A 288,358-nucleotide genomic window follows, 5' to 3' on the forward strand; every position below is an offset into this window, starting at 1 on the left:
TGCACACCACAGACTAGTCCATTCTTATTCCAGGATACACATTCACCGCGTCCTTTGCCTTTCTTCTTTCATCTTTGCGTTGACATGAGTTTAGTTTTCTTTGTACGTGGCTGCGATGAACTACAAGACAATCTCTATTGCCTTTCCCATCTCGAGATTGCAGTTTCCGTGAATCTTCGCTTACGGTGCTTTATATATAGAACTCTGCATGAACTTGACGATAGTGCTTAGTTTTTGGTATACAAGCTTATAACGATTGTTGTTGTAAACTTAATTTGGAAACGCGGTAAGGAAGTGGTAAGGAAACGACCACTTTACCAATGTTGTCCTGGAACTTAAGAGGCAACTATTCGCGCAGAGGGAAAATTTAGAGATGACTCCCCTGATCAAGAATATTACAACATATTGCTACTGAACTGCCCTCACCTCGACTCCGGTTAAACTAGAGCGTTCAGCTTGCGTGTTTGTGTGTGTGATGCTTTGCACCAATGATATCAATGCCGGTGGCCATGAAGCCCCCCCCCTCCCCCCTTCTACTGCTATACCGTCCTTCTCATAATTTTTCACTCACGTCACTAATTAGGACTAAAGTCTTGGTAGCCTTGTAAATAACAAAGTCATGACAGAAACAGCGAGAGTACTGAAAAAAAAGGCAGATCCCACGTACAGTGGGAGTGAATGATATGTTAAGCACAATGAGGAAGGTAGTTATGACACTTTAAAATGAGCACAACGTAGCGAGGCGGAGGTAAATTATGTCCTATATCACTTGTATGACATCATTATCATCTTTCGACATGTAATTCAGCTTTATCCTCCATTCATACAGAGTTTGACATATGTGGAACTAGTGAAACGGCCACGAGCACGCTATGAACGTGGCATGCAGTCATGCTTGACATGGCACGCATACCATGATTATAACGTTTGGACGAGTCATTTACCTTCGTCGTCTATTCGCGTCACGTGGTATCAATTTTGGTATACGTAAAGCTAGCGAAACGGCCGCGAGCGCATCATGAGCGGGGTATGTTTTCACGTTATTACAAAGCACACGCGTCAGGATTAGCATGCAACTATTTACCTTAGTTATTCATTTAGGACACGTAACACCAAATTTTGAATATGTTAAGCTAGCAAAACGGCGGCGAGCGCATGAAGAAGGGCCCAATGTACTCCGACGTAACGTTGACGCGCGTGCACACTGGGAGCAGCGACGCTACGCGAGCACTCCAGGCGCGACCAACGCGACCACCATTCCGTCATTGCGGCCCGGGGGCAACCGGTGCCAAATGCAACCTGCTGCACTTCGCACCGTTGACGTTACGTAGCTTTACCCAAAGAGCACTGCGTTTGCCTCTCTGCGTGATGGAGAGACGCCGCGAGCACTCGAACGCGCATGCGTAAAGGCAACGCAGCGCGGTGCGCACCTGCGAGTATATGGCAGGCAGATCGGCAGCTGGCGTGGAATCGCCGGTGTGACGCGACAAAACGAACGCCGGCACGCATGCGCACTGGGTCACGTCGAAGCGTATTGGCGTCTTGAATGTGGCGTGTTGTCTTCGTTCTTACTAGACTCGTATCTCATGAATATCATGTTTACACCAGACACATACCTTCGTGATCCATTCACGTGACGTAATACTGAATTTGGCATATGTGAAGCTAGCAAAACGGCTGAGAGCGCATCATGAGAGTGGCATGTAGTGATGTTGTTGCATGGCACGCACCTCATCATTATCATGTTTGTCCCAGTCTCATACCTTCGTCATCCATCGCCATCCCGTAATACCAAATACGGTATAAGTGAAGTAGCGAAATGACTGCGAGTGCGTCATGTGCGTGGGATGTAGTCATGTTGTTACATGACACGCATCTCATGATTATTATTAAGTTTACACCAGTAGCATACCTTAGTCATCTCATAACGTCCCGTAATACTAAATTCGGTATATGTGAAGCTAGCGAAACGGCCACGAGCGCGCCATGAGCGTGGCATGAAGTCATGTTACATTACAGGCATGACATGATTTTTATGTTAGGGTCCGGCGCTTCTGTACGTTGTGCAGTCATATCTATCATACCAGTATTGCACCATGAAATGCGAACGAAACCACTGCTATAGCAGCACGACCATCATATGTAAATTATGACATTCCTTACAGACATGTCATGATTTTCATGTTATGACTAGTCAGATATGCTCCTCATACAGTCGTGTTGCAGCATACGATGTTTGGCATTAATACCATTATCGAAACGGCCAGAAAAGCTAATTGTTGTAAGCGGTTAGATAGATAGATAGATAGATAGATAGATAGATAGATAGATAGATAGATAGATAGATAGATAGATAGATAGATAGATAGATAGATAGATAGATAGATAGATAGATAGATAGATAGATAGATAGATAGATAGATAGATAGATAGATAGATAGATACGCTCAAAGTCGCCGAAGTTCGTTAAGAAATGCTTCGCATTTAAAATACCTCAATCCTACGAGAAAGTCACTGGGATTGACGATCAGGTGTGTGCGACTGAAGAGCGACCCGGTTCCTTATGTGTTTCCGCACGTGAAGGTACGGTTGCCACCACCACGAGTTGCCTTCGTGAAAAGAAAAACTGACGTGAAACTGTGCAAAATTATAGTCCAAGCTGTCCGCGTGGCAGTGCTTGATATAAATATTGATATTGTTGCTTTCTATTATTGCATACGTGACAGATTTGATAATTAGGAATACTTCCGGATGCGCATATTCTAAGCGAACGCAACACTGGGACCCGAAGTGTTCATGCCCCTAGCTTTCGCGTTCAGAGATAGGTCTATACATTCTTGTTGTCCTATTTACCTGGCACACTGTGCTGAATGAAGCTGGCAATAGCAGTAATGCTTAGCTCGATTTATGCAGACATACTATTTAACAGTAAATTGCATGAAGGGGATAGTATTTCTATCACATTGTACAGAAAAAAAGAAGTTTGGGGCTGCAAAATATTATCCCTGCATGACTGTTCAAAAACGTCTTGTTTTGTATGTATCCTCCCTTTTCCCTATTCGAACAAAGTGCGTGCATCAGCACCTGTAGTGAAAACACGTGTACAGAGATATCAATATGCGGCTATAAATCAGGCATACTATACCACAGTCGCATAGTTTTAACGCAACTAATATACCGCTTGCACTTTAGCACACCATAACTGTAGTACAGGCCAGAACTAAAACAAACGAAGTTATTATAAACAGAACTGTAATATATGACCTAAACTGTTGAGTCGCTGCAGCCTACTGGCCATGGCTCGAAAGGGACGCACGTTGACACGGTTTGTGAAGGCAGGCAAAGAATGACGTTTATTACCTGCAGTAGGGCGTAAATATAAGATTGTGGTAAGGGGAAGGGAGGAGAGAACAGAGCAAAGGAACTTCACGCATGTGCAGTGGACAATCAGTCTGTGACACCGCAGCCGATACAACATAAACTATCCATGCGCAAGCTTGGAACGCAGTTCTCAGCTCATGTTTTCGCAGCAGTAAGGTGCAGCACACGTCTGCCTTCTTTTGTTTTTTTGTTTTTTTTGCTCGTGATAGCACAGTGATCCATCGCATGCTCCTTGCACGCTGTGAAGAGCGATACTCACTGCGTCAACAACACTGCACTCTGAGCAGTGAAATCCACAAACATCTGGTGTCCCCCTCGAAGACCGCGTGTAGTCCGGACCATGCCAATACTCGGTTAAAAGAGAGTGTCAATGCTGCTGTTCCTTATCTAATGTATTGTTTACAGTTGAACGTATCATTCGTATCAGTTTACTACACTGTACGACAGTGAAACTAAGCATTGACATGCATCTCATACGTACCATTTTATGTTTCTGACACGAGTGAAAGTGGCTGGCTGGTACTCGCTTTCTTGTGCCGCATCATCGGCTATAACACCGACTTTGATCGTCGCTCTTACAATGGCGACCAGCTTGAACATGCACAGAATACAGCGAACTCGTAACGGCTTCGACAATTTGCCTTACTAACAGCAACTCATCATCATCATCATCAGCAGCAGCAGCAGCCTGACTACGTCCACTGCAGGACAAATGCCTCTCCAATGTTCTGCTAGTTAACCAGGTCCTGTGCTTGCTGCTGCCAATTTATACCCACAAACTTCTCAATTTCATCTGCCCACCTAGCCTTCTGTTTCCCCTAACCCGCTCTCCTTCTCTGGGAATCCAGTTAGTTACCCCTAATTACCAGTGGTTATCCTGTCTACGCGCTACTTGCCCGGCCCATGTTCCTTTTCTTGATATCAACTGTGATATTTTTAACCTTCGTTTGTTCCCTAATCCACTCTTCTCTCCTCTTGTCTCTTAAGGTTACACCTACCACTTTTCTTTCCATTGCTCGCTGCATTGTCCTCAATTTAAGCTGAACCCTCTTTGTAAGTCTCCAGGTTTCTGCTCCATAGCATTGTACCGGCAAGATTCCTCTTGAGGGAAAGTGGCAATCTGCCTGTCATGATTTGAGAGTTCTTGCCGAATGTGCTCTACCCCATTCTTATTCTTCTTGTTACTTCAATGTCGTGGTTCGGCTCCGCAGTTATTACCTGCCCAAAGTAGACATAGTCTTTTACAACTTGAAGTGCACTATTACCTCTCTCGAAGCGCTGCTCTCTTCCGAGGTTGTTGTACATTACTTTCGTTTTCTGAAGATTATTCAAAGACCCACCTTTCTGCTCTCCTTGTCTAACTCCGTAACCATGAGTTGCAATTCGTTCCCTCAGTTACTAACAGCAACTACCCGATTTCAACAGATAAACCCAACATTGCCTGCCGGCGAGCGCGGTCAGCTAGCTCTCTTCGCCGTCCCGTGCGTGATGTCATGGCGTCGGCGACAGTCGTGTTTGCACCTACGTGTCCTGTTGCTTATTTCCGGCGAAATAGAGTTAACGAATGCCGCCAGACTGGTGAAGTCACCGAAAGAATTTGCAATAACAGGAAACCTATTTACGACTGAGTGTTAAGTGGAGGCCTTCTTGCATGCTATGAAGTCCCTCTGTTGTGGTATAGGGGCTAAGGTATTTGGCTGTGGGCCCACATGCCGTGGAATAGAATTGTGACTACGGCAGCTGCATTTTTGATGGAAGCGAAAATGCTGTTCGCCCATGTGCCAGATTTTGGTGCACGTAAAAGTACCCCATGTGGTCAAAGTTTCCGCATTCCTCCACTGCAGCCTCTCTCATATTCATATGGTAATTTTGGGATTTTAAACACCACATACCATGCAATCATATGCTCTGGAAGTATTGTGACATATCGCTGACGTTACTTTAAGACTTTACTATTTTTTGCTTTATATGTCTGATAACAAAGAGTTTCCAGTATATTGTCACGGAGTAGTGACGTCGACGAAGGGAGCAGACAGTAGGTTGAAGATTAAACTGTTTATTCTGCCGAACTAGTGACCACGTAAAAAAAGATTACAGCAAAAAACTTGCACTGATAGCGGCGAGCAGAGCATCGGCTGTCGATCAACTGAGAAGCGGTGAAGCGTGTCGGCATTTATACACTTGCAATCGAATATTCTACCGTTATCGCTAGCGGCGAATAAGATTCCAAAATAATCTGTTACGTTCATGAAATGGGTGTAATCTTAGCAAAATGATGTACTATACCGTCCCAAAGCTTCTCGAACAGTGTAGGCGGGGTTCGCGCTCAGAATTACTGACAGTAAAATGGGGTGATAACAAAATATGACGAGAGGATGTGGCATCATTCGCCACTTTCACGACCTATTGGTGGCGTGACTATACATCGAACTTGGCGGTCGTTGAGATGATCACCCCGAAAGACACGATACCGGAAAATACACTTTTGGCGAAGATTGCAACGCTTCGGTGGCCCTTGGATTTATGTTGTTAAGAAAATAGGGAAGCGCTTATATGCTACATTAGGGCAATAAATGCTGGGTAGCATATTGGAAACATAAACTTTGGGCAAAATTGTAACGCATCGAGCAGGCGAATTAAGCGCGAGAACTGCAAACCTGCTGTACCCGTGCAGAAAATGGATGCTGCATAAATTCACGGTCTTTGGTTATTTGTCTGCCAAATTTAACACTCTTAACACCTAATGGATTTTTCGGGGCGTTAACTCAAACGAGACGCTTAACTTTCATCCCCGTGCAGACAGGCTCTGAGCATCAACGCTCGCAGTGAAATCAGTCGGCTTTTCCTTTCTACTTTCCCCTTGACTTGAGAAACTCAAAGGGTTATAGAAATATTGAGACCGTTCCCAACGTTGAAAATTGACCACGAACGCGTGAAAACAAGCAGAAGCGTCTGCTGTTTAAGCAGGTTCAAAATTTAAATTATCTCAACAGAGCTACCAGCCACCACCGCTCAGCGGCGCCATGGTACCTGCAAGTTTCGAATAGCGTTGGCACTTCCTCTTCGACTTGTGAGTCCAAGTGCACGTTTAGGCACCACTTCAACGTAGTTTTTGCTATTTCAATACAGTTGCTCTGCTGTCTTTTTAATTAAACATTATTTCAGCAACTTATTTTTCCATCATAGTTTTTTACAAGTTTTCTTTTTTTGTTGTTGAAAGGCAACATTGAGTAGCTAAACACGAACATTTCCCTTCTTCCTACCAGCGTCACTTATTATTGCTTTTGTTGTTGAAAGCACCCTATACAATTATGCTACTTTAGCGCACCGCAAGCGTACGATAAAAAAATTGCAGCAAGAACCCCTAAACAAAAAGACAACTTTGTGCGTACTTATGCTCATCGAGCAAAGAGAAGCACGTTGGATGTTGTGCGAGCTTTCACTCGTTAAATGTGCTGGCAGAATGTGACCCCTTCTTGCAGGGTACACTAAGCATCATCCGCAGCAGCGCTGGGGTAAAAGTTGAGGCCAATTCAGTACGGTCGTGCTTGATCAGACGCCGTTCTTACATTGCGCACTCAAGTTTGAAAGAGCAAAAGTCAACGTGCACATCCAATTCTCCCAGGAACGATGCTAATTATCTGCACAGTGAATGCCGTGGCCAGTCTTGCAATATTTTGGCCTCTACCATGGCACTCAGGATGCTTTTCGTGCAGATCACAGATGCCACCTAATTGTTGGGACATAGCGTGCTTCTAACTTCAGTGGTGCTGATGAGCATGCGAAAACGCTTGTATCTCGAATGCGATTTATCTGGTCGATTGAAACGCATCAAAGTACGTTAAAATAAAAGTGTTGTCGCACACTCCACTTGCAGCTTACGCAACGTAATTTTAACAGCGTACGCAAATTCTTTATACGCCCAAATAAAAGTGTCTATCAGGAAGAGAACATGTGTGTTCAGTGCTCTTTTTCTAGAAGGGTGGGTGAGCAACGAGATCAGAAGTCAACAACGGCAAAAGTGAAAATAACTCTGTAAGGTCAGGCATCGCACGTCTGAGGGTGAGTCTTCTATGTCGCAAAATGGTGCGCTTTCGAAACAGCCAATTCTCAAGAGACGATTATCCCAGCGTAAGGACGCCCATTCTGGTAAGAAGACCGTGGTCGGTCGCTGCTTTTAACAAGCAGCTAGGTGGTCCCTGGCCGACGGAGTGCCGGCGGGCGACGTGAGAACATCCGGTGCATCGACACTCATTTATCTGGATTAAATTCGACGGAACGGCTGCCATGCTGGACAACGTAGTAATCTCACAGTAACGGTATGGACCCGCAGCCGAAACGTGTGCGCTCGAACAGTTCGTGGAACATTGTGTGGAGGCCGCTTCTTTCGTCTCTCTCTCTTTCCGACGGAGAGATCGAGTGCTTGAATAAGAAAGTGAGAGGAGAGGACTGCAACAAGTGTGTGTTTTGTCTGTCCAATAAACGGACTGAATTGTTTTGGTTGGCCGTGATCAGAATCGGGAGGAGAAACCTATGGGTTGAAACCTGGCTCAAGAGTTCTCACGCGTTGTTCTGTTCGCAGCAAACAGTGCTCTGCACTATCGGCTCTGCCGAGGCGACATGCGACGGTTCCAACGGTGAAAGAGTCTTGTGAATATCTACATAAGTTCCTGTACATAAAGTCGAGTTGTTTCAACGTGTTGAAGGGGCTAGTCTCCATCTTTACAAGCAGCAGCAGCCACGACAAGAAAAGACGGACCATGCAACCAACCTTCCACTCCCTTCTGCAGCAACAGCCGCTACGCAGCTGAGAGATCTCTGCTCAAGAGAACAGAAGGAGTGAGTAAAAGCTTGAGTGTTGCTAATTTGTTATTTCGTCTATATTTTTTTAGTACCCCTATTGCAAAACCTGGCACCTCGGTGTACCAGCGTCCAGTACCATGCCGGATTATGAGCCTAGTATCGCTATAGATACTGGGACACTTTAGCGGCATGTGACTGGGAGGTGCTGACTACACAGGGCAGAATGACTTTACAGCGTTAAAATAGATGTGCCCATTTGCCACAAAAATATATTAGTAAAATGAGTGATATCAAGCGCATTTGCGCAATAAAACAAAAAAAGAAGTTGTATGAAATAAACATCCACAAAGAAGACTTGAACTTCCCGCCTTCTTCTCCCCAACCTATTTCTCTACCCACTACACCACGCCAGAACATGATCAAATGCTAGTAAAAAGGCTATTTGTCCAATGAACACGCCGTCTGGCTTTATGTTTAGAAAAAGCACAGTCAAGATAGACCCGATATTCCTTTCCGAAGAACAATTGAAACGTCAAAGGTGGTTGCAGGGCTGGCTATGCAATTCTATCAACATTACATGTTTACTCCTATATTATAGCCACCATAACGGGTTAAGTTAAATTGCCATTTAACTTGATTGATTGATTGATATGTGGGGTTTAACGTCCCAAAACCATCATAAGATTATGAGAGACGCCATAGCGGAGCACTCCGGAAATTCCAACTACGTGAGTTTTTAATGTGCACCCAAATCTGAGCACAGGGGCCTACAACGTTTCCGCCTCCATCAGAAACGCAGCCGCCGCGGCCGGAATTCGATCCCATGACCTGTGGGTCAGCAGCCAAGTACCTTAGCCTCTAGACCACCGCAGCGGGGCAAATTGGAATTCGGAGCGTTTCGCTGAAGCTTGATTACATAGCATTGTCGAGGGCTACCATCCTCGCGGGTGCCAGTGCCTGTTGTCAGATAACTTTTTTTGCTGTTGGTAATATACATTTTGCTGCTGGCAGCGTTGCGCTACTGTAAACAACTTGTTACATAAAACGTATGCGCCTCCCCGCCGCGGTGGTCTAGTGGCTAAGGTACTCGGCTGCTGACCCGCAAGTCGTGGAATCTGATCCCGGTTGCAGTGACTGTATTTTCGATAAAGGCGAAAATGCTTTAGGCACGGGTGTTCAGAATTGGGTGCACGTTAAAGAACCCCAAGTGGTCTGAATTTCCGGAGCCCTCCACTACAGTCTTTCTCATAAATATATGGTGGTTTCGGAACGTTAAACTGCCCATATCAATCAAAACATATAGGGTTGTTTATTAAATGTCTGGGCGTGCACTTGTACGTATCTTTAGCGCCATATCGTGACGTTTCGCTTAATAAAAACTGACAAGACAGTCACCCTTCCTGCGCCTGCTTCGCATAACACCTATTCCCAAGGTACGTGGGATCTGCAGAATTTATTTCTTTCTACATTAGTAGTTGAATGTTGAAGACTCTTCTGAAAAGTACTTCTATATTGTCATGTCAAGACTCTTCTAAAATACTTCTATATTGTCTCGTGGTCATGACGGTGACAAAGGCTGCCGTACGCTTCTTCAAGTTTAAACTTTGGTTGAACGAACTTGTAGTCGCCAATTCAAACTTTGAATAAGAGCAAGCAATGAACACTTTGTACTCATTTTGGCGCTGGTACCGGTAATCTGATCTCATTGTACCGGTAATCTGATCTTCGGGATGGTGCGTCAAAATTTCTGCTTGCGGCAACGAACGTACCAGCATTATCGCTGGTAGGTGCATTTCCAACGGGGCAGAAATTCTCTATACCTTACACTATACACACTCCCGTCCACTGATACGCAGTTCAGCGTGGCTTTTACTACTTACGTACCCGGACCCCCCCCCCCCCCCCTAGAAATAAATCACGAACAAAACCTTTTCTTGATGACACTGCTGTTGAGGTCAGCAAATAAGGGAAAATGACGCAACACTGAGAGAAACAGGGTGGCCACGAAAGATCTCCTTTTATACTTAGCATGCAAGAGGAATGAGCTCGTGCTTTTTCAGATCCGCTCACCGCTTGGGGATCGCGGCCCTTCGTAAATTTTTGTTAAGCATTTTTAATTTCATTTGTGTGCTCAGCAGCGGTAAAACTTAAGTAGACCGATTTCTTACTAAGACGAGACTTGATCGACACAAATGAAATCAAATTTTTGTGTACGTTTGGTGATAAAGAAACAGACGTACATGTAATGCGACAGTGTCAATCTAGAAAAGCAGCTTTCAACTACTTCTGACTTTGAGACATAGCGAATAAACATTTGACCCTGTATAAGTGAACCCATGCGAAAACTATCAACAGTCATACGTAGGTCACGTCGTATTCGACTCAAACTTTTTTGTTATGACGGCGCACTTAGTTCTATTACAGAACTTGACTACAAAGTGTGACTGAAGTTCAGAATAAGGAGACGCACGTGCACCCAAATCTGAGCACACGGCCCTACAGCATATTCACCGCCATCAAAATTCCAGCCGCCGCAGCCGGGATTCGCTCCCGCGACCTGCTGGTCAGCAGCCGAGTACCTTAGGCACTAGACGACCGTGGCGGGGATTCCAGCACAGACGTAGCTCTGTGGTATAACACTGGCCTGGCATGCAGGACACCCGGTTTCGAATCGCATTGTCTTCTTTGTGTTTTACTTATTTAGTGTCTTTTTCGCACGATAGAGATTACGGACATCCACGGTGGCAGACAACTATGGCTCACGTGACCTTTGTTTTGATATACCAGCTAAGGCTGTAAATACTTCAGCCCTTCAGCACCAAACAGGGCTGTACAGTATAGGAAAGCACTTCTGTCAGCATGCATCTCTCTATATACGCTTGTAGCCCTAATACTCAATTAGGTACTTACAAAGCTTTGCATGACCGAAACGAAGTTTAGGCCAAACAGAGTTCAAAGAAAGGGCTTGACAAGCAAGGCTCTTTTGCAACCATATGCATGACAAGAGTTACGTAAAAACCAGCACCACGGCTTTATATTTCGCGCACTTTGAGAATAAAGACGCGCTCTTCGGGTGGCGTTTCAATCCACGCGTCACGTACCGTTTTGTTAGAGCGTGTACTTCATGAGGGTTTGAGAAACAGTGTGTTTGCGTTCAGCATACGAAATCATTCTTTTGTGCCAATGGGTGTGTATATACGAATAGGCACGGCACGCGCATTGTCGTATCAGTGTTTGCGTACCCTTATTGTCCAACCGAATACGGCACCCATCTATTTGCTTTAGCTGTAAATGCACATATATACTGTGCTCAATTCATGTCACAACACAATCCCTGGCCTGCACGAGCTGATCTTTTTGGATTCCTCTATATAATAAAGGTACGCCCGATAAAGGTACGGTAAAGGTACGCCCGAAAAAAAAAACAACTTGAGCAAAGATAGCTACACTATTTATTTATATACTTTTTATTGAAAATGAGCAAGCGCGAGCTTTCGTGGAAATACGTGTCGACCAACCCGCCCACCAAGTGTGGGGTCAGATAAGACTGGCATTGCAATGGTTCGATACATTTACCAAGACACCGTTGTTGCTATCAGCTTTAGTCTCGGAACAAAATTGACAAGACGACCGTCCTTTTTTCTCTTTCTTTCTTTTTTCTTTTTCTCTTTCTTCATCTGTTTGTTTCATTTCTTTGTTCTTGTCTTTTCCTTTCTCTTTGAAAATTTTATATTGTGCCGCTACGGAAACGAGTCCGCATCGATGCCCAGTTCACATCATATACTTGTTTTTTTTTCAAGAATTGAGCCACCTGATTAGTTCTTCAATGCTCCTATATTCTAATACTGGAATGAAACTAGCCTGCACACCCTCCAGCCACGCCACATCCACCGGCGGGTCTTTCTAGGAAATAGAGCAGCGAACCCAGCGACGCTGACAGTGAGTTCATCGAACCGCATTCGGTGGATTGCGAGGATGACTTCATGCCTGTTTACAGTTGTAAAAAAACTAATACTACACCTGCAGTAAAGCTGCAGGTAGCTTAAACAAACTAGACTTTCCTAATTGTGACGATAACGCCATAAGACCACTTGAGAATCCTGAATTGACAGGCCATCTCTAAGAAATTCGAATCTCTTGCTCCCAACAAAATCAGGGATGTTCGAAAATATGCCCGCAAGAATGTCTTGCCAATCTACGTCATAAACCAGACCAGACATCAGTGCTTGATCTGATCAAGATCACAGACATCAACGGTACCAAAGTTCAAACTCCCATTCCACTTAACAATGGCATGACGCTAAGCATGATATACGAAGTGGACATCTCCGTTTCTTCTGGCAAACTCCCACTGCTGATCAAGGAAGTAAGTGACCATGGCAACATCGTCCAAGCCTGACAGCTGGGTAACTCGCGTTACGTAAAGATTGTCTTCAAAGACGACATATATGCCATCTCACGAGAATAGGGGTCACTTTCGTTACGCGGTCCATTCACTTATTCTAAGACCGCTTCAGTGCCATAAGTGTCAAAAAATGAGTCATGTTAGCGTAGTTCGCAGGAGCATGGTAATTTGTCCTCGCTGTGCAGAGCCTCACAACGAAGAATCCTGCCATGAAAGCGCCTTGAGACGTCACAACCGCCATGAATCGGATTAAGCGTCATCAAAACACTGTCCGTTAGTGAAAAAAAGAATGGAGTGTCCTGATACAGACGGTACGTAACGAATCAACGCACAAAGTGGCGGCTGTTATCGTGAGCAGTAGATAACAAGGCTCACGTCGGCAATGAAATTCGGGGCTACTGCTGTCCAACCTGGACTGATAACGCAATCTCCTCCTCCGACAGCCCATTAGCCTCCTCTTAAGCTACCGTTACCACCAATGCCATGGCGCCGCCACCACCTCGTCACAGTCAGAGCGCCGAAAAGGTACAGAGACTTGGAAAGTGACCGCGCATGTCGCGTGGCCCTCACTACCGTCACTGCGCACTCATAAAGGGCTGTTGTAGAATGGCCTGTAGTGTAGAGCACCGGCCGCAGATAATTTCCATGACAAAAGTCAAGTTTTCGCTGTGTAGAAGTCCCTCATGACCACGATGCGCGCTCTCCTCACTGGAATCTCAACTCCCACAGCTAAATGCACACGATAAGTTTTGGATTTCTTGGAGCGAGTTCCTGCAAGCGTTGTGTCAACATCTTGTATAGACGTCAGTTGCCCTGGCAGCGCTGCGCAAAACGCCGCCATCCGCGCCCCTATTGCCGCGCCGGCCATATATGGGTAGTGCACGGAGAGCCGTCCGCAAGTGAACGTGCATAGTGAACGCGCCCAACTCTTTTGTTGGTCTTAAGGCTTGCCAGGTCCTGAAAATCAAGGACCTGGCAAGCTTCTTCTTTCAATCCAACATCACTTCATTAAAGTCGGAAGCTCACCAAAAACAAAAAGCGGGCACAATGCAAAAGATGTTTCATTTATTTCGGCGGGCTGCAACTGACTATTTAGTGCAAGGGAGCATCGCATGACATCGAATTCGAGGCAAGCACTCGTACGTACGCTCTGCAACCCTACATGCGTTAAACTTGGGCGTACAAATGATGTCAAAGCGATGAAGTGTATACACGAGCAATCTATGCGGTCAGTTGTACGAAGCTCGCTTTATGCGGCTCGTGTGGCCCCGGTGATTTTCACTTTGCAGTTACGTTCTCTATCAATTTCTCGTTTCCTGTTCATTGAACTGTTTTATTATGCATGCTCGAATGCTCTGCAGACGGTTGTCTTCCGTTTGTATGTACTACAAATGGGGGTACATGCGTGTCCGCTTTCTCTGTGTACAACCGAAGGCAAAACCGATGCCTCCGAGGTAGCTACGGTAATCGTGGAGACCAACGACAATAAAAAGCTTATTGTTGTCGCGATCATTTTGCGATTTACTTGTGTGACTCACGTGCTCGCCTTTGCTATTTAAAGCCGCGGGACTTACTTCAAAGTCCTACGTGCGTAACGCTGTGTGGTGGCGACAACTTCACATATTCGGTGGTCGTGGCATGTGGGATATTTATCGCAAGTGTCACCACTTTACTGTTACATGCCACACACCACGGTCAGAGGATATGCTACACTTCATAATGAAAGTTACCATGGTTCTCTGTCAAGTCTGCACAAATGAATAACGGGAGACCAACATTATCACACTTTATCATGTGACTGTTCGTGGAGAACACGAGTAATATCGCTTACCCAGCACGTTCGCGAAGGATTGTATTTAGCACTCTCGCCATTCTGCTTTGTGAAGGCTTCGGAAAATAGTAACACTCAAGTAATTGACGTCTGTGCAATTCACAACGCAACATTAGCGCCGATTGGGGTCTTTTTTTTGTAGAGCGTGAAGGGGTTGCGTCTGCTCTGATTTTAGCTGTCGTTCAGGTGAGTGAAACAGCAAGCACTTCACGGTGCTTCGGTAACGCTTCTGACAAAGAAAGAGAAATTCGTAGGTCTTCTTCTGAGTGTTCAATGCGCAAATACACCTGATATTTGGCTCAATCGTTGTTTTGTATGCTGTAGTTGCCCCTGGTTGCGCAGCAAACTGTGCTAGGTGTTTGGGCTTTGCACTACTCAAAACTGCATCCACAGGTGGCGCTGCGTGTCCACAAAACTCCAGAGTCTGACGTCCGCATTCTAGTCATGAGTGTCGTATTGTGCGCAGTGAACGTTGACATATGTGTGCGCGTAGCACTAGATCTCTTTCCTTGTGATTTTTGTTCCTCCCCTTTCCTTCCTTCTCCTCCACTTTTCTCATCTCCCAATGTAGGGTGGCAAACTAAGTACAACATAGTTTACCGCTTTGCGTTTCTTTTGCCTCTTTCGCACATTTGTTGTCTTCTTTCTCAAGAAGTATGCGGACATTTCAGCAGCTTTTTAACTTTTTTGTACTTTCAATGCGCTCCTGACTTTATTGTAGGGATCAAAAATCAGAGGCTATCATGCGTGACCTATTCTGCACGACCTGAACGATGTATGCACTTGTAGGCTCTTGAGGGATCTGGTGGGCGTTATAGTTACTAAGCCCATCTTCTAGGTAGCTGGGGTTACTTGGTATAAAACGCGCTACGCAACACTTCAGCGTCTCAGTAGCTTCTATGTGCCACTGCATCGGGATGAGGCCCACTGCTGAACCACATAGCTAAAGTCAAAATGAAAATGTGCACAGTACGCACGTGGTAGACGTCACTCTTAAAACGTGTAAAGTGAAGACCTAGCTTTTCTACTACGTTTCAAGTGATCGGCCTTTTCTCTTATTTTCGTCCTCACAAGACATTGCGGGCTCGTAGGTTATGATACCGGGAAATTTTGCGAGGAAATTGTTTTTTAAACTACAGTAGAATCGAAGTGATTATTCACAAGGCTGCTGAACGGTTGACTATTCAGCCATTTCCAAGATTCCCACGTTTCCACATTACGTAGACGCCTTCGAAGTCTGTGGCAACGAGCCAGTGTTGACGTGTGAGATAACATTTCATTTCAATTTTCGCATTTGAACGCATTAGCTCCGCTCTATTCTAAACAGGAGGTTTGAAAAAATTATGAAAGCAACTGAGTAAGCGAGGCCACTACACGCAGTCGACGATGCCACCCACGTCTATTCAGAAAAATAATCACAAGCTGTACGACAATGTTGCCGTAAGAAACCCCTCGCCAAGGCGTGCTCGGAAGACATGTACTATGAACAGCAAACGTTCGCGGGACACGAATTGCTCGATAAAGTTCAATTCCCACTTTGTTACATACTGCACACAATTCCGACCAGTACAGTCACCAGCTTTACTACAAGCATTTGGCACTAATATAGCGAAAATTCGCAATTGTTATGGATCCAACCTCCCGCAAGTTTTTTTTTCTTCATAGTACCTGCAGGCAGGGAATGAACGCGTTCCACGGCGTCGAAAGCTAGCATGTGTCGTTCCCTCCATTCGACGCGCAGCTCGCTTACTGCGGATAGTTTTAGATGCCAGGGCAGCTCTTTGACTTGCGTGTGTAATGCCGTATGTACGTGCGTCCGTAAGAATGCACCACAACGCGCTTCCCTCACCGCAGCTGTTGGAGCGGTTCCAAGTAGGTCACGCCGCAGCTGCTCGTTATCGCTTTTCTCACAGATGCACGTTGGTGTCACTCTCTGCCTCACCTGTAGCACGCTCACCCCAGCGCCCACAGCTGCCACTTTGACATCGGGTGTCTGCCGGAACCTCTCAGCGTACACTTCACTGATCACAAGGCCGTGGAAGTCAAGGTGAAACGCTCGCCAGCTCCAGTCAAGCACCCGTGTCCCGAAACAGAAAAAACGATGACTACGAAGTCTTGCCTAACGCTCCATTGACACTAACATGAAACCCGAATCACCTCCCGTGTCCTTGCGTTTCAAACAAACGTTTGCTCGAGCAAACGTTACACCGAGTTTCGCTTCAAATTGTTCTTTCAGCATCCACATCGACGTCCGCTTCAATCGTGTCAACGCCGTGCGCACCGCAGCTACTTCGCATCCTGGTTACCTTTGGGAGATGGTTCATAATATTTTCTTCTCTGAGGCCGGCTTACATATCACGGCAAAAAGGCACCATAGGGAAACCATCAGAAGTCCAGAAGGCGCGGTTGCTCTGGCCATCAAATTACTAAAACGCATAGGAAACCGACTCAGCGGGATGAAAGAGGGCAACACGATAAAGCTAGTGCAGGCCTTCGTAATGAACGGAATAACGTACGTAGTATCCTACCCCAAGGGGCTGGTAGCGGAAAAGACAAAGATGGGATGCTTTATCAGGAAGGCATAAAAAGCAGGCTGTAGGGCTACCGATAAACACAAGGAGGAGTAAATTACTCGATCTGCGTCTCTACAGCGTGCTGGAGGAATCAATAAAGGCACAGACCATGTAGTACGAGCACCTCTCGAAAAGCACTACGGGCAGACACATACTAGTGAGTTTAGTAATCAGATGTCACGCTCAGCACGGTGTGAAACTCGACGTACCAAGCAACGCAAAGGATAGGCTGGTCATCCTTTTCTTGCCGAAGACATGCACCCCGAATACCATAGAGGTAGACGGGAAAAGAGAGCACAGGACATACAGAAGAAGTACGGCATGTTTACAGAGGCAGTGTTCGTGGAGGCTACCAGGTATGCGCGCATGCGTGGCTTCGCGGCCGCTGTAATGGATCACCATAACACGTGCAACTAGCGTCACGGCACGCACGCTGCACGTGGAAACACCAGAGGAAGTGGCTATCGCACCCGCAGTGAACACCACCAAGGCAGAAGTGGTTATCAGCGACTCCCAAACGGCAGTCCGCACCTTTGACAACGGCCGCGTCTTTACCGAGGCGTTACGGATATTTTTCTTTATTCAAGAATTACCCCGCATCGCCCTTGGGCGTTAGAGCAGGGTGGTTTACAACAGAGATACAAATATATCTTCATTTACACAACAGACTTGTGCTTCAGAGAGCTTGTTCTATGCGGCTAGACACTTCGGAAAAAAATAATTCGCAAACAGGCACGTCCTGGGCCGGTATTCAAGGATATTGTGTTTGTGATCATTACGCATAGCAACATAAACAGGTGTATTCAAATAATTGTCTTTGTTTTTGCCTAACTGGATGTTATATATTTGAAAAAAAAACAGTTTTATCCTTAACTTCCCTCTTCCTGAATAGAACAATTCCTGATTCAATTCTTTTGTCATCATTGTGACACTGTTCATTCTATGGTACCTGCCCAGTAATTACCTGGCTGCTCTATTTTAGATACCTTCTATTTGAGAAATGAGACTGGTTTCCGATGGATCCCATAGTTGGCAGGCCTGCTCTAATATAGGTCTAACGCATGTAATAAGTGCACTCCATTTTAGTTCAACTTCGCGACATCTTAGGTTTCGTTGCACAAAGTTCAGCGCCCGTCCATCCTTACCAACTGTCTCGCTGATGTGCTCATTCTATGAGCAGTCAGCAGAAAAAATGACGCCTAGGTACTTAGAGACATTAACTGTAGTAAAGACATCCATTTTTATAGAATAGTTGTTTATCATTGGCTTTTTACTTCTAGTAAAACACGTATGGATGCACTTTTTTCGCTTTTAAACACATGTTCCACTACATACACCAATCATATATTCTGTTCAAGTCTCCCTGTAACGCTGTCGCATCTTCGTCGTAAGATATACTTCGGTACACCAGTCACAAGGAGGATGTAATACCTAAATTTATATCATTTATGTATATCAAAAATAATATAGGTCCAATACAGCGCCCTGTGGCACTCATGAGGTGACGTTTGCGTAACTCGCTTTTTTGCCATTAATAACAACACACTGCCTGCGCTCTCATAAGAAATTTTCAATTCATTAAACGACATCTCTATGCATACCTATTTTTTGTAATTTGTAAATAAGAAGCGAAGGCGTAACCGTGTCGAAAGCTTTACGAAAATCTAAAAACAAACAATCTATCTGGCCCTTAGCATCAATTTCACTCCCTAAATGGTGAATGAATTCTACAAGTTGTGTAATGCAGGACAAGCCCTTGCGGAAAGCATGCTTTACTTTATTAGGATATTGTTCTCGGTAAGGTAACTCATGATGGCTGAGTAAATGATATGCTTCATTAATTTGCATACATGTCAGGGAGACGGGTCTATAATTTTGCACATCTTTTTCCGTGCCCCCTTTATGAATTGGCACAACGTGGGCTATCTTCCAGTCGTAAGACAATTCATTAGCACAAAGCGACTGCGTAGAGATAACGAAGATAAAGGGAGATGGTCGCAGCGCAGTGCTTTAACACGCTAGGTGAAATACCGCCAGGAACAACTGCCTTGCTTTCGTCTAATTGCTCCAATAACTTTATGATACCAGACACGCCGAGTTCCACCTGCGTCATAGGTGACACATTGCTAGCAGCTGTCGTTATAGTGTCGGGTTTCGCTAAAAGAAATACTGAATGAAGGATGTCATTTAGATATGTTGCCTTTGCCTCGTCGTTTGTAACAATTTGGTTATTGCAAATGATTTCTGGAAGGCCCAGATCACTTGATACGCACCCCTTTAAATACTTCCAAATAGCCTTAGGATCGGTTTTCAACCTTTCGTTAAGTCCCTTGAAATAATTTTCTTTTGTGATCTTTGTAGTGAGCTTGTAATCAAGCGCTATTTGTGCCAATCTCTCATAATGAGCCTTGCTCTTCGTTTTCTTATACTTCATGAAAAGCCGTTTTCTATTCGTATAATTCGTATAATGTACGACGTTACCCAACGTTTTTTTTTCGTTTTTTAAGCTTACAAAAATGTACGTGTGGTACAGGTTCCTTCACAAGCTCGCCCAATTTCACTTTAAACGTATTCCACAGTTCATAAATGTTACAGTCGTCCTCTACGCACTCAAACGTTGGTAGGTATTGAAAAAGATTTTGGTTGACACCTTCCTGATTCCCTTTATCATAAAAGAATATGTTTCTGATTTCACAAAACCTGAATTGTTGAATTTTGTTTTTGACAATCGCAACAACTGCCGAATGGTCGCTAATTCCTGGCACGACTGCTATAGAGCTTATTACATTAGGTGTGCTTGAAAACAACAAATCTAGGATGTTACCATCCCCCCACCCCCTGTGTTGGTTCACTTACGTATTTTACTGGACGATATGTGTCTACAAACTTTTTTCATTTCAGAGTTCACAGCAAAACGAGCAACAATGTCACAATAATCATCCTGCGAACATAAGTCCGGCAGATTAAAATCACTACCAAACAATATCATTTCACCAGACACTTCTGAGATAATCTCAGACAAGGCACAAACTGGACTCTGATGAGAGTTCGGTGCACGGTAAACCGAGCTCACAATCAAACCAGAGTTATTAGGCAACACGATTTTGCACTAGACTGTTTCGATAGCTTCGTGGCAGACATCTACAGCGCTAAACTGCGGTGTCGTATGAACAAGCAGAAAAACGTCCCCTTCGATGCTCGGACGATCTTTACGATAAACCACGTAGTCTTGTGGAAACACCTCACTGTCTCTAAAAGTTGGTTTGAGCCAAGATTCAGTGCCCATTACAATATGTGCTTACACTGATTCTATCATTCCAACAAGCTGGTCTACTTTATTTGTTACACTTCTGCAATTGACTACTAAGGCAACAATATCTTTGTGTTCTTGAGCTTAACTTTTATTTATTGGTAATGTTCTCAAAAAACAGGACAACCGCATCTTTTTCTTTATCCCAGTCGCCCTACCATTCACGTTGAGCTTATCAAAACTTAGTATAACTTTATTTTTATCGGCCTTCTTAACCTTAGCATATTGCCATAGCTTTTTTTCTAATAGGACGCGTTTCAGGTGAGTAATCTTTGTCGATACCGTACGCGGTTCCTTTAAGTTTCCTGGTGTTTGACAAAATTATTAGTTTTTTCTTAAAAGATGAAAGACGTACATTGACTGGCCGTTTCGCTTTGCTGTCATAACGTCCCAAGCGATGTGCCCCTTCAACGAATTTAAGCTCAATGACAAGATTAACAAATATAATTAATCAGTTGCTCCGATCAGTCCAAAGTTTCGAATTGATCATTACCCTCTACGCCGTAGAATACTATGTTTCTTCTACGGCTTCGCCTTTCTAAATCCACAACCTTCAGTTCTAATTTCTTTACTTTATCTAAGAGATATTTAAGAACACCGGCTTGATCGAAGACGAATTTATTTACCTCTTGCAATTGTCGTTGAGTGTCATCTAAGTTTTTGCTCATAACTGTCATTAAAGTTTCTAGTTTCGCAAGTCTTGCATCGATTGAGTCTATATTGTTTACTCAAAATGGCAGTTTGGCCATCCTAGAAGTTTTTCAGCAAGTTATCTGTGTCATGAGGGCCAGTATTTGGCTTAACGTCACCTGGTAGCAACAGCAAAAACGCAAGATACAGCATTTTCCTTAAGAAAAAAAACAATTTTTCCCACCCCTCTCATAGACCCGCTTGTAACAAGGCAACGTCAGTTTTGCCAGAGTGGGTGGGGCCGGCACAACTAGTAGAAGTTTGCGAGTCGTGAACGGACAGTTTCGACTAACCAGCACAAGCAGCGAAAGCGTCAGTCGCATGTCGGCGAAGTTACCGGCTCCAAATCCACCGGTGGCAAAATGTTGTTCGCTCAAGTAGCCTTCTTGGTCATCACATGGTTCATCACGCGATTCCCAGCCAGCAAAACGTAGCGGTAAGATACTCCCGATGTCCTTTCGTCTGTCTTGCGTAGACAGTGGCTGTTCGTTGACATCACCGACTACCGGCGGGAGCCAGGTGATATCCGATGCGGCGCACAGGCTGGTCCCGTAACACAGCGTCACCCCTCCAACTTCATCGAAGGTAGATTCACTGAACGAACACCAAAACAGCACAGATACCTGACCAAGCAGCAAAAGCGCAAGCCGCATGTCGGCGAAGGTGCCGGCTCCAAATCTTCTGAGCAAACTGAAAATAGAAATGTTTACGTAGTATGGCCACCCGCCCACACTTTCTCGCTCACCGGCACCAAGCCGGCGCGCGGGGAAGCTTGAGGCTTTACGCACCGAACTGCCACCATCACCGCTGCCACCTCGGCCGTGACGTCGGGTGAGCAATATGAGTGAGATGATCACCTCCGCAGTTTCAAGGGTAACACGCAGCATTCCAGACTGGCGAAGTGAAAAGTTCCAACACCACACCAAACGCTGAACAAAATGCAGGCGATCCCGTGGCGACAGCTGAAGACTAGAACGTTTCGAAACTCGGTGATCTTGGATCTCTGTTACCGGCAGCTTTATGCGTCATGCTGCAAGATTTGCGAGTGCGGGGAAAACCTAAAGCACGTGTTACCGGACTCCAGAAGGGGACACAGCCTCGAACCGAACGCGCTGGGATAGTGCACTACTCTGACGTTCCCTCGAAGAGCAACTGTGGGTCGTCCAGCGGGTCGAGGCCGCCGCCAGAGCTCAAGGGCTCCTGGCTGGCACCTATGTGACGATATATACACATATCCGTGAATAAATTGCTGGGCGGGTTTTTTTTCTTTTGCATTTCTCTCTCTCTCTCCCTCTCTCTGATACCGACTCTTTTTTCGAGTATAGTACGTCGACATGGGAGGGAAACGGAAAATACATGTCAAGGCATACGAAATATGTCATTGCATTTTCACGCCCACATCCTCAAGCGATGCTTTTGCATAGCCGCATAACGTGGGCCACAGTGTAGCTGCGACAATGCTGCTTCTGCCACCCCGCTGTGGTGGTCTGGTGGCCAAGGTACTCGGCTGCTGACCCGCAGGCCGCGGAATCGAACCCCGGCTGCGGCGGCTGCATTTCCGATAAAGGCGGAAATGTTGTAAGCCCGTGTGCTCAGATTTGGGTGCACGTTATAAAACCCACGTGGTCGAAATTTCCGGAGTCTTCCATAACCACGTCTCTAATAATCATAAATGATGGTTTTGGGACGTTAAACCCTACATATCAATCAACAATGTTGCTTCTGCCAAGGAAAGTTAAAACGGAGATGAGGTCTTTTATATATAGCCTACTGAGTAAATAAACAGAACAATGTAGACAATTTTGACTTTTTTTTTTGCTCTCGTGTTGCCTACCGTTGTGACGAGAACATGCGAGAAGCCTGTAATTTAGTGTTTTTTTTTTCGGTTTAAACAAGACATGATGAGAGATCGTGGCAAGGCGACGCAAACGCGATCTTGAATAAATGTACTGGTACAAACAGAGAAGCGTGTGAACTTCAGCTTGTTGATGCACATAGATATGAAAGCACAGCGTAAAAAAGTCAAGCAAAAAGCAGAAGAAACGCTGTGTGCTCTTTGTTCTGTTTCTTTCTTGTATTCTTCACGCTGTTTTTTAATATAATACAAGCAGGTTAACGGTCACGGATACTCAGATGTGTGTTTGTGTGTCGACGGGAATCGAACGTCCCAAGACATCGACATACCATGATGCCGTCATGATGTCACATCACAAAAATCTGTGACGTCATCGTAAGGGCGACACAAGAATAATGACGCACCGCAAGAATAATATTGGTCTGGTCATTGGCATACTGACCATATCAACAAACGATCTGCAGTATACGGAAGGTTCGGCGTTGTAATTTATCGTCATTGTTCATGACTGCTTGTTAAAAATACGCCTTTATACGGCGTCGTGGCCTATGCACGCTAATTAATATTCGCTAATAAAGCTAATTAATATTATATTATACAAGTCTCGTACACGCCTAACACAATTTTCCTACAATTACTGCATGTTAACAGTCAGTAAAGTGTGCAGCTGGGCGAGTTTGTTCATATTTCTAAGCAAACTGACATACACGAAAAAAAAGACAAGGGCATAAAGTGGAGGAGACGCGGAATGGGAGGCTGCGTTCGTACCGCTCCTGTGGATGTGCTACTAAACCTGTGTTTCTAGAGCTTTTCTTCAAGTGTTCATGAACTGTTGCTCGCATCACTTCCGAGAAGTCGTCAGGATCCAACCGATACTATATTTGACCACAGTGAGTGATTTTTTGTCAAGTTAGGAATAGTTTGTTTTCCTGCGGAGCGGTGCCCTCTTTAACCCTAACGAGTGGCTTGGGAGACCGCGCGTTCGCCGGGCTTGTTCTTGCCTGCGGTCGGCCCTTCGGAGGCCCGGTGCGCGGAATTATTTGCTCACGATGGAGTGTGAAGTGCACGGAGAGGATATTTCAGAAGAAGAGTTTACTCAAGATAAAGGTTGGCAGTCTGCTGGTGCCAGAAGAGCTGGCGCAAAACACGCACCGCTGACTCTAACGCGCCGTCGTCGCAGTCGGGCACACGCAGTGGCAAGTCGAGTGGCGCTGCGCTGAAGTCCGAAGTAATACGGGCGGGACATATGCCCTCTCTTCCACAAGATGACATCAAGATTGTGATCCGGCCGAGAAGTAGACTCAATATCTCGAAAATTGGCGCAGCTATGGTGGCAGACGCAATACTACTTGCCACTGGCATAAGTCAGAAAGATTCGGGCCAGGATACTCTGATGCCTGAATCTGCACTAAAATATTATGGTTGCCATTACTCCCAAGCGCGAAAACGCAGACCGATACGTTCGGACGAAGCAAATACTCATTTCGGGCAAGGTGCACAAGCCAAGCGCCTATGAGACTGCCCCACACTCCAATTGCGAAGGGGTCATTCGCAACGTCCCACTTCAAGACGGCCCTGACGTCATTGATGCCAAGATTGTCAACACAAATAATCCGCTCGCCTTAGCAGCCGAGAGAATAGCACGAACTCGCAAGGTCATCATTGCTTTCGACGTGTATCGTGTACCGAACTTTGTCAGGTGTGGACCGGTGCTGATGCAGTGCTCACTATACCGCATCACGCTGACGTGTGCCCCACTCCCGGTGACACGATTTGCCGAGGGTTTGGTGCCGCAAGCCCCGACAAGCAACACGTGTGAACTCCCAAGTGCAAACTCTGTGGTGGCCAGCATCTCACGGCTATCAAAGACTGTGCTTAAAGGTTCAAGATCCCGTACATTGTGCGCCGTCGTCGCAGTCAGCATGCCAGAATGGCTGGTGCTGCGTCACGGTCCCCGCAACGTCACCTCGACACTGCGGACGAGTTCCAGTCTTCGTCACCCATCACGGATGCTCAGCGCAGACGACGCCCCCGCTCCAGGGGAAGCTCGGGAGGCCGCTCCGGATCCACGGACCGTGGTGCCTCCGGGGGATGTTCCGGCTTGCGCTCCAGGTCGACAGAACGTGCCCGGGGAAGTTCCACTTCTCAGCGTCGCTCCACCTCAAGGCCGGGGCACGTTTCATTAGAACCGACCAGGTCTCTCTCCCACACTCCCACTGCCTCTAACACCAAGAAGCCGACGCTCGTCTGGGCCGACAAGCCCCGAAGAAGACGGGAGTCTTCTAGAGGTGACGAATTGAATCGCGGTTCTTCCCACGCAAGTGAGCTCGACGAGATGCGACGAGCTAACGAGCAGCTGAGAAAGAAATGAGCAGGCTAGCTTCGGAGATGGCGAAGATTAGAAAGCTAGCGTCCTCGCCTCCTTCGGCGCAGCCCATCCAGCCCCAAAACCATGCATACGTCTGAGCCACTTCACAGGTGTAGCAGAACCAGTCGCCGAGCGGTTGAAAACACACAAAAAGAAGATGCGGTAAACTTACTGTCAGAACTCAAGGATTCCTTTGTCAACAAGCAGGCTACCTTTGCGAAAATTCAAGAAGCCGTGGCCCACCCCAAGATGAAATTAGGAGCACTGAGTGAACACATAAGCAAGTTAGAAGAGGTCGATGCGAGGAGATGCCCCGGTCCGACTCCTATGCAGGTCCCAGAACAACGCAATATACTAGCGCCACCGACTGAAGGCGCGATCCTCCGGGCTGCTATAGCTGCTCAACCATCCTCTCAGCCTAAACATGGATAGTGTGGACGGAAACTTCAGAATCTGGCAACAGCGCTGTGGCGGGTTTACTCACAAAAAGCCCATTCTACAGCAATATTTAAGAACTCTCGATGTTAAGCCCTAAATCATCGCTGTTCAGGATGTTGCGTCTGGCACCCCCATCAAACTCCAGGGCTACCTAGTACCGTCATCACACTCAGGAGGCAGGGGAGTTGCCACACTTTTCAGAAGAAGGTGCAATTACCTACCGCGTGACCTCGATGCAGTACCTGATGGCATTGAGTACGTAATGACTGAAATTATAATGAACTCACCCAACAAGGGTCTTCGAAGAAATAGTCTTTTTATTCTCAACGTATACTGCAGTCCCAGTTATCGCATGGCAATAGCAAACTCTCTCGTCAAAAGGGCTGTGAGTATGGCCAGTAGTTACCCCCTTGTCGTTGTCAAGGATTTCGACGCCTTACACAGCGTTTGGGATACATGTATGATACCCTCAATGGACGCGAGCTATGTCAGACTGTGCCAGAAGCCGACTTGATGCTTATCGCTGACAAGGGTTTCCCCACTAGGAGAGGTAACTCCACATGCCGGGATACCACCCCGGACCTCACTTTTGTGAAGCATATAGGTGGGGTCAAGTGGGTCAACACGGCTCTGTACCTCGGAAGTGACCACTACGTCATCGAGGTATCCTTCGCGATTGCCCACTTTAGGACAAAAATTTAAGGTGGTTGACTGGGACGTTTTCCGCAAAGTCAGAGCTGAGAGAGCACGGACAGCTGCGACAGACATTAAAGAATGTTACAAAGCAATCAGAGATGACGCCACAGCAGTGACCAAAGAGGTCATCACTGACCTCGATGTTGAAAACAAATGCAGCAGGTTGGCCCACCTACTAGAAGCCAAGCAAGCCCTACTCACGAGGTGGAAGGAACAGAAGCATAAAAAAGGCTCCGCAAGAAGGTTTCCGAGGTTAGCAGGGCGATTTAGGAGCACTGCAAAACCCTGTGTAAACAACAATGGCTTGAGCGCTGCGAGAGCATCGAGGGTCAGCTCAGATTTGGGAAGAGCTGGGGTCAACTCAAACACCTTCTCGATCAGGGCAGCACAAGGTCCAGCCAGAGGCGATCCCTCGCGCGAGCCATCCATCTTGCTACGGACTCTACACCAGACGAAGTGGTTGTCAACAACCTTATAGACAAGTATCTGTGAGTAGCGGATAGCTCGGCACCCACACAGTTTCTGTACTGCGTGGGGGGGACGTGCCAGAGTTGGACCAGGACTAAACTGTGGCCGTGATCCGACAGGCCTTCTTTTTCCTAAATGCCAAATTTGCCCCTGGCCCTGATGGCATAACAAATAAGATGCTCAAGAACCTTGATGATGACTCAATCGAATTCCTTGCGGAAAATATTAATGAGGTTTGGCGCAGTGTGGAGGTCCTCGCACAGTGGAAGACTTCCTACACAGTTCTAACCCCAAAACCTGGTAAAGCCCCAGGAATAGATGACTTAAGACCGATTTCCTTAACTTCCTGTGTCGGTAAGGCCGCAGAGCACGCCCTTCTGAACCAACTCAAAGTGCACCTCGAGCCCAAGGACATGTACACCCACAATATGATTGGTTTCAGAGCTCGCCTCTCGACACAGGATGCCATGAAGCTGATAAAGCATCAGATCATCGACCAGAGCACAGGAGATACCACAACCATCCTTGAATTAGAGCTGGAGAAGGCTTTCGACAATGTCTCTCATGATTTCACTCTCCAGTCTATTGCCAGCCTAGGGCTAGGGTAGAGAGTCTACGACTTCGTGAGATCCTTTCTTTGCCAGAGAACTACCAAGCTCAAGATGACTGGAAACCTGCGTCTAAAGTGAAATACGGCTTTTCACTGCTGACGGGTCCCCAGTGCCCATAGTGGATTCGCTCCGAATATTGGGAATGGATATCGAGTCCAACGGCGCTAACGGAGCTGCACTCAGAGAGATCACTACCAAGACGGAACTGCTCTCGGCCTCATTCGGAGGATCACCAACAGACACCGGGGAATCGAGGAAGACAATCTTATCCGCATCATAAATGCGTTTGTGCTCTGCCACCTTCCGTACTCGGCGGCCATGCATAACTGGTATCTTGCAGAGAGGAGCAAGCTCGATTCCCTGATAAGAAAGATCTTCAAGCTCACGCTTGGCTTGTCTGTAAGCACTCGCACTGAAAACCTTTTCAAGCTCGGTGTTCACAATACACTCGAAGAGATAATTGAGGCGCAAAAGCGCTCACATCTGCTCAAGCTTTCCTGAACCAAATCGGGCTGCCAGATACTCAAAGATTTGGGCCTCAACTCTATTGACCAGTGTCCCGATCCCAAGTAGATTCCCAGAAACGTCAGGTATCAACTGCGCATTGCACACATTCCCCGCAATATGCACCCTGTGCACAACGTCGGTCGACGTAGAACCAGGGGTACAGCTCTGCTCGAGCACGTCCCACTGATGCAAGCTTTGTGGATGCTGCACCATATGTCTAATTAGAGGCATTCGCTGTTTCTATCGTCGACTCTAATTCTAGGCTCACTTGTTCCGCCACGGTACGCACATCGAAGCCTGTGATATCCGAACAGGTTGCAATCACGCCAGATAGTCGCAGAGAGTCAACATACAGCGACTCCAAGGCGGCTATGAAAGCCTACGAAACCGCAATGGTAGCTCATCAGGCCCTTCGTATCCTCCAAAGCGTCAAGAGTATCACGCCCCATTCTCTCACTCGGTTTCCCGCTTTCCTGAGGTCAATTGAGGGCTCTACCTCAAACCCGAACGAGGGCGCACACGAGGCCACGCAAGGACTCACTGACCGCACCGCCTCCGCAGTCCCTCTGCCTCGCTGGGAAGCCTTACTTGCATTTAACAAAATAACAAACCACTTCTATCTGTCAGGAAGGGTATTGCTTCTCCCACACCCTGCCTCGTGCAAGGCGCAGGCAGTCAACCTTAGACTATTACATGCCAGTGCGTACCCTAATCCTGCGGTTCTTCACGCCATCTACCCTGAAAGGTATCCAAGTGCGGATTGCTCTGCTTGTGGACTGTTAGCAACTTTTAACCATGTGTTGTGGAAATGTGAAGCCATCGACCCCGCCCTCAGCGAGGACAGGTGGGCTGCTCTCTTACGCAGCCCCGAACTTAAGGATCAAACTCTGGCCGTCCAGAGTGTCCGTGAACGGGCCGCCAAGCTCGGCTCGACAGTCCCTACGTGGGATTAGCCGGGTGACACGGGGTCTCCCCTGCGTCTTCTCAGGACCAAAATAAAGTTTTAATCTATCAATCAGGGTACACATTGAAGAAGAGAAGAGAATTTAACATTCACCTTGTATTTCCCCCGTACTTGAATAATAAAAAATTGATGGCAGATTCACGAGGTGATTGATGACGAGATTGGGCGAAGCTCCTGGAAGTAATACGGCGAAGTTTTCTTCTGTTAATTTGCCTGGCGATATGCGCGCTTCCTCACCGCTTCCCATTGTCGAACGTTTTCAAGATCTGCTTCGCGACGTTGACGTGCTGCCTCGGCCTCTCGTTCCCGTACGGAAGGATCTTGCCGACGCTGACGTACCGCTGCAGCTTCTTGTTCTCGTACGGCGGAATCTTGCTGACGCTGACTTGTTGATGTGGCTTCTTGTTCCCGTACAGCAGGATCTTGCCGACGCTGACATTCTGCTGCAGCTTCTTGTTCACGTATGGCGGGATGTTGCCGACGCTGCCTTGCTGATGTGGCTTCTTGTTCCCGTACAGCATAATCTTGTCGACGCTGCCTTGCTGATGTGGCCTCTCGTTCCCGTACGGAAGGATATTGCCAACGCTGACGTGCCGCTGGAGCTTCTTGTTCACGTTTGGCGGGATCTTGCCGACACTGCCTTGGTGATGTCGCGTCTTGTTCCCGTACAGCAGAATATTGGCGATGACGTCGCGCAGCTTCCCGGCGCGCTTTTTCCTCGCGTCCTCTAACTTCAGGGTCCTGTCTGCGAGCGCGCGCTGCTGCTGCCCTGCGCACCAACCTTTCGGCATCCTTATCCATACGAGCACACACCGACGGCAACGAGCGTCGGCAACTACAAACCTGTATCGATATGGTTTTGCTTGTAAAACCATTGATTTAGAAAACACCTGGCGTCTACGTTAAGCAGCTGGCGTCTTCTGTTCTTTTTTTTGCTTTAGAAACATCTGGCGTCTTTTCGTTTTGCTTTTAGAAACCATCTGGCATCTTTCATTCGTTTGTTTCATCAATCAACGGCGTTTTGAACCAAAATTCTTTATTGTTCAATTACGCACAGGAGAAATCTCACGAGGCACTACCTTGGAGGTAAACAATGGCTGCTACTGGAAATGAGAGACAGCAGAAGTCGGCTTTTAACACTTGTACTTCTGCTAACGTTTCCTACTGGAACATGACAATGGCTACTAATGGAGAATGAGAGACAGAAGAATTTGGCTTTTAGTTAACGCGCACGCTGCGAATTTTTCTTATTGTTCAACAACGCACAGGAGAAATCTCCCACCGGCACCACCTTGAAGGTGAAAGCCTAAGACTGGTTACACACTACGACTACGAATACGAGGAACGAACTGGTGCCGCTATAAGGAGCCTCGCCCCTAATATGAATTGTTAAGGCTAAACGTCCTGAAACCACCATAAAATATGAGGGAGACTGCAGTAGAAGGCTCCGTGAATTTCGACCACCCGCGGTTCTTTAACGTGCACTTCATCTATGCACACGGGCCTCAAACTCCTTACGTTTTCACCTCCATCGAAAATGCAGCCACCGCGGTTGGGATTTGAACCCGTGGCTTGCGGGTCAAAAGCCGAGACCACCGTGGTGGGTGCCTGCGTGTATTCCAGGCAACGAGGCCCCCGGCCTGCGCAAGCAAAGAGGAATGGGATGTCTTCTGTTTCTCCACGAGTTCTTCGCCTTCCAACCAAGTTTGGAACCTGTCGCCAAGAACCATCACAGCACGAAAACAAAAAAAGAAAAAAAACAGAAGAACGGGGCTGTATTTTTGTTCGTGTCTTGAATGCACGCTGACTGCAGTCAGCTGTATAAAGCAGCACACGTGTCTTCTACACGTGTATTCGATTGCCTGTGCGGGGGGTCAGCACCACTTGAGGACTTGCACAAGGTCCTACGAACTCACCTAGCTTTATAAACTACGGAGGCCATATTACCCGACCTTCCTCTCTCGCAACCATATTCTCAAGAAGGGTCATATGCCTTTCGCGATATCGAGGCGAACCACATACCGTAAACTCTCACTACCATAAACACCCTTACATAACCCCCATTGTTTCAACGCGCCACTCGGGGGACCTTCATTAACGTGAGGTAGGGGGATACTCGATCATGCCAGCTTGTTTTGCTTGACATTGACTTTCTTGCCCATTTTATTTTGTGTGCGTGTGAGTGTCATGTGTGTGTGAGGGGTGGGGAGGGGAAGAATTTGGGCTTTTATTAGCCTTCCGCTATTTAACAAAGAGTATAAAAAAGGACGGGGTAGGCGGAAAGGAGGAGAGGTGTTTCGTATTCTGCGATGTTCTTGACGTGCACACGCTTTACCGCGTTTTGAAGCGTGACGCTGTTTGTCTTTGTGACAGGCTCCCTCCAACCATGCAACCCGCAAGGTACGACGCAATTTCTTTCGCTCTCTATTTATTTTTTTTGTTGCTAGCCTCTGAAACACGTGCAGAGACACGAAACAACTAACGAGCCCTCTCTATTCATGGCGTGAGTGTTTCCCGGCTCTCTCGCTTTTCTTGGGAGGAGGGGTGTTTTTTATTGGAAGCCTTGGTAACCATGAAGAAGCTAAATGGTTAGTGCCACACTAACTCATTAGTCACTCGGTGGTACAGCTATAAAGATGAAATCTGCAAACCACCAATGTTTCTTGCTTAACACACGTTCTCAAGAACGTCAGTGGCGGAAAAGGAAAATAAATAAAAGCTCTCAAGTGCATCGCTTCTAAAAGTACATCAGATAATGACTTAGCTGAATTTAACAAGGCGATGAGTACCAGTCTAAATATAGCCTCTAGAAACATGACGGCCACGTTCATTGAGCCTATATTAAGGATAATGACCGCAATTACTAGTCTTGAGAAGTGAAGTGAATTGCATTTTTTTCTGAAATGCCGGACAAAGTACTATCACATACCCGCACGGGCCATTTATGTCACCCAGTAGTAACTTGTGGCTAAATTTGTGACACAACATGCATGTCCTCTTTACCCCCTCCTTTCTTATTTCTGGAAGATCCCGTGCAAACAATTGTATCATGTTTACCATAGCCTTCAAAGAGAACCCACCTGTCAAGCTGCAAGCAATGCTTACATCAGTGATAAACTGCAAAGCTTGCTTGAAATCAATCGCAACGAGTAGATATAGTGAATGATAAAACAGCAAACGCCTAATGCGAGCTTTACCTGGGCTAGTTTTTTACTTAAGTGAGAATGCAGAACGCAACGTGTGCTTGCGGGGTTACCAGTTGACAAGAAGTTTACTTGATCTTGCTGATGGGCTAGCCAATAATGTGTTCCTCTCAAAAATGGGAGCCATTCAGAGCTTTCTAATTAACACATATATTTACACTCGCAAGTAATCCATAGCTTCATAGAAGATGGTTGTAACCATGTGCGTGTTTGAACACGTATGTTAATAAGGGGATATCAAGTTGTTCCTCATTTGCAATATTACATTTACGTATGTGAGCGAAAAGATTTACGCCACAACTACATCCTGCCTCTCTAATGCGCATGAAGTAGCTGTACTAAAAAAACAAAAACTTAGGTCAAGAATAACACGAAGATTCTATTTCATGTATCTAAAATTCTGGAGACTTCTCATGCTGTAGTGCATGCAACTTACTTGCCTTAAACAGGTTATCAGAACAGGCGTCCTGGGCAAAGAGACTCCGTGTAAAATTTCGCCCCCGAGTTGAAATAAAGAGATGGCATGCTAGTTTCAGACACTTTCATTTGCCTGGGCATTGCCTTCAATCGATGCTACGTACACCTAATCAGGCGTGCCACCAGTGCGAATGGTAAACACTGCCAAGTGAGCGAAACCTTACTCCATATATTTTGTGACTCCCAACTACATGCGACACAAAGGAAGACGCCAACATCAATGCTTGCCGGCGTCAATGCAACAACACCTAATCAAGCTGCATTATATCTGCAATGTGGGACCAAACTCTGTCGAGAACTTCTACAAAGGCCGTTCTAGACTTCCTGAAAAGTACTCGACTTGATACAAAGCTGTAGGTTAACCCCCGTGTTAACGACATATATAGTGTAAATGCGCACCGCTTCTTATCTGCCTGCATCAACAGCCCTAAACCCCTTTTCCCAATCATATTCCTTATGCCATGTATAAAGTAGCACGCTAGAGCGCCTTTGCTCTGACTGATCTCTGTGCCATCGTCACCTGGGCCGAAAGCATCACGTATGCTGCGTTATGCCAGATTAGAGGACGGGGCTGAGACCTGCTACTGGAATGCTACAACCACTCTTGGGCTGACGGCTTCCTTTCTGATAAGTGGAAATACAGCCGCTTGGTACCAACCCTCATGTCTGGAAAGTCGCCGCGTGACCTTGAATTATACCATCCTACTGCGCTGTCTAGCTGCATAAGGAATGTATTAAAAATAATGGTCTTCACACCCTCTGAGTGGTACTTGGTATTCTATATTACATATCCAGAGGTTATGACTGGTTTTAGACAAGGCCGTTCTTTTATACACAATGTTATTGACTTTGTGACTTTTGTGCAACAACAGTAATCCCTCAAGCACATATCCGCTGCTATGTTCTTCAAGGTGAAAGAAACTGACGACAACGTAACGCATGACGCCATTCTCGATGGTTAAGAAAACATTGAAATTGGTGGAAAAATGTTTCAATGCTACCTATCGAACAGATCCTTCTTCACACTTACTGTCGAAAGCCCCGCCGTAAACCAATACAGCTCTCGTGGCATCCCACAGAGTGGGCTTCTCAACTCTACTTCGTTTTATCTCAGTATCACGAGACTTGCCCGAGTTCTGCTTCAATCAGTCCACCTGTCTGTATACGCTGATGACGTATACATTTGGGCTTTGGCAATGACGCCACCGCAGGCATGTGCAAGGCTTCAAGAAGCAGTGAAAATAACGTCGAAGTCTCCCCGTGCTTTGGGCTGATAGTTTTCACCGAGAAATGCGCCTTAGTTTCTTTCGCCCGCAAGCCGGTGTTCTGCTATACCGTTTCCAGCAAGAATGTCGGTCTTTTGTACAGAAGATGTCATCGATTCCAGGGCATAATTATTGACAGAGATCTTTCATGGAGTGCTCACAATTCGCACATGAACAAGTGGCTCACCTGTATCGCCCACGTAATGAAATTTTTCTCCGGTAAAACGTGGAGCACATTCGTGTCAGCCATGCTTGAGCTGTACAGGGCGCTCCTCTTGGGCTATTTCAGTATAGCCATTCGCTTGCTTTGAAATACCTAGAAAACTAACATCTGTTTCTACAAAGCATTCAAGGATAAGTCCCTCACACCTGCTTGGGATTGCCTAGGTGTACTAACACGGTCGCCACAATTGTCATTGCCAAAGACCAACCGTTTACGACATACATAACGGTCGACACACTTCGGGTGCACATTCATCATATAATCATCTTTTTGTATTACATTTACACCGTAATGAATCAGTACCAACTCACTCGCCTCTCAATTTTTCTGAGTTCTCCAGAGTGGTTACGGCTAACCAGAATTCTCCTTCCTAGAAGCTCCCACCCACAACCATACCACCATGCCAGGAGAGGTGTCTGCAAAGACCTCCTGTGCACCTTGAAGTGCCTGGGATGTACAAAAAGGCTAGCCTGTCATCGGCAGCCCTCAATAAGATCTCATTAAACCTTTTGTATCATATGCAAGCCGAACTTATAATTATACGGATCGTTGAGTCTCGAGAAGGTCGTACAACGCCTTTGTGATTCCATCTCGATCAATAACCGTCAAGTGCAAGACTTCACACGTCACAACATGTACTTGCTCGAGCTCATAACCCTTCTACCCGAAATTGAAGTTGTTATGCGAGAATCCCCTGGTAAGGCTAGATTCCGTGGCTCTGAGGCAGTTCTTCAAAATCAGCGAAGTCTACGACGGTGGCACTACTATCAGATGGTGTCCTAAATCAATAAAGCCAGTCATCGCCTAACGAAGAACATGACATAATATTTCAATGGCTACCTGGTCACTGTGAGATCAGTGGTAACCACCTCGCTGACAACGCTGACCGATGTGTCCACAACGGAGTGCCCACACTGCTCTTACTCCTGTGAAGGCACGACGCTGCAAGAGACCTTCGCCACATCGCGCATAATGCCAGACTTATGCACTGGAATATTCTATTGAACTCCAATCGACGTCCACAGAACCTGGGTTCATTTATCCAGTTACACCTGCCACCAAAGTATTCGCAAAGTGACGCTACAATGCAGCATAGGTTGTGAGTCAGCGTTGCCTTTCCCAATTTATTCAGTTGTCGCATTGGTATGGCAACCCCCCCTCCCCAACTGTGATATCTTTCATGGCACAAAAACTGTCAATCATGTCATGTGCGGTTCTGCGAAATTTGACGAAGATCGCCAGACTCTCCATTGTCCTTAAGAAGACTGGATGATCGACCTTTAGCTCTGGAGAAAGTCTTGGGTGCATGGCCTTCAAATAACATCAGCACTGAAAGCCACAAGTGCCCTTCTTCAATTCTTGAGGGCAACATCACTGTGCAACCACCTGTGAAATCAGCACTGTGTGTGCGACGTATGTGTTATTTGCAATGTGTTTCTCCTCTTCCCTTCTGTCTCTTTCACTCCCTCATTCCCCCTCTCCACGTGGATACAATAGCAAACTCGTCTTAGTCTTGCTAACTTACCTGCATTTGTGATATTCTCTCTCTCTTTCTGAACCATCAAATAAAGTATCTATTTCTTTCAACGCATCCTCAGTTTACCGATAACGCTGTGTTCTTTTCGCCGTCTCAAAATGATGACCTTCTCATGAACAGCATAATAGTTCAGTTTCACTGAACAGGATGCACCAGTACCATGCAACATTGCTGCTACACTGGCATATAAGGTGTTTGTTTGCAATGTAATCCATGCCGCAATATAACCTGCCTCCTTAACATAACTCTAAAAAAAGAGAAAAAGATATACATGTAACCGCCGCATTACATCCGCATCACCAATTTTAGGCACAATTTCATGGTTTGTAGTGTGGGCTATACGCGAAAAAATATGGTATTTCATATTAAGAGTTCAGCTTTGCAATAAAAAAAAACGTATGTGGGTTGCCTTTTGTTTCCTTTCGTGATAATTTGAATGATCCCCTCGGATGGCGATGAAAGTGAACTTCAAAGGTTGAGCGCACGCAGTTTCAGCTTGGCTGCAAAAATAGCTCATAGTACATTGCAGGTCATAAAATACAGTTAAAAATGGCACGTGTCATTTCGATGGGCGCCACACTTCTGGCCTTTGCTTTGAGCAGGGAGTCAATGAAGCGGTGACCAATTTAGCCTCCTCTTTTAGCTGTCCTCACACCGAAAAGCGGAGACTGGCTTCGACCGTTTTATTGTCTCGCTTGTAACGTACCGCGGGCCACCAGGCATACCGACACGCTTGATCAAAAAATCCAGCTAACAATGAGCGCGTTCAGGGCCTCTCTCAACACTCTGCAATAATGTGCTGCTGGGTGACCTTGTGATATGCATATGTAGCGTGTGCCACGTTGGAGATTTTGGGGCCAGAGTCAGAGGTGGCTGTTTGCTTTTCACTATTTTAACAAGAAGGCGTTTCTAGACAGAGTCCACCACGGCTTCGCTGACATATTGCTGTAACAGATATGACATTGTAAAGTGTACACTAACCTGTTGCAAGGAAAACAAAAATGGAAAGAAAAGATCTGTCGGGGTGCGTTGAACCAGCGCCTTTCCGTTTTATGGCGCTAACCACTATAGGCCACGGAGCATACGTTCCATGACATGTAATCGGTAAGCCATTTATATACTCTATACTGTTTTGCGATCTTCGCAGCTCTAGCACATAAACGCGTTTATGTCATCATAGGCGAGATCTGCTCAAGTTTGGTGTGCTGTAAAGAATGGCGCTTATCGCAATTCAACGAACGCCGCCTTTACGCAGCGTAGTCTCTCCTGCACGCGCACTTATCAGACTCTTCATTCCGGAGAGCACAAAGATACCTTCGCTTGCCACCATGGCCGCATTTACCAAAGAAGCACGATGATCACACACAAAAATGCAAGAATTGGGACAGTTGATCGTGCTTGTCCTGTGTACACTTGTGCATCCGTTTCTTGCGTCTTTCACTTCAAGTGTGGAACTGTGAGAATTGTTTGTCCGTACTCGTCCTGTGTATGCTCACTTTTCACGTGCTTTCTGCTTTTGGCTCGTGCGGCAAATTTAGAACTGTTTGCCGTCCTTTGTCTGACACCGCGACTTGTTGCTATAGCATTCATCCCTTCGCCATTGTGGCGAAACAATTCACAGTAAACGCTCCACTTCCTTTGACAAGACACGTTTCACTTTCGTGTTATGCCGATTCCTAGAAAGGGTGATCAACCACGCTTTCAAATGAGAAGCATTTCTTAGCGAACTTAGGCGACATTAAGCGTATCTATCTATCTATCTATCTATCTATCTATCTATCTATCTATCTATCTATCTATCTATCTATCTATGTATCTATCTATCTATCTATCTATCTATTTATCTATCTATCTATCTATCTATCTATCCATCCGTCCATCTATCCATCCATCCATCCAAGTGGAGTATGGTCATTACTTCTTACAAAAACAAGTGTAACTATTTGTGACTATGGGGGTACTTATAGCTCACAATAAGTGGAAAAATTACAAATTTAGCTGCTTTTGATTTAGTTTGGTGCATGTAAAGCCTATAATATGCTAAAAGTTTTTTTTCAGTCTTGTTTTCTCACCACTAGAAGAATAAGAAGAAGCTAACAGGACAAGCACTGACTCTACTGGCCTTTTTTTGGAATGTCATCGCCTTGCCTTCCACTTGAGTATCACTTTGAAGTCGTACAAGCACACGCAGTTCTCTTTATTTCAAGTTATGGCTGATAGTAAGATGCAACTTAAGAAGTAGGAGAGGCCAAACCCAGAGCACTGAAGCCTGTGTGCCGAAGTTACTCGTGCAATTTCATATGTTCTTCAACAATCCGGCTTATGAAGCTGGTTTGTTGGTCGCTCACTCATCGGTGCAGGTTTATGTGCGTTCAACTTTGACGTGAACTGACTCCACTTTAGAAAGTTGTACCTGGCTATATGTGGTTTGAAGTATATAATAAACCAAACAGCTACAATTCGAATATGCGAGCGTACGGGAACCAGACGAATACGTAGCTCCTACCGTAGAGTACGAATGTAAGAGGAGAAAAATTTCAACAAATTCATGGCCGCACAATTTCGGGATGATGGTATAAAGGCTGTCTCTAAGAAAAGAGGCCACATATTACGGCACTTTTGCTCTCTTTCATTATTTCCGTTCTGTGTTTACTGAGTGGGAGAGATGGGGAGTACGTTGTTTGTAGAGTGCAAATTGTATGTTTATAGGGTACAAGCACCTGCGCTGTGGTGCAGAAGTCCAAGAGAATACCGCTTGCACTTGAGAGCGCCGGGATCGCTGTACAAAATAAAATGGTGGACCACCTGTGGCTAATGGCAGTTTAAGCCCCGTCACATTATTACAAATTTAAAAGCTACAACTCTGCATTAACGCTTTAGTGTTTCCGAAAAACGCGCCGTGTCGTCAACAATTGAATCGTTATCTTTTTCGCGTGCACAATGCTTGTGCATTATGCCCTCTTTTTACAGCCAAACGTTTATTTTTATTGCCTTGTACAAGCCACCCGACGCGACTCGAGAATTCCTATAAAGACTACACGTTCACATATTCGCAAACATAAAACTTGGAATATAATCTTGGCTGGCGGCTTTAATCTCCCTAAAGTTAAATGGGATTGGCCAGACACCTAAAACGACGCGAATATTATTTTTGACATAATACTAGAGCATGATATTGTGCAAGCCGTTAACCAGCCGACTTGAGTTCATAGTACTTGCAGTTCTGTCTCATAGTTAGTGTTTTTTCCCCAATGAATTGTCGATTTCAGTGTTGATATTGAACATGAGCTCTCTGATCACAAACGTGTCAATATTTTTATGCCAATTTCTAGCCGTAAAGTGCCAAAAGAAACACACATGCTTGTCTACAAAGATTACTCGCATGCGGACGATGTATCAAATAATATTCACTTAGATGCTTATCTTAGTGATTTTTATGACGGTGATATCGGTGTTTTGCGGAATCGAGCAAGTACCAGTATTGCTTTGACAAACTTATCCTTAGCAAATGAAAGAAAGTACACAAAGACACGCTTTGAATGACGCGGGATATCATACAATCGAAACGAAAAGTTAAGATATTAAAAAAGAATCGCGCATTACCCCATGTCATAGCAGAAGTTAACGGAAGCCTTGCAAATGCATTGCATCGTTGAAAAAATTGGTATTTCAGTAAAATGCTATATATTTTATTAAAATCGGTCTTACTAAATTTTGGAAGTATTTGAGGGAAAAAAAGAAACTGGTGTCACAGAATAATGCTAATGGCGTTATAAAAGTGAACAGTTATCACTGGACAATTTAACGCATACTTCAACAATGTTTTTTTCTGTTGCAACTGGTAGCGTTCCCGCTTCCCCACTTGACGCCACGGCTGTTACAAGTTCTTCAAGTGCTTTAAGTTTTATTGGATACCCCGGGATGCTTTCAATGCTACTAAACTTGCAAACAAAAGCTTGCCAGGAGCGCGACAATATTGCGAATGTTTTTCTTCGCCGATATGCCGAACTTCTTCAAAGTTCCTTTTTCATTATATTTCATGCTTTCTTGTCGTGCTCGAGTTTGCTGAAAGACTGGAGGACGGCCTGTGTGGTGCCCAATTAAAAAAAAGGTTATAATCTTTGTTTAGATTGCTATCGTCCCATTTCACTAACATTTTGCTGTAAATTAATTGAACCTGTTATTATAAAAGCGGTCAATGAGTGTCTTGACGACAAAAAATTACTGCCCAGCTCGTAACACGGTTTCAGAAAAGGGTATTCTACAGTCACACAATTCGTCACTGTCGTTCATACTATTGTTTCAGCTATTGACAATAATAATCAAATCCACTAAATGTTTTTATTTATTTATTTACCATAGTACCCACAGCGCCCAGGGGCATTACAGTGGGGGGAAGCAGAATACAAAATTTTGACTCTGAATATAGATACCTCACACTTCAACAACACAATAATAACGCCATTCATTGTCAACTACAGGTAGCGTCACGTAGGAGTAGACAATACAAAGCAGCTTCACAATACCGTTTCGTCCCTAAACATCTTCGCGAGTACACTACTATAGACCCTAAATTAATCTTGAAAATACTTCATGTGAAGTAACCTCTGCTACTTCAGAAGGCAACCTATTTCACCGCGCTATCGTTCTGGAAAAAAAAATGACATTTTAAATGCGACAGTGCGGTAGCTTATTTCCCTTTTCTTATTGGCATAATGTAGTCGCTGTGAAAAGTAGTCCAGTTTGGAAAAGTATCGTGAGGGGTCCGGACGTTTTAGCAAAGGTTTAGATTTTAGCAAAGCTTTCAATAAGACAACTCATTCCAAACTAATATTTAAGCTACGAAATTATGATATTCTTTAATTACTGGTTTCTTGGATAGCTGTATACCTAAAAAACACGAACAGTTCGTGCATATATGCGGGCACCACTCTGCCTGTCTGCCAGTCACTTCTGGAGTACCGCCGCAAAGAGTACTGGGTCCTTTGTTGTTCCTTGTGTACGTCAATCACATTGTTTCTCTTGTAAAAAACAAATGTACAAATAAGGCTATTCGCCGATGATTGTATGTTCTTTAAAAAAATAACCCACGTAAGTGACCAAGATGACTTAAACGAAAGGCTCAGTCACATATTTCAGTGGTGCTTCCATCGGGAAACGACCTTAAATGCAAAAAAAAGTGTTTTTTTTACCAATTTCCCGTAAGAAAACATCGATATATTATTAATATATGCTGGGTTCTTCTCCGCCTAAAGAAGTTACTAACTATAAATATTTATGCGTCACTATTCGCAATAATCTTTCCTAGAACCTTCATGTTCAAAACATTTCTTTCTCTGCGCAGCAGGTTGAAGCACGAACTTCAACCTGCTGCAGTCTCTGTTAAACATCTTGCGTATTATTACTTAATTCGTCCGAAGCTCGAATACGCCTGCAATTCATGAGACCCATACACACAATGCAACATAAGAAACCTTGAACGAATCCAAAGACAGGCTACCCGATTTGTTTATAACACGTTTGCTACTTTTGACTACCCAACTGAACTGATGCAGTCGAATGATATCACCGGCCTTGAATCGCGTCAAAAAAAAAAAACCGCAGCTTGACTTTTTGTCGCAGATATTTAATAATAAACTCGCACCCAATCCAGCGGAATATTTGAGTCCGCTATCGGTGAGGTTTACTCACCATATCATCGAAATGCTCTAACCTCCTTGTTTCGCCCTAACTGACCGATTAAAATACTCTTTTTTATGCACAAAATAAATCATTGGAACAACTAACACACTGTATCATTTGTTTCGTACACTTGTGTTGTATAATGTGGGCTACTTAGTAATGTCGCGAGCAAAAACAAGACCTGCAGCCAGGAGTTCACCCAAACCAGAGCAACAAAAACGTTCTCCTCTTCTTCGTAGTCCAAAACGGGTATGAGCCACAGCAGCTCGTTCATCAATGGTGGCATTATCCCCTCTCCCAAGAAGCATCGTCTCGATGCTGTACATGAAGGCAAAAAAAAAAGAAAATGAGATGAGAATTTCCATGCAAGCAAAATGAATGGCGTAAGGTGGAATAACATAGTTGGTTGTGGAGCCAAGAGGTAAATGAGAAATAACAAAAATAGGAAAGATTGTAAGGGAGAGACGAATAAAGTCAGTCACTCACTGGTGATTCACAGCGCGAAAAGTATGGTTTCAGCCGTGAAACGTAAACGACTTCAGTTCGTGGGGTAAAACGGGAACGTCTCGAACTGCCTTCTGGGAGAACCTCGTATGTGACGTCGCTGAGACGTCGTACGACCTTGTAAGGGCCGAAGTAGCGGCGAAGAAGCTTTTCTGAACGGCCACGTTGTCGGATAGGGGTCCACACCCAGACTTCATCACCGGGCTTGAAAATTACTTCACGGTGACGAAGACTGTAGCGGAGTGCGTCTGCGGTTCGGTGATGTTGAATACGGTGACGAGCAGTTTGATATTGTATGCTAAAGAATGTTTAGTTCAACTAACAAGATTGTTTTACTTTTTGATTGTATTTTGCCTACCCTGCATGAACCTTGTGTCCGCAGTAATTATGGAATAAATAACCTAATAAATATTTGTGACGAACCACACGAGAACGGTGGGGTGGAATAGTAGAGAAGGAGGAATGCGATGAAAAATAATTTGTTCATTATATAGCCATTGCGTCTCCTGCGTCACACTAGTCGACAGTATCCACCGTGCCCTTCATGAAAGTGCCCTTCCAAGAAAGTCATCAACATCCCGAAGTACTCGGAAGCATCTAAGGACGTCCCCTTTGACAAGTGGCTCCGCCTCTTCGAGGTGAGAACTGCAGCCGCAGCATGGAGGAAGCGAGAAGAGCTGTGCTACTTCTCCGATTACCTTGAAGGTGAGGCTTTCCGATGGTTTCCCACCGAGGTGTTCGACACTGACGCGTCTTGAGAGAGCTTATCTGAATGCATGAAGGAACGCTTTACGAGTGGCGTCACGGATCCTTTCCGCCAATTCATTCATTTCCGCTTGAGACCAGGCCAGAGCTTGATGGAATACTATAATGAAAAAAAAAACTCTCTCGGACACCTCGCCGACCTAAAGGACGCGCACCTTATATCTGGGCTCATCGACGGCCTTCCTGCGCATATAGAGATGACACTTGCTGGGCTTACCTCGTCTACACCCTGCAGCGGCATGGCTTACAGCTGCGCTTCGTGTGGAGTCAATCATGCAGAGAGTGAAGTTACAGTGCCTTCCACCGGCTCGGAATACACAGATTAACGTAACAAGCGACAACACTAGTCAGCGTGAGACGTAATACCCTGGTACGAACACCCGTGCGCGAGTGCAAACACTGCTTAATGGATGGCTTACCTCGACAGATGCATTGACATAATGAATGGCCACGACGCGCAAGCATTTCCGCCCTCTCCACCTACCTGGCAAACGAGGAGGGCGACCCAGAGTTCATGTAATTCAGTTTGATGCCCTCATTAACGCGTACCCTGTCAGCGCTACTCTTGATACTGGAGGTACTATTACCTGTATCAGCGAAGCAGTGCTGAAGGCACTTCACCTGCAAATAATGAGAAATTCATGCATCTCAGTTCAACGATTCACATCATCTACGAAAACTTTGGGTCGCGTTATTCTAAAAGTACAGATAGAAAAAGTGACAAGAAAAATTAAGGCTCATGTTCTACAAGGCATGGAGAGCAAGTTACTTCTTGGCTTGTATAGTGCCTGCATCTTCAACTTGGCTCTGAACCTTCACACCATTACTCTATGCCATTCTCGTACACAAAACCACACCACGGCTAACATGGGCACGTCTTTGCAAGGCGTTGAAGTTTGCGATTTACTACATATAAATAAAACTCAACAGTTGGCTTTGAAGTGGCTTATTCACAAGTACGATGGCATTTTTCCAAGTCACTGACAGACAATGAGTGCATCAATGGCGAAATGCATCGCATTCATCTCACCGACAATGTTCTCATTCGTAGAGCTCCTTATCGATGCTCAGAAACCAACAGCATTGAAATAGTCAGAGAGATCAACGACCTTCTCAAGCAAGGTGTCATACCACTATATACCTCCCCATACGCTGCGCCGACACTCCTGGCAGAGAGAAAAGGGGAAGGACACACGCGCTTCTGCATAGACTACTGCAAGCGAATATACGGTGCCTGATAATCAGCCCATTTCTCGCATCAACGACGTTCTCAATTCTCGGGGGGAAATCTACGAACTTCTCGACGTTAGACATAACGTCAGGTTACTGGCACGTGAAGATTCACTCCGATGACATTCTGCAAACGACATTTGTCACACGTACCAGTCACTACGAGTGGCGCGTCATGCCTTCTATATGAAACATCCTGGCACCCGAACCGCGGCTAACTCAGCGCAATCATGAATGGACCCTATACGATCATAGGCGAGTTTTCGGCAGTTAACAACGAGATCGACCACAGTGTGGCTACACTCTGTCGCCAGACTTACGTTATTCAAGTCTACACTCTGTCGCCAGACCTACGTTATTCATGTCGGGAAATTACACCGATATCATCCGCTCTGCATCTACGTCTCTGTCGGGGGAGGGGGAAAGCGTGTGACGAACCACACGAGAATGGTGTGGTAGAATAGTATATAAGAAGGAAGACGAAGGAAAATAGATAGTTCATTCTATAGCCATCACGTCTCCTGCGTCACATATTCATTATTGTCTTCATTGTTTAAAGTTATCAACAACGTAAGGTTGAACAACATTATCACATCGTTTATTCTATTTCTGCATTGAATGCCGTTGCTTTTTATGCGGCCTGCATAACAATGGGCAGGCATGAAAATGGCACAGGATTGACGTTGAACATCGCGGCTTCTAAAATATTGTCTCCAGTTCCGAGTGCATGCATTTACTATGATATTGGGCGTATGGAAACAAGCAGACATACCTCGATGAAGGAATTACATAAATAAATGGCCTGCATGCTGCAGCTGGCGTGTTCTTTGACAAGCAGAGACTGGGACCATCTCCCAGAGAAGCAGCCCTGCCGTGGTGGTCCAGTGGCTATGGCACTCGGCTGCTGACCCGTAAGTCGCGGGATTGAATCCCGGATGCGGCGGCTGCATTTTCGATGGAGGCGGAAATACTGTAGGCCCGTGTGCTAAGATTTGGGTGCACTTAGAGGACCCCACGTGGTCTGAATTTCCGGAGCCCTCTACTACGGCGTCTCTCATAATCATATGGTGGTTTCGGGACGTTAAATCCCACATATCAATCAATCAATCATTCCTAGAGAAGCAGGCATCTACTTCAACCTTTTGTCTTGATTTCCCAGATCAAGCTTTGCCAATTTGTCCTGTTTCAGTAGTTTTACTGTCGCGACACTTATCGTAATAGTCGCGCTGTCATCTACAATTTGTATCCGCATATTTTTGTTTCTCACTATCACGTAACTGTGGTTAACCCCCCCTGCCTTCTTCCTTACTGTTTCTTCTCTTCCTTTCGTGACATAAATATTCGCACATTTTTTTTCTTCCACACGTGCATCCAAGTGGTCTGCGACTTTTAATAGCTAAGCTACTTCAGCTTGCCGTTACTTGCACAGCCCGCTTCCATGTGCCGTGCGCCTATGCGCGAACAGTAATAATTGTAAACAGGCATGCCTGAATAATTAGGCAAAACTGACTTCACAGATGTGTTTCCCAAAGAAAGCAGAAAATAAGGGAAAACCTTTGTCATCGAATAGGTGTACTGTTGCGTGGCCTATCAGAAAACCATTATTATCATAAACGAGAATGTGCCACAGAAATTGGAAGGTAATACTGCCGCAATAACCACATAAATGTGCGCCCGGCTTAATCTAGGTATTACAAAACTCAACATAGCCACATCAACTTTAGCATGCATATAGCTAAGGTTGACCGAATTGAACCTAGCTACGACTAACATATAGCTGCAGCATAACAAGCTGCAGCTATAGTAAGCATCATGCACGTCTGTGGGAAATTTCAAAGTTTAGTTTCAGTGTGACGTACTCTCTCAAGAGTACGGGCAGCCATGTCATCTGTGACTCTCTCCGGTTTGACGCAAACATGTATGCGTTTATAATAAACTTAGAAAAAATCAAGCATAACTGAGCTAAAACCTTTCCATGGCCTATCCGCAGCCTCGAGACAATATATATACGCTACCTAAGGCCGAGGAACGACTTGAAAAAAAGCAAACTTATGTCATATTTTGGCCAAGTTTTGCTCTAGCAAGCCTTGCTTGGTAAGGGCTTACTTTATTTCCTTGTTATGAACCGGCTTTTTAACCATGGCACACTATATGTGGTCATCAGGTAGCACTTTGCGAGTTCTGAAATAAAATATCAGTTTCCGCAGACCGGCTCCAGTGGGGATTGTTGTAGTTTGATTTTTCAAGATTTTTGTTGTGTTTCATTTTCTTTTTTGTCTCTTTAAGTGATCGGTGATTCGCGAGAGTATTTCAGTGCTGTAGATTACATCGTGCATGCTTATGCTCTCTTGTTTGTACGCGTGGCCTAAGTAATGGTTTCACACTGCGGACAGTTGCACTCGCCTTAAAGTGACACTCAAGTCAAATAACAATTTATGTCAGAGTGAAAGCTCAATGAATGAAAGCGTCTAAAACAACAATATTATCAACAACAGTGCTCTACTTACCGAGAAATTAAGGTTAATGCAGATGAACAGAGGAGCCGCAGTAGGAAAGTTTCAAAATTATCCCAATGACACCGGACCGGACGTCTAAAATTAATCACTAGTAATCGATCTGGCTGTAATAAACCTTACGCGCATCAAGAGACGCATTAAAATGCTGCTTGTTCTTTTTGTGTTTGATTCATGAAAAAAGAATCGCTGGAGGTAACTGTCGGGAATGGCGCGAGTTGTTCAAACGTTCAATTTTAACGTGGTTACACGGGACATGTGGTGCCATGTAGCGGGGCGCAGTTGAACCAAAAAACGTCTGCAATCTCGAAGCCAATGGCGAGAAACTGATTAATGGCCGTGGTTGCTGCTGTGGCTCCCGCTGCTTTCGGTCTGCTGCTACTAGAGCAGTGAAGCCGGGCAACGTTGTGCACGGCAACAGTGACGTGAGTCGGCCCGGTTCGTCCGCTTCTTGGGATGGGTGATTTAGGTTCAGTAACCCGACGTGGACCAGTAAAGTGTGATTTTATTTCAAAACATGCCCTTTCTTGGCACAGAAGTAACACTACGAGGCTCCTGGGCCACTATTTCAACAGTCAACGTCGACCTAAGGGTTACCTTTAGTGTCCCTTTAAGTGCTGTTACTTGTATGCAATAAACATTCTTGTCTGAAGCGTACATTTCGCTCAGAACTGGATGTCGAAGACATTGTTCTTCAAACGTACTGACTTTATTATATATTATTCTAGTTTTTTCACTTCATCTCTACCATCAATTACTTGACTAGCAGTTAATAGAAAACAAGCATTGGCGCAACGCGTATCTCTATTTGGGCCCAACGTACACCACAACTGAAGATGACTTCAGTGAGAAACGACAATTTGGCTACCGAAAAAAAACGGCATGCCATTTTCATACCATAACATATAAATTCATAAATGGAGTTAATATAAACCGTGCGATCTGTGCTGCATACAGGTTTGATACCTGAGCCGTAGTTTCATCTGTGTCTAACACAGCTGTTCTTTATTTTTGTGTTTCTCTATGAGACAGGAACTAGGGAACAAAATACCTACAAGCAAGGCGCTAGAGTCTGGTTATGGCCAAAGAAAAAAAGAAAAAGCCTGCCATCTAAAAAAAAGGTGTCTGCTACTCTTTGCCCTAACCCTAACGTATATACCACCTAAATGATTCTCTTTAAGGAGACGCGATAAGTCCCTTTTAGGCATCTATTTTCTCCGAAATGACACTGATGTAGAAGGAATAGAAGAAAGAAAAAAAATAAATACAAAAACAAAGAAAGGAAGTTAAAAAGAAAGCGAGAAATAAAACAGGAAAGAGCTATAAGCCAGTTGGTAATTCACCGCGACGAAATCTCCCCGCAAAAAAAAAACGCGACAAAACTGACAAGGCAAACTTTATGGCGAGAAACACAAACGACATAGTACATGGAAACAAGTCACTATTAAGAGTGGGTGGTCTGTTAGACTCTGTCAAGTTCATCTGAAAGTAATTAACAAGTAAGGTCACATGGCGTTGTTTTGCCATTTAGCTAGGCTCCAAAAACCTAAAATACGCTATCTAACCCCCGAATCGTATTTTTAACGTATTACCGTGAATCATGTCATTTAGGTTTGTTTTCAATAAGAACGTTTTCCGTATGGGCGAATTGGTGCGTAAGTATGCTAGACATGCTATTTGTGGCGCAATGCTTGGAGCATGAAGATGGGAAAGAAAGACAGATGAGCACCAAGAGAAAAGCGCTCTTTTATCTTTCTTCGTGTCCCGTCTTTATGTTCCAAGATTTGCGCCAAACTCTTAGCAAACGACCGCTTAAAACAACAAACAAAGAGTGGAAAGGAAATCAACATTTTCACGCCTATAAATGGCTCTCTAAGCCACCTACTTTAATTACTTCCTTATGCGGCACCTGACTACGCAGCTGTTTTTGAGCAATTATTTATGTGACCTAAGTTTATGCGACTCTTTCATATGCAATGCCAGCTCGTTGCTAGAAGGCCACTCAAGCGTGACCGGTTAATGTAACGCCTATCATCGATTTGGTTAAGCGCATTTCAGGTCAACGTTTGAATCCTTACATGCGGCCCAGTATGCGATCAAACAATATGCTTTTTATACGCCTCATTCTTCGTGAACTGAAAACTTTCATAACTAAAGATTGTTCCCTTTTTGTCTGCGTATGCCACCATTTGTAATATCAGCTTCATAACTCACGTCCACGGACAAATAAACTTTCTTCTCCTTTCCTGCTACATGGGCTAGTCTTTTACATTGTAACGACCTATGCTAGTAGCAGCGATGCATTCCTGCAGTCGAGCACTTGCTTGTGTTAGCCTTTCTTATGCTCAAATATTTGTGAAAGAAAAAAAGGTTTATCTTCATTTATTTTTACTAAGTATGGTTTTCGCACAGTAAGCCTCAGTTTGTTCTTCAAACACTCTCAAACATTATTTCAGTGTTTTCTAGACGTTTCCGAAGAAAAGAAAATTAGCGGAGCCACTTGAACATCGCAGAACCAAAGTTTCTGCTTCTGGGTCAATAAACTGCAACGGTCGAGAAATGTTTCTCCTATACACGTTACTTTTGCTGGCTACATTATTTTTGTTTTTGCTGCACTTCCCCGCAACTTCATATGTTCCGTTATATAGGCCACACAATATACAGCAAAGCTTCGCTTCTTGGGCGTTGAAAAATTTTATCTGGCCACGCGTCCTGCCTATAGCTGAAGGCATATAGCGACCTCTACAGAAAGACGATGGCACCAGATACGAACTGCTGACTACAGCGAATTTTTTAGTATTACAGCTATTTAACTCAGAGGCACATGCACAATATTTTTTTCTTATTTGGGTATTTGCTGGAAGTTGAAGTGAAACTAGAACTTTGACTTTTTATACGCCCCAAGCTTCATGAATTGAGAACTCCCTCCCATCCTTCTCCCTTCTTCCTACTACTATTTCTACTACTACTACAAATGCTACTTCTGGTACTTCTACTACTACTATTATTGCTACTATTACTACTAAAGCTACTAATACTACTACTATCATTACTATTGCTACTATTACTTCTACTAATGCTACAAATATGAAAAATGTTACATTTACAGCTAGTAGAATTACTACCACTTATGCTACTATTATTACTAATACCACTTCTACTACTACTACTACAAATGATAATAATACTACCAATTGTACTTCTACTACTACTAGTATTGCTATTATTTCTAATAACGCTACTCTACTACTACTACTACTGCTACATCTAATGCAATTTCTACACTCTAAAAAGAAAGCGAGAAAAAAGGGTGTCTTTTGTCCCACAACAATAATGGTCATCTATATTGCATTCCATCATTGCGCTATCGCCCCGCGCCCGGTAAGTGCCGGTCACGATCGACATGCCCATTATCCCGGTTATATTGCTTTCTCGATAGGAAAGTGGCCAGCGCCGAGTTTTCAAAAAAGGAAGCGCACGCAAGCCTGATGACGATTATTGTTGTGGGACAAAAAGACAGTTGTTGTGGGAGCGGCCCGCCGTGTGTGGGAGCGGCCCGCCGTGTGCTAGGGCGCACGCCTTCGGACTTGTCAATAAAGTTTTTCCAAACCAAACCAAACCAAAAAGACACCCTTTTTAGTCGATATTTTTTAGAGTGTACTACTGATGTTACTATTTCTACTAACGCTACTTCTACTACAACTACTAATACTGCTACTACTATTACTACTACTTGTACTACTACTACTAATACCCTTACTCTCCTACTACTACAACTAGTACTACTACTACTATTACTTTTAATACTACTTCTACTACAACTGCTACTACTACTATTACTATACACAAAGAGAACGAATAGTTGATAGGCGGTATAGTTGGTACAGATTCATTAAAAACATTTCGCCTTCTTACTTTTCCCTTCATTTGCGCTGCCAAGTTGCCATAACAAAAACTAACACGATTACACCCACTGGACGTTGCCAAGTTCAGTCAGAATGTGCAACACTATTCTCTAGAAAGGCAGCCTCGTGCTTCTATATTAATGTGCAGATATTCGAACTAAGTACCGTTAGCAAGAACCTCCTTTTCGATTGCGGCATGCTTCTTGTGGGCTCCTCACAAGCCTTCCTTACTACACCAAGAACCATACTGAAGCGAACTAATCACACTTTAACCCTCGACATGCCTCTGAAGGATCTCTCTGGCAGTGAAAGCAGAACATTCATTTTCATTGCTGCTTAGCGCCCCAGGCACAATAGATGCCACCTAACAACCTACGGCTGTCGGCAACCAGGCGTTGATGTTTAGAAGATTAATGAAGCCTTGCTAAGTATTTTTTTCTATTTCTTTTCTCCCAAACACAAATATCTGAGGGTACAAGTGCTCTTGGCACCTCAATGCAGCGTTCATGCATAAGAGCTTGTAGTCAGACAAGCGAGCAGCCACTGATGGCATGGCTCAGCACGTGCCTTAAGGCTTAGGCTACTATGTGGAACGTACTGGCATTTTACGTTTGGGCAATAACCCTGTTTTCTTCCGGTGTTAAGCGTAGATTTGCAGTATTTACAGCATGTGTACAACTTTCAAGAGGTATAGTCTTGATGCACTTAAAGTCCCTGGAGTAACTGAAGTAGCTACATAGGTGTCGCCATGCAAGCTTCTCCTATCATCGGTGCGTGGTAGCCCTGGTATACTGCAATCGCTGTTTTCTTTTCTATCCACGACAACACCGGCGAAAAGGAGTCGTTGCATTGGCGTACGCTTCCCTGTGAGCCGGAAGAGGGTATGCCTGTGCTCGAAGTTTCTTGGTGGACGCTGTAGCCCCGCCGTGGTGATCTAGTGGCTAAGGTACTCGGGTGCTGACCCGCAAGCCATGGGATCGAATCCCGGCAGCGGCAGCTGCATTTTTGATGGAGGTGAAAATCCTGTAGGCCTGTGTTCTCATATTTGGGTGGGCGCTAAAGAACCCCAGGTGGTCAAAATTCGTGGAGCCCTCCACTACCGCGTTTCTCAAAGTCATATAGTGGTTTTGGGACGTTTAACTCCACATAACGATCACTCAACGAATCAATCAATCAATTGTGAATTCCTCTCCTGGATCATATGTACCCTTAAACTTTGTGGGTTTAGCCTAAAATGTGTTGAAGAATCAGTAACATATGACCCAATGTCAAAAATGAACTATATCAATCTGTGGGTGCTCATTAGAGTTACATTCAGTCAAGTAGAAGCTTCATTATTCCTTTTATCGCCTTATTAGATTGTCGTCATTGAGAGCTTTCACAACTTTCATTTTCTTTGTTCACATAGTGGAACAAAAATTAGGCTAGAAAAAACGCTACATGTTATCAATTCCTGTTAGATTCAACACTCCTGTACCTGTGCATCTAACATTAGCAGCATTGGTATCTTAGCCATGAAAAGAAATCACACGCTTTACCCGTAAAGCCTATACCGTGAGCTTCCATTTCGTGCAGTATTACTGTTCTAAAAACCTTAGGCGTTGCCATATCATGCAGCCCCTGAAGTAACTTTTTCGGAGCGAAGATCTATAAGGCGTGAGTCGTGCGTCTCCTGCATGTAATAATAGTAATTATAATACATTTTATTTCTTCAAATAAAACAGTACATGTGACTAGGCCTGCCAAAGCCAATTGGTGGCTTGAGTGACAGAGCCTGGCAGACAGCAAAAAAACCGGACGCGTTACAAGATTGTAACTTATGGCCTAAGAGGGATGACAGGACAAAAAACAACGTGCATATAAGATTAGAAACAACAAACCATATAGGCGATAGTTACAAGCATTATACAATATTTACAGCAATTGAAAGTGAAAAGGTGTAATAGAAAAAAGAAAGAATTAGAGCAAATGCTTCTTAAGCAAAGTAACACACTGTATAATTGTGCAGCATAATGCTTGCGAATGAGTGTATATGAATTAACACACGATATGCCTTACAATTGTAGACAGATACGCCGTAGCAGTTTCTTTAATTTGTATTTTGTTTTTGTGCAAAAAATTCTGGGGGAAAGTGCATTGAAATAGGTTGGTACATAATGGGCTCGTATTCTAGTTCCATACTTTGTCGAACACTGCGGCCCCCAGTAACGTACTTTGGACCTTAAAGAACGAGTAGTAACATATAGAACCAGGAATTCTTTGGACCAGAAATGTTTTAACACAACCGTTTTAATTAACAGATCATTGAAGTTTGGCATAAACAGCGTTTTGAAAATGTCTTTTTCAGAAATTATGTTCAGGTAGTAAGATATATTTTTTTAAATCGAACGCAATATTCTGTTTATTCTATTGTGCCAACGAACAGCACAGTGTCCGTAATTGGTTATTCCGTAACGCAGTATACTGTAACCTAAAGCGTGTGCTATCATCTTACGTACTAAAAACGGCATGTAGTATCTTATGTTACATAATAGACATGACACAGCATGAAGTCTTTTGCAAACATAGGCAAGATGACTATTCCAGGAAAGGTCGCTGTCAATGTATACGCCAAAGTATTTCACAACAGATGAAGACTGTAATGGACTACAAGAGCAGGATGAACAGTCAGAACAATGTAAAATGAAAGGATAGTCACGGGTTACTTTCTTCAATCGGTTGTGGAGGCAGATTAGATTAGTTTTAGACACATTTATAATAATAAGGTTATCTCGAAACCAATCCATGGCTTTAGTGGCAGCTGACTGAAGAAGAATAATCGCCTCATAAAAGTTGTTTGCAGTCGTCACGATCACAGTGTCACATCACATTGATATAGAGAAACCACTATCGCGCTGTGAAGGTCATTTACAAAAATATTAAATAGCAGCGGACTAAGAATTGATCCCTAAGGAACGCCGGCTTTGATGATTTGCAACGCGCTGTGAGATTGTTCAATGGATACAAGTTGACGCCTGCCTTGGAGGAAATTTGCCAACAAAGACCGGAAAGCACCCCTAAACCCTAACTGAAAATGGTAGTGGCCATCTCTCGTTGTAGTCCTTGAAATGTCCGCTGGATGGCGGTATTGTTGATTGATCTGTAGCGTTTAACGTCTCAAAACCACCATATCATTGTGAGAGACGCCGTAGTGGAGGGCTCCGGAAATTTCGACCACCTGGGGATCTTATGGCGGTACTTGTTTAAGATGAATATATGATGACAAAATGCGATATGGTAGTACTTGCAGTGTTCACTAGATGAATGAACGCACGGATGAACAGAATGACATACAGAGAAACGGCATGCGGACAGACGGGTGGACGGACAGACAGACAGACAGACAAACAGACAGACAGATGGACAGACAGATGAGCGGAAAGACGGATGGGCATACCTACTGAGAAATGCACGGACAGACAGACAGACAGACAGACAGAGACACAGACAGACGGATGGATGGACCAATGGACGGACGTGGCCGGCGGATTATTCACGGTTTGCCGATAAAACCCTTCGAATCTTCGCCCCACTCATCATCATTCACTCCGTGGATATGCTGCGAGTTTTTCTCGTAGCGCCACAACCTCAAACGTCGCGTCGCTTGAAGCTAGTCTGGCACAGATGCTGTACTCACTCAGGCACGCATTATGAAAAACACGCGCATACATGCGAGCATATACAAGAACCAAGGAACTCTGCTTCTAAATACTTGAAAAGTTTCGTAACCAACGCTTTTTTGGGGCCTAAATTAACGTACACGCTTGTGGAAAGTTTTGTTAACGCCTGACTGCAGGCCGAACAAAAGAAAAGCTTTTGGTTTCTTAGGTATGTTCGTTCTGTGCGTGGCAACCTGCTTCTTTTTGGTGGCATATAAGAGAGCGGGCACAACTTAGATTACTTAGCCTGCCGCTAACCCTTCGTGAAATTGCAGTTGCCGAGAACCACCCCTACATTTACGCAAACAAAAGCACGTGTGAAGTCAGAGAAAATAAAAGAACTGTATAATGAGCAGCAACCATATGAGTTAAACAATGGCGCGCCTGTCCCTGTTATTACGTTTTTGAATATTTCCTATTTGTTGAGTGTCGTTACACTATTTCTTCCCAGTCATATCAGCTTTCAAAGCCTGTATCATTCTCGAAAGGCGCGCAGTTTTTTAGCCTTTGCGCACCATGATTATTTGTTAAGCCACGCTTACATCATATAAACAACGTCGCATGCGCAGTAGTAATTGGTTGGTTGGTTTTCGGAGTTTATTGTGCACAAGCCTTGCAGGATACGAGAGTCACACGTAGTGAAGGGCTCCAAATAATTTCGACCAACTGAGATTACTTAACGTGACCTTACCATGCAGAGCACACGCAACCGTAGCATTTCGCTTCAATAAAAAAGTATACACGTTTCGCACGATTGGTGCCATACTTGGAAGAAGGGCGCAATAGGTCCACATATCCCTTTCTCTCTGTTTCATTTCGTCGATATTTGTACCTCCTTGTTCTTATTTCTGCACACACACACACAAACACACACACACACACACACACGCGCGCGCACATAGTATTTTTTGTTTCTCTATCTTTTTATCACTCTATTCACTTTATTTTTGTTGATTCTCTTTTTATCTTTATTTCTTCTCTCTCCTACCCTCGCTGTCTTTCTGTTCTCTACAGATCTTTACATGCCTAATCACTTCCCTTTTGCATATTCACCCTGTTTGTTTCTCTCAATCACCTTCTCTCTCTGTTTTTGCGTCTTTGTCTGTTTGCCAATTGATGACTTCGCAGGCATTTCTTGGACAAACTGTTGCCATGTTTACTGTTTTTGAGCGACTGCTAAATCTTCAGATTTCTCCATATTCTTCATCGCCTACTCATTAGTTGCAGTTCTCTAGTGACCGAAGGCATTGTACGGCTGTCTGTAAGATCTTCACTGTTAAAATGTCGCCACCATGGCCGACATCGAGCGTGCTCCATTGAGCTACCAAGCATGGTAACCACTGTACCACCTCGGTGGATATAACATTTTCTACGTGAATATAAATGTTTAATTGAGCCTGCAGCGTCTGTTGAAGCGATGCTTTGACCATCGCCTGAGCTGCCAAGGAATACTTATGTCAACGTCATTCACACAAATGTATTAACTGATCGCGTAAGAAAATTCTCTGAAGCCTACTCATCTAAACTTCAAATTTCTTTTTGTGAACGTTTCACTTATGGTTGAGCAATCAAATATGGTACCCAGTAGCACAGTTGTGCTTCCTTACAACTGTACAAAATAAAGCGAATGGGCGTTTATAAATTCAGTACATGAGAAAAGCGTGCAAAGTGGAACAGAATCAGCAAAATATCTTATTTCTATCAACAGCCCTTCTGATTTGATAAAAAGAGAGAAACATTTTCGCGTTTTTAAGTCATGAGAGTACCGACCAGCCTTGGGTCCTTCAGCAACTCGAATTCCTCGACCGAATCAAAGGACAATGACTCGTCATCTGAGGCAACCCCACCATCATCGGTGAAGAGTGGGACTGGATAAGGGTTATTCCTCTCTTCCAGTGTCTTATACGAATAACACTGCGGAAATGAGTGTAAAGAAGTTTATTCGTTTATTCACTCCTTCATACATTCATTCAGCGATTCCAGAAAAGATAAATATACATACAACAGGACGACGTTTTCTCCTCCACGAGTTGGGTGGCAAGATAAGCAAAAGTTTGAAGACTATGCGAACTTCTTCTCCTACTTTTCCTTTTCCTGCCGAACACCAAGTGCAAACAGACGGTCCGCTACCGCTTTAGGCTCCTGGCAGTAGGCATCAGCGAGAAAAGGAAGAGGAATGTGGACAAAGGTGAACGTAAAGAAAAGGTTGGATAAACTCAACTGGTGCTTCCCAATATTTACCCCGGCTGCTACGAGAACTTGAAGATGTGCACTTCCTGAACGCCACGTATTTTTAACACAGCCGAAAAAAATACTCTGTGGCTGTAGATGAAGAAGAGTAAGAAGGCGCTTCCGAAAAAGTTCCGTTGTAAACTGTCGACACGGAGTGCGTTCCTGTTAGACAATTTCGTAAGGGAAAAATGGCCTAAAATAAAAGTATTGGTGATCCGTTCCCTTGGCATACACTGTTTGTTTTTTTTAGTTCCGTTGCGAAATATGACAATAAATAGAAGAATCAACGAATTTCTCTCGTGTTCTGTTCCATCGCATTCTCTTCACCTATGCTATTCTAACGAAAATTTCCGCAATCTTACCTATATGTTTAGATCGGTCTCTCAAAGACAGAACACTTGCTGAAAAGTACAAGGCAGTGCGAACCATAACTATGATTTAATTCTGTGAAAAGTGATTCAAAGATACATGTAAGGTATTTTGTAACCCATTTTAGAATAGAAGGATCGTGTAGATCTGCGAACGTCAGTTTGTCTTATTGACACCACCTATCAGATTTGCCAAACTCTATTTCCTTAGTACTTAATGAAAAATATGATAATTTATTCAAACGTTTATGTCTTTTAGTCTGACACCTTCCATCCCGCCTAATTTTACAATAATATAAATTAATTTTATTATTAGTTGATACGCTGAGAATTGTCATGCAAACAGTTATGAGTTGATAATAAATGAATTCATCAACGTCTTTACTATTTCTTCAAACAAAAAGCCTCAAACATATGCCTCAAACATATGCCTCAAACAAAAAGACAACTTGTCCCTTATTTTGGAAACAAAGTACACGCATACGCAATAGTACGTGTAGCAATTACATACTTTTGCGAGTGTTGCTGCCTTACTAAAAATCAAAGTTGTTATGATTTAAAGACGCCACTGAAAAAGAAACGGCAGCCAGTTCCACAACAGGAAAACTAGTGACGCGCTTCATCGACGATCTGATTACTGGATGGCCAAAGACTGCTCCCCTCAAACGTGCAGTAGCTCCTTGACTATTTACTTGCTGCTACTGCAGTGCGCGATTAAAAGTAATCAAGCATTGAGTTTTACTTTTATCGAAATGCCTGAAACTTTTGCTTCTATCATTTTACAGTTAGACTCATTTTCTCTTCCACAACACAGTTCTGCAAATGTCAAAGCGGACAGTAGACGAAGACAGTACCTCTGTAGGAAAAGAGACAAAAATTGTGGCTGCATTTTGAATTATCAAAGAATTTTTCAATAGAAGTTCAAATTCAGAACCCTGTAGCGGCAAGGCCGAATCTTGGTAGTTGGAGCAAAACTCTTACTGTGTGGCAGTATAACAAGAGTGGCGATGTGGGATTGTTGGTGAAACATTTGAAAGAAATTTATGTAGCGCGAGGCGAAAAAACGAACACAGGAATAAACTGCCGCCAGAAGGTTTTCTCGCTCTTCACATTCACGCGTGTGGCTGCCGGCGTTTGTTCCAGAGTACAATCATTGTTGATCGGTATAAGGATGAGATTACTCGGTTGATCATAGAAGCCGAGCTTATTGATGCTCTTGGAGATGTATGTATTAGCAAGCCTTCAATTGCCTTGTCGCCCAAGGAACTGGCGTTCCTGCGTACGCAGTGATACGTGCTTTTATTTATGAGGTTTTTTGTTGTCCTATTTATTGTTTTTCTTGTAGGTAGATGGCATTGTAGTGCATGTATCTGAAATACACGTGCTTATCTATTTGGTCGCCTGACGATTATGGCTTAAAAGCAGCTTGGAGCAGCTTGGATGTTGTTGATAGTAGCGCTCTGTCTTCTCAGTCTATACTTTCCTGTGTTCGTTTTTTCGCCTCGCGCTACATAAGTTTCTTTCAAAGGCAGTATAACGTACTTTTGCATATTCAACCCTATTCGCTGCGGCTTGTCCTGCAACAGAGCTACCTCATACGGTTGATCTTCAGGGGTATCAGACATACTCTGTGAATTGTTCGGGGATGAGAACTTTGTCCACAGCAGAAGCAGCCTCGGTCGCTACTCTTGCGTATGTTATACCCGTGCTTTTGTGGGAAAAGAATTACCACACCCTTCGAATGCGGCCCTTTGGGAACGCAGAACCACAATGACAGCTCTCCCTGCGGTTACGTACCTGGAGCGAGAGCAAACGTTATTATCCACAGGAGAACTCTCACGTTCCGCCATAATGAAGGTATAATTTCTAGACGGCCAGCGACGTCACAGTGGCATACACGCCAGCGTCAAAATGCTTACACTTATTGGGGCCCCAATTAGATTACGCTACATGGGTAGCATTCTTTTTGCACTAGCTCGCCTTTTTTTACGCATTTACTTGCCCTAGGCGTAAGAGTTAGACAAACCCGATTACTCTTGTTTGTCTGTCTATTTTTTGTTTAGCCATGCCAAAACACTTGTGTAATTGGAACAAAAAGAGAAGTCCTCCTACGTGTGCCTAAACACGCCAAATGAAACTTCTCGCTTGATTGAGGCTACCTGTGTTGCCGACTCTAAGCATTTCTACTTCCCTTTCCTGCAAAACCATTCAACTATATTTGTTACATATATAATTATACTGATAAACGTAGAATTGTAATATCTCTAAAAGAGCAGTCGAGTAAACCAGAGGTGACAATTTCACACTACAACAACTTCGAAAACAACGAACATAGCCGTTTCTTAGTAGCTTCCGTTTACACTTGTAGACACGTCATCCATATGATGCCATTATACGAATATCACCTACGCCAGTACTCAGCACTGTACGTTCAGTTAGAAGGTACAGTAAATGTACTCATTGCAAGAACGGCAGTAGATGATATAAAGAGAGGTTGATTGATTGATTGATTGATTGATTGATTGATTGATATGTGGGGTTGAACGTCCCAAAACCACCATATGATTATGTGAGACGCCGTAGTAGAGGGCTCCGAAACTTTCGACCACCTGGGATCCTTTAACGTGCACCAAAATCTGAGCACACGTGCATACAACAATTCCGCCGCCATCAGAAATGCAGCCGCTGCAGCCGAGATTCGAACCCGTGACCTGCAGGACAGCAGCCGAGTACCTTAGCCACTAGACCATCGCGGCGGGGCGATATAAAGAGAGGTCACATTGAGAAGGCTATAGAGAAGAACGCCACATCTCTATACATTAGCCGTATAATATAGGTACAAATTAAATGACGAACACGAAGACGACTTGGAGAATTATTAATCAACAGATTGATGTTGCTTATCATATCTAGTCTGCTTCGGTGTGTCAGTCGCTAGCGTGCTCGACTGCTGACCTGTGCCTCGCGCGTTCAGCCGAAGCTGCAGCGGTCACATTTGGATGAAGGTGTATTGGTAAATGGCCGTGTACTGTTCAACGTCTGTGCACGTTAACGAACACCAGATACTCACAATTTCTGGAGCCCATTCATGGGCGTCTTCATAAACATATCTTTGTTTTGGGGCGTGAAACCCTACTTCTGAATAAGTTTATTTTTTATTTGTTATCTATGGTTGGCTACATTGTTCTATGAATATTTAAATAACTTAATCAGTTCACAGTTTCCAAAATGAAGCTAGCCAATCATTCCACATTATAATGCATCTTTTATATAGTGCCAGGTGCTTGCGGCAAGAAAGGCGGTGGTAGTTGTGCATGCGCTACGAAGGCCTATGAAAGGACTAAGGGGAAGAAATCGCTTGCGCGTTCTAATGAAAAAAGAGACCGACCTGCTTGTTGTATCTCTACCTCTGCGGCAAGACCTCTGTCTTGACATCGTGGCACTGGTGGAGGTGCGGGAGCCTACAACCTGATGCAGGACAGTCTTGCTCGGACCCACTCACCTAGTCGAGAGACTCAACTCCTCGTAACCACTCCGGTGCACTGATTCTGTCGGCACCTACTGGCCTAAGTCCGGAGCCCACACACCTGTTCCGTTTCTTACCGGCATGATAGCTCCTACCATATTCACGGGTGTCCTTCCATCACAGACAGCTCTTCCCTCTTAGTTCTTGAACATCCTCGCGTTCCTGAAAATGTCCGTGAAGAAGAGTATGAGGATGTCGAGGACTGGCTTGAACAGTTCAAACTTGTCGCCGTATCTACATACCCACGTGGCCTAGAGGCGTTCAACTTTCAAAACTGGCGCAATAACGTATGCCGCGCGGCAGTCAAGGTGGCTAAACATAAAAAAAGCAGTTTGATATTGACTGTCGCAACCAGGAGCGAGCCGTGATCGCTAATAAATGCAAGTCATATGGTCAGTTGCTTGCTTGATTGTGAATCAAGTGTTTTTTAATGAATTACTCAAGGGCCTACAGCATTTCCGCCTTTACCGGAAATACAGCCGCTGCAGCTGGGATTCGATCCCACGACCTGCGGGTCAGCAGCCGAGTACCTTAACCAATAGGCCACCGCAGCGATGGTCCTGCAAATGAATCAGCCGTGTTGGACCTGTAGATTGGCCCGCTAGGTCTCCAGATGTGACTGTGTTAGGCTTTTTTTATGGAGATACATTGAAGACCGTGTCTACACCAAATCGACGCCAACGCCAGACACACTGAAGTCAAAAATAGCAGATGTGTGACACTTAATTACTCCAGTAATGCTGTGACACGTGACAGAAAATGTGCTGACTCAGTGTAGGTTGTGAAAAGGAGCTGATGGAGGACTGTTCACGCACGCTATATGACTGCCTATGACTTCTCAATAGAGGCACTTTCGAATCCAATTAGGCTGACTTATTTTTAATACCTTGTTTTACTGTTAATCAATTATTAGGGATTAGAGCACTGCACACTTTTTCATTCGTTGTGCTTATTTGTAGCCCCGCCGCAGTGGTCTAGTGGCTAAGGTACTCGGCCGCTGACCCGCAGGTTGCGAAATCGAATCACGGCTGCGGCGGCTGCGTTTTAGATGGAGGCAAAAATGCTGTAGGCCCGTGTGCTCAGATTAGAGCGCACGTTAAAAGAACCTCAGGCGGTCAAAATTTCAGAAGCCTTCAACGACGGCGTCTCTCATAATCATATGGTGGTTTTGGGACGTTAAACGTCACATATCAATCAATCTGCTTATTTGTATGCATTTTGCTCTTCCAGCCAACTACTAAACATGATATTTTAAACGAAGACGAAGTACGAGCGATTAACTTTCGAACGCACAGCAAATCGTGCCTTATTGCTTGCAAGTATCGAGAACAGCCAACGAAAGCAATACGATAAAAATATGACAAAATAATTCCTTGAAGTTTTACCGTTGTGCTTTCTACAGTAGCATTTCTTCGTCATAATGTCACCCTTTATCCCTCCGTCATGTTTATTGTTAGCCTGAAAAGAAAAGAAAAAAAAACGGTGCTGCGTTCAATACTGCCTACAGTCTCGTATCGTATTCGCACAAGGCGTCAGCATTTTCGTCGAAGCCTTCTTTTTGTATCTCAGTTTTTTCTCTGTTATTTTTCAACGGTACCGTCATACCGTCGCTTAACGTCCATCGTATCCACCGATAGCCTGTTCAAGCGACTTTCGTGCATGACCACTCTTTGACAGTTCTACGAACTTACATTTGAGGGCACTAACAATGCCCCGCTTAGACGGTAATCACGTGGTATTTTCTAAATATTTGTGCACTCTAAATAAAGGTGGGAAAAAATTAACCAGCGCAGCTATCTCACTGCAGATGAAAAATTTTGTTGTTTCTGGATGAGCGCTACAAGTTTTGTATTGAATATTTTTCTAAAGAGTCATTATTAAAAAGCTCATTAAGTAATTTTTATCAATTGCCGAACTTGGCGAATTGCAAAAAAAAGTGTTCTGACCTACTCTATATGGTTTAGTACAATACTGAGTTAATTGGATACTTGTAGCGCTTATGTTTATTTGGTTATCACTCTGTGCTTTTTAGCTGAAACACGCCGTATAATGAGCTCACTAAGCACTCCTACCTGTCCAGAACAATTTTCCCTCCACCTCCCAAAAATCTCACTCGGCACCAAGCATTAGGGCTATTGCAAATCCAGACGTACCTTACTTTGAAAATGTGAAAGATCATTTAGCCTGTCGTACAATAAAGTAATGTGTGCCCACATTGTGCGGAAATAGCTTCACTAGAAGATATGCTTCCAGATGGGAGGCGGCAATCTACAGCTCGTCCTTGGCAGGTGAGCTCTGGGCTGTCCACTAAGCTCGCGAGGCAGCTGAGGAGCTCTACATCTGAGTCTCCACGTGGAAGTGGCCCACGACGCAGTGATCTGCGATGTATGGGACCTATTAAAATTTTATCAAATCCAATACAATGCGTCTGAATCACCTTGAGCAGCCAGGGCGTCGGTCACCAGAACGCAAGTGTAGCAGCTGAAACTTCACGACACGTGTTGTGCCGTAGAGTGGCATAAAAAGGTGCGCTCAGTCAGGACCTCGCCTTTGCGGTGTGATGGGGCCAGACGCAGGTTTAAAGTGCCCCTGAAATATCTAGTTGTTAGACTTATGATGTGGCACGGTATAGTTGTTCGAGAGTCCCACAGTGAACGCTTGTGGTGCAATACCCCTGTCAGACGGGCACACGTGAACGTCATTTAACTCCCTCGTACTCACGGAAAAGGAGATGGGGTCCGTCTTACGCGGCCATCATTACGCAAACGAAGGTAAGCAGAGCATTTCGCAAAAAGTGTTAGACGATCTCACTTTGCAGCGGAACGAGGTACTGGCGTCCCCAGTATCTGCAGGTAAGAAAAAATTTCGAGCCGTAAATTGCCACAGTGAGTACAATGTTACATTTTGGCAATAATAAACGTTCTTTTGTTGGAAGACTCATTCCTAACGTGTTTGTGCACATATATACGCGCTCACCGGAGTGCAGCTACTCTGCCTACGGTGCCTAGCGAGTCGGGCCGGGCGCCACCATTTAAAAATATTTCGTCCGTGCGTGCGGTTGTTGCCGTCTCTGTGTTTGCGTTTACCTCAATAGAGGAATGACTGACAGCGCTGCGTCATCGTCACCTGCTTCGACGGCTGCAAGAATGAGTAATGGCACCGGACGTAAATAAAGAACAACTTAGAGTGCAATCACGGGGACATAAAACGCAAGAACTTTCGTGCACGGGCTACAAAAGCAGCTAGCCGTCGAGCATGGCCCAATTGTAAACAAACATAGCGTTGGGTAATCAAAGTGGACGATTGGGCCATTTGGCGATACATGATGTAAGTGCACTACGCGGTAGAAAACATGGACGGGAAAAAGACAAGGACAAGTGCAGAAAAGGACAAGCACTTGTCCTTGTCTTTTTCCCGTCCGTGTTTTCAACCGCGTAGTACACTTAGATAGCGTTGGGCACAAAAGGGACAGCGTCGCTGCCGGCATTGCTACATTAGGTAATTTGTTTTCATTTGAAATAGCTTCAATGCTTTGTTCGCTTCAGACCAACTCAATACTGTGTTTTTTTTTGTAAAAACCGCGTGACGAAGATTCAGAAAAAATAAGTACTCGAGATATTAGCATACTTCTGCGAAAATTTAACCACGCCAACTGAGCCCCCTCGTGGCAACTATCACAATCTTGTCATTGGCGTGTGACACTCCCACCACTCCATCTCGGTTGAACTCCCTATGGGAGATTAACGTTGACAGGGTTTAACAGAGTTCGGTGGTGGCTGTGTGACAGGAATAGTACCCGCATTGGATCAACGAAACGTGGCTCTTGATAATTCTGCTTCTTCCTTCGCAATGCTGTGCTCGTCTGCTTTTCTGTCTACGCGTGGCCCTTCTCGCTATGCAAGTAGAAAGAGCAAGGAGCGACAGTACCTATTGCTCGTGATAACTAGGTTTGCAAGAGGTAAATGTCTGCCAGTGTGCTTGCTTATAGTGTACCCTAATTACATTAGAATGATCTGAGGCACAGGGTTTGGCAAGCACAAAAATCTTCGGTCGGCCATATCAACAATACCTCCGTAGAATAAGAGAGAGAGCATAAGAAGAAAGACAGGAGGGTTAACCAGGGCTCAGCCCTCCATTTATATAGCGATGGGCACATGGCGCAAACATGCACAGAACCTCGTTTTCACCCTAAAGGTTGGCGCCTTTCGATAGGCTCTGCTAGCACATATAATCTAAGTGAAAAATATTGTGTTAGACTCAGTAAATACAGAAATATTGGTGGGATTTGCAGCAGCATGCCCCTTTTCGGCTGGTAACAAACCCCAGCGCGAGGACAAGGTTTCGAGAACTATCGATGTATAGGGCTGTCGTTCTTAGGAGCGTGCTGACAAATGGTCTCATCAGATCCGGGCTTGTGTCTTGAAGGGCGGAACGAAGGAGAGCGGCAACAAATCTACCAGAATAAAGCTCGCAGCGCCCTTGCGTACTCAGTTATTAGCGAGAAGGGCGTTCCAGAAAGCCAGCCCACGGATGTTGTAATGATCGTGGGCGAGCAAGAAGTGCCGGATGTTGTACATGCTTGTGCGTTGAGGAAGCATTTGTCATTCCTCTCAACATCAAAGCTAGGGGTTATACTTGACGCTATCATTATGAAAGTTAGTTTGTTTAAGGTTTCTGATCAGGCAGACAAAAGAGTATAGAAGCCAGGCACCACGTTTCTAAGGAATTATCCGATGTCCTTAGTATCAAAACTTATTTGCTCACAAATAGGCTGCTGTGGAAATTGCTCTGATCAGTGAAGGAACTGTAGTGTAAGAAGTGCACTTTAGGCGCTTTCTCACACCTTTTGTCTCGACAAGCGTGACAGAAGCTGGCTAGGAGGGATGGCACGGAGCAATGAAGGTACGAAAGCACGTGTCAAGACTTTGTCATGACCGTGATGAAACAACATTTCTCATTCCCACTAAAACTCCGAAATTTGTGGGTTAACCTAATTGTGTGATTTAGTGGGATGCAAAGCGCAGCGCCGGCAAATGACTGTTCCCCGTGGCGAGAAGCGTTAAAAGGGTGTAATGACTCTCGCTGTTCGTAGAGGCTAACAGTGAATAGCAGGCCGCCTGCTTTTCGCAGTCCAACAGGTAGCACCGGCAGCTACGATGCGAATGTGGACGGGCTTTTTATCAACATAATAAAATACTAACTTTTCCCTCCGCTGATAAGGTCTCGTGGCCGCGGATGACTGCGAGATTTAAGTGAGATGTTGATACCAGTATCTGCTATGAGCAGGTTGTGTTCTCTTGCCAATCACGAGCGGTGGTTTCCGACGCATTTAAGCTAACATGTTTGTAGAGGTGACATAACGCGGCAATCACTTGATACGTAATATTGAATATGATTAAACAACTTAAAAATGGCTTCTGTACTCGGTACAAAAGCACTGGGATACTGAGCGAGAATTATTACTGAAATATAGTTGCTTTTTCGGGAGCTGAAGGTCGGAATAAACCAAATACAGCACTCTAACTTCGCTGGAAACTCATTAATGGTTGTCTCTCAGCAGGAACCTCTCGAGAAAGCCAATGTAGAGTACCAAAAAAGCTGTCTGTTGAATGGCGTGGATTGCCTCTCGAGTACACTGAAAAATATGAACAATGCGTATGACAGAAAAGAACCAACTTCTATTGTCGGCTGCTATTTCAGACGCCATAACCACCGATTGCTGCAGCAAGACAAGAGAGAAAGTCTGCTGTTACACTCTCTGAGATGTTCCGCGAGAAGGGAACTGAAAATGCTTAGAAGAACTTCGAACTAGTGTCAGTGAACTCGTCAAGGGCGAAGCCGAAGCCTGTAGCCATCAGCAGGCGGGTCGAGCTACAATAACTGGGTGTACCCTTGTGAACAGAAGCAAGGTGGACTGCTTGAACATTTTCTTCGCGTTCAAGAGAAACAAGCAGAATATTCCTTTTCGTTCGATCATGAGTGAATGGCGAACAATAAAAATGAAATGAGTAGGTTTTTCCAGAAATGTTAAGTTCCCCTTGATGTCAACGACTTGTTTGAAAGGAAGGATTCTCCAGATATCAATAGGGTGTTGCAGTCAAGTTGGCAATGTCTTTTCACTATTTATAGATGATTTGTGCTATTCTATTTCTTTTATTCATTGTACGAGTCTGTTTCTAGTTACATAAAAACAAATGGCAAAGTAGCATTTCAGAACACAGCTGTTTGTAGTTACATCAAAGCCATTGACAACGCGGCATTCCAGAACGCAGCCGGTGTGGTGGTAGATATTTCTTTAGTAATGTTAGGCTGATATCTTAACTCCACATTATAACAGTACGGAGTCTGTTAATACGAAGAGAAGCAGGGTATATCTATTGCGTCCTGCGTTGCCTGTTTGTTACAGGTTTCGACAAAGCGTTCAACAAAGGGCTCGGCCACGGCCAAGTTTTATTTGTGTACCGTAAATATTTATTTATTTATTTATTTGGCAATACTGTCAACACCCATATAGGGTCATAACAGAGAGGACATACATAAAGAATATACAATGTTCATAAAGTTTCTTAATACCTTGAAAACTCATAATGAAAACTGGTATTCTAATAACTAACAACTCAACACTTAACTAACAATTCAAGAACAATTCAAAATTCACAGTCATTTTTTAAATATGTGCTACGAACATGAAGTCACTTACATCACATGGCACTGAAAATAATTATTTGGCAATCACGTAAATGAGCTTCTAGAGCATTTTCGAAGTCAGTGACATCTTTTACAGATACAAGGTACTTGAACTGGGCCATATTTACCTACAAGTTCTCAACAATGCTGTACAAAAAGGAATGGATTGTTTTCTTTTTTCTGATGTGTGTAAATGTAAGTTTAGAATAATTTATTGCTATTTTCAATTTTCTTCACGAGTTTTTTTTTCAATTTTGCAAAGAGTCCTGAATTTCGATTTGGTCGTCTAGCTTGGTATTTGTGGCATAGATTAAGCAGCCATCTGTGAAAAGTTCAACATGAACATCCTCTTCTGCCACACTACTGGTATCATTGATGTAAGGGAGAAACAATAGTGGTCCCAAAACAGTGCCTTGGGGCACTACCGAAAGTACCTCCAAGGGTGGTGATAAGTGACCCTCCAGTTTCACTACCTGCGTACGATGTGTTAAATAAGCTTCAATTCATTTTATTATGAGCTCATTTATTCCCGCATGACGTAATTTGCCGAATCATTGGACATGGGATACTTTATCAAATCCTTTCGCGAAATCCACAGATATCACATCAACCTGTTGTCTTCTACCTATAGCACTCGTGAAAATCATGACTTGTTTCTATTAACTGGGTCTGAGTTGATAATCTAGTCCTGAAGCTATGTTGGTAAGGGTAGAGCAAAGCGTTCTGGTCCCGAAATGCGAGTATGTTTTTTGCAATTTAGTGTTCAAACACTTTGCAAGCAATGGAAGTGAGTGATATGGGGCGGTAATTTGTCCCCAGTTTGCAATTGCCGTTTTCGAAATACAGGAATGAAGCATGCAGTGCGCCAAACTCGTGGCATTGAGCGCATTGTATAAAATTTCTTAAAGATAATGGTTAGATATTGTGACATCAATTCTGCGTATGGCTTGAGGAATAAAGTGCGTATATAATCGGGACCACTCAATTTTTTCGTATTTAATGCGTGTGAGTAGCTGCTAAAATACCTCCTCCCTAGCTATAATAAGTGTTTTCATTGAAACAGTAGAACTAATTATTAAGGCTTCTTACGTATTTGCTTTATTTTCTGGCAGGTTAAATACAGACTGAAAAACTTGATGAAAATGGTTTGCTATCGCATCCTTTTTCGTTATATTATAACTACCGACAACATATACGTCAACTACTTCTTTCATATTGCTAAAAGTCATCAAGAACTCTTCGGGCGAAGATCTATGAAAGTCACTGAAATTTTTTCAAAGACTGTTTTTTTTTAGCCAAAGCATGCTTAAGATCAATTTTTAGATTTTTCAGAGCCACTGGCGACTTGCTCTTTTGACGGAGTGCCTTAATCTTTCTTTTTCTTTTCATATGAATTATATCTCGGGTGATCCAATGACTTCTTTGTTTTGTTTTCTTTAGGACGTGATGGAACATAATTACCTATGCAGTAACTTATAACACATTTAAATTCTTGCCATAGCTCGCAGCGCTTCAAGGTGCAGTAAAATACATTCTTCGGCAGCAACCTAACCAAAAGGGCCATCTTTTGCGACTAGAGGTCAGCCTTAAAGACACTACGGTTTGTAATGCAGCACGGGTTACACAAAAAAATCACTCTATCGGATAAGGCACGACTACCACAAAGCGCTCAAGGAAGGTCACAATATTGTATTTCAGTGGTTGCCGAGCCATTGCGAAATTGACGGCAATGAGCGTGCAGATGAAGCTGCTCAATCAGCTCATGACCAGGACCTGCGTACGCCCATACCACCCTTGAGAACGGACGCTGCATCGCGACTACAATCACTTGCTCGCCGTATAACTCTCCCACAATCGAATACGCCGGGTTTCTCCAACACGCACCTGTATTCAATCGACCACAACTTGCAACTTCGTTTGCCATCCGGGCTCCCACGATGTGCTGAAACTTTACTGTGTCGCATGAGGTTGCGCGCGGCATTTACGAATGCATACTCACGTCTCTTTGGAATGGCGAGCAGTTCGGCATGCAACGTCTGCGCCTGCAAGGAAACACTTGAGCACATTCTATGGCATTACCCAGCATACCAGTCTGAACGACGTATTATAGAAGCCAAGCTCTACCAGCTGGAATCATGGCCGCTTACAGCGGAGAAGATCCTGGGACCTTGGCCGACAGTTTTCCATAGACGCAAAGCCACGAAAGCACTCTTGTACTTCTTAAGGACCATCAGACTTCACTACCGAATGTGAAAGAACTGTGTGAGACCATGCTGTGAAGTGTCGAGCTGACTATTCATCCTCCTTTTTCTTACTCCTCTTCTTTTCTATCTCTTTCCCTTCTATTATCCTCCCTTTCCCCCTCCCCAAGTCTAGGGTAGTCAATCGAGCCAAGCTTGGTTAACCTTCTTGCCTTTCTTCTCTATTATTATATATATATCTCTCTCTCTCTTTCTATCAAACAAGAGGTGGTCTCAAAGCTTTCTAATTGGACCTTCAAATAGTGAAGAATTGAAGTATCGTCGGCCCTAGCATAGTTTTTAACCTTTACTTCTGTACAGCTCTTCACAGATTGCGTTGATCGAACAGGCAGCTCAAGGCAGGTGTAATGGTTAAGGACGTTCGTCACTATGCTTGTCGATAGCGGACGAGAAAGGATTAACATCAACAATTGATGCGAACAAAAGAAGCTTTATATTGCACACTAGAGAAGGAAGTGACACTTTCTTGTTGATGAGCTGCGCGAATCAATGGCTCTGCGCCTCCTGCGCGGGGAACACGCCCCCAAGCATGCAGCTGTAGCAGCCCGATGAATGCCAGCGTCGGGTGCGGCAGGTGCGGCGGAAACACCTACTTGTACAGGCACACCTTGTTCTTCTCGGTTTTGTGCACTTCCTGGTCCAGGAATGGGAATGTCGCAGTTTGGGTCCCCGTCGTCCCGACATGATGCGGTCGTCGACGTGCGCGAGGGCAAAGCTGTCACCGCTAGAATGGCTGACCGCACAAGGATGCGCTACCGTGTGCAGCGCCGTTGAATCAGACGTCGCGACCAACCCAGCAGCCTGGGTCGCAACTCCCGAGGTCCAGGATCAGGCCACGGCTCACGAGGACCACACCCGGTAGGCCTCGCTCACGAACCTGCTCGCGGCTACTGCACCAAGGCAGGAGCCATTCAGCAGGCCCACCTTGGACCTTGTACAGGCCGACGGACTCGACCTCGAACCGACACACCGGAGCTCGACCTGACCGACACGTACGGGTCCCACGTCCGGCTCAGGAACGCTGCCAGGAACTCGTCCTCTCGAGCGGCGCACCGCTTCCTCTGCCTTCGTGGCCTCCACCCTCGAGCTCTTTTTCGCACGTTTCTCGGTACGGCTCGGCACCGCTGGCGATCCTCGATTCAGCCAGCAACTCCCCTGGCCCCTGGATCCTCGGCCACACTGGACCTCGCCCGGCTCCGTGGTCTTCCGTGCACACGTCGGCGTCTCGCCCGGCAGAACGTCTGGCTCGTCCCTTGCCGATGTGCGACACTCTGGTGACACCGGCGCTTGATGGCATGGGTGCGACTACTGAGCAGTCAACCCGCATCGGAGACGCGATGCTCCATGCGGGGAATGGCCAGCCCGTCCAGCGAAGAGCGTGCGCCGAGACGCGATGCTCGACGCAACCGTGACCATTAGCCAGGCCACGTTCATCGCTGTGTCGAACGGCTGACCACGGAGACGCCTCTCCGAGATCCGCGATGCCCTCGGCAAGGAAGAGAACAGCAGGCCAGGCCGCGCCCCGAGATGCAGTACTCGTGCCGGCAACGCCGCCCCAGCTGGTGGTTGGACGGCAGCAGCGTGGACGGCCGCGTTCCCTGGCCGGAACCTGCATCGCCTGCGTCCGACGCTTCGGCCCGCTGTCTTCCGTCTGCCGCTGCTCCGGCTCGTCCCCAGCCACCCAGCTTACCGCCACGTAATGATCACACGTGGCCCAATCGTGGCCCAATCGTAGTCTTGTTTACTACTTAGAAGTGTTGCAGCTTGGGCTAGTTGGTATGGCATGACGATAGTTATAGCGCGAGAACAAAAGCGCGTCGCAGAGACAAGAAGGACACGAAAGACACGAGCACTAACTTCCAACTGAGTTTATTGCGCAGAGCACGAAAATATATAAAAAAGACAGTAACCATGTAATAAAAACCATATGGAACAACGAGCAGAACATGCGTAAGGGAAACAAAGGCAAAAAACAAAAGCACAGAAAAGCGGCAAAGAAAAATTTACAAGAAAACGAAACAGCAAAAGTAAAGATAAACTCAGTTGCAATAAACTCACTTGGAAGTTAGCGCTCGTGTCTTTCGTTTTCTTTTTGTCTCTGTGTCGTCGTTTTGTTCTCTCGCTATAACTATCGTCGTGTTCATTACACTGCGAGCATTGAATTGAAGCAATCTTAGCTATTTTCTTGGTGTCTCAAAAAAGCTGCCTGGGCTATCAGATTTGTTTGACTTAGTTGATACGACGCGCTCACTTCGTTCCGTTTTTTCAGTGTCACGTTTGCCCGAGAGCAAACAGAGCTTGCCTCTGACATCATCCCATGCGTATAAGTCACCGCTTATCTTGAGTTTATTATGCACGAGAACTACTTTCACACCAACTTCCCTATCCATGGCAGCGCTTTGCCGTAAATTCTTTCGTATTTGAACTGTTTCCTTCGCAGGGCCGTTGCTTATTCTTAAGGAAGATACATTTAGTTTTTTGCAGCTTTTAAAGATGGTATCTTTTTCTTTGCCGTCTTAAATTTCAAGATCAGTGGTCTTGGTTTATCTGGGTTTATTTTACCAAGCCCATGAATTCTTTTCACCATAGTGAGTTCTACGCCAAGAATTAAAAAAAATGTCAATCACAACGCGTCTCTTTCATGATTGCGCCGACTCGTTCACGCTCTCAGTGAGGCCAAACACAAAGAGATCATTTCGTCTGCTTCTATTTTCACAATAGATTAATTTGGCATTTTCCTCTCACACAGTTGACTCCAATTTATCCATTCTACCTTTCATTTCATCAAAAATTGATAGCACACTCTTCATTTTTTTCTGTTTTAGCATTGACTTCAGCCATTTCTTTCTTGATATCGTCAATTTTGCTAACCAAAGCATTTTGTTTTTTAAGAATTTTCTGCAAAAGTTCCCCAGTCTTTGGACCGGGGTTCTCCTCAATGTCACCAGCCATCGCCAGCAACAGCAGAGAGCAACAACCATTCAAAATAGCACGACATCTGCGAGGGCACGGCAGAACTAACAAGCATCTATTATCAATACGATACGTAGAGCTGTAACCGACGTGCAATAGCAGCAACGGCGTTTTAGACATCTTGCTCGTCAGCCAAGTGCCGCGCCCTCTGAATCCGATGTTCTCGCCCTGTCTCTTTTGTAGACTGGATGCTGCTGACGTCTTGCCTAAGAAAGCAAGTACAAAAATGCGCACTCCAAGCTTGCATTCCAGCAGCGTTTCACATCGATGACGAAAGAGCAGCCTTCATCGTCTTCCACAGGCATTCCGACGGAAAACTAAGGCAGCATCTGCAATAGCAGCAACAGCGTTTTATCCATCTTGCTCGTCAGCCAACTGCAGTGCCCAATGTCGATTATTTCATAAGTTGATCATTTCACTGTTCTTTCAAGAAAGCGTGACACTTCCAATTATGACGACGTCATTGCGTATAAACCTCATCTATTTCAGCAAATCTTATCATTCTGTCACGAACAAACAAAAGATGACAAAATTCAATTTTTATACGTAGCTCCAACCTTCTTTTGCGATCATGCTTCCTGAAAATATAAACCGTGGTCCCAAAAGAGTTTCTTGCTCCATGATTCCAGCCAATAAAAAACCATGAAGCAGGCAATAGCTTCCCAGTGTGTTATATCGGCATTGAAGAAGTCTTGCATACACTCCGTGCAGCCAAGCGCTGCTGCACAGATGGTTAAATTGAAACAGGTCGTTTTCCCACATTATGAGCTAACTGCAATAACGGAGGCAATACCGAAGAAAATAAAGGCTTAAAACTGAAACGTTCCTTCGCAAAGGAAGGTGGAGAAGAGATGTGTATTGTATGCTGTGTTCACAAATTGTCACACTACCTAATAAAAATTGGAAAGGGGCATGGAATTGAAGTCTTGTTTTTGGCTCCTAAGAAGCTTGCAGGGCTGCGTGCATGCATAAGAAACCGCCCAAACAGGGTACAAGGATACGGAAAAAAGGCATACGAATTAACCTACACAGTGCAATGTTGGCATGGTCTATGCAATTCTCTTGTCTTGTGAAAATACTTATCTAGGCCAGACCGAAATATATATTAGCGTGTGCACGCGTGAGTGTGAATTGTCAGTAAATAAACAACACAAGTGGACCAAACAACACCTATACCTTGCTCAGAGTGCAAGTGTGAAAAGAAGCTGTAGGATGTTAAGGTAATGAGCCGCCCCCACGACAATGTAGCCAGAAAGATTTGAGAAGCATGCTAAATTAGAAAGAAGGAAAGTGAATGTGTGGGTAAGTCACCGGGGTTTTTGCATAACTCAGAGATGAGACTTATCGATGAGCAGTGTTAAGGTGACATCCTATGATTGCTTAGCTTTTTGTGAAGATGCCTTAGGAATCTTTGACATCGTTTTTTGGCATCGGTTTTTTTAATTGTTTTCATATCTTACATTAAAGTAATATATTATTACATTATACGATTCATCATATAGGGCATGCGGAAGTAGTACAAGATTTGCGTGCTATGTGGACCTCATAATCGCTACGACTCTAAAAGTACCTTTTAACTTTCTTGCTACTTGTTTTTTTTTAATTTTACATTGTGTGTAGAGCAGGCGCAAGCCCCTCCAAATCAGGCGAAAATCAGCCGTATAGTAGACCACTTTGGTATAACAAGAAACAGACAAGGCTAGTGCTTAGCGTTAGCGTTAGCATTGTGTGCTTCAAATGGGCATGCCCAAAACGTAAGCGTAGCCCAAGCTCTTATGTACGCACGCCATTTCTGGAATAGAGCATGCAACGCTAACGCACACCAGAAAATTCCGTACCTTGGGCAAAATGGCGATGCCTTCTCAAGCGAGAGCCATCTACCACAAATCTTTCCAGTAGTCTACATGCATTGTTAAGCTCATTCATTTGCATATCAAGCTCATCTTTCATTTAGAGTTAAGCAAACAGGCTTCACCAGCCCCATACTACCGATAAACAACGTCTGTTTTTTTTTATACCCTGGCACCCCGCCGCGGTGCTGTAGTGCTTACGGCACTCGACTGCTAACCCAAAGGTCGCGGGATGGAATCCATACGACGGCCGCTGAATCTATGAGGAAGGCAAAGTTGTTCGAGGCCCGTGCACTTGCGTGCATTTGGTTAAAGTTTTCGGAGCCCTTCACTATGAGGTCTCTGATAATGATATAGTAGTTTTGGAACGTTCAACGCCGGGTATTAGGAGTCTTGTTATTAGATACACTGGTCTAGTATCGCGTAGAAAGCTTAAGAAGCTTAGTTTACCATTTTCGCGCAAGTTTTTTTTCTTCCCGCACAGAGATTGCGACGTTGTAGCCATTCGCCTTGCTCGATGATAAGGCAAAGATGACCCCAAGTCAAGCAGAGATAGTTGAAAGGCTTTAAATATAATAAATTTAGGCACACGTAAAAAAAGCAATGTGTTTTAGGCTTTACGATGCAACACTCAACCCAACTAGGAACGGAGACGCAGCAGCATTAACCTGATCTTGCAGTTGAAGTTCGTGGGAATTTTGGGGATATTTTAACGGATATATACGTTTCATGTCGAGTTAAGCGTTAGTGGTCATGCCTTTTGCTGTACTAAAGGACCATTATTTGTCATGCAGCACGTTCACTTTTTGCGCTAGTGTTGAAGCACACGTTAAGGCCTGTGGACGTAAGGACTGTGGACGCAGCCTGTCAGCCATTTGCGAAAGCACGCTGCGTTCGCCCAGCTGTTGCAGACATTCAAATAAGCTTATCCAACGCGCGAACATCAGTGGTTAAGATAGCAGTATATTAACCGGACGCATGTCATGCTTTTTCATCAACACTTAACTTTAAACCTTCCAGCAATGATTCAGTACCAGTGATTCAACAGCGAAACAATTATCATATGTGATATCTATTAGTATGACTAGTATCGAACCTAATTAGAAAAAAGGTGAAAAATTCACCAATTATCAGCGCTGGCAGCACTGCCAAACGGTCACCTCCCGTGAGCACGCCTCATCTGATCACGTGGCCGCATGACATGGTGACCTTCACTTGACATTTTGTCTGCTCGGCGCGCACTTGAACACATGTGTTGCTACTCTCATAGCCATCTCCGCCGTCTTCAGCGTAAATAAGGGACGACGAAAACACTGTGGAATATGTAATTGCCGTGATCAGTGCCGCGGCGAATTCTTTTCGCTTCGATGTTTTTCAGAGCAGTTATTTTGAAGTCGACGCCGGACTGAGCAGCGGTGAAGCAGCTGTAGACGCAAGCTTGGGGCAGGCTGGCTGGTGATAAATTTGAACGCAGCGTGCGTGTTTCTTGTTCGTGATGATCGTAGAGTATTCTTGCTAATCTCAGGTATAAAATGCTTGAAAGCTTCAAAAACTATATCAATGAGTGTTGGCGAAGTGGTATCTCGCCGAAGGCCTGGGAAACGGCGTAGATTACGTTCATCCCTAAATCAGGCAAAGAAGTTGATATTATTAGGCTTCGCCTAATATTCCTGACGTCCTGCGTAAGAAACCTGATGGAGAAGGCAGCACACCAAGGGCTATCTATGTACCTCGAGGACCATAAGCACATCCCCGACACCGTATTCGGGTTCAGAGTACATCTGTCAATGCAAGATTTTCTACTGCAACTCGAGAAAAAAGGCATCGATACTAACAGCAAGTACAATCATAGAGCCATTCTTGCATTAGATTTTAAAGGGGCATCTGACCATGTCAAGCATTCACAGTTATTACATAATATACAAACCATGGGCTGGGGAAAACGAACATTCACCTACATCAAGAGCTTCTTAGCTGGCCCAAAAGAAACCATCTAAATCGGAGACATGAAGTTTGCAACAATCAGCATGGGAAGAAGGGGCACAGCCCAGGGGGCCGTACTCTCCCCGCTCCTTTTCGACATAGCACTCCTGCAGCTTCCCGGGAAGCTAAATACCATGCCGTATATTCGACATGCACTATACGCAGAGAAAGTTACTATCGGGACTACACATGGAATTCTAGGACAAGAGGAAGCTCATCAAATGGCAGCCAATGAGGTACAGCACTAAGCAGAAGCATGCAGTGCGCTCCGAAAAAGTCTGAGCTGTTATTGTTTCGAAGAAGGTAAGACAAGGCCATCGTTCACGTTCGGGTGCATTATATATCAATTCTAGAGCAAAACAGTATTCGGATTCTTAGAGTCACATTTAGTAACACCGTGTCGAACGGGGTCGTACAGGATAAGTTGCAATGCACATCTGGGCTAATCACGCGCATACTCTCTAGAATCGCAAGTAGGAACCGAGGCTTAAAATAACATGGCATCCTAAGGCTAATACACGCTTTCATAATAGGCAGAATAATTTACGGCATTCCGTACTTTCTCTCACGAAAAACTGACGCGCATAAACTGGATGTCCCAATTCATAACGTCTGCAAGAAGGCACTAAATTTCCAACATATTATATCCGCCTTGCGGCTTCTCAAATTAGGCGTTCACAACAGAGCTGAAGAGCTAATCAAAGCTCAGCTTACGAACCAATTTGTGCACCTGGAAACTGCCAAAACAGCCAAGAAGGTGCTGGATGGTCTCCACATTTTTGTTCCCCCTACAACGTCCGACAGGCAACACCTATCCCGTAAATGACAGGGCTGTTTCCTAACATTGCTCTGAAATATGAAGCCTATATGAAATATGAAGCCCTTGCCCTGAAATATGAGCCCAGATTACCACCCCAGAAAAAGAGCAGCTCCAGCTAAAGTATTGAATGAATGCTATGCCAACACAAAGGGAGACTACTCCGTAAATACTGCGGGACCCGTGGGAGGGATTTCTGCAATAGCAGATTTATCGGTATGTGGGGTTTAACGCCTCAAAACCACCATGTCATTATGAGAGACGCCGTAGCGAAGGGCTCAAAAAATATTGACCACCTCGGTTTCTTTACCGTGCACACAAATCTGAGCACACGGGCCAGCAGCATTTTCGCCTCCATCAATAATGCAGCCGCCGCAGCCTAGATACAATCCCGGGACTTGCAGGTCCACAGCCTAATACCTTACAATAACAGTCACTCACCAAAATAAGGTAGTTGACGTCCTATCACTAAGATCATCTGATGCAACTATCGTAGAGGAGACTGTAATAGCCCTAGCAGCAGCACACTCTACTGCGGAATACATACAGATTCAAAGGCAGCCTACCGGAACTGCATGAGAGCCTGTATTTCAGCTCAAGCTCACACTTCTTATGACAGGCACGAGCGCGAGCCTCGATCAAACAGCTCATCTTGGTGCCCGGTCACTAGGTGGTATACCCGGAAACAAGCTATCACACAACTCGACCAGAGCATTCCTTTCCCAGGCTCTGTCTACCGATCCCTCCAACCACGGCACTCAATCACCGATACCTGCTACAACATGTGCAGATATACTGCAGATATATTGCCAACGAACACAAACGTTGCCTAATCCCACTAAGAGACTATAAAACCGAGGAGACCTTCGTGCGCAGGCTCTAAACCACGTCGTGCAGCAGCCCGGTTATAATGATGAAAATGGACCCAGGACCATTCAGTACATTGTGTGAATTCTGGAGCAACCGCGCAGACCTGTTTCACATAGTTCGGGTTTGCCAGTCTAATAGAAGCATCACGCAAATTTCGCAGGCATTGTGGCAGGGTTGAGAGGAGGCTTTGCCGGGCCCTGCTCTCGAGGACCATGGGAGACTCCTGGAGCGGGCGGCACGAATTGCAGCGCAATCCAACGGAGTCCCGAAATTGGGACGCACCCATTCTCTTTTGATATACAATCTCTGCGATAAATGTTCTAATCATTCTTTCATGCATCTTCAAATAATCACAGTCACAATGACAACTACACGACTAATTACCCGATGCGGCACAATGAAAACGCAGAAATAATATGAACAAACTGTACGAAGCAAGCAACAGAAAGCAGATGAAGCCGTTTCTACGTAGCCACGCGTCACACCCGGACGATACCACATGTAGGCACTTTGATGGCAACACTAATATTGTCGACGGCATCGCTGCTCTCATCGTCAATCAGCGCTTAGGCGTGGCCTAGCAACTCGCTGAACACGTCAAATTACTGCCGATCTCTCATGGCCGTGAACGAGCCGTTGAGACTTTGGATGCCATTTGCGCTTGAAATAGAATAACTTAAATGTAACGGGCACCATTCATACTTCACAAAAAAATCACAGCATATCCACGCAGTGAATGATGATCAGTGGGGCGGAGCGTCCGTCCGTTCACCCGCCCATCCATCAGTCCGTGCTTTCGTTTGTGCATCCATGCATGCTTCCGTCCGTCAGTCCGTGCGTCCGTGTTTCTGTCAGTTCATCCATGAGTCCGCCCGTGCATCCTTCTGTCTGTCTATCCATGCATGCTTCCGTCTGTCCATCTCTCCGTTCATTCAAACCTGCTTGCGTCCATACGCCCGTCCGTACTTCTGTCTGTCCATGCGTCTGCACTTCTGTCCGTCCTTGAGTGTGCCCGCCCGGCTGTCCATCCGTTCCTCTGTCCGTCCATGCTCCCGTTCGTTCATCTGTGCTTCTGTTCGTTCGTCTGTCGTTCCGCCCTTGTTTCCGTCTGTCCGACCGGGTGTCCGTTCGTTCTTCTGTCCGGTTGTGCGTGCGTCTGTCCGTCTGTCTGTCAGCCACCCCTTCTTAACTCATCCGCCAATATGGTTGATTGGGAGAGTTGGTGATACATGACCGTTTTGAAGTGAGAGTGTACTGCTTAGACGTGGACGGAAAGGCAGGGACAAGCGCTTAACAGGAAGAGAGGGATAAGCGCTTGTCCCTGTCTTTCTGTACGCGCCTGAGCAGTGCGCTCTTATTTCAAATCTGTTCTACTCAACCACGCGTCCGTCCATGCTTACGTCTGTGCATTCGTCAGTCTATGCTAGCATCCATCCGTCCATCTGTCGGTCGGTCGGTCGGTCTGTCTGTTTGTCTGTCTGTCAGTTTATCTGTCTGTACTTCAATCTGTCTGTCAATCAAACTAGCGCCACCTGCGGAGTGAGCCATACAACAAGGTGGTTGCGGACCGGCTACAAAGAGACATGCATAGACAGACTAACGGCTTTAGTAGCTTCACCCCTGAAACTCATGCATACCGAGCAATCGAACGAACACCACATGTCGAGTTTGAAGTTTGATATCACTGCTCATATAACAATGGGCAATACTTTTTAGGGGCGAAGCTGCTTACGGCATCGGTCTTTTGTCTAATATATGTAGTATACACTTCTCGTTTTAGTCATTGGAATGTATGCAGGATGACGGTAGTTGTATATGATGAATATACGATGAAAAGATGCGAGATGGCGGTACTTGGAGTGTTCACTAGACAGATGCACAGACGGACTAACAGACAGACAGACAAATAGACGACTAAAAGGACGGACGGAGAAACAGGCGGGTGGACGTATGGACATACATAGATACATACATACATACATACATACATACATACATACATACATACATACATACATACATACATACATACATACATACATACATACATACATACATACATACATACATACATACATACATACATACATACATACATACATACATACATACATACATACATACATACTGTGAGCGTAGTCACCAACTCTTCTTTATCAATTTGACGTGTCATCATCATTTGTATAATTCCTCAACTGTAGATATCATCATCACTGTGGGCCAGCTCGAGCTCGTCTCGAATAAAGCTCTCCTTCATAAGTGGTGGACGGTACTTCTCGATCCCCAAGTCCTCTCGCACGTTACCACTGGAGCTCCGCTCGGGTCGTCATCTACTACCACCTGCTATGGCAGTGCAAGACAATCCTTGTTCATCCATCACCGGCCCAGTGCAGCCTCCGCCGTGAACCCTGGCCTACCACAGCCACCAGCGTGATACGCCAGTGTTCTCGGGTCTTGAAGGGGATGGCGTTGAAGAATGGCTACACACCTATGACCTCGTAAGCGAGTTGCACACACGGGATAATCTACACAAATTACGCACAGTCCCTTTCTACCTGAGTGATGTTGCCAAAACCTGGTTTTGGAACCACCTCCAAGATCTTACCGACTGGGACACGTTCGCGCGGAAGATTCGTTAGATGTTTGGTTCCCCCAGTGTTCGCGCTGAAGCATCAACGAAGAAGCTTGCTGAACGCATTCAACTGGCGGGTGAATCATACACCTCGTACATTGAGGGTGTTCTTGCTTTGTACAAGCGAGTAAACTCATCTATGCTTCAAAGCGACCAAATACGCCACATTATCAAAGGCATAAGTACCGTCGGATTCAACGACTTTGCGTCGCAAAATACTACCACGACTCAATATGTCATCAACATTCGCCAGAGAATAGAAGAACTTCAGTCTCTTCGTGTCCGCCATGAGGCCTCGGACACTCGTCTTCCTGCGGCGCTCGACACCCGTGCCTTGGTCCGTGACGTCGTTGGTGAGCAGCTTCATGGGCGCTGCTCTTCCTGCGCTCCAACATCTACTTTAACCTCAACTCTAACCAACTTGCGGGACTTCATTAGGCAAGAGGTTGCATCTACGCCACATTCAACGTGTTCTGCCGAATCCAGACCTCGTCAGGTACCAACATATGCAGAAGTTGCGGCGCTCTCATCACCCACCGCTTTCCCAGCGGCTACACCAGGTGGCCATGTACCTGTGGCGTCAGTGTCCCCACCGATGCCCCCACTGCCCTATTACACCGTGCCGCCCCCTCCTCGCCCAATCTGGTATTATTGCGGCTATAGGGGTCACATATCTCACTTATGCTGAAGGCGCCAACGGGATGAACAACGTGACTACGCTACAGAGGAACGTTGTCGCTTCAGTCCATTCGTGAACTACTTGCGCACGCCTTACCGGTCTTCTTTTCTGCGTTCGCCCTATTCACCTTACAGTATTGGTCTGCCTGTGAACGTTGTGTGTCTTGCCGGCACTCATCATCTCCCAATCGCCGTTCCGCGTCGCCACTGCGACCTGCCTCCAATATTCTGAATGCCTACTCGGAGAACTCCCCCATGCAGTTTTAGGAGGGGACACTGCATCCACCGGACAGCCAGCAATTACTACAGACAGACCATCAAAATTGTTAACAGTGTTAGTGGAAGGTGAACGCGTCGAAGTTCTAGTGAATACTGGCACTGCTATTTCGATTACTCGCTCGGACCTTTGCTCCGGTCTCCGCAAAGTCACAACACCTTACGTGAGCCCGTCTCTCCGTGCTGCGACGAACGCCATTACTCGCCCACTCGCCTAGTGTACAGTTCGTGATTTCATAGACGGTATTCGTCATCATATTGATGTTGCGATTTTCTGTGAGTGCACCCACGAACTCATTTTGGGATAGGATTTCCTGTCGTCTGCATGCGCTTCTGTATCTTGTCGGCAGCCCCTCATCCACAATAGAATAAACAGAATATTGCGTTCGATTTTAAAAAATATATCTTTCCACCTGAACATTAATTCTGAGAAACACATTTTCAAAACGCTGTTTATGTCAAACTTCAATGATCTGTTAATTCAAACGGTTGTTATAAAACATTTCTGGTCCGAAGAATTCCTGGTTTCGTATGTTACGTCTCGTTCTTTAAGGCCCAAAGTACGTTACTGGAGGCCACGGTGTTCGACAAAGTATAGAACTAGAATACGAGTCCATTATGTACCAACCTATTTTAATGTACTTTCCCCAAGCATTTTTCGCACAAAAACAAAATAAAAATTGAAGAAACTGCTACGGCGTATCTGTCTACAATTGTAATGCATGTCGTTCGTTATTTCATATACACTCATTCGCAAGCATGCTACACAATTATCCAATGTGTTACTTTGCTTAAGAAGCATTTGCTCTAATTATTCCTTTTTTCCTGTACACCTTTGCACTTTCAATTGCTGTAAATATTGTATAATTCTTGTAACTATTGCGTATACGCCCTGTTGTTTCTAATCTTATAGGCACGTTGTTTTTGTCCTATGATCCCTCTTAGGCCATAAGACACAATCTTGTAACGCTTCCGGTTTTTTCGCTGTCTGCCAGGCTCTGCCACTCAAGCCAACAATTGGCTTTGGCAGGCCTAGCCACATGTACTGTTTTATTTGTAGAAATAAAAGGTATTATTATTATTATTATTATTATTATTATTATTATTATTATTATTATTATTATTATTATTATTATTATTATTATTATTATTATTATTATTATTATTATTATTATTATTATTATTATTATTATTATTATTATTATTATTATCCACCTGAATCCAACCGACTCTTGTGTATCGGAACGCGAAAAGCGCATTTGTCTTGTCACCACTTCAGATTGTGTTCTTTGGTCATCCCAAGAAGTAGTTAGCGTTAATTGCATCAACATTGTGGATGGTGACGTGCTTCTACTACGTTATGGCCACACGGTACATCGAGGCATTCTGATCATTTCAGGCCTTGTTCGTTTTTCAGAAGGGTCTGCTTTTATTACTGCGTTAAATCATACCCACGAACCCTTATTATTACCCTGTGGATCAATAGTGACATGCGCTATTGACCCACATCCCGTTGCGATTGTTACCCTTCCAAGTCAAGAAGACCTACCAGAGTAAAGCGCGCTGTAACTCAACTCTCCCACTCCTCTATCGGTGACAAGAAGCCCTGATCTGACAGCAGCCCAGAGTCAAGAATTCCTTAATTTATTGAACAGACATCGCTCTTTGACGTTCATTCCGCTGTCCTTGGTATGACAACTTCGGCGACTCACCGAATTCAGACTGCCGGCTCCCGAATTATTCACCGGCGACCATACCGCGTGTCTCTTACAGAAAAGAAGATAATTGCGGAAAACGTCTCAGACATGCTTCGACGGATTATCATACTTCCTTCCTCAAGTCCATGGTCTTCGCCAGCTGGTTTGCTGCAAAAGAAAGACGGAACAGTACGTTTCTACGTTGATTACTGGGCACTGAACAAAATAACGCGTAAAGATGTTTACCCTCTCCTACAAATCGACGATACACTAGATTCGTTGCGCGGCGGAGAGTATTTTTCCAGCCTAGACCTGCGATCGGGCTGATGGCAAAAATCAGTGTACGAATCTGACAAAGAGAAGACAGCTTTTGCCACCCCAGATGGGCTATATGAATTTAACGTTATGCCTTTCTGACTTTGTAATCCGCCTGCTACCACCAATTGTATGATCATAGTCCCTCAATATTTTTTAATGGTCACGAAACTTTTCCGTCACTCTATGGGAGAGCTTTGTGTGTCGCTAACTTTGTCCGAAAGGCGGCGCCACCAGTGTTAAGAGGGCACCCACGGGACTGGTCGACGGCGACGGCGTCACGGCGTGATGTGGTTGTTTTTGTGAATCGTGTTGTATCGGCGTGTGTGCGGTGCCTTCTGTGCGTCTTATCGTATTTAAACGTGACGAATAGTTGGTCGCAGCGTGACGAACGATACAGAAGACGTCCTGTGCGCCGCACGGTCGCTCCGGCGAACAAGGCGCTCGTCGAGGCTAGAGTGGTGACGGCGTGCTGTGTCCGCTTTGGTTGTGTCGTTTCATCGCGTGTGTGTGGTGCTGTGCGTGCCTGTGACCATTTTCGTATGCGACAAACAGCTAGTGGCAGCTACACGAACGATGCCAAAGACATTCTGTGTGCCACACTGTCCCTCTGGCTATAGAGGAACTGCTGAAAAAGTATCGCTGTTTGTGTTCCCCAACGACCCCGAAAGCCGTGAGCAGTAGAAGCGGGCGATACCGCGTAAAGAAACGGGCACATTCTCGTTCAGTTCACCGGACGTTTGAGTATGTGAAAAACATTTCTATTACAAGGACGTTGTTCTCGAGGACGAAAGCGTTATAGAAGGCACGCTTGTTATGTTGCTGCGCGAACGCGCGAAACTGAGGGCCGGCACTATACCTCGATTTTTTTAAGGTCTCCGGCTTACTTGTCCAAAAAGAAGCCGGCACCTCAGCACTTGCCACACAGGCAGCCGGTCAAGCGTCGTCGGGAGTCTTCGGAGGATTGTAGTGGCGAAAATGCTGCGCAGAGGATTCCCGTGGTCGTCTCCGACGAATCGTATACAGTAAATGACGGTAAATATTGCACTTTTGCGCACCTTGCTCTTCTGTGTTCTTCGGCACGCTGATTATTATGCAAGTTGAACAAACTTGATGGATTTCCTAAACCTTTTTGTTTTCCCTCTTGGTGTGCAGAAAGTGGGCCGACAGCAAACAAGGCTGAAGACAAAGCTTGTCAAACAGAAGAGGCTTTGTGCAGCGCTTCGGAACTGCAGAAAGTTAAGGCACAGCTCCGCCGTGTACAGCAACGACTTGAAGACTGCCAGATGAAGCTGGCAAAAGCAACGCTGCGCGAAAAAAAGAGTGGTCACTTTGAGGAAATGTTTAAAAAACTCTTTGACTGCGAGAAGTTGATCTTTGCCTAATGTGTCATGAAGGCTAATGCAAGGACTTCGAAAGCTGTGCGGTGAAGTGTAAACAGGACAGTAGAGTGCGCGTTCTTGACAAAACAGCATGACTTGAGAATGTGAATTTGAGCAGTGCCTGATGTTATCTGTGCTTCAAGGCTAATTGCATGTTATGTATGCAGTTGTCCATACCAGTAATTGAAATATTTGCATTCCACTATCAGGTACAAAAAGGAATGGTTGTACGACTGCTTGCTGCTGAAAATCAAGTCAACGTGTGTTTACACATTTCTTCACGAGAATTGTTATCTACCCTTACCCACCCTCGCACACTGCACACTTACATGAGAAACTTGAAAGCGGAATTCGTTTTCGATGAGACTTTGTCTCGTATATTGAAACAAAAACTTCAAGGCATGCATGAGAGGGAACGTAAAGGTAAGGTTTGAAGCTATGACAGCACGATAAACTTTGATGCATATAATTTGTTGACCAGTTTCCCCCGTGAGGATACTCTAAAACAAGTTTTCAATTTTTTTTCATTTTCTTATTCGCAGGAGGTTTGATGTGTGAGGAAATAAGTGTGAGAAAGAGTGTCCACATACGTGAATCAGACATGGCCCTACTTGGCAAAGTCGACTTCGGCGAGCGTACAAGACCGTTAGATCAATTTAAAGACGGAGACCATGTATTGGTTTTCTTGTTTCAGCCTTTCCTTGTTGGATGATCGCAAACTGTTGGCACTTTTTGTGCTTCGGGTGCTGCTCCAGGGCAATTCGTTGCGAAGCTGTTACTGCAATGCATAGCGCACCTTTTCAATGCTTGTGCATTTGTAGAAGCTCTATCCAATAGATCAGCTTTGCACTCCTTGGGTAAATAATTTTAAGCACCACAGTCACATTAGCGTATGTTATGTATGACTTATGGTTTTCGACAATACTCATTGCAACATCGCAATTTTGTTCAGGTATCAGCGGAGACATCAGAAGCCTCAGCACTTCATTTCCACACCCCTGTGATTCGTCAGTTTTCGGGGACAGGGTGTGCGAACTTTCGTGTCGAACGGCCGATTTCCGCGTAGCCGCTTCTCCGCTCTGTTAATAGTTGCGGGGCTGTTCAGCCTTTGGAGAAACCGGTGTGAGGCCGTAGCTGCCAATTGCCACCGGCGTTCTTTGTGACCGATACTGGGGAGAATGAGACGAGAGATGCTCGTGTTCCTCTGATTTATCTCTCGCTTCTTGAGCATAGAACTGTTCAATTAAGCATCCTAGAAAGTTCCATTGATGGCCCGTGTTTCTTTTTGTATATACTGAAAACGAGAGTACATGCGTGGCATCCTTCTCGGTGTAAAATGGTAGGCGAAGCAGACGCCCCCGAGATAGCTCCGGTAACCGCAGAATGATTTGATTATAAGGGGGGTTTCACGTTCCGAGACCACCATATGAGAGACGCCGTAGTGCAGGGCTCTGGAAATTTCAACCACTGGGGGTTATTTAACGTGCACCTATATCTGAGCACATAGGCCTACAGCATTTCCACCTCCATCGAAAATGCAGCCGCCAGAGCCGGGCTTTGATCCCTCGACCTGCGGGTCAGCAGCTGAGTACCTTAGTCACTATACCACCACGGCGGGGCAGCAACTGCGCATACAAACAGCAAAAAAACTGGTTCTGGTCCCGACCAAAAATTCCTCCATATCCACGAAGTGAATGATGATGAGTGGGCGAAGCTCCGGAGGTAAACCTGGTAAACCATGAATCCTCTGTACATTTTGCCCACTCGATTTTATTACATCGCTCCCCCTAGCGTACGTCGCCGCACTAAATCGAACGATTGCCTTCAACCAATGACCCGCGCCATATGTGACATTTATTCCTATTTTATAAGATCTCGCGTCTTTTATCAACTACAAGTACCGCTTTCTAGTTTATAACATTTTGCATCTTTTCATCATCAGCTACAAGTACCATCATCTAGTAAACACTACAATAACTAAACGAGAGGTGGCTACATACAGGGGACCGTACCACCATCTAGTGAACACTGCAAGAACTAAACTAGAGGTGGCAACATACAGGCTACAGGGGACGCACAGCCCACGCCCTAAGGAGCTTCGCCCCTAAAATTTCGCCATTTACCTGCACGATAAACAAGCTAGAATTTGCTGGTTAAAGCCGGAACTTTGAGCCTCCGAATTGGATGTTTGCGACGTTGTGTGGTGACGAATGCTACAGATTACTGGTGGTGGCGGCGTGCTCGACGTCTGTCGTGGGCATAGTCATATCAGCTGGAGGGGGGGTAAGGGGGACTCAAGCCTTCACCACGGAAAAAACTTGGGGGGGCTGAGAGTGATCACTTTTTTTCAAAGTGGTTACTTTCAGCTGCACGGTGGGGAAAACCAATAACTAAGGCGAAGTTTTTCCTTCATCATAGTAATCACTCAATTATATTGTTACGAAAAAATGAAAGTGTTACCAGAGAATGTTTTGTTATAGTGGTTTTCGTAAATTTCTGCTGTGACGATTGTCTTTTAAGGTTTCTTGCGGTGCGCGCTGCCTATGCAGTTCTCTCGCGCCTTTTGCTTAAGCGTTGCAAAGCAGGCTACAGTAGAAGGTGTAAATGTTAAATAAAGAAAAAAAATAGAAGGTGTAAAAGCGTGTTCTTCTTTCTTTGTTATAGATTGAAACGAGTGATCCTTTTATGGGCCAGTCAGAGCATTCGCTGCTTCAGGAAAATTGTTTGCTTTAATTAAAAATGAATAACGTCATGGATCCTTTATCGAAGCTGCTGTGAGTCAATGATTGTGACGAATCTTTTTAAACGCTTCAGTTCTGCCGTACTAGAAGCGCCACAAAAGGGTTTCCCCTTAGCCTCTGATAAATCTGATCAGCCTTGCTTACGGTAACTAGCAGCGATGGCAGAAGTTTGGGAAGTGGCAAAGAATAAAGCAGGGGACTCGTGTACAGTGGGAAGGCCAGCTTCTAAGCTTACCCCGCCGCTTGAACGCAATCGGACCAGGGAGAAGGAGTACGGGTGTGGCTCTTTGCGCGATGAAGGCCTAAATGTGAGTCTGGTTAGTTATTTTTATTCCGCTTGAATTGTCTTCTACAGCTCTAAATACAACTCTAACAGAAAAGAAGCACACACGCACAGCACTGCTTAGTTTTCTCTTAACAAGGATGAGCTCTTGAGATGTACACGCGCACGTGCACTCTAAAAATATTTCCAGAGTAACTGCGCAGTTACCGCGAAAAGGACTCTTTGCTCCTCCGAAAGACGAATTCTGTGCAAAGGATTGCACACGGCCCCTCAAGAAGGTGCGCTTTCGTCCTTGCGGAGTAAAGTACCCGTTCTTTGGGGTACCCGCAGGAATGTTTGCGCCGTGTGCAAACTCATCGGTGACTACACAAGCCTGCTTCATTTCAGACGGTCCTGCAGCGTGGAGTGGTAGTGGCTAGTGTACGTGTATGCTGACTTAATGGTCATGAGTTATTTGATTGATAAGTGTAGTTTACTGTCCCAAAACCAACATAATTCGACCATCTTGGGTTCTGTGGCGTGCACTCAAATTTGAGCACACGGATCTACAGCATGCATTCATCAAAAAGCTCCACTCATAAGATAGTAATATGTATATAAATATATATATATTGTAGTGGGGAATTCGCAAGGCACTGACTAGTGGGACTATCTCTCTCTGAGTGCGAAGCGCGAGTGTGTGCACGAGCTGTTGACGCTAGACTGCTCGAGCATTTCTGTCCATATATATATATATATATATATATATATATATATATATATATATATATATATATATATATATATATATATATATATAAATATATATATATGTATATATATATATATATATATTGAAACGGGGTGTTGAACCAGCAGGAGTTGACTCGGCGAACGAAAGCTTTATTGAGCGCAAGGGCTAACTGAAAGCAAGCCTGCGATCACAGCAAGTATTCTTCCTTTTCTATATTCGACCCCCATGCCCACTGCCCTCATTACGATCACCCCCGGGCGATGAGGGAGCCATCCTGGCGACCTAAGGACAGATGTACACAGAAGGGTCATGGTATGGCTTGAGCCGAGAGTTGTGTACAATTTCTTGTTCCCGACGGCGCTTGTCCGGAGATGCATCCAGTGGCTCGACCAGGTAGTTGACAGGGATTGTTTGGCGTACAACTCGATAAGGGCCATGGTACTTGAATGAAAGCTTGTGGGAGAGTCCTGGAGGAGTAGAAGGAATCTATAACCACACCAGTGAGTTCGGAGCAAAGCTCATAGGCGTAATTGACACGTCGTGGTGATGTTTTTGGCGCGTCTGGTCATGTGACGTGAACGCACGAGCAAGCTTCCGACATTCTTCAGCGTGTGCTGCTGCTCGAGAAACGGTAGTCATCTCTGAAGGGTCCGGTCGATAAGGAAGAACAGTATTCATTGTTGGTGATGGCTCGCGTCCAAAAAACAAAGGCGAAAATCCAGTGGTGCTTTGCGTTGCAGTGTTGTAAGCATATGTCACAAAAGGCAGTATGCTATCCCAATTTGACTGGTCGGATGAAGCGTACTTGGACAGCATATCCCCAAGTGTACGATTCAAACGCTCGGTCATCCCATTATTTGCGGATGATAAGCTGTGATAGTGCGGTGTATGATGCGACACTCGCTCAACAACGCTTTGATGGCATCGGAGAGAAAAACGCGGCCGCGGTCGCTTAGTAGCTCTCGAGGTGCTCCATGCCTTACAACCAGGTTTTGCAGTATAAAACATGCAAGGTCTTTTGCGGTAGCAGACGGTAACGCAGCTGTTTCAGCGTACCGCGTTAGGGGGCCGATAGCGACAATGACCCAGCGGTTGCTACTCGAAGTATAGGGAAGCGGACCGTAAAGGTCGATTCCAACATGATCGAAAGCTCATGCTGGACATGGCAACGGCTGCAAGGGACCTGTGGCATGCTGAGTGGGCATTTTGCGTCACTGGTACGTAAGGCAAGAGCTTACGTAACGGCGAACGAAACGGTACATACGACGCCAGTAGTACCGCAGCTGCAAGCGAGTGTATATTTTTAACACACCAGCGTGGCCACATTGCGAACCATCGTGGAACGTGGCACAGATGTCAGAGCGCAGATGTCGGGGAATGACGAGCAACCACTTACGACCTATCGAGCTGTAGTTTCAGCGGTAAAGCAGGTTATCCCGAATAGCGAAGTGTCCTGCTTGACGGCGAAGCGTCCTGGAAACTGGCGTCCGGTTTGAGAGCAAGTCCGAAAGAGAAGAAATCCAAGCATATTTGCGTTGCTCGGAAGGCATGTCCGAAATGCTGATGACCAAGGCAGCACTGGCGGAGATAGGCGAGCCGACAGGCTCTGAAGCCAATGGTGAACGTGACAGGGCATCGGCGTCGGAATGCTTACAGCCAGAACGGTAGATAACACGGATATCGAACTCTTGTAACCGCAATGCCCAATGAGCGAGCCGATTATTAGGATCTTTTAGTGAAGATAACCAGCAAAGCGCATGGTGGTCTGTTACAATATCAAACGGACGTCCATATAAATAAGGCCGAAATTTTTCGATTGCCCAAATAATGGCAAGGAACTCCTTTTCACTTACACTGTAATTCTTCTCGGCTTTACTGGGGGTGCGGCTGGCATATGCAACGAAGTACTCGTCAAAGCCATCCTTGCGTTGGGCCAGTATGGCCCTTAGCTCGACACCACTAGCGTCTGTATGAAGCTCCGTTGGAGCAGACGGATCGAAATGTCGGAGTATGGGAGGCGTGGTGAGGAGCCGTCTGAGTTCCTGAAATGCATCATCACACGCCTGCGACCACGCTAACAAATCAGAACTTCCGGCAAGAAGATTGGTCAAGGGGGCGATAATGGAGGCGAAATTGCGGACGTAGCGCCGGAAGTAAGAACATAGGCCGATGAAGCTTCGAAGCTCTTTGATGGTGGTTGGCTTTGGGAACGCCGCGACTGGATTAAGTTTCGTAGGGTCCGGGAGAATGCCGTCTTTAGAAACTACATGGCCGAGAATTACAAGCTTGCGAGCACCGAAGTGGCATTTCTTCAAGTTAAGTTGAAGTCCTGCCGTGGAAAGGCACGTAAGAACTTGCTTGAGGCGGCTGAGGTGGGTCGCAAAGTCGCTTGAAAATACCACAATGTCGTCCAAATAACAGAGGCACGTTTTCCATTTCAGACCTCGCAAGATGGTATCCATCATCCTTTCGAAAGTGTCAGGTGCATTGCAGAGGCCAAAGGGCATAACGGTGAATTCATACAGTCCATTCGGTGTTACAAAGGCTGTCTTCGGGCAGTCACCATCTGCCATGGGCACCTGCTAGTAGCCGGAGCGTAAATCCAAGGAAGAAAAGAACTCTGCACCTTGTAGGCAGTCCAGAGCATCATCGATGCGCGGCAGAGGGTATACGTCTTTGCGCGTTATCTTGTTGAGTCGGCGGTAGTCAACGCAGAACCGGATGGATCCGTCTTTTTTCTTGACGAGAACAGCCGGTGAAGCACAGGGACTGTTGGAGGGCTCGATGATGCCACGTTTCTAAATGTCGTCCACTTGTTCGTTGATGAGACGGCGTTCAGCAAATGACACACGGTACGGACGCTGTCTTAGCGGGGCTTGTTGACCGGTGTCAATACGGTGAACGACCACAGAGGTTTGGCCTAAGCCTGACTGGTCACAATCGAATGAAGAGTGAAAGCGGAGTAGAAGATTTATAATCTCTTCGCACTGAGTTGGTGCGAGCTCAGAGTCGATGGCATCCGAGAATACGTCGAGAACATCATTAGGCGTGTTGGTAGGAGTGACAGCACAAATTGGGAGCGAAACCGTAGAATCGGGTATAGTAGCCGGAAGAATGCACTCGTAAGGTTCGTAGCTTCCCAGTCATTCTCCACGTAGTAGGAATGACGGGCTGTCCGAGGGATTGCACACATAAATGGCAGCGTGACCTCTGCGAAAAAGGACGACGGCAAATGGAAGCATATTATTTCGACGGCACGCAGATGGGACTGGTGGCATAAACAACGCAGGCAATTTCGGCGGGGGGGGGGGGAGGCACACGACACCGAGATAACAACAGCTGAGAAAGGCGCAATGTCAACGTCAGAAGCAGCAAACACTCTACACGAAGCGCCATCGTCTGGGTCGTAGCACGGCACAGATAATGCGAGTTCGGAACGAGCACAATCGACCAAAGCAGAATTTGACGAAAGAAAGTCCCATCCAAGGATAACATCATGCGAAGAACGGAATAAAACTACAAATGAGACGACGTACATCGCACCTTGAATGACGACTCGTGCAGTGCACAAAGCTGAAGGCTGAATATGATGGGACGTAGCTATCTGCAAAGATAGGTCGGTAAGTTGCGTGGTCACTTTCTTCAAGTTTCGGCACAGTTTCTCGCTAATTACAGATACGGCGGCTCCAGTGTCAACAAGTCCGTGCACCTTAATGCCATCAATATAGAGTTCGATTTCGTTTGGGCGACAGAAGTTAGGTCTTGAAATTTTCGCTGCCGACGCAGTTCTTGCCTCCGGAACTGCGCCTGTCAGTTTTCCCGTCGCGGCGGGCTGTTGCGACGTAACATTGGAGAAATAGATCTGCGACGAGGAGAAGGCGAATAGCTTGAGCCGGATGGGTGGCGACCGGTACGTACGTCTAGAAGTAGATTGGCAGGAACGGGATATCGCGCCTGAGTGGGCATGTAGTATGAGGCCCCTGCAATGTCATGAGAAAGGAAGCTGTGACGGCGGCAGTGACGAGCTATGTGGCTTGGGATGCCACATGAAAAACATATTGGCCGATTATCCGCAATGCGCCATTGGCTGACAGTAGGGGCACTTGTCGCTGAATAAGGTACCGGAAACGGTCGTGCAAGCGGCGGCTTCATAAAAACGTTCCGAGTTGTTTCATATACAGCCAGAGAAGGGACAGTCAACGGGCGGGCAAGTGGCGTCGACGAATAAACGTGGCGAGTTGCTTCGTAGATAGCCGGAGACGATGGAGTGCGTGGCCGAGCAACAGCGGCTGCATATGTTAGTGGTGCGGTAACAGATGGTGGAGCCTGAGCTGGCGGCAATGCTTCGGCAACTTGCGATTCAATGACCTGGCGAAGCGAAGGCGATAAGGGTGCCATCGGCTCGGTAGGTCTGGTGATTGTAGATAGCTACCGGGTGACCTCCTCGCGTATGAATTGCTTTATGAGTGGCATCAAAGCAGAGTGGTCGGCAGTGTCATGGCGATAGTCGAGGGATGTCCGCAGTGTCTTGAGCAGCGCAACGTGTGGAAGCACGTTGCCTACGCAGCTCATCATAACTTTGGCAGAGCTTAATCACCTCAGCGACCGTCTGGGGACACTTCGCAGCAAGCATTTGGAATGCACCTTCGTCAAATCCTTTCATTATGTTTTTTATTTCGCCTGCCTCATCCAGAGTCGGGTTGACGAGCTGGCAGAGGAAGAGCACATCTTCGATGTAGCTCGTGAAAGTCTCATCTGTTCTCTGTACTCTGCCAGGCAAGCGCTATTCAGCACGATAGCGGCGGATAGCAGGACGTACAAAGACTTCCGAGAGGGTTTATGCCAATTCCGACCAGGTACTGAAATCTGATGATTCCTGTACCATAGTTTCGCCACGTCGGTCAGGTAAAAATTCACGTTTGTGAGCTTTTCGGCTGCGTTCCACTTATTGTACGCGCTCACCAGTTCATACTCGGCAATCCAGTTGTCCACATCTTGGTCCTCTGTGCCACCAAATATGGGGGGGGGGTTCACGCTGCCGGAGAGCACCAGCGCAGAAGACACATATGGGTGCGAGACCTGGAGTGGTGGCCTGAGACGGTCCTGGATTACTCATCGCAGAAGGTGGTTGGAGTGTGCGGCTACAAAGTTCCAGGGTGACGACCAGATGTATCTTAGCACTTCCACCATTTGAAACGGGGTGTTGAACCAGCAGGAGTTGACTCGGCGAACGAAAGCTTCATTGAGCGCGAGGGCTAACTGAAGGCAAGCCTGCGATCACAGCAAGTCTTCTTCCTTTTCTATATTCGAGCTCCATGCCCACCGCCCTCGTTGCAATATGTATATAATGTAATGAAGTAGTGGGTCATGCAAAGCTCGGCAAACACATCGTCAGTACTAAGGACGAGACACTCGGCCCTGACGTTGTCGCTGCTTTCGCTGGCTAGTCCTACGCTCCTATCTGGTCTTAAATAACAGTTTTGGCTCTCCCAGTTCTTTATTATATTTGGTGGAGTTTGCTGGGTCTCCTCGCCATCACGGAGGTGCGAAGCCGGACTCGACCTGCCGCCATGACCACTGCAATTGCCACAAGCCCTCCACTTTTAGCGTCCCAGGCCATCATGCGCTCCGGCGCGATCCATCAGTGGCACTCTCCCATGTTCAGCGGCACTAAAGATCACGACGTCGACGACTGGCTGGCTACTTACGGACTCGTGAGTGTCTTGAACCAATGGGACGAAACCACGAAACTGGCCACCGTGGGTATTTACCTCAGAGGCATCACCCACTTGTGGCTTCGGAACCATAAAACCGACGTCCCAACCTGGACAGCATTCAAGGCAAAGTTCAGCGAAGCCTTCAGTCGTCCTGCTGTCGTAAAACTTCGTGCGGAGCAGCGCCTTCAGTCAAGATCTCAACTGCCTGGTGAGAATTTCGCCATTTACATAGAAGACGCTAATGTCTTCTACAAATGCGTCGATGAGAACATGGCAGAGGCGGATTGCATCAAGCATATTCTTAAGGGTATCGACGACGACGCATTCCAGATGCTCATTTCAAAAAGCCCGGCTACTGTCGCCCAAGTTACCGAGCTTTGCCAAAGCTACGATGAGCTCCGCCGGCAACGTCCCGCCACCCACCGTGCTGTCCCACATCAGGAATCGATGTCCGGCTTAACTTCCTCGAAAGATCGCACACTCCTCTCGATGATGAAAGATTTTGTGCACGAAGAAGTTTCCCGTCAACCCTCGCTCATCTTCGGCGTACCGGAGCAGCAGTGTGCCGCTTAGCCCTACTCTACAAACTATTATACAAGACCAAGTGTCTGAAGTCCTTCCTGTGCAGCTGCTGCCAACAGTCAATGCACCATCGACGTACGCCGAAGCAGCAGCACGACCACGACCAGAGACATTCCGAGCACCGCTTCCACTGCCCGCTCCTGTTTATGCCGCCTAGCCGCCATGACCTCTAGTCTATTGAGTCCCTAATCCATGGCGCACTGCCGACAACCATCCTATCTGCTTTCCATGTGGTCTACCCGGACACGTCGCACGTCTGTGCCGCCGCCGCCGCCCACTCCACTCACGTGAAAACCCAAGTTCATATGAGTACGACCACACGAACACTTCCTATACTGCAGACCCCGAATTGCTTTGTCCTCGACCAAGCCATTGACCAGCTTCTGATCGCCAATCTTCTTATCTACGTCGTCGTTCACCCTCCCCGATGCACTGACATCTCCCGACAATCGACGCGGAAAAATAAATGACGCAATTCCCGAGGCAAGAACTTCGTTCTCGTCACAAATCACAAGCCCTCTTCGTTCGCCGCCGAACGTAATTAATGCCGTTCTTGAAGGTGTACCCGTACTCGCCCTTCTTGATACTAGTGTGGCCATCTCTGTCATCACCAAAAAAGTTTGCCGTTAAATTCGAAAACAGACAACGAACTACTTGGCTTCGTGTCTTCATACTGCCACTGCACACAGCCTGTGCAGCCTGTGGCCGCGTGTACCACCAGACTTGTAATTCAAGGAGTGCCCTACACAAAGCAGTTTTTAGTAATCCCGTGCTCTTGTCTTCGCACCTGTGTCATGTTCTGCCATCGTCGACGCTACCGCATTCTTCACGCCTTAAGCTGCTTTCGTTCATCGCCACCCATCACCACTTCCAACCGTTCTTCTTACTTTTCAAGGTGGTGCGACCAACGTGCGTGGGGGGAATCTATTCCCATTCACAATTACGCTGCTTCGGGGCAAATGTATCAGCTCGATGGAATCATTCTAAACCATCGCTACACTCGACGCTCCTGATGAATCATCGGAAGTCAGCGTCCTCTCCTGTAGTTCCGAGAATGGCTCTTCCACTACCGACATTTTATTCCGTGTGATCGACGAAGGCCTAAACCCACAACAGAAGTGTGAGACTTTGAGCCTCCTTGACAAGTTCAGGTCATATTTTGACATCACAGCGCTACTTTAGGTTGGATATCTACTGTATTTCATGAGATCTGCACAGGTAATCACCCACCACTACGGCAGCGACCGCACCGTGGTTCGCCGACCTAACGTCGTGTCATCGATGAACAAGTAGGTGACATGCTAAAGCGCGGCGCCGTTCAACTAACAAAGAGTCCTTGGGCGTCCCTGGTTGTTTTAGTTAAAAAAAAGTGGCAAGATACGCTTTTGCGTATATTATCGTCGTTTAAACAAAATAAAACGAAAGGATGTTTATCCTTTGCCTCGAATCGATGACACCCTCGACACTTTAAAAGGCGCCGAGTTCTTTTACTCCCTTTATTTACGCTCTGGGTATTGGCAAGTGCTCATGAATCCGGATGATAGGCCAAAAACTGTCTTCGTTACACCAGACGGTCTATACGAATTTAACGCGATGCCATTCGGCCTGTGCAATGCGACGCCATGACATTTGAGAGCATGATGGACACTCTCCTACAAGGCCTTTAATAGAACACGTGTTTGTGCTACTTAGATTATGTGGTGGTATTTTCGCCCAATTTTCCCACGCACGTTCGTTACTTGGAACAGGTTCTACGCTGCCTCTGTATCGGGCCTACAACTGAATTTGAAGAAGTGCCGCTTTAGAGAACGCAAGCTCACCATGCTCGGACTCGTCCTGTCGAAGGATGGCGTTCGCTCTGACCCCTCTAAGCTACGTGCTGTTCGCGAGTTCCCGAGGCCCGCGTCTCTCAAGGAGCTGCGTAGTTTCATTGCGCTTTGCTCATACTTCCGCCGCTTCGTCCGGGATTTCACCTGAATCATGGCACCTCTGACAGACCCACTTCAGGGAGACCACAATCTATCTGCGTGGTCTCCAGCCTGCAACAGTGCCTTTGCCAAGCTCTGGGACCGCTTGCCACACCGCCAATACTGTGTCATTTCGATTCAAGCACTCCCACAGAAATCCCCACGTACGCTAGTGGTGCCGGTCTTGGCGCTGTATTCGCCCAACAAAAGCCTGGTTACCAAGAACATGTTGTTGCTTACGCGAGCCGCACTCTTACAAGAACAGAAGCAAATTATTCGGTAACTGAGAAAGAATCCCTAGCGATCATCTGGCCATTACAAAATTTCGGCCTTATATATCTGTACGGCTGCCCTTTCGATGTAGTGACCGACCACCACGCGCTCTGCTGGTGATCCTCTCTCAAAGGTCCCTCCGGACGCTTGGCACGATGGGCTTTACGGCTCCAAGAGTACGACATCCGTGTCATTTATCGCCAAGGCCAGAAGCATGCCGGTGCCGATGCTCTTTCACGTTCGCCTGTTTCTACTGATTAAGTGGCTTTGGGACGTTAAACCCCGCCTATCAATCAATGTTTCTACTGGTATTGCGATTATCCCCATCTAGGACAACTTATTTTCACTATCAGGGCCCATTGACATGGCTGCGGAGCAGCACAAAGATTCGTGGATTGCGTTTTTGACGGATTACCTGTCTGAAACACTCGCCCACCCGGCATATCGAGTGCTACACCGACAAGCCTCCCATTTCGTCATCCGTGATGGAATACTTTATCGCCGCAACTACCACCCTGACGGCCGCAAATGGCAACTCGTCATACCCAGGCATCTCCGTGCCAGCATATGTGCTGCGTTCCATGCCGATCCGCAGTGTTCACTCGCCGGTTTATGCACACTACGCCAGGCTATGTATTCCTACGTATAAACCTATGCCAGGCTACGTATTCGGTTTTATTGGCGTGGCGTGTACACATTCGTTCAAATGTCCATTCGATCTTGCACGGAGTTCCAACGCCACAAGCACGATCCTAGCCGTCCAAGTGCACCGTGCCCAGTGCGTCCATTCGACCGGGTTGGAATTGACCTTTATGATCCTCTGCCATATAAATTAGCTGGAAATTGCTGGATTATTGTAATCAAGGACCATCTCACGAGATATGCAGAAACGGCCACTCTACCAGCCACGATGGCACGTGACGTTGCGTCTTTCCTGCTGCAACGTTTTGTTCTGCGTCATGGCGCTCCACGTGAACTTTTGAGCCACCGAAGCCGCGTGCTTCTCGTGGATGTTATTTAAGAACTTTTTCCTGAATGTCATGGGATTCACCGCTGTACTACCCCGTATGCGCATTTTTAATCTGCAGTAGGCTCAACGCATGGCAACCACAGCGCCAACCTATTGGTCACACTCTCGCAGGGACGCCGCCGCAACGTACGCCTAGCAACGGCCTCCGCGCCGTACTCTCGTTGCCAGGTTGCGCCGCCGCCCTGTTGCGCCCGCGAAACACGCCGGCCTCAGCTGGCCTCAGTGCGCGCCGACTGCGCATTTTTACGTGCGGCATGTTCGGCGCCTGCGCGTTGTAGCCACTTCAAGGAAGCCCATATGGGAAACACGACGCTCCGTGCACCTTTGTTTCTGGTAGGAGCAGTTCGGAAAGAGTTGCAAGTTTAGTTTGACTGTGATGCTACTAAAGTACTGTACCACCGAACATTAGGGCTTATGATCCGCCTGCCCGTCGAGATGTCTAAGCGCGTTTGGACTCCATCGAGGAACGACGAAGTACCGCACATCACAAAGGGGAAGTATTGTAGGAAAACTGAAAAGCAATACTGTGTTGTGGGCGCCTTCCGCAGGCAAACTTCTGTCTGTCGTGAGCACTTGTGTTTCGCGTACGTGCTCATCAACAACAAGCTACCGCATGCGAGTGCCCACGCGATCTGCAGAAACTCGCATTTATCTGGTGAGATCAAGCTACGTCTGGGTAAAGCGCTTGCGCTCTCTTGCCGTGCCCTTTTTTTTAATAAACGCCCTGCGTCATAATCCAGGCCAGCGTTCTTTTCTTCTCTAGGAATTAACTTTTCTTTTGTGTGCGCTGGTGTGAAGCCAATAAAACAAGCGCGAGAGAGGCGGCAAGCCGCTTGAAGAGCTCCTTTCAAAGGATCCATCTCAGGATGGCCGACATTCTCCTCGCCATGAGTCTATCTGACAGAACAACTGTCCAGTGAATTATGGATGGTAGGTGCGCAAGTATTCTTTTTCAAAAAGAATTTGTGCCCCAGAAAGTTTTGTACTCAAAGTGTATTACTGCATGTATGCATAAAGTGCATGCATGAACTGAAACTCCTTCCACCGAAAGCTTTAAATTTTAAGCGATTTGTAGCTATGAAGGCAATTCTTCAACATCTGTATTAGAAGATTAAGCAAAAATCTTTATCCTATAATATTCAAAATAACATCACTTTTAATAAAACTTCCGAAACTATGTAAGCACAGCTTAGCCAATTGCTTCAAGATATGCAGGGCATTCTTCTATGTTTCTTCTTTCTCAGACTTTTAAAGATCGTGCGGTTTTGCGAAATACACCCATTGGTTTTAGCAAGTGGTTTTCAGCAATAAACATTCTAATAGAAAACAGTTTTGGCAGCTTAAAAGAAACAATATGCCAGCGTGTTTGCCTTAGGCTCCACACCGTATTGTGGCTGTTTTCTATTGCCTCTGATGCTTCATAACTTATGCATTAATTTTGGTGACTAGGAGTACACACAGGTTGAATGTTAATAGCGCACTAAAAATGAAGACACAAAGAAGGCACAAACACACACACTTTTGGAGTAGGAATACCTAGATAATGGTGGTTCAGCATGGGGTGCCCAGTGGAATTAATAATCTTGTACAAGTGATATGCCTAACAATGTTGAAGATTTTATGAGTCAGGAGAAATAGAGCAGAAAGAAAGCTAACACTGATGAAAATAGCAGATGTAGTTAAAATAAATGCTTTCAATTGTAACTGGCTATTTCTTTACTTATGGTGCATATTTATTCACTTCAAACAGTAAATATCATTGACAATAAGCAAAACAGTGTGCCACAAACAGATATTTCTTCATATACAAAACCTGTGCTTTTAGTAATTCACTCAATGCATCTTCCAGTCTCTCAGATGTTTGATTGCTTTTTGCCCACCTTGGGTAAGTCAGTGGCATGCTTGAGCAGCTTCTCTTTTATGTTAGAAAACCTTTTGAAAGCAAAGCATTTTTTAAAGAACAAATGCACTTTGAGCACGTATATCTATCTACAGGCCTGCATCTGGGTGCTATCGAGCTCACCTCCTTTACTTGGTATGAACTGAAAAAGGCACAGCAAAGAATGACAATATGACGAACATGACTGTGTGGTTATGACATGCATACAATGAGTGTCCTGTTATGTACGTCATGAAACCCTTTTTTCCAGTCACAGGCAGCATATGTCGTGCACTGTGGTATGCGTCGCACGTGATGGCAGTTTATAAATATTGGCAATTTATATGTGAGCAATTTAAATAAAATCTGGGGCTGGCAGCATTGACCAAAATAATACAAAGAATGACATTTGGTAATTCTGCACAGCAGTCAAGTATTTTACCACAGAGCCACGGCATCTCTTGAAACAGCTTATTGAAAAAAGATTCTATGCAGGCATCATATCAGTGTAATGTTAACTATGGCTGTAGGGCCGGCACTGTAGTCTGATTAAAAGGTAGTAAACTTGACATATGTGCACTAAAATTACAGCTGTCATGTTGGGTTAATGCCGATTGTGGTTCCAGGGTGGCCTCCACTTTTGTAAGCCATAATAAACATTTCATATGACTCGGCAAGCTACATTCAAGTGTTGCTCGACCACTTAGGAATACGCTAATGAACAATCTTCACATTGTCGTACCATATCATGCACTTTGTTGTGATGAAGCTGGCAGCTGTGCTGTAAGATTAGTGCCGCAGTTTCAGACCATAAGTTACCCTCTGAACTCCTGTGTAGTTAACGTTTTTGGTAAGTCCTTGATGAGAACGAAACTGCTAGAATTATCAAAACACATTCATTCATGCAATGACACTTGGCTCAATGCCAAATATTGCATCATAGGCATCATCAATATGGACTACTTTGCATGAAATAGATTCCCACAGTGTGTGAAAACTCCTTAATTTTCCTTCCTGAGTTCTTTTCTGTATTTTTTTTTCTTCGTGTTTAACCACCTCTGTTTCTCATATGCAGTTATTGATTATTTTTTTAACTTTCGAAAGAGCTCCAGTCAACAAAAAACAATCTCATTTTACTGTACACTTACAATTGATACAGTGTTGGCTTTAACAGTTAGTCGCAGGAAACAACAGCCTTGTGATATACATTGCTATATCTTTCACTACACTAGCTTGTTCATTGTTAGTGTTTTCTCATCATTGCAGACAAAAGACATCAGTAAAAAAGGCATATTTAAGACAACGCATAGCACTGTGATGTCTTGAATGTGGCTTCTTTTGTTGATGTCCTTTGTTTGCGCTACCATCAATTGTCATGCTACCAGACCAACTAGCCCAAATCACCATCCTCACAAATCATAGTATATGCATAGTGAACTACAATTCCCATTTCAGAACACTTGAAATAATGTAGCACAAGATTTATCAAAGCACTCGCTGCATGTGTATGCGCTGTAGAGTGCATCATATTGTAGAGTGCATCAGATGTAGAGTGCATCAGATCTTGTACTGGCATCAATGTTTTTTCTTGTCACCTGCAGTATCATCCCTCTCGATTGGGTCGGCCTAATATGCTCCACGAAAGAGGGCACTTTATGCTAATGAGCTCCAACTTCTTAGCACTACCTTGCTTTGTGCATTGTTTCAAGTCATGGATTTATATAATAGGTTAGCAACAATCACAACTGTGCATATTTTTGATAGTTGACAGTACTCATAACAAACAATCAAAACTATCAAAAGCTTCTACCTTACGAGTTACAAATTTGTGAGGAGGAAATGCAAGTAGCACTTCCAATATCGCGTAAATAAAGTTACTGTAGCGGCGAGAGAAGAGAGACGTGAGATGACGTCGAAGGCGGCCGATGGGGCCGTGCTGATCTCGCCACTTTATTCTAGGCCTGAAGCGGAGCCACGTTGGCTACCAGCGTCCGCCACGCCAGGCGTGTCAGCTCGCTCTAAATCTCGCGCAGCTCGAGCTAGCATCAGCTGCGCGAGAGGCGCGGCGCCGTGATCAAGAAATGATGGCGATGATGATGGCACTACAGGGCTCTCCCGCTAGCGCTTTGCGTGATTCGAAGGCATATGAAAAAAAGAAAGATAGTGACAAAAGCTATATACATGAACGACAATCCATAAAGTGTTCATTTGGAAAGTCCAGGTTGTCGACGTTTATGGGCCATCGGTAAGCGTGTGTCTCCGGTGGGCGACTCTGGGAGAAGCGCAAGGGACGAAGGAGGAAGTGCCGGGTCACTGTGGTAGCCGACAAGTGGGTCTCACGGTGACCTGGTCGGACAGGCCGAGAGTGGACCGTGTGTCGTGAGGTCATGACAGGATGGTGGGTGACAATGTTGGCGCTGGGTGCAGAGGACACTATACTGCCGCCTGTCGAGATTAGAGGTCCCGACAGGGCCCCGTGATGGTGGTGGTGGTGGTGGTGATGGTGGTCTTGCGCCAGTATCTGCGGCTGGGTGAACGTTGGTATCTGCACCAGGGATTGGTGCTGGTCTGTCTGGAACGCACCCAGTGTAGGCTGGGCCAGCATGGTCTGCAGCTGTTGCAGCGTCAGTGGCGGTCCCGGGACTATGGCAAACGAGGGGGGCGGCATCATGCGTCGCGGTGCCAGAAAGATGTTGGGCCTTGGCTCCAGGTTCTGTGGAATGACAAGCGTCGGGGTGCCAGGCGGTCCTGGATGTCCCCCATGGGGCCTGGGCCCCGTCTGAGGTCCCAGGGTCAGGCCCGTGGCATGGGGTGGCCGCAGGGCCAGCTGGATCCCCTGTATCTGTCCCAGAGAGCTCTGGGTCTGCCCCAGTGCGCCTTGTATCAGAATCAGGCTGTGGCCTAGGCCCGGAATGTACTGGTTCAGCAGGAAAGTGCCCTGCGCAGGTCCAGCCGGAAACATGCCCGGCTGCGCTGCCGCGGGGTTCCCGATGAGCAGCGGACTCCCCGTGTTGAGCCCCATCGCGGCTCCGCGCTGCACCGTGGTCGCAGGCTGCGGCGCCGGTGCAGGCGCGGGCCGCGGTGTGGCCTTGTGCTGGGCCGCTCGGAGAGACTGGGACCGGGTGGTCGCCGCTGCCGAAGGCGTCGTCGAGTTCGTGCTGCCGTTCGACAGCTTGGGCAGGATCTGTGGCTGTTTCGGCTGGATGAGCCGGGGGGCACCAGAGGTGAGAGGACTGGGGCTGGCCGAAACCACCTGTGCGACGCCGGGTCTCGACGCAGGTGCCTGCTGCGGCGCCACGGGCAGAGGGGCGACGGTGGCAGTTGTTTTGGTGGTTGCCGGTGTCGTAGCCGACGATGAGGGTAGGCTCTGGCTCCGCGAAGGCACGGCGCTGGGGCCCGTCGTGGACCACGAAACAGAGACAGGGACAGGGGCGGGGGGCGGGGACGCCGAGAGTGGTCGGCTGTAGGCCGGGGAGGTGCGAGTGGAATGTGGCGAGGCACCCGGCAGGCCATTGCTGGCACCAGTGGCAGGTGGCGGAGCGGCAGGGGGCACCGTCGAGGAGCTGACCAGCAGCTGCCGCGAGGAGGAGGCCGAGACGTCTGAGCTGGTGGTCGCGGAAACGGCGAGGGCCACGGTGTCGCGAGCCGTCGCTTTCGTGGAAAACGTGCAGGTAGCAGGTACGTGTGATGAAGCTCTGCACTGGGGCTCTGAGAGAATGTACCTCTCGGAGGGAAGGTCAGTCGCAGTGGGGAAGTCTTCTACCTGGCGGTCGTGATCAGGTGCAAGAGTGGATGTTTCTGCGACCGGATCAGGTGTAGAAGTAGTCGAAGCCGGGGTACTGAGGTAGCGGTCAATGGAGGGCTGCGGACCGGTTCGTACCTTGCTCTGCGACGCCGGGGAAACCTGCCTGGTGCGGGTAAACGGAAGCGGACGGTATGTGTTGCCGCTGCGGGCGAGCACCGCAGTGCAGAGGGCATCGTAAGGCTGCGGGCTGGTGCTTGAAGTGGCAGCGAGATGGCGCAACTCTACCGGAAGGGCGTCGAGAAGAATGGCGTGCATCAGCAGCTGGTCCGTGATGTCATTCACTGCAAGAACGGCGTCGAGTTCCATAAACCATACCTTGGGGTAGGCCGATTGGAACGGCGGCACTGGCGGGCAGAGTTGCGGGAACATGGCAGCGGGCCGTTCGGCGAAGGGCGTGTTCTCCGGGCCACCAATGTAGCGGCGAGAGAAGAGAGACGTGAGATGACGTCGAAGGCGGCCGATGGGGCCGTGCCGATCTCGCCACTTTATTCTAGGCCTGAAGCGGAGCCACGTCGGCTACCAGCGTCCACCACGCCAGGCGTGTCAGCTCGTTCTAAATCTCGCGCAGCTCGAGCTAGCATCAGCTGCGCGAGAGGCGCGGCGCCGTGATCAAGAAATGATGGCGATGATGATGGCACTACAATAATAATGACAACAAATGAAGAAAACAAAGCACGAAGCCATCAAAAGTGTTTACAAGATTTATATTACCTCCTATAAAAAATTAACCATGAAATAATGCGGCAACTTGGCATGCTATTGTGCTGCTATCATTTGGGAATTCCATACTGGCACTCTTTGACAGGAATATACACATTTCTGTGGAAACATCCTTACGTCAATCACTTGAATTTCATGCTTCATAAATTGCTCATGATTTTAAAGGAAAAGTTATGAGATCATGATAACAGCTGATATTTTTTGCATAGCTGTCTACCGTTGGCATGCACAATAAGGAAAGAAATGTTTAAGATTGTGTGGGATTTTAATCTGGGCAATCCACGCGGCAGTCAAGTGTTTTACCAAAGGGCCACGCTTGTGCTTGAGGCTACTTTTCAAAAATATCCAAATCAGGTGTCGTATAAGGTAAGGAACCACATCAACACAGGTTATATAGTCTGCTAGAAGAATAAGACAACAAGGTGCCATACATGGCAAGTTACTTAACAAGTGGGTGATTAAAGCTGCCCAACCATTACAAATGGCTCAGCCATAAATTTGTCATCAGCTAGAGCATCAACAAAGTGCATATAATGCCTCTTCAGTGTGTATCGTGCCTCGATTCTCCTTAAAAACATTACGTAGAACGTAGTTCTTACGTTGCAAAACACAGGGGCTGGATTCACAAAACTCACTTACGAAAACATTTTTGCGCAAGAGAAATTTTGGTGCGTAAGTCGATTCACGAAACAAAAAAACGTCGTAAGAGGCCATCACTGTCACATCGGCCGCTGCAAATAAAGCGCGCTGTGACTGCCCGGGAACATGTCAGCGATGGTGATGCAGTTCCTATATTTGCTTACGTCACCGAAAAGTGCTCGTAAGTGGATTCACGAAGCGAAATTGTGCGTAAAAACAGCATGACTAAGAGAAAATCCTAAGAGTGGTCCGGACCACTCTTAGGAACAATGTGGCTACTTAGAACCTGCTGCCGTGGCGGTATACTTTGGTGCCCTGGCTGGTTTTGAGTTAATTCATGCCCATTAAGGGCTGCCTGATGACTGCTGGTGCGTTTTTATTTCTTTCGGCACTTTGAGCTTCGCGTGTTGTTTCCCTTGTACGCAGTGAATGGTGTTGACAACCATCATCGTACAATAAGTTCGAAGTCGCAGTAATTGAAGAATTCTATTGGGCGTCAATGACATAAAACTACTCATGTAAAGATTTGTGGTTGGATTAAAACTAATGTGATACGTGAATGGTCGGTGCATTCGAACGCGGCATGGCGTAGGATCAACCTTATTTGTTATGTTGTTGTGTTGCGCCCCATCTCATCCAATTAAAAGTGCGACTCGAGATCCTTGCCTCATTGGTGGAAATTACCACCAAAGAGGTTAATGGAAGCACATTTTTTGCACGCTATTGGAAATAAAAATGAGAGGTAGTTTTAGTGAGTGGTTCATAAAGTTTGTGCTCTAGTGTACTTTTATTGGCTCTAACTGTCCAATGGTTGCGATCTCTGAAATACAGCTGTCGATACACTTTGGGACGATCTGGAACAAAGCGTACTTTGTAAACCAAAGCGTATTAGGGGTGCGCATGATTACGCATGGAACTACAAACAAATCATGCATCTTCACCTTCACTGTTAAGACACCGATATGAACCGTGATAATATGGCAAGCAATCGGAATGAAATGACCCTAGTAACTTTGTATGACACCGAAAATATGCAAACTCTCACGATTCTGGAGCAAACCTTAGCTGAATTCGTCCCTGCGTCAATTACCAGCCATTTAACTTGGCGCACGAACATCATTCAAAGGTAGAGCGAGCCACTGACATGTATTTTGTGCGACGCAGCGACCCCATGACCTGAAAATAATAGCGTTGCGAAGGCGAATCCCCTGTCGCATGCTCTGATCGAAGCAGACGACAAACGCGAGCAGACGACGGCTTGGCCGACAGGCACAGCTTGTGATTGGTTGTGAAGCAATACCCTCTCCATGAGCTCACTCCGTGACATTGCCGAAACACTTCTTTCATCTGACACGCCTGTCCTGTTCGTCATATCACCCCCCTCGCACATAAGAGAAAATGTTTTCACGCCGTGAAAATAGTGCAAGTACTTTCTAAGAGCTCTCTTACGTGCGGTGCAGTTGTCAAAAACAACATGGCGTCGTAAACAGCTTATCGGTCGGTGCGACTTTCAGCAAATGCTTCTCGCACGAGTTACTTCAGCGTTTGACCGGATGTGTTGTGATTACAGCAGCTCTTTCGGTGCGTGTAAGCAGTGCGGAAAGCTGTGGCAGTGCAATGGTGTACGGTGAAGCGCAGCGAAGCCTGTGCGTCGGTGTGGTTATCAAGCGAGGATCGGCGTCGATGTATCGACGGCAACTAGCACTCGAGAAGCCTGCAATGTGTGTTTATGTGCCGGTAACAGTTAGTTCGCTTGACTTTCCAGTGTCTCAGTTGGGTGCTGTGCGACATTTTGGATTGACAGCGTTTTCACACGTTACTTGAGTGACCCCAAGTACGTGCGGAAACGTATAAACTACGCGCTAGGTTCTTGTTTCGCCACTAGTTAGCCCGTACGCTTCTGTTTACTTGAGAGCGATGTACTGTTCGGGAGTGAAACGATGTTCGTTGTGAACAGTGGTGCTGTGTTGACGTTCCAAGACTTGTGAACAAGCTGTGCTCGTGTGACCGAAAATTGAAAGACAGCGTTGATAACTGTTTTGCTCTGCGAAGTTGTGGTGGAGCAGCTTGGCGCTTTTGTTTATTAAGCCGTAACTTCTCCTTTTTCTGATAACCATAGTCCTAGCGCTGTGATGTGATCAACCAAAACGGCGAGATGCTACATTCTGTTGTGGATTGTGTTACTTTGGAAGCGCGCCTAGACTTTTCTTCGTTAACAACTTGAGAGTTCTATGTGGCAGCGAGAGCCCATGAACGTCAAGCTTCCCTCCGGCCCCCAGACCTAGCGCTGTGATGTGATCAACCAAAGCTGCGAGATGCTACATTCTGTTGTGGATCGTGCTACTTTGGAAGCGCGCCTAGACTGTTCTTCGGTAACAACTTGAAAGTTCTATGTGGCAGCGAGATCCCGTGAACTTCAAGCTTCCCTTCGGCCCCCAGAAAGAGCAAAGATTTCACCGGTGTCTTGCTTTGGATGAAGTTGTAGGCCAATATCGCCTAACTACAGGTTTCCGAGTTCGTCTAGCCATCGTTTTGCACGGCACTAGAGCCTTGACAACAGTCGATCATAACCAGTTCTTACACTTTATCAATGGACGTGCACGCCTGGCCAGCCCTTCATTGCAGTCATTGGCAGCTTCCAGTCTGCAGATGCCCTTTGCCTGTTGGCCGTACTTGGTTCCTCATGACACCGACGGCTACTAAATGCTGCCATCGGTGAGTTCACCTTGCAGAACCAAACTTCACCGGTACTATATTTCACGCAGTTCTATAACGTGTGCAAGTTTTTAAGCCCATCAGATGTAATGTTTCTCTATAGTAAGTTGAAGCATGAAAAATTTAATACTACTGTTATATACATATATATATTATGGAGCAAATACATAAAAAGTTTTTTGTGATTTGATACAAGTGAGTTCTTGTGTGATTATGAGGTTGGGCCTGTCGATTGATCACAATTGATAGTTGGAAAGTTAATGTGAATTTATTTTTCAGGAGCCAGGTTGCACTCAAAAAATTTATGTTATTTTGGAAAATTAGTTCCATAGACGATTACCACTGTGGTAGTACTATACTTCAGTAGGACATATATACTGCGGTACGTAAATTTTACACAAGGCTTCAGTTTATTTCAAAGTGATTATAGCAGATTTTGGTCACTTTAACGAAATGATAGCTTCCTCAAATAAGTATTTGAAGTGAGTGCTTTTAATGATTGTTTTTAAATATCTCGTTTTTGGCTCTTCACAGATCACAGAGATTGGTTTGTTAAGGTCCTGTGATGCATCGGTTGCACATTCTGGCACATCAATCCTCATCATTACTTGGAGCACCTGTACAAAAATAGGAAGGACACGTTCTCCCTAACTATGCAAGCCTATGTTACTGCTGGGACTGTTTCCATTCAGCGGATGTGGCGTGGAAACATGCATGGCAGCCTCATCTGGAAGGACTGCAATCTACTTGGGAGCTTCGAGGGCACAAAACTGCCTAACGGCTGGCTGCAAGGTTAGTTTTTCTTTAATACATACGATTACGTGAACACCACTTACTGTGCACAAATTGAAAACCCAAGCATGGTTGCTTTCAGTGGATACCTGTAATATTATTACACATAATTCTTATTCAACATTTACAGAACTAAATTGCAAGATAATTGAGAATGTTGAAAGCTGAAAGCCTGCAGCTTATGAATGAAACTCCAATAATCTGAGAATCAAAAGCTTGTGCTTTGAAACGAGCACTAATACTTTGATTCCTTATTGAGCTCTCGAGCTTGTGACTCCCTCTGTGGATCAAGTGCTCTGGAAGGAAATAGCAAGTGGGTGAAAATTGCCTGGCTGTTCACAACTTGCAAGGAGAAAGACCTATTGAAGAAGCTTCAAATGAAATAGGGCCAGTAACTGCATCTTTTACCTAATGTAGCTTTTTCTCTCTCAGTGCTGTTGCTTGTGTTTCAGCCAAACATGTTCACCACGATTGCATAGTGATATATATTTTTCTACAAATTGTACCTGACCTAAGTATGCATTGTTGATCTCTAAAGGTGACGTTCAGTGTGTTTCAAAGCCATGGCTTCTCATTTCTCTGTCTGTGGCTAGCCTATTTCAGCAGCAGAGTGATGCAGCTAGCACACATACAATCCAAGTCATGGAGCGCTCCTTTGGTGTTCTGTGCAGGACGCAGCATATCCATCTGGCAAGACACTGGTATCAACAATAATGGTGAGTGTTGGTGGCACCTGTAGGAACCCGTTGTGTTTGTTGCGTATGATTACTTCCCCTGATGAAGTGCATTTTTGATAGGTTTTCTTCATTTAGAATAATAGATGTCAGCAACAAGCACACTCATAATCCACAAGTTCTTTGTGTCTTCTAGACTGCCCATTTGCTCCTATACGCAGTACGGTGAGCTGGCTATGTTAGACAGCCTTAAAGTTATGAACAGTGGCTGTTGTATTGTAATTCAGTCTAACTTGTGTTTCTTAGTGAACTTATCTGTGGTCTGCTTCTCGAACCTAGTGTAAAGGCAAAATATAAGAAACTTTATTGGCTTTTTATGTCTGGCAGAAGTTTCATGCCTTCATCTATAACATTGTAGTTTTGCTCTTGTATCATATTAAATATATTTTCAGTCTTCATTGTTTGTGTGTGTGTGTGTGTGTTGAGGCTTGTCATTGGCTTCTGAAAATACAATATCTGCAAATATGAGCACATAATTGACAACTATGCACTCTTGCATGTAGCATGGTTGTAACAATGATCTGTATTTTTCTACGTTGCAGCAGTAACAAGGGGTTCGGTGCTCCACGGTCATGTACAGTGTATCAAGAACAGAGCACAGAAGACCAACAAGTATAAAGGGACTGCCGGTGACTGTTCTTCTGCTCAAAGTTTACAACAGCAGAAAGAGCACATTGGGATGTCAGGAGCAGCTGCTGCTTAACTTCTTAGCAGTGCATTATTCAGCAGTTCATTTGCTTGCATTCGAAATTATTTAAATTTTGCATGGAAGATACCAAACTATGACACTAATTTAAAGGCTGCTGTAGTGTTAGTGGGCAAATATTTTTGAGCTGAAGTTTTTAACATGTGTGTTAAGTGCCTGCGTGCCTCTACATTTACATGCCAAAAATCACAGCATCCATGGTCGCCAATGATAACTGTGTTTGCATTCTTTGTAGTAGAAGACGTAAAGCCATGGATGCAGTAATCATGTACTTAGTCGATGTAATCCTTCAGTGTACACTCATTTGTATAGCACCAATGATGCCATGAGTGTATAAGCTCTGGGAAAAGAATTTATGTGAATTATTTTATTTGGAAGGAAGAGGATCATCACTACTCCTAGTATATCTTAACAGTAGATTTTAGTGCTTGGGTATTATCCCACTGCCTGTCCGTCCTTCAACAGTCTACTTATCTACTGTGTAAATGTACCTTTTTAAATGTATACTTTGCTCGGATACGTTTGTTCATAATGTAATGCAAGTGACTTATCATCTATGCAGCTCTACTTAGACTAGAAATAAAAGTATTTATTTTTATATGTAGCTATAGCATGCATTCACTTGTGTTTTTCTAGGTGCCTGTACAATTGTTTGGCCTTACAAAAGTGCTGGTATACTCTAATATCGAATCTGGCATCTTAAAATAGTTTGTTAGTGGAAGCAGGAATGTGTTTACAACCAATATTACTATCCTCAGATGAACTGTGAAAACTCTGTGGAAGTTTATTTACATTTTTTGAACTTTGTGAAGGCAAATGTTGTTACGTTCTTTTATTGTGGTCCCTGTTTCATGCAAATGACACATAATTACTTTGCAGTGGCATAGTATTAGTTGTTATTTTACACATATGTGCTGAGCAACATCGCAGTTGAGGCCAGCAGCAAGACATGCATGCAGTGCACTGGAGCATCACCTCACATAGTGTACAGTCTTTGCCCACCAGTAAACTCAATATTTTTCAAGCAGACTAATAGACAGCTGTATGGAAACTGTGTTGATGTGCAAACTCTGAAGTCTTCTTGAGGAGTGTTTTTCATCATTTTTGTCCAAGTGAAGTTGCTACCCATGGCCACAACTGGTGGGAATGTGTTGGTTTCCTCTCTCCAAAAGCACTCTTACCAGCTGCCTCAATGTTAGCATGGGGTGAATTCACGAACTGGAAAAATAATTGGTCTTTGTTTCCTTGGCCGAAAGAGTCGCTTCCACCCTTGAGCCACCATGACGCGCCAGAATAGAAACTTTTAGCTAAATAAAGTTGATTCTACTTTTGAGAAGTGTTTTGGGGAAACGAAATGGAACCTATAGCTGTCAATATAAACACTGTTTGCACCAAGGAGCTTAGTAGCTTATAATTGTATTATTCGTGTTTTGTCTAGAATTTACTCGCGCTGTGCCAACTTTCAGCCCAAGTGTCCTAACATGCTTTGTTAGGGGGTTGTGAATGAGTCAAGCTATGTAAATAAACAGAGTGATATTGCAGACATGTACAAAATATTGATGCACAGCCCTTTTCTTTAGCATGACATTGTCAAGGGCTTTATTCTTGTGTTTTTTTATAAAAACTACTTGTCACTGGGCAGCAGCGGAAAACTATGCATCAAGCTTTTGCGAGATTGTTCGAGAAACACCGTGTTCAGACATAACAGTGCCGGTGGATTTCTCTCGTAAGTTACTTTCTGTAGTATATTAAAAATGAGTGTATTAGAATTGTTGTTTTATAGCCATTCATTTTATTATTTACACCTGAGTGTATGTATGTATGTATGTATGTATGGGTGTACATAAGTATATGTGTGTGTACGTATATGTATGTATGTATGTATGTATGTATGTATGTATGTATGTATATGTATGTATGTATGTATGTATGTATATGTATGTATGTATGTATGTATGTATGTATGTATGTATGTATGTATGTATGTATGTATGTATGTATGTATCTATGTATCTTTTAAATGAGAATCCGTTTATCATTGGTGAGTAAGTTTGGTAATAATTTGGCTGAATTTGTTTCTAGTTATTTCTCTTTTGAGCCATTATACATTTCAATTTGTTTTGTACTGCATAAAAATAAATGTAACCTTACACAGAATATGTGTGTTCAAAGAAGTTGTTTCATTTACCAACCTAGTCATGGGCGAGAAATTGGGTAAAATGGAACGAACCTGCGAAGATTAGTTTAGAGCATAGCTACTCTACATGGCATATCTCATACACATTGCGTTGGTTAAATATGTCCATTTCAACCTTTCAATTTTATTCAGAATAAGCAAGATATCACCGGTCGTTGTATATGTGTGTGATATTTATGCATACTGTGATACCGGTTCGCAATTACAGTTAAGGTCACAAACCTAGTCAAGCTGAGTACACGAATTTTGTCCATGCACCTTTCATCTGCTCTGGAACTGTTGTTAATAAAAAAATAAACTTCAGTTTAGAAATTTATTCTAGTAACCAAAAGCAGGGTATCTCTTTATCCCACAAATCAAATTGCCATTGTTCTGTTCTATTCTGGACAATAGGGGACCCTCTCAGCAGAATTCGCTTAACTGCTATAGTTCAATTTAACCATTGACAGCGACATTACACTGAAGCGCGCAGCATGGCAGATAGCGAGAGAGATGACACAAACTAATCACTCTGTTTGTGTCTGCTCTAACTGTCCGTGCTCTTTGGTATTGCTGCATGTGATCATGCCCACCAAATTAGCACGAAAGCGTGTCCCTACAAAGGCAGTCAACTTGGCTGCAAGCAGTTAGCCCACTGCATGTGTAGATTTTCTTCAAAACACCGTGAAGACTGATTGCTAGTCGAATATCCAAATACGTGAAAAGTAATATACCTGGTATGATATTGGTATTTCAGCACTGGACACTTTTGCGATAAGAGAGGATGGAGGAGAAAATTATGAACCCTGAATTGTTTAATTTTTGAAGGAGCACAGTACAGCGCTTTTGGGTCAAAAGGGGAGTGAAAGAAGCAAGTGCGAAAGCCTACTTCTCAAAATATTAGTACCCGCCACCATGCATAATGTCAGGCCGGGCAACCTCTTGAAAAAAAAAAGTGCTCAGTGATTCTGCGAATCGAACCAAGTACCTCCTAGATTGTAGTTGAGCGCTGTAACCGCTCGTCCACTGCAGCGGTGCTTGCATTCGCCCTATTGCTTATATATCGTCATTCCTTCGAATGAAGCCAAATGCAAAAACGTCCGGTGAAACTTTGTCAAAAATAGAAAAAATTGTTAGAATGCGTTTGCCCAAGGTTACTAGAAGATAGAAACCGCCACGTGTGACTGTATAATCGTGCGCTATTTACTCTTGTACATTACTGTCATGACGTTGGGATAGCCGGCTTTAACGTAGGCTACCTTCTCATAGTTTGCCAAATATAAATAAGAAAATAAAAATATATATCGGCCTGTGACAACCCTGATCAACTATTATGAGTTCACTGTCACTAGTGTCACTTTCACTAGATGAATGCTCAGTTTGCTTCCATTATCGTTATTTAGGAAAGTTTTGGCTCATTAACTCAACTCTCCTAATTAGCATTGATTCTCACATCTAAGGACAGTCACACTTCATCTCGCTTTCTGAGTGGCTGTCGCTCCCATAGAACGCGTACTCCACTTTTTTATGCTCTCCGAGCATCTGACGCTGCTTTGCGGAGACTTTCCATGACGTCTGCTGGGCCAGAAAATTGTCTTTGTTATCTATCAATTTCAAGTTTCGCGAAGCCGAAACGAGAGCCTCTCTCTCTCTCTCTCTCTCCATTCTTTTAGCACGTGTGATAACGTCTCTCGACCTCAAGACTCGTATACATGTCCCTTGCTCTGTTTGCGCACTCAAACAACGCTGGACGAAATATTTGCACCGTGTTTTGTGAAAAGCATTAGCACTGAGTCACCTCCCGACGAGTCTCCCTCATTAAACGTAGACATATACCTAAGCGTAAGCGTATGCACGTTCTCGCATTCCGGCTTTATAAAAATGCTGCGGTGCATGGAACCAGCAAAATTGCGCTCACAATTTCATTTGATTACTGCTGTTATCTATTTCCGCACAATTTGTCTGCAGGCACCAAAGTCGCTCATGTGTCTTGTAATAAGAATATTGTAACAAAGGCTACCTTTGACTATAGCTACAAAACACACTTACGTTTACCACTATATTAAGTAGCAGCTCAGCTTCAATGAAATGTAAGGTAACTGCTCGCGTTAAATAGAGGAATACATTCGAGGCACATTTTCAAACATCGCATGCATCGATTTATGTGTGGTTTCATTTATGTGGTGCACCTGGAGTGTTGTTTACTTGTACTTGGCGAGATAGTGCATGGATTGCTCGGTGGCTTAAGGCCATCGAGCAATTATTTTTTTTTAGCTACAATCGTTAATTAAAGGCGAGTGCTTGGCTTTGCACAGCCCACCAAAACGTCTATTACAACATACGCGGCATCCCGTAAGCGCTGTAGCAGACGCTCGCGGAACTGAAACTTAGATGCAGCAAATCATTGGCTATCATCGTATACTCTCGATGCTAGACGCTTCGCGTGCTACCTTGATATTATCGGCACACACTTCTTTCTTTCCTTGTCGTTTCATCGGCTATCGTGTGTCCTCCTTGCCCTCTTAAGTGCCGAATAAGTTAAATTCATACCCGCGCTATAGTAATCCCTCCAGATAAGAGAATTTTTGGCTAAGAAAATGCGTAGCCAAAGAGAAAGCTTTATGAATTCGGCCCCAGATTTGTTGCATGCGTTTTCCTGTTTCTTGATGACTAATAAAAGTGGACAATTTGGTAATTAAGAATAACTGTTCATTCTACCAGATGACATAGTCTCTAATATGAATCCAGGTACTCAAGATTAAATCATCTTCCCGAGTCTGGCCAATTCCCCTGGGTGGCTTGGTTCCAATCATCTAAGGAGCATAATTATCAAGATGAACATATGTATTATTTCAAGTACCACATATTTTGCTACACACTTGTAACTCCTTGCCACAGTCACATTTTTCTGAACCAAGTGCGTCAGAAAATTGGGAAATTTCAACTTGTTTTTCTGACCCAAGGTAGCTGCCATTTTGTTTATCCCCACATGTGTACAAGCATTTATGAAACTTGAAACAACTCCCACAAGTTGCATGCATATACGAATTGTGTGAAAAAAATAATGTTTTTCACTAACACCTTCACTGATTGTAGTAAACATTTTAAGCATTGCTTCCCTCAAACTATTCCCCTCTACTGGCAATACAGTGTTTCATTGCTTTCTTCTATTTTTGGAAAGCTTCCTGGAACGCACTAATTGCCTGCAAGTATCTTCTTGTATTGTCCAGGACCTTCTGTATGGTTTGGAAATGGCATCTGTTAATGTAGTTTATGTTTCGAATAAAGAAAATAAAATGAAATTTTATGACATTAAACTGTTCTAACACCCACTTCGTCAGCAATTTCTCCAACTGTCAATAGAGATATCCTCAAATCACTGCAGGAACTCTCAACGTGGTCATTATCTGTTTATGTACAAGGTCGTCCAGGCTTGGCATCGTTATCGATATACATTATGTCATTATCAGAAGGCTTGAACCACTCGTAGCACCGAGTACAACTCCTATAATGCTCCCCCGCATGCTTGATGAAGCAACCAAATCTTTATGTGAAAGTTTTCCCAAATTTTAGCTGTACTTCACACACACACACACACACACATTGTTCTTCCAGCTCTTTGCCATTTGGGCACTAATTCAAAGAAAAGCTAGTTTATGTGCTCACTTTAGTGGCTGTAGCGGGCAAACCAAAGGTCAGAGTGAAACAGGGCTAATGACAGTTTTGGTTGAAACCTGCCACTATGTGGAATTAGTAGCTGTAGCCCGCTCCTTCTGGTAGTTGGCGAGGTATCAGGAAAGTTCAATACTTTTTATAGCGAAAGCTGTTATGTCATCACAACTCGGGTCACGTGCAGTTGTCCGCCATCACCGCCGGTGTCCTTAACCACATCGCTCGAAATAAAACCTAGCACCAATGACACAGTGGGGCTCAAACCCGGGTCCACTGGGTGCCAGCCCAGTATTCCACCACTGAGCCACACCGGTGCTTGGGACTTGTTGGCAAACTTGCCTTAGGCAGGCTTAATGTCAAAAAAGCAATCGCATTAATATGACTTACAAAGCGTTTTAAAACAGCAAAATAACAACCAGTCGCCGCACAATGCGAATAGTGTAACGAGTGGGTATTCCAATACTCCAACCAATCATAAAAGTTTGTTCTTGTTCCCCTATTAACTGTGGCACATACCCTCTTCAGCCATTATTCCTCATCGTCCTCAGCCACTGCATGAACAATTGGCTCAAAATACCTTGCAAGTGTTTAGCGGATACACGCTTCTCAGAAAAATGATGAAAAATAGCATAGTGAATGTCGGCCTACAACCAAAGAAATTTTATTGTTAGTACCCTAGTAGGTATCATGCATCTTTGCTTGCAGTAGTTACCCAATGAGCGTTTTGAAAGGCTCTGAAAGGCCGCTCTTCTAGTTTTTGCTGCGACTGTGCTCCGTCTTCTGCGCAGGCCTGGCATTTTTTTAACACAATTCATACGTCCTGGTGCATCCCCCATATTAGCATTAGATACCAGCAAATCATCACCACTCATCATTTTTTAGTTATTATTTTATGTGAGCTCTAGGGCAAAGGCTTCTGCCAATAATATGCAACTAACCCTATTCTGTGGGATCTGATTTCACTTTATGTGAGTGAACTTTCAAATTTTGTGACTTTATCAACCCGCTGCCATCCTTGCCTATGGCATTCATTCCTTGGTATCTATACTATAGCTCTAACTGACCTGTGGTTATTTGTCCTGCACAACGTTGAAAACAAAGACCTTCTCAAGTGCAGTTAGATTAGCAGAGTTATTTCAAGATTTGGAAAACTTCGAGTGGAATATAATTGACCTTAGAGATATTAGAACTGGAAAGGCACATACAGCCCTAATGGGCACATTGCTACAGAGGGTTTCCAATAAAACAGTGCGGCATGGGGTTTCTAGTTCACAAAAACATTGCCGGAAACATTCAAGAATTGCATACTGTCTGTGAAGGGCCAGCAACCCTAGTCATCCAGCTAAATAATATATAAACTTAAGATGGCGCAGGCGTTTGCTCCTCTGTTTGGCCTTTATTATGAAGAAGCAGTAATAGGCAAGTATATTGAATATTCAGTGCAAGAGAACTATACTCAGTACACCATAGTCATGAAAGACTTCAGTGTGAAGATAGGAAACAGAAAGGTGAGGTGATGAGCTATATTATTAACATTAGGGTTGATACTAGGACTTCATCTTGGATCAAGCATTGCCATATAGTGTCCAAAATATCAAATCGAATACTAAAGGTTTTATTGACAATTAAAAGAAAATCAAATTCGCTCATGCCCTCGAGCACACAGCACGGTAAGAAACTGCAGTCGAACAAATTTTGATGAAGAAACAAAAGTCATGCCTCATTACAAGTCTTCAGGCTCTCGTCCTGATCTCATGGTGTTTCCAGCAGCCAAAAACCTGCGATCGCTGGCCACCTCAGCAGATGTGAACGCATCAGAAAGCAATTTTTGTAATACCTGTATAAAGTGCAGTTCAAAACTCTTTCCAGTATTTCAAACCTTTCTTTTGTTCACAAGCTCAGTGAAGTAATTTTCAGTTTCTTGACTAGAAGATGTGACTTTTTTTTGCTTGCAATACAACAGTCTTTCAGTATGTTCCCGGCCTTTTTTTGCTGGAGCCAAGACATGCAGGAATGGCATAAGCTCATTGAAGGGAAAAATGTGCTGGCTTTCAAACCAGGGTATCAGTGAAAGTTTTAAAGCCTACTGTAATGACTTTCGAATTAGTTTTAGGGACACCACCCTAACAGAGTTGCGCAATTAGCCTGTGTTTAGACATTTTAGATATTTTCCTGTATTTGAAAGTAGAATCGAAGCACTCAAATTTAATTCTAAGCATGAATATTCACACAACCTGAAATATTATACATGCTAGAAGAATGAAACGAACTCTGCATAATGAACATCTTTTTCTGAAATTATATAAATAGAAAGAGAATATGGAAAGCCCTCACAGAGAAATGGAGTCATAGGTTTTATATAATCTAGGGACCCAGTCAATGCACATGAGAGAAGTTAGGGGCAAGGTAGAATGTAATTATCATAGGCTGGTGAGGGTAGCCCTCAATGTGAGAAGACCAAGAGCCAGTTTATTTATTTATTCAAAATACCTTACATGCCGATAGGAGGACATCGGTAACTGAAAGAGAGATAAAAAATACAAGGAAAGAACAGTAAAACAAAGACTACAAATGGGAAGGGGCAACAATGTTACACAATACTAACATGTAATGAAATCAGATTATCACTGAAAGTCTACTAAAAGTTTTACAATTGCAGTTAGGTGCAATGCGATTCAAAAGACTGTCATTTGAATATGCAATCGCCTAGGTTGTAATGACGGCTTGATTGCCTGCGTGTAACCATGAGTGCACATGAAACTAAGTGTTTGTGAATGTGCTAAGACGTGTACGCAGGAGGATAAAGCAGCACTGAAATTCATCACAATACTCTACCAGTGAAAGAGACATATAAGAGCAGTGATGTGGCTGGGCGATGTCATGCATAGTTTACTAAAATTAAACTAGAGGGGACTCTGGCACTGTGATCATTCAGCGACCCTGGGAATGATGGGTAGTACACAGATTTGCCTACTCTTCGTACTTGCGGATGGCGAACCCCACTTGGGCTTCATTTATTGCTGGTTTTGCTTTTGTTTCAAAGAAAAGAACAAACTTTTTTGAACTTCATCACCTGATTTGAAATGGTAAGCCTAGAAGAATAAGGTGGTGAAGTGCCATCACTGAATATTTGCTGATTTTTGTTTTGTGAGAAGACAGCTCCAAGCCACACGAATCCAGAAGTATGAAGATTAGACGAATCCGTGTACTACGCATCATTCCTTGCTCGATGATCCGCCATGCATGGTAGTTCCCATAGACACTATTGCCAGAATTCCCTCTAGTGTATATTTAGGAAACTCTATGATGTCGTGTCAATGTCATGTTTTATTGTAGGTGAATCTGGCTGCCCTATTTGTAATGGCTTCCAACATATGAACTAGATAATCTCGTTATGGTGACCATGTAGATGAAGCATACTCTAAATGTGGGTAAAGATAAGATATAATAATGCATATACATTAGGAGATGCATTGCACAAGTTTCTGTGGAGGTAACCTACAGATTGAGAAGCTTTTGCTGAGATAGCTGCAACACGCCGTAGTGTAGGATAAAGCTGATGAAAGGTAAACACAAAGATATTTATTTCTATAAAGATGCAGCTGAAATAATGGTATTGTTAATCGTACAATGAGTGAGTTCTGCTGAGTTACACTCTACCTGAACATCAGGTTAAGGTCATTTGAGAAATGAACTGATCATCAAAAAAGAGAAAGAAAAACTAGCCCATAAATTAATACTGCAATGGGTGATAGACTTGCTGTCATGTAACTAAATCAAGGATGAAAGGTCGGCGGGTACGTCCTTAAAGGGACCCTGCAACACTTTTTTTCTCATTGCCTGAAAACACTGCTGATAGCTAGTCGCAGCTCCCAAAGGCACATAACCCCAACATTAGAGCGCAGCATGCAGTCTAAAATTCACAATTAATTCTCAAAGTCAGCCAGTAATTGCTCCCTCGTCTCTCTACAGGTGATGCCTTATACCTGGATTACTGTGTCATACCCCAGTCCACAGCCGTTGACTGATTTGAACATCATAGGCTATGCAAATACTGTGGCTGCTGCAACTGCTGCCATGTGCCAGCGCTTGTGCTCACCCTGAAAATAGCCATGCGTTCTGAGAAAAAAGGGAAGTGCTCAAGGTCATGACGTGCGCTGACAAAAGGGTGCATCTTTTTGCCTCCTTGTGTCCCTACCTAAGTTGCCTTCAGTGCACTCGCTTGTACGAAAAGAGAAACCACTTGAAGTATTCAGCAAATTCCTCGAACTCCGCTTATAATCGGCATAATTTAAAAAATATTTTGGCATGTGATTTGTGAGGCATCATGACCAACAGTGACATCCATTTCAAAAGTGTTGCAGGGCCCCTTCAATGTATATTAGAAAGAGTAACTGACTTAGCACACTGCCTTGGGCAACACTGCAGGTGATGTCGAAAACATTAGACGAGATGTAGCTGACCACCAAGAATGAAAGCTTTTGTAGCTAAGATGGTGGTAATGAAGGAATACAAAGGACAGACAATATAGAAATCAAATGGTAATTAGTTTGAGTATCGAACGCACAGCAAAATCAAAGACGGGGCAATTGTTTCGATCGTTTGTGTCTAGAATAAAGTGAATATTAGTCATGAACCTAAATAACTCTGTCACATGAATAACTTTTTCTGAAGCCATGCCGACTAAGATAAAGGTTATTTGTTATAACCACTAAGAAACTGGCCTACTTAGGTAAAATTAGGGCAAGAACTATTTGCCGAGATCGACTAGCGTGAATCCAGGATAGCCCTTAAAAAATAGTAAGATGTACTAGAAAACGGAAATTATAACGACATAGAAAGAACGAACGAAATGGAATGGTTTCTGTAGCAGCAACGGTGCACAGAGGTAAGAAGCGAACTAAGTTCTTCCCAACTAGAAAGAGCTTAATAGAGGCAACACACGAAGTTGACAAAACGAATGCATAAAATAAAATTTGTTCAGCTAACAACGTTAGTCATTAAGAAAAAGAGACTTACATAACCACAATGCAAAAATGGCAGAAGCAGCAGCAAAAAAGAAAAAAAAAACATGGCAATATCAAAGCAGCTAGAAGAAAAATGTTAAGTCAGAACCAAAATGCACGCTTAAAATATACGCTGGGCAGTGACAGTGAAAGTGGCTGAAGACATACTCCACTGAGCTGCAGACGACCTGACTACAGCAACCTGATTGAGCCGTTATTTCGCAGGACGTCTGTATCAATGCTAGAGCCTTTTCGCTGTTAGTCGTGGCTGAGCGAGAAAACACAAGTTGTCAATGGCAGTAGGCGCGATAGACATTACGTAACACGGAAGTCTGTAAAACAAGCAACCACGCACTGCGAACGCACCATTTCAAGGCGCTCATGTTGTTTTTTGTGTTCATATATCTTGACTCGGATTTTGTCTCCAAAGCTTGTGCAAGTGTAAAAAACAAAATTTTTTTATGTTACGTATACATTTTTAAAACGCTACACAAAATTATTTTTATTTATTTATTTATTTATTTAAATACCCTAAAGGCCCGAATGGGCATTACATAGGGGGGGGATAGAGTGGGGTTATGATCACAAGTACAGTACAGAACATAAATGAAGGCAGAGATGGTATACATGTCTACTGCATCGAGAAACTGAAAGTGCAATCCAGAAACAACGCCAAACAACAATAGATTACATTGAATGAAAAAAGGGGTTCACGCGAAATGCACTTTAAGAACAGTAAACAAGAACAAAAAAACGCGATCAGTACACTCAACAACAGTGTGAAGAAAAACAAAATAAAGATTTATGCGTCATCAAAGAACTTCAAGAAAGGTTTTGAGTGCATGTTGAAAAGATGGTAAATCGGACAGTTCTGCGATGTGAGCAGGTAACGAGTTCCATTCTACGATTGCAAGGACTAAAAGAGAGTTTTTATATCTTTCTGTTTTAGCGAAAATTGGTTTAACTTTGAAAGTGTGGTCTACCCGGGCGGAGATATGAGGTGGTGGAATGATATGAAGCTGGGAAAACGGCGTGCTACTGTGGTACAGCGAATGAAAAAAAGATAGTCGAGCCAACTTTCGGCGCATGGCAAGCGGGGGAAGATGAAGTGAATTCTTTAAAGAAGATACGCTTTGGTAACGTGAGTACGAGGACGTGATGAACCGGGTTGCCTTGTTCTGGACAGATTCCAAAAGGTTAGTTAGGTTTGCGCCGTGAGGATGCCTTATGATTGAACCGTATTCTAGTGAGGGCCGGATAAGACAATTATATGCATGAAACCTGGTTTCCTTGGTGGCTAAATATAGGCGCCTTTTGAGAAGGTCGAGTTTTTTAAGGGCTTTAGTAGATATGTATTCTATGTGGCACGTCCACTTTAAATTCGCCGTATAGAACACACCTAAATATTTAAACGATTGAACTGAATCTATTGGAGTATTATTTATTTTGTAGTTAGCGGGAAGTGTCTCGGGGGTAGGACTAAACAATATGTGTTTGGTTTTTTCTACATTTATTTCCATTTGCCAGCGGCTACATCATTCCTCGAACATAATAAGATCAGATTGTAAGATAATTGTATCGTCTGGATTAGATATTTCTCTATACACTACGCAATCATCCGCAAACAAGCGAATTGGTGATTTTAGGCTGCATGCTATGTCATTGATGTAAATCAGGAATAAAAGAGGACCTAACACTGACCCCTGAGGGACCCCAGATGAAACACGTGTTTGGTTAGAAATATGATTGCTTAACTTGACTGTCTGGAAACGATTGGTTAAAAATTCTTCTATCCATCGTGTTGTGTTTTGGTCGAGTTGGAGTTGGCGAATTTTTAGGAACAGACGTTTATGTGGCACGCGATTAAAGGCTTTCGAGAAATCAACAAAAATTGCATCAACAGGACGGGACACGTTTAGAGAAGAATGAAGATCAGTTACCAATTCAAAGAGTTGTGTTTGGCAAAATAGATCTTTACGAAACCCATGTTGGCTGTTTAGGAGCAGTTTATTCAGATTAAGGCGGTTCATTATATGCGTGAATAATATGTGTTCGAGTAATTTACAACAGATTGATGTTAGTGAAATTGGCCTGTAATTATTGGGAACTGTATTGTCACCAGACTTAAAAATTGGGGTCACATGCGCTGATTTTCAATCATCTGGTATAAATCCTGAATCAAGTGATTGTTGAATTATGAACAGTAGTAAGTATATATGAACAGTAGTAAGTAATAAAATAAAACGTTTTATAATTTTAAAGATTATTGTGAACGTTAGCAAGTAAAAGTTTGAAAGTCTGAAAATAAAAGCATTGGCATCATCATCGGCATCAACAGCAAAGTGCAGCAAATGATGGCAGTATGTAAATACGGCATCTGCGTACACTCGCGGAAGACTTATGTGGCGTTTGTACATACGAATTTGCAGTTATTTCGTGATTTATGGTGCATAAATACGCTTCTGATCACTAGGTAATGTTTAGCATGAGTTGTGAAAATAAACAAGTGTTTGTACAAACTGATTTTCGAGCATGGAGCATCTTGTACAAGTTGTACTAAAAGGAACGGCCATTAGGGATTCCTTCGGGGCGCACTCCGAGAACGAGAGTATTTCGTCATGAGGTACGTGCGGCGGCCGTTGCTAGGTGCACGTCGCGGTGGCGTCCATGCGAGAGTGTGACCAATAGCGCGCCGCTGCGGTCGCCATGCGTCGAGCCTACTGCAGATTACAAATGCGCACCCCGTATCGCCCACAAACAAACGGCTCGACCAAACTTTTCAACCCCACTCTGGGTGACATGCTTTCCACGTATGTCGTCTACGACCACACCAACTGAGATCTTATCCTTCTCTACGTAACATACGCTTGCAACACGGCACCTCAAGTGACGAGAGGCGTTTTTCTCTTCTTCTTACTTTATGATCAAGAACCATCATCTCCAATCGACACCATTCTCTCCTACCGACCCGACTCATCCGAAGGCACACCAGTTTCTAAAGCCGCTCGGTATGTGGATGAATGTCGGAAATTAGCTCGCACCCTTACAACCCAAGAACAAGGACTACAGCAATGTCGTCACGACGATGAACGGTGCCACTACCAGTTTTTGCCCAACTCTCTTGTTTGGCTGTGGGTGCCTTCCACTGCTGCTCTTGATACCTCTACAAAGTTCGTCAGCAGGAACCATGGACCTTATCGCGTCATAGAGCAAACTTTCGTTGCCAACTACCTCATCGAACCCCTCACGCCCACTGCGGACCTGCATCGCCGAGGCCGTGAAATCGTAAACGTGGATCGTCTCAAACCGTATCACGAACCATTTGTCCTCACCACTCCTTAGAACACATACTAACGAGACGCTCGGCTCGGACGTTGTGGCTGCTTTCACTGGCAAGGCCTACGCTCTAACCTGTGCTCGAATAATAGTTCTGGCTGTCCCAGTTCCTAATATATATATATATATATATATATATATATATATATATATATATATATATATATATATATATATATATATATATATATATATATATATATTAGGAACTGGGACATATATATATATATATATATATATATATATATATATACATATATATATATATACATATATATATATATATATATATATATATAGTAAGGGAGAGAAGTGTATACCTAAGGGCTCGTATTTCCGTGTTAAAACACAATATTAATGAGATATAACAGACAGTAACTCCAAGGAATGTACAGGGGAAGTTATTAGAACCAATGGAATGTAAATAAGAAGAAAGAAGAAAGAAAAGTGGATGAAAAAATTACCAGCTGTGAGCAGGAAACGAACCTACGACCTTCGAATAACGCGTTCGATGCTCTAACCACTGAGCTATCACAGCGGCCGTCCCTCAATCCACTTTTTTGGGTTTATATGTGAATTTAGAAGTAGGGGTGACAGTCAGCGCCATCTATAAGCCAAACAACGAGTGTGAAAACACTCTTATTCGCAAGTTTGGTGTCACGTAGCACGTAAACTTATTATGAGCGGGCCGCTGATTAATTGTCCCTCTTATACAACCTAAACACACCAAGTCTGCCAGTATGAGACCCTCGTTCAATGAAGTAAGGGAGAGAAGTGTATACCTAAGGGCTCGTATTTCCGTGTTAAAACACAATAATAATGAGATATAACAGACAGTAATGCCAAGGAATGTACAGGGGAAGTTATTAGAACCAATGGAATGTAAATAAGAAAAAAGAAGAAAGAAAAGTGGAAGAAAAAATTACCAGCTGTGAGCAGGTAATTACCAGCTGTGAGCAGCTCACAGCTGGTAATTTTTTCATCCACTTTTCTTTCTTCTTTCTTCTTATTTACATTCCATTGGTTCTAATAACTTCCCCTGTACATTCCTTGGCATTACTGTCTGTTATATCTCATATATATATATATATTAAGAACTCTAATCCTGATGAAGGCCAGACTCTAGGCCGAAACGTCGAAATAAACCACGTTGTGACCGCTCACGGAGGATCTACTGGACTATATATATATATATATATATATATATATATATATATATATATATATATATATATATATATATATATATATATATATATATATATATATATATATATATATATATATATGCACATGCACATACAAAGTGTTTACGTTCGCCTACCACTTGATGACCATTGAAGGGAAACGGAGGAACATGAAAGGTAAAGAGCCGATGGACCCACTAAAGAGAAGCCCTTTACGCACGCCGTCGCGGACCCCTCCCGCCACCGCGGCGACAATCTTGGGTGGCCCGACACAAGTCGAGAACTGGCCAGCACGGGATAAGAAGCGGATGTGGACGTAGACCGACATTTGGTTTTGTGCTCAGTGTTCACAGTGGTTCTTCCTTTCTTTTTTTCTTCTTTCTCTTTTTTTCTTTTTTTCTTTTCTTCAATTTTCTTCTCTTTTTTTCTTTCTTTCTTTTTTAGTTCTCTCTCACTCCCGAAAACATTTTTCAATGCGAGAGGGACGCGGCAGCAACGAAGTTTGGAAGTTCATGTTAGTATAACTCATCCCCTGGTGAAGGAGGACCCCTCCCGAAACTGTTGGAAAATAAATATATTTATCCTCGTTGACAACGCTCCCGTTGTGCCATATCCCATACCTTCCGGAAGACTAACCGGCCCTTTGAATTATTACTACCGCAATATATATATATATATATATATATATATATATATAGTCTGGCCTTCATCAGGACTGAGGGTACAGTTTTTTGGTGCTCAGCTTTCTACAATCCTGTATGAGAGGGGAAGAGAGAGAAAAGGGAAAAAAAGATGAAGAAAACAAAAAGAAGAAAAAGGAAAAAAGAAAAAATAAGAAAGAAGAAATGAAGATGATAAGGTGGACTCCCCAGGGCGCCCCCTTTCACTTTTTCATCTTCTTCCTATCCATCTCTCTCCCTTTTCTACTTTTCACCTTTATGATGACTGCGGTCTGTGTATCCTTCCTTTCACTAACGCATTGTTCCCAACCAGATGGCGCCTCCTGTCTCTACGCGCCTCCTGTCTCTACGCCTCCTGGACTACGCGTGGGAATATTGTAATAGAACAGAAGGCAGCATAAAGTGGGGTGGTATTGGGGCATTCATTCATAAAAGTACAGACTGGAAAAGGGTCAAGCAGGAGTGCAAGGAACATTTATGGCTAAAAGGGAAAGTGGCAGGTCAAATGACACTCCTTGGTTTCGTGTACTTGTGGACGGGAGCCAAGGCCAGAGAGGAAAGCCAGGCAATAGTAGAGTGTATATCAAAGGACATTCAGGAGTTAGGAAGAGAGTGCGAGATAATTATACTAGGAGACACGAATGCGCACATAGAAGATATAGATGGGTATACCGACCCGACATGATGATATGTGGGGTATAACGTCCCAAAACCACCATTTGATTATGAGAGACGCCGTAGTGGAGGGCTCCGGAAATTTCGACCACCTGGGGTTCTTTAACGTGCACCCAAATCTGAGCACACGGCTACCGACCCGACAGGCAAAATGATCATGGATATGTGTGAAAGGCTTGATTTGATCATTTGCAACAGTACCGAGAAGTGTGAAGGGCAAATAACATAGGAGGTAGGAAGTCTTCAGTCGACGATAGATTATGCACTGATGTCACATAGGATGTATGATAAGCTCAGGGGAATGCACATAGATGAAGGTGGCTCCAGAAGTCTGGGTAGTGATCACAAACGTATCAAGCTAAGTTTTGGAAGAGCAGTGAAAGTGGGAAGGAGACAACATGAGCAACTACAGGAAAATCTTTATCCAGAAAGGCAAATTGAAATAGCCACTAAACAAATTGAGAAAGTAATCACGGAGGATAAGAAGACAGTGTGGACATACACGAATCTAATTAGATTCTTTGAGCTAGAGCTTGCTAAGACGCGTGACAAGTCACTCCGGAAAAGAAGACACAAACCCAAAAGTTGGTGGGATGAGGAAGTTAACAGAGCCATAGCAAAACGTCAGGAAGCCTCTAGGGAACACAGACATGCTAAGCAGCGGGGTGAACCGACAGATGATGTTAAAAGAAAATGGGCAAACTTTCTAAGCTGTAGAAGGGATGCATCCCTTCTGATCAATGAAAAGATTAGAAGGAAGGGAGCTCAGTGGCTGGCAGAAGTACATAAAAAAGATAGAAAGGCAGCTGCGAAATTTTGGAACCATCTAAAGTCCCTAAGAACTGAGACGAGCCTAGAGCAGAGTTTAATAACTACCGCCCAAGGTGCTAGGCTAGAAGGGGACGAAGCTATTGAATATATAAGAACGAGGCGACAGAAATATTTCAACAAAGAAGTACTTTATGCACCACAATAGACAAGGACGAATCAAGTGGTGCAATGGCTCGATTTTCACAACAAGAGTGGGAAAGGGCTGAGAAAAGGGTTCCTAGTAGTACATCAACAGGCCCAGATGGCATTCCAATTAGGCTGATAAAGACATTAGGTCCGAAGTCTAAGCAGGCTTTGAGAGAAGCAGTGAGCACAATATGAATCGATGGTGAAGTTCCTGATGGATGTAAACTTAGCAGGATGAGCATGACCAAAAAAGGAAAGGGGGACAAAGCTGACAAAAACAACTACCGTCCTATAACAGTGACATCAGTGGTCTACAGGCTGGTGATGCAGATTTTAAAGGAAAGACTGCAGGCGTGGATAGAGGATGAGGGGGTGCTGGGGGAACTGCAGAATGGGTTTCGGAAACACAGGAGGTTGGGAAACAATCTGTTCTCACTGACTCAGTGCATAGAAATAGTAGAAAAAGAACACAGGCCCCTGTGGCTAGCATTTTTGGATATCAAGGGAGCGTACGATAGCGTGGTTCAAGAGGAATTGTGGGGAATACTGGACACACTAGGCGTGGAACATGTAGTCACTAATCTTTTAAACGGTATCTATAAAGGTAACAAGGTAGTTATAAAGTGGGAAAAACAGGTATCCAAGCCTGCAGAGGTAAAACGGGGGCTTAGGCAGGGGTGCCCCCTGTCACCCTTATTATTCATGATGTACCTACAAGGATTAGAGGCAAAACTAGAGGGAAGTGGACTGGGCTTCAACCTCTCTTTAGTCAAACAAGGAAAACTTATTGATCAGGCACAACCAGCATTAATGTACGCAGATGATATAGTGCTAATGGCCAACAACAAAGAAGATTTGCAGAGATTGATGGACATCTGCGGTAATGAAGGAGATAGCTTAGACTTTATATTCAGTAAGGAAAAATCAGCAGTCATGATTTTCAATGACAACGAAGGTAGTGAGCTTGGAATACAGGAGGTCACGCTAGCGATAACAGATAAATACAAATATCTGGGCGTATGGATAAGCAATGGGACCGAGTATCTGAGGGAACACGAAATATACGTGACGACTAAAGGTAACAGGAATGCAGCAGTCATGAAAAATAGGGCACTGTTGAATTACAATAGGTATGATGTTGTGAGAGGAATATGGAAAGCGGTCATGGTTCCTGGGCTGACGTTCGGCAATGCGGTCTTGTGCATGAGATCAGAAGTTCAAGCAAGATTAGAAATTAAGCAACGTGGAATAGGTGGGCTTGCTTTAGGATCTCATGGGAATACACCAAATCAGGGAGTACAAGGTGATATGGGATGGACATCATTTGAGGGCAGGGAAGCTAGCAGCAAGATAAAATTTGAGAAGCGATTGAGAGAAATGGGGAAAGAGCGTTGGGCTAGGAAGGTTTTCAGCTACTTGTACATGAAGAATGTCGATACAAAATGGAGGAAGCGAACCAGGAAGTTGACTGGTAAATACTTAGAAAACAGCAGGTGGCCAAACCAAAAATAACTATCGGTTAAGAAGAAAGTGAAGAAAACGGAGACTGACATGAGGAGAATGGGCATGATTAAGAAGTCCGCACTAGAGATCTATCGAACTTTTAGGCAGGAAATTGCCAAGGAAAGGATCTATGATAATACTTGGGGTAGTTCTTTTTGTTTGAGGCCAGGACGGGAGTACTGCGAACCAAGACATATCGGGCCAAATACGAAGGGGTAGACACAGTATGTAGTGCGTGTGGAGAGGAAGAAGAAACTGCCGAACACTTGATAATGTTCTGTAAAGGGCTTCACCCCATAGTTCCGGATGATGGCGCAGAGTTTTTCAAAGCACTGGAGTTTAGGGACCGGGAGGGCAAAATAAACTTTAAGCGGGTAGACTTAACTAGAAGGAGGTTATCTGATTGGTGGCTAAAGTCAAGGCACGAGTGAAAATTAAACTCTTCACTGCAAAGTACGAATCCTCAAACTCACTTTTTAAGGAAAAAAAGTAAATATAGTTTTTGGTTTATTAGGTATTACGGCTTGGTGGCGCTAGCCACCGCCCGATCTAAAGGGTACAGCCATATCCATCTATCCATCCATCCATCCTGTTTGGTGTGGGGGGAAAAAGAGCTTTTTTAAGAAGTTTAAGCCTTTAACTACCCAGCGCCCCGTCGACATCTCGTCGTAGAAAGAGGGGTGCCGCGTATAGGGGAGACCCGCTCAAGTTTGCCCGGCGACGCCAGCGCTTGCCTTTTCCCTGCCAGAAAAAGCGCACAACAGTAGAGTCTTCCGACCCTTCCGCTCCCTTTGGCTTCCACGCATTTGCGAAGCACGCGCTGCACGTGAAACGTCCTTCGTTCCGCGATGTCACCCCAACAGAAAAGGGGTTGGCATCGCTGCGTCGTCAACGGTCACAATAACCATGCAAACACGAAGAGGTCGACTCCACCAGTTAAATTCTACCGATTCCCAAACCGATGGTACAAAACAAGCAGACGACAGAAATGGATTAAAGCATTGCGCCGAAAAAAGTATCTAAACAATTTTTTTCATAAAGATTCGCACGTGCACAATGCATTCAAAATTACGGGTGTTAATTCCTGCGTCGCCGTTCCTCTAATCTATCGAGTTACTGGGAGATGCACGTCCCCATCCTAAAAGTATAAATTTTCAACGCCCGTCTTTAGAGCACTGTTAAAAAATACTGAAGAAATATTTTATGCTGCTACTATTATTCGATATTGTTGAGGAGAGAGAGGAACGAGAAAAAAGGAAGGCAGGGAGGTTAACCAGATGCTAGTACCCTGTATGCTACCCTACACTGGGGTTGGGGAGTAGGGGGTTGAAAGAGAAAGGGAGAGTTAAAAAATAAGTAAGAGAAAAACACCGACACACATGTACACACAAGATCAGTCCACTCAGAGGCGTTCCGACAGGCCAGTAGTTCGCAAGAAGCCCAGTAGCGCTTGCACGGCTTTCTTCTGTGACGATGAGTCATGACGATGGCGCAGTATACTTTCTTCTGACAGCGGCTGGTCATCTAACCTGTTTTGTTTATTGGAAAGCTGCTGTCTTTCCAGGTTGTATTTCGGGCAGTCACACAGAATATGTCGAATGGTTTCTTCATCTCCGCAGTGTGCACAGTCGGCGGTGTCAGCCATACCTATGTGGAACGCGTACGCACGGGTAAACGCGACTTCCAACCACAGTCTGCTCAAAGCAGTAGCGTCACCTCGTCGAATTTTTGTTGGAGGCTGTATGCTTAACGTCGGATCAAGGGATCGTAATTTTGCATGCGTAAAAAGTGGCTCATTCCAAAGAGTTATAGAGCGTTGGCGAGCGAGCATGCGGAGCCTCCTAGCAGCGTCCGTCTTTGAGAGAGGTATTGACTGGTTGTTTCTTCTGTATGGGTGGAGCGGGCAGCTTGATCAGCTCGTTCGTTGCCGATAATTTCACAGTGGCTTGGCAACCACTAAAATATAACGTGGGGCCTTTTTTCTGTTATATGGTGTAGCATTTCTGCTGTTTCAAATACCAACTGCTCGCGTGGACCACGGCGTAGATTTGACAGAAGTGACTGCACTTGCGCCTTGCAGTCACAGAAATTCGTCCACCGTTGCGTGCTTTGTTCGTTAATGAAACGCAACGCAGCGCAAAGCGCTGCAAGCTCTGCTGCCGTTGTTGTGGTTGCATGAGCTGTCCTGAATTTGATGGTTGTGGCGTGCGTTGGATTAACGACCGTCGCCGTTGAGCTGTTTGGCAGGACGGAGCCGTCGGTGTAGACGTGGGTGCAGTCTTGGTACTTCTCGTACAGCAGAAGTAAGGTCAGCTGCTTGAGGGCTGGTATTGAGAAATCTCGTTTTTTTTGGATGCCTGGTATTGTCAGGTTGATGACTGGTTGTTTGAGGCACCATGGAGGAACTGAAGGTCTCGCCGCGGGCGTAAAACCAGTTGGTAGAGAGTCACCATGTGCATGCAGTTATTGTTCGACAAAAGGAAGTATGAGGTCTATCCGCTGGTAAAGAGGCTAGGTGGTGATGAGGAGTCCGGCCCACATGCCTTATGTGTGTCCTCAAAGCTTCAATTTCAATATGGGTCTGCACGAGGTGGTCTTTGGCTATAGCTATAGTCGCCATTGTTGAGGCACCCTGAGGCAGACCTAGACATATTCGAAGCGCCTGTGCCTGAAGGCTTTGTATCATGCGTCGACTTGTTTTGCTGGCGTTTGATAATGCAGGCAGACTGTATCGTAAAAAGCCAAGAAAAAGCACCCTGTACAGTCGTAACATAGCATTAGGCTGCATTCCCCACGTCTTTCCAGCGAGAAACTTGAAAAGATGGCATATGCCTGTCAATCGCTTTTTCAAATACGACACATGAGGGCTCCATGATATGTCTCTGTCGACTATGACACCCAGAAATTTGTGAGATTGACGATATGGTATATTTTGAGCGCTAATTGACACTCTCTAATTCGACATGGCTTTACGCGTAAATGGCAGAAGAGTGCACTTTCCGGAGGAAATTTCCAACCCTCGATCGCGTAGATACAAAGCACTTGCAGTAGCAGCTCTTTGTATTCTCGCTCGTAACTGCAGGCGAGTTACCGCAGATGTCCAGATGCAGATGTCATCTGCGTATGTTGATAGATAAATATTGTTTGGTAGGTGCGTATGGAGAGCGATTAGTGTTATATTGAATAGCACGGGGCTCAGTACACCACCCTGAGGGACGCCACGACAACTGAAATGTGCAGACGTGTTCTCGGTCTCTGTACTCACAAAATAGGATCGCATTTGGAGATAAGTGCGTATCTACTTAAACATTCGGCCGCCCACTCCAATATCTTCTAGTGCGGTAAGGACGGCTTCATGTGTAACGTTATCATAGGCTCCTTTGACGTCAAGGAACAGAGGAGCAAAGACGCTTATGGCCTTTCTCGTGTTCAACGTACGTGATTAGGCCAATGACGCTATCGATCGATGATTGAAGACCTCGAAAGCCAGCCATGGCATTTGGGTAGATCTCATGATACTCCAAGTACCACTCGAGTCGACCGAGAATCATTCTCTCCATCACTTTACCCACGAAACTAGCCATATTGTTGGGGACGTAAATATATAGATATTGTTGGGGACGTAGTAGTTGAGGCTGTGTACTCATGTGGTATTGGTAATGTGTTGTTATATATTTTTAAATCTACGCAGCGCCGACGAAAGTGTGTGGTTGCCAAAAGCTTGGACAACTATGAAAAAGCTAAAAAAATGTATTAGCCGTTGTTGCACGTCCGTTGATAGATACAGTGAACTAGTTGTTACTGAGTGTGCAGGGGTAGCCCGAACAACACGGTGCATTTTTGATACGTGACCAATATAAAATGCCTTTATAGCAATGCGCTCTTCCCCTGCAGATCAGACACACAAAAAAAGTTTCTCTGAAAGTTGGGCGCTCATCATGATGGTACGCACGCTGTTCGTGAACTCAAAGTACCCGCGATGAGAACGGTGATAATACAAGGAAAGACACGCAAGATAGATGTCAATTTTCGTTGTGGGTCAGAAAGAAGCCCCAAATGGACCGTTTATTTTTGAAGTGCTGTGTATATACCGCACGATAACTTGGGTGGGTGCTAGTAAATTAAGGTATCCCTACTAATAGCAGTCACAGCGCAGGAACCGCTTAACCTAAAGCACGAGAAGCGGCCTTACCCATGCATCCAGTAACAAACATAGTGCATAGTACACAGAGTAAACCAAATAAAACAGGTAAATAAGTATGAACGTACAGAAAGTTTTATTCACCTCTAACGTCGTAAACAGCATCGTCTTTCACTTGCGAAACGCACTTCGCTCTGACGAGGACGGCGTCGTCTGCTACAACTCGCTTCGCTGTCCTTTTACCAAATTGCTGCCACGAAAAAAAAATCCTCAATTGCGGCCTCCTATAAATGCGGACAGAGCACATACATCATAACCGCGCGCGACGCGAGACTCTCAAAAACACGTGCAGAACGCGTGCAGCGTGCTAGCAAAGCAACGCGTTTTCAAGCAGGTTGAATGGGACAGCCGAGAGGCGAACACTCGAAAAACCAGTTTTCTCCCCACATTGACTGACAGCGCCACGCTCCGCAGCGCCTCCCTCGGCGTCTGGCAAGCGGGTGCAAGGGCAATTTTTGCCCGCTTCTGGATTGCGCGGGCGGTAGGGGCCTCCCGACTGTGCACAGGGTTGCTGTTGGGCATGTTATGTTTGGCACAATTGATTGTATAGTGAGGTAAAAACAGAAACAGACGACTGCTGTACTTAGGAAGAGTATTTACACATGGTTTTATTTTGAGTTGTCCAGCGCCCTTTGCAGCTGCTGTGCCATGCACTCAGTTATTTTTTCATTAATGTCGTTATTGTTATCTAATGCTTTAATTGCTGCAAGTGTACCCGGATTCTCATTTATTCCTCTATTGATGGTGTTAAATCGGTAGATAAGGTATGATTCTCATTGTTCGCGTTTTCGATTTGATTTAAATCCCGTCTCTAAGAGCGTTACTCATAGTGTGTCGAATGCATAGTCGGGAATAGTGACATGTTTTGATGGGAGTAGATTTGGGGCTAATTTCGCATGGGCTCTGTGATTATTGAAGTGAATCTTGAATGGTGTTTCCGTTCCTCTGATGTACTGCATACTGCACACATTGCATTCGAGTAGGTATACCACATTAGAGGAATCGCATGTCAGGTTTCCTCGAATGTTAATTGAAAACTTGGATTGTGTGCTGGCTGCTTTGCGTGTTTCTCGCATCGCTTTACATACAAGACATCGTTGCTTTAAACAAGATTGGCATGAATTGTATTGGGGTGAGGTGTCCATTCTCAAATTAATAGATTTGAGAGTAGACAAGTGTGTTTTTGTGGTTGCGTGGTCGTCCGTAAACGACGCCAGGAGTGGATGGGAATGCGCGTTTCAGACGTTCACTTTGTCCCAGAATGTTGTAATGTCGTTTGAGGATTTTGTTTACATTGTGGAAGTTTGTGCTGTAAGTCAAGCAGAGGTTTCTTTGTTGTGGGACTTCTTGTGGTGGCCGCTTCATAAGTAAGTCATCACACTTCAGTTTTCTCACTTTTTTGACGACGTCATGGATTACATAGGGGGAGTATTTTTGTTTATCGAGCATAAGTTTTAGCTTCTGTGAGCTTGTGTCAAAATGAGCGTCTCTTGAGCAGATTCTCTTGAACCGGCAACCGGTTAGCCTTGCTGTATGGAATACTGTTTTTACAGTGGCACGGTTTATCGACGGCTAAGGTTGTAGAAAACTTGTCTTCTTCAATCGTTATGGTAACATCAAGAATATTTACGGTTGCTTGTGAGTAGGCGTGTGTGAAGTGTATGTTCGGATTTTCAGCATTGTAAGTGTCAATAAAGCTGAGAAATTCATCCTCGTTGTGGGTCAATATATATATATATATATATATATATATATATATATATATATATATATATATATATATATATATATATATATATATATATATATATATATTATCCCGCTTGAGGAGTGAGGTAGGGGTTGTTTGCAGCCTCCCCCCTCCCCCAACTCGCGAAATAGTTGGTACGCCACTGGTCGCGGGCGTCACCACTCTGTATTTATCATAGCGTGCTTCGCGGCGGCCAGATTCTCTGTTGAGCTTCAACTTCATAATCAGTTACTACGGTTCTCCGTCAAGGCAATTTCAAACAATGCCAGGAGGCTTAAATTATTGCACTTTTTCATACGACGGGCTGTCAAGAACGTGAATAATTTGCTTAGCCGACACTTTCGCAACGGCCAGTATCTAGCGCTCTTATTACTCTGCTTCGTGACAGCAACGAAAATTGTACGTCATGTGGAATGCACTGATATACATTGTGGCCGCGCGTCTCAGCTTTCGCTGGTTAACAATTTGTACGGAGCGCTTGGGTGGTTATTGTTTTTTTTTTGCATTTACGTTCTAACGACATTTCCAGTGATGCACCTGAACACTTGTTAACGGCGTTTCACACCTCGTATCAAAATAAATAAAAATAATGGCAGCCGTACTGCTAAAACCAGCGCCACTTGGTACCAGCGTCCACAGCCATGCCTGATTATGGGCCAATATCACGCTGGTACTGGGATGCTGGAGCGGCAGAGTCCCAGTACCAACGCTGGGAGGCGCTTCTTACTGTACTCAAATGGATTCACAGGGTTAAAACGGGGTGTCCATTCGCCATAAATAAATAATAAAATGAAGCGATATTGCGCACATTCATCAAAAGAAGTAAAAAAACTTCCAACGACAGGATGCGATCTTGTCCCCTCCGAATTCCAAACTGAGTACTCTACCTACTACGCCACGCCAGAACATGTTGGTAGGGTTGTTGTGTGACTATTTGTCCTAAGAACACGCCGTTCGACTTCATGTTACAAGTAGCACAGTCAGGACTGACGCGCTATTACTTTAAAAAAAATAAGTGCGTCTAGATCCGACAGTGACGAAAAGCTTCCAGGCACCGAATGACGTACGGATATTGGGAACAGCGCAAAGTGTTTCGAAGGATCCACATCTTAGCTCTGAAAAACCTCCAAAGGCTGGAGCAGCCGCCACAGATTGTCGGCGGTTGCTACCGCTATATATACATTTTTGGTAGTCGCTTCTCGGACTTGCTAATGGTCAACATTTACAGATGATTTATGACTTGTTTGGTACATATGCGCACACACGACTGAATATTGAGTATTTTTATCGCACAAAAGACGACATAGCAGTATACAGTCGGCGTACCAGTGCACAGATTTGCAGTTATATCAATACCTGCAACTAAAAAAAAAACCGCCGAAGAAAACGCTAATGCAATTCTCAGAAAAAGTATGTCAGTATGTTAGTTCACCAAGGCGTACCAAATTACCAACTCCAAACTGCGTGTTCTTAATTACGAGTCAGAGAAGTACTGTCTACTTTGCACGGAAGGAAGCTTTCTGTGACAGCCTGCGTAGCTGAAAGCACGACACATCGATCATCGTCCCTCCTTGTGCGGGCCCGGGGACCACTCACGAGGAGAAATAGTTGATTTAGGCTCAGTATTGTCTAATTTGTACTTTACAGTCATTTTTACACTTTATGATTGCGCCTACTCAAAGCAAAAAGCGCCGGTACTATGAACACTGACACGGTGTATGTATGGCACGTAGTAAGCATGACAGAGTATGAAATAAGTTTCTGCATTTAAGCTTCGCAACATTTCTTACTGTTACTTAAACTGGACCTGAAGTAAGTGGAAGGTCCATCATTGCCGGAAATGCATTTTCGGAGTGGTGATACAGAAAGACAGCTTTTTTTCTGGCCTCCGCTAGCAGTATACAGCTGTTGTGCCAAGTATAGATTTGCAATTATATCAGTACCAACAACTAAAAACCAGCCAAAGAAATAATAATTCAATCCACTGAAAACATATGCCGAGGATTCAGTTCACGAAGGCGAACCCAATTACCAATAGTAAATTGCTTGCTTTTACTTATAAGTTAGAGAAGTAACCGCTAAGTGCGGCCGGCAGCCTTCGGTGGCAGCCTGCGTGGCTGAATGGGCGAAGCATCGATCGTCAGCGCTCCTTGTGCGGACATCGACACAAAGCAAAATAGTTGATTTAGCTTCATGGATGTCTGAACTATACTTTACAGTTTTTCTCGCACCTCGAAATAGTGTGTGCGCAAAGCAAGAAGCGCCGGTTACATATACACCAACGCGGTCGGAACGATTAGCCTAATGCTATCTAGGCCGAGCACTTGTTAAGGCCACTCTCGACAAGGTGAGTCGGCATAATTGTAGTTTCTGCATTTGATCTTGGAAACATTTCGAAGTGGTATATGACATAAGTAGAAAGATAAGCATGTTCAGACATTCATTTACGCGGTGTGGCGGAATCAAATGACAGCCGGCAAGATAGGCCTAATGCTCGCCGGGACGGGGCACTGGGTAAGGCCGCTCTCGACAAAGCTGAGTTGCGTTGCTTGAAGTTTCAGCCGGCAAGATAGGCCTAATGCTCGCCGGGACGGGGCACTGGGTAAGGCCGCTCTCGACAGAGCTGAGTTGCGTTGCTTGAAGTTTCTGCATTTTTTTTTACTCCGGCAAGGACCTGCCTTTAAGGCATGATATTTAAGCGAGGCCGATGTTTTCTATGAAGTGAAGTAGTGTCTTGTGGAATGTGTTGTCATGTATCCAGCGGTTGTAACTGGCTGTGTCGGGTAGCGAAAGCCGGCTTGAAGGAGGTGTTGGGAGCGTTCTGGCTGCAACTTTTGACATGTCTATACAAGGTGGTATACATCTGCTTGCATCGCTGGAGTGGTACAAAACGGACACGTATCACCCACTCGTAATTGTGTCCAGTTCCGTGATAATATAACGGCCGGTGTAAGAGCCACCCCTGCCCGAAGCCTCCTAAGCACAACTTCCTCCGCCCTGGTAAGGTTAGAAGGGAGAGAGCAGTATCCTGCCGGAGAACATTTTTACGGGTATGGAGTAAGTTTCTGCATTTGATCTTAACAACAATTCTTACTGTTACCTAAACTGTACGTGAAGTAAGTGGAATGTCCGTCATTGCCAGAAATGCATTTCCAGAGTGACGATACAAAAGGGCAGCTTCTTTTTCTGGCTTCCACTGGCAGGGTACATTGGTTGTGCCAGTGTACAGATTTGCAATTATAGCAGCACCAACAACTAAAAACCGGCCAAAGAATTAATAATGCATTCTGCTGAAAACGTATGCAGAGTAGTCAGTTCAAGAAGCCGAACCCAATCACCAACTCGAAATTGCTTGTTCTTACATATAAGTTAGAGAAGTACCAGCTAATTTCGGCCGGCAGCTTTCGGTGACAGCCTGCGTAGCTTAAAGGGCGAAGCATCGATCGTCAGCGCTCCTTGTGCGGACATCGACACATGTAAAATAGTTGATTTAGGTTCCTGCATGTCTAAAATATACTTTACAGTTATTCTCACACTTCAAAGTTGTGCGTACACAAAGCAAGAAGCACCGGTAATATATAACGATTTATTTGATTGATATGTGGTGTTTAACGTCCCAAAACCACCATATGATCATGAGAGACGCCGTAGTGGAGGGCTCCAAAAATTTCGACCACCTGGGGTTCTTTAACATGCACCGAAATCTGACCACACGGGATTACAACATTTCGGCCTCCATCGGAAATGCAGCCGCCGCAGCCGGGATTCGATCCCGCGACCTGCGGGTCAGCAGCCGAGTACCTTAGCCACTGGACCACTACGGCGGGGCAAGCCGGTAACTTATACACAAACGCGTTCCGCACGATTGGCTTAATGCTAGCTGGGCTGGGCACTCGGTAAGACCACTCTCGACGGGGTGAGTCGGGATAATTGTAGTTTCTGCATTTGAGCTTGATAACATTTCTTAGTGTTACATGAAGTAAGTGAAAAGGATAATCGTGTCGAGAGATTCATTTACGCGGTGTGGCGGAACCGAACGACATCCGTTTCTTACGCCTCCACTGGGAAACCTTGCGTAGTGATCGATAGAGTTCATTTGCGTTTTGTCAACTTAACTGTATAGACAATTTTCTGTTTCTCTTGGGAGTGGCGTCCAGGTCCAGGCCTATAAACACTGCAACATGCCCTGCAACATGCACTGCAACATATAATCCTTACAGCAATACACGACTCATGCGAATATGGCCGGTATACGCAGGGGCATGCGAGAACAGTGCATCAATTTTTTGCGATACGTACGTGCACAGCAAAAATTACGTATGCTCAAACTGTTAGAGAAGCGTCTATCTGTGCCGTCCAATCAAGCGCTTTGTATTCAACGGCACCAAAACATAACACAGCACACGTTACATAAAAGTGCACACTGCGCTGGTGAAAACAGTGTCAGTAATCACTAGCGCTTGTCAGTGAAAATTCCAGTGCTTCCAGCACTTCGCCGTATGCACCAGCACCACAGTGGATAAGCCAGCATCCCTGCCAGTGCGACACAGCTATTTACCAGTGCCAATTCACCTACCGAAGTACCAGTAAATACCAGCGTGTACCAGTGTCTCCAGCGTGTACCAATGTCAAAACACGTACTGGCATCGCGCTGGGGATGCCGTGTTTTGCTATAGGGATGGACATTCTTATTTCAAAAATAGCGAATAAAGATAATATCTCTGTTTTGTGTGGTATTTAGAAACACGGAAAACAATATCTCATTTGTGCTTATCGCTGATTTCACTCTCTGGAGCGTGTTTTTGTTCTTACAAGAACTTGGAAAATCCTGACTTTTCAGTACCCGTTTTTCACGAGAGTGACCTTTCAGAAATATATAGGGCAGTGATTTACAAATGGCTACTCAGAAAACTGGCGTGATGTTGGTGATGTTATTTGTATAGAAGTCCATTTCTTCCAATACTTCTTTGGTTGATTCTTGCTATATAACCTTCTTACCGCAGAAAGGTCTCATGAAGCTCGTATCGTGATGTCCATGTTTTTTCCTCAATAATTCTACGCCATTTGAAATGCAAGTGTCCATTATTAAAATAAACGCACATGAACTTCTCTTCTCTATTTTTTGGTAAAATACCGTGAGTCTTATTTAGCCTAACGTCAACAGGCAGAGAAAAGTGTTGTTTCAGGCTGGAGGTTTACTTTTCTTTTTATGCGGAGGCAACAACAAGAGATGGCGGCTCGAGTGACTAGGAAAGTTTGTACATAGCCACTGCTTTCATTAGTAAGTTCAAAGTCATCAAGTGCGTTGTAATAAGGGGAAAGGCCAGCCTGGGAGCATTTTCGCTGATAAAAACGATGGCGTAATAAAGCTTCATTATTATGCCATTGTTCTCATTTATTCATTTATTTGTCATTCCCGAATCTTTGACGTTGTTCTAACGGCCAATATAACATAAAACCTGATCGCACAGTATTGTTTAGCTTTTTCCCGTCTGTGTTAAAACCACTGGGGAAGCACATATTTAAACGGGCATATGCAGTGACTTTCGAGTCGTGGTGTATACAATTATCTTACCCTTTAAAGGGCCCAGCCTACTCGTCGCACGACTCAGTGCAATTGTTAACGTAATTTTCTATGTGCATACACAGCATCTTTCTAGGGGTAATTTCAGAATATATTCTTTTCCCGCTCTACCCTTCGGAAAGAGGTGTGCCCTCTAACAGAATTCAGGATCAAGATCACCTGTCCACCAGCTGCATCATTTTATCCGAGATGCCTCCTTTGCACCAACATTCACAAAGATACCATTAAAATATTGAGACAATTGATCTAAGTTACTATTTGTGATCAGACGTTTTCTGGCGACTCTTACACAAATTAAAAAAAAGCACATGAGTCTGCATGCGAGTAGAACCTTGTAACTTCATCTGGGCAGCAACACGCGTAGTTCTTGGGACATTCATGAAGATCTAAAATAAAAAAACCACTCATTAATAGCCAGTTTGTCTCAATTGTGAAAAAATCTACATTAAATTATTCAGAGCTAAAGCAAATAAAAACCGCTAGCGTGCAATTTAAATTTGACACGTGTTCGGCGCCAGACACTGCTCACTCGAATGTGAAGGGCTATCTCTGAGCTACAAAGGCTTTTTTTACCGGTGGAGTGCAAATTCTCACTGGGACACATACCGTCTATTTAACAAGTAGCAGTACGTGGGACCAACATCTGTAACTCTAATAATACAAAAAGAACTGTGTCGCACTAAACGCTTGGAGCCCATGGTATGACGCCACGAATTAAAAGAGTTCCTTTCAAAAAGGCTTCTAATCAGTAAAGGCAAACTGTGGCGAAGGTGTGGAACCTTTTCCTGATGAGGCCTATTTACGGCAAACGCGATGAATCAAAACATAACGAACCTCATAAGTCTACCACGAGAATTAACGAGTCAATTGATTTCCTTCGTTTTAACCGGAGACGTGGGAGGACTTGAATGTTCTCGGCGCAAACATGTTGACATGGTCGCTGTTTGAGAATAATAAGTGTGGTTTTCTCTTTCCCCTTACAACTTTTGCTCCACCCAAGAAAAAAGGAGATAAAGTGGGAAGGATTTTGCTGTTTTTACTACCTTAAGTACAATGCGTCTAATTTTAGCACGTAAAGCTTCCATGACTTGTAGAACTCATAGATTTGAAGAAAGATTTTTTTCTGAAAACAAAAAGAACAATGGTTGGTGTAGGCAAAGTGAGTCTAGTGCATTATTTTCAAGCCTGTCCACATGTTGATCAATGGAGATAATAATTGATTTCAAAAAAGAAGAAAGTTGCAATTGCTAACTAACGTCTACTACAAATTGCCCCTTTACTACAATTGGTTCTTAAGTTCATTTTTACATTCAGGGACAAAATGGCGAGTGGTATAAGCAAAAGAAAATATTTCAGGTTTCATTTTGATGTGCCTAAGCGTAATGCTGATATTTGTGTTTTTCTTCCAATTTTTCATTTTATTTTTCCTGTATTTCTTGATTGTTTCACATGCAAGTCTTGATGCTGATGGTGCGATGAAAGCCAAGAACTCAGAAGTAATTGAGTTGGTGTTCATTGTCTTGGCGATGGCCACCTCCGCACCTGAACCAATAATTAGCCACTCGCATACAGTAGCGATGAACTACGCCAAATTCTGCCTTTCGCGGAAACCATTCTGGACTTTTTAACGAGGTCTGCCTCAACGTAATATAAACACGAAAATGTATGTGTGACGACACTGAGCGTGCCTTGCAACTTTTATTCCTCTCATCATGAGCACGGTTCAGCATTAAAAGTACCGATACCTAATGAGACAAAAATAGATTGGGTAAGATTTTCCTTGCCATCTTGTTTCACCTATTCAATGACGTTTGCTTTGTCAGGTGAGGGTGGAGGCAGGATCCTAAACCTACCACTTTTGGAATGAATGCGATGCCGGACCAAACGAGCGAACATATCGAACGGCCTAAGAAACTGATTTCAGTGTCCTAAGAAACTCCCTTACGGAGACACTCCCTGCACGTATTCATGGTCCTACAATAGGCGAAACCAAAATGCTTCAGCATATCGACCATTCGTAACACCCTGATGTCCTCCAGCTCCTAAATAGCCATTGTGAAATGGGTCATTTCCGCTGCTCGCAAACCGGGCTCCCTCGCTGTATCGGAAGAACAAGCCATGATCATCAGCTGCGCATTTGTGGTATGGGCGATTAAGGATGCATTTTGCATTGCCTACCTCGGCATTGTTCGGGGCCATGAGCCTCTAACGCAGATTTATCATGTACTGAATCATAATGTGTCCCAATAGTTTTTATAATTATTATACTAACATAAATACTGCATTGCCTTTCTTTTCGAAGTTTGTATTCTCCACAACTTGTTTTTTAACGGATACAGCGTGTCGTTTGATAAGTGCACTCTTTCTGATTAGATTTTGCCCGTACAGCACTTAGAAAGTAGTGAGTGGCAGGAATCTTTTGTTTAAAACACTCTTGGATGCACCAATTTGTGTGCTTTGCTGACATTGCCTAACCATACTCTTGCTATTGCGCTTTTCTACGTTCTGTGGAGCCCCCGCATGTCTAGCACTATTTTCTTTCCAATGTCTCCTCCTCTTCTACTTTCTAGCACAGAGACAACAAAAACACCGGTTTGCTGTTCCAGTTATTATTCATAAATTTTCATTCCTATTCGTCCTGTCACCGTTTTTTCATTAGCGCTTTCAAGAGAGTAATTCACAAAAACTAGACCTGCCGGCTTCCTACTGCACAACAAGAATCGTTGTTTCAGCTTTCGAGCACCTCTTTGGTTGGTGGTTCTTTGTGGAGGTTCTACTGAGAGCCCTCCGCAACTCCACTGTCACAGCCATTCATTACTGTGATCAGATGCACCGTTATATAAATAGATAGATGTATCAAGCTGTGTCCTTTAGAACAAATGGTGGCTCATGCCACTTAGCCATAAAATTAAGTGTTATCAATGTGTGTTTAAGGATTGAATTTCACTCGCGCATTGAAATTATCCACCAATAAGTTAGCCTCCTACTGGTTATTTCTACGTGTTTGAAGTCTATTTTGTCTTCACTGTCCCTAAAGCCCAATGCTTTGCAGAATTCGGCGCCATTATCTTCGTATATGGCGGAGCCGTTTACAGAACATTATCAAACGTTCCGCCATTTCCTTCTCCTCTCCACACGCACTACATACTGTATCTGTGCCTTGGTACTTTGCTCGGTACGTATAGGTCCGAAATTCTCCCGTTCTTGCCTCGAAGAACAGAGAACTCCCGCGAGAATTACCGTAGACCTTTTCTCTTGCAATTTTCTGCTTGAAAGTTTAGTAGGTCGGATGAGTTCGCAAGCATTCCCATCTTTTCCATGTCCCTCTCGGTTTCCTTCACCTTCTTAACCGATGCTTTCTTTTGGCTTGGTATTCTGCTGTTGTCTAAATACTTGCTTGACAATTTTCGAGTTCGGTTCCTCCATTTATTATCAACATTCATGTATAAGTAGCTGAAACGTTTCCTAGCCCAACACTACTCTCTCATTTTTCTTAATTGCTTCTCAAATTCTATCTTGCTCCTAGCTTCCTTGCACTCAAACGATGTCCATTCCATGTTACCCTGTACCCCATGATTTGGGGTACTCCCGTGTGCTCCTAAAGCCAGTCTGCCTATGTCACGTTTCCAATCTTGCTTGAACTTCTGATTTCATGCACAAAACCGCATTGCCGAACGTGAAAACCGGGACCATTACACCTTTCCGAATCCCTCTCAAAATGTCATACCTATTGTATTTCCACAGTGCCCTATTTTTCATTACAGCTGCATTCCTGGTGCCCTTAGTCATTACGTATCTTTCGTGCTTCCTTAGATGCTCAGCCCCGTTATTTATTCATACACCCAGATATTTGTATTTATCCACAATTTCTAGCGTGAATTCCTCTACCGTATGCTCACTGCCTTTGTCATCATTAAAATCGAGATTGCCAATTTTTCTCTGCTGAACTGCAAATTCAACCTATCTTCATTTACCACTGATGTCTATCATCCCTCCAGATCTTTCTTGTTGTCGATTATACTACTATATCATCTGCATATATCAATGCTGGTAGAGACTGCTCAATGGGCTTTCTTGCTTGGCAAAAGAGAGGCTGAAGCCAAGTCGACTCCCCTCTAATTTAGCTTCTAGGCCCTGTATACAGCATAAATAACAAAGGGGACAAGAGACATCCCGGTCGTGCTCCGCGTTGTATCTCTATCGGTTCAGATACCTGTTCTCCCCATTTGATAACTACCTTGTTACTCTTATGAATATCCTTTAGAAGATTAGTTATTCCACCTTCCACATTTAGTGTGTCCAGTATTCGCCACAAGTATTCTTGAATCGTAAGCTCCCTTCATACCTAGAAATGCCAGCCACAGGGGCCTGTGTTCTTTTAAAGTTATTTCATTTCTTCGCATCAATGTAAACAGATTTTTCTCCAACCTCGTTCGTTTGCGGAACCCATTTTAAAGTTCTCCAATCACCCCCTCACTCTCCACCTATGTTTGTATTCTTTCCTTTACTATCTGCATCACCAGCCTGTAAACTACTGATGTCACTGTTATAGGACGGTAGTCGTTTATATCAGCTTTGTGCCCCTTTCCTTCATAGATCATGTTCATCCTGCTCAGTTTCCACCCATTCGGAGCTTCACGATCAATTATTGCTTTGCTTGCTGCCTCTCTTGATGTTTGCTTGGAGTTTGGTTCTAGTTTTCTCATTAGCATGATTATAATGCTATCACGGCCTGTTGATGTGCTATTAAGGATCCTTTTCTCTGCCCTTTCCCACTCTTGTTGTCCCAGTGGAGCCACTGAGCTAATTGTTTCAATTTATTCTGGTACAGTGCATGCCGCGCTTTCTTGGTGTTTAAATTATTCTGTCATCAATGTTTTTATATATGCACTGCCTCATCCCCTTCTAGCCTGGCCCGTTGAACTGTAGGCATAAACCTCTGTTTCATGCTTGTCTCATTACTCAGAAAATTGAGCTGGCTCCCAAACTTTGCAGCTGCTTTCCCATCCTCTTTGTTTATTTCCGCCATACACTTGTCCCCATTTTTTCTAATCTTTTTGCTGATCGAATCGGGCGCTTCCCTTCTACAGCTCAAAAAGTTATCCCAGTTTCTTTTGACATCTTCAGGTTCACCACTCTTTCTAGAATACCTGTGTTCTCTGGAGGCTTCCTAACGTCTTAGACTCTCTTAATTTCCTTATCCCACCAGCCCTTGGGTTTGTGTCGGCTTTATCCCGGTTGAGTTGCTTTATCCTGGTTGAGTGACCTAAGATGAGTTTCTACAAACCGATATACCATCAACCTCTCCTCCCTTAGCCGTTTTTCTGTATCTCCCCACTTGTGCCTATTCCTGCCACCCTTCATGTTAATATTCCCTACGTCTGAATTTGCTCGGCCATCAAGGCTACGTAGATTTCTGCCCCGGGCTCCACGTGTCCTAGATATTGGTGCCACTTTGAATGAACGAGCTAATGCAGAAGCTAAAATGGCGCACACTAGTGGCCAAGTGATATAAGTTCACTTTTCCCAATAAGACATCAACGCCTGGCTGTCTAAAGGTAGGATTACATGTATGCAAGAACTATAGAATGATCTGGATCATCGCCACAAGCGCATTCACAGACTTGACTCTTGTCGTGTTTCCGCCTTCCGTTCCGACTAAGGAGAGACCTAGAAACGCTACTACATAGACTGCGGCTGGGTGTTGCATACACGCGACAATACTTATGCATGATTGGACAAGAGCAAAATCCTAACTGCAACCTGTGTAACACACCAGAAACTATTAATCACATCCTGTGTGTGTGTGCCCTTTATACGCAGTTGGAAGGCAATCAGTTAAGTGCCTCACAGATGACCTAGACTGCCGACCCTTTTCGGGAGAAACACTTTTGGGTGCTTGGGAACGTGCGGATCAGCCCAACGCAGTTTGAAGGGCCTGCTCGCATTTCTAAGCAAGAAAGGTTTAGGTTCCCGTCTTTAGAGAATCTGCTAATGTATAGACTTTTCTGCGTGTACTACACCGAGCGAGACATTGTGTACAATGATTCATAGTGCTATACCACAATCGACCCTCCTCATACCCTCTTCTTTCTTTCCCTTTTCCCTTTATTCCTGTGAAGAGTAGCATGCCAGAAACCTGCTTTCAAGGCCAACCTCTCCTTCTTCTTTTCAATAAACACCTTCTTCTTCTTGGAATCGTATCTGTCTATGCCGTCTGTCAAAGATTCCCTCTGGGTATTTTCTTCGTTACAAGCTATCCTGGACTCCGAAGGGCCCGCGTTTCCCAAAAAAGCTACTGCGCGTTCTGCAAGTCGCCAACCCAACACAGGACCTAGCCTCTGATCGAAGTGCATTTTGGATGGATGGATGGATTGATGGATGGATGGATGGATGGATGGATGGATGGATGGATGGATGGATGGAAGGATGGATGGATGGATGGATGGATGGATGGATGGATGGATGGATGGATGGATGGATGGATGGATGGATGGATGGATGGATGGATGGATGGATGGGTGTGGCTGTATCCTTTAGATCGGGCGGTGGCTAGCGCCACCAAGCCGTGATATTTAATGAACCGACAACTAGATTTATTGTTATTTTTAAAAAGTGAGTTTGAGCTTTTGTATTTTGCAGTGAAGAGTATAATTTTCACTCGTGCCTTGACTTTAGCCACCAATCAGATAACCTCCTTCTAGTTTAGTCAACCCGCTTAAAGTCTATTTTGCCCTCCCGGTCCCTAAACCCCAGTGCTTTGAAAAAATCTGCGCCATCATATTGAACTATAGGGTGAAGCTCTTTACAGAACATTATCAAGTGTTTGGCAGTTTCTTCTTCCTCTCCACACGCACTGCATACTATGGTACCCCTTCGTATTTGGCCCAATATGACTTGGTTCACAGTACTCCCGTCCTGGCTTCAAACAGTAGAGAACTACCACGAGTATTATCATAGATCCTTTCCTTGGCAATTTCCTGCTTAAAAGTTCGATAGATCTCTAGTGCGGACTTCTTAATCATGCCCATTCTCCACATGTCAGTCTCCGTTTCCTTCACTTTCTTCTTAACCGATAGTTCTTTTTGGTTTGGCCACCTGCTGTTTTCTAAGTATTTACCAGTCAATTTCCTGGTTCGCTTCCTCCATTTTGTATCGACATTCTTCGTGTACAAGAAGCTGAAAACCTTCCTAGCCCAACGCTCCTCCTCCATTTCTCTCAATCACCTCTCAAATTTTATCTTGCTGCTAGCTTCCCTGCCTTCAAATGATGTCCATCTCATATCACCTTGTACTCCATGATTTGGTGTAGTCCCGTGAGCTCCTAAAGCAAGCCTACCTATTACACGTTGCTTAATTTCTAATCTTGCTTGAACTTCTGATCTCATGCACAAGACCGCATTGCCGAACATCAGCCCAGGAAGCATGACCCCTTGCCATATTCCTCTCACAACATCATACCTATTGTAATTCCACAGTGCCCTATTTTTCATCATTGCTGCATTCCTGTTACCTTTAGTCGTCACGTATATTTCGTGTTCCCTCAGGTACTCGGTCCAATTGCTTATCCATACGCCCAGATATTTGTATTTATCTGTTATCTCTAGCGTGACCCTCATGTATCCTAAGCTCACTACTTTCGTTATCATTCAAAATCAAGACTGGAGATTTTTTCTTACTGAATCTAAAGTCTAACCTATCTCCCTCATTACCGCAGATGTCCACCAAACTCTGAAAATCTTCCTTGTTGTTGTTCATTAGCACTATATCATCTACGTACAATATTGCTGGTAGTGCCTGATCAATAAGTTTTCCTTGTTTGACTAAAGAGAGGTTGAAGCCCGGTCCACTTCCCTCTAATTTGGCCTCTATTCCTTGTAGGTACATTATGAATAATGATGGTAACAGGGGACACCCCTTCCTAAGCCTCCGTTTTAGTTCGGCAGGCTTGGATACCTGTTTTTCCCACTTTATAAAACCTTGTTACCTTTATAGATACCCTTTAAAAGATTAGTGACTACATGTTCCACGCCTAGTGTGTCCAGTATTCCCCACAATTCCTCTTGAACCACGCTACGTACGCTCCCTTGATATCCAAAAATGCTAGCCACAGGGGCCTGTGTTCTTTTTCTACTATTTCTATGCACTACGTCAGTGAGAACAGATTGTCTTTCAACCTCCTGTGTTTCCGAAACCCATTCTGCAGTTCCCCCAGCACCCCACATCCTCTATCCATGCCTACAGTGTTTCCTTTATAGTCTGCATCGCCAGCCTGTAGACCACTGATGTCACTGTTATAGGACGGTAGTTGTTTATGTCAGCTTTGTCCCCCTTTCCTTTATAGATCTTGCTCATCCTGCTAAGTTTCCATCTATCGGGAACTTCACCATCGATTATTATTTTGCTCACTGCCTCTCTCACAGCCTGCTTAGAATTCGGACTTAATGTCTTTATGAGCATAATTGGAATGCCATCTGGGCTTGTTGATGTGCTACTAGGAACCCTTTTCTCAGCCCTTTCCCACTTTCGTTGTTAAAATGGAGCCATTGCATCACTTGACTTGTCCTTGTCTATTGTGATGCATAAAGTACTTCTTTGTTGAAATTTTCTGTCACCCTTGTTCTTATATATTCAATAGCTTCGTCCCCTTCTAGCCTAGAACCTTGGGCTGTAGTTATAAAACTTTGCTCTGGGCTCGTCTCATTTCTTAGGGAGTTTAGATGGTTTCAAAATTTCGTAGCTGCCTTTCCATCTTTTTTATGTACTGCTGAAAGCCACTGAGCTCCCTTTCTTCTAATATTTTTATTGATCAGAAGAGATGCAACCTTTCTACAGCTTAGAAAGGTTTTCCATTTTTTTAACATCATCTGTCGGTTCACCCCGGTGCTTAGCATGTCTGTGTTCCCTAAAGGCTTCCTGACGTTTTGCTATGGCTCTCTTAACTTCCTCATCCCACCAAATTTTGGGTTTGTCTTCTTTTCCGGGGTGACTTGTCACGCGTTTTAGCAAGCTCTAGCTCAAAGAGTCTAAATAGATTCCTGCATGTCCACACTGTCTTAATATCCTCCGTGATTACTTTGTCAATTTGTTTAGTGGCTATTTCAATTTGCCTTTCTGGATAAAAATTTTCCTGTAGTTGCTCATCTTGTCTCCTTTCCACTTTCACTGCTCTTCCAAAACTTAGCTTGATACGTTTGTGATCACTACCCAGACTTCTGGAGCCACCTTCATCTATGTGCATTCCCCTGAGCTTATCATACATCCTATGTGACATCAGTGCATATTCTATCGTCGACTGCAGCCTTTCTACCTCCCTTGTTATTTGCCCTTCTCACTTCTCGGTACTTTTTCAAATGGTCAAATCAATGTCTCGTTGAAAACCGCCCCACCTATTTCCACAACCTCGAAGCCTTTCTCTTGACTCATGTGATATATCTCTTGGATTGCGTTGACAACCGCTCTTTGCAGGTTGCCGGCACGCACAAGTATTATCGGTGTTTTGTATATCACTACCTGCCCTGAGGAGAAATGGCGTGCATATCATCGACACCTTCACCAGTGTGGTGGCTAGATCTGCCATATCTTCCCCTAAAACATCGTTTAAAGCGCCTACGATTATCACGAGGTTTCGTCATTTGCTGCAGTTTTGAGTTTTGCACTCACTTGCCTCCTGACTGCTTCCACCTTGCGTCCTGGGAACATCCCTACTTCAACCCTCTTGTCACCTCCTACCCCCTCTTTGCTTGATTCCGCGCATCGATTAAAATTAGAATCGCCGGCAATTATCACGTGCTGTGACTTCAGCTAGAGCGTCTTGTACCTGGGGGTCATTTGCACCTGTGACGCTGGATGATTTGTCTCCTCCCAACCGTACCACTACTTCACTGAAGTTGGGTCTTGCGACCATTGAACCGGCTGAATCTGTTTTTTTTCGAACTTGCTTGCTCTTTCTTCTCCGTTATTCTGGTTGCCGGTGCCCTACCATTCCATCCGTCAGCCACTCCTTTGTTAACCTTCACTAGTGCCTCCTAGGCGGACCTGAGTCTTTCTTCCATAGCCCTCGTTTTTTTCTTTCTCTGTCGCCAACGCCATCTCCAGCCTGATGTTTGTCATCAGCAATTCACTCTGGGCAACCAGCATTTTCCCCATTCTTTCCTCGACCTCGCATTACCTACACTTAACGTCGGCCTCTTCTGCATTCGCGTCAGCACCTGCATCCATTTTCAAACCCACCCCGCGCCCTAAACATTTTGCAGCTTTTTTAAGCATGTCTTTTTGGCACCAATTGTCCTTAGAAACTGTACCCCTCGATAATTAGAAAACACGGCGTACGACAAACCCTGCCTCTAGAAAAACAGATAAAGTCTAAGCTCTACTACAAAAATTTGCGTTTTCGGTATACGTGCGCCTCCCCCAAGGAGTGGCAAGAGAAAAAACGCAAAAAACACACCCACATTCCCAAATCAGTAAGTACCTGGTGACTGACCCTCAAAAAAGCCGCACATTGTAATAAGTGCGATAAACGTTTAAACTGCAGCCTTATTAATTATGCAGGCAGAGCTCGAAACATGCAAAACCCCTTATCTGCGCAGTCAATCGGGAGGCCTCAAAAAACCCGTCCATTCACCGTGCCAGTTCGAACTGATCAAACAAAAAGTGAAGTGACACCTAGTGTCGCTGGAGCACGTAAACCACTTTACGATAGTTTTTTGTCATTAGGGTGTAGTAGAGTGTTCTTCTTCAAGCTACCATTGTAAAAAAGTGATTGATGCTGCGCTGTAGCTGACGACACCTTTCAGCTGTTGGTACACACACACGCGTCAAAATTGAACACTGCACATCTCAACAGGATTTCGTATACAAGGACACATGTGCGAAATATTATTGATTGCCAGTTTTAAGATTCTTCGGATAAAGAAATAGAATACTTGTTCTTCCGTCAGCATGACGGCATAACAGGCGACAGGCCGTTTGCGAAAGCGGGGAGATTTGCAGCGTGTACTGGCGTGCCTGCGATGCGCATTGCTGCAACGATTATGACGCGCGTAGGGAGGAGTAACGGCCGCTATGAGTGCTTCTGGCGAAAAGAGCGATGAACGCCTTACGGTGTTTGTCTGTCAGTACAAAGTACTAAGTTCTCAACTTTAGTACCCTTTTTCGGGCATCTTGTATCTGACCGGACTTCACTGGGTAACATATGCCTTACTCTTCGTTCAAAGCTATCTCACTCTCTGTTTACAACGTGGAGCATTCGCTTCGCACGCTGTCACTGGTCCCGTTAGTTAGGGAGGCGATCGCCGGGCTAATTCCAAGGGCTGAGGTATCGGCCCCCCAAACGGCACCGCGAAAACACGGACAACTTCCAGCAGTAGTCCAACGAACGAGTAAGAGCTGAAAGTTGATAACCAAACAAAAATATATTCGCAAATACGCCAGAACGAACAACACCAGGTATGCACTCTCGACAATATTCCAATACAATAGGTCACCAATGAAAGATACTCAAATCAATGGGCTACACAACACCGCAATATGTACTCCTAACAACGGGCACAAACAACGACAACACGCGCTACAGTACATTCTTGCACCGACCAAGACACTTGAAGACTAAAACGTTCGTCAAACTTATTCATTCCAAAGGTCTTGATACAAAGTTTGAATGATTCTCCTCGTGGAACCGCTCACTCAGAGTCCAGCGCTGCTGTCGTTCTGCTGCCCCAGAAGTTTCACTTCCAAGAAACCTCGCGCTGTCAAATGTCCGCACTCCGATAAGACAATTCTTAGCCGGTAACACGTCGGCCATTCATGTTCTGTGACTACACGTCTTCGCAGACTAGTGGTAATCACACGCATTTCTTCTGCTTGTAGTACAAGCCTTCACGTGACGGCGGAAGAATTTCATCTCCTGCTCACCGCCATCCGCTGCTTGTTTATATATGTTCGCTCTAGGCTCGAGAAGCTTCCTCGGCGCGCTGCACAGCCAAAGCTGAGGAAGGAGCGAGACGATTCGAGAATGATCCATGACACGTGACGCAACTTTTCATCGCCACGCCCCTTTCCTTCAAGGTTTTTCCAGCGATCGCTTGGTGACCGATGCGAGATTAGTCGGCTCCGCTTCCGAGGGGGCCTTTGGTGCTTTTAGGGGCGAAGCTCCTTATGGCGTGACTTGTGCGTCACTCTTAGTACGTAATCACCAGTAGCACATACCAGAAAAAGGTATAACATTTGACCTCCAAGGTGGTGCCGGTGAGAGATTTCTTCTGTGCGTTGTTTAACAATAAAAAATAGTGCTCAATGTACATGCCAATGGCTGCTAATGGGGAATTAGTGACAGGAGCATTTGGCTTTTAGTCTACGCGCACGCTGCGATCCCCATTAGCAGCCATTGGCATGTACATTGAGCACTATCTGACAAGAAAAGGTTGCTACATTATACTCGCTGGGTGTAACCTCCTTAGTTTAAGAAAGGTTTAGCGAGCGTTGAGCCGCAGGGCCATGAATACAATGAACTAGTTAGTATACACCATGAATGAATTCGAGGTGGTTAAAGGGGGGAAGCAGATACGAAGCACAAACCGTAAGAAATTAAAAGCTGAATCCTCCTGTCTCTCATTTCACATTAGCAGCCACTGGCATGTACATTGAGCACTATCTGACAGGAAAAGGTTGCTACATTATACTCGCTGAGCGTAACCTCCTTGGTTTTAAAAAGGTTTAGCGATCGTTGGGCCACAGTGCCATGAATACAGTGAACTAGTATACACCATGAACTCGAGGTGGTTAAAGGTGGGAAGTAGACCCGAAGCGCAAGCCGTAAGAAAGTGTGCATGTGCCACCTCTCGTTTAGTCCTTGGAATGTCCACTGAATGGCGGTGCTTCTATATGGGGAATATATGATAAAAAGATGCGAGATGGTGGGACTTGGAGTGTTGAATAGATGGACGAACGGACACACAAACAAATGCATGGATGGACGCATGAACGGACGCAGGGGCGGATGCATGAACGAACGCAGGGACGGGCACACGAACAGACGCATGGACGGTCACACAGACGGACGCATGGACGGACGAATGCTTCGCCCCACTCTCCATCATTCACTTCGTGGATATGCTGCCATTTTTTTTCTTCTTTAACGGCGGCTTCGAGAGTGCCTCTCAGGTGCCTTGTCCTCGCGTAACCTATAGCGGTTACAATTCGGGGGTGCACGCCTGCTTGAGCGCTTGTTTGTGACATGCGCATACTTAACCCCCCCCCCCATTTTTGGCAATATAATTTGCGTTTTAGCAATACTTGTGTTATTTTCAAACCACTTTGTTTTTCCAGCTCTTGTTTCCTACAGCTCCGAACAAATAGCGAGAACTGAAGCAGGCCATAATACGAGTGTATTCGTAATATGACTGAAACTGCAGTAAAGCATCAATAAACATAGGTTTCGTAATTTAGTTGTCCAACAGTTAAAAAGAAAAATTAAAAAACTCATTTTTTACCTCAGCATGCGTAGGGCAAGTAAGGTTGATTAATTGTAGTGTTGTGACCTTATGCAAGGAACGTGTACGACACGAACAACGCATATCAGCATTTTCTGCGAATTAAAGTGTGCGTCACTACTTTTTGCAAGGAATTTCTGGCACATGCAGCCCGAGTTACAATAAACACGAAATCTGATAATTACATTTCGGGTGTATCTTTCTTATGCGCGTTCTCATTGGCAACCGAAAAAACTGTACCCCTTCGAAAACATTTAATCGAAAAACAAAAATATTCAGCGAAATTAGCTTTTTTGTGCAAGCCTTGATTCCATTTTTTTTGTTGCACGTTGATGAACCCCAGGTGGTGAAAACTTCCAGAACCCTCTTCTATGACGTCTCTCATAACCATATTGTGGTTTCGGAATGAAAACCCCACATATCAATCAATCAATCGATCACTCAAACAATCACACTTACAATTGGTTTGTGTGCAGAAATTGTATTTTTTTTTTGTGGTGGCAAATACACCTTGAAAATGTTGCGTTGGCTCGATGATTTCTTAGCGTGTCTGCGGATTCAAAACACTTCATTTTACCTAAAATGTTCCAGTCCACCACGAACATATACTAAGTTTCTACCGTGGGTAACATGTCTAAAACGAATTCGGCAAAATTGCGGTCGATTTATTGCTTTTTGTTAGGGGGCCGAGACTAAGAAACTTTGCGAACACGCTGTTATTTATTGGCCTTGAGGACGTACCATGGCACCACATACGTGATGACGTCACTCATAGGATGCCGGGTGGTGTTGTCTGCTATACACCACATTTTCTTGTTTTGAAGCCCGCTGCTCAAAAAAATGATAAGACCTGATAATACAAGCAAGCAAATTACGAATTGATGCCCTTGTGGCACTCTTCCGTCTTGGGGGACAATGCAAGCGGTGGTGCGAAATCAAAGCTGCCCTATTTCTCAACTACTATCCTATCTGTGACGTCAAAACGATCACAGCGCTGGCCTGTCTAGTGGAGGCCCTCGCAGTCAATTAGGTGCGCGAAAACAGCCGAAACTGTGCCGTCCGCATATTTATGAGATGAAACTCCCGTTAACATGGGCGTCCATAGGTGTCTGGATAAAGTCACATAAAATACAAAAATAACTTGCTCTGACGGAGTCATTTCAGGCGCAAAGCCAAAACGACAGAAAAAAAAACAAAAATGGCATATCCCACGTAAAGTGCGAATCGATGATATGCGAAGCACGAATGAAAAAGGTTGATATGTCATTCTAAGATCACCACAACGTTACGAGGTGGAGGTAAATTACGCGTAACCGACTTTCGTATCTTGATCATCATGTTTCGATGTGTCGTTTACCTTCGTCATCTATTCACTTCACGTGATGCCAAATTTAGTGTATGTGAAGCTAGCGAAACGGCCGCGAGCACGCTATAAACTTGGTATGTTGTCATAAATTTGCATGAAACGCGTGTTATGATTATCATGTTTGCACCAGTCATATACTTTCGTCATCCATTGACCTCACGTCACACCAAATTTGTTATATGTGGAGCTAGCGAAACGGCTGTGAATGCATCACGAAGGCTCCAATATACTTTAACGTGATGTTGAAGCGCACGCACGCTGGGCTCTGCGAAGCTACGTTAGAAAACTCGAGCACTTGAAGTCTCACGGCAGGCGCCACCAGCGTTCATCTGCGCGGGCCGACGGAAACCGGCGTGTAATGCGACATGCTACATTTCGCACCTATGCGTCACCCAGACAGCACTGCGTATGCCTCTTTTCGTGATGGAGGGACGCAGTACTCGCTGAAACGCGCCTACGTCAAAGCAATGCAGCGCGGCGTGCGCCTGCGAGTATATGGCAGGACCGGCGCCTGGCATGGCCACGCCGGCGTGACACGACGAAACGAAGGCCGGTATGCACGCGCGCACTGTCACGTCGAAGTGTATTGGTGCCTTGACTGTGGCATGTGGTCATGTTGTCACATGACACGCATCACATGATTATTATGTTTGCACCAGTCACATAGCTTCGTAATTCATTGACGTCACGTAATACCAAATTCGGCATATGTGAAGCTAGCGAAACGGCTGCGAGCGCATCAGGATTGTCGCATGTAGTCATGTTGATACCTGACACGCATGTCGTGATTATCATGTTTGGATGTGTCATATACCTATGTCTGCCGTTCGTGTCACGTAATACCAATTTTGGTACATGTGAAGCTAGTGAAACGGCCGCCAGCACATCATGAGCGTGGCATTTAGCCATGTTGTTACATGACGCGCACCTTATGATTGCCGTATTTGCACCAGTCACATACATTCGTCATTCATTCACGTACCATAACACCAAATTTTGTACTTGTGACGCTAGCAAACTGGCCGCGAACACATCATGAGCATGGCATGTAGTCATGTTGTTACATGACACGAATGTCATAATTCTATTGTTAGGTCCTATCGCTTGTGTTCACCATGCAATCATGTCATACCATACCAGTTTTGCAATATGTCATGTGAACGAAACCACCGCAAGAGCAGCAAGACAGTGAAAGGCAAATCATGACAATCTTTACATACATGTCAAGATTTTCATGTTATGACTAGTCAAATATGCTCTTCATGAAGTCATGTTATGCCATTCCAAGTTTGGTATCGATACGACTATCCAAACGGCCAGGAGAGCTAAAGGTCGTAGGCGGATAGATAGATAGATAGATAGATAGATAGATAGATAGATAGATAGATAGATAGATAGATAGATAGATAGATAGATAGATAGATAGATAGATAGATAGATAGATACATAGATAGATAGATAGATAGATAGATAGATAGATAGATAGATAGATAGATAGATAGATAGATAGATAGATAGATAGATAGATAGATAGATAGATAGATAGATAGATAGATACGCTCAAAGTCGCTGAAGTTCGCTAAGAAATCCTTCACAATTAAAATTATTCAAATAAGTTGGTGCAAAAGCCTTAGCAGGCATCATACATTTCCCCTAAAATGTTCCCGGAGGCTTAACAAAGACAGCGTGGTCTTAAACGAAATACCGAATGAAAATTCGCGGTTGTATACTAAATGTAAGGCAGAACTGAATGCAGCCCAAGAAATACTTTTCTAAGACCAGCCACATTTCTTAAACCTAGTGTCATTCTATCTCGAAGCTGTCCTCACCGAATGGGCTCATTTGCTCATTTGCGATTCCTTTGGGAAATTGCCGTCATTTACCCATTTCCCCGCAACCCACCCTATGGTTTGTTGGGTAGGTTTGTGGAAACTCTCCTTCGGTTTTTAAGTGCTCTATAGCCTTGAATGCCAAAGCAAGACATGAAAACTTGTGTTGGTGTTCGGTAGCGCTGGTTTGTGATGTGCAGCATATTAAATAGCGAAGCTTGGCGCAAATAGTGAAGTCGCAGTAACTGTCTCTTTGAGCATATTCAAGCAGGACTTCCAAAGACCAAAAGACCAGATTTTTATCCCTCGAGATCGTTTCGTGGCTGCCATTCTAAGGTGAGGTCATAAGCCTTCTTGTCGGACATTTCCAAACAAAAGCCCCCATCCTTCTGGCTACGTAAGTTAGCCATGTCTTAAGCTGACACCTGTGTTCAAATGCGTCGAAAATTCAACTTCCGAATTTCCCTCAATACAGCTTTGCATTATGTGCGCGTACCTCACACCCCTTCTAAACACATGTTTTTGTCTAGTTTTCTTTACATCCTTTCCTTTCTCTTCTCTCTTCTTCATTTTCGATCATCGCGAGGATCTGATCTCCTATAGATGGCACTTCTCATTTAACTTTTTCAGTTCCTCATCTCAAGAAATAATCTCCCCGGAAAATTTTTCGATCTTAGTTGCCCCGTTATTAGGAGCCAGAAGAGCGTTTTCGCTAACCACATGTCAATGCCACAACGACAAGCTAATCAGGTATATTTGAAACAAAATATGGTGCTTCCGACTTGCCAGCCCCGTGTTACAATAAATACAGGGTACATAGCTGTGCTTGCTTTTCTTGGTTACTCTATAGTAAATTGTAAAGCATGGTTTTAATGAATGCCTTGGGTGATGCAATTACATTTTGTAGCATAAACTACAGTGAGCGAAGTTGAGCAGTTGCGTGTGGCTAATCAAGAGCCGTGCAGCGACTGGAAGCCGCTGGACTGACGAGCCCGTATATAGAGAGCTGGCGCATGACTAGCGTGAGCTCGCTCGCTATTTTGTGAGTCCATTCATCTATTTGTCTTTCATTCCATCTATCTGTATCCATCCATTTGATACCCATCTGCTCCTCTGTCCATTCATGCATGCGTCTGTCCGTCTGGCTCTCTGTCTACTTGTTTGTATGTCTGTGCGTCCATTAGTTCATAGCCGACGCGACGTATATCCTGCCATAGCCGAGCTAATCTACTGCTAAATTTGTTTTATTTGTAAGCAAGAGCGATGTGTCTTTTCGGTTGCGGTTGTTCTTCCCATGCATTTCAAGTAATGACGTACACTCTTAGGTTTATCTGTTAGCTATGAAGACAACAAGAGCATGTATTGATATGACGAGTATCATCATTCTCAGCCCGACTGCACCCACTGCAGGACAAAGACCATGTTTCACAACTCAACACAATTTTGTTGTTCTTGCAACCACGTTACACATGCAAATATCTTAATCATATATCTGCTGACCGACTTTTTTGTATCCCTCTCTATATTCAGCTCTCTCTTGGAGTTCAGTCAGTTACACTTATTAGTATGAATAGTATGAATATACTTTATTGAGGTTCATCGGAGAGTGAACTAGCAAATAGCGGGCCACTTTTACGCAGAGTCATACATAGTCATAATCTATTCGCCACGTCGCGGGTTTGTTGGACTGCCTATAGTATCGTCCCTAAATCCAGACTGCATAGCGCAGCGTCCCACATGGACGATGCAACGTCTTCAATCAGTAACATCGGGCACAATCAGAGCATGCGATTTAAGCTGGCAGTCTCAGGAAGACACGCATGTGTTTCACGTCTGAATTGCTGTGCACATTTTGTGCTAGAATGCGGGACTGCAATATACCTCGACCTGCAAAGAGTGTGAGCGTCATTGCCGGGGGCATGTCATTTTACTGTGTGGTAGTGCATACTTTCGCCCCCAGTGGTCAATTTTCTTGTGCGCTGCATGTCAAGTCCATCCACAGTTCCTCGATTTTGATAGAGATGTCCTTAACACCCCTCGGTTCTTTGGCCCACTCTGCTCTATTATTTAATCTTCAAGTTGCACCGAGTATTTCTTTCGAATCACTCGCATCACTCGCGTATTTATCATCAGAGCATAATTTCAAAGCACACCACTTGGTGTCACTATACCTTGGCCTTTCTTTACGTCCACACAACATAGGCGGTGGCTTATACAAGACAGGGCAACATAGAGTGTGCGGAAAGGTGCTCCTTAGTCATTAGCTTTGCCATCAAACGTGAACACCAAGAATACAGCATCTCGTTGAGATTAGCTGGTGACCTTTCAGCCTCTCTAAAGCACTGTGTCAGAGATCCAGATACCGGTGAAACTGGCACAAGGTGCGTTCGACAAAAACACACAGGGCATATCAGAGGTAGAGGGATGGGTAAACAAAGAGCCTTCACTCTGCCTTATCTTGGACGCAGCTCAGACGAAGCACATTAGTGCCTTTAGGCTCGTGCGTCCTCTGGTATTTTCTCACTTCGCCAGCGCTGGCTGTATTTCATGCATTATCAGGGTCCATTGTTTGCGGACCACATGAGTATTAAAGTATAAAGCACAGAAAAGCGGAATTTGCTATGAACTTTTGCAGCATTCATTGCCAGTCTTAGTGGGAATCATTTTATTTTCGTTTACTTGTTAGACTGATTGGATCTGTGTTTCCTTCTGGTGTTCTGCTAATTTATACTCGTAATTACAGGGCCAGTGTCCTAATATTGTGGTCAGTGAAAAGTGGGTCGAGTAGAATTTGATTCACGACGTGAGAAAGCACTCCGGTTTGACGATGTTCGCCTGCTCGTGGGCATCCCGCCTCTCCAACGTTATTTAAGAGGCTTACCACGCACATAAACTATAGGAAGCCCGCTGTTTCATTCATGTTCCTATAGTACCGCAACCACTCTTGAAGTGAACTTGTGAAATTACAAAAAACTTGATGTGCACACAATTTTCAGCAACGTTACTGTCTACGTTTTTTATGACATAAATACCGTGCACTGTGTATAGTGTCCGCCAAAAATATTTCACGAATAAATTCATAACGTGAATTATTTACGCATAACTTAGGAAAACACGAAGAAACCGGGTGTCTCAACAGCTCACTTTCCAAAATATTTTTTTTTAGTTATACACCGAGTGACTACTTTTTGCGATTGGGTTTCCATACGGGGAGTGTAGTGGTAGAGTGAAGTTAACGAATATGTCTTGCTTGTTTGTAACTGGGTCAAATAGCAAACATTGGACTAATTTTCTGGCGTTAAAAATCTGGCATTTAGATGCTTCGCACAGGCATGTTTCATTAGGAAAAACATTATCACCACAGTTTCTCGTGACATCACAGCAGATGACGTCACGTAAGTCCTAATCATCCCCTAGGGCATTGTAAGTGACCTCATCATGTCAAGGTAAATAGTAGCAATTTCAGGGATACCGTCAAAGGTTGGATTGAAGACATGTGCAACGCTATATGCCCTCATACCAAGGAAAAGCAGTATTTACAATGAAAAAAAAAGAGACAGACATCTCACGAGTCAGCACTGGCCTTCCATTTACACGTCAGCGAACACCGCATGCAATATGCCCTCAATTTTAGTCTAGAAGTTTCATGTTATAGAAATAAGTGGAGACTTGAAGAAATAGTTTACCAGCCCTTTAAAATGAATGCAGTAGAGAAGAGTCTACATTCCTGTACTACAAATGGCCCCCAAGTTGTGTTTTGGCACTTTCGTTATGAAAGAAGTTCTAATAACACGGTACAAACTCGTTTTATAGTAACTAACGTCAGCGTTGTTCTTTGAAGTTGTAGAGTTAGTATGTTTTTTTATACCAGTTAATCTATTGAACCATGATACCCAAGGCAAATCCACGCTTTCTTTGCGTTTACCATTTTGCTAACTGCATTCTGCTACAGTTTACGCAAGTTTAGTTTAGCATATTTAAAATAAAGTGTTGCTAATATTCAAAATGTACCCAATAAATGGGGCAATTGTGTTTAACTACAAATAATAGAGACATTTGATAATCTCCAATTGCTCACTTATGTGACATTCCTATAGTATTTTAACTGTAACATTTCTACACTGTTTCATTTTTAACACTTTCTTTCTTCTCTTCCAGACTTTTTCCTCTTTACACTGTCCCATATACAGCAGCATGTCAGTGGTTATAAAGACGCCTTCAAAACTATGTTTTTCGGATACACTCCTTCTTTTTGACTCAAAATCATTATATGGCACCACATTTTATAATGAATCACTAAGAACATATTGAGTATTCATTCGATCCTTGAAGATATGCAACGTGAAGAAGCAAACAATTCATAACGAATCGTGTTATACAGATGAATGAAAACTTTTCAGTAAGCGTTTTGGGTACTCCAGAGCTTGAAATATTTGCAACTGAGGTTTTGATTATTCGCTTCAAATTGTCACTTTAATTGTTAAACGGCAACCAACTTCGTAATATTCCATTTTAAACAGCACGCTAGCAAATTGTTTCATGTGGCTGCTTCTGTAAATTCTTCAAGCTTATTAGCCTAAGCATTCCTGCATAACGATGCGCAACAGTTGCGAATCTTTAGAGAATATATTCCACAATGAGCTTTTACTACTCACGCATACACTTTTTTCATACAGTTATTACAGGTTGGTACACGCCCCTAATGTTCTCATGAGTGAAACGACTGTAACTCTCTCTACTTCATGTCGTAACAATGCAGAGGGAGTTACGGTTCCTTACTGCTTACTCGAAAGTCAGGAGATTAAAATATAGCCTAAGTGTCCGAAATTTTTATGCAGGTGAAAATGTTAGAAACCCGAATACATAAATCAAAAGGCAACCATGTTAAATAAACCCAGGTTGTCAAAACTTCCAGAGCCCATCAATAAGGTGTTGCTAATAATTATACCGTGACTATTGAATGTTGATCCTCAGCAATTATCGCTATTACGAACAAGCGTATTTTGCTTTCTCAACATATTATGCAATTCAGCGTTCCTCAACAAAACGTTGAAATTAGGAAATATGCTTTATCTGCAAATATCTGTGCCCCGAAGGTTCAACTGAGTAAGGTGCCACTGGTTCTCATCGAATGTAAACATCGTATGATTTTTCGAATCACTCTTAATTATCACGAAGACAACGCACAGGCAACTTTCTATATATTAAACCAAAGAGTGAGTTTCAACGCTATCACGTCATTTTCTTGGTCTATTTATGTCATCTTGCCAAACTGCTGCTTGTCATGCTGCACTAGCCGAGCTTTATTATAGAGGGGTTTTCGTGATACCAGGCCTTGCCCCGCCGCGGTGGTCTAGTGGCTAAGGTACTCGGCTGCTGACCCACAGGTCGCGGGTTCAAATCGCGGCTGCGGTGGCTGCATTTCCGATGAAGGCGGAAATGTTGTAGGCCTGTGTATTTTGATTTGTGTGCACGTTAAGGAACCCCAGGTGGTCAAAATTTCCGGAGCCCTCATTACGGCGCCTCTCATAATCATATGGTGATTTCGGGACCACATATCCATCATAATACCATGCCTTGCGTCAAGCAAGTTATAGATGCAGGTTTCAAAGAAAAAAAAACTGTAATGGGTTAGGGATAGCGCACAAATCAATAAAGCATGGCTCTTTTCAGCAAACGCTTCTTATCTACAGATGTCGTGTGTGCAGTTCCGAATTCGTATATATCAATCAAAGAAAACATTATGCTGTCTTTCAAACTGTCAGGTTAAACAAAAAAAACAAATTGTCAACAAAAAATTAACGCTTTTTTTTCGCAGAACAGAGGCATGTCAACGGAATGCAAAGCAGAAATATTCGATCTTTTCTTTTTGCATGTCCGTGTTGCACTCTGATAAGCCTCCTGTACGTAATACAAGAGATAGTTGTCACACCAAGAAAATATTTTTGTCGGATGCTTTTTGTGTCTCGCAGCCGTTCTTCTCGTCGACATTTTCGGTGGTTGTTTTTGAACTCTCGTTATTTTTTTCTCCTGTTATGCCACTTTTTCACTCAAGCTTGTTCCAGTCGTTCAATACAATATTTTTCCACCAAGTCGTCGAAGACGCATCCTTTCTCGGTTTTTTGTCGTTTTTTTTTTATCTTACCAGACGGCGGCATTATACTTTCTTTGTTCAGGTTGACGGCTTTTCCGTCAACAGTCATCTCGACTTTCAGGCCCATTTTAAGTTCAATTCGTCATCACTGCTTTCTTTGTTTTTTTTTATGCTTTCTTTACATGTCGGGGAAGCGGTTCGCTCCTTACATTTAGTATTTTGCTGTTTCCTATATACAAGCATGTTCTTTGATGTTTTCAACAGTGGGCGTGTATCGCGATGCCCAGCATTACGACCTATAAATAAGCGTCCCCTCGCACTGACGCAGCTTGTTTTTTTTTTCCTCTTATTTTTGCATGTGGCCGCGTTCACCGCATATTCGAATTGTCCAGCCCATTTCGCAAAGCTGTGCATTTCAATTCAAATGTGAAGAGATGACAATGACGACGGTTTTGCCGCTGGGGTAAGTCTTTGAAAAAAAAGCGGTGTTGGTTGCTGGCTGTATAGAGCGAGGTGCAAATATAGAGACAAGTTTGTTCACCTTACAATTAAATGATATTAAGTCTGAACAAGATTCCGCAGAAATGACAGCTCAACTCTTCTCCAAATGATCATCGAGATAATTGGAAAAAGTTATATAGACCAAAACTGACACCCCGAGGTAACAATACATTCCTTGTATATGTCAGCAGCTAACGGTAAATTTGAGTATGATGCGATAACTTCCACTTCAGTTTTCAAGAAAAAAAAGTCGCAGCTTTGCCGCAAATGCGAAACAATGAACGCCATAACTATAAATTGAAAGGTCACGCGCGAAATCACAAGCAGATTGAATCGTGACCCACATTTCTCACGCACCAGTGACGCAGGAAACGTACTCACAGGCACAGACGAACGTGAGTAAGCGTCTGAATTGTTACTTCGCAGAGTTATAAAAGCCGGCTCTTTTCGCCAACAGAGGCTGTGAAACGATTGCTGTGACCTTTGTGTGCCCGAAAACTATACACAGTCGTTCCGGTAAAGGCCACAGGCCAGCCAAAACGTACGATCTTCCCCACCGCGAGATAAGCGCGCGCGGGTACGCGTGGGAATGAGAGCTCGCGCCACCACATCGTGTCGATGTGGCAACGTGCGCTTATTGCGCCATCTTGCTGGTAATTTTGAAAACACGATAGATACCACCGAGATCCCCATCAACAGCGGTGAGTTGTAGATATCTATAGCTTGCCATTTGAACGTTGAGGGACGAGTATTTGTACAATATTGATACAAGGAAGTTAACCGCTGCACTTTTGAATAACATTTCTCCTGGACGCCACTATTGAATGCCATATTCATTTGTGTATGGTCACAATGCATTATTTTGTGTACGTAAATTGTCCATATCTCCTTCAGCGAAAACATGTCTCTTTAAACTGCGCACTTCCACTTTGCCAGTGAAAGCGTCGCTGAATAAAAAATCAGCATATATGTCCGTCGCAGTAAATTGCACACTGCAACAAGCCTGAGACGATAGATTATAATTTCAGTCATTGTAGTGACGCATTGTAATTTTCGGACGTTCTAAAAAACTACCAGGAAAGAACTTCCAATCAAAGCTCATGGTATCAAGTTTTTCCCTTTCAAAAACAGTCTGACCGATAATACTTCATATGACTTGTTCGTGTCGTTCGGACTGTATTCACTATGGCAACGTCACATGACTGAAAGAGACGCCGAGCGACCACGGTCGACGAGATCTGTCTTCCGAGAAGCAGCTGCTCAAGTGCGCAATGTTCTTGAGACTTTTGACCCCGTTCTGGAGCGGCTTCCCCTTCTGGACGCTTGTGTGTGTTTGCCTGACTTCTGATGAAGTATGCTGTGCGTAGTACACAAATACTGGGGGTGATTTCACGCAATAAAGAACAAAGTGTGTTTATGCATAGCTCAGTTGTTAACGCCTCGCACTCACGTTTCAGAGGTTCCAAGTTCGATTGCGCGCGCCACAGACCTTTTCTAGATTTCTTTCTTTCTTTCGTTTTCAGATATACAGAGCCGTACACATACACTCTGAGTGACGGCGACGCCCAAGTCGACGTCGACGCCGGCGAAAAGTCGAGCCGAGAGTGTCCTTATTATTGCTATAGCAATTAAATTTGGAAACATACGCTAATTATTCGTTTATTATTTGTTTTACTAATGTACCTTACTGCTCCTTGTGTGATTATTTGACTGGAATGGGTTACGGCATCTTGTCAGGCATTTATTTGCTTCTTTGCCAACTCTGTGCCTTACATGTTTACTCTGTACTCTGTATCTGATATACGATTGATGGGTTCAATAAAGGATATGTAGCCACCTAAAAACTATGAAAAATTTAGGGACCTTAAAGCTTTGCCTTTAGGAGTTGAGCGTGAAAGTGATATCTTGTTCCTAGTGCGTACTGCAAGCACCCAATGCCTGAAACCTTTTCGAATTTGCCATGCATTAAGTAGTATTGAAAACTGGGCAAGTTGGTAACGATTAATAGCTGGTCGAGGAAAACAGTGCAAAAAGCCAAGACAGAGAAAAGGAAGGGCACATGACAAAAGTGCCATATACGTGCCTTCAAAGGCATAGGCACAGTAGCGTGTGTGTATTTTGTAGTGGAGTACTAGATTTCAACGACAGAGCCATTGTTATAATCGCACATTCTGACACCCGTTGGCAATGGAAGCTTGTACCACTCATTTCACTGCATTGTTTCTTGGTGCGTTGTGAAATCTATATACATGACTATGTATGTAAAGCATGAAAGCTACTTCTACTTCGTTTACAACCATAGGAAGTTTTTTTACAGTTTTCAAAAGCCGAGGCGTGGCCCCTGTTTGTAAAACAACCCCGGTTCGTTCCCCACTTCACCCGAGGGTTTTTCACTACTTATTTATTTGATCGTTCTTCCTTTTTCGCTAACGCATAAGATCATGATTTTCCCTCACAATTAACGGCACCGACACTAAGGCCGACGCGGAAGCCAGAATTTCTGCGAAACGACCTCTTTAACGCCCTCGCGTTAAAAGCTGTTGCGAAAGCTGGCGTGCCTTTGTTGTAGAAAACTTGGTTGTCACGCAGAATGCTTGGATTTGATTCCTGCTGGGACCCTGACATTATTCTTTAATTTCGGAGGGTCAGCGCAGCGATGTCACCGTTTTTTTAATGCTTGTGAGCAAAAATTACCCATGTGTGTTGACGCCGTTGCTATGTAAATATGAAGTGTCAATCACTTGAATATGAAGTGTCAGTCAGTATGTCTGCATCATTGTGAAAAAGAACAAACTCATATTTACTCTTATAGGCGTTTATATATCGCCATCGAATAATCTCGATTCCAGGAGATTAGCGGATATTTTGAGAGTGTGTCCTGCACCATGGGTCATCATAGGTGATTTCAAAGCGCACAATCACGCTTGGGAAAGTACGTGGACAAATGAAAGAGGAAGAAGGTTAGCAAGCATCGCCTACAACTATGGCTTTACTCTCGTGAACTATGGCAGCCCCACTTGTCTTCGAGGGGTGGCATACGGCAGCTGCCTCGACCTTGCCTTTGTCTCCAACTCCCTCGCGAGATAGGTCAAGTGGTTTCCAGATCTTAAGACACGAGGAAGTGATCACATTCCAATTTACCTTAACATCAAAGGCTTGTCTAGTTATGGTGCATGGACGACCATTCGAGCAGTCCAATGGACCAACTTCAAATCTGACATGGAAGATGCTTGCAGCGATGGCCTACGATCTGGGTTAGAGCAAACAATTAAGAGTACAATGCAAAACGCCACTCGCAAGGTGACAATATCTTCCACACGAAACGACTTTGACATAGAGTTGGAGCGACTCCGAGCACTGCGACGTCGGTATCGGCGTTCAAAATCAATTCACGATCTTAGGGCAGCCAGGAGGATGCAAAAGAAGATTCGGCGTTGCATGGATACATTAGCGTCGGAACGATGGACAACGTTTTGCCAGTCACTAGACCCTCGCAAGCCACTCTCACACATTTGGAAAACGGTGCATGGTCTGCGTCACCCTTCGGAACAGCGCTTTCCATTCAAAGCGCTCGCGCCATTTTAAAGAAGGCAAGACATCGATGTCGCAGAAGATTCCTGTGCGCAGATCCCCAACCAAGCCACTCGTCCAGATTTTCCAGTGAGAGGTGACGTCCCCCGTTCCCGTGGCTACCACATTGACCTCCCTTTTACAATAGAGGAGATCGAGGCGGCACTAGCTTTCTGCAGGCGTTCGACTTCTGCGGGCCCAGATGGTATTCCGTACCGAGCCTGGTGCAACCTTGGGGAAGGTGCAAGGAGAGAACTGTTGAGCCTCTACAACATCACGTGGCAGGATGGCAATGTTCCTGATGACGGAAAAGTAAGCCACTTGTTACCCATCTTGAAGCAGGGCAAATCCCCACTCGAACTCACCTCATACCGCCCAATAGCTTTGGCCAGCTGCGTAGGGAAGATAATGGAACGGATGATACTCGGCCGTTTGGAGGGGTATCTTGAATACTACAAGATTTATCCCAATTCAATGGCTGGTTTCCGACGCGACCCCTCTTCTATTGACAGTGTCGTTGATCTAGTTTCGTACGTTCAGCACGAATGATCCCGTAAGCGACTATCTGCAGCTTTGTTTCTAGATGTGAAAGGTGCTTATGATAATGTACTACATGAAGCCATTTTGGGTGCTCTTGCGGTGGTTGGTCTTGGTGGTCAAGTCTTTCGGTGGATTTCGAGTTACCTGGCTGCAAGATCATTCTTTGTATTAACAGAACATGGCCCAACTACGAGACGCTATACTTCAAGGGGTGTTCCTCAAGGTGGAGTTCTTAGCCCGACGCTATTCAATCTTGCACTCATGGGCCTTGCTGAATACTTGCCAAGCACCATTAAATTCTCAATATATGTAGACGACATCTGTGTCTGGACTTCGGCAGTAACACGTTCTCAGATACGTTCCCGGCTTCAAAAAGCAGCAACTATGATTGCCAACTTCTTGTTAAAACAAGGTCTCAGCATATCACCAGAAAAATGCGCGCTGGTGGCCTTCACTCGCAAAGCAATGACCCCTTATGTCAACTCCATCTTCGGGCGACCAATTTCTTACGCCAAAACCCACCGCTTTCTGGGCATAATTATTGATAGGGACCTCTGTTGGAGTCCGCTTGTGACCTATTTGAAGAAGCGCCCGACCGCTATTTCCCAACTGTTCAAGTTCCTGGCAGGAAAGACGTGTGGAATGTTAGTAGACGCAATGATGGAGCTCTACAAAGGCCTGTTTCTCGGTTTCCTCAGATATAGCTTGCCCGTGCTTAGCAATACCTGCAAGACCAATGTTCGTGTTCTACAGGCAGTACAAGCCCAAGCGCTGAGAGTGTGCCTCGGTCTGCCCAGATGTACGTCCACGGAAGCCACAATTGCAATCGCTGATGACTATCCGATACAAACTCACATTGTTGTAGAAGTCCTGAGAACGCACATCAGACACTTCGCACGTGCTTCCTGTCATCACCTTGCACTGTTGCCTTCAGAGAGGCGCCAAGCATCGTTCGCCAAAATAATTGTGAAATACAACGATAAACTTCCCTCCGGCTTCATTCCTGCATCTAAACTATCCATACCACCGTGGTGTCTTATTCGACCCACAGTGTATCTTAGTATACCAGGGATCCGGAGGAATTCTGAGCTTTCGTCGCCCGTGCTGAAACAACTGTTTCTTCTTCTTTTTCACGAGAAATATTCAGACAGCATACATGTATACACTGATGGTTCCACGAACCGCCAGTGTTCGTCAGGGGCAGTAGTTGTCCCAGCAAGAGGTGTTACCATCAGCTTTAAGACTGACCACTCCATGGCATCTACAGCAGCGGAACTAGCTGCTTTGCGCGCTGCACTCTGTGTGGTCAATCGGGAACCACCGCAACAATGGTCAATTTTCAGCGACTCAAGGGCTGCCCTACAATCTGTGCTCTCAGCACTGCATCGCGGGCCATACGAACAGCTTTTTTTTCAAAATTCGATGCCTTCTCCACACTTCACACGAGAAAGGGCATCATGTGACGCTTCGATGGCTGCCAAGTCACTGCGGCATCATAGGGAACGAACATGCTGATACTGCCGCGCGGGCAGCCCTTGAAGGAACACGAGAAGAAGCCATACCACTTTCGCGGACTGATGCTGCCAGTAATCTTCGACGACTTGCGCATGAAATCACGTTTTTACTATGGTGCCCACCAAGCATCGATGCGAATCGTCAACACCACCTGTCCTCTTTGTTGGCTCTCCGCATGCCCACTGGATTTGACAGAAGAGAAGCCACCCTTCTTCATTGCTTATGGCTAGGAGTGGCATTTACAAAATTTTATTCCTTTGTCATAGGAATGGCCGACAACGCTCTCTGCAATGCTTGTCATTGCGAAGAGACGCTACACCACATCCTGTGTGACTGTCCGTTGTATGAAATCCAGAGACAGTCACTGGCGTCCACTTTTGCAAGCATCAACAACAGCCGAATGTCTGTGGACACTATTCTGTCAAGTACCCGAGAAAAGACAATGCAACAGACGGCGATGAAAGCTCTGTTGAAATTTCTACGCGACACGGACTTGAACAGCGACTGTAATAGCAATGTCACACACCGCGAAAGACAACACTGGACTATGACTGAGTGTGCGCGCGTGTGCTGCCGAATGTGCTGTGTTTCTCTGTTCCCTCTCTGCTCACTATCTTTAATCTCCCCCATCCCTCTCCCACGCGCAGAGTAGAAAACCGGCTGCCTATAGGCTGGTTAACCTCCCTGCCGTTCTTTTCCCCCTATTTTCCTTCCTTCCTCTCGCGGGTATACCCAGATAGATAGATAGATAGATAGATAGATAGATAGATAGATAGATAGATAGATAGATAGATAGATAGATAGATAGATAGATAGATAGATAGATAGATAGATAGATAGATAGATAGATAGACAGATAGATAGATAGATAGATAGATAGATAGATAGATAGATAGATAGATAGATAGATAGATAGATAGATAGATAGATAGATAGATAGATAGATAGATAGATAGATAGATAGATAGATAGATAGATAATACACCATACAACATATGTCTAAAAGAATTCACAGTTTTCAGGAAATGCCTGGGTGACCACACGCAGAATCTTTCTACTCATAAAGAGTGTAGCAAGCTAAAGACTCAAAAAGAAAGTGCCAGAATCGCAGAAAGCGCAACGCATCTTCCTTATAATGCGTTGATAAAACTAGATACGTTGATAACTTCCACTTCAGTTTTCAAGAAAAAAAAGTCGCAGCTTTGCCGCAAATGCGAAACAATGAACGCCATAACTATAAATTGAAAGGTCACGCGCGAAATCACAAGCAGATTGAATCGTGACCCACATTTCTCACGCACCAGTGACGCAGGAAACGTACTCACAGGCACAGACGAACGTGAGTAAGCGTCTGAATTGTTACTTCGCAGAGTTATAAAAGCCGGCTCTTTTCGCCGACAGAGGCTGTGAAACGATTGCTGTGACCTTTGTGTGCCCGAAAACTATACACAGTCGTTCCGGTAAAGGCCACAGGCCAGCCAAAACGTACGATCTTCCCCACCGCGAGATAAGCGCGCGCGGGTACGCGTGGGAATGAGAGCTCGCGCCACCACATCGTGTCGATGTGGCAACGTGCGCTTATTGCGCCATCTTGCTGGTAATTTTGAAAACACGATAGATACCACCGAGATCCCCATCAACAGCGGTGAGTTGTAGATATCTATAGCTTGCCATTTGAACGTTGAGGGACGAGTATTTGTACAATATTGATACAAGGAAGTTAACCGCTGCACTTTTGAATAACATTTCTCCTGGACGCCACTATTGAATGCCATATTCATTTGTGTATGGTCACAATGCATTATTTTGTGTACGTAAATTGTCCATATCTCCTTCAGCGAAAACATGTCTCTTTAAACTGCGCACTTCCACTTTGCCAGTGAAAGCGTCGCTGAATAAAAAATCAGCATATATGTCCGTCGCAGTAAATTGCACACTGCAACAAGCCTGAGACGATAGATTATAATTTCAGTCATTGTAGTGACGCATTGTAATTTTCGGACGTTCTAAAAAACTACCAGGAAAGAACTTCCAATCAAAGCTCATGGTATCAAGTTTTTCCCTTTCAAAAACAGTCTGACCGATAATACTTCATATGACTTGTTCGTGTCGTTCGGACTGTATTCACTATGGCAACGTCACATGACTGAAAGAGACGCCGAGCGACCACGGTCGACGAGATCTGTCTTCCGAGAAGCAGCTGCTCAAGTGCGCAATGTTCTTGAGACTTTTGACCCCGTTCTGGAGCGGCTTCCCCTTCTGGACGCTTGTGTGTGTTTGCCTGACTTCTGATGAAGTATGCTGTGCGTAGTACACAAATACTGGGGGTGATTTCACGCAATAAAGAACAAAGTGTGTTTATGCATAGCTCAGTTGTTAACGCCTCGCACTCACGTTTCAGAGGTTCCAAGTTCGATTGCGCGCGCCACAGACCTTTTCTAGATTTCTTTCTTTCTTTCGTTTTCAGATATACAGAGCCGTACACATACACTCTGAGTGACGGCGACGCCCAAGTCGACGTCGACGCCGGCGAAAAGTCGAGCCGAGAGTGTCCTTATTATTGCTATAGCAATTAAATTTGGAAACATACGCTAATTATTCGTTTATTATTTGTTTTACTAATGTACCTTACTGCTCCTTGTGTGATTATTTGACTGGAATGGGTTACGGCATCTTGTCAGGCATTTATTTGCTTCTTTGCCAACTCTGTGCCTTACATGTTTACTCTGTACTCTGTATCTGATATACGATTGATGGGTTCAATAAAGGATATGTAGCCACCTAAAAACTATGAAAAATTTAGGGACCTTAAAGCTTTGCCTTTAGGAGTTGAGCGTGAAAGTGATATCTTGTTCCTAGTGCGTACTGCAAGCACCCAATGCCTGAAACCTTTTCGAATTTGCCATGCATTAAGTAGTATTGAAAACTGGGCAAGTTGGTAACGATTAATAGCTGGTCGAGGAAAACAGTGCAAAAAGCCAAGACAGAGAAAAGGAAGGGCACATGACAAAAGTGCCATATACGTGCCTTCAAAGGCATAGGCACAGTAGCGTGTGTGTATTTTGTAGTGGAGTACTAGATTTCAACGACAGAGCCATTGTTATAATCGCACATTCTGACACCCGTTGGCAATGGAAGCTTGTACCACTCATTTCACTGCATTGTTTCTTGGTGCGTTGTGAAATCTATATACATGACTATGTATGTAAAGCATGAAAGCTACTTCTACTTCGTTTACAACCATAGGAAATTTTTTTACAGTTTTCAAAAGCCGAGGCGTGGCCCCTGTTTGTAAAACAACCCCGGTTCGTTCCCCACTTCACCCGAGGGTTTTTCACTACTTATTTATTTGATCGTTCTTCCTTTTTCGCTAACGCATAAGATCATGATTTTCCCTCACAATTAACGGCACCGACACTAAGGCCGACGAGGAAGCCAGAATTTCTGCGAAACGACCTCTTTAACGCCCTCGCGTTAAAAGCTGTTGCGAAAGCTGGCGTGCCTTTGTTGTAGAAAACTTGGTTGTCACGCAGAATGCTTGGATTTGATTCCTGCTGGGACCCTGACATTATTCTTTAATTTCGGAGGGTCAGCGCAGCGATGTCACCGTTTTTTTAATGCTTGTGAGCAAAAATTACCCATGTGTGTTGACGCCGTTGCTATGTAAATATGAAGTGTCAATCACTTGAATATGAAGTGTCAGTCAGTATGTCTGCATCATTGTGAAAAAGAACAAACTCATATTTACTCTTATAGGCGTTTATATATCGCCATCGAATAATCTCGATTCCAGGAGATTAGCGGATATTTTGAGAGTGTGTCCTGCACCATGGGTCATCATAGGTGATTTCAAAGCGCACAATCACGCTTGGGAAAGTACGTGGACAAATGAAAGAGGAAGAAGGTTAGCAAGCATCGCCTACAACTATGGCTTTACTCTCGTGAACTATGGCAGCCCCACTTGTCTTCGAGGGGTGGCATACGGCAGCTGCCTCGACCTTGCCTTTGTCTCCAACTCCCTCGCGAGATAGGTCAAGTGGTTTCCAGATCTTAAGACACGAGGAAGTGATCACATTCCAATTTACCTTAACATCAAAGGCTTGTCTAGTTATGGTGCATGGACGACCATTCGAGCAGTCCAATGGACCAACTTCAAATCTGACATGGAAGATGCTTGCAGCGATGGCCTACGATCTGGGTTAGAGCAAACAATTAAGAGTACAATGCAAAACGCCACTCGCAAGGTGACAATATCTTCCACACGAAACGACTTTGACATAGAGTTGGAGCGACTCCGAGCACTGCGACGTCGGTATCGGCGTTCAAAATCAATTCACGATCTTAGGGCAGCCAGGAGGATGCAAAAGAAGATTCGGCGTTGCATGGATACATTAGCGTCGGAACGATGGACAACGTTTTGCCAGTCACTAGACCCTCGCAAGCCACTCTCACACATTTGGAAAACGGTGCATGGTCTGCGTCACCCTTCGGAACAGCGCTTTCCATTCAAAGCGCTCGCGCCATTTTAAAGAAGGCAAGACATCGATGTCGCAGAAGATTCCTGTGCGCAGATCCCCAACCAAGCCACTCGTCCAGATTTTCCAGTGAGAGGTGACGTCCCCCGTTCCCGTGGCTACCACATTGACCTCCCTTTTACAATAGAGGAGATCGAGGCGGCACTAGCTTTCTGCAGGCGTTCGACTTCTGCGGGCCCAGATGGTATTCCGTACCGAGCCTGGTGCAACCTTGGGGAAGGTGCAAGGAGAGAACTGTTGAGCCTCTACAACATCACGTGGCAGGATGGCAATGTTCCTGATGACGGAAAAGTAAGCCACTTGTTACCCATCTTGAAGCAGGGCAAATCCCCACTCGAACTCACCTCATACCGCCCAATAGCTTTGGCCAGCTGCGTAGGGAAGATAATGGAACGGATGATACTCGGCCGTTTGGAGGGGTATCTTGAATACTACAAGATTTATCCCAATTCAATGGCTGGTTTCCGACGCGACCCCTCTTCTATTGACAGTGTCGTTGATCTAGTTTCGTACGTTCAGCACGAATGATCCCGTAAGCGACTATCTGCAGCTTTGTTTCTAGATGTGAAAGGTGCTTATGATAATGTACTACATGAAGCCATTTTGGGTGCTCTTGCGGTGGTTGGTCTTGGTGGTCAAGTCTTTCGGTGGATTTCGAGTTACCTGGCTGCAAGATCATTCTTTGTATTAACAGAACATGGCCCAACTACGAGACGCTATACTTCAAGGGGTGTTCCTCAAGGTGGAGTTCTTAGCCCGACGCTATTCAATCTTGCACTCATGGGCCTTGCTGAATACTTGCCAAGCACCATTAAATTCTCAATATATGTAGACGACATCTGTGTCTGGACTTCGGCAGTAACACGTTCTCAGATACGTTCCCGGCTTCAAAAAGCAGCAACTATGATTGCCAACTTCTTGTTAAAACAAGGTCTCAGCATATCACCAGAAAAATGCGCGCTGGTGGCCTTCACTCGCAAAGCAATGACCCCTTATGTCAACTCCATCTTCGGGCGACCAATTTCTTACGCCAAAACCCACCGCTTTCTGGGCATAATTATTGATAGGGACCTCTGTTGGAGTCCGCTTGTGACCTATTTGAAGAAGCGCCCGACCGCTATTTCCCAACTGTTCAAGTTCCTGGCAGGAAAGACGTGTGGAATGTTAGTAGACGCAATGATGGAGCTCTACAAAGGCCTGTTTCTCGGTTTCCTCAGATATAGCTTGCCCGTGCTTAGCAATACCTGCAAGACCAATGTTCGTGTTCTACAGGCAGTACAAGCCCAAGCGCTGAGAGTGTGCCTCGGTCTGCCCAGATGTACGTCCACGGAAGCCACAATTGCAATCGCTGATGACTATCCGATACAAACTCACATTGTTGTAGAAGTCCTGAGAACGCACATCAGACACTTCGCACGTGCTTCCTGTCATCACCTTGCACTGTTGCCTTCAGAGAGGCGCCAAGCATCGTTCGCCAAAATAATTGTGAAATACAACGATAAACTTCCCTCCGGCTTCATTCCTGCATCTAAACTATCCATACCACCGTGGTGTCTTATTCGACCCACAGTGTATCTTAGTATACCAGGGATCCGGAGGAATTCTGAGCTTTCGTCGCCCGTGCTGAAACAACTGTTTCTTCTTCTTTTTCACGAGAAATATTCAGACAGCATACATGTATACACTGATGGTTCCACGAACCGCCAGTGTTCGTCAGGGGCAGTAGTTGTCCCAGCAAGAGGTGTTACCATCAGCTTTAAGACTGACCACTCCATGGCATCTACAGCAGCGGAACTAGCTGCTTTGCGCGCTGCACTCTGTGTGGTCAATCGGGAACCACCGCAACAATGGTCAATTTTCAGCGACTCAAGGGCTGCCCTACAATCTGTGCTCTCAGCACTGCATCGCGGGCCATACGAACAGCTTTTTTTTCAAAATTCGATGCCTTCTCCACACTTCACACGAGAAAGGGCATCATGTGACGCTTCGATGGCTGCCAAGTCACTGCGGCATCATAGGGAACGAACATGCTGATACTGCCGCGCGGGCAGCCCTTGAAGGAACACGAGAAGAAGCCATACCACTTTCGCGGACTGATGCTGCCAGTAATCTTCGACGACTTGCGCATGAAATCACGTTTTTACTATGGTGCCCACCAAGCATCGATGCGAATCGTCAACACCACCTGTCCTCTTTGTTGGCTCTCCGCATGCCCACTGGATTTGACAGAAGAGAAGCCACCCTTCTTCATTGCTTATGGCTAGGAGTGGCATTTACAAAATTTTATTCCTTTGTCATAGGAATGGCCGACAACGCTCTCTGCAATGCTTGTCATTGCGAAGAGACGCTACACCACATCCTGTGTGACTGTCCGTTGTATGAAATCCAGAGACAGTCACTGGCGTCCACTTTTGCAAGCATCAACAACAGCCGAATGTCTGTGGACACTATTCTGTCAAGTACCCGAGAAAAGACAATGCAACAGACGGCGATGAAAGCTCTGTTGAAATTTCTACGCGACACGGACTTGAACAGCGACTGTAATAGCAATGTCACACACCGCGAAAGACAACACTGGACTATGACTGAGTGTGCGCGCGTGTGCTGCCGAATGTGCTGTGTTTCTCTGTTCCCTCTCTGCTCACTATCTTTAATCTCCCCCATCCCTCTCCCACGCGCAGAGTAGAAAACCGGCTGCCTATAGGCTGGTTAACCTCCCTGCCGTTCTTTTCCCCCTATTTTCCTTCCTTCCTCTCGCGGGTATACCCAGATAGATAGATAGATAGATAGATAGATAGATAGATAGATAGATAGATAGATAGATAGATAGATAGATAGATAGATAGATAGATAGATAGATAGATAGATAGATAGATAGATAGATAGATAGATAGATAGATAGATCGATAGATAGATAGATAGATAGATAGATAGATCGATAGATAGATAGATAGATAGATAGATAGATAGATAGATAGATAGATAGATAGATAGATAGATAGATAGATAGATAGATAGATAGATAGATAGATAGATAGATAGATAGATAGATAGATAGATAGATAGATAGATAGATAGATAGATAGATAGATAGATAGATAGATAGATAGATAGTACACCATACAACATATGTCTAAAAGAATTCACAGTTTTCAGGAAATGCCTGGGTGACCACACGCAGAATCTTTCTACTCATAAAGAGTGTAGCAAGCTAAAGACTCAAAAATTGAAAGTGCCAGAATCGCAGAAAGCGCAACGCATCTTCCTTATAATGCGTTGATAAAACTAGATAATTAATGCTGGCTCTCTGAAAGAGCATCAAACTTTTATTGGCGACCGGAATGGGTCATAATATTTATAGCTGAATTCTGAGATAAAATTCATCAACAGGAACAAAGAGGACCCACTAAGCTATAGGTTTTATCTAGTCCCGAAGTTTTGTAGTATTGGTAGTAAAGCGAAAGAAGCCCGAGAAAGTTATGTATTCCACGCTCTAGGCTAACCTCCGCTGGGTGTCGTAAGTTTCATCTTCCAGTTTTCAAACACGCGTACACTTTTTTTCTTCCGTATGTTTGTCCTTTCTGTTTTCGCAACAATAAACTCGGCCGTCGTTAGTTCTTATGCTGGTAAAGTGCCCTGACGCAAAAAAAAAGAATAACTTTACAGCATGCCACCTAAAGTTAGTCACACTGCATTTAAATAAGAACTGACGCAAAACTTGGATATTTTTGATTGTTGGTGTATATGAAAACCCTGATCGGATCTCCTAAACACTCTAACAGTATCATATTGTATGGAAATGCGTTGATTATACTTTTTACGCTGTTTCTTAAGCACCTTCAATATCGACAACCATGGGCGGCTTCGCAGCGAGGGGCCAGCAAAAATATGACATCACGTAAAAAAGCTATCAGAAACCCTTCGCGCTGCTAAACGAAACTTCTTCGATATAACTCTAACAAATATGTTAACAAGTAACCCCAAGCAATTTCGAAAGCCTATCAACCCATCTACTTCAATCAGGATAACACTCTATGACAAGAATGATGAACTAACCGATAGTGACACTGCTGTCACACTGAACAAGGCATTTTCTTCAATGTTCACAACAGAAACAGATATGAACCCCTCCCTCTCCTCACATCCAGTAATTTTAGAACCGATGCCCCTGATTTCAATCACGCCCATCGGAATTCTTCACATAGTTGAAAATATGAAACTATCGTCCGCCAGCGGACCAGACGAAATAAAGTCCAAAATCCTGAAAAATGTAACATTTCCTGTCAGTGCTATTTTTGCCTTGCTTTTCGCTCAATCCTTGTCATCTAGCTGTGCTCTCATTAAATGGAAACTAGGTAATATTGTTCCCACCTATAAAAGTGGTAACAGATCATCACCTTTGATCTATCGCCCCATCTCAATTACTTCCGTTCCATCTAATATTATGGAACATTTTTTTCACGAATATCTTGAAACACCTTGAGCGCAATATCTTCATTTCTATCGCACAGCATGGGTTTCGTAGAGGGCTATCGTGTGAAACACAACTTGCCACTTTCACCCATGATTTACACGTTAATCTCGACAGCAATATCCAAACAGATGTAATTTTTCTCGATCTCGAAAAAGCGTTCGACAAGGTACTCAATTGCCGTCTAATGTACAAGGTATTACTGCTAATTATAGATTCATGTGCATTCAACTGGATAGAAAACTTCCTCAGAACAAGAAAGCAATCTGTCGTAGTAAATGCCGCGCAATCTAACACAACCCCTGTTATTTCTGGCGTGCAACAAGGTACAGTACTTGGCCCGCTACTGTTTCTTATTTGTATGAATGATCTGCCTTCCAACGTTACTAACAACAAACGTCTCTTTGCAGATGATTGTGTGTTGTATGCCAAAATTACTTGTAACTGAGACCAAATTACGTTGGAATCCGATTTTACTACTGTTGAAAACTAATGTAAAAGTTCCAAAATGTCATGAAACGTTTCCAAGTACAAATTAATGTCTCTTTTATGACGCGCGATTCTGCTAACTTTTATATACACTCTATCAGGGTCATCTTTACAATCCGAAAAGTCTTATAAAAGCTTAGGTGTTCATATCGTGAATTATCTCTCCTGGACCAACCACATAAACAAATTAATCGCCAGCGCTCCTACATCTTATGGACATCTGCAGCGTACAATGAAACTCGCTCCTCCTCACTTAAAACTACTGGTCTATAAAACCCTAATCCGCTCAATATTAGAGTATGCAGCCGCCATATGGGATCCGCATCAGATATACCTAACTGATAGCATTAAATAATTCAAAACCATGCCGTTAGATTCACTTTCTCGGACTGCTCATCATTTACTAGTGTCACAGTCCTGAAATCACGCCTAACACTTCCTTTCCTCAGCCACCACCGGAAGCTTTCGAGACTGGCCTTATTTCACCGGTTTTATCATTTTTTATCAACCAACACTTACATCGTGCCGAAACTGCATTTATTGAGCCGCAGCAATAATGAACTACAAGTAAGATACCCTCGTCCCCCCACTGACACATTTGCGCAGTCATTTTTTTATACTCACTACAAATAATGAAACCATCTTCTAGATCACGTGTTCCAATTAAGAAACGTTGACCAGTTCAAGTAGTCGCTTACAGCGCCCGGGATTGTGTGATATAAGGAGCCGTTTCTTTCTGTGATGCCCTTTGCATTTATGATTGATATTTAAAGCTCATGTGTCCGCAGAATTTTACATTTTTGTACAAGTTCTTGATCCAACGTTTGTATGTTTCTTTTGTAATCATGGAGCGGACGTCACTTCTGTATGCTCGTACCAAGTGCATCTTTTGTACCACTTCTCATTATTGCCTCCACTGCGGAAGCCCTTGAGGTATTAAAATAAGTAAAACAAATAAATAGTGTAACAACCTTATATGAACGGGTAGGCAGAGCCGTAAAATGAAATACATTCTTGTACGCGTCAGAAATACAACGTATCCTTCATCCCTATAATTGACTTAAAACTCTCGCACTGTCCAACATCATTGCCACTGACAAGAGCGTTAAAGTCAATGGCGTTGATATTTAGGGAAGTACAGAAGATATTGGGAAGTGTGTCACCAGCTAATGTACTGAACGGCATAGAAAACAACGCGTACTACGTGGTACAGCAGCATTTTAGTGTTTGCTCCTAAGCCCCTTTTTTAAGCGCAGATAAATAAAGTGAACAAACACACAAAACACATTACATGAATATATACCATGCGATGGATAACGCTCAAGACAGCAGCACAGATTTGAGTAAGGTGATTAAATAAGGAAGGTTGCTGGAATGAAATTTAGTCTACTCACACAAGTTATAATAAAGCAGAGATCGCTCTGAGTAGTCTTTGGCCTGCTGTGGATGTATATATTTAGGGTCGTTATATAGACGTAGTTGTGTTGTCTTTCAACTCTTTCTTAACAACTGGAATGATGAGTGCTAAGAAATCCAGACGCGAATAATTGTTATTGTTTGAGCGCAATAGAGTTAAAGAGCTCCTTTCGCAGAAACTACTGTGTCCGCCTTGGTGTCACCTTGGTTGGTTGTGAGTGGAGTGAAAATTAATCATTTTGTCTATGACTGTAAAGTCGAGAAAGGTGCGTGTAAACAAATAATAAAATGTTCACTAAGAGCTAGAATCGAATCCAGGGCACCCACCTGCTAAGGCAGGTGTTGTACCAATTATCAATCCAACAGCTTCATCGGCCTTCAATCAGTATGAAAGCGTGTACGCTTCACACATCCAAATAAACTGAAGCGTGTTTTATAGAAGTTCTCTGTCCAGCACTACCAGCGCTGACATTTGTTTGTTTTTTTTTGTAGTAGACCGCACAATGGATGGAGTTGCAATATGACGAGAAGCATATTCACATAAAAATGGTAACTATATTAAGATGTTTGCTCATTGTGACCATACCAATTGAAAGGTCGGTACGTGTTAAAAAGCATGCGCTGACAGCGGTTGTCGATGTTTACGAAGGCAATATCACCAATTGAATAACACCTGAGCTACAGTCTTCTCAACAGAGCCACTACACCGCTGATACTAGTGCAGAGTAACAGTGAGTTGTAATCCTTGTAATTAAGACTTGCCGACCCCTCTCGTACCCATAGCAGGGTACAGTGGAAAGCTTTCAACATATTGTTCGTCGAGCTCTTCATACTTGCTATCAAAAAATTAAAAAAAATCTGAATCTGAGAACGGGTTTCAGTTTTGGCTATGTTATCGCAATCGACTCCGCACGCCAGCAACACCTTGAAACCTTACGAACGAAGAAGTGGGCAATTGCACTCCATCTACAAAATCCCGACGGCGTGCACCATCAAAGCGTTCAACTCTATCAGACCATTTCTATTGCTACTTTTTTTTTTCGCAGGTAAAATTTGCTATCGAGTGTGGTGTCGGATACTGGAACTTTGTAGTAAAAAGATAGCGCCTTAAGCACTCAACGTACTAGGTAGTGTATGAAATATTGTTGAATACCGGAGCTCTAGAGCAAACGGTTCCTTGGATGCAGTATCACCAAACCATCATCATCATCATTCGGTATGAGCCACAGAAACAGACCTCTTCCAAGCATTTGCAGAACAACCCGCGGGCGCATCGAGCACTATGAGAAAGCAGTGTACGTCGAGCGAGGCTGCTGTTCCGGCGCGCACGCTGCTCGTTGGTGCCGTGCGAGCACTAAACAAACGTATCTCTGCTTGTTGGATATTCTTAATATCGGCAACACTAGATATGTCCGAGCGTACCTGCGTGTACCTCTTCTACGCATGATATTTCAAAACAAGAACAGTGTCAGTGTAGGTACCAGTGGGCGGATGAGCTGAGGAGCACGCGAGTTGTGGCGTACTATAGTATTGCGTACTAATACATGTAGTGGAAACGTGCTATCGTGTGAGGTGGGACATTGAACTTATATTTGTTCAACGAATAAATTTTCACAAGGCGCTATGGCATGCATTTCATACATTCGCGGTGTGACTGGCCCGTTTGCGCCAAACTTTAGAGAAGTGTTACAGAATGATTTCATTTCTACTGACAACTCTGCAAAAAAAGTTAACACATTCTAAACGTGCCTAGAGAGAAAAAAAAACGGAACAAGAATTCACTTTCGAGGTACCTCGCCCGGATAATTGACTGTTTCTCATTAAAAGCTCCGTTCCCGGGGATAATTTTTGCTGGCAGTATATTCCACATTCAGCGAAATCAGTGTTGAACTTCGTGTCGGTTCATTCGAATATTGTTCAACGAGAAGTAAGGATGTCATGCTTACGCTCGGCATCTCAGTAAAAAGAACAGCAATAAAATTAGTGCGCATTACCATGCAACAGTTTTCAGCTGCAAATTGAATACCTCAATGAGGCGTAGTTACCTGCGTATCATATTGCAATGGTTTGCAAACAGTAACTGCCCAGCCACCCTTTCCTGGCTACGCAAGTAATCTCGGATGCGTATCGTACAGATCGCCACAGTTTGGATAAGTCAAGCTCCCATCGTTACAACACAACGAACGCAACTTTGTTTACGCGTCTTAGCCGTTTGCCTTTATGTGCCTCTTTGTGACATGCGCGGCGCATCATATTTGTACATAGAAACACACAGCTCCGCCGTGGTGGTCTAGTGGCTAAGGTACTCGGCTGTTGACCCGCAGGTCACGGGATCAAATCCCGGCTGTGGCGGCTGCATTTCCGATGGAGGCGCAAATGTCGTATGCCCGTGTTCTCTGATTTGAGTTCATGTTAAAGAACCGCAGGTGGTTGAAATTTCCGGAGCCCTTCACTAAGGCGTCTCTCATAATCATATGGTGGTTTTGGGACGTTAAACCCACATATCAATCAGGATATTTTAACACGTGCAACAACCTTTGAGTTTTGAGTGAGCATTTGCGTTGTGCATATCTTTTTCCATGTCCCTGTTCTTTATTTTAGCCATGGAAGCTTTATTCCAACCTTTTGTTGGAGCGCCAAAGAAAGCTGGTATGTGCACATCGTTTGTGCATATAGAAAGCCCGTACGTGCATGTATTTTACTTTACAAAAAGCTGGTTATTTCTAGCACTATTTGAACACCGGAACCCTAAATTTACTTGTCAACAGTGCCAATGGCCATTAATTCCAAATGAATTTGTTACTGATAAACGTTTTGTACACCTTTTGGGCAACCATATTGGGTGTTTTATTTATTTTTAGGGGCGAAGCTCCTTGTTTAGAAAAAGTTTATTTACAGCATGTACAGAACACAAAGGCTTCATATCATTCCAGTAACAGGGCACATACACTTCGGCACATCTATGGCGTGGCTCCTTATGGCGTGGCTTGGGCGTCCCTCGTATGTAACCACCAGTGGCACATACCCGAAATAGGTATAACACATAACCTCCAAGGAGGTGCCAGTGAGAGATTTCTTCTGTGCGTTGTTTAACAATAAAAAATAGTGCTCAATGTACATGCCAATGGCTGCTAATGGGGAATGAGAGACATGAGCATTCGGCTTTTAGTCAACGCGCACGCTGCGATCCCCATTAGCAGCCATTGGCATGTACATTGAGCACTATCGGACAAGAAAGGGATGCTACATTATACTCGCTGGGTATAACCTCCTTAGCTTTAGAAAGGTTTAGCGAGCGTTGAGCCGCAGTGCCATGAATACAATAAACTTGTATATACCATGAATGAACTCAAGGTGGTTCAAAATGAGAAGTAGATACGAAGCGCAAGCCGTAAGAAAGTAAAAGCCGAATTCTCCTGTCTCTCATTTCTCATTAGCAGCCATTGGCATGTAAATTGAGCCCTATCTGACAGGGAAAGTTTGCTACGTTATACTCGCTGGGCGTAACCTCCTTGGTTTTCGAAAGGTTTAGCGAGCGTTTGGTCGCAGTGCCATGAATACAGTGAACTAGAATATACCATGAACTCGAGGTGGTTAAAGGTGGGAAGTGGACCCAAAGCGCAGGCCGTAAGAAAGTGTGCGTGTGCCACCTCTCGTTTAGTCCTTGGAATGTCCGCTGGATGGCGGTGCTTCTATATGGGGAATATATGATAAAAAGATGCGAGATGGTGGGACTTGGAGTGTTGAATAGATGAACGAACGGACACACAAACAGATGCATGGATGGACGCATGAACGGACGCAGGGGCGGATGCATGAAAGAACGCAGGGATGGGCGCACAAACAGACGCATGGACGGTCACACAGACGGACGCATGAACGGACGAATGCTTCGCTCCCCTCTCCATCATTCACTCCGTGGCTATGCTGCCATTTTTTTATTTGTGAATCTCCTTAGGGTGTGGATCATTTCTTCGTAGTAATACGTTGCAGTAATAGCAACTTCTGCTGGGTTTTAGGAATTGCTTAGTAGATGGGAATGTGTATTATATCCTTGCAAATACTATCACTACATAGGGTTAGTGGTTTTCATACAGTTGGCATTTAAAGAGGATTGATTGCACTGCTATATTGAGCAATTCACAACATATCCACGGACAGAATGATGGTGACTGGGGCGAAGCGTCTGTTCATCGTCTGTCTGTCTGTCACACAATTAACATTAACTATACACACTAACAGACAGACAGACAGACATACAGACATACACACAGGCTCACCGACCTACACTTCGCCTCAATTAGAAAAAATTAACATTACACAAAAATTAACATAGAATGAGCATATTGATAACGTTTGCGCCAAGGCCTATCGAAAGGTTATCTATGGAGGAAAAAATCAGAAGGTGCATCACGCGACGTAAAACATATTGCATACACCACCTTCATTGGTAAAGTACTAGAATATTCATCCGTTGTTTAGAGTCCCTATTGAGTGACTCTAGAAGAGGATAGAAATAATACACAGACTAGCGGCGCGCTTTATTTGTTCGACGTACTCAAGGAAAGATTCCATCACACTGATGTTACGGAAATACAACCATGATCCTCTCGAACTGCGTAGAAATGAATATATGGTGAAAGTATTCTTCAAAATAATGCACGACATACTTCATCAAAAATCCTCGTTTGGTGCATGCTTGAATCGTTGGTGGATATGGTGGAAAGAATATTGGATATGAAGGAAAGGTAAGTGGATATGGTTGAAACTGTAGTGGGATATATTGGCTGATGGCGGCGAGATTGGAAAAAAAGATGGCAGATGTTGTTGGTGGGGAGCCTATGGTATTGAAGGTAGAAAATTCCGGCTGATGATGGTGAGGAAAAACGTGTTTGGTGGAATGTTTGGTGAGCAAGGTCGATGACGGCGGCGTGATGAGAGCTTGGTGGATGGTGTTGGCATGATGAAAAAGTACATCACAGTATGTGAAAGCACTTATTTGTAGTATTTTATTCTTGTATGCGCAGAGTTATACGTTTACGGTCAAAAGAAACCAACGCTGCCCATGATGCTTTCTAGCACGTTTATTTTTTTTATTCCTGTGGTGTCAACAATGCTTCAATTTTTGTGGAGCGTAGAATGAGTGGCTCTGAATATGTTACATTGCGCTCACGTACTTAGATCAGTTTGACATCCGCGATATGTTTCTTTGTTGCGATTTTTAGTAGACTAGAGATGTCAATGTGAACAGTGACAATAAATGTTTTACATCAGCACGCAGTTGTCGACAAATAAATGGGCTCCAGTTCACAATTGCCCGTTTCAATGTTAGAACAGAACACAACAGTTACTTCATGTCACCACGCTAGAAACACAACCCTTGCAATTCTTGCACACTCTATTGCTTGAGCCATACTTTTAAGTAATAACGTGCGTGCGAATATGCATAAACTTTCACTTTCGACATGCGTCCAGACGAGCCCCAGCGAATTTGACTTTCACCTTTCCGTTCTACCACCTTGATTTCCACCAAAGGTTAATCTGACCGACCGAGCCCGTACAAGTGTTATCGGTGCTTCTGGGTTGCAGAATACACAATTTTTAAGATTAAACATGACAATTAAGTACAGCTGTGGCATCATTTAATCTAAATGAAGCCTTTTTTGTGTACGGTGTCCGCGCAACAAGCTACAAATATCGATGCGACGCACTTGCAGCACTTCCACCAAATGTACGCCTCCCCTCCCAAACAGCCGCCAGTCGCACTTACCGACCCTTCGCTGGCTCTTATGCGAGAACACAGACTCGCCAATTCGTATGCTTACTGAAGCAATATGATATCATAATGTTTCTGGCAGACTGAAGTCGTTTCGGCCAAGCCGTTCTGTAGTTGTTCCAAACGACAGAGCAACAGCGGTGAGCTGGCATGACTGCGCTGTGCGTTGCGCGAAAACCATCACAATCAATTGTGTGGGCGTATCTATCGAATGAGAATAGAAGCATCATAAAGCCTGAATGAATACCGCCCTTTGGATGGAGCGAGAAACGGATATTAAACTTGGCAGTAACCACTGATAAACTCTACATGCTCCTCAGTCCACTCATTTGTTTTTTTTTCTTGCAGTTGTAAATTGTAATGAAATTATAGCGCTGTTGGTATTATCGCAGTCGCAATCATTACAGGCCGCAGTCGTTTGTGTTTATGAAATGTGCAAATTTTAGTGGCAGGTGCACATCCCGTTTATCTCGAGTAAGCGACAAACATAACTGAAGCTAAACAGTGAGTTTCTGAGTTGACTATTTCTTTAACACCGAAATTGCCATCTGTCGGCGTGGCGCAGTGGTTGGTGTGCTTAGTTGGGAATCCGAAGGTGGCAGGTTCACTTCCACGCTGTCGCACTTTTTGTTTTACGGGGCCTTTCTACATCGTTTTTACACAATTGTTTTTATTTATTTAGTGACAGCTCGTCACGGTGGTTCTGACGCTGCTTCGTGCTCCAGCATTGCTGGCTGGAGCGCACCATCCACCATCCGCTCCACCAAATGCCACAATACAGTATGTACCACCAACATTTCCAGCACCAGAATCCACCAAGCTGGTGGATGGTGGAATTCACCATTCGAATGTTGGACGCTTTTTTCAATGGGGATATATATTACGAGAGATAAGCTCCAATATTTACATACTCCAGGCAAAAGTAATCCCCGAACTAACCACGATCGCGTCATAAAACGATACCTAACAAATACTGACACGTTTGGATATTATTTTTTAAGTTCCCATAATGATTGATATTTGAGGTTCAACGTCCCAAAACCAACATATGGTCATGAGAGACGCCGTGGTAGAAGGCTCCGGAAGACCATCTGGGGCTCACAGATGCAATAGAAAGATGGAACAAACTGCCGCTTTATATTGTTGTTTTATAACGTATTACTAACTTCGAAAAGGCTGTAGACCCCAATTGAAAAATATTCACCATATAAATGGTGCATTCCACAATCCACCATTTAGGTGGATTATGGTGCTGGAAATATTCGTGGCACATGGTGGATCGTGGCACATGGGGAATGATGGAGTGCAGGCAATGCTGGATCGCAAAACGGTGTCAGAACCGCCATCGTGACAAGCTGCCCCTAAAAATAAAACGAGTAAGTGTATAGAAAACAACGAAGAATACACCCGTAAAAATTGTGACCTCGAGGACTTAAACATGCAACCTTGGAATTTTTAGCTTAACACGCTAACCACAGTGACATGCTTATTTGTTGGTAGTTTAATGTTAAGTCTCCAGTGAACCTGCTACTAAAACTGGCACGTTCAATAACCACAAACAACTGCTGCGTAGAACAATTTTGACTGCGATAATGGCAACAGCGCTATGTTTTTCTTACAATTCACAACCGCAAGAAAGAAATAAACCAAGCGGACTAAGGACCAGGTTCAGTTTGCCACCGGTATTTGTCAAGTTTATTATTCGTTACTCGCTCGTACAAAGGGTGACATCATCTCAGATTTTATGACGCCTCTAGGCTTATTTGATAGATACGCCCACACGATAGAGTAATGCAATGTTTTTGCCCAAAGTACAGCATAGTCGTGCCAGTACGGTGCTGTAGCTCTATCGTTAGCAACAACTACTTACAGCTTGGCCAAAACAAATACAGTGCGCAGGAAACGTTATGCTATCATATTGGTTCAGTAAGAATATGAATGAACAAGTCTGTGTTCTCGCATAAAAGCCAGAGAACTGCCGGCGAGTGTGACCAGCGGCTGTCGATGACGGGAGGCGTACGCTCTTGAAGTGCTGACACCGCGTCGCACCGATGTTTGTCACTTCTTCCGCGGACAGTGTACACTATGAAAACCCTCAATTTAGGTTAAACTATGCGACAGCTGGATTGTGGTTCTTACTCTTCGAAATCGCGTATTCTGAAACCCAAAAGCGCCGATAACACTTGTAGGGACTTGGTTAGTCGGCCTAAGTTTTGGTGGAAATCATGGTGGTAGGACAGAAGGGTGAAAGTCTAACTTGCTGGGACTTGTCTAGACGTATGTCAAACGTAGAATTTTATGTATTTTAGCGTCAGACGTACTTTGTAAACCTCAAAGTACGGCTCAAGGAATCGGGTCTGCTACAATTGCAAGAGTTGCGTTTCCAGCTTGGCGATATCAGCCACCGCTGTATTATGGTCTACCGTTGAAAGTGGTAATTGCGAAATGGAGCTCATTTATTTCTCGGCAAATGCAAGGTCATGTAACATATTTACTGTTACTGTTCACAGCGACACCACTACTCGTCTAAACATCAAAACAAAGCACCACATCGTGCATGTCAGACTAATGTAAACGTGCAGGAAATGTGAACATTTAGGGCCACAATTAACGCTCCACAAAAATTGAAGCGTTGTTGACACCCCATGAAAAGAAAACGTACCAAAAAGCATAATGAGCGGCGTTGGTTTCTTTCGACCATAAACATAGTTCTCTACGCATTCCAGAGTGAAACACTATGAATATTAAAGTGATTTCACTTACTGCCATCTGCTTTTTCATCATTCCACCATCATCCACCAAGCTTCCATCATACCACCGTCATCCAGCTTGTTAACCAAGCCATCCACAAAACACCTTTCGGAACACCACCATCAACCGGCATTTTCTACCATTGCTACCATTGCCTTGCACCCACCGCCCCCATCTGCCACCATTTTTTTCCACTTTCACCGTCATCAGCCGGCATTTTCCACTGAGACCACAATTGGCTCACGACCACCACCACCATCTGCCACCATTTTTTACGCTCTCACCATCATCAGCCATTATGACTACTACAGCTTCCGCCATATGCACTATCATTTCCATCATATCCACTGTCATTTTCACAATATCCAGTATTATTTCCACTATATTCACTAATGATACCAGCAACCACCCACCCAGGATTTTCAATAGGGCGAGGCAGATTTACGTGATTGTTAAATTGAGTGTGGCAGCTTGGGCCAGTTGGTATTGCATAACGATATTTATAGCGCGAGAACAAAACGACGACTCAGAGACAAGAAGGACACGAAAGACACGAGCGCTAAAGACATTAGCGCTCGTGTCTTTCGTGTCCTTCTTGTCTCTGTGTCGTCGGTTTGTTCTCGCGCTATAACTATCGTCATGTTAAATTGAATTTTTTACTGCCAAGTGTTGTAAGCGACTTTATGTTCACAGCAAATATCTTGAAAAAAGACCGTGCATACTTAAGTGGTTTTGAATTGTTATTTAGGAGCATGGCAGTTTTCATTGTTAATTTTCAGAATATTACGGAACTTTATGTACCTTGTGCATTCTTTGGGTATGTCCTTCGTGTTATGACCCCGCATGAGGGTAGACAGCATAACCAAATAAGTTACATAAATCATTCAGTCCGCAGATATGCTGTGAATTTTCTATGCACGCCAAAAGCGTTCCAGTTCTACAGGCTAATAATATACCTGAAGCCTCTCAGCCACTCAGCAGGTTTAACAATGAGCTGGTGGAAACAGTAGACAGGCCGTCCTAGGTAAATACCGAAGTATATGAGTGGATCATCTGAGAAGCCCTGGCATGGCCCAAACAAAAAGCAAAGCCCGCGCATTCATCGGGGTGGCTGCTGCAGGGTACCAAAATTTCTGGTGATCACTCGCACACCTGTTGGCGGCACTCGTGATCTTAAAAAATGTCTGCTAGGTAAACATCGTTACTCATCACTGATTCACTAAAACGATGAAGAAAGGTAGAGTGTCCCCCTCGGTCAATCAGTGGCTATGGTGCTCGGCTGCTGACCGAAAGGGCATCCACCGGGTTGCATTTCGATGGAGATATATAGTAGATGCCCGTGCACTGTGCGATGTCGGTCCACGTTAAAAAACCTCGGCCGGTTAAACTTTCTGGAGCACCCACCTACAACGTCTCTCTTGATCGTATCATCGTTTTGGGAAATACAACCCTAGAGATCTTTACTATATGCAGGAGGGTACAGTTGGTCCAACAAATTAAATGGATTCGGAGGAACTTTCACCTGACCACACGCAGTCATGAATCACCCGAATATAATTCGCCCTAGCAAGAAAGAAGCGGCCTTTCCAGAAGCGAGGGTTTTCGAAAACGTGCGGTGCACCAAAAAGACGCGTACCGAGAAAGACTAGGGGACGATGCGCTGAAGTTCTAGCGGGATATTTGTTCGACGGAGTCGGAACGTGTAAGTTAGAACCACGCGTGCAGCCACTGAGAAATCTGGCTGGGCCGACAATACGAGATATAATGTAAGAAGAATGATGGAATGGAGAAGAAACATTAAATCGATTGAAATCATGTGCATTGACATGTGCAGAGCCACACTGCCGCGTTTCGTCTAAGAGTGAATACTCAATTTTTGTTAATTTTGGGAAGCTGTGCTGATGCAGTAATCACCCAATTACTCAGTTGGCACTCTACCCTGATGATCTCACTAGTTGTCTACGCAGAAGCGGATGATTCTTGCACTAGCTCAGCTTTCATTTCAAAACGATTTTTATACTCTAGTTCTTTCTTTACTACCACGCATTATAGGCCTAATGATCGATATGCATGAGCGCTTTTCTGCATCCAAAAGCATACTGAACCTAAAAGAATTTCTATATAACTACTCGGACTTCACTGAATCAATTCTTTTTTTAAATGCGAAACATTTCTTAGCGAGCTTCGGCGACTTTAAGCGTGTCTATCTATCTAGCCACCTACGACTTTCAGCGCATGGTCGTTTCGATGATGTTATCAATACAAAACTTCGTATGGCATAACATGAGTGTACGAAGAACATATTTGGCTAGGCATAACATAAAAATCATGAAATAAATGTCATGAGTATTATGATTTACATTTCATGACCTTGCAGCTCTTGTGGTGGTTTCTTTCACACAGCATGTTGCAAAACTGATATAGCTTGGTATGATTGCATGGAGAACACAAGCGAAAGACCCTAACGTGAAAATCATGACATGCTTGTCGTGTAACATGACTACATGCCATGCTCATGATGCGCTCGCGGCCGTTTCGCTGGCGTCACGTATACCAAATTTAGTATTTAACCAAGTGAATGTATGACGAAGGTATGTGACTGGTGTAAACATAGTAATCTTGAGATGCATGTCAAACAACATGACTTCATACCACGCTGATGATGCGCTGGCAGCGTCGTTTCGCTAGCTTCACTTATACAAAATTTAGTATTACGGGACGTGAATGAGTGCCGAAGGTATGATACTGATGGAAACATGATAAACATGAGATGCGTGTCATGTAACAACATGACTACATGCTACACTCATGATGCGCTCACGGCCGTTTAGCTAGCTTCACATGTACCAAACTTGGTTTTACGCGACGCGAATGGACGACATAGGTACATGACAAATCCGAACATGATAATCACGACATGCCTTTCATGTAACAACATGACTGCATGCCAAACTGGTGATGCGCTCGCGGCCGTTTCGCTAGCTGCACGCATGCGAAGTTTGGTATTACGTGACGCCAATGGATGACGAAGGTATGTGACTGGTGCAAACATAATAATCATGACATGCGTATTATATGAGAACATTACTACATGACACAGTCAAAGTGCCAATACATTTTGACGTGACGCGGTGCGCGTGCTCGCCGGCGTTCATTTCGTCGCACCACGTTGCCGTTGCCATGCCAGGCGCCGGTCCACCATATAGTAGCGTGCGCTGCACTGCGTTGCTTTCACGCATGCGCATTTTCAGCGCGTCCGGCGTTCCTCCGTCATGAAAAGAGGGAGACGCAGTATTGTGTGGGTAACGCGTCGGCGCGAAATGCAGCATGTCACATTTCGCACTGGTTGCTGTCGGGCTGCGCCAATGGACGCTTGTCGCGCTTGGCGTCAGACTATAGAGTGCTCGCGTTTTGCTGACGTAGCGTCGCTGTGCCCAGCGTGCGCGCGCGTCAACGCTACATTGGAGTATGTTGGGCACTTCATGATGCGCTCGCGGCCGTTTTGCTAGCTCCACATATACCAAATATGGTGTTACATGACATCAATGAATGACCAAATATATGACTGGTGCAAACAAAATAATCCTGCCACGCGCGTCATGTAAGAACATGACAACACACCACGCTCATAGCGTGCTCGTGGCCCTTTCGCTAGCTCTACATAATGTAAATTTGGTATCACGTAACGTGAATAGATGACGTGGGTAAACGACCCATCCAAGCATGATAGTCATGACACACGATGCATGTACGGTTTCATTTACTTCCACCTCGTAATGTTGTTCTGATTTTGACGTGACAAATCAACATTTCTCATTCGTGCTTCGTATATCATCGATTCCCACTGTACGTGGGATCTGCCAATTTTTTCTTCCAAGTATTACCATCTTTTAATTGGTTGCATCTTGGATAGTTGGTACACTAAGCAGTAGACAGAAGAGTGTACACGGTGCACAAATAGGACTCGCACCATGACTAGAATTGCAAACTGAGCGCTTTAGTTTGTGAGAATAAACGCACAAGAGCGCCGCATCCGGCCAGCCAGTATGCGGTAGACGAACAGATGGACAACAAAGCTCTCGGGGCGTCTTTGCAGCGGGCACATCAACACAACCGAAGAGGTTGTATTGGAAATGTTAAACGCAAACACGCTCCTTCGTGTAGCATCACAAACTGTACTCAACGCGATAAAACGCTACGTGACTTGTAACTTGGAACTCTGCTGCTCGAACGTGTGTCAAAACATAAAGAGAACAAAAAAATCACAGCATATTCACGCAGTGACTGCTGATGAGTGGGGCGAAGCGTTCGTGTGCCCATCCATACGTCCGTCCTTTAAAGAACACTTTAAGTACCACCATCTCGCATCTCTTCATCATAATTTCGTCACACACAAGTACAGCCATTCAGTGCACATTCGAAGCACTAAAGAAGAGGTGGCTACTACTGAAAACACGGGACTAACAGTCCACTGCGTAAGGAGCTTAGACCCAAAAAGGGAGAGAGTGGTTGTGATGACCATACGTACTTGTTCGTATGCATGTGGCTGCAACAGACCAGTGTTTGTTGAGGGTATTTCTTCCAGCTTTTTATCTGGCATCTTTTTACGGTCACGGAACTCTATCGAATGAGTTAATCGAGTAATGCCGCTAAAGTATTATAAAGCGGTGCATGTTGACAGAGTGTTTGTGCTTCCGTGCCGTTTTGTTTGTCGTACTTAGTAGAGGTACTGTTTCACTCACGTCTTTATGTACACTGATCAATTGTGTGGTCTCTCTTAGAGCGATGTATCGATCCCTCGAGGAAGGTACATGATATAAACAAGAAGGGCAAAATATAGAAGCTGTGAAGCCATTCTCAATACCATTTGAAACTTGAAAAGAGCCTAAAGAGCACAGGTGCATAAATGCTAGAAATCTTCCCACATGCAGTCTAGGCTCAAACTATACAACAGTAAGTCCGATTCTGACAAGAAGCTGCAAAATTATAAGTTAAACACTGCTGCATTTTTGCAAGAAAAGAAAGACAAACTTCGGCATTTGTCACATAACTTGAGAATCGACGTGATGGAAAGCATGCGGACGGAATGTGATAATGTTATAATCTTCGATGAGTAAAGTGTTACGAAGTGACGTTAGGGATATATATACAAATTTTGTGTTCACAGGCATGGCTTGAAAAGTCACATTTGATTTATATCATCAATTGTTTACAGTTGCTTAGTAGTGCCAACAGCAACATGACTCTTAGCAACGACAGGAACACTCTACTACAAGCCGATTGGTAGCACTTCAGTGTACATATGCTTCGTTGAAGCCCTGCGCATTCAGAGCATCAATGAAGCATATATAAACATCCTTGAACAAATCTGTAGAGGATCAACTGCCACCATAGTACTCCATAAAGGAAGCGACATAATACCAGTAAAGAAGTATGTAAGTCAAGGGGAAACGATCTTCCTTATGATATTTACAGCGTGCTTGAAGGAGGTTTTCAGAGACCTGGAATGGCAACAGTAAGAGGTAAGATTTAATTGGGAGTACCTTAGTAACTTGCACGTCGCCGATGCCATTGCATTGCTGAGTAACTCAGGGAACGAATCGATATTCATGATTTCTGCCTTAGATAAGCAGAAGAAAAAGGTAGGTCTTCAACTCATTCTTTAGAAAAAAATAATGTACAGCAACCTCAGAGGAGAACACCGTTTTATTATAGGTAGTAGTGTACTTAAAGTTGTAAAAGAGTAAGTCTACTTAAGACAAGGAGTGTCCGTGGAGCAGGACCACGAGATGGAAGTGACTAGAAGAGTAAAAACGGAGTGGAGGACACTCGGCAAACACTCCGAAATAATGTCTAGTCTATTCTTTCTATCCCCAAAAAGTTAAGGTATATAACAGCTGCGTCTTGCCGGTATTTTTCTACCGAGCAGAAGCCACACAGTTGAAAAAAGCGTCCACCACAGGAATGGTGGATCCCACCATCCACATTTTGGTGGATTATGGTGGTGGAAATGTTGGCGGCAATGGTGTATGGTGGCGTATGGTGGAGCGGATGGTGGATGGCGCGCTCCAGCCGGCAGTGCTAGAGTTCGAAGCAGCGTCAGATCCACCGTGACGACTTGCCCCCAAAGAAATAACAAAATAATTGTATAAAAAGAATGTAGAAAGCACCTACAAAAAACAAAAGGTGCTACTAAGCGAAATCAAACCTGCCACCTTCGGATTCCAAACTGAACACAATAACCACTGCGCCACGCCGACAGAAAGCAGTTGTGGTGTTAAAGAAGAAGTCAACTCAGAAACTCACTGTTTTATTTCAGTTTTGTTTGTCGCTTACTCAAGATTGACGAGATCTGCACCTGCTACAAACATTTGCACATTTGATAAACACGAACAAGGGCTGCCTGAAACGAATTTCACTGCGATAATGACAACAGCGCTATGTTTTTTTATACAATTTACAATCGCAAGAAAAAAAACAACTGACTCGACTGAGTAGCTGGTAGAGTTCATTGGTGGTTACTGCTAAGTTTAATATTCGTTTCTCGATACTTCCATTGGGCGATATCTGTTAAGGATTTATGACGCTTCTATGCTCATTCGATAGATACGCCACACAATTCATTGTGATGTTTTTCGCGCAACGCAACGTGCAGTCGTGCCAGCGCACTGCTGTTGCTCAGTCGTGTGGAACAACTACATAATGGCTTGGCCAAAGCGAATGCAGTGCGCCACAAACATTATGCTATCATATTGGTTGAGTGAGCATTCGAATTGACGAGTCTGCAGTGTGTTCTTGCATAAGAGTAAGTGAAGTGCCGGTGAGTGCGACTGGCGGCTCTCGGTGAGGGGAGGCGTACATTTGGCAGAAGTGCGGCAAGCGCGTCGCATCGAAATTTGTCGCTTCTTGCGCGAACATTGTACACAATAAAAAAGGCTTCATTTAGGTGAAACGATGCTGCAGCTATGCTGCATTATTATTTTTACTCGTCTAAATTGTGTATTCTGAAACCCAGAAGCGCCGATAACACTCGTACGGCCTCGGTCGGTCGGATTGACCTTTGGTGTAAATCATGGTGGTAGAACAGAAGGGTGGAAGTTGAATTCCCTGGGGCTAGTCTCGACGCATGTCGAAGGTGAAAGCTTATACATGTCCGCACGCACTTTGTTAACTTAAATAAACTGCTCATGCAATAGAGTGTGCAAGAATTGCCAGGGTTGCGTTTCTTGCGTGGTGACATGAATGAGCGCTGTGTGCTGCTCTAAGATTGAGAGGAACAATTGCGTACTGGAGCTCATTTATTTCTCGACAACTCCGCATCAATGTAAAACATTTATTGTCACTGTTCACAGTTACACCTCTAGTCTTCTAAACATAACAAAAAAGAAACACATCGCGGATGTCAAACTGATGTATGTACGTGCGTGAAATGTAAACATACTCAGGGCCGCATATTCCAAGCTTTACAAAAAGTGAAACGTTGTTGACAGCACTGGCATAAAAAGTTAAACGTGCTACAAAGCCTATAGAGCAGCGTTGTTGTTGTTTTTTACCATAAACATGTACCTCTGCGCATACAAGAATGAAACACTAGAAATAAGTGATTTCACATACAATCATTTGCTTTTTCATCAAGCCACCATCATCCACCAAGCTTCCATAATGCCACCGTCATCCATCTTACTCACCATCCTTCCACCAAACACTTCTTGTCTCGCCACCATCAGCCGCCATTTTGCACCGTCACCACCATTGGTTCGTTACCAACACCATGCTCTGCCACCATTATTTCCCCTCTAGCCGTCATCAGCCGGCGTTTTTCACCGTCATCATGATTTTCGCTGCGACGCGTGCTTACTGACCAATAATTTATGTATGAGTGGGTGCATGAGGTTATTGGGAACGCGCGGATATCACTCTCTGCACTGGATTTATCAAGATTCTCCCAGGAGCATCTGCTGACCCGACCAACGCCGCTCGCCGCCCTGAGCCTAGCTGGCTCAGCGCGCGTCCGGCTCCTTGCCTAAGCCTGGTGCAGCGTCTCACGCTACTCACATCGTCGTGCCCAGCCGCCCACCGGAATGGAGTGCGTCGTAGAAGGTCATACCATCTCTGAAGAGGAGTGGTCCGACGATTCCTGGCAATCGCCCGGCTATCGTGCCCAGGAACGACGCCGACGGGAACTTCAAAACCAAGGCAAGCCCGTTCTTCAACCGTGTACGTCGGAGAATGCCCGCGCCGCTGTGCCGGAACGCCAACCCCAGGTCAAGTCACGTCCGCCTCGGTTACGTCGGCGGGCACCACTCCCCCGATTGCCGCAAGACTCCATTCATATAGTAGGACGTCCAAGAACACCCATCGACTTGACGAAAGTGCCGCCGTGGCAATTGCACGACGCCCTGCTCAAGGCAGCTTCACTGCCAGATCAGCCACCAGCAAGTCGGGATCGCCTTCGGACGCACCCCACCAATAATACCTTTACCTTGAGCGTGATCGACTCGCAACGCGCCCAAGCCTACCTTCGAGTGAAGTCGATTACCATCGGCGCTGCTACTATCGAGCTCCATGTCTACGCCCCCCCTCCAGACGACGCCATACGAGGCATCATGTTCCATGCATACGATGACTTCTCAGACGAAGAGATTTTGGCAGACCTACAAGCCAGCAACCCCACCATTCCTATCGTGAGTGGAAGACGCTTGGGCCAAACTAAGCACGTCGTGGTTGCACTAATGACGCCAAACCTTCCAAAGTGGATATTCTACCACGGAACCGACATCAGGCTGTACCCGTTCTACAACAGGGTGGAATCGTGTTTTAACTGCCGCAAGGTTGGTCACCGCACGGATGTTTGCCCGATGCCACGTAAGCAGCGGTGCCGCCGTTGCGGAGAGGAACACCCCACACCAGGACAGGGCGAAACACCCGCATGCACGCCACGCTGCATCGTCTGCAATGGTGCACACAACACCGGCAGCTCAAACTGCAAGTATCGCTTTATCAAGAAGGCGCCACCCACCCCGCAATCGAAGCAAGAAGCGCAAGAACCTTCGTCGAACATCCATCGCAACCCATCTCACAGTGGCTCCTCCAGCAGACGCTCACCATCATCTCGAGACCATTCTGCATCTTTCCCACCACTCGGGAACAGCAGCAACCAGCAGCAGCGCCGAGAGAGCAGGTCCCCATCCCACACCCGGCGCTCAGGGTCTCGTTCAGCTAAACGACGTGGCAGCAGGTGTCGATCCCACAGCAGGCGCCCGAGGTCACGCTCAGCCCAACGACGAGACAGCAGGCCCTCATCTCACTCAAGGTCCAAATCAGCCAGGCGCAGCCCATCGGTGTCTCGTTCATCCAGTCGAGGTCCCGGAGAAGCGTCCAAGTCGGTGGCCTGGCAGCGGGGCGCCCCGGCATCACTACTATTTTCCGATTCACAGGTGAGGGAGTTGGCAAAGGAGAATTCTGCCCTTAAGGCTCAAATCTCGGCCCAGCAGTCCCAGATAGCTAAATTGACTAGCTACATCCAGTCTCTAGAAGCCAAAATAGATAGAGCACTCAGTATCGACAAACAAACTACACCCACATCATCCGAAACACAAGACGCACATCCGAACCCCCTGGCACCAAACCCGGCGTTATCGCCAGTTCCTCAACTTCAGAACGCTAATAAACGCAAGGCAGCTACACCCACAGCTTCACTCCACGCAGACGCCGACATCACTACAAAAGTAACGACGGCAGTCACGGCAGCCATCTCAACGCTGAAATCCGATCTGAAAGCTGAAATAGAAACGCGCTTTAATGCGATCCACCAAACCATCCGGGAAACAACCACCTCATTCGCCGTGTTAAAGAGCTCGACCGAAGCTGCACTGGCCGACTTCAGTGTGCAGTTGGCCATCCACCGCACACCATCCAATAGCCGGCAAACACCGGCCCCTACGCCAATAACATAGTCATGGCGGCTCTCCACACGCTCACCGTCTGGCAGTGGAACTGCAGGAGCTTCCGCAATAAGAAGGGCCATCTGCAGCAACATATCCAGCATATTCAAAACCATGCACCAAATGGGGAATGTTCGCCGGACATCATAGTTTTACAAGAAACGAACACTGCCGCTCAACTGCCCGGATACGCATCATATAATCAGAAAATAGACATATCCGCGAGCGCACAATGCCACACTGCCATCTTAGTACACAAGAATGTCACAGCCATTCAACATGAACTTGAGGGTACGAGTATTCATCACACACTGGTGGAAATTATACCAAAAAGACGAGGAGACAAGCCACTCTTCATTTTAAATATATACAGCCCTCCAAGAGATACAGCTGCGGATCTACCTTACATCTTTCGGAAAGCAACAAATCTGGCGAAGGATGCAAAGCTGCTCGTACTAGGCGATTTTAACGCAAAACATCCCGAATGGGGATACCCGAAATCCAACCCCAAGGGTCGCCGATTATGGAGCATCATACACGACCTAGGTTTCAGTATCCTCAATGATCCGGAGCAATCGACGCGAATCGGGAACAGCGTATGTCGAGATACTACCCCAGACCTCTCCCTTTGCAAAAACACGGAGGGTGCCCGTTGGCAAAACACAGGTCACACCGTAGGAAGTGACCATTTCATTCTAGCGGTAACCATTGAGTTAACCACAAGCAATGTAAAAAAACGAGCCACAGCTCGCATTACAGACTGGGATAAATTCCGCCAACTGCGCAAAGAAACGGCACCCGATTCGGTATTGGACTTGAACGAATGGATACTTTCTTTGAGTCGAGATGTGGACGCTACAACATACCAAGCAGACGTAACTCCGGAACAGCCATCAACAGATTCACGCCTTCTACATATGTGGGAGGCGCATGAAAGCCTCATGCGTAGGTGGCGGCGCCAACGTCACAACACAAGGCTCCGCCGCCGCATCTCGAGGCTCGAACGTGAATTAGAAGCCCACACCGCTGTGCTAACACGCCAACAGTGGGGCCAACTTTGCGGCAGCCTCAATGGCCAGATGGGCTGCAAGAAAACGTGGCATCTTCTGCGACACCTGCTGGACCCTGGTAGCTCCAAGTCGGCCGCACGCAAACAGCTCGCGCGAATTGTCCATCAATACCCGGGCACCAACGAAGAGCTGCTGGAGGAGCTCATCACCCGCTACATCAACACATCTCAGAAACAGAACAGCACAGAGCAGTTGCCTGAATACACTGGAACAGCCAACGAACAGTTGGACGCCGACATTTCGGAAAGTGAGGTTTGCATAGCGCTACATAAACTGCGTACAACATCGGCACCCGGTCCTGACGGGGTGACAAATAAGACGCTGCGCAACCTCGATCCAAAGTCGGTAGGGGCCATTACTGAATATATTGTTACGCCACGTATGTGCCGGACGAAGAAGGAAAAAGAAGCAAGGGGTGTGGAAGAAGAAGATCATCATCATCTGCCTGCGCCGATACGGCTCGTCCCTCGAACCGTGTATCAATAAACCCCCAGACGCCTACTGAGGTCGTAACAGAGTGGTGGAAGGTGCTGGGTATAGGAACCAACGACGGGACCGCTACCCCTCGGATTTCGCCGGAGTCGTCGCCTCGCCGGCCTGCCTCCTTCTTTGGCCATCATGCCTGACGAAACAGAAGCTCGGGAACCAGTCCCCAGCAGTTCTTGGCCGTATCACAGAGAGCCACGAACCTTCTCCGGGAGGGCCAATGACGACGTGGACTCATGGCTCAAACATTTCAAGCGAGTAAGCAACTGCAACAAATGGGATGCTGCCTCCCAACTGTCACGCGTTGTTTTCTACCTCACTGATGTTGCCCTCGTTTGGTATGAGAACCATGAAGATATTCTGACAACATGGGAACGCTTTGTTGAAGAAATCAAGAAGTGTTTCGGCAACTCAGCTGCAAAAAAGAAGCTTGCCGAGCAGAGTCTTGCACAGAGGGCCCAGCTATCCGGTGAGACCTGCACCGTGTATACTGAAGAGATTTTGAGGCTGTGTAGGGAAGTCGATTCCAGCATGTCGGAAGAGGACAAGGTGGGGCATTTGCTGAAGGGAATTGCAGAAGATGTTTACAACTTCCTTATTAGCAGGGAAAGCCTGACTTCAGTGTCTGACGTTGTACGGCACTGCCGCACGTTTGAAACCCTGAAGCAGCGCAGAATAGCGCCTAAGTTTGGTCGTCTGGCAAATGTCACCTCAGTAGCCAGCATAGAAGCGGCCTCAACTGGTGACCTTTCGGCAACCATCCGCCAAATTGTTCGGGAAGAGTTACTCAGACATGGCGAAATGACACGTGAACGGGCAGCTGCCACGTCTCCATCCTATTTCCCGCAGGACACCACTGCCCCACAGCTTACAGTTTATGAACATCCATCCGTCAACGCAACGGAGGTTGCAGGGCCTCGGCGTATTCAGCAGTCAAGTCCGGTTTTTTACGAGCGATCACAGTACCCTCAACGTTTCCGTTCCGTACGCCCATACCACCCACCGACAACTGATTTCATTGAATCTCGGGCTTACGCGAACGCTCGCAGACGTGAACACTTCGAAGAACGGCGACGACCTCGTCCTGCGCCTGTGTGCTACAACTGTGGTCTGACTGGTCACATATCGAGGTATTGCGATCGTTCGCGCATACCACGCTATGATCAGTGGACAAGCTTGACCGATAAACCTGCTGTCCCACCTTTTCAAGGACACTGGCCCACCGACTCAAGACCCGGCAGCAGCTTCTGGCACGGACACCGGCGCAACAACTCCCCTGCCTCTGATCGAAGTGTGACGCCACCTCCTGCGCCTCGATCCCACCGGTCTCCATCGCCACGGCGCCGCCCATCGTCACCACATCAGGAAAACTAAACAGTGCGGCCGATGGGGGTGAGGTCGCTGGTGACTTGCTGCAAAACGAAATACCCCCGTCTGTGTTGATGTTCAAGAACAAGGTAGAAGTTTTTGTTGATGGTGTGTGTACGATGGCTTTGGTGGATACTGGTGCTACAGTTTCGATTATGAGTGCTGCTTTTAAACACCGTTTAGGACAAAAGGTGATGTTTTTGTGGGAGAAGGCAACAACATTCTGTGGCGTTGGTGGTAACTCGCTGTGTCCCATTGGTGTCTGTACCGCAGAAGTGTGCTTGGGTGATCAAGTGTTTGTCACAGAGTTTACGATTCTTCCAAGGAGCACACACGACATAATCCTGGGGATTGACTTCCTTCGAATGTGTGGCGCCACTGTTGATTGTAGAAATGGAGAGGTGTACATATGTGATGCTGCCCCTGGAGAACTATTAGAGAATTCAGACAGGGAGCACGGTGCGCTCCGGGTCAGTGAAGATAGCATTGTGCCGGCATTCTCTGCAGTCTGTGTTCCTGTATACTCTTCACGCATTGAAAACAGTGACAGTGCGTTCGACGCATTAGTGGAGCCCTTTCATCTCAGTTGCATTAAGAAGAACACATTGGTGCCGCATTGCATAGTGTCACTCGTTCAAGGACGCACAGGACTATGGGCGGTAAACTGTTCAGCTGAGTCGGTGGTTCTACCAGGAGGACTGAAGCTTGCCAAGTTCAAAACATACTCACCGATGGCAGTGGCTGCCCTCAGTGATGCTCCAGGTGGGGCCTCAGCCAATACTTCCACGGCCGATTCAAAACTTTTACCTATGATCGACAAGTCACTTACTACTGACAAACGCCGCATGCTTCTGGACGTTTTGTCGAAATACGTGGCGATTTTCGATTTTTCCCATGACCATGCGCCCTCGATTCCCGCGTCTCGGATTCTCCACAGGATAAACACGGGAACAGCACAGCCCATCCGCCAGAAACCCTACCGAGTGTCGCCGTCTGAGCGCAAGATAATTGATGAACAAGTGCGTGATATGCTGCAGAAGGGTGTCATTCGAGAATCATCGAGTCCTTGGGCGGCTCCCGTGATTCTAGTCAAAAAGAAGGATGGTACCTGGAGATTCTGTGTGGACTATCGCCGTCTAAACTCCGTCACAAAGAGAGATGTCTACCCTCTCCCACGCATTGATGACGCTCTAGACTGCCTCCATTCAGCATCCTACTTTTCGTCCATAGACTTACGCTCAGGCTATTGGCAAATACCTGTGCATTCAATGGACAAAGAAAAGACGGCTTTCGTTACTCCGGATGGACTATATGAATTTAACGTGATGCCTTTTGGTCTATGTAACGCGCCCGCTACATTTGAAAGATTCATGGACACCATTCTGCGCGGCCTGAAGTGGAACATCTGTATGTGTTATCTTGACGACGTTGTTATCTTCGGGCGTACATTCAGTGAACATAACGAAAGGGTAGAGCTGGTTTTGAAATGTATTCGAAATGCTGGCTTGGTTCTTAATGCAAAGAAGTGTCATTTCGGAGCTCGACAAACACTGGTGCTGGGACATCTCGTCAACAAGGATGGCATCAGGCCCGACCCGAATAAGACGGCGGCTGTTAGAGCTTTTAAACCACCTGGCTCAGTGAAGGAGCTTCGGAGCTTCTTGGGCCTCTGCTCTTACTTTCGCCGATTTATTCCCGCCTTTGCAGAAGTTGCCTTTCCACTGACCTGTCTTCTCCGCCAAGGTGCTAGTTTTGAATGGACTCCTGATTGTGAAACTTCTTTCAACCAACTGAAGTTCTTGCTCACGTCGCAGCCTATCCTGCGGCACTTCGATCCTTCTGCGGCGACTGAAGTTCACACCGACGCAAGCGGCATTGGCATAGGTGCAGTCCTGATACAGCGATGTAATCAAGTGGAACACGTAATCGCATATGCCAGTCGTACTTTAAGTAAGCCGGAACGCAATTACACTGTGACCGAACAAGAATGCCTTGCACTCGTCTTCGCTGTGCAGCGATTCCGCTCATACCTATACGGTCGTCCTTTCCAAGTAGTTACGGATCATCATTCTTTGTGCTGGCTTATCAACCTTCGGGATCCGTCAGGCCGTCTAGCACGCTGGGCCCTCCGGCTGCAAGAGTACAACTTCACGGTATCGTACAAGAGCGGCAGGAAACACGCGGACGCAGACTGCCTTTCAAGGATGCCAGTTGATGCTACAGTTTGCGACGCTGACGATTTCGATCATCTGATTGCGTCCGTAGCACCAGCGTTCCCGGATAAGGCCACCTTTGAAACTGAGCAGCGGAAGGACGTGAGTTTGACTCCGTTATTCGTGATCGCACAAGCATCCACTCCGGAAAGCCGCTTTTGCGTCCGTGATGGTCTACTGTACAAGAAATCCATCTCCGGCACCGGTTCCCGCTTCCTGCTGGTGGTTCCAGAGGCACTACGGTCATCTGTTTTGTACGCCATGCATGATGACGCCACTTCAGGTCACCTCGGAACGACGCGCACTCTTCATCGTACCCAGGAACGCTTCTACTGGCCACGTATGCGCCAGTCAGTTGAGTTGTACGTGGCCAGTTGTGCGCAATGCCAGGCGCACAAATCTCTCTCAGCAGCTCCGGCCGGACATCTACAACCTGTGACGCCTCCCAGTTCTCCGTTCGAACAAATTGGCATTGACCTGGTGGGCCCTTTTCCGCGTTCATCGAAAGGCAACAGATGGATTGTGGTATGTGCTGACCATCTTACTCGGTACTGCGAGACTGCTGCCCTGCCATCCGCGACTGCTGGTCAAGTGTCGTCCTTCCTTCTCCATTCTATCATACTGCGTCATGGGCCCCCTCGCGTCATCATAAGTGACCGTGGACGTCAATTCACGGCAGACGTTGTCGAACAACTTCTCCGTATGTGTGGCTCAGAGCTCAGACACTCGACGCCTTATCACCCGCAGACGAATGGTCTCGTCGAGCGAACAATTCGAACACTGGTGAATATGCTTTCTATGTACGTTGCTTCGAACCACAAGAACTGGGACGATGTCTTGCCGTTCGTCACATACGCGTTTAATACTTCCCAACATGAGACCACCGGCTACAGCCCGTTCTTCCTCCTCTATGTTCGACCCCCCCGTTATACTCTGGATACAATATTTTCCTTCTCTGATCGGGACCAATCAGAAATCTCCCTAGCAGAAACTCTTTGTCTCGCCGAAGAAGCTCGTCGTCTTGCTCGTTTACGTACAATACCCTCGCAAGACAGATCGAAAGTTCGTTATGACAGCAAGCACCGGCAGGCCACATATATTCCGGGAGATCTCGTGTTGGTGTGGAAGCCTTTACGCAAACGTGGCTTGTGCCAAAAACTGCTCGCGCACTACATCGGACCTTTTGTTATCCTTGACCGCCTGAGCGCAGTCGACTACCGCATCGCACGTCTTACAGCTAGCGGGAGACGTTCCAGAAAGACAGAGGTCACGCATGTCGCTCGCCTGAAGCCTTTCAGTCAACGCGACACTGCATGAAACGCGCGGCGCGCTTTCTCTGCGAGGGGGGAAATGTTACGCCACGTATGTGCCGGACGAAGAAGGAAAAAGAAGCAAGGGGTGTGGAAGAAGAAGATCATCATCATCTGCCTGCGCCGATACGGCTCGTCCCTCGAACCGTGTATCAATAAACCCCCAGACGCCTACTGAGGTCGTAACAATATGAATGAGTGCTGGAGGTCCGGCCATTTGCCATCAGAATGGAAACACGCAAGGGTCGCGTTTATACCGAAACCGGGCAAGAAACTCGACCTGGAGAATCTTCGTCCAATCTCGTTGACCTCCTGCCTGGGCAAACTAATGGAGCATGTTGTCCTCTGTCGCTTGCAAAATTTCGCGGAAGAGCACCGCCTACTTCCTCCCACAATGCTGGGCTTCAGGGCCCATCTATCCACTCAGGATGCGCTCATCCAGTTGCATCACGATCTCCTACGACCTGAGAGTGGCACTAGTACCAAGGCTTTGCTCGGTCTGGACCTTCACAAAGCATTTGACAACGTGAAGCATAGTGCCATTTTAGGCAGTCTGTCCGAACTACGATCCGGGGAACGCATATTTAACTACGTCCGTGCTTTCTTATCTAATCGAACGGTTGAACTCTCAGTGGGTGACCTTCGTTCTAAGCTCATCACACTCGGTGATCGCGGCACCCCGCAGGGAGCTGTTTTGTCCCCTTTCCTTTTCAACCTCGCTATGAGGTCACTACCTCCCAAACTTGACACGATACCCGGCCTGCGATACACCCTCTACGCAGATGACATCACGCTCTGGACGACGGTGGGATCCGATGGTCAAATCGAGGAGACTCTTCAAAGAGCAACCGACGTAGTCGTTCAGCACGTGTCAGAAGCGGGTTTGGAGTGTTCCCAGAGCAAATCGGAGCTACTATTACTGCGACCTCCAGATCGCCGCAAAATTAAGACTCCACTTCCTAGTATTAACGTGTATGTCAATGACACGCCAATTAAGCAGGTGGCCCACATGAGAGTACTCGGACTCATTGTGCAAACAAACCACCACAACAACATTACGCTAGACCGTCTCACCGTAACCGTGAACCAGACGGCCCATCTTATATCTCGAGTGAGCGCTCGCAATCGAGGCATGAAGGAGAAAGAACTGCTACAGATAATTCAAGCCTTCGTTTTGTCGCGCTTCACGTACGCCCTCCCTTATTTGCACCTCCTTCAATCTGAGCGAGCCCAACTAAATCGGCTCTTACGCAAAGCGTATAAGGTGGCATTGGGTCTCCCCCGAAACACATCGACAGAGCACCTCCTCAGTCTTGGGCTGCATAACACCTTAGAAGAACTTCTTGAAGCGCATCTTACGGCGCAAATTCACCGATTACAGGGAAGCAGGACGGGGCGTTGGATCCTTGCTAACATTGACCATGTGGTATCTCCTACGGGTAACGATCCGGCTGTCATCCCCCCCAACATCAGAAAGAAATTCCTCATAAAACCACTGCCAAAGAACATGTTGGCCAGCCATCACGACGGTAGAAGGAAAGCGAGGGCCAAATTCTTGCAAAAAACGTACGCGTCCAACCCAACCGTTGCGTACGTTGACGCCGCCCAATACCGAGAGTTTACTAAAGCATATGCAATAAGCGTAATCACTCTCCCCGGCAACAACGCCAATTCACCTCAAATTAAAGCGGCTGCTTCTGTCCGTGTGCTTAATACGACAGAAGCTGAGGAAGCGGCGATAGCGCTAGCAGCAGCATCCGGATTCACCACTATACTCAGTGACTCAAAGGCTGCTATATCCAACTTCGCACGTGGCATTGTGGCCCCCACAACTCTGCGTTTACTATTGCCCAGTCTCCTTACAGATGCTGAGGAAGACGCACTATCCTCCATTGAGCTGGTATGGGTGCCGGCTCACGCGGGGAACCCAGGGAACGAGGCGGCCCACCTATATGCTCGAGGATTCGTCAGCCGAGCGGTGGTACCCGCCTCTGATTTGGAAAACCCTGGTGAAGCCTTGACATCCTACCATGACATCACACAATATTACCGTCTTTCGAGGCAGACAAAACCACCCCCGCACCATAAGCTAACTAAGCGCCAGGAGGTTATCTGGCGCCGCTTGCAAACACATTCTTTTCCGTGCCCATACATTTATGCACGTATATACCCCGACTCGATTGATCCGCATTGCTCGCATTGTGGCTCAATAGCCACACTTAATCACATTCTCTGGGCCTGCAGGGAAGATCCCCCCTCTCTCGATCTCCTAGCCGCTCCCTCGCCAGAGGGGTGGGAGGCAGTTCTGACCTCCACCAGCCTGGCCGTTCAGCTCCAGGCCGTACAAAGGGCAGAGGAGGTGGCCATCAGGTTCAACCTGGCGGGTCACCTACCTCCTTAAGTCTGACGACAATAAAGTTGTGTTCTCTCTCTCACCGTCATCATCATTGGATTGCCACCACCACCACCATCAACCATTGTTTTTTTCACTCTCGCCCTGATGGGCCATTATTTTCACTACAGTTTCCACCATATCCACTAATATTTCCACCATATCCACTATTATTTCCACCATATCCAGCAATGATTCAAGCATCCACCAACCCGGGGTTTTCAATAAGGCAGGAGGCATACAAACAGGGTTCAGCTTAAATTGAGGATAACGCAGCGAGTGATGAAAACGACAAAAGATTGGTGTAACCCTAAGGGCCGAGAGCAGAGTGTACCAGAGAACAAACGGGTGTTAACGACATCATAGTCAAAATCAAGAAAGAGAAACGGTCATGCGCAGGGCACGTAGCACGTAGGCAGGTTAACTGCCGGTTATTAAGGTTAACCGACAGGACTCCCAGAGAAAGCAAGACGGTGAGAGGGAGACAGAAAGTTAGGTGGGCAGATGTGATTAGGAAGTTTGTTGGTATAAAGTGGCAGCAGCAAGCACAGTACCGAGGTTAATGGCAGAACATTATAGGGGCCTTTGTCCTGCATTGCGTGTAGTAGGGCTGATGTCGATGTACCAGTTATGCTAGCGAGGATGGTAGCCCAGGACACTGCCACATATTTCAACTTCAGCGCATCATTTATTTATTTATTCAAAATACCTTACAGGCCCACTGAAGGGTATTGAGTAAGGGGGGCATCAGTACACAAACGAAATAACAATAAATGAGAAAAGCAGACGACAAAATATATACATATATAAAAGATTACAAAAACTCAAGGTGCAACAGCGTTATACAATACTAGAGTGCAACGAAATCAGGTTGTCACGAAAAACTTCACGGTTACAAATAGATAAAACATGATCCGGAAGATCGTTCCAAAATGGCTCGAGGTAGTGATGATAAGTTAAATGCCTGCGTGTGACCTTGAATGCGCATAAAACTACAGGCATTGTGAATGCGCTGGGAAGTGCGCGCAGGAGAATAAAGTAGCAAACAGTGGCTCGAGGTAGTGATGATAGTGAAAATGGCTCGAGGTAGTGATGATAAGTTAAATGCCTGCGTGTGACCTTGAATGCGCATAAAACTACAGGCATTGTGAATGCGCTGGGAAGTGCGCGCAGGAGAATAAAGTAGCAAACAGTGAATCTCGTTACTATAAATGTACCTATGAAACAGACATAAAGGAGCAATGTTGCGGCGTATTTCTAGTGACTTAAATGCAAGGTCTTGTTTTATTAGGGTAATACTTGATTGATAGTCGTAGCTTCCGGAGATGAATCTCGCTGCCGTATTCTGGACAGCTTCCAACATACGTACCAAGTAATCTTGATATGGTGACCATGTGGATGATGCATACTCTAGCTGTGGGCGAACATAAGTAATATATGATAATGCGCGTACGTTAGAAGGAGCGTTGCGCAAGTTTCTGTGGAGATATCCGAGAGATTGAGATGCTTTCGATGAGACAGCTGCTATATGCGTAGTCCAGGATAGATCCGATGTAAGGTGAACACCTAAATATTTGTAAGATGGTGTAGCTGACACAACGGCGTTATTAAGCTTATAGTGAAATGCTGAATTGTTATGCTTTTGAGTGAACGAGATTAACTTGCATTTAGAAGCGTTAAGGGACATCTGCCAAGTTTCGCACCACCAGAAGGTTAGGTCAAGGTCATTTTGGAGAGCGGAATGATCATTAAAACATTTAATGTTGCGGTATATGACGCAATCGTCAGCGAACAACCTAACTGTGGATGAACGGTTATTGGGCAAATCATTTGTGTATATTAGAAAAAGTAACGGACCTAGTACACTGCCTTGGGGAACACCGGATGTGACGTCGCAAAGGTTAGATGAAATGTTGTTGATCACCGTAAGTTGCTCACGCGAAGAGAGGAAGCTTCGTAGCCAAGACAGGATTAATGAATCAATACGAAGTGCGGTTAATTTAGACATTAAACGACAATGAGGGACAGTATTGAATGCCTTGGCGAAATCAAGGAAGAAGCAATCAGTTTGTTCGTTAGGGTTCATATTAAATTGAAGGTCAGCCGTGAATTTGAATAACTGGGTGTCACATGAGTAGCCTTTTCTAAAGCGATGCTGATGGGAAAAGAAGTAGTTGTGCGATTCAAGGTGATCGTAGATATGAGAAGCCACGATATGTTCCAGTAGTTTGCAAGAGATGCATGTTAGTGAAATGGATCAATAATTACGGGGCGAGTGCCTGTCACCGGATTTAAATACGGGAATCACTTTACCAATCTTCCAATCCTTGGGCAGTTCACCTGATGATAGCGACTGGTTAAATAGGAGACAGAGGAAGCAGCTGGAACTATCTGTGGTGTTCTTCAGTATTTTAGAGTTAATGTTATCAATACCTGATGAAGTAGAAACCTTAAGATTCGTGATGAGTTGGGCTATACCTTCGGCAGTGACAATGATTGGGGCCATTAAAACGAAAGGGTGATCTGGAACAAATGGCACATTGGAACAATCTTCCTGTGTAAAAACAGACGCGAAGTACTCATTGAAAGCAATAGTGGAAGCTTCATCAGAAAGCGGCGTTAGTTCCCTATCGTGTATCGTAATGTGATTAGGAGACTTGTTGTAGGGTGAAATTATTGGCCAGAACTTTTTGGGGTTATTTTTGAGAAGTGACGGCAAGTCTTGCAAATAATATTTCTTCTTAGCTGTGTCTGAGGCTTTACAATAGTCTTGTAAGCAGACCTTTTATTTATCCCAGTAGGACACAGAGCCAATGCGTTTTGCGGTATCATAGAAACGTTTCTTTTTATTTCGTAATGTTCGAAGATGTTTAGTAAACCAAGGGTTAGTTTTATTGTTGGAAGCAGAGATCAGCGGCACAAGCTGGTCAACTAACTCTAATAATTTTTCTTTAAAAAGAATCCAGTTTTCGTTCACGGTTCGAGAGGCAAATGACGGCAAAAGAAGTTCCTGATCAAAATCTTCCGGCTCCATCCTGAATAGATGAAAATTAGCACGGTTACAATCCCAGATTGTTTTTCTCACTGAGCCTGTGAAAGTTACAGGTAGGTTGATTTGGAAGTTAAGGAGCTTGTGGTCGCTAAATCTTCTATGTAAGAAATCGCTCCAGTGGTTTCTGGCGCATTAGTGAAAACAAGGTCAAGTATGTTAGTACCACTGGTGCATTGGTGAACAACTTGTGATAAGTTGTAATGGAGGGCTACTTCGAGAAAATTTGATGAGGCGTGACATTTGGTAGTCATGGTAGACCAATCAATGAGCGGGTAGTTGAAATCGCCAAAAAGGTGTATAATGTCAGCTGAATAGAGTTGCGTAGCTCGTTCTATGTTGTCACGTAAATCTTTGGGGAAAGAGGAATGGGCATCCGGTGGACGATAACATGCTCCTATATGTATTTTTGCATAAGTTGTAATGCATGCTGTCCAAGTTATCTCTGTAGAGGGGTTAGTATCAAGGGGAACTGATGACACTGTCTTTTTTACTGCTATTAGGACGCCTCCTCCTCTTCTATCGACACGGTCACGTCGATATATGTTATAGTTGTGTTTAACGTTGTTCCTCGTTGGTTACGTCAGGATAGAGCCAAGTCTCCGAGAGTATTAATATGTCAGCATCACTATCATCTAAATAAGAAGACAACTCATCCCTCTTGGGAAGTAGGCTTCAAATGTTAGTAAAAGACACAGACAAAGATTGTGACTTAAACTGACTCCGCTTACGCGTGCTCGTGTAAGCCTCTAGCTATCTCGTACACAGCACAAGTACGTTGCTAGAGTGATCGAAAACGTAGGTTTTATTGTCAATGCGAAGTTTATCAAGGGATAGTTTAAAGCGTTTGTTTTGATCCTTTGCGTATTCCAGAAGTTTTTGGCGAGCTTGTCGCGTTTTCATGGAAAAATCTTTGCGTATGTAAAAATTAGTTCCCTTAAGCTTAACTGAATTTGACAAAATTTGCTCTTTATCCTTAAAAAATGTGAACTTGACAATAATTGGCCTTCGTCTATCTATGTTAAATCTGCCCAGCCTGTGCACGCGCTCTAATTGTGGACTAGATATGGAAGTGCCAAGGTGATCTGAACGAAATTTCACTATCTTATCTTCTGAGACTGCCCAGTTCTCATTGGAGTCATCTTCGATGCCGAAAAATAGAAGGTTAGATCGACGTAACCTATTTTCTGCATCGTCGCACCAATTCGAGATTTTTGACAGTTGGTTCGTCACATCGCGCAAACCGTCAACAGAGCCAGAAGGGGCGGTCACAGACCGAGTAGAGGCGATTTCTTGTAGTGAATTCACCTTGGTACTCAAACTTTTAATTTCGCTGTCTGCTGCTTTCATTTTGTCCGACATGGCACAAAGGGCGTCAGCATCCGCACCAGCCCCCTCAGCGATTCGAACAGCGTTGGCTTTTTCAAGCGTTTCTATATTGCGCTTTAGCTGTTTAATTTCAATCTCGGCGGTAGCATGTTTTGAGAGCAAAGCTTCGTAACTTTCCTTTAGATCGTGTATTTCAGTAAGGGCTAGAGCGAATGCGTCGGCCTCCGTCTTATTTATAGGACCGGGATTTGATTCCACATCACCAGCCAGGATTAATAAAAGTTCACGCATGGCACCACATACGTACATGCAAGATAATAATCGCTTGAAAACACTCCTAAGCTCAGGTGGGCACGACACCGCAAGGAAGCAACGGTTGCCACTTCTTATGCAAGAAGCATCATTTAAGTAACCAACCTGACTTAAAGCAAAGACCGTAAGCATGACATCCTTCCAGCGGTGTCGAGCCCAAACCAGCAAGTCGCAGACTGACGCTTGAATAGAGCACTGCGCTGTTCAGCCATCGTGACAGAAGAGCCATGTTGCCAGGCGAGAAGGTCGTTTCCATTCATGTTTGGAAAACCGAGCGGAACCGGTCGCCATTCCAGAAGCCAGGAATTGGGTACCAGCCAAGACGAGCCAGAAACTCTCCGGTGCGCAGCACAGCTGAGGTCAGTCAGGCTAGAGGCGTTTCTCTTTTGCGAGCAGGTGAAATCATTCACTGCGCGAAGAATGGGTGTCGAACACGGTGAAGTTGGACTGGAGCTAGGCGCAACAACCGAAACAGGCCAGGAGGCGCCCAGTAGCCCACAGCATGTTGCCGAGGTAACAGTGACCCAACAAAGTTGAAAACACATTTTTTCAGCCTTGTCTTTTTCACCCAAAGGAAGGTCATTAGCGTACCGTCCAAGCGCGGTACACATCCTGCAGGAACGCAAGCAGTGGTTGTGTGCGATGCCGGAAATGTTCATCGGCGTCGCTGGTACACACAGCCCGCCAGCTTGCACAAGTGAACAAAATATGGCGGAAGAGCCACGTTGCCAGACTGAATTTTCTAAAGGGTCTATTACATTTAACTTTAACTAGCATTTACCCGATATCATGGCTGGGTCAGAAGAATGCATATTATCACGTGGTCATGACGACGACGAAGGCAGTAGTCAGTATGTTCCAAGACGAATGTTTTTTTGTTTTTTTTTGGAGGTGAGCCTGTGGTTGGTAAACGGAAACTAGGGTTACGGGAGCACACACTGTCACTGATAGCGGTGAATAGAGCGTCGACCACTGATAAACTTACAAGTGGTCAAGCGCGTCGGCATTTATACATGTGCCGTCGAATGTTCTAGCGTTATCACTAGCGGCCACGTATGTTCCAGAACTGTGACGTTTGCGTTGTACGGGCGCGTAATCACAGAATGAGTATGGCAATATGGAATGTATATAAATTTACATTACCAGCCCTGCAAGCGGATTTGGCATTACAGAAATGTTAGGGTCTATTTTTTGAGACCCGGCGTGTGTGCCGAAATACCTAATTACCACGCAGTATGCTTGGATTCGATTCCCTCTGGAAACTTATTTTTTTTTCATTTATCTCGTCGATGCAGCTGATGTCAGCTTTCTTCTGCACGTTCACACTCTACAAAACGCATGTGCGTTACGGCGTGTCAATCAAATACTGAGTGCTAATCACCTGTGGCACACATTTCCTAATGCCAGTGGCACGTACCGACTCGCGGATATATACCACTTTTGGATTAAAGTGTTTGACGACGTGCGCCACGGGATTGTGACATTATTCATGTCTTGACCACCACATCATATTTCTCAAACCGTCTCACCCCCCTGACCCCCCATATGAAGCTTGATGTGTGGGGTTTAACCTCCCAAAACCAACATATTGTTACGGTGAGATGCCTTTACTTACAGGAGATGATGAATGCGAGAGTCCAGGGATCTGGCCGATCCCCACTCGTGCCAACCTCTTTCACCCCTTCTTCCACGTGCCCCCTCAGTATCGTAGCAGTTCCCCCTTTGCAGACAATGCCCACCGGGTGAGTTAGGCTTCGTTGCGATGATGATAGCGTTTTAGACGGGCAACATGAACGACGTTGGTCTTGCTTGAGCGGCGGCCAGTTGACAAGATATTGCCACAGATATTGCCACAGAGATTGCTCCTACTAATTATTTTACAAAGAGGACCAACGGGACGCTATGTGAGCGTCTACAGTGCCTCGCAACTAACGAGACGCTATGTGAGCGTCTACAGTGCCTCGCAATCAACGAGACGCTAAGTGGGTGTCTGCAGTGCCTCGCAACCAACGAGACGCTATGTGGGCGTCTACTGTGCCTCGCGCCTGCTCACGCATCTGGGGCAGAGGAGCGCATGCCTCTGGTGTGCGAGCACGAGCCGGAAAGACTGACGAAGTAGTTGTTCAGAAAGGGACACGTAGGCGGAACGCTTTTAGCAGACTCTTCTTTGTGACATAGCTACTTTTCTGGGCACAAGTTCGCCCTCAATAAATCATTGTGTGTGTTCCCCCTCTTGTATTACGTGACATTCTGGTGGAGGTGCAAGGTATGATTGGAAGTCCCCTTGGCGCAAAAAAAAGAAGCCCTGACCCCCAGCGATTGGAGCCTGACGAAATTACTCTAGTACACCAGCGTTCAGATCGCCACCTCTGAGGTGAGTCACCTGAATTCTGACCACTCCTCACTATTCCAGCAACACGGGCAGCGGTAACCGCCAATCTCAGAGAAATGGCCAATCAAGCTTCAACATCTGAACTCATCGTGTCTCCCCCGTGCTTACCTGATTTGATTGATTTGTGGGGTTTAACGTCCCAAAACCACCATTTGATTATGAGAGACGCCGTAGTGGAGGGCTCCGGAAATTTTGACCACCTGGGGTTCTTTAACGTGCACCCAAATCTGAGTACACGGGCCTACAACATTTCCGCCTCCATCGGAAATGCAGCCGCCGCAGCCGGGAATCGAACCCGCGACCTGCGGGTCAGCAGCCGAGTACCTTAGCCACTAGACCACCGCGGCGGGGCAACCCCCGTGCTTACCTGAACCCTTCCACGGTGACGCGCGCGAAGATGTGGAAGACTGGCTGGAGCATTTCGAGCGGGTCGCGAGGACCAATGCCTGGGATGAGGCGAGGAAATTGGGCCGCGTGTACTTTGCGTTGGAGGATGGAGCGAGAATATGGTTTGAGAACTACGAAGGGGCAATAGCGACGTGGGAAGACTTCCGGCAGCAGTTGCTTGCTGCGTATGCCAGCACGGATGGCCAGGAAAGGGCAGGAAATGCCCTTTAATCAAGAAACCAACGCACGAACGAAAGTGTCAGCATGTATATCGAGAACATGTTCCGCCTCTTCAAACGAGCCGATCTGAACATGACCGAAGAAAAGAAAGTGTGCCATTTGATGCGTGGAGTCAAACAGGACTTATTTGCAGGCCTGGTTCGCAATCTTCTTTGCACCGTTGCTGAATTCCGCACAGAAGCCACGATCATAGAAAGAGCACTGCAGCAGCGTGCCCGTCACTACAATAGGGATGCCAGTAGTGAGTCCGCGGGCGTCCTTTTGGCAAAGCGAAACAGCAGCAACGAGACGCTGAGTGAGCTGGTGCATTCCATCGTCAAACAGGAGCTTCGTAACATTCTCCAACCGCAAGTCATGCCGACAGTTTCATCCCTCACATCCGTCATCCGTGATGAAGTTCGGCACGCCATTCTTCTGCCGGAACCAGAAGTGCAACCTCTGCAACTTCAAGAACCCCTGCAAAAAACGCTATGTATCAACGTACGCAGACGCTTTACGCCAACCTGCCGTTCACAATGCCTCGTTCGCGACTCCCGGTGCCCGCCAGTCAGCTTCGACCAGCCCACCTTTTCTTGAAGAGCAGAGACCACGCAAAAGCAATGTGTGGCGCGCACCTGACAGGACACCGCTCTGTTTTCACTGCGGAGATGCTGGACATCTTTACCGACACTGTCCATACCGAAGCGTTGGTCTGCGTGGGTTTTTTTGTGTATGCTCCATGCCCGCGTAATGGCGAAAGGCCTATAGAAATAGAGGAGTACCTTTCAAGGCACGGATCTCCAGCCGCTAGCTTCCAGCACCGGCCAAGGTCACCAGCACCAAATCGTTATCGATCGCCCAGTCCACGACGTTCAAGTTCACCACTAAATTCACGAAAGCATCAGTCAACGAGCCCGCGTCAGGAAAACTGAAGCCAGCAACCTGGGGAGGCAAGGCCGCTGATGTCCGACAGAGCAAAGTTCCTCCGTCAAGGCCCCGGCGAAGCAGTGACGAGCAGAAAATGACGACGAATATAGGTAAAGAAAAAATTCTTCAGACTTGCGTGTTACTATGGACGAGCGGGAATTAAACGTATTGGTTGATACTGGTGCCGATTATTCAGACGTAAGCTATGCAATCGCAAAAGATTTGAAGAAAGTTTTGACGCCTTGGAGTGGACCAAAAATACGCACGGCTGGGGGCCAACTGATAACACCTCTGGGAAGATGCACCGCCAGGATCGGCATTCAGGGTGCCACTTATGTCGCTGATTTCCTAGTTCTGCCAGAATGCTCGAGAGACGTAATAATAGGAATGGATTTCCTGCTAGATAACGGCGCCATAATAAACCTGCAGAATTCTAGTATTTCTTTTTCGACAAAGCAGGCCATAGACGAGAAGACGGGAAGTTATGCGTTGCGTGTTATTGACGGCGACGTAACCGTGCCACCGCGATGCAGCGTCCTGGTTGGCGTAAGGAATGACGCATTCATCGACCCTGAAGGAATAGCGGATGGCAATGTCCAGCTGCTGCTAAAGAAAGGTATTTGCATAGCTCGAGGCATTATTCGCTTACGTGGTGGGCTTGCCAACGTACTGCTCACTAATTTCGGAAATGAAATTCAGCATGTCGCAAAAGACCCTGCCATCACTTTTCTACACAGCTTTACTGATGTTACCGACTTATGTGCCATTGCATCAGAGCCGCCTACTTCGGAAACTACGCATGACCTTGGAACATCAGTTTCAGTCAGCCGAAGTCTATCGCCAGCCGAGAGGAAAATCCTGGAAGACCTGATAGATGAAGTCGCAGATTGTTTTTCCACCTCATCAAAAGTACGTCGCACGCAGATCGTGAAGCACAGGATTATAACAGAGGAAACAACCAGGCCAGTGTATCAACCCTCTTACAGAGTTTCGCCGAAAGAACGAGAGGTTATAAAGAGCCAAGTGCAGGAGATGTTGCAGGATGATGTCATTCAGCCATCTAGCAGCCCGTGGGCATCGCCTGTAGTTCTCGTGAGAAAAAAAGACAACACGTTGAGATTCTGTGTAGACTACCGGAAACTAAACAGCGTAACCAAGCGGGATGTATACCCCTTACCGCGTATCGATGACACATTGGATCGGCTACGGCACGCCAGATATTTCTCTTCGTTCGACTTAAAAAGCCGATATGGGCAAATCGAAGTGGATGAAAGAGACCGTCAAAAGATCGCTTTCGTAACCCCGAATGGCTTGTACGAGTTTAAAGCACTACCTTTCGGCGTCTGTTGTGCACCAGCGACATTCCAGCGCATGATGGACAGTGTCCTCACGGGGATGCAGTGGCAGTCATGCCTAGTCTACTTGGACGATGTTTTGGTTTTTTCTGCGACGTTTGACCGACACGTAGAGAGACTGCGGTAAGTGCTTCAGCCTATCCAGTCGGCCGGCTTGACAATCAAACCAGAAAAGTGCCAGTTCGGCTCCGACAAGCTTCGTTTTCGGGGACACGTAATCAGCGTGGAAGGAGTTGCCCTGATCCTGACAAGACTGCGGCAGTCGCAGGATTCCGAAAGCCCAGAGGCAAGAAATAGGTGCGTCGATTTTAGATGCGGAGCATCTAATACTCGAGGCTTGTAGTGGGGCGCCGTCCGCAAGCTTCCTCCTCCTTCTTCCACCATCTGTGCATCCCTTCCTCCTCTACACACCGCGCGCGCTTCACTCCTCCACCATCTGTGCACCCTGCCTCCTCTACACACCGCGTGCGCTTCTCCTCTTCACGAACATTCGCTAGCTGTATAATGTAGCGCGCATGCGCCGTCACGCTTCGAGAACATCGGCAGCTGACTCGCGCGCATGCGCCATCGCGCTTCGAGAACATCGGCAGCTGACGCGCGCGCATGCGCCGTTGCGCTTCTCCCCCTTCTCGAACATTCGACAGCTGACAGTGCATGCGCCGTCGCGCTGTATATATACCCAAGGTCGGTGCTCGCTCGCTCAGTTGCCGCTCGTCGGTTGGTTTGTACGGCGCGTCGACGTCCGAGGTCGCAATGATCGACGTCCCTTCGACCAGCGCCGGCCAAAGTGTTGGCGGAACCGCAACCAAGTCGTCGTCCGAAGACAAGGCAGCGCGGAGAAGAGCTCGCGACGCCGAACGTAAACGTCGGCGTCGAGCGGAAGATGCTCAACTTAGAGAACGTGAAGCCGCTGAGAGACGTCAGCGTCGAGCAGCAGCACCGGATTCGGCCGCTTTGAAACGTAAGCGTCGACAAGAGGACCCGGACTTTCGAAAATGGGATACGTGTCGTACGTGTTCACTCATTTAACACCCCTCCTACAACCACGTTAACCAATTTAGCCAGCGACCCAAGTAAGTCGCAATTTAACACCCCATTTCACAACCACGTTAACCAATTTAGCCATCGACCCAAGTAAGTCGCACTTTAACACCCCGTTAACCAATTATATGCTCCGCATCCTCCTCAGTGTTCCCCCGAGGGAAGCTGCGGGCAATTTTTTTGGGCTTATGCACTTACTACACACGATTTGTAGAAAATTTCTCGAAAATTGCCGAACCTCTAAACAAACCCACAAAAGACGAAGAATTATTCGCTTGGGGTGCAGAACAAGAAACAGCTTTCAACGAATTAAAGCAAGGTTTGCAAAGCCCGCCGATCCTTGCCCACTTCGACGAGACCGCTGACACGGTACTCCATACAGACGCAAGCAATATTGGTCTCGGCGCAGTACTCGTACATGGGCAAAATGGAGAAGAAACAATGATAGCTTACGCCAGCCGAACCCTCTGAAAAGCCGAAGAAAACTATTCCGCGACAGAAAAAGAGTGTTTGGCAGTGGTATGGGCTATCAGCAAGTTAAGACCGTACCTCTACGGAAGGCCGTTCCGTGCTGTCAGCGACCACCACTCACTTTGCTGGCTAGCGAACTTAAAAGACCCGTCCATTCGTCCATCCGTTCGTCCATCCGTCCGTCCGTCCATCCATCCATCCGTCCGTCCGTCCATCCGTCCATCCGTCCGTCCGTCCGTCCAAAAGATGCAAGATGTTATAAACTAGACGGCGGTACGTGTAGTTGATTATGAAAGATGCGAGGTGTTATAAAATAGGAATGATGCCACATATGGCGCGTGTCATCGTTCGATATAGTGCGGCGACGTACGCTAGAGGGAGCGTTGCAATAAAATCGAGTGGGCAAAATGTACGGACGATTCATGGTTTACCAGGTTTACCTCCGGAGCTTCGCCCACTCATCATCATTCACTTCGTGGATATGGCGGCATTTTTTTTAATATGGCGCCCGAAAGGTAGTAATCACCGACCAAGGAGCAGCCTTCACGTCAGAGTTGCTGCAATGTTTGATCATAATGACGAACACCAGCCTTAGGAAAAGCACTGCGTGCCATCCCCAAACGAATGGGTTAACGGAACGCCCAAATCGCACGATCGCTGACATGCTGTTGATGTACGTGGACTTGGAGCATAAAACGTGGGATGAAATCCTGCCTTACGCAACGCTCGCCTATAATACGGCCCTCCAAGAGACCACCTACGTCACCCAATTTCAGCTTGTCTATGGTCGCATAGTCAATTCAACTCTCGACGTCATGCTCCCAGTCGACAATGACCACTGCGAGCCATCTGACATTGACGAATTTCTACAGAAAGCTGAAGAAGCACGCCAGTTGGCAAGGCACCGAATACGTTAACAACAGTTCAAGGATGAGGACTACTACAACCTGCACCACAGGGGAGTCAAGTACCAGCCAGGTGATCAAGTATGGATCAGGACACCAATACGACGCCACGGCCTGTCAGAAAAGCTCCTTCGACGGTACTTTGGTCTATACAAGATCTTTCGCCGGCTAAGTGAGCTAACTTATGAAGTAATTCCTGACAGACAAGAGCACTCAAAACGGCAAAACCATGCGGAGGTCGTCCACGTTGTCCGCATGAAGCCATGCCACGAAAGAGAATAAAACATCTACGCCCTCGACTATTAACCTTCCGAATTCACGCATCGAGACGATGCTCATTTCGGAGGGGGAGTAATGCCACAAAGATTGCTCCTACTAATTATTTCACAAAAAGGACCAACGGGACGCTATGTGAGCGTCTACAGTGCCTCGCAACTAACGAGACGCTATTTGAGCGTCTACAGTGCCTCGCAACCAACGAGACGCTAAGTGGGCATCTGCAGTGCCTCGCAACCAACGAGACGCTATGTGGGCGTCTACTGTGCCTCGCGCCTGCTCACGCATCTGGGGCAGAGGAGCGTATGCCTCTGGTGTACGAGCACGAGCTGGGAAGACTGATGGAGGAGTTGTTCAGAAAGGGACGCGTAGGCGGAACGCTTTTAGCAGACTTTTCTTTGTGACATAGCTACTTTTCTGGGCACAAGTTCGCCCTCAATAACTCATTGTGTGTGTTCCCCCTCTTGTAATTCGTGACAATATCACGTACGTGACGTCGCTGAGACGTTCCAGGGCAACAAACGGACCCGTGTAGTTGGCTAGAAGCTTTTGGCAGAGGCCACGCTTGCGAAGCGGCGTCCAAAGCCACACCAAACCTCCTTTCTCAAACAATACGTGCCGGTGACTTCTGTCATAACGGTTCTTGGAGCGTTTCTGTGAGACGAAAGTTCGAAGACAGGCGATACGCCGGGCCTCTTCTGCGTGGCAAATGGTTTCGGTGAGAGTAGGTTGATCTGTCTCGGAAAAAGGAAGGATAGTGTCAAGAGCTGTGCGGGGTTGGCGTGCATAGAGCAGGTAGAATGGACTGTATCTCGTTGTTTCGTGCTGTGCTGTGTTGTAGGCGAATGTTATAAATGGCAAAATCGCGTCCTATGTTTTGTGTCCAGAATCAACATACATGGAATTCATGTTGGCGAGAGTCCTATTAGTTCGTTCCATCAAACCATTAGCCAGCGGGTGATACGGGGTAGTGTGACGAAAATGGCACGAAGCAAGACGAAGGTCTTCAACTACATCGGCAACAAATTGCCGCGCGCGATCACTGATATTGACGAGGGGGGATCCATGGCGTAATATAACGTGTGACAGCATGAACTGTGAAACTTGAGTAGCTGCTGCCGCAGGAATCGCCGCAGTTTCGGCGTAACGTGTGAGGTGGACAACGCCCACAATAATTCATTGGTTGTCATTCGTTGATCGCGAAAACGGTTACGACGTCAAATGGTGAACTCGGGGGTGCTATGGGATGAAGTAGTCCGGCTGGCAGAGTTGTAGGACGCTTGTGGCGTTGACATTGCTCACAGCTCGCAACGTATGCAGTCACACTTTTACGCATATTCGGCCAGAAGAAGCGTTCTTGCGTACGATAAAATGTCCTAGAAAAACCCATATGGCCAGGTGTTGGGTCGTTGTGCATTGCTCGAAGTACGTGTTGCCATAGACTTGTAGGCAAAACTAGAAGTAGGCGAGGGTCTACGCCGGAATAACTCTTTTTGTAAAGAACGCCATCCTTTACGACGAAACCGCAATGACCGTTCGTTTCGGAAATAAAGAAATAAGCGAGACTGTTGTCATTACGTTTCTCTGCTCGAAAAGTTGTCAGGTAAGGAAACGGAGTATCCACTAGAGCCAAATATTCATCAAAGTTGTCAGCGTCACACTCGGTTGTCGCAAAGGGAAGTCGCGAAAGGCAATCGGCGTTGGCATGACGACGACCGCTCTTGTAACAGACTTCAAAGTCGTGTTCTTGCAATCGTAACGCCCATTGAGCAAGACGGTCAGATGGGTCCCGTAGTCCAGTGAGCCAACATAAAGAATGGTGGTTCGTGACAATCGAGAATCGACGTCCATAGATATAAGGGCGAAACTTGTGCACGGTGAATATGACCGCGAGACATTCCTGCTTTGTGACAGTATAGTTTCGCTTCACTTTACTTAAACAGCGACTGGCATAGGCAACGACGTGTTCAGCAGCTACATGGCGTTGGACCAAGACGGAGCCAATACCTACACCACTGGCGTCGGTATGAACTTCTGTGGCAGCAGATGGGTCATAGTGGCGAAGTACGAGCCCTGACGTAAGAACAAACTTGAGTTGCGCAAAAGACGACTCGCATTCCGCTGACCACCAAGAAGGTGCGTTCTTGTTGAGTAGGGACGTCAAAGGGTTAGCGAGGTTGGCGAACCTGGGCACGAAGCGACGGAAGTACGAGCATAGGCCCAAAAAGCTTCGCAACTCTCGTACCGACTGAGGTTGTTTGGAGCTTCTGACTGCAGCGACATTCTGGGGGTCAAATCGAACGCCATGCTTGTCCACCAGGTTACCAAGAACGAGAGTCTCACGGCTCCCAAAGTGACACTTCTTACAGTTCAGGGTGAGCTTAGCTCTCTCAAGGCAGGTGAGAACAATGTCTAGACGATGGTTGTGTTCATAAAATGTACGGCCAAAAATTATAGTGTCATCCAGGTAGCAAAGACAAACTTCCCACTTTAGTCCACGTAACACAGAGTCCATGAAGCGCTCAAATGTGGCTGGAGCGTTGCATATGCCAAACGGCATTACAATGAATTCAAATAGACTATCTGGGGTTATGAAGGCCGTTTTCTATTTGTCATTCGGGTGCATCGGGATTTGCCAATAACCAGATCTCAAATCCACGGAGGAGAAGTACGATGCCGAATGTAAACAATCGATGACATCATCAATCCTGGGAAACGGGTAGACATCCTTTTTAGTAACAGAGTTCAGCTGTCTGTAATCCACGCAGAATCGCCATGTACCATCCTTCTTTCGGGCAAGAATCACAGGGGCAGCCCAAGGGCTACACGACTTTTGGATGACCCTTTTCTTTAACATCTCTTCTACCTGTTGAGTAATGACCTTGTGATCCGCAGATGAGACATGGTATGGTTTCTGCCGGATAGGGTGAGCGGATCCTGTGTCAATCCCATGGCGAGTACGCGACTCGGGTACACTTATTTGCTCATCTTTCTGTGCAAAGTCAAATATAGTAGCGTGCTTCGCAAAGACTTCGACCAAAGCTTGACGTTTTTCTGATGATAGCGACTTGTTTACCATGCTCAGAAAGTTGGCTTCTGTATGGTGCGTTGCACAAATAGGATCTACTCTCTCGTCCCTTAAAGATGCAATAAAACTGGTCGCATTTGTTCGTAGAGGGCGAGTCGCGTTCCGCAGGGTAGCATAACAGGTTCATTTGAATATTTTGACACCCATAAGGTCGATCGCGTATCCCTGATCGACAGAACAATATGTGGAACGAGCAAATTTTTCTTGGCGCAATTGAGAGGAATGGGCTCCACAAGAACATCAAACTTTTCGGCGTCCGAGGCAGAGGCGTCAACGCGTACGGTCTTCATCGAGTTGGGCGGCAAGACAACATCCTCAATGACGGTGATAGATCCTTGACAGCACCTAGGATCGTCATTAAATGCCGATAGCATAATCTCGCCAGCACCGCAATCTACAGTAGCCCCGCACTCGCGTAGAAAATCGATCCCCAAGATGATGTCATGGGTGGAGCTGGTCAGGACAGCAAATTCAGCCTCGAAGACCTTGTCACCCAAAGTGACACAACACATACACGATCGGGCACAGTGTCTCCCCGCTCACTGCACGAAATGATGCACAACTGTCCCAGCGAAACATCACTTTATGTCCTAGCCGCAATTTGAAGTTAAGACTCATCACTGAAACCGCTGCTCCAGTATCTATCAAAGCCATCGTAGGAAGTCCATCAATGAGCACGAGGACCCTATTTTGCGTCATACAAACGGGTGGAGACATAGGCGGATGTAGTGACAAATGTTTGGTGACCTCATCTGTATCGGCCGCACCACCTAGTTTCCAGGAGGCGGGGAGGTGACGCGTTGACCAGGAGATGGGGAACGGAACCAGCGTGTTGTGGGGGGCATCAAGCTTCGCACGGAGGAAGGCGAGTCGTTGCATTAATTCCGGTGGAAGTTGCGTCCTACATGTGTATCACTGTGGATGGTTTGCTGGAAGCCGTCCCCACCGTACGCGTCCCGCATTGAACGCATACCACCGCTCCAGTGGTTTTGTCGAGAAGAAGCTGATGATCCCTCGTAGTAGCGTTGCTGGAATGACGCCTTTGACCACAGAATAGAGCCACATGTCCACAAAAACCGCAGTTATAGCACACAGGGGCCTCACGCACGTCGACAAACCTTCCACGAGGCGCCATGTGCCGATGATCGTCCCACGAAGACACCATTGTAGGTGGTTGGCGGGAGGCGTTCTGGAAACTACGGCGACTATGTAAGTTGTCGGTTGGGGGCTATGGTGCTCTTGATTGGGCCACATCATATAGCGTGGCATCAACGGCAGCACACATTGCGTCGAAGGGGGGGGGGGTGTTGATAGCAGGTGCTCTCGGCGGGTTGACAGCATCACGTCTTCCAAGTTCTTCGCGTACGATTTGCCTGATCATTGAAGCAAGATCACAGGAGAATGTTGAAGGGACGTTGACACTTGCAACAGTGGTGACGTTGGCAAGTCTACCAAATTTGGGAGTGATGCGCCTAGCCTTCAGGGTCTCAAACGTGCGGAAGTGTTGTATTACATCCGCTACAGACGCCAAGGTGTCCTTGCCGATGAGAAAATTGTAGACATCCTCAGCAACACCTTTGAGGAGATGCCCTACCTTGTCATCTTTCATGCGTGGGTCTACAGACTTGCACAGAGAGAGAGAAATAACATTTATTGCACCCGTTTAGAATGACGGGGGAGGAGGCTTCGGCCTCTGCCCCCGATCATCCCTCTAGCCATCGGCCGGAATCTTTTGGAACTCGGCGGCGGTCAGGGCGAGACCGATGATTTTACCCTGTTCTTCGGCATCACGGCTGTGTAACCATACAGCCGTGATGCCGGGGACCATACTAGTGAGATTAGCTCTGCGGGTACTGGTCCTTGTCTTAAAATTTTGGTGGCTGTAGCAGAGATCCTGCCCATATCGTAGTTTTTAATGGCTGACTTAGAGTTGCTGACAATCACTCGTGTGCCTTTTTGAGCTATTGCCAAAGCAATCGCAAGTTCTTCTGCCTCTGTGGTGGTTGTGTTCTTAGAGGTGCAGCACGAGACCAGGTCCCCGTTCACGCGAACCACTACCGCTGTGTGTGCTCCCTTTCTTTCGTATTCTACAGCGTCCGTGTAAAGCACGCTAGATCGACCTTCAAGTTTCGCCTGCAGAGCTACAGCTCTAGCTTTGCGTCCGCCTTCATGAAACGCCGGATGCATGTTTTTCGGCAGCGGTATAGTTTTCAGTCTTACCCTAGTTGATTTAGGTATGCTAGCGGTCCGCCTAGAACACTCCATGGGCTCGAACCCCAAGCGCTCCATGATTTTCCTCCCGGTTCTACTTCTCAGAAGTCTTTGGTGCTGTGACATCGGGGCGGCTTCTATTAGTTCATCTAGAGTGTCAATTTCAGAATCTCTTCAATGTACGTTGTGCATGTTTCTTCGGGAACTTGAGCACGCTGCATCAAAGTTTGCTCAGCGCGTTTCTTCTTCATCAATGGGTCCCCGAAGCAGCTCGCTATTTCTTTCTCAAACGCTTCCCAGGTCGTTATTGTTTCTTCGTGGTTTTCAAACCACACCAACGCCGTCCCTTGAAGAAACAATGCGATGTTGGACAACCGGGAGGCCGCATCCCAACAATTGTATTTACTCACACGTTTGAAATGTTTCAGCCATTCGTCGACGTCTTCTCCGACCATCCCCGAGAAACTTCGTGGTACTATGTGTCGGGGCCACGTAGCGCCAGACGAAGAGTGCGTGATGTCACCGTCAGCAATCGGATCCATAGAGAGCAGTCAGTCGGCGGCTTCGGCGTTGTTCTTGAGGTAGCGCTTCCGTGATTGTTCACCTGGGATCGCTCCGCTGTACCCCGCACCTTCCACCAATCTTCTTACGGTGAGATGCCTTTATTTACAGGAAACGATTACTGCGAGAGTCCAGGGATATGGCCGATCACCGCTCGTGCCAACCTCGTTCTCCTCTTCTTCCACGTGTCCCTAAGTATTGTAGCATTTTTGTCACAGGGGTGAAAGAAATAATGAAATAAATATATTTACAAAATATACAGAAAGAGTCAGAGGCAGCTGCAGCCAAGATGAAAGAACAGCAGCAACAACAACACGAGCACGGTCGCTTTCATCGTCTTCGTCGTCTATGATGCCCTTTCGTTGCCGATGTCGTGTAACATATAGCCCCCCGCTGCTGGCAGCGCCGTTTCGCCACCTAAAGGAGAGTAGGATCATATGCGAATATGTACGGTTCGAGGCGGGTCACGTGGACGACGTCAGTAGCGGGTGCGGACGACGATGACCGACTGTCCAATGGAGCAGTCTCGTATGTGACATCGGTAAGCCGGCGTAAAACTTTGTAAGGCACCGAGTAGCGAGACAGGATCTTCGAAGAGAGGCCAACGTGGCGGCATGGTGTCCAGAGGAGGACCAATGAACCTGGAGAGTAGGAAACTACTCTGTGATGGCTATCGTGATGGCCTTCTGAGAGCGCTGCGAGCCAAGAAGACGTTCCCGTGCGATTTGGCGGGCCACTTGAGCCCGAGCAGTGGCATCCCGGGTGTACTCTGCAACCATTTGCGTAGTTGATGGGAAAAGAGTCTCGAAGGGTAAGGCTGGATGGCGGCCGAACAATAAATAGAAGGGGGAGAAGCCAGCGGTGTCGTGGCATGACGAATTGTACGCGAATCTCACATAAGGCAAAGTACTATCCCAATCAAGGTGATCTTTGGAAACGTATATGGACAGCATTGTTGTCAATGTTCGATTCAGGCGCTCGGTAAGACCATTTGTTTGTGGGCGATAGGCCGTAGTGAGCTTGTGACGCGTCGAACACGAGCGAAGGATGTCACTTACTACTTTTGAAAGAAATGAGCGACCACGATCAGTCAGCAGCTTTCGAGGAGCGCCATGGTGAAGAATTACGTCATGAAGCAAGGAGTCTGCAACGTCAGTGGAACAGCTTGTCGGTAGCGCTCGGGTGATAGCGTATCTTGTGGCGTAACCAGTGGCTACGGCTATCCACTTGTTTCCTGTGAGAGAAGTAGGAAATGGTCCAACGAGATCAAGACCGACGCGGTAGAAGGGAACGGTGGGTATGTCTATTGGTTGGAGCAGACCAGCTGGTGGCAAGGTGGAATGTTTGGAGCGCTGGCAGGACTCACATGCAGCAACGTATCGGCGCATAGAACGGTAAAGGCCTGACCAGAAGAATCTACGACGCACGCGATCGTACGTGCGCGTGACCCCGAGATGTCCCGTTGTTGGGGCGTCGTGAAGCTGTTCAAGTACAGCGGAATGGAGTGTCGCAGGTACTACGAGTAGTAGCTCTGGTCCTTCGGCGCTAGTGTTGCGTCGGTAAAGAATGCCATCACGTAGAACGAAGAAGTGTAGCGACGGGTCTACGGGGGGCAAGCGTAGACTCTGCATGATAGACCGCAAGTGGAGATCGCTGAGCTGTTCCTTGCGTATGTCGGTGAAAGCCGACATGGCGAAGACACAAAGGTCAGAATCTTGTGCTGAAAGGTCAGGTGGGTCCACGGGGTGACGGGTTAGACAGTCGGCATCCTGGTGCATTAGTCCAGATTTGTAGGCCACGTCGAAGCTGTAATCCTGTAGTTTCAAAGCCCGACAGCCAAGTCGTCCTGTTGGATCTTTAAGGCACTACAGCCAGCACAAGGCATGGTGATCTGCAATTACCGAAAAGGTGCGGCCAAACAAGTATGGTCAAAATTTTCCGACTGCCCAGACTAGTGCGAGGCACTCACGCTCTGTGATGGAAAACTTGCTCTCCGAAGGAGAAAGGAGGCGACTGGCATAAGCAATGACGCGATCCTGTCCTCGTTGCCGCTGGGCGAGAACCGCACCAATTCCTTGTCCGCTTGCATCGGTATGAACTTCAGTATGGGCTGACGGGTCGACTTGGGCCAAGATGGGTGGGGAAGTAAGTAATGTTGTGAGGGTGCTGAAGGCAGTTGCTTGGTCAGTACCCCAATAAAAAGGCATGTCCTTCTTCAGTAGCTCCGTAAATGGTCGGGCATTGTCGGCAAAATTCTTCACGAAACGTCGAAAGTTGGAACAAAGGCCGATAAAACTCCGTACATCTTTTGCGGAATGTGGTATGGGAAAATCTTTGACAACTTGAATTTTGTCAGGATTGGGTTGCACACCTCGAGCACTGACAAGGAGGCCAGCACAGTGATTTCCAGACGGCCAAAGTTACATCTGGAAGAATTGAGCTGAAGTCCTGCTTTCCGAAAACCTCAAGAAAAGCCGTTAGGCGACTAAGGCGGCTAATGTTGGTGAAAATACGATGACGTCATCGAGATAGCACAGGCACGTGGTCCATTTGTATCCACGCAGGAGAGAGTTCATCATCCTTTTAAATGTAGCTGGCGCATTACACAATCCATCCGAATGGCATAACCTTGAACTGAAAAAGTTCATCCGGTGTGATAAATGCGGTTCCCTGACGGTCTCGATGATCGACAGAAATCTGCCAGTATCCTGATCGCAAGTCAATAGATGAAAAGTAGCCAGACCCACGTAGGCAGTCGAGAGCATCGTCAATCCGCGGCAGTGGATACACGTCCTTACGTGTTGCTTTGTTTAAGTTACGGTAGTCTACGCAGAAGCGCCAGCTGGCATTCTTTTTCTCGACTAGCACGACCGGCGATGCCCATGGACTGCAGGAAGGTTCGATGACGTCTTTTGTGAGCATTTCTTCAACTTCGTGCTGGATAACTTGTCGCTCAGCATTAGACACGCGAAAAGGACGTCATCGGATGGGGCTGGCGTCTCCAGTGCTAATCCTATGAGTTACAAAGGATGTTTGACCCAAAGGGCGGTGAGCAAAATCAAAGATGTCGCGGTAGGATTTCAGCAGGTGCCGGATGTCAGCTGTCTGTAGTGGAAGAACGTCCGGAGCTATCTACTTGTCGATGGTGGCATCCACTGCGCTCTTCGAGGATGAAAACTGAGCAGAGGACGAAGAAGATTCTGCAACGAGCGCCGAAATGGCCGCATCTATAGAAAAAACTTTTGCCAAAGTCTTACCATCTGGCTTAACTTGAGCGCACCAGCTGAAATTTCGGATCGGAAGAGATGCTGTATTTCCCATGACTGTCAAAAGTGCGTCAGGCACCGCAACATTTTTGGCCAGCAGAACGTCAGCAATAGGTGTCAACATGTAGTCACCATCGGGAACAGGAGGGACAAATCTCAGGTTCGCATAAGTAACGGCTTGAGGTGCTAGGTGAACGTGATCTGCAGAACACAGACGGGGTTGAGCTGGTGTTCGGTCGTCATGGCAACACAGTAAATAAAGTTGAAGCTTGCCGCTTCCACAATGAATAAGAGGTGAGTGGGCGGATAAAACGTCCATGCCGAAGATAAGTTCATGGGAACATTTCTCGAGCATGGCAAATTTATTTATTTATTTAGTTATTTATTTATTTATTTATTTTACCCTCAGGGTACACAGTACATTTCAGAGGGGAAGGGCATGCACAACAATGAAAAAAACAAGGAATACAAAGCAAATGTCATAAAAATGTTGTCACTAATTGGGGTACAAAGATTATTACTCCTTACTCACATCATAATAAAGCGAATGATAACACTAATTTTATTTTTATTACATGGTGAAGGCACAAAGCAATACAAATAAACTGTCCAACAAACATACAGGGGGTAATTAGGTAATCATTGTTTTAAGGGCATTCTTTAATTGAAAGGGTTCATTGATGCTTGTTATTGATGCAGGCAGGGAATCCAAAAATAGCACTGTCGTGGAGCGACCGGCCACACTTATACGCGCGGAGCACATTCCAATCACGGAAAACGTGCCGCCGTCGGCGACCTTTATGAGTGGCACTGTGGGTAGCGTTAAAACTTTTCTAAGGCGTCAACGAAGTTCTGAATTCATCACTGATATGTGAGCCCCTGTGTCCACAAGTGCAACAACGGGTGTGTGATCTGCTTCAATGTCAATAAGGTTGCGTCGAGTCGGCAACATGATCAGAGGATTTGGCGGGCAAGTGGTCGATGCAGCATGACCTCCAGGAGCTGCATCATCTAGTTTTCCCGTGGCAGGTGGTCAGTCGGCGACGTTATTGGCGAAATTGGGGCGAGCGAGATGATGGGTGACGGGAGAACGCTGAACGGGACTGGTGAGCATGCGGAGATGGAGAGCGTCGACGATATGGCGGCATAGAAGGAACGTCTTCACTGGTGGCCTGAGGTGACTCTTAGTAAGTTTGAAAGCGTCCATAATCCCTCTCTGGTCGATGGGGGTACCCATAGGATGCCTGATGCCAGTACCACCGAGTGTTACGATGGCGGGCCACGTGTCCAATACGGGGGCAGTTGAAACCAATCGGGCGATCGTCAGCAATCCTCCACTCGGCTCCTCAATCCTCCAACCGTCGTTCATCAGACGATGAACGACGGTTCATCGGCTGAGAGGGAGCTGTAGTGCACACGGAGGCCAGTCCGGCGTTGGAAAGCTCTTGTCGCACAATGGCATGTACCTCTGGCACCATCTGAGGGCTAGAGTCACAGGCATGGGAGCACGTGGACGCAGGAGAGAGCTTCAAGTTCACGTCTGATGATCTTGGTAACGTGCTCTGCAGTTAACGGCGTCTGTAGCGCAGGCCTCTCTTCGCACGACCAGGTTGCAGCTGTGTTTGGTAGTCGAGTGAAATTATGGGCGATACGTCGACTTTTTTCGGCCTCAAAAAGCTGGCACTCCTTGATGATGGCATCAACCTTGTTGCAGTCCTTGCATATGAGAAGGTTGAATGCATCATCTGCGATGCTTTTCAATATGTGAGCTACTTTTGCGGTTTCTTCCATACCGTTGTCCGCTTTTCGGCAAATGGCAAGCACGTCCTGTATGTAAGTCACGTAGGACTCTGATGATGTTTGCGCACGAGATGCCACCTCCTTCTTGGCCACTGCCTTTCTACCCACAGACTTGCCGAAAAGGGCGCGCATCTTTTTTTTGCACGCATCCCAGCTTCCAATTTCATCTTCGTGGTTCTCGAACCACACTTTTGCTGTTCCTTTCAAGTAGAACAGGATATTGACTAACATAAAAGTTTCATCACAGCGGTAATTCTTACTTGTACGTTCGTAGAACGGCAACCATACTTCGATGTCGACATCATCCGTGCCACAGAACGTGCCAGGATCCTTTAGCTGCGGAAGGACAACTTTTGTTGTTGTAGTCACCTCAGCGGGAGCCGGTCCCTGGTTTGCCATGGTGGAAAAATCCAAGCGTCTGCCACTGCGGAGCTCCGTTATATCGTGTTGTACCCCGCACCACCACCAAATTTCACGGGGGTGAGAGAATGAATGAAATAAATATATTTACAAAATATACAGCGAGAGTCAGAGGCAGCTGCAGCCAAGATGGAAGAACAGCAGCAACAACAACACAAGTACGGTCGCTTTCATCGTCTTTGACATCTATGATGCTCTTTCGTTGCCGATGTCGTGTAACAATATGATTATGAGAGACGCCGTAGTGAAGGGCTCCTGAAATTTCTACCAGCCGGGGATCTTTAACGTGCACCCAAACGTGAGCACACAGGCCTACAGTAAGTATTTTTGCCTCCATCGAAAATGCAGCCCCCACAGCGGACATTCGATCCCGCGACCAGCGGGTCAGCAGCCGAGTACCTTACCACTCGACCACCATGGCTGGGCCCCATACGAACTTAGGTTCACGCCAAGAGGGTGATCACAAGAGCACCCAGATGTAAGCGGCTGGATAGATAGATAGATAGATAGATAGATAGATAGATAGATAGATAGATAGATAGATAGATAGATAGATAGATAGATAGATAGATAGATAGATAGATAGATAGATAGATAGATAGATGCAAAAATTCTTCGTATTTAAACAAGAAAGCGTCTATTTTACGACCATCGTAGCAATTGTAAAACTAGTTTGCCGAATGGAATGACATTACGCTGCAAACTATTCACTTAAAGGTATCGTCTTTTTTTCGCTTGGCCGCGTCCGTTGTGAGCGGGCGTGTTTCCAACACGTAAAGGGACAATATCTACTACTTTGCCGGTGCTTAGCTGTCGAGCGATCGCCGCAGCTTTCATTGTGCTAGCTACTTGCTCGCCTGCTATCTATCGGATCCAGCAGATGATATCTGAGACGCTGTTTTCTGAGCTTGTAAGCGGGCTCGCCCCTTGACTTGCTACCGGTGGCCACTGCTGCTATATCACCCCGTCAAGGTTTCACGCGTCCATGGCTTCTCCAGAGCCCTCCCCACTCCCAACCGAATGAGGATATAGACCTACAGGCTGCCCACATCCTGACTGTCTCAGTCACACCACCGACATCAACGAAGAGCACGGCTGCTGTTACCATGCCGTCGATTTCGTACTTGTGCCAAACACTAACCATTCGCCCCACTCCGTGAGCTCGAGGAAGATATGAGTATAAAGGCAAGTATCACAATACTTCTCCTTGAAGCGCACATAATTTCAACCGCGCCAAATCGAGAGAAACGTGCGTGAGGCTTGCTCTAGTCTACGTCCGAACAAAAGTACACAAGCCCTGGGTCACTTCCACGCGAGAAGGGCGTGTCCCGCACTCCTTGCTTCCGCTCGTCACCAAAACGAAGAGGTTGGTTCGAGACCAGTCGGCTATCGCCAAAAGAAGCTAAACACTGCTGTGGTCGCGGTGATGCCGAGTTTGGTTGCCCCGTGCATTTATCAGCCCACCATCATACTTCGGCCTAAGGGCCGCATCATAGATGAGAAGTTGATACTATTAGATAAAGTAGTAACTCGCCCCATTCGACTCATCTAAACCATAGAGAGAGGGAGAAAGAGAGAGAGATAAAGAGAGATATTGAGGAGAAATGTGGGGAAATAACCGAGACTGAGCCCCGGTAGGCTACGCTCAAGTGCGGAAGGGTAAAGGGGGAAGGAAAGTTATAGAGGACGACAAAAAAGTGACTTACTGGGCTAACGCATAACAATTTCATATTTCTTATCACAAATGAGGAATCAGGCCGGTGTCTTTGAGGAAACGCAACAGCTCTTTTGTTGCCTTTCAGAACGGAGATGGGCAGTGTTACGGTTCCAATTTCGTTTGGACAGTGAAATTACTTTTTTCAGTTCATTTAAAACAGTCCGGAGGTGAAGCCTCTCGTATGCATATGTCGGGTACTAACGAAAAAGGTGTTCAATAGTCTCACTGTTGGTGCTGTCTTTGCACTCCGCGCAGTCCGCCATTCCAACCTTAAATTAGAAAGCACTGCTGAGGGCTACGCCAAAATGCAGAGACGGCACAGCGTACCTTCCTCCCTGGAAAGACTACAGGGTAACCGCAGTCCTAGAGATCGGTCTATAGAATACTTTGGACATTTACAACACGCTTCTTCATTACCTGTACATAATCATCATCACAGTGTTCCTCATCTTCATCGTTAGTGGATATAGCTCTTGAGTCTGTTCTGTGCCTCGGAGGTGATTGTTTTTGGTCATATCTCCCAGGCCTAATAAAGGCGTGTGAAGGACTACATTGCAAGTGGTGGAGGTTGCTCCTCGATTCTCCATCCCTGCTCGCCCACTTTCCATCCTGGAGCTTCGCTCAGGTAGCTGTTTGGGCTACTTGTCGGCCAGCATACCGAGGGACGAACCTTCAGATGCTTCTCCCTTTACGTACCCCTCCGGCTACGACTGCAGCGGCTACTCACTCTTCGATCGTCATCGGACCCCCTCGAAAGGCCCTTTTGTTTTTGGACTCCAAAATGAGGAAGTGGACGACCTGCACACCAATATAACATAGTGATTGTAGCGAAACGTTGGGATGATCCGCACAAGCCCTGCTACGTTTCTTTCTACCTTTTCGTCGTGGCAAAGATTTTGTTTTCTAATCACCAGATCAATTTTTCCAACTGGAACGTCTTCAAAGAACATCTGCGACAAGTCTTCACTACTCCGGCAGTTCTATCCAGCCTGGCGAAGAAAACCCTTGATGGCCACAAACAACAACTAGGCAATCATGTGCGAAATGTGATGACTGCCACTTCCGGAATGTCATGTTCTGCGCCAGCCCACTTAAGTATTCAGCTACGTCAATCCATTAGATAAAAGTATGTAAGCAATGTTTTTGTGTACGTGTGCATTTCTGGTAGAATCATAGGTTGTTACCGGAGATAGTGCGATGACTTGGTATCCACTAGAAGGTTTTGTCTTTTTTTGGTCATATAGTATAGCAATTCTCTGATCTCTCACACTTGTTGTTCGCACGACCCACAACAAGCTGTTAACGATAGACTCTGTAAAGCCGCTAGAATACCACAAGAATGCTATTAGACGATTGTTAATTGATATGATCAATGGCACCTCGCAGGGTAACAATATCTGAGTTTGTCGATGTGCTCACGTGACAGAGCTGGTTAGTGATGTTTAATGCAGTGATTTGATTACGGCTGCGTTGGTGGAGCTAGACTGGGTGGTAGAGTCATGCGTGTATACATAGATTATGTGAGCATATAAAGAGTGCGAATAGCACAGACCTAATTGCTTCAAGGCCAAGGTAAAACGCTTTGTCTATTTCTTATTCCTAGGACAGAAAAGCGCACATCTGGTTGTCGTAGGCACCACAAGGCGGACTGTGAACGCGCCAATGGTGTGAAACCGGAAGATGGCAAAGCACGACGGGAGCTGACGACATCATAAAACGATGCCTGCAGTCGTTGTTCTTGAAGAAAAGCCACATGAATTGACACTATTCATAAAATGTTCCTAATATGCGCTTTCTGTATATCAGTTGTGACGTAGGTCGTTGCCGGATGGTGCATGGCCAATATAAGTTTTCAGGCTGCGGAAGTAGTTCTTGGTAGGAAAAGACAAACAAATACTGTCTATGCTTTCACGCTCTGAAGTGCTCGAATGTTTGACTAGAAAGTTTTAGTACGCAGAGGAGAGCAGCAGCGCAGTAGAGCCGTATCAAGTGTTTGGCGTAGCTGTAGCAAGGAACTGAATGATGGACCCCATCTTTTTCAAGCGATAACGCTCACGCCATAGGCAATAGATACAAATTTTGCTTTCAAGGGAGTCATGTGAAGGCTTCAGGAGAGGCCGTGGTCAATACTGATACCTAAAAAACGATGACTTCGATTGTAAGGGATGGGCTGGCCATTATTTCAAATCGGGTAACTGGTCATCACTTTCCGCGTGAAGGCCACCAGCGCACAATTTTCTGTTTAGATAATTACATCTTACGTGTGAATATAGTCAGATGCTGCCCTCTGTATCCTTCCTCGAACCTGTAGGCGCGTCACTGCTAATGCCTGGGCACAGAACCCATCAGCGTATATTGATACACTGACTTTTTTTCGGGAGAGCTTCTATCAGTCTAATTAGAGCAAGAATGAAAGGCACCGGGCTTGAAACACCGCCTTGATGGATGCCATGACACGTGTCGTGATCTGAGGTCGGGCCATTTTTAGTCAATACGAAAAAGCCTCGTCGTATCAGGTTGCTTTGGATCCATCAAAATATTCGCCTTTCCGGTCCAATTACCAGTAACGTGTCGAATATAGCTTGATGGGAAACGTTGTGATATGCCGCTTTCACATTAAAAAAGAGTGCAACTGCAAGTCATTTCTTTGATTTTTGCTGCTTTACTAATGACACCAAATCGATGATGTTGAAAATCGATTAACGGCCTCATCGAAATCCCGCCATGAAGCCGACGTAAATGTTGTGCCGTGAGATTCATGAGATTCCTAAAGCTGCTGGTGAGAGCTATTGGCCAGCATGGTGTCAGAATCATAGAGGATTTTACTGCTTTTGGATGCCGGATACGACGGCTGCATTTCTATTCTTGAGGTACGACGTCATCTTTCCATGACCGATTAGCAGTTGTTGGCCAGCTGTTTGTCCTAGGTGACGCAGAGTCGTAGAGAGCTTATTATAAATACACTATACGGGAACTCTGGTGCTAGAGTCTAAGCCAGCTGCAACACATGGCACTTCAGCGAGCATGAGAATGATTGGTATAGTACATGCACTTGCGTAATCTTCGTACTTTATGCTCCATGTGGCTTCCCATGGCTTGAAGATGCTTTGGCACGAATCAACAATCAGCTTTAGTTTGTCACTTTCGCTTCACCACCTTAATCTTTTTTTATTTACCAATACGAATGGAGCCACGAAGTTCAAAACGGTTTTTTTATACAAAACATGAACACTGCAATAAACGAAGCCGCAACTGCGTTCGAAGCCCGCAAGCACGAAGACTAGGTAAAATCAATCTACTACCCATCAGAAAGCACTGCACGGGCCCGGCCTCGCCCGCGGGCCGGGTTAGGCATTGTTGGGTCGGGCTCGGGCCTGAGTCAGGCCCATATTAGTCCCGGGTCTCATATACAGGGTGTTTCAAGAAATATGTGTACTATTACTTAGAAATGACAAAAAGGAGTCATCTACATGCTACATAAAGTATTGCTTTTACTTTAACTGAAGGCATTTTGATGTGTACAAACAATATTTACAGCGGTAAATAAATTAAAACCAAAATTTTGCAGAATTTCAAACAATTACCTTCGCAATTAGCGCGTTTTCGTAGTGAATGGTAGATGCACTGTTTTGTGTGCCGGTTTCAGCTTCGTGAGCAAAATTAGCCAGATTTCATCGCTCTGAAACGATTACCAGTGCCCACCTTCCAAAAGTTTCAAAGTGGCTATAGACTATACGTAGGAACAACTTTCATTCACCCATTTTACTCGACGAACATTTTCTACTGGTGAAAAGACAGTTGTTTTAATTTCTGTTTTTACTGCCGTAATACCCGCAGTTACAAGCGGACTTCGTTCTTTTTATCTGCGGCGACATCGGTGAATCTTCAAAGACGAATTACCTTCACAAAGTCAACATTGCGGAAGTTAAACCATTGCCGGATGCAGTTGTTTTCGCAAGTGTCACCTGCGAACCCGCAGTATGTCTTCTGATTGGGTCGGACCTATTTCGGAAAGTAATGCCAACTGACAGCGAAGTCCGTCGGGTGGCGGATAACAGAGTGTTAATCACTACAAACACGAAAATTGAATGGACTCCCCGAGGACCATATATCCGTCGAGGAGGGAAGTGGACTCTATTCGACCGGTCCTGTCTGCGTCCGATCAGAGGTCTATCAAGCGAAGAACTTCTCCGACTTGTCACAACTGGTTTCGGAATACCAGTAGTGTTGCAGGAAAGACATTTCATAAGCAAGACATCGACATAAAGTGTTCAGTGAAGCCATTGGTTTTCGAAATGGTCGCGGTGAAGTTGCGCTACCAAGGACATAAGTGAGGGATCATCGCAGTGTTTCAATTTCTTTAAGGAAAAAAAACAGTTACCTTGTGTAAAAAGTAAGAAGTTTCACAAGAAAAACAGACATGCGGAGAAGACTGCATCTGACAAATTGTCAGAAATCATTGGAGAAACAGGTACGATAAGAACCCTAGCTGCGTATGACGCCTCTTCGAACAGAGCAGAATGGTAACTTTCAATGTCCAACTTGAAGAGGTATTTAAAGACACGTACTAATGGCGTCAGCTCTCCCTTCGAACACGACACCTAAGAAGAAGGCAACTGGCCTAAATGGCTGCCACAACATCAGCGTAGCACACACCTAAATTCGATTGACATGCATCGACGCTGTCGTCATGGTGACCTTCAGGGCACTCTCGCTGGGCCATGTGAACGGTTATGGTCACTAAGACACACCCACGTGTTAAACAAGTGCGCTGTAATTTTGATGCATCTACGCAGTTTAGACTGAATGATTCATCAACAACTACAACATCTTTCCAAATGACAGTGTGTCCTGATCGAAGCTGCTACAAGTCAGCAGTGTCGATATGGTGCATGTGGCTGCGGTTGGAGACTGCCGTTGAAGTTGTTAAGCGTGCGCCAGTTGGAACAGTGCACACACATGAGGTGTCATTGAGGCTAACGCGTCTTTGAACGCTTTCTGTACTTTTATCGTGCAGAGTTTGATAGTATGATAAGGAAGTAATGCTGAAGAAAGATAGTCATGAGCTAAAGGAGGGGCTTCTGAAACACACTGTTAAGGACTTCGCTAAAACTCGTGCAAGCAAGGTGAAAATGGTAGCATCATTCGTTCTGAGGCGGATTCGTGGAAGGATTTCACGGGCTCTAAAAGGCTGCCTGTGAAGCATACTGAGGGAAGGTTAGTGAAATTGTCGTAGTGGGAGACTTTCGCGCTACACGGACTGAAGAGACAAGAAGGATAGTGGGGAGAGGCTTGTTTATTCTTGAAGTGTTTGAATGAAAGCCATGTTGTATACGGCACTGCGCTGAGCACCAATAAAGGCTTCAGAGATATTTTCCTACAAAAACATGACAATTTCGAAGATCGAAGGAGTCCCGAGAAGACGACAAAATAGGCATCTTCATGGAACAACGAGAACGGTGGCTCGCTTGCTAATGGGTGTGGGTCACCTTGACAGATTATGGAACTGTGGTGGCAATGACTCGAGGAAGAAGTGTGGGAATATAACTTTTTAGGGGCGAAGCTCCTTATAGCGGCACCCGTTCGTTCCTCGTAGTTGTAGTCGTAGTCGTAGTAAGTAACCAGTCTTACGCTTTGATCTCGAAGGTGGTGCTGGTGGGAGATTTCTCCTGTGCGTTGTTGAACAACAAAAAAAAATCGCAGCGCGCGCGTTAACTAAAAACCGAATTCTTCTGTCTCTCATTTCCTATTAGCAGCCATTGGAATGTTCCAGTAGGAAACGTTAGTAGAAGTAGAAATGTTCAAATCCGACTTGTGCTGTCTCTCATTCCCAGTAGCAGCCATTGTTTACCTCCAAGATAGTGCCTGGTGAGATTTCCCCTGTGCGTGAATAAACATCGAAAAGTTTTGTTCAAAATGCCACTGGTTGATGAAATAAACCTACGAAAGACGCCAGATGTTGACTGATAGCAAAACAAAAAGACGCCAGAAGTGTCTCAAGCAAAACAAAAGAAGACGCCAGCTGCTTAATGAAAGACGCAAGATGTTTTCTAAAGCAATGGTTTTATTATCGAAACCATATCGACAGAGGTTTGTAGTTGCCGAAGCTCGTTGCCGTTGGTGTGTGCTTGTATGGATAAGGATGCCGAAAGGCGGGCGCGCAGGGCAGTGGCGGTGCGTGCTCGCAGACCCTCATGTGAGAGCACGCGAGGCAGAAGCGCGCCAGGAAGCTGCGCGACGTCGTCGCCAAGATCGTGCTGTACGGGAACAAGAAGCCACATCAGCAAGGCAGCGTCGGCAAGATCCCGCCGTACGTGAACAAGAAGCTGCTGCGGCTCGTCAGCGTCGGCAATATTGCTGTACGGGAAAAAGAAGCCACATCAACAAGGCAGCGCCGGCAAGATCCCGCAATACGTGAACAAGAAGCTGCAGCGGCACGTCAGCGTCGGCAAGGTCCTTCCGTGTGGAAACGAGAGGCCGAGGCAGCACGTCAACGTCACAAAGCAGATCTTGAAAACGTTCGACAATGGGAAGCGGCGAGGAAGCGCGCATATCGCCAGGTGAATTAACGGAAGAAAATTTTACAGTATTGCTTCCAGGAGCTTCGCCCAATCTCATCATCAATCACTTCGTGGATCTGCCGTCAATTTTTTGTTTCGAGCTTGAAAATGTAGTGTACGTTGTAGAAGCCGAAAAGCAAACGCAATAGCTTTATTATATGTAACGCTGTCCAGCCTGGTGTATTCCTTTCAAAAGTAGCTGAAGCGCGTCTTTTATTGCTTTGCATATTTATTGAAGTTCGCCAGAGATTTGGTACGTTTACTCAAAAGCCCTGGCACGCATGAAATTTAGGTAAACTCACAATATAAATGACTGACATATTTCTCACTTTATGAGGGTAACATACTTTGTAATTGTTTTAGAAAAAGCAAGAACAACATTGTGTGGTTAGCATGACGTACATGAGACTTGTAGTTATAACTACAGTTATGTTTTACATTAACCTGCACTTATTTCTCAAAAGTTTTATGAGCTTAATTAGCCGAAAGTTCACAGAGTATGCCAATGAAACGGCATGACCCAGAACGAAATTCCAAAACACTCACTAGAATATATCTTGAGTGAGGAAGTTATCCTAATAATAACCGAAGAATGGACAATGACTCGTTTATGTTCAAGGCATAACTAGCTGAAACAGGATGGGTAGAGCCAGGCCGGGCCGGGCCGGCCTCAAGCCTTTCGGGCCTGGGCCGGGTACGGGCCGTATTTAAAAACACCGTACCATGCTTGGGCTTGCCGGAGCCATATTTTTTCTGGCTGGGCTGGGCTCTGGCCTGCAAAATTGACCCATTTAGTGCTCTAACCTATCATTGCCATGATCGCTGAACGATCCCAGTGCCAGAGTCACTTCTAGTTATTATTAGAAAAATCAATGATGTCAACCTCTCTGCGAAAGCCACATAGCACACCGGAAAAAATATCCCAACTTTTTGCGGCAACATTCACCGGCCTTATTATATATTGTCTATGATATGCTGTCCCTGATAACTGCGTATCTTTGACGACAAGATATGCGACTTATTCGAGTTGTTTTATTCTACCAGATGTTGTTTAGGCCTGGCCGTACACCAGCTTCTTGCATGTCCTAGTTTCGTGTGTTTAAATTCATTCGCTCGAAGGGGTCACAAAACATTTCACAGAAATTTTCACCTACGTGTGTATTCAAAATCCTGGCCATCTATTCGTCATCTGAACACCTTGAAAGTGTGCCATCTTACGGGTACCTAGCATCTACATGACTGACACTCTGTCGTGTAAATTACATACGAAACATATAACGTTCAAGGCTAGCAAAACACTCGGATATCTTCCAAGAAAATTTTTTCTTCCTCCGTCGTCACTAAAATTATTGTTATGTACCATGCATATCCGGCCTCAAACGGAATACGCTTTACATGTATGAGACTCGTTATCAGGTAACATTATGCCACATGTTGTAGTTCGTTCAGAACCATGCAGCTCATTTCATTTTGGCTAATTACCATTGTTCAGGTTGTGTCACCCAAATAAAGGCATCTCAAAACGTCATCCCTCTAGGTGCCCGTCGAAAGAACCGCTGCACTTGTCTATTTGATAAAATATTTAGTCACAGTCTGATACATCATTCCCGAGTTATCAAACCTCCTCCCTTCGTTTTACGTCGTCGTAATCACTTACAAAAGGTCAAAGTCATTCATTGCCATACAGTAATAATAAAGGCCCAATCATATGTCCCAAGACTTCTGATGATTGGAATTCCCTGCCTGCATCTGTAACAACCATCACCGACTCCACTAAATTTACCCATATCTTAAAATCAATCATTAACTAATTACCGTTTCTTATGTTTTACTCAACAATGACTTTATAAAGCTCTTAGCACTTATGAGAATAAAAATATTGTTCATTCTTTACTTCTTATTTTGTTTTATAAAGTTGTTAGTTGCGTTACTTTTTTTTGCCTGAATCAATGGCTATATTTGTGTGGCATGCTACTTTTACTCCTTGTTTTTGTTATTGTACAATGCCCGTTCCCCTCTAAAATGTACTCTGTGCCCTGAGGGTAAAATAAATGAATGAATACTACAGCTCCATTCGTTTGATAGTTTGCGCTCACTGAATAGCTAAAGAAGCGCAATCTTGGTTTCCAAGCTCACGTTTCCGTCAATTGTGCCACTGATGTCTCTACAAGACAGCTAATGACAACCCTTCATCGTCGATAAAACATAGCGACGCAGCGATGTTGTTGAGCCTCAATTGACCATGGTTCGCAGCATCACACTGTTTCGATTGCGACGCCGTCATCTACACGACTATACCAAAACTTCATGCAAACAGCATATAATAGCCGACATTGCCAAGCTACAGCGTCATCTGCTAGGGCCGAGTCAGCTGTTGGGCTTTGAGCCATATGCCGACGCACCCATGCGTATTCGAGGTCGGCCATCGTCAGAGCAAGACCGCGGTGGAGGCGACGATGGCGAAGGCGTCTGCGCCGTGGAAGCACTCCTAACGAGACCGCGTGGCAGAACCTCTACTTGCGGAACCCCAACCATGACGCTCCACTCTATTTGCCCATATCATCGAGACCATCACGGTTGATAGGCCGAAGCCATACTGCTCTGTGCTGTGGCTCACTGGGCTGCTTGAGAAAACGAACGTTGCTGGCACTTTGATAACTTGTGCTCCACTGCCTGACGACGCCCACGGTGGCATAGCTAAGTCTAAACCACCCATAACACGCAGTAGCATACAACCTGGCGAAACTGTCTGTCTGTCTGTCTGTCTGTCTGTCTGTCTGTCTGTCTGTCCGTCCGTCCTTCCATCTAGTGAATACTCCAAGTACCACAGTCTCACACCCTTTTATGATATACAAGTACCGCCATCCAGCGGACATTCCAAGGACTAAAGCGAGAGGTGGCTTTACATACAGGAGACACACGACCCACGCCTTCAGGAGCTTCGCCCCAAAATTAAAGAAATTTCAGCAAAGTAAACTTCCATCTCAGGTCAAGACGACGGCGTAGGACGATGGCGTGAGAAGAGAAGTGTCGAGTTATCTTCGCTTACTTAACCTCTGGGGGATTTCTGAGGCACCCTCTTTCTCATATTCTCCTTAATTAACGATTCGGCCGCTTCATTAAGGCTCCGATCACGCGAGCACCGTCTTTTACACTCCGGCAAGCATGCCAGACTTCTAAATCCCAGCGGCACGCTAAGGTTCAGAGCCGCTTAGTAAGACCAGGAGGCAATATCATTCACGAGCAAAAAACAAAGTGCGCATGGGCTCCTTTACCCGGGATAATAAGCAACACGCCATATAGGTGTTCTCTGTATGTACGACGAGGAACCTTGCTGTCAAGCACCTTAGCCCGTATCGCAGCAGCACAGGCGGCGTAAGCCCCAGGTAAGTGAGTCGCTATTCCTCTCTCTTTCTCTGTGTCGTGAAAAAAATTTTGCAGGCCTGCTTGCTTATCGCTACAGTTTTCATCCTTACGACCCAACGCAGTGAATTTGGTATCAATATACCCATTTGCGGTTACAAATTAAGAAGATCGATGTTCAGCGACACAAGTTGGAGCGTTGTACTTGTCCGGTATACGCAGTTAGCTACGGAAACATAATGGACATACCCATGCGCCATTAAATTTGTTCGGCCAACAAGGCACTTCCTCGGGTATATAATCTTGGTCCGAGAGGCTGGTACACACACTCTGAAACAGAAGCATCAAGAAAACTGCGTGGTCATGACATTCGCGTCATGCAGCCCAAAATATTTTGTTCGATATACTTCTCGCTTGTGTTGGAGGCCGCAGCAAAGGAGCCTTATCCCCAGAATTTCCGCCATTCTTCCCGCTAGAGACTTGTTTGTAAGAATTCATTTGTTTTTAACTGCTTATGCGCTGTGTCCCACTATTGTTTTTCATTCAAGGCCGGTCAAACGCTTAGTTCTCGTTTTCGCAATATTTAGCATAACAAATTCGCCACAGTGGTCTAGTGGCTAAACACTTGGCTGCTCACCCTCTGGTCACGGAATGTAATCCTGGACGCTAAAATGCTTGAGGCCCATGTACCTACCAAGTTCGGTGCGCATTAAAAAACTCCAGGTGGTCGAAATTTTGGAATCCTTCTGTTAGGGCATCTCTCATATACATGTGGTGGTTTTCGGGCTATAAGCCGACAATTTTTTGTTATTATTATTAGAAGAAGTCTACTTAAAAAGAATGTTAACTAGCCCTATATCAATGTTTCTGGTATAAAATAACTTACACTGAATGTTTATTAAATTGCTGCGTAAGTTCACAAATCATAAGAGCTGATAATGAAAATAATTATGAGAATTCTCTGAAAGAACACTGTTTTCTTTCGAACAGCTCAGATCTATGCGTAAACTGGCTGTGTGGTCCGCAAATGCGCAGTGTTTCATGCCTAATTTGGCAGTGCGAAGGCCCACAAGCCAAACTCAAGCAATACGCCATGCACACAGTATATTAACGCCGATACACCAGCACCGCTACAACGCACAATTCACTTGCCTGCTCTGCCCGTGTATCTCTACATATATTAAAGACGATAGTATTTCTTGGGGACTATCAACGAAAAACTTTTAGTCTGTCTGTCTGTTTGTACATTTGTCTGTTTGTCCACTTTTAACGGCGCCGGGTATTCCAAACAGCTTACTCCATCCGCAGCGACCACCGATATTGCTCAAGGTTTAGTGTTCATACTTGTGCAATTGTCAATTAAAAAGCAATTATTGCGCATGTTTGGGGCACCATAATAACACGTATATTTTGCATATGCGCCTTTTACTCGAAATTACAATTGTGTCGTGAATCCCATGCTCTGTGTAGAGCTCTGTTATTGTCTTAAGATTTTTTTTCTTTGCTATCACTTGTGTAAATTGTTTTACGAAGCAAGCGTCGTGCACTGTATGTTTTTCGTCTTGCATTGTTAGTCTTTTTGTGAATGCCTTGTTATTGTACTTTGTATTTGCCCCTCCTGCATGGGCCAGCATATTGGCCTGCAGTATCAATAAACAAATAAATAAATAAATAAATAAATAAATAAATAAAAGGCGAAAATAAAAATTTTAACGACTGTAGCGCTTATCACGCTGCGCTCACCATGCAGCGCTTGCACGAAACGGCAAGTGCTTGCAACGCTTTCCTAAGACGAGATGGTGATGGCACCTACCCGTAACCTTGCGTTCTACTTCTTAATACCTCATAGACGGGCGCGCACACCAGTCTCGGAGCCACGCGTTTCGTTTTCCACGAAAACTGCAGATGGCGCTTATGTCTCACGTGTGACGCGACTTGAGGCGCTCGTTCGCCTCCGCTGCACGCTCGAGACACTCGAACGCAGCGCCTCCAGAATACCATTCACCAATTTTCTTCAGCAGAACATCAAATAAATGTTTTGTTCACTCTCTCCAAACGCAAGGCTATTGTCTTTCGACGACTTTTGCAGATTACATGCAGATACGAGGCCATTTTTTACTGAGTAATACCTCTATCCGTCTCGTAACGTTTCGAGCATTTTGAAAATGCCACAGAATAACCTTCTTTATGCACGGTTCGCATGTAATTGATGCCCATGATAAGAGGGATCTGCCGATCTCTTTGTTTTTATTTCTGAATGATGCGCATACAGTGACCCACCCATCCGTGTCTCCTGCCACATGGTGGCATGTGACACTGCTGTGAATAGCGTGTGCCCACTGTTCCTTTTTTTTTTTCTTAAGGGGAAGCATCTCAGGCCGTAGGTCATTCCCTTCTACGTTGGTAGTATGTAGCCACCTCTAGATTAAGACTTGCTCGATAGATGGCGTTGTGTGTATATGTCCACACTACCTGAGGCGCTTGGCTTTGTGGATGGCTGTGACGCACCGAATGGAAGCGGCAGCCGAGACACCAATGTGCACTCCCGGGCTGCAACATACTACCCGACGTACGGAAGTATTCTGGCCTGTTGGACCTTGCGTAAGCACCACACAAGTTAAAAGCAATTCTATTATACTTCTTCTGCACCAATATACTTATTTTGCCACGCATCGAGAAATATTTGTGTTTATACTGTCATGCAAGGCGAATTGTCACACAGAACCTTATCTGTAAAAAAAGATGACCAGTATAGGCGTTGCTGTACTTCACACCAAGCCCACCACTCTCACAAACTAGGTCTTACTCACAAGGTACACAACCACGCTTTCAGGTTGCCAATATGTCTGAATTATATGAGGGGGTTGAGCTGATCATACAAAAATAAACGTGAAAAAAGAACAACTTCAATGACAGCTTCTTCAAACTAGAGTGGGACGGCGACAGCTTACTGCTCTACCATAGTAGAATATTTCATACTATAAATTGTCGAACATTCGCTTTTTACTCACACAAATTGTCCCTCTCTCAAGGGGAGATGATGGCCTTAGAAGAGCCGAATATTGTAAAGAAATACTGACTTTCAGATATTGCATTTTAAGGCAAATACTGTCCAAAATCTTCTTGGAAAAATCCGATATTATGGGAGAATACTATTTTTTTTTGTTGAAACATGAATCGATAAAATTACATAGGCATTTAAGACTTGAAACGTAATTTTTTAGCATTGGTAATTTTTTGAAATGAATGTGACTTCCGGCAGTTTTGAGGAAGTTTCTCGGGAGATATTTAAACAAACTTGGTACCATTCTTTTTCGAATCACTCGAACTACAGGCTTTAACTTTTCTTTTTATTTGAACCTTGAGAGAACTGTAATTATATGATAAACACCAGCTAATTACTGGAAGCTCGTTTTTACCTTACAGTTTAAAATTATTTCTGGTCTATGAAAAAGCCGTGTTGGCGTCTAGTTTTCATTAGCTTGTAAGGTGGACCTTCTAGAAAAGCCATGTTTTTCAACACTTCGTTCATTTATTGCGATATACCATGAAGACCCGTAAGATATAACCTATTTATGATAGGGAAATTTTTCATTACGCTTTTTGTAAGTGCGAAACTGGAGATTTTTTGTAGATTTGAAATCTTCATTCAATGATTCACATGCATGGTAAATTTTATGACAATACGACTATAAATAAACTTGTTTCAAGACCCTCAACCCCCTTTACAAGCGGCGATGACAACGTGGAAGATTATGGGCCTCAGCAAAATTTTGGCTTCCCGAAAAGGTAACTATTTCTGTGATCGTGGAGGCAATATCAGAGGTGATTTCAGACAATGACCAACACTACAAAGAAGTTGAAAGACACCACGCCAGTCCCACCCTACAACCGTGTTATCGGGAAGGCCACAGCCATAGAGTTCTCGTGGGAATAGCGGAGACGCGGCGGATACTAAGCAAGAGCTATGGTGACCCTCGGCTTTTAGAGATTGTAAGCACATACGCTCCACTGTTTCTCTTTTACGCATTATCTTCGCTGCGACAGTCTGCAAGCGTAACAGTGCATTTAGAGAAAGTGCAATCCTCACCGATACGCAACAAGCTATACTGCCAACGAATTGCGCTAGGCCCTATTGGGGGTGTGTTAGGTTCTCGGATCCTATCTTCCCGCAAGCAATTCATCTGGACGCTCTCAGTCTGTGCCTGTCTCCCAAACATTTCGTTCAATGGATACTTTCTGGCCTTACCAGTGTGGTCAGCAAAGTTTACGCAGGATAACCAAGCAGAAGCCCCTTTTTGTATACAGTGCCTCAATAATAAAAAAAAACGGAATAGCTGTTACACCAACGAACCATTTTCTCAGAAACTGCGTGAAACGTCATTACATTTATTCATTTTTACTCCTCATCGGAATAGTAATGTTATTCAAATGGTTTTCTCATCATGCAAAAGCTCGAAAAATACAACTTTTAATGAAACAAGTATGCTTCGAGAAAATAAATTTTTGAGATGTTTTTTTAAATAATAATGCACAGATTTGAACTCTCATTTGCATTTCCCCAGGCCAGGCTTGTTGTTTTCGAACATGGCCATGGCCAGGTCGACTGTAGTTAGAAAGCTGGGCCTCAAGGCATTGATTAGAGCCACAGCTTTGATTAGAGCCACAGTGTCTCGGTCTGTGAAACGAGAGTCTTGTAACTAGCCATAAATGAAGTGGGTTGTATGGAATTCTTTCAATCAGAATGCAGTTTTTATGCTGAAGTTTTCTTGCTGAAGTTTTTATATCAGGTGCTATTTTTCGCGGTTAGCTCGAGTCTCTGCAAATTAGAAGTAAACGTCCGAAGTAGAGAGAGAGAGAGAGATAAAGATACAAGGAAAGGCAGGGAGGTTAACCAGACGCACATCCGGTTTGCTACCCTGCACTGGGGAAGGGATAAAGGGGAGAAAAGAGGTTGCACAAAGATGAGAAGGTACACACAATCACGAGCACACTCGGTGAGCGTCAGAAGTAAACGCAGCAATATTTTATGAGATCGCGCTATTTAAATTATATATAGGTGAGACAAACAAGAAGATAATACCGATTTACATGTCCAAAGATTTGGCAGGGCCGTACCCGTACATGTTCCTGTTCAACAAAGAAAAAAATTGCGGGCATATTAACAATGAGTCTGCGTAGCGTTCATGGCAAAAGAAAAAGCCTTACAATATCCACTGCGGTGATACCATTCTCATTTCACATGCAGAACGTGACACAAAAACATTGGCATGTCAAGTTTTCTTCGTACCTATAGGATTTCAGCACACTTCCTGCTTATGTAAGTCTTTTTTTCGAATAAACTACTTCTACGGGTGCGATTACGGTTACAAAACCGGCAGGGTTAAATTGTACCTGCAGATGATTGGGTTTGAATATTGGCAATGGTGCACGCTAGCTTGCAGAAGACTAACCATAACCAGTGAGAGCTATCACTGCCTATGACAGTGGTTGAACGCTTGATATTTCAAAAATACCATTATCTTTGCCTCACATTTCCTGGCATTTGGAGAAAGGTGAAACAAACGTCGTCCCATCAAAACCCTTAGAAACATCTATTACAAACGTGGTTGAAATGATGCCACTATTTGAGCATCATGCATATAGAAGTCGACATTTTATTCTTGCATTTTTTCACCTTTTTATGAAGTGAACAAAATATTCACTCAGTGGACCCACATTCGCATCTACATATACCGTGGTTCCGTCGTCCACATCATTGTGCTCTATTTCTTTTTTTTTTTTGCCTCAATATATTACTAGGCTATCAGCTAAAGTAAGCGCATATAAAATACATCAGCCATACTCTGAATTCTTTTCGCACCACATAAGTAAACCTCAAGGCATCTATTCCATATGTATGGCATCGTCATGCGTAAACTTGATAAAACATTCGTGGCGAGGTAGATGGGGCAAGCCACAGCTCATTTCACATCATTGTTTTAGATATTACTCCAAAAATGAACAGACGTCTCATGAAAGGTTACTTATCGGAGTGTGCAGTATAGTGTTGCAGAATTTGTTTTATGTGCTCGGTGGTGCATGCTCTTAACGAATGAAACCTAGCCACATTCGAATATATTGGTGAAAGCTTTCGTTGGCTTTTGTATTAGGTCCACATAATTATTTACTTTTGTGTGATGAGTGTTTGGTGATCTATATTGAGTCAATGGTAATATTGTTTGGCTCCCTAGCATTGTGCCAATATTTTGCAGACTTGAATATGGTGTTATTATTTTTAAAATAAGACGAAAAGTACTCAGGAACTCCTGACAGTGTCAGCCTGTTAGACAGGCCCACTCTCCTTGTACATAGGCTCGTCCTATGAGGTACACTGGTTGATTATATTTATATTTTAGTTGGAGTTAATTTTACTTATCGATTTCGCTAGTACCCATGCATGATACGTGACTGTTACCGTTTCACCTGTCAGTATGCGTTTATGGTCCGAAATACTTTTATAACATATCTGGGGTTTAACCTAACTTATATTTAAAAAAAAAGTGAACATCTCGGAGATTAGCACTATGTGGCTTAGCAAGTAATTGAAGTAATCGAGTGTAATAATGCATCTTTTCAGAAGATCGTTTCAAATAGAAATGTTGCAAAATTGTATGGTGTTTGCATCGTATTAACGTAGCTGCGCTTCGACTCCATGAGTATTACAAATGGTTCGAATGAAAACAGAGGGCTCTAAAATCACGCGTGTTCGCGTTCTCTAAACAGTGTTCACTTTCTTCGCCTCGACAATACCGGCAATTCCTCGGAAACTCCTCCCACCTGCGGCACTTTCCCGTCATTTTAGGAAAACAATGGCTCGTCTTGATGTCTGGTTTTCCTATGTTACTCTATGAAGGACCTGATACGCACTAAGCATTGCGTCAGGTGGCTGCAAAAGAGCAGCAGAACGAACAGCGCCAATATAGGACTACCGTGCAATCTTTCATGGCACAAAGCGAAGCGCACATGCTGTGCAGTTGATCGTGCACGTAGTGTAGCGAAACACTTCTGTTTCGGCCTCTTGCGTCGCATACTTCAAAACCATCGTTCTTGCTGCATTTTCTGTACTTCTGAACGCAAGAGTGTCTGCTCCCTCGTCTCAATGCGGATGCCGCATGAGCGCCTATGGAACAAAATACATCATCAGTTCAGGTATAAAGAGCGAGTGTGATCGAAATTAATCCACTAGGCATACGAACTGCAGCCGATATCGTCGCTGTATTCAGAATATACGTTTGACGATGCGTTTGCTTATTGGCTTGTTTGACAATAAGGTTGATTTTTGACCAGGGGGTCAAGCATGCCACATATTAGCCTTTAACTTCTCTTCTGAAGGTGCTTGTCTCTTCATGAGGACCGCGGTCAATATGCAGACGCATATTAGCCTTTTCGGCTCTGGCGTCCTATAAAAAAAGGCAGAAAGAAATTTTGTTCCTAAGAGTGACATAGTAAAAAAATTGAAAAAAGGTGTTCGAACTAACCTAAAACGAAATGGCAGAATGCGATAACGATGACACTCACCACAATCGAATAATAATGGACACCTTACTGGTTAACTGTTAGATCAGTATCTATCATATTCTTTCATGTTGTTTTTAAGATGTTTATTTTGCTATTTACAAAGTGGGTATTCCCTACCGCTAACGTACCACCCGCAGCAGCGGACAGTCTTCATGTCCTAAATAGAGGGCACCAGGGCACAGTGATTGTTAGACCTCTGAGTGCGTTCAGGCTAATGAAGGTCTTGTAAAAGCTCCCGATTTCTTGTTATTTGAGATGAAAAATCTGCCACATCAATTACATACTATGTAAGAAGTATTCAATTGTGACATATTATATATAAAATTTATTTGGTTTTATGAAATATAATAATTGGGCGTGATGGAGCTAAAAAAATCTACGATGAAGTCTAGTTCAATAAGCTTGCGTTTGTAAGCATGGGCGTTATTAATTCTGGTGCTGTAAAGCTGGATAAGGCAATTTCAGGATCTTGGATATTCGAAAGTGTTCAATAAGTAGAAGGTAGCCATTCAAGTGAAATGAGGATGACGAGCGCAAGGACTTGCTATTGGGCATTTTAGGCACTGTAAATAATACGTGGTTACTCTATAGTTTCACAACAATAACTTGCACAAACGGGGTTGAAGAAGTGAATTTACTTTCTTTTAAAATCACTTAACCCTGGTTTAAATAAGAAAAATGGCTCATGAATATATTCAGGACATGGAGCCATTTTTTTTGTTTACTTATGGGATGCTCATAAAAAATATTTTCATATTCTTGAGGTTTTACTTACTCCGAATCAACAAGAAAAATATCTTCTGGTTACAAAACTATTCAGGGCTGAAACGGTCAAACAGAAATACATGTTTTTCCAATTACAGGCAGCTGATTATTAAACGGTGCGGGTTTCGCCGCCGCAGACCGGGAAATTTCATTTTTACCAGAGGAAGCGTGTCTTCCTTAAGCGGACGCTTTTGATGCAAATATGTTTAAATGCGTGTAAAACCTCGACGAATTATATTGTGAAAAAACACGAATTTAAGATCTACTTTTTTAGACGCTACGTGAAGCTTATGGCCATCTGATTAAAAAAATGCTTTCAGTTGTGGAAATATGTGACCCATTAGTGATTCAATACAAATATCACTTCTCAAAATTTTTGCAAGCTATTCTGAAAGCCAGTATTTTGTAACTCATATCTTCTTTTCCGCCGCGCCGTGGCACCGTGATCTCTGCACGCACAGCGTTGAGAAATGGCATTGCTGGCACTTTCACGATTGCCTTCCTAGACACATGCATATGCCGTTTCTGTTCAGGCTTCATTTACGGTGAATTTCCTGTACCCCTCTACTCAATGCGATTCGGGGCCTGTGAGGCAAAATGAGTAAATAAATAAATAAATAACATCCTCGGCGCACTACATTAGAGCACCGTTGCATTTTTTCATTTTATTGATCGTTCGTTAGGTTTCTGCAATTGCGGCTTTCTTCGCAGCTTTTAAAAGGAAAGAAAAATTACTACTGGTGCCCCCTTAAACAGGTGTCAGAACTCCAACAAATTGCCAACAACATTCGCTTTCTGTCTTTTAAACGCTTTCACCCTATGCCCTGCTATCAAATCAACTTCCTTAAAATTGGCCAAAAATAAAAACAAGAACTCGAACATTTCTCACTACCTAAGTCCACCTTATTCCTTGTAGTTTTGTAAGCTACACACGTTTGGCCTGGTGGCCACTTCATACTTCAACACTATTAAGCGCAAGATATTTGGATGAAATACGAGACATATACGGTCGGGCCTGTGTCTGACTGATTTCCCATTCATTTTAAACTTTTGCTGTTTTCTGCGTCGCGGCACCTTTCCCTCAACTTTCCCCCTACGTGTTTTCACGTCGACGACGCGCTTCGAAGCACACACGCATCTGGGAAAAGCCAGCACTGTGCAAGCCATCTCAATCACCGCTGCACCATGCTCGCTACACGCACATATATGAGAAATGGCGTTGCTGAAACTTTCGCGATTGCCTTCCTAGCGACATCGCACCTCTTTGGCACCGTCGATCTTCCTGGGAATGAAAAAAGCCACATTCTCTTGGGCTAAGCCATCTCGTTCCTGTGCGGCAGGTAATAAGCCGTCTCTCTTAATGGGCCCATCCCCGTCGGTGACAGCCCGGCATATAGAGATCCCATCAAAGGGTTTCCTCCTCCATTCGGCTTGACGTCTCAGTGTCTGCCCGTCATCCCCTTTATATTTATCCTAAACACCGCTTCATTCTTTTATATCATTGTGTACTTGATCAGTTGTCACATTGTGGCTTGCTGCTCCCGTGGGACTGGCATATTATCATGTGATAACGTCTGACAATATCACATCATCATTTTTGTTGCATCGCTTGAAGTTTACACCGCTGATGGTTAAATTGCGCGTTTCAGGTGGGATGTCTGCTTTGGTTTCAGTATAGTTAGGCAATATACGAATTCGTTGTTTCGGCGACACGAAAACTAACGTAGAACGGGAGTGCTTTGTGTGTGGGGTCAATTAAACATATCGTAGTAGGATGATGCACAACCAACACTGATGTCGTATAGGTCAATCTTTATTGTGAGGTACGAAAAAACCCTCAGCCTCTAACATAATGCAGCAAATGTCAATAAGAAAAAAAGTGAACAGGGCAAAGTCAAGTGAACTTTTGAGGGGAAGAGATGTGCAGGAGAAGCGGACTCCATCCCCAGTCGAACCGGGCGAAAAAAGAAGGTTGAAGGACTCTTGTTTTGGTTTGCAATGTTTTTTTTGCTGCTAACATGTTTGATTGAGTTAATATCAGTGACAGATTGTTGCGATCCGCCACTTAATAGGGCTGTCTTAGAGTTCTTGCTTTTCTCGTTAGTTGAGAGAGTAGGAGTTGCTTGTTGATTTAAACTTCTCCTCATGAGTGAGTGCTCTGTAAAACCTAATAAAAACTTTTGATTACTGCCCCCGCCCCGTCATTGCCAAGTGTGTTTGCATCATAGTTTCATTACTTTTCCTAGTAGCAGATGCGGAGTAGGTACGTAGAGTTAGAAATATTCTTGAATGTTAGTTTCAATTTTTGATGTGTGATATTTAGCGGATATAAATTGCGACAAAATGTCGAGTTGCTTACAATATTAGTGGGTGATGTCGTACAGGTCAGGAAAATTTGATATTTCAGAAAGCCTAATGCTTAACACGAGTTTTGGAGGTTACGAGGTCTGCACTAAATTGTCCCACTCCAGAGGCCGAGGCCTACAAACGTCCTACAAAACGTCCTTTTATGTCCTACAAAAGAACATAGAAGGTGCAGTGTCAATGCCAGCCGAAAACAAAGTTCTGCGAAGGGCCACAGTGATACTGTTTTCGCAATAAGAATTTACGTTTACATGCTGACATCGCCGCCTTTTTTGCTTTATCGTACGAGAAACATATCGTCACACACCAGTAAAGGGTTTCTGGAAGCAGGCACGAGTGGCGTAAGAGCAGCGACGAACGAAAAGGATTTATATGAGCGAACTTGCGCACGTTCGAAGAAAACTGACATGCCACACAGGTGTTGACAGGCAGCGGAGAATAAGCACTGCCACGCAAATGTCTGCTGTCGTTTGAGGCCACACCAAAAAAAAACGTAAAGTTTCTTATAAACACACTACAGAGAACTATGATGTTAGTGTTTGTGGGTGCTACAACGCACTGCGCCTGAGCCAGCTGATGGTTGTAGAGTATGAAGAAATGATGGCCACGCACATCAACAAACACAATTCGTCGTATATAGGGAGTATAGAGGAAGAAGACGTCGAGAAAAGGTTCATTCTCAAAGATGAGAAGCAAATATCTGGAAGTAAAAGAAGGGGGAGGGGCTTTGCTGGCGAAAATAGCGAAACTATTACCCCTTTGTCGTTGACAAGTTTGTATGAGGGCTTAACCACTATTTCAGTCAGCATGGAAGCTGTCGTTATGGAAAAGCACCTCCTTAGTAGAAAACGAGCCGACGTATGACGCTTTCTGGCATTGTCGAACGACAAAGCCATAAAAGGCCACGTAGACGGTGCAAACACAAAGCTGCGAAGTCTTGTATAGACATGGACATGGTGACATCTTGACGGGTGTCTCGCATCCCAGCTCTCGACGAGGCGCGAATTCTTTCATCCATTGCTTTGAGCCGGGTTATCGTGGATTGTGGGTTGAGCGCAGCACTGGCGTTTGGGGTGTATGGCGACATTCGGTGAAAGGGAAACAGATGCGAGTTCTAGACAACGCATCGTAGCAGTAGTTGAGCTACATACGCCAATAATAATGTTTGTGTTTGGTTAATCAACAAATAAATACAGTAATTACTGAAAGAGTGTGTATCGACTGTTGCTGCACAAAATATCCAGCTTTGAATTGAAATCGTTTTAAAGTTGCCAAACTTTTCGGAGAATCACCACTGGTACCTCATCCGCAATGGGTCCCCAGCGTTTATTGCACACAGTATAAATAAATACCCTGAAATAAACTCAAAAACTAAGTAAACCACTTGTCATCTAGCGCACTATCTTTTCTTGGGTTTTGTTTACCAGCTAAAAGTCGAAGTAACAATTTACTCGCGCGCTAACTGAGTTTTCAATGTATAGGAAGGGTATTATGTTTACTTCCTTCACAAGATTTTAGAGGTGATCTATGAGAGTTATTTTCAGGAGATAAAAGAAAAGGGGATGGGTGCATTCGCACAGAGAATTGACAAATGTAATAAATTTGAAAACGCGGCAAAATTGATGACACAGATTAACGTGCAAACAAACACGCGCATACGACAAATACAGAACAAAGCACCACCTGCACAGGCTACACGCGTCACCCGACTTTACTGCGACAATCTGGTATATATAGGCATAAAATTTTGACCTGCCTTGTAGTGCCGGTTGGAGAGCTGTTTTTTGGCATTGACCAACCATAAAGGTTCAAAGTGCAAGCGTAAACTTATGATGGCCTGCAAGCCACTGTGAGTCACACCAACCCTTTATTATAAACCCAACCAAAATCATTTTTTTATTATCCAATGAGTAGCTGGCACAGCTGATGCAACAGTCCAAAAAGTACACTTATGCATACCCAAGTGGTGGCAGCTCACTAATTTTCATTGAGGGGCGGTGCACAAACACAGTAGCATCTCGTATTTAGGACCATGGGTGTAAAAGAGCGGTGCCACGTCTCGACCATATAGTTTCTTATTAGTCACTAGAGGTAACTCTGGCGCTAGTGTCTATGGGAGCTGCAACGCACGGCGCTTCAGTGAGCATAGGAATGATGGGTAGTAGACACATTAGTCTAAACTTCGTACTTCTGGCCTGCTTTTGTCTCCATGTGTGTTCGTGTAGCTTGGAGCTGTTTTCTCACAAAACAAAAATCAGCAAATGTTCAGCGATTGCGCTTCACCACCCTATTTTTTTTTCAAATTACCTTTCCAAATCGGGTCACAAAGTTCAAAATGGTTGAATCTTTCTTTCAAAACAAAATCGAAACAGAGCAATAAACGAAGCCGCAAGTACGATTCGCCGCCCGCAAGTACGAAGACCAGGCAAATGTGTGTACTATTCATCAATCCCACAGTTGCTGAACGATCGCAGCGCCAGAGTGCCCTCTAGTTAATTTTGAGAAACTCTATGGTCTCGACGACCTACTAGGCCTTTTTGAGGAGCACGTTTATGCGATGAAAGACAGCTGGTAATCACAGAACACATCTCCTGTGCGAACTTCGTCATCATTTCAGACACAAATGAAAAATGTCACAGCTTTGCCGCAAAGGCGAAGCAATGAACGCGATATCAACAAATAGGAAGGTCACGTGCAGAATGGCAGGCAGAACGATACATGCCTCACGTTCCTCACGCACAAAAGACGCACGAAACGTAGTAACAGTTACTGGTGAGCACGAATCAGTGTCTCAATTGTTACTTCGTTGTGTGTAAAAGCGTGCCCTTTTCACAAACGAAGCTGTGCAACAATTGCCGTGACCTTTGTGCACCCGGTAACTACAGCATAATCATTCCGGCGAAACGACAAGTCTAGCCAAGACGTACTATCCTCCCCACTGCCAGATAAGGGCGCGTGATCGAGTGTACACTCCCTTAATCTCTACGCGGGCCAAAGTACGCGTGAGAGATGAGAGCCGCCGCGTGCTCACTGCGCCATCTCGCTGATAATACTGAAAACACGATAGTCCCCAACCCCCGCCGATATGCCTGCCAACAGCAGTAAGTGGTAGATATAAATACTTTGCCGTTTAAACGTTCAACGAGGTACCCCACGGTGGCACAGCGGTTAACGCCTTGCATTCAAGACGCAGAGGTTTCACGTTCGATGCCGCACGCCAGAGTATTTATTAATTTCTTCTTGCGTTTTTATATATATATAGATACGTATACATGTACGGCGCATGACATTGACGCTAACGCCGACGCTGGTGGCGAATTCCAGCTGAGAGTGCCCATATAAATGCTATCGCAATAAAATGTGTCCACTATCTACGTCGTCTTACGGGGCGATGTACACGTATGTACTTCCAACGACAGAGATGGACCACCATCCTGGTTTTCCCCTGTGCTCACCGGCGGCCACTCGTTTGTTCCGTCTGCCTCGTATCAGTGCTCGCGTTCGTGCTAGATATTTGACAATGACTGGAGCATGGAGCGGACAATTCGGGCTGCACTTTAATCCAACAGACATCGTCTTCTCTGGAACAATATCTTTGCTGTGATTCTTTCACCAGCCCCAGCGACGCACTCACACTGGCCACCTGCCAACTTGTTGCCGATAACGTATTGAAGGCTCTTGTTTATCGCCTCGAAATTGTAACTGCTCGAAGTTGTAACTTTCTTTTAGCCAATTCGTGCTCGCGCTGCAGCCCTTATCACCAGGGTAACTGCTCCCTCTCCAGGAGGCAACCACGGACGATGACACCAGCTTAACTTTGTTACCACTGGCAACTCTTCCTGGTTCAGCCCTGAAACGAGGTATCCACCACGTATAGGTTCGGAAGGTCCCATTCGGAAACGCATGGTCGCTCGATGATGTATGAAGCACGCGAGATCCATCAGCTCAACCAAACACATACAGCATGAGCTTCTTATTCCACCTTTCGCCAGTGCCACCTGACAGTAGAAGCCAACGATTTGCAAAAAGATGTGGTCCCTGCTATACAAGTTTCCAGCAGGTGTTTTTCTTCTTTCTTGGAGCAGGCCTTTTTTTTCTTTCACAGAATGTTTTTCTCCCTTGTTGTGCTTATATGCTGTTCCCAGTTTCAGCGAAAGTGCGTTGAATCGACTTCAGCCTTGAGGCGCGACAATATCATACAACACTTTGAAAAAAAAATAACATCTATGGTCCTCGCATGCTTTCACATTTGCATGAGAGAGTCACTCGTGGAGATGAGGAGGAAAGGGAGGGATGGTGCAAAAGCCACGGAAGCAGCCGCAGCATACAGTTATGTGGTAGAAACTCTGAAACACAGGTTAAAAATCGCGTGATAGAAAATTCCTCAAGAGGTCAAACTGGATTTATACATCCTTTTACTACGTATCTCAGCGGTAGTGGTAAACTTATGTCATGTACCATTTTTTAAACCCACGTGAGGTAGTATTTTAAACGCGGTAGTGTTTTCAGAGGCCATGATCCACAAAAACCCTAAACTCGGATAGTTTTCGCTTACATTACAAACTCGTTTATGGGCGGTAACAGCGCACAAACGCACGGTACGAAGAGAAAGAACGCAAACACGCTCTAATAATAAATCACCAACTAGCTCAACTATCAGTCTTGCTTCAAGCTTGTTTGTAGAAATTTGCCTAGAATTCCTCCTCCCCTCCCCTTCATTTCATTTTCAGGGTTGATAGGACAGGTATTTTAGTGCGAAGGCTTTATACGCATTATTCAAACGGTAGAAATGACGATTATATTGTTTACACAGCCAAGTAACATCTTAGTACACGAATGGACACTGACATAAATCGAAGCCATCTTTCCATCTCTTCTGTGCACAAACGAGTGATACATGGGACACGTTGACGCTTCCTTAACGTGCACGCTTTTGCAATATTGAAAACCCGTACGTGCAATTAAAATAGCTTGTATACTATAATCGCGCTTACTTCTTGACATTGAATACGAGAAAGTCTGAATTAGAAAAATTCTGTTTATTTAGAGTGCGAGTCAGTCCACAATGCAAGAAAAATTTCTGTAGTGATTAAGTGTGAGCTCCACTTTTTTTGCTGAGCCATGCTCAAACATCGGGGATTGTGTTAATTCATGTGCCACTTGAGTGAACGTCGTGATCTGTCGTGCAAATAAATAAACCGGACCTAGGTGGCCAGCAAAATGAAACGCGTGCTTCTATCTCTGGGATGCAAAAACAGTGCAAAAATAGAGGTTAAAACTGAATAATGGACAACAAGGCGCTGACGCACAACTAAAATTTATTGAAAGGAACACGCACTTATATTAAGTGAGTACTTTGTCACGTGGCACACCCTGGTGCAGACCACATGGTGTGCCACGGAACTAAGTTTTATGCTTTATATATGTGACTGTTCTTAACAGAAACCACTAACTTGTCTTGTCTTGTCTTCTAGGAGATCTTGGCTCATACCCACATGGGGGATTGGCCACACTGTACCTCATAATAGATCATTTTTACAACGCTTGCTAAAAAAAGAGAAATTAGATAGGAACAATAATAATATTTCTTTGAAAAAACGTGAAAAATTTCAGAAGAATGCGATAAACCAGATTATATGAAACAAATAAACAAGAATGAGGAAGGGGGGGAAAGAATTGGATATATCTGGCAGCACCACTAGCAGCGTATCCTTCCGGTTGCCTGAATGAATTTATGTAGCGCTGACAGAATAGCACTGCGGCCCACACCCAACTGACTGGCTCGAAACGATAATAGGGTAGATGTATCGACTGGCAATCCGAGCATACCAATCGTTCTTTCAAGAACGATTGGTATGATTGGATTTCAAGAACAGCGCAGTGAGACGAAGCAGCGGCATGTGAGAAGAAAGTGATCTATTGTTTCTGGTTCATTGCAAACTACACATAGGTTAGTTAATGAAAATCCTGATTTGTTGAGATAAAAATTAGGCAGAGGAACTCTACAGCAAAAGCTTGTGAGGGTCACCTCACATTGACGGGAAAGGCGTTTTGCGGTGTCCCATGAATTGCAAGTGCCGAAATTCTTCTGATTGTAGAAGCGACGTTTCGTTGATTTTTAAGATTAACAGGCGTTTAAGTCGTTCGGCAGTAATAAAAGGAAACTGTGGAGCTACTAGCACCACCGGGAAATTTAAAAATGCCGAAGCAAGCGAATCAGCAATTTCATTTAGTTCAATTCCAGCATGCCCGGGGACCCAAATAAACCGAACTTCTGATAAGCTATGCGGTACGAGAGACCAAAATATCCTGAGAAGAGGAGGCTTCTTTGCGGACGTGAGATGTGTACATACAGACATAGCATCCAAAATAATAATAGCTTTTGATTGCTGATAATTTAGTTTTCGAAGAGCCAATGTAATAGACAGGAATTCTGCGAGATAAATTGGTGTGAAGTCAGGCAATCGGGGCGCAAAAGACCAATTAAGCTGATGGGAAAAAATACCTACTCCAGCCTTCTGAAGATTTTGCGTTGCGTCCGTCGAAATTACTACGTAATAACTAGCCCAACTTTGGCTTCTACCTCTTCGCTTGGTTCTGTCCTGCTCTGCCACGCGCCGAAATATTTTAGGTGCTCATAAGAAAGACATGTGCTCTTTCAGTGAACTCCTTCAATTAGCGCAATAGCGTTAAAGAGCTAATTTCGTAGAAATTCCAGGGTCGGTGTCGGCGTCGTTAGCAGCGAGCGAAAACTCACCTTCTTAGGCGTGACAGAAAAATTGAGAACAATGCAAATATGAATGATAACAAATCCTGTAGCTGAGTGGGAACCAAACCAAGGTTGTTTGGATCCAAGTGGAGTCGAACCCGAGATGTTTGTGTGGCAAGCGAATGTACTACCACACGGCCGTGCCTGGGCTTGTGTGAACAGTGAAAAAAACTTGCTTTGCTTATATATGCAGTTAAAGTAGCTTTCGTGCTTCACAAACACACGCGTCTTGTAGATATGCTTCAGAATGCAACACGAAACATTGCATTAACATAGCGTGGTACAAGGGCCAATTGCCAACGGGCGTCTGATTATGTGATTGTGTGATTATGTGATTATGTGATTAGTGGCTTCTTGGTTGGAAACTGGTATCCCACAACAAAAGGCACACACCATGCAGCGACCATTGACTTAAGGCCATGTGTACGTGCATAGCAAATATAAAAAAGTTTCGTGCACTACAGTGTTTATAGTACGCATTACGAACACGATGTTGCTATCGCGTTGAACTCCTACAGATGAAGTTTAGTGTTCTTTAGTCCTTATTATTATACATCATGATGGTTACCTGGAGTTCATTATAACTCAGCTCATGCTCCGGCATTATATCTATTCAATGTAACTCTCATGGTGAAATAAAATTATGGATAGATTCCTTACCAGATTTTCTATTCAGAAATTTGCCAATTCCTAGTAGCACCAAAAGACAGTGCTTTAAAAGAAGTTCTTGACTGAGAAATAAAAGTGTCACTCTGGACTCGTGCCAGTAGGAATTGAATGAATTATTACAAAAAATCCTGGAATCTCTACGACGTAAATGATGATGACTGAGTGAAGCAGTGCAATCATTCGGTGTCACCATAAAACACCCACCACGTTAACCACTCACGCATGCAATTGAGTGAAAAGGCCGTTTACAGATATACAGGGTGTTTCAAGAAATGTGTTCAATACTCTTATAAAGTCAGGAAAAGGCACTATTTACTCGCTGTCCACACAGTCTCTTTTTCTATAGTGGTAGGCATCTTAAGAAAGTTAGAGTTATTATTTGGAACTGTGAATTGAGTAGATAAAGCCTTTTAGTTAGTAAAAATATGCAATTAGGTCAAATGGAGAAGTTCATAAAAAAACGATTGCCACTTTGAGACTTCAGAAAAGTGGCCTGTGATACATCAACGATCAACCGACTTCGTTGTGTGGTTGTGTGGGCTGCACTTGCAATTACAGCATGCTTGACGCACATACAATAATAAACAGGGAAGACCTGCACCCGGTATCAGCCATTCTGAACAGTGACGTCATTGTAGTTTTCTGCTTGTTGCGCTTTTTGGTTCGTTGATTTTGGTTTCGCCATAAAATTGAAGGGAATTTTGGTAATTCATAGTTATTTATAAAGTCTACTTTTCTGCAATCTTAAAGCCGCAATGGGTTTTTCGCATCAAGGATTTCGATTTTTTTACGTAACGGCCATACCCCACTAAAGAAAAAGTTAAATATTTAACTTTTAATTATTACCATTAAGTTTACGTCTTCTACCATCTTAAGATGCCTGCCACTGCAGAAAAATCACAGCGAGTAAATTGCGCTTTTTGCTGATTTTTAAACAGTATTGCACACATTTCTTGAAAACACCGGTGTAGAATATTCGTTGGACATAAATGAAGTAATGTTTTCAGTTGTCAATATTGTTTTGCCTTCAATAATACTTCTTTTCGGTATCGCATTTAGCCTCAAGTTTGCGCAGGCAGGGTCTCTCTGTACGTTACCCTGGTGGTTGTTGATTGCCTCCAGTCATGTGAAATTATCTCGTCATTATCTTCACCGTCATCGACGTCATCACCATTGTCAAGGAGTATAGTGGCCAGCTTACATGCTCTTAGCCACGATGGCAGAAGAGAACCTGTGGTCAAGATCATCATCGTCATCGAGGCACGCAGGGCGGACATGGCTCGAACCTAATGACCTCAGACCCTAGAAGCTGCTTACGCACAAATAAATTACTGAAGTGGAGTGTGGCCACGCGCCCTCAGATGGTCATCCCCTTCATCATCTGCTACGTTTCTTTCTCGCCTGCAAGATCAGGCAGCACGGGCGAGTCGTAACCCCGACCGGGAACGATCACACTAATCTTTGACAAAGATATTTCGATCGACACACAACCGGAGTCACACATCACATTCCAAACAGTGACAGGCGTGTTTTGATCACCATGGGCGTTAAGAGGATGACTGTGACATCACCTCGCTACAACACAAATCATCTGGATTTGGTCCTGCCACCTACCGACGAGAGAACGCTGCGTAGTAGCTTTTGTCTGTTATATATATGCTGCACTTCTCGGCTAGGAATAATCTCATCAACAATCGAATGAAACACTGCGATTGCAAATATCTGGTAATAGTTCGCCTCTGAGCGAGCAGCATTGGTAAAAAAGGGCATCGCAAATATTTAGCTTGCATCATTGGCGAATAAACTTGAAGTGTCATAGCGTATTGATGAATTTTTCATCTTTTACAGCGAAGGATATTACCAGAACACAAGGGTCATGTGCGGCGCCGTAGTTGTCCACCACCACCGCAGGCTGAACTCACGGGGCAAAAAAACCAAAACGAGGTCATCTACTATTTTGGCCGATGCCTATAAGACAACGCCGCAGCAATGCCTCGGGAAATTCAGTTGCAGGGTATACCACCATCAAAATATATTTATATCCTGATTTTGTCACCACCAAGGACCCCACAATGTCAACGACTCGAAGAAATGGCGCAGTGGTTATAGTAACTGCAGTCATACGTGCTTTTTTGTTTCTCGGGAAGTATACCAGTTTGCTGACAAATGTCACAACTATGAAGAAACATCGCCACATCTCTAAATCAGCCTGGCCAGTCATACTCCCTCAGCAGTCTTGCTTTTATCTTGGCATTTCCAAGATGACCAGGCCAGCCTGCCTACTGGGAAAGCTCCAGTGTGTTCTCGCCGTACTTTAGAGGGAGCATGATTAGGTCAGCGCTTGAGTCTTCTTTTCCAAAAAAAATCATGCTAAAAAATATAATCTGTTTGATAGAACGAAGCAATGCCTGCGCTGTTTTGCAACTTATTGGTGGCATTTCGTCAAGGTTACATCTGTTTTCTCTCGCTCGATCAGCGTCACCTTGTTGACCGAAGATAGCACCTGAAAATCACAGCTCGTGGGGGGAATGAAACACGTGGCCTGTTTGCCTTCCTCGTCGGCTAGGCATTCTTGCGCATCGGAGCTTCGATCACCATGATTATTCGATTGGCTGCACTTTAGGGGAGAAGCTCCTTAGGCTGTGGGTCGTTCCCTTCTCCATATGTAGTATGTAGCCACCTGTAGATTATTACTTGCTCAATAGCTGGCGTTGTCTGTTATGTCCTTGTGGATAATATAACAAGATGGCGTTAGTGTTTTAAATGCGAAGCCTTTCTTAGCGAACTTCGGCCACATTGAGCGTCTCTATCTATCTAGCCTCTTACTACTTTTAGCTCTCCTGGCCATTTCGATAATGGTATCAATACCAAACTTAATATGGAATAACGTGGCTGTGTAAAGAACATATTTGACTAGTGATAACATGAAAATCAAGACATGGATGTGATCAATGTCATGATATACATTTCATGGTTCTGGAGCTCTAACAGCGGTTTCGTTCACATGGCATTTTACAAAACTGGTATGGTGTGACATGATTGCATGGCGAACACAAGCGACACACCCTAACATGAAAATCTTGACATGCGTGTCATGTAAACTCATGACTATATGCCACGCTCATGGTGCGCTCGCGGCCGTTTCGCCAGCTTCACTTATACCAAATTTGGTATTACGGGACGTGAATGGTTGACATAGATAAATGACCGATTAAAACATAATAATCACGACATGCGTGTCATGTAACAACATGACTACAAGCCACACTCATGATGTGCTCACAGTCATTTTGCTAGCTTCATATATGACAAATTTGGTATTACTCTACGTCAATAGATGACGAAGGTATGTGACTGGTGCAAACATGATAATCATGAGATGCGTCTAATGCGAAAACATGACTACATGCCCCAGTCAAGGTGCCAACACATCTTGACGTGACTCGCCGCGTCACGCCGGCGTTCCCACGTCAGGCGCCGGTCCTGCCATATACTCGCAGGCGCGCGCCACGCTGCGTTGCTTTGACGAATGCGCGTTTCAGCGAGTTCGGCGTCCTTCTGTCACGAAAAGAGGGAGACGCAGTGTTGTCTGGGTAACGCATCGGCACGAAATGCATCATGTCGCATTTCGCACTAGTTGCCGACGAGCCGAGCCGATGCACGCTGGTCGCGCCAGTCGCGACTGGCGTCAGACTATACAGCGTTCGTGTTTTGCTAACGTAGCGTCGCTGTGCCCAGCGTGCGCGCGCGTCAACGCTACATTGAAGTATATTGGGCTCTTCATGATGCGCTTATGGCCGTTTTGCTTGCTCCACATTAACGAAATTTGGTGTTAAGTCACGTCAATGAATGCAAAAGTATATGTCTGGTACAAACTTGATAATTCTGACACGAGTGTCATGTAAGAGCATGACAACCTACCACGCTCATAGCGTGCTCGCGGTCATTTTGCTAGCTCCCCATATACTAAATTTCGTATCACATGGCGTGAATAGATCACGAAGGCAAACGACACATTCAAACGTGATAATCATGACACCGAAGTCATTTACGGCATTATTTACCTCCACCTCATAACGTTGTGCTGATTTTAAAATGGCATATCAACCTTTCGCTTTCGTGCTTCGCATATCATCGATTCCCACTGTTCGTGGGATCTGCTAATTTTTTTCACACCATATCTAAGCAGTGTATGAAGATGAGTGGTGTGAAGCGTCTGTCTATTCGTCCATGTGTCCAACCGTCCATTCGTTCATCCGTTCATTCGCCCGTGCTTCCATCCGCCCGTCCATTCGTGCTTCTGTCCTTCTGTCCATGCGGTCGGGCTTCTGCCAGCTGTCTGTGAGTTCATCCATGTGTCCATTCGTCTGTCTGGCTGTGCATGCTTTCATCCGTTCGTCTGTCCGCCCGTCTGTCTGTGCGTGCGTTCATCCGTCCCTGCTTCCGTCCGTTACTTCATCAGTGCGTCCCTCTGTCTGCCTGTCCATCCATGATTTCGTCCTTCCGTCCATCCATCCATACTTCTGTTCCTCCGTCTGTCTGTCCTGCCATGCTTCCGTTCGTGTGTCCGTCCGTTGTTCTGTCCATCCATCCATGCTTTTGTTCATCCATGCATCCGTCCGTACGTGCCTATGTCCGACCATCCGTCTGTCCAGACGCACAGACAGATAAACGTATGAACGGATGGATGGATGGGTGCTTCGCCCAACTCACGACCATTCACTCCATGGATATGCTGTGATTTTTATCCTGGGCACTGACAATGCGTGACTATGGCTCTCGGTGAGCGGCAGTACCTTTCACCATCGACCTTGTGACAGCCATCACCAGGCTCATATCAGATGCGACGCCTGCGTTCCGCCATTCCTTTGTCGTTATGTTTCATAACAAATATGGACACTGTCGTTACGCTATTCAAGACATCTGCTTCGGTCTCGACTTCACCAAATGCCCCTCTCAATGTTACTTTAAGCTCTAAGTTTCTTTTTCTAAGGCTTAACTTAAACACAAAGTTGCCTCTGAAGTTATCGGCATTCACTAGGGAAGAGTGCAATACGTCATACGTTGTACCCGCGCCACGTAAAGAGAGAGAGAAATAATTAAAAGGAAGAGACAGGGAGGCTAACCTAGACAAACTGGTTTGCTACCCTGCACGAGGGTGGGGAAAAGGGTCGGAAAGAGGATAGCTATAGAGATATATAAAATAAATTAGAAAAAAACACATGCGCACACATTCAAGGAGTTCCGATCACAGTCGTTTGGATAGGCCGGTTGAACGCAAGAAGCGCATGAGCGCCTTCACAGCCTTCTTCTGCGACATAAAGTCCTGTCGGCAGCGCAGGAGTCTTTCTTCCGAAAAAGGCTGGTTGTCCAGTTCATCTAGTGCATTGCAGAGTGACTGTCTCTGCGAGCAGTATTGTGGGCATTCACACGGAATGTGCCAAGTTGTTTCATCACTGCCACAATGGTCGCATGCAGCAGTGTCAGCCATTCCTATGCGGAACGCGTACGCATTGGTAAATGCGATGCCCAACCATAATCTGCACAGCATAGTAGCGTCGCGTCGGCGTAATTCCGGAGGAATCCGAAGACTAAGGGTTGGGTCTAAAGTACCTAACCGTGCATGGAAGATATGTGACTCGTTCCATTGTGACGTGGTGAGCTTGCGAGTAAGCATGCGGAGTTTCCGTGCAGCGTCAGTTCTGGAAAGCGGAATTGATATTTCATCGCTTTCAGTATGGGCAGAATGGGCAGCTCAATTGGCCCGTTCATTGCCAATTATTCTACAATAACTTGGCAGCCATTGAAAGGCTATATCATGTCCTTCCTCAATTATTCGTGAGTCTTTTCTGCAATCTCGAATACCAGCTGTTCGTACGGGCCGTGGCGTAAAGGGGATAGAAGGGATTGCAGTGCCGCCTTTGAGTCACTGCAAATTGTCCATTTTTGTGGCTGTTAACCGTTGATAAATTGCAATGCGGCACGAAGAGCTGTTAGCTCTGCTCCCGTTGATGTCGTAAGGTGGGTGGTCTTGAATTTTCTTGTTGTGGCATTTATCGGTATAACAAATGATTCCATTGAACTCTTCTGTAAAACAGAGCCGTCGGTGTATACGTGTATACAGCCTTGTGACGTCTCGTATAACAAGAGCAGAGCAAGCTGTCGAAGAGCAGGTGACGACATATCTGCTTTTTTCTTGATGCCAGGTATAGTTGGCCTGATATTAGCCTGAGTCAGGCACCAGGGAGGCGTCAAAGGCCTGGCGGTGGGTGTGAAGCGTGTTGGCAAAGAATCGTGGTATGTGGTGACCGTTTGGCAAAATGACGAACGTGGTCTGTCTGCTGGTAAAGAGGCTAGGTGGTGGCAGGGTGTCCGAGAAATATGCCTTATATGTGTCCGGAGTGCCTCAACGTCGATATGTGTCGTGATGAGGTGGTCACCAGCGATAGCTATAGTAGCCATTGTTGACGCACTACGAGGCAAGCCGAGGCAAATCCGGAGTGCCTGGGACTGAACACTCTGTAGCGTTCGAAGGCTTGTTTTGCTTGCATTGGTAAATGCCGGTAAACTGTACCGCAGGAAACCGAGAAAAAGTACTCTGTAGAGCTGTAGCATTGCACTGGGAGACATTCCCCAAGTCTTCCCTGCAAAGAACTTCAGTATATTGCAGATGTCCATTAACCATTTCTTCATGTACGAAACGTGATCGCTCCATAATACATTCCATGACGCCCAAAAACTTGTGCGATCGAACGTATGGTACAGTTTGACCATTGATGCTTATTGTGTACTTATCCATAGGCTTTCGTGTAAAAGCTACGAGGACGCATTTCTCGGAAGAAATTTCCAAGCCTCGATTTCGGAGGTAGCGTAATGTTTCAGTGGCAGCTTTTTGAATTCTTCCTCGTAACTGCAGGCGTGTTACAGCCGATGCCCAAACGCAGATGTCATCTGCGTACATGATAGCCTGGCCGTGCTTGGAAGATGCTCAGTGAGAGCAATTAACGTAAGATTGAACAGCACAGGGCTGAGTACGCCACCCTGGGAGACGCCACAGTGGCTGTAATGTGGAGAGGTTGGACCGTCTTCAGTGCTCACAAAGAAGGATCGCATTGATAAATAACTACGTACGCAGCGATACATCCGACCACCTACTCCTATATCTTCGAGAGCGGTGAGAACAGCTTCATGCGTAACGTTGCCATACGCCCCTTTGACGTCTAGGAACAAAGATGCGCAGAGACGCTTACGGCCTTTCTCGTGTTGGACATAAGTGACCAGGTCGACTACGTTGTCAATCGATGCTCGACCACTCCGAAAACCTGCCATGGCATCTGGGTAGATGTTGTTACACTCCAAGAACCACTCCAGGCGTCCCAGGATCATCATCTTCATAACTTTGCCTACACAACTGGCCGATGCAATCAGACGGTAAGATGGGAGGTCCAATGGTGACTTGCCTGGCTTCAGAAGTGGAACTAGGTGACTTGTCTTCCAGCCTGTCGGGAGCGTTTCGTCTTGCCAGGATTTGTTGTACAACTCCAAAAGGAGGATTCTCCTTGCGCGTTCACCCAGATGACACAAGGCCCTATAAGAAATTCTATCGGGCCCTGGTGCCGACGTGCGTCCACACAAAGCTAGTGCTGCTCAGAGCTCCACGATGACAAAGGCATATCCATGAGGGGAATCCAGTGTTTGTGGACAGTTAGTCGAGGGCAATAGGCTATTGGGCACTGCGAGTGGCCCAGATACTCTGGCACAGAAGTCTTCTGCCACATCAATGCTGCGTCTCTGTTCAAAAAGTGTGAGAGCCCTGAATGGTGACCACTGAGTTGGTTTTGTGAGGAGACCTCGTACCGTCTTCCACAATTGGGATAAAGGTTTTCGTGGGTCAAGTGACTCACAAAAAGATGTTCAACGTTGTGACTCCAGTTTATTTATCCGGCGCTTAATCTTCTTTTGTATACGTCGAGCAATCCGTTAGTCTTCTATTGCTTCCGTGCATCGGTATCTTCGTTCAGCACACCGTCGGATAGCTCGAAGTCGTTCTAGCTCGATGTCAAATTCCGTTACTTTGGTAGAGCAGGTGAGGGTACACGTAGTATCGTGTATTGTTCTTTTATTTATCTCCTCTATGTCGAGGGATATGTTTGCTTCTGATTGCTCTTCCATGCGAGCCTGGAATTTCAACCAGTCCACTCTCTGAACACTGTCGCGTATCTTAGCATAGGACAATCCTTCGATTTTGACGTAAGTGGGAATGTGGTCACTTCCATGCATTTCTATGTCTGGAAACCACTCAGCATGCCTGACGAGGCCTCGTGAGACAAAGGCCAGGTCAAGGCAGCTGCTATACCTTGAACCACGTAGGAACGTTGTACTGCCATCATTTAGCAAGAAACGTTGGTTGTCGGAGGTGAAGGACACCAACTTTCTCCCTTTAACAATGTTCTTCGAACTTCCTCAGATTGTATAATGGACATTGAAGTCGCCAATTATAATGCATAGGTGAGAAGTTGCTGACAGGATACCTTGTAGTCTTGTATGGTCGAAACGACTTGACGGAGAAAGGTAGGTACCCACAACCGTGATAGTAAGTCTCTTTTCCACTGTTATACTTATATATTGATTGTCGTCGTGGGGTGACACCGGATGATGAATTTAGGTGAGGTCGCGGCGAATAAACATCAGAACTTTGCTATTGTCCACAGTTGTAGGCGACATGAATGACTCATAACCAGAAAGTCTGATTTCTTTCTGCAAATTTGGCTCGCAGATGACAATGATGGGGAACTTATTGGTGTACACGAACCGACGGAAACCGGCGATGCGTGACCTCAGTCCCCAGGCATTCCATTGAGTAATCGCTGCTTTTCGGACCTCTTCTCTGAAAGACAGTGGCTGGTGAGCCATTATTTACTCAAGCGCTGTGAGTACTGGACTCAAAGCGTCCAGTAATTGCAATGCACTTCTTGCTGACGGTGTGTGCAAGTTGCTTAACAACAAGCGGATGGCGTTAATTAATGGTCGCAAAAGAGCTATCACTTGCTGATCTGTGTTCCGCAAGTCCTCCATTACAGCAGGTTGCTCTGAAGAAGACGGCTTCTGCTGCGGCTCTTCTGAGCGTTGTGTACGCGTAAGTGGAGGCCACTCTTCTGTAGAGACTGGTCTGCCCCTTTTCTCTTTTACAACGTCTGTGTTTGCCGTGCTGTAAACTGAAGCTGGCGATCTTTCCTGATGCGTCGACTTATCGCCTGAAGTTGGCGCTCTCCGACGTGAAGACCTTCGACGGTGACGTCGTCGCGCTGGATTTTCTCGGCAGCTTCTTTGTGGGTTGAGCTGTTTTGTACCATTTGCCTTAGAATAGAAAATTCTTTCTTTGTGTGCGGACATTCTTTAGAAGAAGCCTTGTGAGCACCCTGACAGTTAGGACACTTCAGTGTGGTAGCGCTACAGTTGTCTTCCGCGTGTGGTTTGGCGCACCGGGGGCACGCTGCGGAGCTCCTGCAAACACCCTTTACATGGCCGATCTTCTGACAATTGAAGCATTGCACGGGTTTAGGAATGAACGGTCAAACTTGTTGACGAAAGTGGCCAACCTTCACGTATGCGGGAAGACAGTCACCTTTAAACGTTACTCTCACACAGCGTGTGTTTCCAAGCCGTCCAACGCTGACAATGACGTTGTCTTGACTCGCTGGTTTTATAAGTATTGGAAGGTCTGCGGTTGGTATTTCCGTGCTCCACGGAAATACCAACCGACTCCTGATGTGGTCGCACCATCGGCTGGTATGATGGACCTAACTGCAATGTTTCCCAGTTGCGTTACTTGTTGCAGCGTGCTCAGCGCACTCGGGTGCCGCACATCGACAGCCAGGATGTTTCTTCTTGTATTAAGCCGTAGGTCTTTAATCTCGTTCGGCACAGTGTTCTCAAAATAGAGCGAAAGCGCTTGCCTGTTCAGAACACGCAGACTTTCGGTAGCGTTCTTTGGCACAAACAGGATGGAATGAGGCCATCGCTGGGGCACCGTTTTCACGGTGGCTGTACTTGACACCGGCGATGAATTGATGATCCGTCGCTTGGCCTTGCGGTGCAGGACAGGTTGAAAGCCGTCGTCTGAGGACTCGTCGCAAGATGCGGAATACAGCTCAGTGTCATCGCTCTCACTGGATGTGTTTCGTCGCTTCTTCGAGGTAGTGGCCGCGGTCGAACCGGAGTCAGACGTTGCCTCGTGAGGTTGTACATCCATTACCGCAACCTACGGGGCAATACACCCCACAACTGCAGCGAAAAATCCAGAAAAGCACTGAGACGAGCAAGATGTGTTCTACGAAAAATCACTTCATTTTCCTTCTTATCGTAAAACTTTACATTCTGGGTCATTACCTCCTATTTGATGCAGGTAAAGCTGCAGAATATGTGCACCAACTCGCCTGACGTGTTTCTAGTTTTTTTTGCACCTTGTTAGCAAGCTCATTTGAGTAGCTTTTGCGGTGGTTATGTCATTGTGTGGCTTGATTCCACAGTTCATAGTTCAACACACAAGTGTAATTGGCATAAATGGGTCCTCAGTGTGGCAGCTTAAGCTAGTTGGTGTGACATGACGATAGTTATAGCACGAAAACAGAACGACGACAAAGAGTCCTTCATGTCCTTTTTGTCTCTTTGTCGTCGTTCTGTCCTCGCCCTATAACTATCGTCAGGCTCCTCAGTGTTACCCGCAGTTCGCTGCATCTTATTAGTGTTTCTGATATAAGAAGTGTATTCGCATACTTCCACATGCGTTTTTTAAAAAACTAAATCAAAATTCTGGAGCTGTGGTACTGCGAAACCTGATGAAGAACGTCGCGCAGTTATCCAGAGACTCTTGTTGCGGTGTTGTTATTTTTTGCTAGTATTTAGAATTGTTGCTATTGCAGTATGGTATGATAGTATCGTTAGATTTTGTCGTTAGGTGATGTGCAGTGCCGGGTAACGACAAAAAAAGGTTGTTATTATATGTATTTGTGGATGGAGGTGGTCTTGTTCTTGTAGCGCCTTTGAGTTGCGTGGCAGCTACTTTAGCGCCTTACCACGCATAGTACCTGGATTAGTGGGGCGATTCACTTGGCCTTGCTTTACGTGAGTTTAAGTTTGGCTTGCCCGCCCTGATGAGCAGCTGCAGACTGAACGTTGACGATGTCTGCATTGCCTTGTTCCTTACTTTCGGCAGCTGCTCCCTGCATCTTCACTTGCAACGGCTCTAGCTGTGTTCGCTTGGCTTGCCACGCTTGCGAAGAGGAGGTTCCTCTCAGAGCGTTCAGCTTGCGCTTTCTAAATAGCGTAGCCACGCGGAGCAGCCGGAGGATTGCTGGTGGGAGGCAGAATTAGGTAAATAGCGAGACCATGGTGGGCTGTCTTGTGTGATGTACGCATCACCGCCATAATTACGATGCGGCGTTACCAATTAGGTAATTACTGGAATTGCTTCTTAGTTATTTGTGTTGATTATATTGTTTTATACCTGGTCATTTATTTCAACACGCATGTTCTGAAGATTGATGGCGTTGTTTTTGGCCTGCATATAGCGCATGATTGTGGGTGCGATGAGGACCCTTTAGATCTAAAAGTGAACAAGATGTCAGGCCCTGAAAATGATACGCCCTTAAGGAATCAAGCTTTCTTCCGCATTATGCAGGAATCCTGGTGATTGCATATCCATTAATTAAGATATTTGAAGCATAGCTTTGCTGCTTGAGAGAAATAATTCCTTACTGTAATTCGCAACAGGCCATGTTTCTGCCGCCAGCCTTTTCTCTATAGCATTTTTTTATTTCTGCCTGCGTTTCTGTGCGTGTCTGTGTCTGTGTGCGTTCGCGCGTGTGCATATATTGGCAAATGAATAAATAAAATTTCAAAAAATGTTTATTTTGATAATCATCTGGGCGGTTATTGATGTTTCAGTCGGTGTGCTCTCAGGAAACAGAAGAGAAGGAGCGCACAGTCTCCACAGTGAAGCCGAGGTCACCGTTGTGGCATATGCAGGAAATGTGTGACCCTCACGTATTTCTGAACGTCGCCCGAGGAGCTTCAGTGTACCATTATATCTTGGTGTCCCTATGAATGATCCATGTTTGGCGAGTAACATTGCGATTTTCAGCTTAACGCAGGAATGCTGCAACACACCGTCTTGTATATTTTTATATTTCTACGCCATTGTTGAAAAAGCCCCTTACACGAAAGTGTTCGTATAAGGACATATCAGGATCAGCCATTCCCGATGTGGGACGCACTCGTTGCGTGTTTTAGAAAACAGACACTTAGAAAGGATAAGCTTTGCCAATTCAACTCATATTCCTCATCTTTGCTGGCATTCCACGATTTCATCGAGCGAGGTTTCTGTGAAATGCAGTTACTCGACCTCCCATGTTTCTCACCTGAGCTTTTCTCTCAATATATTTTTTTCATAAACATTGCCCATGCCAGATTTTCAAAATTCCCTCGAGAACAGAACGAAACAACGTGAAAAACACTGTGACTTGACTCGAAGCGTCTGAAGCACCACAACAAAAATATTTTAGGAAATCCAACATAGTTGCGCTAGCAGTATAGCATAAGCTAGTTACAAGCGCCTTTTTTCATTGACAGGGCTGTCGAATGCGCCGCCTCGAACATTGCCTCATCCGGACTCTTCTCCTCGGAGCATGTTTCGTTCCGGTGTCCATGCGCCTCTGTTTTACATAGTGTCAAACGCACCACGTCATCCCAATTCCTTGAACATGTCGGGATCCCCACTGCAAAAGGAGTCTTTTTATCTTGTTCTGTGTTCGCCATGTAAAAAAACATCAACGCTACTCTGTCCACTACACTGCTTGTAGCAAGCATCCACTTCTTTTCATGTGACAGCTTCAAGCTGCAATCGGACACTACGCTTGACGCTTTGCGTTTCTTGTGTACTTCACCTCGACACCAAGCTAAGCTAGCTTCGCGTCTTGTCTTTGTCCTTTGTGAACTTTTTTTTCTGCCAAGACCTCTTACATACCACCCGTTTACCATAGCAGCGCGGCCTCGCCCTTTTTTGCTTATGCACTTTTCGACAGATGCGGTTTGATTTCATGACGTGGCATGTTTGTTGAACTTTACACAGGATCGTATCGGGCAAGATTCGTTGTTTTATTGGTACATTATTGTGAAAATAATTGCCCGCAGAAAAGCAAAAGAATCCAGTGCGGTTTCACAGGCTTACAGTTCAATCGAAACTCAGCAAAAAAGAGAAGAGCAACAGCTAAGTTGTTGTGTGTGAGCTCCTTAACAAAAATGACAGTCGATGTGGATGTTATTGCAACGCTGAAGGGCTCCCGGAAAGCGTTTGTCAGTTTACCGGTAGAAGGTTCAGTGAACCTTTGGAGATTAGGAAACCAACTGCAAGTGTGCATGCAAAAAAATGAAACTTGGGAAAAACTACAGAAAAGACAAGGCACCCAATTAGTTGATCACCATTAGTCGACCCTTCAAATTACTTGTATATTTTGCATCTGTAGATTTCATCTGCTTACTGGGTTGCGCCAGCAAATAACACGTGATATACGGGCTTGATTGTCTGTAGTTTGTTATTAATAAAGTGCAAAAGTATATTGTAATAATATATTTAGTTTGCTCATAAACGCGAAAGACTTGGAAAATAACGAACGTCTGCTAAGGTTTTGTGTGCGACCGCAGTATCCTTCGAATCGTCGTAATACTTTTTTCTGTAACGTAAGGTCTTGTAAATCTGTGCTGTAATTGATCTGCAACACAAGAAACAATAACTTAGCATGGAGTAGAACAAAGTATAATATAATGGATTCTTGACCCAAAGGGGTAATAAAGGACAAATTCTGTATATACATCCAACGTTTCTACTTAGATATGCTGCTAGTTTTATTGTGTTCATTCTAAGAAAGCTTTTTCTAGAACCACACGCCCAAGAATTTTCATACCTTTACTTTTTCTGAAGGCTGACTCTCAAACGAGACACATAGACTAATGTTTCGTGGCTTGTTGATAGGTGCAAAAAACACAAATTTATTTTTACTACCAATGGGTCACAGCTTGTTTAGCTTAAGCCAGCAAAACAGCTTATTTAGATATGTGTTTACAGTACTTTCAAGTTCAGAGATTGAGTAACTAGAAAAAAAACATTGCTGTCGTCAGCATACATGAATGATTTGGGAGAACCCTGAATATCACATAGAAGGTTACGTAAACTATAACAAAGAGAGGGCCAAGTGCCAATTCTTTGGCACACTTTTGTTAGCATTGGCACACGGGGATATCTCTTGATTGATAGCAGAATGTCGATAGCGGTCTGTTAGGTAATTTCGTGGTAAGCTATTAGCAACGCCACGCACATCGTAGTTATTAACTTTTTCTAAAAGAGCCCTACGATGCACGGTGTCGAATGCTTTTCGAAAATCAACAAAATGTTCGAGCGTATAAAGTTTTTTCTCAAAACTGCTTAATATCTCATTTTTATTAAGTAATGCAAACTCGTTAGATTTACATAGGGAAAGCCGAATCGCTGTAGTGTACAGATAACCCCAGTCGGTCTGCTAAGAGTTAAATCACCGCTTATGAGAAGGGGGTTACGGCTCTTGATGCAGTGAGTTCTCGGCAGTAGAACATCGATAGTGACCGTGGCCTGGCGTGGAGTGTGGTAGTTATAAATGTTAGAGGTGTGCCGAGTTTTGTGAGGATGATCTCTCTAAGCATGCATGAGGTGGACGAGGTGATGGTGTGCCCTTGGTGTGTGAACGTGCGGTGAATGAGTGGGGACACTCGGGGAGCGTCGGTGGTGTCTGAATGTACTGCACGGTAACTGGGAAATTTAGCTTCTGGTTGCGTGTCTTGTAACAAAATAAGTTTAGGTATGGCAGGAAGGCTTTGTACTGTAACGGGTATTAGGTGGATGGCAGGTACGGCGTTTTCTTTAAGGGTAGCTGGCTCCTCGCCATCGTCCACACAGCCGATCTTCGCAAGTGAGGAGACGCGTTCTTGGAGATGGAACAGATGTTTATTTACATGATGAGAAAAATGAAACTGTACAGAGATTCAGCTCTTTTCCAAAAGGCTTCGGCTTTTATAGCCCGTCAATTCCTTACATGACAGTCCGAAGGATTCGGTGGCCACTGTCGCCACGAATCAGGTGACGTTAAGTCTCAGTGATCCACACACCAGAAAGAGTGCAGATAATGGACCACACGGCTGATAAGCAACGCGGGTGCAAATGTCCACTGAGTAACACGAGCGCACAACACAATGACGCACCCGGCCGACGCCATGAAGACATTGCAGTGCAAAGGGGTGGAGTCCGGTGGAGAGGGAAAGTGAAGCTCCTCTAGGGAGAAGATGGCCGCTGACACGAACGTGATCAGCAGTCCATGGCTGCCTTCAGCTACCGTGTGTCCAGAAGTTTCTCGAACTCGGCAGGCCAGGTGGTCGATCTCTAAGAACTGCGACTGCGACTCCTTCCCAAACTTCTGAACTGTTGGTTCTTTGTCATGACCTTGCGTAGGGGAGAATGACTGTCTGGAGAGGTTGACTTCATGAGAACTGCAACAGTAACGTTGTCTCATGCTTTTCGACCCTGTTCAACAAAAGGGGTTTTCGCGATGATTCCGTCGAGTTCCTCGTAACCCAACCACTACGAACTGCCTGGAACACCTACAGGAGAGTATTGTGCATGGTGCTTCTGACCGAGCGTTCATGGGCTTAAAGCATTCTAGTAGACCAGCTTATGCACAATGGCGTCTGCTGGGATGAACTACCCGGCCAAGCATAACAGCTCCTCCACCACCCGGAAAATCTCGGCTGGCCGGCGCTCCCAACCGCTGGGCCCGAAGAGAATGGCTGGTTACGGAGTCGAGGGCCAGGCCAAGAACCTCCATATGCAAACTCGCAACCAACTTCCAAACCACCTCAAATTGACGGACAGCAGCAAAACAAACCATACAACGCAATGCCATGCCGCAGTCAAGTGCAATAGACTCACTCAAATCCCTCCAGGCTCCTCAAAAAACGCAGTCAAATGAAAAACACGCTACTCTCAAAATTTGCCACAATTTCGCGCTGCTAAAGTTACAACAATCATGAATGCAGAGATGCTTACTGAAGATGGATCAATTTGCCATGCGAAAAAAGCACAAAGGCAATTACAATTTGGCCCCAGATAACCATAAACAACCTCTTTCAAAAACTAACTCCCATTATCCTCGCTAATACGCTGTAACGTACATCTGCCATTTTCATCACTTAACATTACGAAACGCAACCAACTCGAATGCTGCCAGGCCCTATCTTATTGCAAAAACCAGCGCCACTGGGTACCAGCGTCAAGCTCCATGCCTGATTATGGGCCCAGTATAGCGCTGGTACCAGCACCTCCCAGTGCAGGTACTGGGACGCTGTAGCGGCAGCGTCCCAGCACTCTGCGCAAAATGGCTTCCCAGGGATGAAACGGGGGTGCCCATTCACCATAAACAAATAAATATACAAGTAAAATAACGCGCATCCAGAACAAGAAAATTAAAATACAAGAAAATAAAACATTGCTTGACGAGACTCGAACTTCCTACCTCCTGAACTCTAACCCAGTACGCTACCCACTACGCCACGCCAGGACGTGCTTGTGAGGTTGTAAAAGGACTATTTATCGTAAGAACGCGCCGTTCAACTTCATGTTTACAAGTCGCACAGTCAAGACTGACATGATATTCCTTTCCAAATAACAATTGCGTCTTGATTCGACAGTGACGAATGGCTTCTGGGCACTCAATGACGTCAGATATTAGCAAGAGCGCAAAGTTTTTTGAAGCATCTACATCTTAACTATGAAAAATCTCAATTTGACTGGAGGAGCAGTCAAAGATTGTCAGCTGTTGCTGCCGATATTTTTCTTTCCTTTGATAGTTGTTTCTAGCACTTGCTACTGGTCAACAAGAACAGATAATATACATGTTTTGTTTGGTAGATATCCACACACACGAGTGAATATTTAGTTTTTTTTTTCGCGCAAGCGACATTGTAGCAGTACACATCCGGCGTGCCAGAATACATAATTGCAGTTATATCGATACCTGCAACTAAGAAACTACCAAAAAAAATGACTAATGCAATCCGCTGAAGAAGAATGCCAATATGTTAGTTCACTAACGCGTACCAAATTACCAACTCAAAATTGCGCGTGCTTACGTACGAGTCAGAGAAGTACCGGCTCCTGCGCTCAGAAGGAAGCTTTCGGTGACAGCCAGTTTAACGAAAGATTTGAGGTGTAAACAAAAGACACATAAAAAATGCTGGCTGATTGCTCTATATGGGAATCGGTATAACAAGAAAGTGAATTGTGCCTTTAAACAGGTAGTTCATCGTTTATTGTGCATTGTTTCAGCAGCAGCAACAAATTTTAAAGTAAGGTTCGGAAAGGAAGCAGCTCGGAACTTGCAGCGCACACCAAGAGCAGAAAGCACGCCCGTATTTTCAATACACAGGACGAACGTCGACTAACAACTGCGACAGCTTGACACCTTAATCGCGCTGTTCAAATAGAAAAAAAAAACAGGCACGAAACAAGTGCGCAAGTATAAACGGGACAAGCGTGAACAACTGTCACAATTATTTCTGCGTCGTGTACTCCTTTCGTAAACGTGGCCGTGGCAGCGCGTTGAGCGACCTCCGTCCTGTGTAGGCTTTTTTTTTATGCACATCTTAGCGAACTTCTGCGCCTTTGAGCGTATCTATCTATCTATCTATCTATGACTTTTAGTTAATAGCAGGTTTAGTTTAGCCACCTATGACTTCTAGTTCTCGTGTTCGTTTCGGTAAGGGTATCAATACCAAAGTTGGTATGGCATAACACGACTGTATGAAGACTATAAGTCACTAGTAATAACATGAAAATCATGACTTGTATGTCAAGAATGTGTGGCGACACACTGCGCACGAACCGGCGCACCCAGCATGACTCGTCGGCATGCTGGAACGCCCATCTGATAAGGGACAGTGCCGCAGCTGTTCTACCGGAGGCTGACGTCACCACAGGTAGCTATAAGGCCAAAGCTGCCTGGCTCATTTCCCTCATTGTTTTCTCAAACCGTTCGAGCGCTGCATCGGCATGCTTGCCCTGCTGCTGCTGCTACGTTAAAAAATAATCGTTACGTTTTATGTTAGGACTCGTTCTTCATCGACCTGGCATCCACACAAGTGTTATGATTCATTGGCTTGGTGCACTTGCAGCGGTTTTGTTCACGTGAAATATTGCAAAACTCTTATGGTATGACATGACCCTAACATAGAAATCATGACATGCATGTCATGTGTGTCATAAGCATGACTACACGCCACACTCAAGATGCACTCGCGGTCCTTGTGTTAGCTTCACGTATACCAAGTTTGATGTTACGGGTCATCGACCCTGTTCTATAGAATGGGTGACGAAGGTATATGACTGGTGCAAAGATGATGATCGTGAGATGTGTGTCATGCAAAAACATGACTACATACCACGCTCATCATGCACTTGAGACCGATTCGCTAGCTTCACATGTACTAAATTTGGTATACGTGACGTGAATGGACGACGAATGTAAATGACACATTCAAACATAATAACCGCGATATTCGTGTCCTGTAAAGCATGACCACATGCTACACTCATTGCGTGTGCGCGGCCTATCTCCACATATAGATATTTGAAACCATGCATAACGTGAATAGACGACGAAGGTAAATGACACGTCCAAACGTGATAATTCCGACACGGATGTCATGTATGGCATATCTTACTTAAGCCTCGTAAGGTTGTGCTGATTTAAAAGTGACATATCAACTTTGCTTATTTGTGCTTCACATATAATCGATTTGCTCTGTACGTGGGATCTGCCAATCGTTTCTTTGCAATCTGTCAGTATACATTTTTCAATGTCAGTTGCGTGACGGAATTACATCTGCATAGCCGTGATGGACCCCGACGTAAAACACCGGCGCGCTAAAAAAGTGACTCGAACGCGCCAACATCTGGCGTGTTCAAGTTCGAACGCGGCAACATCCGGCGTCATACATCGTGTACTGTTGCTGTTTCTCCCTTTGCGTTAGGATTGAATAGGTTACCTAAATATTGCATTTCCTGAAAATACTCACAATGGTCGTACGTTCATATGACTGAATAATTAAAACACTCTCGCAAATCAACACAACCCAAGCCTGCGCAGAATGCGCAGCACAGTCACAGCGTAAGTTGGAAGAGCAGCTTTTATAGCGCCTTTTGAATGTGGTGCATTTTTATTCCTACTACGGCGATTTGAGTATCTATCTATCTATCTATCTATCTATCTATCTATCTATCTATCTATCTATCTATCTATCTGTCTGTCTGTCTGTCTGTCTGTCTGTCTGTCCGTCCGTCCGTCCGTCCGTCTGTCTGTCTGTCTGTCTGTCTGTCTGTCTTTTTAAATAAATATCAGTCTAGCTGGCTACGTCTGGGTGCCTTTGATATCTTGGTTCACTTCGGTATAACCAAAATTATTATGGCAGGGTAAGATGGTATGACGAATACGAGTCACTCGCATGACAACAATGTCTAAATGCCGTTGCTGCGTACGTCGTAGAACACTTTGCGCAAGACAGTGACACACATGCGTGGTCGGGTGTGTGCCACTATTATGTGGGTATGTGCCACATGTAATCGACACTTTATTTCTACCGAGGAATGGTAGGAACACACATTAGTATTTTAAGTGCGTCATCATTAAGAAAATGCTCATATCGGCACTGTTGGCCCGATGAATGCAAACAACAAATGGCAGGCTCCCAGAAGTAATCTACCCCAGCATTATCCATGGCAATCAAGTATTCTGCCACAGAGTCACGCCATGTCTTGTAACTACTTCTCACGCAATAGTGTTAAAGAGCTCGTTTCATGCAAATTCCGGCATCGACGGCAGTGTCGGAGTTGTTAGTTGCGAGCGTAAATTTCATCATCTTATGCGTGATCGAAAAATCTAGACCGTTGCAAATAAAAAAGATATTTGATAAAAGAAATTTCTCGAGCACAGTTCGGGACGGAACCAGGGTTGTTTGCGTCTGAATGGGCACTGAACCCTGATCGTTTGCCTGGCAAGCGGATGTTCTACCACGCGTCCACGCCTCTGCTTGTGAAAACACTGAAAATAACTTCCTTTGATTCCAAATTTAGTGAACGTAGCATTCACGATTCACAAACACACACATCCTGCATATAGATGCTTCAGAATGCAACTTGACATCTTGAAGAAAACATATGTCTGGTACAAGCTTCCATTGCCAACGGGCGTCAATATATGTGATGATCATAATGGCTTCGTGGTTGAAAGCTGGTACTGCAATACAAAAGGAACCCACTCTACTGCACCTATTCCCTTGAGATCACGTAGTGGGTGCATAGCAATTACGAATTGGTTTTGTGCACTAAGTGTTAGAAGTTCACACTGCCAACAGGATGCCTATCACATTTAAAGCCTAAAGGCTAAGCTTTAGGGGCCCTTGATGTTTTCAAATATATCCCAATGCTTGGAAATTTTCAATTCTGGTTACTGTGCTTGCTATCCAATTTTATATACTATACATACGTACTCATATACTTGACACAGCCGCCACGTCGTATCAAGATCAATTGTAGTTAGGTGCTATCCGATTTACTTTATATGTGCAGCGTTTAGGGAGCAACATTCCCGGGAGCACCAGCCCTTGATAACATCTTGTTGCTTCTAGTGTATCTAATACACATCTTGCTGTAGACATTATTACGCAACTGCACACAACCGGTAATATAAAAATTATGCAGCTGGTTAACTTAGGTCTGTGCATGCACTTGCACATATCTTTAGCACCACTTCGTGACGTTTCGCTCAATAAAAAAATATTACAACAATCCCCTTTCATGGGCTTGCTTCGCATTATATCGATACCGAAGGTACGTGCTATTCGATTTTTGACTCTTTTTGGGTAACTGCTACAAGCACACTTGGAGAGTACCCACTCCGTGAAGAACCATCATAGCTTTCCTTTTGTCTGGGGTTATTTACTATGCCATTCTGAGTCATTTTTCGTTGAAGCGTGATAACCGGGACAAACTTGCATGCAATTCTGTGCAATTTTTTTTATTTTGTTGCTGACTACATTGAAGCCTGAATATTTTGTGATGGGCTGCAGGAATAATAGTCTTTTACCTATTTTATTCGTAGGTAACCTTATGATTGTCTAATGTTATATTCCCTAGATGTCATAATAAATACAGTTCTGCATCGAAACTTACATATTTGTTTTTCCCGTTACAATACCTGCCGGTTTATTAATCCCCCGTGGTGGGTACAAGTCACAGCATATAAGTACCATCGAGCAAGCAAGCAATTCGACGACCCACTCGTTATGCGATTCGGATGATGTGATGCCTGGTTCTCCCTCTGATGTTCTAAAACAGTCTATTACTCGTATTGGCGGCATTCTTTCTCAACATGAAGCCTGCCAAAGGTTATTTTGCAATGGGTTATAAACAATGGAGTGGCTCCGCGGTCGACTACTGGACTTGCAAGCAGGAGACGTGCATTTAAATCTCAATGTGTCCTTGGTGTTTTCTATTTAAAATTTGACGTGTTTGAGAACGCGAACGGTGGTAGCGGCTCACAACTACGGCGCCAAAAACGCTCCTTGTTGTGGTGGAATAAGTGATTTTGTTGTAAAAATGCACTCAAACAGCCGTAGTGTGATGGAGAGCTTTCACGAAGATCATATTGCCACATTAAATAAGCAGCGCCAAGAGAACAACGAAGAACACGCGCAGCGGGAGAAGAAGACGAGGTTTTCTTCCGATCAGTTTGCCAGTGTTCTGGTACAATTAAAGTGAGTTTTCTGGATTCGACTGCTGCTGTTTCTGCATTGTGACACTGGTGGACGCGCTGGGTACATGTTGGGGACGCCTGACAACAGCCCCGCATCTGGTCAAGAAAGACTTCCGCGCATCGACACCCCCGTTCACCGCAGCAGCCGGCGCCTGTTAGGCCTCAGCCCGGAGTTTGGTCCATTGCCGGAAAGCATGACTGTGCCAGAAAGCATGACGGCGCCTGGAAGCACTGGCCCCAACATGTCCAGCCCCAGCACGACACAGGTGACTGTTTTGAACCCTCGACTTCCGGTTGACTTCCACGGAAACGCATATGAAGATGCACATGACTGGCTCGAGGAATTCGAGCACACAGTGAATGTTAACGGTTGGAACACCACACAGAAATTGGGCTACGTTTATTTTCCGCTTCAAGACGGAGCCCGAACGTGGTTCACGAATCGCGTGTGGTCGTCTTGGGACGAGTTCCGTCAGAAGTTTCTCGACACGTTCGCGAGCACTGAAAGACGAGAAATTGCACAGCGTCTCCTCGAGTCACAGATTCAGAAACCAAATGAATCCGTTACGATGTTTGTTGAGGACATGGCGCGGCTATTTCGTCGAGCAGATCCTAATATGCCCGAAGCCAAAAAGGTTAGCCACCTCATGCGGGGCATTAAGGAGCAGCTGTTCGCTGAGTAAAGTAAAAAGTTGGGCGAGTTGGTGCTGGTTCATGATGATAAGGGGCGCGAAAAAAACGACACACAACAGAGAAGAAGTACACGGGACGACGCGCTCCAGTGTACACGCGTCGTCCCGTGTACTTCTTCTCTGTTGTGTGTCGTTTTTTTCGCGCCCCTTATCATCATGAGCTGTTCGCTGGCCTCGTACGAAACCCGCCTACAAGTGTGGATGAATTCTCCAAGGAGGCGACATCTATCGAACGCGCACTGCATCTACGTTATCGCCAGTATGACCGCCCAACGCACAGTGCACCGATCAGCGTGGCAGCCACTACCACAGCAACAACACCCGACGAAGGTTCTTTGCACCAACTAATACGAGAAATCGTACAAGAAGAGGTCAAGAAACTCGTCGCCAAACCGAACGACTGCGCGATCACCTCAGTAACGGAAGTTGTACGCCAGGAGATCAGGCAAGCGCTCTCGCTTCCTGAGCCGAACACGAGCACTCCCGGGGCAAGCTATGCAGACGTAGTCCGCCGACAGCCAGCGAACGTGCCGACACCACATAAGTACCACCAGCAACATCCACCGACAATGCCTTGGTACTACAGAGAAACTTCGATGCCGAGGCGGCCACCACTTCGCAAAACAGACATCTGGCGTACCCCTGATCATAGGCCCCTGTGCTTTCACTGTGGCGAAGCAGGCCACATCGTTCGGTATTGCCCGTATCGCGCCGCAGGGTACCAAGGGTTTCCTTCTACGGTTCCTCGGCGCCATTTCAACGGAACACCTGACGTCGACACGAATGTCATGACCCCGCGGGATGTTCCTCCTGGGTTTCGGTCACGCTCACCCTCTCCTGGGCGTTATTCTCTATCTTCTAGACGGAGCACCACTGACATGCCAAGAGGGAGATCTCCTAGTCCACGCCGGGGAAACTAAAAGCAGCGACCTCGGGGGGGAAGGTTGCGTATCGTCGAAGTGCTGAAAATCCCCCATTACTGCCGAGCGAAGAGAGACACATTTTCAATGAATCGACGAAGGATGGGGTTGTTACTGCCGAAGTTGCAATTACGATTGACGGACATGACGTCATGGCATTGGTCGACACTGGCGCGGACTTCTCAATAATGAGTGAGAGTCTGGCAGACACGCTCAGGAAGGTTAGAATGGAATGGACAGGACCGCAGATTAGAGGAGCTGGAGGGCAGCTACTCACACCTACCGGAAAGTGCACCGCAAGAATGAAGATAGGGGATGCATCCTTCGTCGCAACTTTTGTTATCCTTTCTGAGTGTTGCAAACAGGCAATCTTGGGGATGGATTTCTTGCGGGAATATGGTGCCATCATAAATATTCCGGACGGTGTATTGACCTTTTCAGCGGATCAAAGCGCAGCGCTACACCGAAAATCCCTACGAGTCATTGACGATGTGACCGTACCTCCGTTATCGTGCCGCCTTGTTTCAGTCACGTGCAGCGAGCAGAATACTGGAGAAGGAATCGCTGAACAAGTATTGACGCTCCTACTCTCTCGTGGTGTTGCAATTGCCAGAAGTATCGTCAATGTTGTGTGCGGTGAAGCAGAGGTTCTGTTGACGAATTTTACCAACGAGCGACGACACATTACACAAGGCACTACAGTTGCCTACTTTGACGAGATCACCGAAATCCGCAAGTGCTGTGTAGTACAACAGGACGAGCCGCAAGCCACGTCAGCCCCACCACCTATTGACGTAAGCTCAGATTTGTCACCAGCGCAGAGACAGCGTCTATTAAATCTTCTGCACCAGTTCAAAGACTGTTTTTCATCGACCTCGAGGGTCAGTCAAACGCCACTGACGAAACATCGGATAATAACGGAGGAGACGGCAAGGCCAATACGACAGAATCCATACCGCGTAGCACCGAAAGAGCGTGAAGCAATCCAAGAACAAGTGAAGAAAATGCTCGATGATGACGTCATCCAGCCGTCAAGAAGTCCTTGGGCGTCGCCGGTAGTGCTGGTTAAAAAGAAAGACGGAAGCTTGCGATTTTGTGTCGACTACCGCAAGCTGAACCGTGTGACAAAGAAAGACTATACCCATTACCGCGCATCGATGATTCACTCGACAGGCTGAGGTATGCACGCTACTTTTCGTCAATGGACCTCAAAAGTGGGTATTGGCAAATCGAGGTCGACGAGCGAGATAGAGAAAAAACGGCTTTTGTAACGCCTGACGGGCTTTATGAATTTAAAGTCTTGCCATTTGGATTGTGCTCAGCCCCCGCAACATTTCAGAGACTGATGGATACCGTTCTGTCAGGCCTTAAGTGGCAGACATGTCTGGTCTATCTGGACGACGTCATTGTTTTTTCAAAAACATTTGAGGAACACCTGAGCAGGCTGCTATCGGTATTCAGGGCAATAAGATCTGCCGGCCTGACACTGAAACCCGAGAAGTGCCACTTCGGTTTCAAGGAGCTTCAATTTTTAGGTCATGTGGTGAGCCATGAAGGTGTTCGACCTGATCCCGATAAGATTGCGGCCGTCAGAAAATTTCCGGTACCAAAAGACAAGAAAGCAGTCAGGCGTTTCCTTGGCCTATGCGCATACTACCGAAGGTTTATTGCCAATTTCTCCCACATAGCCTCGCCGTTAACATGACTCACAAGAGAAGACGTTTCGTTCACATGGGGCGACGATCAACAGGTGGCATTTGACGATCTCCGACAACGCCTGCAGACTCCCCCTGTGCTTGCTCACTTTGATGAGGATGCTCCTACCATGGTCCATACAGATGCCAGCAACGTGGGTTTAGGCGCTGTACTCGTCCAGTGGCAAGACTCAGCCGAGCGTGTGATCGCATATGCTAGTAGGACGCTTTCCCGCGCCGAGTCCAACTACTCTACAACGGAAAAAGAGTGTCTTGCTGTCGTATGGGCGGTTATGAAGTTTCGTCCGTACCTCTATGGTCGTTCCTTCCACGTAGTCAGCGACCATCATTCTCTCTGCTGGCTGACCAACTTGAAAGACCCGTCTGGTCGGCTCGCACGGTGGAGCTTACGCCTTCAAGAGTTCGATATGACGGTCGTGTATAAGTCCGGACGGCAGCACGCCGACGCCGATTGCTTATCAAGGTCACCGATAAAGCGCGATGATGACACAGACGATGAGAGCATGGCGTTTGTAGGAGTCGTTGACACCACTACGATTTCGTGCAAGCAGAAAGAAGACAGTGAGTTGCTTCCTCCTATTGAATTTTTGAATGGCCGGACAACAACCGTCCCTAGAAGATTTGCAAGGAGCCTGCCGTCATTCTGCTTACGTAGTGGTGTTCTCTATAAGAAGAACTTTTCCCCCAGAGGAAGCACCCACCTACTTGTCGTTCCGACGTCACTTCGTGAGGAGATACTTTGTGCTTGCCACGATGAGCCAACGTCTGGTCATCTCGGATACACACGCACATTGGCAAGAATCCAACAGAAATACTACTGGCCAAGACTTCCAGCTATTGTGAAGCATTACGTTCGCACGTGCCTCGATTGCCAACGACGAAAATCGCCACCGTTAAAACCAGCTGGACTATTACAACCAATTCAAGTGCCCACGGTACCTTTTGCCCAAATTGGAATGGATCTCCTTGGACCATATCCGACTTCCCATGCTGGCAACAAGTGGGTAATAGTCGCCACTGATTATCTTACGCGCTATGCGGAAACAAAGGCTTTGTCAAGTGGCACCGCCGTTGAAACCGCACGATTCTTCGTAGAAAATATCGTCCTGAGGCACGGTGCTCCAACAATCATAATAACGGATCGAGGTGCCGCTTTCACGGCCGCGCTCCTGAAGACAGTGCTTGAGCTCAGTGGAACAGCCCATCGGAAAACCACTTCCTATCATCCACAAACCAACGGCTTAACAGAACGCCTCAACAAGACTCTTGCGGACATGTTGTGTATGTACGTGGACGTGGATCACAAGAACTGGGACGACATTCTACCGTACATCACGTTCGCCTATAATACAGCGCAGCAAGAAACTACACGAAGAACGCCGTTCAGTCTCCTTCATGGCCGTGAAGTGACGACGATGCTTGACGCCATGTTACTGCACGACTGCAATGACATTGATTTGGACGCTGCATCTTTTACCCAACGAGCAGAAGAAGCGAGGCAGCTTGCGCGCGTCCGAATCACCCAGCAGCAAAATTATGACGCCCAACGTTATAATCTGCGACACCGACATGTCGTCTATCGGGCCGGCGACAAAGTCTGGGTATGGAGTCCTATCCGCCGCCGGGGACTGTCCGAAAAATTGCTGAAGAAGTATTTTGGCCCCTACAGAGTTTTACAACGCCTGAGCGACGTTACTTACGTGGTCGTTCCGGACAACCCCTCGACAACTCGCCAGCAAAAACC

The sequence above is a fragment of the Rhipicephalus microplus genome, unplaced genomic scaffold (assembly GCF_043290135.1).
Source record: "Rhipicephalus microplus isolate Deutch F79 unplaced genomic scaffold, USDA_Rmic scaffold_22, whole genome shotgun sequence".
Classification (NCBI taxonomy): Eukaryota; Metazoa; Arthropoda; class Arachnida; order Ixodida; family Ixodidae; genus Rhipicephalus; species Rhipicephalus microplus.